The sequence below is a fragment of the Neopsephotus bourkii genome, unplaced genomic scaffold (assembly GCF_033783945.1).
Source record: "Neopsephotus bourkii isolate Nb327-2 ecotype Australia unplaced genomic scaffold, CSIRO-AGI_Nbou_v1 NB_867, whole genome shotgun sequence".
NCBI lineage: Eukaryota > Metazoa > Chordata > Aves > Psittaciformes > Psittacidae > Neopsephotus > Neopsephotus bourkii.
In genome coordinates, this window is record NW_026901363.1 from 523126 (window position 1) to 739970 (window position 216845).

A 216845-nucleotide genomic window follows, 5' to 3' on the forward strand; every position below is an offset into this window, starting at 1 on the left:
TTCTTCCCTGTGAGGGTGCTGAGGCGCTGGCACAGGGTGCCCAGAGAAGCTGTGGCTGCCCCATCCCTGGCAGTGTTCAAAGCCAAGTTGGACGGAGCTTGGAGCAACCTGGTCAAACAGTCTAAAGTGAGACTGTAAAGAAAAGCATGCATTCAAGACATAAGAAGATATAAGCCAAATAGAATTCAGGCACATTCATCTTGCTTACTGCCTATTTAAGTACACAAATTGTGGAGCTCTCTATTAGCTTATTTTACCAAAACTGGTGATGTGAGAAAGAAACACATTATCGGAAAGATGCAGCACAGCTGCTCTGGTGTATCAGTTACTAGCATTCAACGCTGCATAGTTTCACCACTATATCCTTGCTTAGAATTCATGTCAAAGCAGCATTATAAATTAGATTGTAATTCTGAAACTTGATACAAGAGATTCTGGTTTGCAGTCAGCAGTTGAAATACAGCATTTCTGCCAATAACCCACTGCAGAGATGGGCAACATTACAGTAGCTTCCACACTCACTGTGGGTTAACCCTAGTCGGTAGCTAAGTCCCATGCAGCCAGTTGCTCATGCCTTGACCCTAGCAGGATAGGGTCAAGAACCATAAGGGTAAAAGTGAGAAAACTTGTGGGTTGAGATAAGGACAGTTAAAAACTAATTAAAGAAAAATACTATTCACAGCACTTTTTGCTAAAAGTAGTGAGCATTTTACCTGGAAGAACTTCTACTGTTTGAGGGTTTGCCAATATCGATGCAGAAATACTGAAACACGAAGTCTGACAAAACCAAGCTGGCTGAGGGGTTCCAGGTCTGACAGCAATTTGCAGTTGCTAATCAATACTGGCTGTTCCCTGTAAAAGGAATGCTTCTTTCTGCCATGTTTCATTCTCCCAAAGCAACAGTCAAGCTCATGAGTTGTCAGCAATGTCACAACCTCCACTTGAGCAAGGATTAGATTAGAACCAAGGACCTGAAACAGAAGTGTTAACTGTGCTGTTGGCTCTTTCATTCACACGAGACAGACTTCACGTAACAGAATGCAGATGACTGTGTCTGTGTATGTGATGAGGGACACTTTGAAATGCAACAGCAAGAACACTTGAAGGTTTAGTTCAGCAACAGGTACTTTGTTCTGCTTCAGTCTAATGAAACTTCAGCAGTTTAGTGTGTAAGAATGACAGACTCGCACAGCTATCAGTTATCTTCTTTCCCTCTGGAAGGAGCCACACTCCTCCCACTGATCCAGCAGGAACAGTCCATTTCGTAAAGAACCTCAGTGATGAGCATCAACAGCATTACATGAAGTAAGAAAATACAGACTGTGTCCAAAAAATGCAGGCACTGGCTCTTTGTAGCATCCACTTCATTTCTACTCCAAAAAACTCTGGCTTTGGAATTCTTTATTTGGTTTCAAGTATGCTGAACACAGATACTACTGTCAAAGTTCTTCCAGGTTTCCTCCCAAGCTTCCCTCCCACCTCCTATCTGCCTGGGTGGTTAACCAGTAATCTCTTACTAGATCACAGTCAACTGAAGCTACTAAAAGAAGGCAGGAGTTGGCAGCATCAGCTACGACTGCAGGGACACATTGTTCCTCTCTAACCCTCCTGTTCTAGGCTCCTGGAATACATGTAAAGCAGTAAGACTTCTGTCAAAACACAGGGGAGGGAGAAACAGCATGTTCCCTAGGTGTGTGCTCTGCAGAACTGATGTACCTTCAGGTGCTGCCCAACCGCACTACTGAGCTGTGATTGCACTGCATCATGCATCACCTGGAGAGATACCACTGCTTTCCATCAAGGTGGGGCAGATAAGCCCTTATCCTGTAGAAGTGCTCTTTGCTGCCTGGGACAAGAAGAGGCATAGCTAGCATCTTCACTGTAAGGCAATGTCAGGCCACCCTTCAGCCAGATGTAGGTCTTGTAGAGTTTCTCTCATGTCTCTTTTCTGAAGGGGCTGCATTTTCTCTTTCATTCTAAAGCAGCGAGTTCCTCCAAGAGCTGCTCTTTCTCCTGCTGCAGATCCTGCACCCGCTGTTTGTTCTGCTCTAGTCTGTCCTCCAGCCACTGAAGCAGTGGCCCACTGATGGCTGACATCTGGCTGCAGAGGTTCTTTGTGAACACTGGAAAGAGCAAGAAGATATCATGCCAGTGCAAACACAAATGCCTACAACAACCCCAAAGCCAAGAGCATCAGAGACAGACAAGGAAATGCTCCAACATGCTGACCAAGGCAACCAGACATCCCCACAGGAAAGTCAGAATCAGCAGCTTGCTAAACAGAGAAACAAGCCATTTCAATCTGACCTTTAGACAGAAATCTATAAAAATACATATCATCACTGATGCTAATTATTTTCTAAATCCAGAAGCAAAGAATGCCTTAGGTATTGAACAGATGAAAATGGACAATGGGGTATTTATCTTGGAACAGAAGTGGGAATTAGGATTCACTTTATCTCAGGGGCAAAAGCAAAGGTGGCATTTCCTGTGTGTTACATGCATACACATCAGCCAGACACTGCTCTAACATTCACCAAATCCAAAACCCCTTCCTAACAGAAAAAAAAACAAACCCAAACCAACCCAAAACTCCCAAACAAACCAAAGTCTATTGCAATTTGAACCAACTGTATAAAGGTCAAAGGACACAACAACATTCATAAAGTCCCAGGATTAGGTTATTCTACAGCCCTTGATATTTTCCTGTAAAGTGTTTTGTTACAATTCTGTTCCTCCACTAGACTTTACGTAATAAGACAACAATCTCAGGGAATTCTCTGGGTTACACAGTGTTTGTGATTGGAAATAAACTGTAGGGCAAAGAAAAAGACAAAAGTTTGTGCTATTGTAGTTTTACAAGTGCCTTTTACAGCAAAGGGGGGGCTGTTACACAGCTGGGGTCCACTGTTCCCCAAAGTTAGAGCCAAACCAGCCCCTGTTCAAGACTGCTGTTTGGACTCAGGCAGCAGCATCCTGGATTATTGCATGCAAAAAAGGAATCCTTACCTGAGCCATTATGAATCTTGGTTACGGAGTCTAGATGGGTGAGGCTGAGAAAAATGAACAGAATGAGGTTAGTGACAAGAGAGCAGTGGATTGCCTACTAGGCAAACCCAAGCTACAGAACCAGCTACCTACAAGTCACTAACACTGCAGATACATCTAAACCCCTTCACGTGTGGAAGCCCTGTACATTCACAAGGATGATGGAAGAGCCTGCAGCACAGAAACATCAGTGCTGAGCACCAGAGGCAATAAAAAAGAAGCTGATACTTCACCTAATTTTTCACACTTCTTCTCAGCACTTACCCTGGTTCAACACTAACTACTGTCACACACAGACATATCACTAAAGGGCCACCATTAGCTCACGCATGCTCTCTCTCTTTTTTGTTGCAGCAAAGGAGCAGTTACACTTAGCTCTTGTGTGCAAGGTTGAGGGACCTTGAACTCCTTAATGCAAACATGTTCAACCAGTTCTCCTATAAAGGCACATGAGCTGCTAATACTTGTTATTTTCTACACCCCTACTAAGGTCATGGTGCTCTGAAGTACAGGAAGAGTTCCATGTGTTAGCAAAGACAGTCCTGGAGAGGGGTGCAGCCCCAGCCTTCTTACCTGTGAATTCTTCTGTAAGCATCTTGTTCTTCTTGGCAAAGGATTTTGGGCAGCTCTACAGCTGATTCCAGACACACCTTCCCAATGGTTTCATGGGGGACAACATGAATAGGAATTTCGATCCTTTCATATCTAAAAGGGCATCAGACACAATAAACTTCAAAGTTCGTCTTCTACAAACCTGCAACAGTCTGTCCAATGCATGACACTGCTGCATGTTTGGGAACACATGCCTGAGTTGACAGGCAAACAGAAGCATTTTATAGCCACAAATTTGTCTGAAACTGTAATAGTAAAATGCTAAAGCAACTAAATAGCCAGTACTGCCAATATGATGCACAGCATATGTGAGGTTGGCAGGGACTCTGCACCACTCTACACAAGCTTGAAGCTGCGACCTCTAGAGTTGAAAGTAAAGAGGTTGATCTTCTATACAGTGGATTACAGCACAAATTAATACCCAGACTACAGTGAACTACACAAATCTTAAAACTACTAAATTATCTAAGCTAAATTAATCAGGTCTAGTTTTTAGATTCTCTTCAGCCTGCATTAGCAGAAGAATGGAGACCTCATTCAGGCATCTCTATATGGTATTTGCTCCTCATGATAGGAGCCGTTTGAGACAAGATTAAAGACAACCTGATGCTGAATATAATATTCTTCTGCTGTACTCACTCTGAGCTCTTTTGGGCCTGAATGGACTGGAAACAGGTGTAGAGAATCCTGCCTGTCTAAGAGAGAGGGCAGGAAGTCAGATTCCAAGAGCAAAAAAGTAAAACAAAAAAAAATCATCTAAACCCACAAATTCCTTTAAGAAGCAGAATGCTCTTTCAAATAACACTGTACCAGGTTGCAAAGGGACATGCTTTTCACTTTGATTGCTGTGCTGGAACTGTTTACAAGCAGATACCGACAAGACACAGCACTGCCAGCTTATCTCACACTACAGCAGCATCTCCTAAGGAGGTGAAAGGCAGGGAGCTGCAATAAGCTGTATCTGCTGGCCTGAACAGCTGAAGGGCACTCACACATTTCAGCACACACACACACTGCAGCCATCTGATGCAGTCCCAGAAACCTGGTGGCAGCCCAGCTTTGCTGGCTAGAGAACCAGGCTGTGGATCAGCAGAGAGTAATTAATAACTCTCCCTTTTGTCATTGGGATTATGATCCAAACGTCACCATTCGAGCCATGCTTTGACTATGCTCCAAGCAGAGCTCTGCCCTTCTTAAAGGCTGCATGCAAGGATTTCAGCTCTACCCTGTTTCTCATGACCACCTGGAGGGTTTACTCTCATTTTGCTTACCTTTGTGTTTTTGTCCTCAATGAAGCAGGAAAAGATAAGCCCCACAAAACCTTGGTCCATCATCTGATACATGGCTTGTGTGCGGACATCTGCAAACAAAGAAACAAGAGAATAAAATCTGCACTGCTCACCTGAAGGAGTGGAAAAAGATCTGCACCTTGTGAAAGGTGACCTGGAATTGGTTACAAATGTCACAAGCTTTATTTTACTCCAGGTGACTAAATTAAAAGATAAAATTGATCTAATTTAAAATACAATTAATAGTAAATCTTATAAATACAGGATGAGTTACAGAACAAGAAATTAGCATCAGCCTGGTGCCACAGATCACCCTATAGCCATAATGTCCAACAGATAATCATCCATTTCTTTTAAAAAAGTTTTTTTCTGCATTACCACAGATGTCAAGAACCAGCACAGCAGCACTGTGATTCCCACAGCCTTTTTTGCTATTCCCTACACCTTATGTCTGGAAAAAACAGTAGTACCGGTATAGCTGAGCTGTAACTGAGTGCTCCTGCCTCAGGAATGGGGCTATACTGACAGAGACTCCTGAAGCCCACCCTGACAATCTTGTCCTACTGGAGGATGCTTGAGAAACCAACCTTTGATAGCTGGGATGTGAAGAGCTGACAAAAAGCAGTAAATTGAGCCATACTATTAGCTATTGCTGTGAGTTCTCATACAGAGCCTAGAACAAAACTGCTCTTACCAACATGTGATGGCCAGACAGTAATGTGAGGATGAGAGTGATACCAGCCCACAACTCTCATGGGACGTCCCGTCATTTCAGCCAACCTGTGTGTGAGTCAAGGTGCTCTGGAAACCAGTAGAGCAAATGGAAGTTTTTTGCACATGGAAAACCAGGGGAGTTTTAAAAGAGCTTCTCATCAGCCAACAGAATTCCAGATGCCTTTATGGAGGGGTGACAAGATACGCAGCAGGAAGCTGATGGAAGCTTCTTCCCCAGCACTGGCAGGATGCCACTGCTGCAGAAGCAAACTGCATTTTGTTGGCACATGGCAGTAACACAGCAGCAACCCGTCTAAAACAGCACCCTTGAATGGCCGTAGGGAAAAGGCTCTCCAATGCATCATGTTTGGAAACAGAGACTTGTTAACCTTTCATTACCTACCAAGTCTCCTACTGAAGAGCTACCCTCCCAAAAACATACTTCAGTTTCGCTTTTGCCCAAATATAGATATTACAAAAAACAGATATAACACAAGTACACTGCAAACACTGGAACCAACAAAGACTCCAGAGAACAGCTGCAGGAGGGAAGCAGCAATTAATTTCAAGGCAACTAGAACAAGTCACAGCACGTAAAATGAGTCCTGATGTAACCACGTCAGTGGCCACTCTGCTGCTGTCTCTACAAAAGGATATCTCTGCTTCAGTAGAGGCAGCTGAAAGCTGCTCTGGTGAAATTTCTACACGGTCTTTTCTCTTATCCGAGCGGCGCAGGATGATCACAGAGTGGATGTGCACGATCCGGCTGGTGTCAACCTAACGGCACACGAGGAAAAACACATCATTCCTCTTCTACGGCAATAACCACCCCTAAGGCAAAGCCCGATTCCCGGCCGCCAGTAGAGCACAGGTACACACTGCAGCACAGCCAGGCACACAAACGGGAAGCCTGCCTGACTCTACGCTTTGATTTCCATAGCGGCAGGAGACGGGAGGCCGAGGCCCCTCAGCACGGTCCTGCTGTCTGTGTCCCACCCGTCTCCCCCCTCGCGGCCGCTCCCATCGCACCGCCGGTACCTCGCCGATGCAGAGCCCCATGACCTCCTCCTTCTCGGTGCTCAGCGCATGGTTCAGGCACACCAAGAAGGCGTCAGCCTCCAGATACACGGCCTGCACCGCCATCTTAACACCAACCCTCCCCGCCTTCCTCTACCACCCCCGGAAGTAGCCGGGGCCGAGCCCAACTCCCCCCGCCCTCACTCGGCAGCGGGACCAATCCCAGTGGGGCTCGCCAACCCTTCCAGCCAATCAGAGGGGCAAAAGCGCCCTCTGGCTTCCGGAGGTGCGAGCGGTGCCGCGCACCGGAAGCGCCGTGTCGCCCACGCGAGCGGCAGCCGCGGGGTTCCGCGCTGCAGCCGCTGCCCGCGGCGGGGCGGATCGAGACGGGGCGGTGCGGGGCGGGCGGCGGGGCGGAGGGGGGCCGGCGCGGCTCGGGGTGGGGCGGGGCTCTGCTGCGCGGCGGCTACTGGGGCCTGCGAGCAGCCGCGGGGAGGCTGCGGGTCAGAGGGGGAGGGCGGGGGAAGGCTTTGCTCGGTGCACACGGCGCTGGCTGTCACCTGGCGCGGGGCTGCAGGTAGGTCACGGGCGGGCGGCCCGCGGGGCCGGACCCGGCGGCTCCCGCTCCGCCCGGTGCCGTCTCATGCCGTGGGGCGGCCGCTGAGCCCCACAGGCCCGGCCCGGGTGGGAGGCGGTTGCTATGGAGACGTGCTGCGCACTCTTCCCGCCGCGGCGGCTGGACCTCCCCGGCCCTCCCCGCCTCCTCCCCGCCACGGCCGCACCGGTCCCGCACCGCTCCCCACCCTGCCTTCCCCTCGCTCCCCATCGGCCAGCCCGTCACCAGGCCCAGCTCCCGCACCCCTCCCCTCCCTTCTCTGGGGCTCCCCCCATGCTGTGTCCATCTCTTTTTGTCTCCCTGTTTCTTTAGATCCCACCACAGACCTTCCCTCCCCGCGCTGCTGGACAGCCCTGGCTGGTCGGTGAGCATCTGCTACCCCTCAGTAGGTTGGGCAGAGCGGAGAGCGGAGTCCCAGGGCTGCTTGCTCGGGGCGAGTGCTCCCGGCAGAGTAGAGTCCAAACCCCCAAGAAGAAGCTTTAGAGTGAGTCAACGTGCTCTTACACCAGCAGACAGCTCATCCGATCCCGCATCTTGCTTGTTGCAAGACGCAGGCTGCGTTTGTCAGGGAAGCTCAGCTCCCTTTTAGCTCCCTAAAGGCTGCACCCCCAGAGGAGTACAGGCAGCTGCACACTCCACCAGAAGGCCAGGCTGGGCAGCCTTGGTCCAGAAGCTGTGCTAGCACAACGCTGTGCCTGGTGCACAGAGGCTCAGCATCACTTCTTTCCCTTGATGCCTAAATGGCAGCTGAACTCTTGTAGCGATCTGACCCAGTCCTCTTATAAAACAGAAGGCAGTGAAGGGTGCATCGTGTTCAGCATGCTGACCTCCAGCCCTGGGCATGGGCCGAGCAATTTATTTCACTGTTTTCATAAAGTATTTTAATGTACCCCATTTAAAAGTAAATAAATTGTCTTCACCACAAGCTGCAGTCCTCCTCCCGGCCATTTCCACACTTATTCATAGGTTGTATGGCTTGGAAATCCACCCAGGTCCCAGAACAGCATTGAACTTATAAGGCCTGATGCTGAGATGGACAGCATACCTGCGAGTCTTGTCCCTGTCCATGGGGATTTGGCTTTAAATCTTCTTTCTCCATTCAATATCTGAAGCAGCTCAGAGTTCTGCAATTACGTTGATGCACTTTTGTGTGTCAAAGGATGACGCTGCAATCCTGCAGAGTTATCTGCTTGGGGTTTTGTTGGATACGGTGTTTTTAAAAATAGATTGTGAAGCAAGCAGTATAAGAAACAGGTTTTACAATCTGTCTTAAATAGAAGTAAGTTTACTCCTCCTTTCACCCAGGTCTTCCTTCAGGCTTCTTTTATTGCTTTATGATAAAATCTGCCAAAACAAGCACTGTATCTGCCTTTGCCTGCTTAAAGTTTCAGGTGCAAGTGTCTGAGAGCATGCTCTTTAAAATCTCCTGTTTCTGTTGTATGTTTGGGTGCTGCAGACAGACCTGTCTCACTTCAAACCCAGCTGATGGTTCTGCCTGACCTCAGCATTTTATGTATGGCACCTTCCTAACAGTCTTAGAGACTGTGGAAAAGAAAGGCTGGACCGAGCCTTTGAACTTTTGGCAGCTGAACTCAGAGCTCTGGAGTTCAGGGGAAGTTTGGGACAGATTAGTTGGGCAAAGGGTGAAAACACGTTATAACCACTGCCCGTTCTGCAGTGTCCCTGTGTTACACCTTGTTCTGTCCGTCCTGTATCTATCCTCCACGTTCACATGCAGTAAACGCAAACGTACATGTTGTGCTTCAGCCCTCCTACCTGTCGTTCAGCAACACTGAACCAGGTTAGTATTTGGACAGGAGACCTTCCAGGAGAGTTTATTTACTGTAGGAAACAGTGTTTGCTTACCGAGTCATGTTTTCCCAGTACTGAAGTCAGTCGTGAGGCTTCTGCTTCTGGGACCATGAGCTGTAGGAATTCCAGCTTTGAATGGAATAAAAGCAAGTTCTTCAGCGGTTTTGGTCATGATGGAGCTTTTGGCAGTTGACTGCAGAGTAGGAGAGTATCCTGGCCGAATTCCAACCTGGGTGATTACATTCAGCTGACTGAAAATGAGCAGTGATTGCTGCGTTTCACTGTTGGGCAAAGTCATTTCCACGCATGGGATTAAATTCATAAAGTGGCTTAGGGTAAAGCAGAATGAAAAGGAGTTACAGAAATGTCCCTTTAACCCTCATGGGTTATTCCTGAAGGCCTTGCAAGGCTTTTCAGTTTGCTGTCACATTCCTCTAAATGCTAGGGATCCAGCTGCTGGGCCATTGCTTGGAATGGCTGTCCCCTGTCGCAGGGTGGTCTTCAGAACAGTGGTGCTTTTTATAACACACGTACATATTCCCACACATCAAACAAGGAAATAAAACAGAATGGGAGAAAAAGAAATAATAAAAGCACATCCAAAGTTTCCTTCCCTAGAGATTAAAATGCTGTGACAGTGCTGCTCGGCCTGATCCGTGGTTGGTGTTTTGTTTTCCAAAGGCCGAGTGAGCCTTTGATTCCAAAAGGTAGAGAAGCTCTAGTGTAAGATGTAGAAGGCAGCGTGGAAGCATGTTTCCTGTTATATAGCTAGCCCAATGTATAACGGTTTTCTTTTTCTCTCCCTGACTTTCCCTACTTTATTTTGTACCCAGATTTTCTTGCTCCTGTCTGAAATGTGCCTTGTAACTTTACAAGTTTGCAGAAGACCACTGTGTTTCACTGGGATAGGAATGCTGCATCTGCTTCGTAGCAGGAGGATGTTATGTGTATTACAGCTTAATTCTGTTCTACTTTAAACCTAGATAAAGAATGAAGACTGTCTGTACCATTTTGATTACCTCTTCTAGGGTTCAAAGAGAGAACCATTTCCCCTGACCTTCATTTGCTAATGGCTCAGCTTGATCTAACCGGTATACAGATAAACTTACACAAAAATTCCGGTAGGAAGAACCACCTCAATGTCCAAAATTCCTTTGCCCCTGCTGGTACTGGTGGCTCTCTGTAACCATCTAAAAGCTGAACTACGCAAAGTCCCGAGAGCTGTTCACGAGAAGCGTGTGTGTGAATGAACAATGCTGCCATCGTCTTGAGAGATGAGACGAAGGACCCGTCACAATGACAGCTCGGCAAGTTCCAAATATGAGAGTCGTGCATACGGAGTTTCGTGCTTTGTCTCCAGAGTGATCTTCGTTCTTGTTAAACTAATTCCACCTCTTGTCACAAGTTTTGCTTTTGGATTTAGACCACCATTAAGCCACGGAACTCCTGTGTAAATCACTTATTTTCCTTTCCCCCCTCTCTGTTTTACACAAAGACTGTTAACATGACTGTTAGTAGAATAAGCAAAGCCAATATTCACAGGGTTTAACTCTCTACCAATAGCACCTTTTGCCCCAGAATGCCTTACAAACACCATACAGCACGCATGTCCCAGAGTACGACTTGTCCTGCCATTTCTGTTCACTTAGGCACCACCTCAGTTTCCCAGGCTGATGCTTAGGGACATTTCAGCTCATAGCATCTCACACCATAAGTCAGACGCCACCCAGAGGTGCCTTTCAGGTCTGAGAGCTTTCTCCGTGAATGTATTCCGAGCTAAAGAGACCATGTGTGCATCCTGCGGGATGATGCCATCCACCTAACGGGAGCATCCTGACGTGATGGAGGGCATGGCAGCAGGAGGGCATGCTGGCACTCCTCCTGTCCGACTGTGGGTGCGACGAGTAGGTGTTTACTGCGATGAGCACCGCAAAACGTGGCTTGTGGCTGCGGAAGAGGCAAGTGTCCTTTGAGCTTCCCAGTGATTGTAGCTTTGCTGTTGCAGGTGCCTCTACTGCATTGCCGGTAACTGCCTGCTCTTTTTGTTACTTTCCCCCAGGAGGAAGGTATGCTGAGGGCTCGGATCCAAAGAGTTCAGGTTCCCCTGGGTGAGGCGCTGCGACCCAGCCAGCTCCCCCCATCCCGGCTGCCTCATATGTGGCAGCTGTCCCAGGGTGAGCAGTACAGGGATAGTAACTCTCGCGTTTGGGAGATAGAGCACCATCTCATGGTAAGGATGGTGGCAACAATAGGCCATAGTCATGCCTGTTTGTGAAGTCGTTTGAGATCCTTGAGGGACGGCAAAGGACTGTTAATTTGTTGAAGTCCGTTAGCTCAGCCACAGTAACTGTAGACGTATTGAACTTTTCCTTGTCGCTTACAGCTTGGTGGTGTTGAAGAACTGCTGCTTAAACTCGTGCCTGGTGATTAATCTGGTATGTGTAGACGTTATCCCTGCTTTGTACTGTGCTCTTGTTTATTCCCAGTCATTCTTTAATATGAATTTTTGTCTTTCAGGAGCAGTGGCTCTAGGAAGATGTCGTTGTATATTTTGTACAATAAATGATTCTCTCACCACTGAAATGCAGCCACCTCTGAGGTGGAAGCAGTTTAACACCACACAGCAGCATCACACAAGAGTTTAGGACAGGCAGTGAAGAGGAGTATTGTGTCCAAGTGAAACGTCAGGGGGAGTTCTAGGTAGGCAGAATGTAATTGCCCTAAGTGGAGTTTGGCCAGGATGCTGGAAATAATGCCCTAGCGCCACTGGAAAGCGCTGTGGGCTGGTAAATGGTCAGAAATTGGAAAGGCAGCACCTCCCTAGTGCTGGGCTGAAGTGCTGTGATCGCTTCCAGTAGCAGCAGCGCTTTCCTGTAGAGGTCTCCCATCCAACTACTATAGTAGCACCACCAGTTTCTGCTTGTCCTTTGATCTCTTAACAGACAGTAACAGTTACAGCTGTGTCTGACCCCTGCTTCCTGGGGGTTTGAACAGGATGGAGCTGTCCTCCCGTCTGTGGTGTTGTTTGGGGTGTTTTGGGAGGGAGGGATTTCCAAGAGGCTTTGTCCTGGAACAGCATCAGAAAAAGCCCCCCTTGTTGTCTTTATGGGACCTACATGGGTCATTTTGTTTGGTTGTTTTTGAAAATGCCTATATATATGTGTCTAACTCTGAGTCCTTGGCTGTGTAGAGCTCACAGAGAGGGCTTTTACACAATACTTGGTATAGTATAAGGTCTAGAGGCACAGAAGTGTTAGCTGTGTTAATCTGAATCTTTGCTGGAATCTTTGTGCATCCAAGTGGGAAAGGACACATTTTGGCCAGAAAAAGGCCTCCAAGCCCAGCGACATAGAACTTCCTGTATTCCTTGTCCACATTATCATCCTTTAGCCAGACACAGAGAATTCTCATGTATGTTGGCAGGCATCTGCAAGCAGCAGTAGGTGTTTTCTGCACTGTCTGTGACAGAGAGGAAAATTAGGAGCCCTTTAAAGTCTTGGCTTTAAGACTGTGTCTTGCTCCCCTGCCCCCTGAAAAGCATGTTGTTTCTACAGTAACATTTTCCTGTCATTTTAGTTCTCTGAACATGCCCCAGAAGGATCCCTGCCAGAAACAAGCCTGTGAAATACAGAAATGCTTGCAAGGTACCAAGTGTCATTTTGTCTTTTTGGTGGAACTTAATTCTTTTAACTTAATCCTGTTCTCCTTTCATCTTGAGAAGGAAGAAAGCACATTAGCATCACCTGGATGCAAACCAAACAAAATTGTGATCTCTGGCTTTAATAAATTCCCTTGTGCTTGATTGTAAATAAGGAGACACCATTAGTACCCAAGAGCGCATTTGTAACAGTAATACTGTGCTTATTTCAGAGTGGTGTTACCAGTGCTGGTAGTGAGATCTGAAGTGTAGTCTTGGGACTGAGCTGTAGGTGTGGAGAGCTAGACATTATAATGAGCTGTTTCACAGAGTGGGTAGTGAGGATGGTGGGTGGATTGCATGAGAAGACTGCAGAGCTCCTAGATGCAGGCGTGTTTTAAGAGCAGGTCAAACAGATGTCTGTCAGGAATGGGTTTGGTGTATGTGATCTGGCCTCAAGGCACGAGCTGATCTCCTTCTGAAGACCTTTAACAGCTACTTTTTATATCTTAGCTAAATAAGGAGGGAGATTATGTGATAATGTGAGTTTTGAGCCTAAGTTGGGAAGAACAGACTTGTTACTTGCAAAGGACAATATTGCTTCTTGGAAAAGGATTTGCTTTATAGAACGAGTAGGAAAAAGCATTCCTCTGTGCCAAGGCAGCTCAGCCATATGGGAAAGAGCTCTTCCTAATTCACCTGGTAGAGACCTTGACCAGCATGCTCTGAGCTTCATGTGAGTAATTCATGGTGTTAGCCCAGGGACAAGGAAGCAGGAGGCGAGTGATGCTACAGATAAAATCGGCCAGGCCGGTTCCATGGCAACTCATTTGTGCCTTTATTTTATTTGCAGACTACAAGCAGGTTAGCTAAAATATAGCTGGGATGGACCATAGGAGGGAAAGCATCTGGGAAAAGCAGTAGTCAGTTATTGGTAGATGTCTGTCTTTCCCTGGACTGTTTTGAAGCTGTGTTCAGCTCAAAGGCTCAAGCAAACCCCTCTACGTGTCCCTGACATTTGTTTAGATACTGCCTTTTACTGTTTTTATTGTTTGGAGCATTCTCCCATGAAAGGCTGCCTTCTCTCCCCATGGTGACTGCACTTAAAAGCTACTGTTTGACCCTGGTTTGGTCCAGTCTCTGACAGTGTTCCTTTTATAACATTCATGGAAGTTGTTCCAAGTGTTTCACCTGTGTAGGTTTGCGTACAGGTTTGATCTGAACAGTTAAGTGTTAGCAAAGAAGCTCTTTGACCGTGCTACATGCACAGTGTGTGTGTGTGTGCACCACTTCTCTAGCTGTCATTTTGCAGTGCTGCTGTTACTCATGTATTATCATGCTGTGGAGTTGTCTGAGTTGCAGAGAGAGGAAAGCAGAGAGATTTGCATAGAGCAGAGACAGTGATTAAATGCTTTTAAACAGCTCTTGCTTTCAGAGAAACATGCTGCCCAGCAGCTGAAGGGCTGAGCTGCGTTTGTCTCCTCCAGGGACAAAACCTGCTCCCCTCTCCAGACTTAGGTTCTCCTTCTTATTTTCCAGTGAACAACTACATGGAGTCTAAGTGTGAAGCTGTGATTCGAGAAATGCGGAAGTGCTGCGCCCAGTACCCCAGGGGCAGATCCATCTGTTGTTCAGGGTTTGAGAAAGAAGAAAGGGAGAGAGAAAAGTTGAAGGTGACGTCAGAAGGAATTCCCCCATCACCTCAGTAACACAATGCAGCTCCAGCAGGTGCCGGAGCAGGGACTCACCTGCAGAGCTCGTGTGTGGTTTTTTCAAGCCTTCTTTAGACTTTCGGGAAAGCCAGATCGCTCCAAGGACACACCACCCGGCACACCAAAAAGTATACCATAGTACCAACAGATGGCCTCCTTAACAGACTGTAGTTTCTGTACCAAAACATCATCTGCATTGTCTTTGCATTGCACCTGTCTCTGTGAAAAGTCAACTTGATGTTTTTAGGATGCTTACCTTACTCTATTCCATCCTTGCTCTCAAAATGGAGAACCGGAACCGAGTTATTCTAGCTTCTGGAGTGAGAGGTACAGGAAATGAGCTCAGACAAGTGAGTGAGTTTAAGCATGACACATGAAACAAGCCCATCTTGACACAGCAAAGGTATTGCTGCCATCGTGCAGTAGTTCCAGACATGTGCCTGTCCAGTGGTTCAAGCTCAAGAAAGGGAATCAGGTCTGGGGGTTGTTCCTAGGTCTTGCATAGATCATGAGTGACTACAGTCACTTTGCCTAAGTGCCTCACTTTCCCACTGGACAGACTTTTGATTACTTTCTATTTGAATTGCCTACACGCTGCTATTTGCATGACAAAGATGTTACAGGAACATTATTTCAGGGATTGCTACAGGAATAGGGTTTTTTTTAACAAAAAGCAATATTCATTTGAAAGATCTGACTGTTGATATAAAATTTATAAATTTATAGTTGAAAACCTTTAAGCAATATGTTACAAACCCAGCATCGTTCAACCCGCTGGTACCCAGAGGCCTATCACAAAGCCCTGGGCTAGATCCAAGAACTGATTTAGGCGCTGCTTACTCAACAAGCAGTTGTAGGCACTTGCTTTCAACACTTTCAGACTCACTCCCAAGCCGGCTGTGTCTGGACCCCAGGGAGAGATGGCTTTTCAGAAGCTCTCACCTGTGCAGCAGAATTTCCTGTGACCTGTAGGAAGAGCTCAGTAGACAGGTTCCTGCATCACCCTTCAGAGCTGCTTAAGTCTCTCTGACCCCTGTAACAGGAGTCCAGGCACTTCAGTGGGTGCCATGTCCATTACAGGGCTTAGGCACCTAAATACCAGACTTAGAACCCACTAGGCTCCTAACTCTGTCATTAGATCTAGCCGTAAAGGACTTTTGTGCTGTGATCAAGTACAACTTATGAAATACAGCTTCAGTAAACAGACCACTGTAGTCTAGGCACAATAGTTGAGTGTATTGAAGCCTAGAAGAGCCAACCATCTGTATTCTCTGCTCTGAAATACCATGATACAAAATAAATGACTGGAACAAACTGTGGTCTCAGCTTGGTTGTTTATTGAGAATACAAGGTAGCTGCAAGCCAGGCGGCTTGGCTGCCGTTCACCGTCCAGGGCTGCGTGTGATATCATCATGTTTAAACAGAAGCTGCTTGGTATTTTTATAACCCATGCTCAGGATGGGAATAATTCAGGGCTGGCCTTTTCCTCCCACTGCCTCCCCTCAAAAAGCAAACCCTTAAGACAACATACTGGCTTTAACATTGTTGAAAACAAGGGGAAAGTGATCACCATGTGTGAAGCACCTCAAACACTTGGACGAGTTGCTCGTTTTTCCATTGTGTCTTACCTGAGCAGGAACAGTGGAAAGTTACCAACAGATGATAAACAATAAATATATAGGCTTCTGTTGTGCCTATTGAAAAGCCCTGTCTCCAGGCCCAGTTCTACTCAGGTGGTACAAACTTGCTCGGCAGAGAGGCTCAGAAGCCAGGGTGGGAGCAGAATCACCTCCCGCACCAGAAGCATCCACCTACTTGGAACAGGGGTGACTGGTACCAAGATCATGAAGGAGAGGGGTTTATTAAGGCAGCCCATGGTTACCTGCAGAGAGGAGGGAAGGCTGGTGGCCTCAATCATTTAGGTTGGAAAAGACCCTTTCATCACCAAATCCATCACTAAACCATGTCACTAACTGCCACGTCTACATGTCTTCGTACATGTCTTTACGCTCACCGTGCTCAGTACAGGGAGGTGATCACTTCCCTTGCCCTGCTGCCACACTATCGCTGATATGGGCCAGGATGCTGTCGGTCTTCATGCCCACAGGGGTACACACCTGGGCTCATGCTACTAGACTGGCTGGAACTGCTTCTGTCAGTCAGATGCAAGATGCAGGGTAAGACAAAACCACTCTGGTTCCCTAGAAGTCAAGAGACCACACATAGAAGCTATTAGAGTAAAGCTGTTTAATAAAATATCACTTCAAGAAGCATTTACATACAATATATAAAAACACTTTAAAAGCCTAGTGTGTTTTAAACCTTCTCATACTGTAACAGATGCCAGTTGTTGAAACAAGACCAAAAGGAGCAGGGGTGGGGAAGGATGGGAACACCTCACCTTGACACCTGCAGCAATGAAAACGCATCCCTAAAGAGGTTGATTCAGCATCAAAGCTTCCAGTGTGGCCCCCAGCATCAAATGGTGCCATCCACAAGCCCCACACCAGAACAGCAGAAAGATTTACTAGATCCCAATGTCCTTGTTCATTCCCTTCCTGCATTCACATCAAACTCAATATAATTTTGTCCTGTTTCCCCTTTCAGCAGCGTTTTAGCTCCCTCTCTGGGCAATTTCTCTCCATAGCAGCAAGTTGGGACTTCATGGAGCAGAACCCAGCACACCCTTCCCTGGGGCTGGGCAGAAATAGTCATTTATTTGAGCCTGAAAATCGTCGGTACGGTCTGTTAATGATTTACTTTGAGCTCTGCCATTGCAGAAAGCTTCGTGGAGATTAGTGCATCTCAGAAGTTGTGTTATGCAGCACACCAGGAGGAGGGGCAGCAACACTGTTTTCCTACAGGAACAAGAGGTACCCTGCAATAAGAGTGTAACCATGCACCTATTCTGCAGGGATCCTAGAAACAAAACACCAACCCCAAACCACCACCATCACATGTCACTCCCCTCCCAAACACCAATTTCCTGAAGACTTTTGCTGCATCACATCAGTCCTGCAGTCCCGGGTGGCTTTTAGGAAGACCATCATTCAAAAGACTTCAGCCCAGTTGTTCCTTCATTCTCCTTGTCCATGTACAGCAGGAGAGGACCAACAGACCTGTCCTGGGGTCATTTTCTCCTTCTCAGTAGCTGGTGCAGTGCTGTGGTTCTGACTTTCAGCCTGGGAACAGCGCTGATAACACCGATGGTTTTAGTTACTGCTCAGTGATGTGTACTCTGACCAAGGACTTGCTGAGCCTCAGGCTCTGCCAGGGAGGAGGGGAAGAGGGGAGGAAGCAGAGACAGGACACCTGACCCAAACTGACCAAAGAGGTATTCCATACCACAGCACATCATGCCCAGTATATAAACTGGGGGCAGTTACCCGGAAGGGGGAGATCACTGCTGGGGTCGGGTTTCCTGATTATCTGCAGTCCTTTTCAGATGCTGAGGGTGAGAAAACCTCGGCTATGTCAATGTGTTGCTACACTGACACTCCAGTCAACATGAACTACAAGTTCCAACACCTCTGGTGGAAGAACCCACCATTCCAGCAGCTTCTGGGTGAAGATGCCCATTTCTGGCCATACTGAGAGCAGCAGTGGATGATCAGAAAGGCATTACACAGTGCTGGAGACGGGGTGCAGCATCCCCATCACCCACACACATCATTGTTCTCTGGCATGTTTCCTACTGAAGGATGGATGACTTTCACACACAAATGAAGAAATCCTTGGCAAGAACTCCTACATGTACCTGCTTGGAGGGCACTATCATGCAGTCACCCAAGTGCCCATGCTCTGCCAAGCAGCAATGCCAGCCCAGCCCAGCCAATGCAGGACACCTCTAAGGGATTTTCTGCTATTTTCAGTCATTTTCTCTTGTAGGTCAGAGTTCTGCTGTGCACACAGCTGCACTAGGGCAGCCTGTCCAAAACCAGCTGAGCTCTGCATCTGGGAAAGGGCTGCAGCTGACGGAATTAAGCAAGCAGCTCTTTTGGTGGAGATTGTAAACGCAAAGGAGGAAGAACATAACCAAAGCAGAGAGTCTGGAAATGAGCCTCTCCCACAAGAGCACAGCCTGGTTGTCCCAGGTTTTGTCATTTCAGTTGCTTGCAGAGCCTGGGGGCATGGAGTTTGTGCTCTACAGAGGCAGGTAAAGGACTGAACTCACGTTTCCCCTGCCACCACTCCAGCAGAGCTGGCAAGAGGGACCCTGGACCAGTACAACATACCCTAAAGACACATGCATTTCCTGCCTATGATCCTGGCCCACACGATTCCAGCTCTAAGAGCATCACCAACACCAAAGTGGCCAGAGAAGGTCACGGCAGACCTAAAAACATCAGTGTGAGGCCCAAGGTGATTTACAGGAAGTCACACAGCTGAAGCACACACTGCTAATCTGACATGGACAAGCCAAGCACACTGGAAGCCTGCCCTCCACAAGAGAGCACCTCAGCACATTTCAAAGGCTAAGCAGTCAGTTAGCAAGTGAGAAGCACTTGCTCTAACGCTCTAGAAGCACACTCTAACAGAACAGGAAGCTTGGTGACTTTCAGAACACATGATGAGGAAAGGGCCTGGAGAGCCAGCCACGGTGCTCAGTTTCCATCAGCAGTGCCAGTGCTGCAGTTCCAGTAAGGGGTATAAATAACAGCAGAGAAGCAGCCAAATGGCCATCTAAGTGCAGTGCAATGGCAAGGGAGGGCAGGAGAACCCCCAGCACCACATATAGCATGAACTTGCTCCTTATGAGCACAGCCCGGCCTGTCCCAACACTCCAGCATCCACCCCAGGAGAGCCAAGCAGAGTCTGGATTGCACACACCATCTCTGTGCAGAGGGACAAACAGGCTTCCCAGGTACTGGGGCACAAAAAGTGCAAGCTAAGCAGCAGTGACCAGCTGGGAGGTGTTGCACACATACCCTGGCAGACAAATGTACATGTAACAGCCCCCAGCACATGGGAAGAAGCTCGTTTAAGAGGTTTCTCTGCCATTACAGGTTTAAGAGGCTGCAACTCATCAGCAAATTTGGGCTGGGCATATTTAGTGGGGAAAGGAATCACAATGATACACCGCGAGTCATGAGCTTTCAGACAAATCCCAGCACCTTAACAGCCCACAGGAAATCGGAGGCAGTGTTGTAAGAAAAGTGTGGAACCTACGAACAGAACGAACTGAACCTGTTTACAATATCCTTTGACTTCTAAGTGAGAGAAAACAACAGCAGAGGAGGGCAGGGAAGGCTGGGCACGGAGAGTCAAATGCAGTTCCTAGGATGCCATTCCAAGCAGGAATCCTCCAGCAAACCCTCCAGTCACGATAACATTCTTCTTTAGAAATATGATCACCTAAGCATGGGAGAGAAGAGCCAACAGTGTTCAAGAGCAGCAGGTCACCCACCCTCCCCAAAAGAAGACATCCCTCAGGCTCCTCTCCAAGCGAGAGGCCACTGCTTGGGTCAGGGAGAATATTCCACTTATGAGCTCCCCTCCCTAATTTAATCACTGTGTGTGCAGCTTCTGAACTGACCCAGACCCAGCACAGCTCACATCCTCCACAACCTGCAGTCCAGGCCTACATGCTCCAAGGCTATCTCCCAACCAGCAGTCAGTCTGACACAAGGGGCTGCTAACTCTGTGTGCCAGAGCAGCGTACAGCAGAGCCCAGGGTACACTGGGCCACTCTGCTGCCAGATCTGCTTAGCTTTTCTTGTTGGGCTGAAGAGACACCTTTCCCCGCAACCCCAGCATGTTTCGTCCCAACCCCAAGCTATTTGAAGCGACACATGGTAAGCTGCTGTCATGCCTAGATGCCACCCTGGCTGTCCCAGATATGCAGAAATAGAATCACAGAGCAGAATCACAGAATTGTTTAGGTTGGAAGAGACCTTTAAGATCACTGGGTCCAACCATAAACCTTACGCTGTCAAGTCCACCACTAAGCCATGTCCCCAGGTGCCACATCTACACGTCTTTTAAACACCTCTAGGGGTGGTGACTCCATCACTGCCCTGGGCAGCCTGTTCCAGTGCTTCATAACCCTTTGGTGAAAAAAGTTTTGCTAATATCCAGTTTAAACCTCCCCTGGCTCAACTTGAGGCTGTTTCCTCCCATCCTGTCACTTTTGAGACTGGACACCCCCCTTGCAACAACCTCCTTTCAGGCAGTTGTAGGGAGCAGTAAGGTCCCCCCTGAGCCTTCTCTTCTCCAGACTGACCCCCCAGGTCCCTCAGCCATTCCCCATCACACTTGTGCTCCAGGCCCTGCACCAGCCCCGGTGCCCTCCTCTGGCCCTGCTCCAGCACCTCAATGTCTCTCTTGTAGTGAGGGGCCCAGAACTGAACACAGGATTCGAGGTGCAGCCTCACCAGTGCTGAATACAGGTGAACAGTCACTTCCCTGTCCCTGGTGGCCACACTATTGCCGATACAAGCCAGGATCCAATTGGTCTTCTAGGCTTTACTAGTTTAGGCAGACAACATGCACAGCCTTTGCCACCTCTCCAGTTTTGCTGTCATGCAAGCAGTCCTCCCTTGCAGTTGCACAACAGAGGATCCATAAAGGCCCAGGAGTCAATCCTGTTCTCTGATGTCCCTTCAGCTAAGCATCTGCACACGCCCTGGGAGAGTTGTCTCACCTCATCCACTTTGCTTTTCACTTCTGGAGGCATTTTGTTACCACTGCTGTGAAATTTCAGCTGCTGCTTGGCTTTGTTCATGTCCCGTTCTACCAGCTTCCAGTCCACTTTGATGTACCCCGTGTGATTTGCAATCTAGAGTTTTGAGGGGTGGAAAGAAAGTTCCTGGAGTAAAGCCCTGTGTGACCATGGCTAAACAGAAGCCCCCCTTGCCCACCCACCATCCCTGCCCATTGCCACCACCACACACTGCTCCAGTGGGCTGAGAGGATGAGCACACTAGCTTAAAAACTTGACAAAGGACCCATCCCTGCATCTGTATTGACTCTCCTGCAACATCTGTGCTCACAGGAATCCCCTACCAGCAGGACACATGTTGCAGTTAAGCCTGTTTCAGCCTCTATTCTTTAAAGCAACGCTGGCATCTGCCTTTCACAACTGCTATGGATATTGTTGGGACTCTCTGTAGCTCTCCTGTTTCTGTGGGTGGACATAGCTATTAATAGCCTGCTCCTCTCTGACTGTTTTATTTGGGCAGGATGATTCAGCAGTGAAACTCTCCATGCTCAGAGCAAGCTTTTGGCTTCCAACAGAACAAGCAGAGCCAGAAGAGCGGGGAGAACAAGTCTGAACACGAGACAGCTCCTGAGGAGCAAACAAGTAAGGTTGTTGAGCAAGGCCTGAGAGCTGCTCTGCTCCTGCAGCCTGTACAAGCTACATGTGCACATCGAGCAGCTCCCCTCAGTGCCAAGGGCTCTTGGAGACCTGGAGAAACGACTGAGGACAGACAAAGATCTCTGTTTCTCTTCCCTAGTGCTTCACAAAGAGCCCCATTTGTGCTGGCCTGACTCAAGTAGCCAGGTTGACAGGAAGCACATCACAGACATGGACAAACCCCTCTTGACATCTAGGGCTGTTTCTTGTATCTCCATGAGACTAACTACAGGACTAAGTACAGCAGCAGCATGGTTCACCTGCTCCCTGCTTCACTCAGATACCCCTGCAGTAATAGCCCCAATGTGGCCTGGCCTTTGTCAGCAGCCCCTGAACCGAACAGCACCTTTTGGCAATCCTCAGGTTTACACACACTGCTCCTGCTCTGCTGCTGCATCTACCCCAGGGAACACCCACAGTCACACAGAGCTCCGCATGGAGCTCCTGGAAGCGCAGGGAACTGGACCCACATGTCCCAGCAGGTCATGATCACCAGACAGCCCTTTGTCCCCACCAGCAGAGCTCTCAGAAAGCCTGGCTCGCTGGTCATACACACCTGAAGTAGGAAAAAGCCACCTCCCACCGCTGTCGCTGCCAGCTTTCCAACCTTCTGGAAGATGAATCCAGTACACCTACAAATCAACCACGTTCCAGTCAGGAGAATGAGATGACAAACACACCCTCCCAAGCACGCTTCCCGCAGGCAAGGCTGCCTTTGGCAGTGGTTACCCAGGACTCAGAGACAGCTGATGAATGGCACAAGAAATGCACGTGCAACCAGAGAGTAAGGATCTGTGCCCAGCTTTACAGCATTCTGCTGCTGTCACACTTCAGCCTTTTGCAGTTTTGATTCTTCTCTCTTCAATGTCTGCTCCCAGAGTCATTGGAAACACAGGGTTTCACCAAAGGCAGAGGTGATTTTAGCTTTGCCTCTGTTTTTTCAACTGGCATCATCTCTGAAGGGAAATCAGGCAGCACATGTGCCGCTGCTCCACGAAGCAGACCACAGGGCAAGCTGACTGCTGCCCAAACAACTACTTGCTTTTCTTTATCAGAAGAGAAAACTGCCACAGCACGCAGACAGCAGTGGTCTGAAGCTGTACTGGTCTCCAAGGTTACACATTCTCAACATGAAAGACATCACTGAAGCCACCAGAACTCAAGCAAGCGACACCCCATTGCTCAGCAAAGAACTAATGTACCACTGAAAGCAGACTTTACTTTGACCACAGTTTCCTTGCCACCACTGCAAAACAATACAGCAACCTTCTCTCACCCATTTGTGAATACATACATTTAGTGAAGATACAAGGGAGAGATCTGTCCTACACTTGTAAATTCACCCCATGCCAGGTGAAGAAGCAAAGCAGTGTGATTACACCAAGTCTGCAACTCAAACAGTGGGTGGGAATGAAGTTGCAAACAGAGCCACAGGCCACCAGCACTTGCTACAAGCAACACAGACCCCATCAACCATGCTTATAGATATAATAAGACACCTCCACAGGAGGTTTTAGTGCACATGCCTGAAACACATCCATCTCCAGGGAAGAAGGTATCCCTGTTCTGAGAGGCTCATATTTACCTCAGTTTAACACCACCATGTTATGGCAGGAGTTAAAGAGAACTCTCTCACCTCAAAAATTAAAGCCTGATGCTATTTTCTCCCCTAGGAGACAGCCTCAGTTCTTCAGCTCCATGTTAGAGACAGCTTTTAAGCCCATGCCAGCGCACATTGGGATGAGCATGCTGGACACCTGTCTCCTCCGAAAGGCTGCCAGATGCCCCCCCTGCAGCTGCCAGCGCCTTCCCAAAAGCCCAGCATCCTGCCTGCCACAAGCAGTGCCAGCAGCCCCCAGCACAAGCAGCACCAGCAGCCCCCAGCACCTCTCACCATCCCGTGACCCCTCCGATCAGCAGCTGCGTGGCCACGTTGTACTTCTCAGCGCTGGACCCCGAGCTGGGGGCGAAGACCTTGCGCCACCACGGCTGCTTCTTGGTGTACTCCGCCAGGTCCAGGACATTGAAGGTCTCCTCCGCACCTGCAGGCACATGGAGAGGCTCAGTGCCGGGACTGCTGCCCCACAGCCTCCCCTGCCAGCTCCCCCGGGACACGGGACCCACATCCAGCCCCATAGCCCCGCAGGGTCTGGCATCCCTCCGGGACCCTCCCTCAGCCCCACGCCCTCCACCGAGGGCCCCAGAGCCCCCCGGACCCCGTGCTCTATCGCTGCATCCCGTTCGTTCCCGTGCGGAACGGGCTGAAGAGCGCTGTCCCGCCGCGGGACGCTCCCGGGCCAGGCCCCGCTATCAGCCAAAGGAAACGGCCGCACGCAGGGGACAGGCCCCGGTCTCCCGGGACGGGGCGGGAGGAAGCCGGGACCCCCACCGCCACAGGGAGAGGAACGGAAGGACCCCGCCATCCCCATCCCCATTCCCATTCCCATCCCCATCCCACCTCCGCCCCGCGCCGCCATTCCTCCGCCAACGGCCCGCCGCGGCCAAGTAACCCCACACGGCGGCGTAAGCGCGTTCCGCGGGGGAAGGCCGCCGTGACGTAGCGGCGGCGGCGGCGCGAACGGTGCCGGTGTCCGCCGGTTCGAGTCACCCCGGCTACGCCATCCCCTCCGCTACCGCAGCGGCACCGCCTGCCCACAGCGCTCCCCACGGGGGTCCCCGGGGCCGTGCGTGGGTCCTAAGGGAACTGGTTCCGGTACCGCATGGGGGAGCCTGTGGTACCCAGCGGAGGGACAAAGCGGGCTCGACGGGCACCTTAAAAGCTCCCACGGCGCTTTGCTCCCCCCGACATGGGGCTTGTTTTCCAGTGTTGGTCCCACAGAGGAGCGGGGCACGTGTGTGGTGGGGCTGGGGGCTCAGGCACGTTGGATGTGACGCGGAGCCCTGTCCTGATGTGCCCCTGCCACCCCCTGCGCTGATGCGGGCAGCCAGGCACTAACACATCTGATTGTCTGCCCTCAAACAAGGATCCCTGCCGCGTCTGAACCAAACGCTCCTTCTTCCCACTTGGGGACGCAGCTGCCCAGGGAGTAGCAAAGCCCGGAAACCTGAGAGACAGCAGGCAAAAAGCACAGAGATCCTCCTGGAGATGTAAGCAAAGGAGGAGCGGGCTTGACCCTCCTGTGGGGTTAACGGGAACCAGTGCACGAGTGGGAGCTGGAGCGCAGGTGGGGGAACAGCGTTCTGGGAACCAGCGGCAGCATTCAGCCTCCGTGCCTGGGACATCCTGGTTGTCAACAGCACCCTCTTCCCCCCCCCTCCCGCAGGTCGGGAGCTGCGGCAGCATCACACGTGTTTCCTGCGCTGCCCTGCTGAGGGGAACTGGCTGGAGCAGTGTGTGCCCACCCAAAGGAAGGCAGGGAGACGGGGACAGTGATTCCTCAGTGGTTGAGTTGTGCTGTCTTGCACACAGTCATCCCCTGGGGGCTGCTGCCCACAGCAAGTTTGGGCCTTGGGACTAGGCTGTCTAAGATGCAGAGGGCCCAGTAAGGTACAGCTGGACACCATGGGGATGCAGGAGGAGAGAATCCAGGTGTCCAGCCCTTGAGAGCCATGGACCCTGTAGACAGGATGCTCCAAAGGGTTTTCGCTCTCATAACCACACAGAGAAGGGGACTGCACTCCACAAGGGTTTATTTACTCTCTGGTGACTGGAAAGCTGCTGCGTTTGCTCTCCTGTGCAGGCAAAGCCCCATGGCATCGCTCAGGATCAGGGCTCCCCTCTGCTCCCACCACACTGGCAGCAAGCCCCAGTTGTCCCATGCCCAGATCAGAGGGCAGCTCCTGCAGGTGCAGTGTGGTCACCCTTTGGTGACCCAGTAATCAGATGTAGCTGTTAGTGAGACTGACGGACAGATCCTACACCGACTACTGAGCAGCCAAGGGCACCATGTCTCTGCTGGGTCTCCATCTCGGCTGTAGGCAGGGCTGGCAGTGAGCAGAGCAGCTTCCCCTGTAAAGAGAAGATACGGGGCAGGGGAGGGGATGGCTGATGGGGAGGGGTGGCTGGGGGCAAGTGGGTGCCTGTGGCAATATTTCATTTTGGAAAGCCCATTGAACATGGATGTCAGGTGGCACTGGGGTCTCCCGCATGTCCATTATGTGGTGGGTTCCCATCTCCATGCAGCACGTGTCCCCAAGCTGTCTCCTTCCTCCAGGCAAAAGGTTGCCTGCATGCCCTGGGGCCAGGCAGGGCTCCTCTCATGCCTTCTCCTTGGTGCTAGCTGGGGTGTTCCCTACACACATGGTCCCAAAGGTGTCCGCTGGCCTGAGCATCTGCAATATGGCCCCATCTTTCCCAGCACAAGTGTGCCATCACCCAGGGCAGCTTCCTCTCATGGGGGGGTAGGAGCTGGGCTGATAGAAAAGCTGCAGGTCTGTGCAGCAGGATCAGGCCCAGCTTGCTATATAGGGTGGCACAGGGGCTGGTGGGCACAGCAGTGGGGCCCAGCACTCCAGCTCAGCACCCCACAACCACTGGGGCTCCTTGCAAGGCATCTTCCTGGCCAGCAGCCGTGTTCAGCTCAGGAGACACAGGCAAGAGCAGCCATTCTCCTCCCTCCTGGCACCACCACTGCCTCCCAGCCTGTGGTCAGGGGCAAGCAGTACTGAGCAATAATGCAGCCACCAAAACCATGTTCCCCTGGTCAGTACCTGCTTGTAGACCCCCCCCAAAATGCTCTGTAAATGGACCCACGATGCCCCTCTGTGCATCTCAGAGAGGCACCATACCTGTCCATCTCCACCAGATAGGAAACGTGTCCCGGGTGCGCAGGGACCGGGAGGGCTGCAGCGTCCTGGTGCTCCCAAGCTGCTCTCAGTTCAGCGTGATGTGGCTCCGATGCTGCCAGCCTCGTGGCCCTGTGCTGTGCTGGGGCCGCCACCGTGTCACTGCTTTTAGTACAGCAAGAAGCAGAGTCTGAATTCCCCTTCCCGTGCTGGGACATCCGTACTGGTGTCACGCAGCCGCGCAGGGACAGCCCCGGCTGGCGGCTGGCTGGGGGCACGCTGCAGCTTGCAGGAAGGAAATGATGTGCAGCTCAGCCCCGTCAAAGCAGGGATTTTCAGCGGGGTTTCTCTCTCTGCTGCCGTCTCTCTCGATCTTTTCTCATGTTCTGGAAATGAAGCAAACTCGGGCTCCAGCCCTTCGTGCCGCTATGGGTGCGGGTGACAGCCCTTCTTCTTCACCCCCCCACCCGGATGCTGTAGGGACTTTTCAGCGCAGGCCAGCTCTCCCCCACCACAAAGGAAGGGGCTTTCTGCTCCCTCCTGCCAGCCGCTGGGGTTCCTACCGGCTGGGCTAAGGGAACAGGAGGCAGGCTGAGCAGCCACAGCGCTGTGCTTAGAGCAGGAGTAAGCCCCTCGAGCCATCCCTCCTGCCGTGAAGCACTGATTTTGGACCACGAATGGATGCAGCCAGTCTGAAGCATGGCAAATGATACTTAGATTCTCTCTTCCTGGCTTGCTGCTGCCTTGCAGGTGGCCATGGGCAAGTCCTGCTGCTCCCTGCAGCAGTTTCCCCTACATAAAAAAGTGAATATAAATAAAACTGAATAAATAAAAAAGCGATATAGAAAGTGATTAACATTTCCTGGATGCTCCATAATCTCCTCGTTCAACTCTTGCATGTTTTCTGCCCCTTTGGACAGGATCCCAGGCCATCTTCCCTTACAGTCCCTCCATCTACACCTTTTCCCATCACTGCCTGGCCAGGGTTTGTCTCTCTGTCTGGGCTGGTTCTGCAGCAGCCTGAACAGAGACAAAAGCACCATGAGAGATGCCTGCTTTGGCCGGTGGGTTGGTGGTTGAATATTCTTGTTTCCTAACTGAGACAGTGGGTTCTGACAAAAAAAGCAGCTCCCCATAAAGCACCTCTGCCCTTGCAGAGCACAGTGGTGATGGTGCATGCAGTGAACACATCCCCTGTGACTAAACCCCAGTGCTGGCTGTGGAGATGAGGCTGCAAACCCCCACTCCAGCTGTGCAGGGAGGTGCTTAAGAGGTGCCAGGGATTTCCTGCTGCATTTGGTGCAATGAGTGAGTGTGGCACGCATCCAGGTGGGAATGGCTGGCAGCCGGGGCAGGAGCCAGCCAGCAGTTTGTGCCCAGCGGCATAGGGATGAAGCGTGGCAAGCCCATGAGGCCTTACCCAGGGCATGTCTGTGGAAGAGCAGGGATGGGGTCTTGGTCCTTTCCCTTGGATTGCCAGTGCCACACAGCACAGACAGTTTTGGTGCTCTCTGCCCATGCAAGTGCTGGGAAGGGTGAGGCTGGAGAGGGACTCTTCATCAGGGGCTGTAGCGATAGGACAAGGGGTGATGGGTTTAAACTGAACCAGGGGAAGTTCAGGTTCAGGTATAAGCAAGAAGTTCTTTACTGTGAGGGTGATGAGGCACTGGAATGGGCTGCCCAGGGAGGTTGTGAATGCTCCATCCGTGGTGGTGTTCAAGGCCAGGCTGGACGAAGCCTTGGGTGTCCTGGTTTAGTGTGAGGTGTCCCTGCCCATGGCAGGGGGGTTAGAACTGGATGATCTTAAGGTCCTTTCCAATCCAAACCATTCTATGACTCTATGGGTGGCTGCTGCTTCTGAGATGCTCTGCATTCCGGAGAAGCTGCCGTGAGTCACTTGCTCTCACATACACACAGAAAAAGCCCCAGAAGATTAAACACGGCTCGCTTTGCTCTGAGTCATTTTTCTCTGCCCCGTCACCGTATGGAGCTGGGAACTGCACAGTTCTGGGGAACAGCCAGTGCTGTCCGCGTGCACGTGGGCCCTTGGCTCTGCCCAAGCAGGGTTCTCTGGGGCTGCTGGGGACAGGGGTGAGCTCTGGCTTCCCCACCGTGTTTGCATGGGAGGACGGTGCCCTGGTGCTGTCTCAAGGGGAGGTTTGGGAACAGGCAGCTGTGCCCAGGCTGTGCCTCGCTGTGGGCAGAGCTGGAACACCAGTGCCTCTCCACAGGTCCCGCAGAGGCACAGCTTTCTGTGGGGTGATGCTGATGCTTTGCAGTGGCACCCACAGGGGTTTGCAGAGCCCAGGCAGTGCCAGCGCTGCCAGTGTCACCCCTCTTGCTGGGAATGGGGGCTCCAGCTTAGCAGGCTCTGCCGGCTGGGAGCGGGCCCCATGCAGATTCCTTCTCTCTGCGCTGGCTCTCATGTGCCTGCACAAAGCTCCCCACTGTGGCAGCAAGAGATGGGAGCTGAGCCCCCTGCCCAAGTTACCTCCAAGGGTTTGGTTTCACACCTGAATTTCCCTTCCCACATCCTTGAGTGTCTTAATGATATGGGGGTTTTGCTCATTTGGGTCCCATCTCTCCAGTTTACTCTTATGTCTCTGGGTTAGGAGCCTGGAGCTGCCTCCCAGTAGCTGAAAATGGTCAAACCCAGCAACTGAGCCCCTGCCAGTATCACAGCCAACAGCTGCGACTGTGTCCAGGCTCCCGTCATGGCAGCCCTCAATGGAAGCTTTGCCTGACTGCCTCCGTGATCCCTGAATGTTGTTATCCCATAGTGCCTGGAGCATCCCTGCCAGGGTTACAGGCAAGAAGCCTCTGTGCTGCACCCAGACCTGGAGCACCCTTCCTGACAACTAGTGCCAACAAGCCCATGCTCAGCTGTCACCCCCCCCACTGCTCCCTTCATGGTCACACTGTTTGCTTGGCCACGGTTTCCCCATGTGCTCCTTTCTGGAAGAAACACCTTTCCCAGCCCTTCCGGGTGAGCACGGTCTCACAGCACCGGGAGATTCCCAGGCACCACGACTGGAATAAAGTCACGTCCGTACTGCAGAGGACACTGGGGCCAGAAGCCCAGCCCGGATCTCCCATGTGTCTCCCAGACCTCCGGACAACCTTTCCCCTCCAGCCCTCAACAATATCCTTTCACTTCACCGCGCTAGGATGAAGTGATGCAGAGCAGGCAGCGCATCCCCACCTGTGACCCACTGCTTGTTTTGCCCCAAAATAATTCCTGGAACATGAAGGACAGGTTGTTGCTCATCTTCCTCACGCAGAAAGGGAGCCCCAGGCTGGTCACGGAGCCAGCAGCCAGGGTACAAGCAGCAGGAAATGTGTTTCTCACTGGCTCTTTGCCTCTCCTGGAGCGGGCTGGGTGATGTGTGTGGGGGGAGCACTTTCTGCCCCAGTTTGTGCTGCATCAGCCCCTCAGTGACTGCAGAAAGGAGTGGGCAGCCCCTCAGTGGGCTGGGGTTTTACACAGGCTGAGGGGAAGCCCCACTGCGTGCTCCTTGCTTGTGCCATGGCCAGACCCAGCTGCCTGGGATGGTTTTCTCCCTTGGGCCTGGGGCTGCAGTAAGGAGAGGGGTGGAAAGAGAGGGGTGTCCCCAGTGAGGTGGTGAGAACTGGCCCCTCTCTAAGAGCCATCACTGACCCTATGGACACGGGGTGCTCCTGCACAATGAGCCTATGGGACAGAGATGCTCAGGGTCAGTCCTGGGCTGTGCTGGGCTACATGGGGCAGTGGGACATTGGGGAATGTGTTCCCACATCCACTGGGATTACCTCTACCCAAGGGTCTCAGCTCCTATGTCCTGTCCCATTGCCTACCAGTCCCACCCCCTCCACACTAAGGATCCACATTCGGGATCCCCAAACACCCATCCCTCCACCCTCCCCACTGCCTCCCTCCATCGCTCAGGCACCAAACCCTGCCACATGGATGCTTCTGCACACACTGGTACTGTCACCAGAGGGGTCACCGCCCCTGTTGCACTCTTGCTGCCCTACAGCATGATTTATGGGCCATTTCCCTGCGCTGCTCGCCCAGCAGACGCCGGGACCACGCAGGGCGTTCCTGTTCATCTTCCTGCCTTCGTGAGCCGAAGGAGAGCCGCGTGCTGGCGTGTGTGCATCAGCACGGGTGTGCATCAGCACGGGTGTGCATCAGCACGGGTGTGCATCAGCACGTGTGTGCATCAGCACGGGTGTGCGTTTTGGGGGGCAGCGGGAGGAGACTTCCAGGGCTTTTAAAAAGAGCTATTGAAAACCTGTGAGTTTGGAACAGAAGGCATTGGTGCAAACGTTCCAGGGCATCTTCCCTGAGCTGCGCCGCAGGACCCACGGAGAAGAGGAAAAGGGTGAGGAGCAATAGGTAGGAGGAGGACACCCAGGGATCACCCCAACCCTCTCCCTCCCACGTGGCTCGAAGCGAGGTTGTGTGGCTATACCATCACTGCTTGCGGGCACGGGCACCCAGGGGACAGGGATACACCTCTCATGCATTCGTGCGTCCATCCCTGGCTATTTCCTCACCTCCAGCCCTGTCCTTTCAGGCTCCCAGGTCTGGAGGGTATGGGGCAGCTTCTCAGCAATAAAGAAACTACACCCTGAAAGCAAATTTCCCCCTAAATCTCCATTTCCTCCAGCTGTGCAGGCTGGCAGGTTCGGAAGGCAGCTCCAGCCCCAGGTACAAGCCCAGTCAGACCTGCAGGGGAAATGAGGGCTCTTGTAGCCGGGGCAGCAGCATGGTGCTGGCCTGCAACCTGCTCTTCTTCCCCTCTTCAGTGAGAGGGAAGGTGGGACCAGGCAGGGACCGCACCTAAATTCCACTTCCTCTACAACCCTCCCTTTCCTCACCTCACTCCTGGACACAGACACGGGCCAGGACGCCGGGTCCTGCAGTGGAACTTAGTGCTGTGTTACCCTCCCTTTCCTTTTGTTTTTTCCTCTCCTCCTGGCCCTGCCACCCCAGGGGAAGAGGGGGAGTCCATCGCTCGCACGCTCCTCTTCGCGCTAGCCCGCTCCTGATTGTCTTTGAGCAATTCTCCAGTGCTCTGACTGAGCCTGTAGGTGTTGGCTTTAAATCATCATCATCTCCTGTGGATTACAGCAGCTGGATGAGAAGATAAAGGCTTTTCTCTCCTCTTGCCTTTCTCATTTCTTCCTTCCTGAAGCCAGAGCGGCTCCCAGCCAGCAGGCATGATGCTGATGGGAGCCCTGCGCAGCCTCCTGTTCCTCTGCCTGGTTGAGGAGGGCATCAGCAAAGTCAGAAGATACTACATTGCTGCCGTGGAAACCGCCTGGGACTACGTGCACAGCGACCTGCTCTCCGTGCTGCAAGCGCCCGCAGGGTAAAGCTCTTTCTATGGCAACCCCAGATCCCTGCTATAGGTGTTCTCCCACCCTGCATGCGCAGCACTGTGAGCTTGGGTCCAGGATGGTGCATGGGGGCAGCCTGGTGGTGGTGGTGGGGTCACTGAGCTGTTGGTACAGGTGGGAATGGGTGTTTCTGTGCAATGGGGAGTCACTGAGTGCAACCCTTAATAATGCACATATGGAGTAAACCTGCAGAGAGAGATAAAAGGCTTGCTCTGTGCTACTCCTCTGCACTGATGGATCTTAATGTCATTTGCCTGTGACCCTTTCAAGTCTGTGCCTGGAGCCAAGAGCTGGTTCTCCAGCCTGTGCTTTCCCTTCTGCTTGCATCCTGGGAGCTTTGGGGGGATGCGAGGGGAGATGGGCTATGGTGTGTCTGTGCCTAACTTAGAGCAGCAAACCTCTCTGCTGTGCCTGTCCCTAGTAGAACCCAGCTTTGGTTATTTATGTCTTTGTGTATATTACATTGCTGGGCCTGAAGTTCTTCCTTTAGGGAACTAAGATAATGTTTTAGTGTTTGGGAAAGAACGGTGTTTGTACGCAGTGACAAGGGGGAGGAGGGCATGCAGTGGATTTGCCCAGATACCTTGGAGTAAGAATGAAAAGTGGCAGTTGCACTGCTGAGGGATCAGGAGGGTGTTACCTGGAGACACAGCTGCCTTGGACACACATGGCTGTGAAAGGGCTGTTCTGACCCCAGCCTGGGGACCCACATGGTCTCAGGCAGTGAGGAGCCGTGGTCAGGCACTGGAAGCCAGGCTCTGGTGATGGCCAGGTCAGCCGGACTCGCTGCTGGAGTCACTGTACCAGTTACCTTGGTTTACTCACTCCTCTTTGGCTACCGGCAGAAAGACTGCATCCAGCAAGCTTTACTAATGCCCCCTCTGCCCTGCTTTTACTAACGTTGCACTTAGATCCATTAACCTACACTGGAGGTGAGGTGACTCCTGTTTATTCACGCCTGTGGCTTTTCATTTCAGCACTGATTTAATGATGTGCTTGTGAGCGGTTTCTGACCCAGGAGTGACTCAGGGACCTGGCTCTGCCCTGGGGACGAGCAGGGCATCACCAGGCAGCCTGAGGTCACTGGTTCTTCTCTAGAAAGAGAACTTTGGCTTTCTCGGAGGGACTCAGTGCCATGCTCCCTGGGGAGCTCTGGTGTGAACTGGGGCCTGCTGCTGTACCTATTCCCAGCTGGATGTCAGTGCCCTTCCCCTGGCTCCTGCAGCCTCAGCCTGGTTCCCCTAGCACGAGGAGGGCACAGGAAAACAGCCAGGCTGGGGAGAAGTGATCCAGGGGAGTGTGGCAGGAGCAGAGCTCGGTCAGAGCTGGGGTCCCTCTGAGCTGTGCGTGTTCTCCCTTGTGGTACCAGCATCTCCTGCCAGTCCCAAGTGTGCAGATCCAGGCAGGGCCTCCAAACCCCATGTATGTACCCAGTGGTTTCTCTGGCACTGTTGTGGAAAGCCCTGCCAAATGAACGGGGTCAGACTACACCTTCCCCACGACTTCAGTTTCTCTTCCTCCCAAACACAACCCTGCCGGCAAGGCTCAGAGCCGGGACCAGCACATCCTGCAATGGCTCCAGGGACCTCAGCTCTGGCTCGGGGCTGGTGACCATGTAGCAGCAGCCTGTGTTTGAGTGCTTGAGCAGTGCGGGGTGTTTACCTTGGCTGTCTCCTGGCTCTGAGAGATGAACAGATAGTGCTGCTAACAATGCCGATTGAAGGCGCCAGGAACTTACCTCCCTGCCTTGGCTTCAGCTGCCCTCGGGGTAGGAAGTCTGTGGGGACCCCAAGTGCAGAGGACTGGCCAGAAGCACTTGAATCAGACGTCCCTGCACGGAACTCTGGCTCCTTGTCCCCTGCAGAACCTGCCGAGCTCTGTTGTGCCAGCGCTGAGCCCTGGTGTCACCAAGTCTCCTCCCAGCCGTGCCCCACGTGCCACCAAAACCCCCCTGGCTCCAGAGGGTTTCTGCCCTGTTTCCCACAGAATCAGCAGGACCAGATCTTACTATCTTAGGGATGGACTTTCAAAGCTTGGCTTTCTGCAGGTTAGAGATTAAGGAACAGCCCAGTGCCAGCAACCCCGCAGCACTGCCACCTCCCAGCGCAGGGTCACACTGGAGGGCAAAGCTTGGTCCAGCCTCTACTGTCATCCAGCCAGGAATGATAACGGCTCCTAAGCAAAGGCAGTGACCCCACGTCTGCTGGGGGCTTCCTGCCAGCCCAAGTGCAGGGTTATAGCTAGGATAGGAAAGGCAAGAGGTGGGTGCACATCCTGCTCTGCCCCCTGGGAGGGTGAAGCCCACTCTCCCTACAGCATCCTCTGGCTGCAGGTGGCTTCCAGCTGGCAGCATGGGGGCAAGTGTGTGTCACCCCCTCCTAAATTTGAGTCACTCTGTCTCCTTCCTCTTCCTCTTGAGGAGGAGTTACAAAGGGAAACACTGCTTGAATGAAGGCTTAGTCAGAGGGGGGGAGCAATGCTCCCTGCTCCTTCAGAGGAATGAAAATACCACCTGGCTTTTGCTCCTAACAAAATGATGCTGGAAACAGTCTGTATGGTTACTGGAAATGGTCTCAGTCCTGGGGCTCATAAGTGAGCCTCTAAACTCCCTGGAGAATTTAATGGCTTTGTTATCCTGATAAACGTGCTGGATTTCTTCTGGAAAATGAATTTGTTAAGGCACTTATGGATAGAAAGTGGCCAGCAGGGATATATATATGTATATATATGTATATCATATATATATGATGTGATGCGATGTGTCTGCCACACCTGAAGGGGATGGGGATGAGGGCTGCAGGACAGAGACCACTATGGTACTGCTACGGCAGCACTCCCAGAGTTCCAGGTCTGTGCCAGCAGGGAAGCACAGAGCCAGACAAGGCAGGAGGCAGGAGGCTGGCAGCGATGCCTGCGGCTGTGCCTCCAAGCCCAGCTGGGTAATGATGCTGTGCCTCCTGCCCTTGTGTCTGCTTCCATCATGACTAACACCACATGTTGTCATCGGTGAGCTGAGCAAAACAGTTTCCAAACACACCTGGAGATTGTCAGGATACCCAAAGGACACAACAGGGTGAGCAATCCCGGGGCTGGCAGGACAAAGACAGGGATGGGAGGAAGAGGATGGCTGCTGCCCATCCATGGATGGGGCTGCACAGTCAGCCTTGACTTTTCCTTCCTCCTACAGGGTGTCAGGGCACCCGGGCCCACAGCCCCCCCTGCCTGGTGTCCCTCCCCGGTACAGGAAGGCTGTGTTTGTGGAGTACCCCGATGCCTCGTTCACACAGCCCAAGCCCAAGCCAGCATGGATGGGTAAGAAGCACTTGCAGCACGGTGAGCCCTGGCTCTCTGTGACAGTGGCCAAACTCATTGGGTTGGGTGCTGGCAGCTTCTCAGCCAGGAATGGGGAAGTGCTTGGGTAGAGTCCCAGTACAGCAGAGCTGCTGGGATGGATGCAGGGAGCCTTGCTGGTGCCATGCTACATGAGGGACGACTGCTGATTGGGAGGGTGGAAAGCCCAGACCCTTTGGGGCCCGTGGTTGGGTGTGAGCTGCCTGACCCCATCAGCCTGACCCTGTTGTCTCACCCTATTCAGGTCTCCTGGGCCCCACCATCCGAGCAGAAGTCTATGATGTGGTGGTCATCATGTTTAAGAACCTGGCCTCACGCCCCTACAACCTCCATGCTGTCGGGGTGTCCTACTGGAAGGCATCAGAGGGTGAGTCGAGCAACAGCCCAGTGCTGCAAGCCCTTGAGCATCACCTGCTCTGCCACCTTCCTGGCCTGTCCCTCCATGATCCTGCTGTTTGCAACCCTTCTACAATGACAGGCAGTTACAGAGATGGTTTAGACACCGTGTATTGCTACCTTCACCTTCAGTCACATCTGCCTGTTCCTTTAGGTGCAGGGTATGAGGATGAGACCAGCCAGCCAGAGAAGCAGGGTGACAGGGTGGATCCAGGGAAGACACACACATATGTCTGGGAGATCCCTCAAAACCAGGGCCCGACGGATGGCGACTCATCGTGTCTGACCCACTCCTACTCCTCCAACACTGACAGTGTGAAGGACATCAACTCCGGTTTGATTGGAGCCCTGCTCGTGTGCCGACCTGGTAAGGACTGCTTGGAATGGGGAGAGGTTACATGCAATCGTGGGTTGAGAAGCAAATAAAGATGCCTTCCAGAGGCTGCATGAGGCAGTGGAGTCAGTAAACTGTGGTCAACAACAACACTTTTGGGGTCAACAACAGCACTTTTGGGGTTTGGGCCTTTCCTCAAAGAGTCCCCATGAAGGGTTCACCCCAGTGAAGGGTTCAAACACACTTTGGACTTCCCTGCTGGAAAGAAACTGGTTGCTTCTTTCCTTTGCAAGATTTCAGACCACAGATGAAATCTCAAACCTTGTTTGTCTTTATAGAATCATTATGGAGACATAAGTGTTTGCCTTTCCTTCACCAAGCTTTGATTGCTCAGGGTTAGTCAGGGTGTTTGTCAAATAGGGTTTCATTGGAGGAAATAGAGGGAAGTTTGTATCAGCAAGGACTAAGGATCAGGCAGTAGAGGCAGGACACCTGGGGCATTGCCTGGTCTGCACTACCTGTGCCTGCTCTCCTTCCTTTGGTAAACATTGAAGTGAGTAAAACCTGACTGTTAATACTTGCTGGGTGCAAGGCACCAAGAAGTGTACGTGGAGTGGGACTGGTCACCTCTGGTTAAGCCATCTCCAGTAGCTGTCCAGATCCCTCTGTAGTCACTGGAGAGGAATGGGCACGAGTCACCTCCTCCCAGATCCCTCTCTGCAGGCTCCAGTGACTCACCAAGAGCAGTTTCTCCACCAAGTCTAGACAAGGAGTGCAGACAATAGTGTTGATGAGGGGGGTGAATAAAACAGGCTCTTCCAGGTGACTAAGTGGATCCCTAGAGCCTGCAAGGGGGACGCAGCACAAACTGACCTTTCGATGCCTTCTGGGGGCAGTTGTCTCTCAACCATGGGCTTTTGGGGACTGCGAGGCTGGAAACAGGGCTGTGCCAGTCACAAGATGTGGTAAAAACAAAGCACAGCCTGGCCTTGACTTACCAGTTCTTGGAGGGCACAAAGGGAATCCCCTCAGGAGATGATGCTTTCTGAGCTTTAAAGAGATCTATCCTGTGGCATCTTGCAGGGACCCTGGCAAGCGGTGGGAACGAGGACGCACATCAAGAGTTTGTGATGCTCTTTGCAGTGTTTGATGAAGGTAACTACCCTGTTGAGTGGTGTTGGACTCTGAATTCAGCCCGGTCCATGGTCCATGCTTTGGCTGTGGTGTGAGCACAACTGAGCTTCCGCTCTGCATCCCAAGCCTTGTAGAGTCCCCAGAGGCAATGCGCTCCTAGTGCAGTACTGCCATTCCTTCTGGTCCCCTGTGAAGTGCAAGGGAGCTTGCAGTCTCCCCAGCTCTTCTGGCCTCGTTCCCATCACACAGGCTAAAATGGTGTGGAGTAATGCCCTGTCACATGCAGTAGTCATCACCACATTCATGCAGAGCCATGGCCAGGACTGCTGTGGATTTCCAACAGGCACCACACATCTGACCTCCGTGGAATTTGGCTTTCATCCTGCTTCAGCCCAGTGGGAAGGTTTCCTTTTCCTTTGAAGCACTCTCAAGTGAAAGCTGACTGCAACCTTCTCTCTCCACAGGGAAAAGCTGGTACTCTGAGCCGAGCTCCTCAGCAGCTCCTCGGCCCATGCCTCACAACAGGACAGAGCTGCACACCATCAATGGCTACATCAATGGCTCACTGCCTGGTGAGTACATCAAGAGGAGGTTGCAGGTGATGGATCTCTTAGGCTGTATTCCCCCAGAGGGAATATCACATCTCAACACCTTGGTCTGCCTTGCCCATTTACACTGGGACAGGACCTGTTTCTGCCTGCCTGTGCTGGTAGCAAAGTTTCATCTCTTGCAGCCCTGTGAATGAGGCTGGAGGTAGTGCTGAGGGCAAAGTTGAGCTCTCACTCACCTGGGTCTGACAACACACCTCTGTTGAAGGTGTAGAAGGGGAATAGATTCATAGAATCATTTAGGTTGGAAAAGACCCTTAAGATCATTGGGTCCAGCCGTTAACTGAACACTGTCAAGTCCACCACCAAACCGCATCCCCAAGCACCACATCTTCACATCTTTCAAGTATCTCCAGGGATGGTCACTCAACCACTGCCCTGGGCAGCCTGTTCCATGGCTTCATAACCCTTTCAGTTAAGAAATGGTTTCTAATATCCATCTAAACCTTCCCTGGTGCAGCTTGAGGCCGTTTCCTCTGTCCTGTTGCTTGTTACTTGGGAGAAGAGACCAAACCCACCTCACTACAACCTCCTTTCAGGTAGTTGTAGAGAGCGACAAGGTTTCCCCTCAGCCTCCTTTTCTCCAGGAAAGCAAAAGGAAAGGCCATTTGTGGTCTCAATGAAGACAAAAGTTGACATTCTGTGATAGTTTTCTGGGAGGAGGTGCGGAGCTGCCTGAGTGTGGAGAATCCCCAGGGCAAAATGGGAAAAGCTGTCAGGAGAGTCATTACCATCAACAACGTGCCTGAACCGCACCCTGAAATCTCCCTCCTGGGCCTGGCCATTATCCAATAAAAGGCAAAATTCCCCTAAATTCCTTGTCCCGGTGGATGATGGAGTTTAGGAGCTGAGTAGCTCCATGGTCAGCTGCTGTGTCTGCACAGTGGGTTTCCCCTCAAGAAGGTATCCACCTTCACCCAGCTTCACCCTGTCTGCAGGACATAGCCTGAGAGGTGTCTGATGGAGAGGTGGCAATGGAGACTTGAGGACCTCAGGATGGAGCCTCCACCCTGTCTCCTCCTGGGCTCTTGGGCTCTGTTCCAGTGCCAAAAATAAGTGCTTGACTCTGTATTTGACTTGGTTTGGTTTCAGCTTCCAGGAACTTGCTATTTACATCCCTGCTGGGTTGCAAAGCCCTTCAGCACACACCGATTTCTCCCTAGGAATGTATTTTTACAGTCCTCTCCCATTCCAGAAGCACACAGAGCAATTCAAGTCTCTCCAAGAGAAGGAATTCTCTCCAGCCTTCAAGTAATCCCGGTGACCTCTCTCTGCCCCTTTTGGGGTATTTCAACTACTGCTGAGGAGCCGTGCCCCAGATCCAATATTTTAGTGTCAGGCTTGCCAGTGTTGTGATGAGACAAATGATTCCCCTTTCCAGTTCTACTATGTATAGAATCATCCACCTCTTTTGCCACTGCATCCTGCCATGATCCCATAGCATGCCTCCCAAAGCTCTTGCCAAAGTCAATCCACTCTGTACATCTAGCCCTATGTCAGGGGGATAAGGTGACTGTTTTACTGGCAGTACATATATGACATTTCCAGCTTGAAGCCATCACCTTGCAAGGCAGGGGACTGTACTCAGCACATGTCAGACTCTGAGTGGGGACAAGGGATGGACACAGTGCTGACCCTTAGGTGCTTTCCTTCTCTCCTGGCAGGTCTCACACTGTGCCTTAAGAAGCAGGTCAATTGGCATGTCATCGGGTTGGGCACTGGGGCAGAAGTTCACTCCATCTTCTTTGAAGCCCACACATTCCTGGTGAGAAGCCACCGTCTCAGCAGCCTAGAAATCTCCCCTGCCACCTACCTTACAGCCCAGATCATGCCAGGAACTGCTGGCTGGTTTCGGATGTTCTGCCAGATACCATCCCATCAGCAAGGTAACCTTGTTCCGCAAGAGCATGGGGGAAAAGAAGCACAGGGGATGGCCTGGGCTCAGGGGTTTGTGCAGTGCTGCATCTCCACAGCCCCTCCTGTTGCATAGTGTTACATCCACATGCAGTGTAGCCCGCGATGAGCATGGCATAGGTTGATGTGTGGGATGGCCTGTTTGATGGGACAGCAGGAGAGAGGGCATCTCTCAAGCAGAGCCTGGGGGAACACATGCCTGTGCTGGCATGTCAGTGTGACCCTTTCTACCTGGCTTCTCTGCACCCAGCTGGCATGGAGGCCTTTGTGAAGGTGGAGGAGTGTCTGGAGGAGCGCCTGGTGAAGATGGGGAAGCTGTCAGATGAGCCAGAGGACATGGATTACCCTGAAGAAGATGAAGAAGCTTATCATGTGATCCAAGTGCGCTCTTCTGCCAAAGATAAGCCTATGACCTGGACTCACTACATCGCGGCCGAGGAAATGGACTGGGACTATGCCCCTGTGAAGCCAGTGTCCCTGGACAGGTAAGAGTGGGGATGAGGCTGCTCTTAAGTCAGCCCTGCCAGCTCTTCTGCTTTTCCATAGAAATTTGTTTTCCTTCTGCCCAACCTGGACAGTTTGGTTCTTCCTTATTAATGCTAACAGTGCGGATGCAGGACAAGGATGGGCTTGGCTAGGGCATGGGAAGGCAGGACCGGGCTTTGCTCCAGTTTACTCAATGTCCTGCAGAAGCATTTGCCTCCAGGGCATTTGTCTCTCTGCCACCCACACCTCTGGCATCAACCCCTTCTGACCAGGCAGCAACGCCTGGTGACCCTTTGGGCTGGTCTTGCTCCTGGGAAGGAGTTGGGACGATCAAGAAAAGGCACATGTCTATTGCCTTATGCTCATGCACTGGGAGTGTTCCCTGACACAGGACAACCTGACATGCTCTCAGCTCTCACAGTCACCACTTCCTTCAAAACAGGGCATTCTCAGCCCAAGGCTGCTACTGTGCAATCTACCTGAAGCTTTCCCCATTAAAGAAGCACTGAGTCACTTGCAATGATATTCCCCACGATGCTTATTGTGACTGCAGTAATTGGTGTCCCTGCTTTGCACTCATAGTCCCCAGCCAGCTGTGTAGGTCCTTGGATGATGGACTGGAGGATGATGGACTGGAGGATGACTTTGGTTCTGACAATGTCCCACATGTGTCTGTTTGCTCTTTCTCTGCCTGGCCTGCAGAAACATGACAAGCCTGTTCCTGGAGGCTGGTCCTCATCGGATAGGTTCAAGGTATAAGAAAGTGATGTTTGTGGAGTACGAGGATGCAACCTTCAAGAAGCGCAAGGTGTCGGATCAACTGGACAAGGGAATTCTGGGGCCCGTCATTAAAGGGGAGGTTGGAGATCAGTTTAAGGTAAGAGGGAGATTGCTTTCAACAAAGAAGAAATGGAAGGGGAAACTTCAAAGCTTGATGCTGTTCCTCCTAATAGCACTTGGTTTGCAACTAAGGTCTGACATAAGTCCTTGAGGTGCTCTGTCACGTTTGGTAATGTCCAAAGTTCACCAGGAAAACAGATGTTACTGAAGGTTAAAGCTAAAATGCTCTTGGTGAGATGAGCAGAGATGCACAGGGTATGGCCCAGTCCCCTTGATTTGACTTCACTGCAGACATCGTAGGAATTGTGTGAATCAATCCGACACCTGTGTGAATGGCATCCAATACCTTTCCCTGAGGCAGGAGTGTCCTCTCATCCTCTGCCCTTCTCCATCTGTGTGCTCTTACCATACAGTACTGGGGACTGTCGCTTGTGTCTCCCCAGGTGACACCTTGACTTGTTTGGTGCTTGGGGTGATTTCCAGGAGCTTCCCATTGCTGCCCCTGCCTGGGGTTCCTTGTGCAGTTGTGGGCATGAGGCTGAAGGTAGTGCCTGTGGCAGCCCCCCACAGGGCTATTTAGAGAAGTAAATGAAGGGTTTCAAGCAGTGAAGTGGGGATCACTTTGAAGCTGTTGACTGTTGGACATACTTGGTGTGTTTGGTCTCTGAAGCCTCCTGGGTTAACAGACCTCTTCTGTCTCATATGCAAAGTGAGACTAAAGACTTTCCTTTTAACAAATCTGATGTTTACGTGCTTTCCCTAAGAGGGGCACCTCCTGGAAAAATGGACAGTGTAAACTGGTAGAGAAAGAGTTATTTCTTCTATCCTCACTCCCGCTTTGTGGTCCCAGACATGTGGTTTCCTCCCAATTGGACACTGGCAGGTATCTGATCCCAGAGCACTGCTGCCCAGTGTTTCCCCCCTGAGGAATCAGAGGTCTCACCCTGTTTAGAAACCACTGAACGTTCCTGCTGCCTGTCCTCATTTCAGATCGTGTTCAGGAACCTGGCAAGCCGACCATACAACATCTACCCTCACGGCCTCACCAGCGTCAAGCCATACCACGCCATGAAGCCTTCTCAAGGTAAGGCAGACCACAGGAACCTGGGACATCACTTGGCCACTGCCATTCTCCTGGGCCAGTAGAGCTTCCTGCAGCCTGTGGGAAGACTGGTTGTCCAACCCACCCATCCAAGCACCTGAGCCCTGGAATCCTGGAGGTGATGATGATCCTTGCTCTGTGTCACCTTTGGTGCCTTGTAATTCTCTCTAAGAAAGGTTTGGATGATGGCTGGAAGAAGGGGCATTCCCAGTCAGGGAGCTGCGACTGTGTTGTTCCATCCATCCTGGAGGCCTCCACTTTCTGAGGAGGCAGGAACCACGCTGGTGTTTGCCAGCTTGCTTACAGTCCTCATCCCATGGGCTCGCCCTTGCCTTGCTGTGAAGTGGGGGGTTCATTACGATTCAGACTCTCCCTCTCACAGCTTCGAGGGGGTTTCTTTTCCTCTGAGGCTGGGCAAATTTTCCAGTTTGCAGGGGTTTCAAGGGCTTTCAGAAAGGCATATGCCTGTCCATGTTCACCTGGTCCCAGGGGCTCCCTTTGTCCTGATCAACGCTCCATGCACGTGCATAGAATCATAGAATCATAGAATAGTTTGGGTTGGAAAGGACATTAAGATCATCCAGTTTCAACCCCCCTGCCATGGGCAGGGACACCTCGCTCTAAACCATATTACCCAAGGCCTCATCCAACCTGGCCTTTGAACACTGCCAGGGATGAAGCATTCACAACTTCCCTGGGCAACCCATTCCAGTGCCTCACCACCCTCACAGGAAAGAATTTCCTCCTTATATCCAATCTAAACTTCCCCTGTTTAAGTTTTAACCCCTTACCCCTTGTCCTGTCACTACAGTCCCTAATGAAGAGTCCCTCCCCAGCATCCCTATAGGCCCCCTTCAGATACTGGAAGGCTGCTATGAGGTCTCCACGCAGCCTTCTCTTCTCCAGGCTGAACAGACCCAACTTTCTCAGCCGATCTTCATATGCTAGCAAGTGCACCATCCCGGGATGGGCATCAGTTTGGGCAGTTTTCTATGCAACTTGTATGGTCAGGAAACCTCCTTTCTGAGCTCTTTTTAAAAGCAGGATCAGCCCTTGCAGGAGCAACCCAGACCTAACTGACCTGCCCTTGGGCTGTGTGTTGCCAGATAAAGATGTGAAGGACATTCCTATTCCCCCTGGCCAGTCATTTACCTACAGCTGGAAAGTCACCACTGAGGATGGGCCAACGCAGGCAGATCCTCGCTGCCTCACCCGTTTCTACTACAGCTCCATCGACCCAGTGCGAGACACGGCCTCGGGTCTCATTGGGCCTCTCCTGATCTGCTTTAAGAAGTCCATGGATCAGAGGGGAAATCAGGTGGGTCCTTCCTTTGCTGCTTCAACTGCCAGGCTGAAAGGCTGGAATAAGTGCAGTGGGTGAAACACCTGAATCATAGATGTACCATAGAATGGTTTGGGTTGGAAGATCATCTAGTTCCAACCCCCGTGCCATTGGTAGGGGTGTTTCCCACTAGACCAGGTTCCTCAGGGTCCTGTCCAACCTGGCCTTGAACAAGCTTGGGTTTGGGTAGAGCCAGATTTGTCTATCCTGTTCTCTCCAACCCGCCCATTAGTCCCAATGCCCCTGCCTTCTCCATCCTCCTTTGCATGCTCCCTTCTCTCCAAACGTGGACCCTATCTCCTGTGAAATAGCAGTAAACTGTTCCCCATGCACCCAGGCTAAGACCTGTCAGCTACACTGGGCCCTGGGGCACCCTGATCTGACCAGGAAGAGCTGCTTCCCTCTCTGCCTTCCAGATAATGTCAGACAGGACAAGGTTGGTGCTGTTTTCAGTCTTCGATGAGAACCGCAGCTGGTACCTGGAGGAGAACATCAGGAGGTTCTGCACTGATGCAGCCCACGTGGATATCCAGGACCCCCAGTTTTATGCCTCCAACGTGATGCACAGTGAGTGCTCAGCCAGGAGCCTCCTGAAAAGCCTTCGGGAAGAAACAGGGAACATATAGCATCCATGGGGTAATCAGGTCCTGACAAAATACTTCACCTCTGCTCTCTTCCAGCTATTAATGGCTTTGTGTTTGACAACCTCGAACTGAAACTCTGCCTGCATGAAGTTGTGTACTGGTACGTCCTGAGTGTTGGGGCCCAAGCAGATTTCCTCTCTATCTTCTTCTCTGGAAACACATTCAAGCGCAACATGGTCTTTGAGGATGTGCTAACCCTTTTCCCATTTTCTGGAGAAACAGTCTTCATGAGCTTGGAAAAGCCAGGTTAGTAAAATGGGCTGTTCTATAAATCATGGGCTTGAATCACAGCAGAGATACATGAGCACCTCTGACCACTTCTGGTACCCAATTGCATTTTGGCAGCCCTGAGAGCAAAGGGATGCACAACCTGCTGGAACAGCAAAGTGAGAGGCAGTGGTTAAATCCTTCTAAAGCTTAAAGGAATTAAATTACCATGTTTCACTTCATTAATGGGGTGTGTAAGGTCACACATGCTGATAAGCCAGCAAGCTGGCTGCAGTAACATAAGTACAGTGGACCTTGGATCTGCATCGCTGGCTCCAAGCTTGGAGGTCAAGGGGAGCAGCAGTGCTGTCCCTGTTGTGGGTTCAGGCACTGGTCGCAGCATCCCATTTATCTTCACACATTGGCAAGGACAGAAGTCGCAGCCATGGGGAAATCCTAGAGGGATTTGATCCAGAGTTCAGTTTTATTTCCCCCCCGCTCCCCATTTTTCCCTTAGCACTTGCAGAAGTGGTGCCATTAACCATTGCCTCGCTCACAGAGGAAACACAGGGTTTACCACAGGGCTGCAAACACTGCTAGGATGGTCACAAACACTGCACCTTGAGCCAAGCTGACAGGGGTCCTACATGCCCCAGGTAGCTGTCTACAACACAGCCAAACAGTGCATCCATTTGGGCTCTGCTTTCTGCCTGCTGATCGGGAGCAGCCCAGCAGCTCAGGCAGCAGCGGGTGACAGCTCTCTCCAGTGTCAGAGCCCGGTTATTACGCACTCCTCACCCACTCCTGGCACCTGGGGAAGAGGCATTTGCTCTAGGGATTATGAAAACATGAAATCACTACCACAAACCGGAGGCTGCCTGTGAATATAGGATGCACTAGCAAGGGGGCCTCATGGGGAAGGCATCTCTTCTGGTTGCCCACTGTGGTGAGCTGATGTGTCCTCTTCTGCCCTCTTGAGACAGGTGTCTGGATGCTGGGGTGCCTGAATCCCGACTACAGAGACCGAGGGATGCGTGGCAAGTTCACAGTCTCGCAGTGCCAGCAGGAGCAGTACCCTGATGGCGAAGATTATGTGGATTATGAAGAGGAGGATGCCTATGCCTTTGACTTCCAACCCAGGGGCTTCTCTAAAAGAAAGAGATGGCGCAGGCCGTGTGTGAATAGGGAACCGAATATCAGCTCTTCCAGAAATGAGACTGAGAAGCCAAGGTTGTGCTTGACAGAACCCAGCCACGGGGCCCTCCTGAGCAATGGTAGGATTTCTGATCCCACTCCCAATGGCACATCAACATTTTTAGGAACAATCCCACACCCATCTGACGTTTCTATGTCTTCTCTGCCAGAGACAAACTATGAGCCAGTGTCCTACGAATCCTTTCTGGAAGATGACAAAGAGTCATCAGAAACAATCAGCCAGGAGGAAGGGTTTGGAGCTCCTTCACCTGAAGAGCACTTCCTGAGTGCCAGTGGAAGGGTCCGTGGTGCTGTGAGCTCAGAAGGTCAGCAGCAGCTGCACCAAACTGTGCCAGCTCCAGAAGATGCTCTGGCAGGAAAGGTGACAAACATCTCTGATGTGCAGGAGCCAGTGGCAAGGACGATGATGCAGCCTGGTGGTACCTTAGAGATCCTGGAAGCAGAGCCTCAGAAGACAACTACTCATGCAACAAGCTTGTGGGACTCAATTGCTTCTGGTGCTGACAAAGCCCTTCTTCAAGAGGACAGGAGCTCATTTCATGAGAATGACCTGGAGCACAACCTGGGACTCCAAGACACATCCTCACAGGGTGCTGAGAACAGGTTACTAACAGGGACTAATAAAATATCCTCGAATCTAGATGAGCCAAAGGAGACAATCAATGCAGAGCCAGCTTTAAGTACTGATCCTAACTCTTCTTCCACACTGGACAATCCCTCTGCATCTTCAGATGAGACAGAGAACAGGACTTCTCATGCTGCAGTTCGCAGTGACACCAGGGAAAGCAATTATTCATCAAATGAGCTAGATGCCAGGCTGGAAGAAAGACCTCACAAAGCGGTTTCACAAGGCTTTCATGAGTCTTTCAAAGGGGGAAATTACTCTTTCCTGGACCCGGGACCCAGCAAACCTGAGCAAGAACCAATCTTCACAGAGGAGTATAACTTCTTGCCTGCAAAAAGTGGCCCAGAACAAGAAGCCAGGGAACTTGCCAAAGGCACAAACCACCTAGAAACCACCTTTGCACAAACCAATGATCTCGAGCCTTCCAGCTATATAATGACAGAAGAGAGGGATGAATTAGTCTTGGAGGCAGTGTTTCAGGATGCCACAGCCACTAAGGAATTGCCAGAGATGGACAGTCCTGCCCTGTCTGAACTGGCCACCGTGGCCAATGACACAAGGCAGTTCCCAAATGGTTTCTTAAACAGCCCTGAGCAGTTTATGCAACACGGAGCTCCAGCCCCAAGCAGGAGTGGCAGGTCACTGGAGGGCAGAGCAGAGCAGGACGTGGCCAGCCAGGCCCCTGACACAGCAGTGAATAGCAAAGTGTGTGGATCTCATTCCCCTTTTAGCAGCACTTGCTTCAGAAAGAGGTCCCTGACACCAAGCGACACTTTGCCTGAGGTGATGGTGGCCCAGCAAAGCCTGGATACCAAACCAAACATGGTTGAGGGGAGATCACAGCCAGGCAAGGATGCTCCATGGGCTCTGCAAGGAGATGGCAGCGATGAGGTGCATCCCGAGGGGAGGCTGAGCACAGATGGACGTGTTCAGAGCAGCAGTGAGGGGGCTCAGCGCAGCGGGCGCTCCTTCCCTACCTGGGGAGCAAGGGGGAGCAGGGCAGCAATGGCAGCGAGCAGCTCCGAAGCTGCAGACCTGGCCTCAAACTGGGATCTGGTCACCCTGGGGACAGCTGGGAGCTTGGGGAGCCCGGCTTTGGCTGAGCTCCATGCAGGCAGAGGTCCTGGGAATGAGCAAGCTCAGGGGAGAAGCCAGATGGAGGAGCAGACCAATTCTGTGGAGCAGCTGGGTCAGTTCAGTTCCCAGCACCAGCAGCTCCAGGCCAATGCCACAGAAGACTATGTGCCTGAGAGCACATATGGGGAAAGCATGGAAGAAATCCCTATGAAACCAGCCTCCAAAGAGAACTATTCCCTGTCTTCAAGCAGCCCTGCTCACAGCCATAGCAATACCACAGATCCAACCAAATATGTGCAAGCCAGTCCGGATGGATGGCAGGAGCTCGGTGGGGAAGATGTCCTCAGAGAAACCAGGAAGAGAGAGGGACAGGGCCTAGGAGAGCCCAGGGAGGATGGAAAAAGGAACAGCACAAATGGGAAGAGCAACCATGGCCCAGGACATAGGGAGAGACCGGCTCTGAACAATGGGACCCATTCCAGCCCCTCAAGAGCAAAGGCTGACAAGCCAGAATATGATGAGTACGGTGACACAGAGCAGACCATGGAGGATTTTGACATCTATGAGGAAGAGGAGCACGACCCGCGCTCCTTCCAGGGGGAGGTACGGCAATACTTCATTGCGGCAGTGGAGGTGATGTGGGAATACAGGAACCAGAGACCCCAGCACTTCCTGAAAGCCATGTAAGTGTGACTGTCCCCCATGTGTTCCTCCTGCACTGTGTGGCATGTCGTTGGCACAGGTCTATGTACAACCCAGCCAAGCAGCCTAAGGGAAGGATGCTCCCAGCGCCTTCCCTCCTCCTGGGGAGTTCTGTGGCTCCAGCAACCTTGAGCTTCCTTGCAAGTGGGTCAGGGATGCTCTAGGCTCTGCTCTGTTGCTTTACCTGCCCTCACCCCTGCAGGGACCCCCGGAGTGGCAGGAGGAAGCCCTTCCAGCAGTACCGCAAGGTGGTTTTCCGAGAGTACATGGATGATTCCTTCACGCAGCCGGTGCTGCGGGGAGAGCTGGACGAGCACTTGGGCATCCTCGGACCATACATCAGGGCAGAAGTCGAAGATGTCATCATGGTGAGTTGAAAATTCCCATCTCATCATTGCTGGCTCCGTTCAGTGACCTCAGTGATTGGCAGGAATATCAGTGTTTGGATGCAAAGCCCTGGACCTGAGACAGAGCCAACCCCTATAACAGCACAGCCTGAGCAGCTCCTGGCCTCCATGAGGAGCCTTTTAGGTAAAGGGGTTGTAAAAAGAGCAATGAGCTAAACAGGGTTCAGCACAGCTGCTTTGGGTGCTCCAGGTGAGGGCAGGCTTGGGCTTCCCTTCTCTTCAAAGGTCCTTCAGCAGTCACCTAAGGAAGAGATGAAAGGCTGTTCATCAGGCTCATAGGCCTGGAGAAGTTGCCTGATTTCCACTGAAGTCTTCACTAGAATGGGCTCCAGAGGCTGTAGTGTAGCTGCCCTTGCTCCCATTGAGCAGAGAGAGGGCCTCATCCTGCTGACATGACCAGGATGTGCTTTCCACTGGGGTCCCACTGCAAAGTCACAGCTTGTGGATCAGCAGGGGCTGCCCACTGCATGGGGACCAGCTGGAGGTCTGGGTACCGGGGCATGTCTGCCTCCTTCCTACCTGCTGGTTGCATCCAACCCCTGGTTCCAGGGCACTCTCAGTGCTGCACCTTTGCTTTCCCTTCCCTCTGGTGCAGGTCACGTTCAAGAACCTGGCCTCGCGGCCCTTCTCCTTCCATTCCACGCTGCAAGCCTATGAGGAGATGCAGGATGCAACACAGGGTGGAGAGGTGGTGCAGCCTGGCAAGGTTCGGAAGTACACGTGGAAAGTCCTGCCCCAGATGGCACCCACCACACAGGAATTCGACTGCAAGGCTTGGGCTTACTTCTCCAACGTGGACCTGGTAGGTGGGAGCCTGCTCCATGGGGCATCCTAGGAAGGAGAGATGGGCAGTGTGCGTGCATTCTGGCTGTGAGGTCAAGGATTTTCCCATGGTGCTGTGCTGAAAGCTGTGGCTGTGCGGATTCTCAGGTGTCTGACCGTGATGAATGCATGTTGCTGTTTCTCCTCTTCCTTTTTCTGAGCTGGGTTTTCCCCCTCATACCAAACTTATGAGACTTGTAGGGAACCAGCATTCTGCAGTCTCATCTAGCTGAATTTGACCTATGGGTCCAATGTTAGTGGGGTAAAGACTGTTGGACGGTTGGACAGACAGACACCACTTCTCTTGGCAGCACATGCAAACACTTCCAGCACCCCTCTCTTAGCCTGGGGCAGAGTGAGGATCCCCCAGTGAACCCAGCATGTCCTTCCCACCCTGCAAGGACCATGCCCTGTGCAGGACTGGGAGCCGGCCACCACTTCCCTCCCTGCTGTTCTGTTTGCCGGTGTCAGAGCATCCTTCCCCTCCGAGGCAAACCCTTTTCTCCCTGCTTGCCGGCAGGAGAAGGACCTGCACTCGGGGCTCATTGGGCCATTGATCATCTGCCGCCGTGGGGTGCTGAGCTTCGTTTTCAGGCGGCAGCTGGCTGTGCAGGAGTTCTCCCTGCTCTTCACCATCTTTGACGAGACCAAAAGCTGGTACTTCTTGGAGAACATGGAGAGGAACTGCCGCCCTCCCTGCCACGTCCAGCAGGACGACCCTGGCTTTAAGAGGAGCCATTCTTTCCATGGTGAGGACACTTGCCTTTGCTCTTCCCATCCCACAGTCTATATTGGGATGGAAACCCCTAAAGCCTTGAGCTGCTCCTAACCACTGCCTTTCCCAGCCATCAATGGCTATGTGAGCGACACACTGCCCGGGCTGGTGATGGCTCAGCAGCAACGGGTCCGATGGCACCTCCTGAACATGGGCAGCACTGAGGATATCCACTCCATTCACTTCCATGGGCAGCTGTTCAGCGTCAGGACCAGCCAGGAGTATCGCATGGGAGTCTACAACCTTTATCCTGGTGAGAGGCGGTGCGGGCACTATGCACGCTCCTGCTGCTGTGGCTTTATGTCCATGCCTGTTAGGAAGTGCCAAGCCTTGCGGGAGGAGCAGCAAAGAGGGGGAATGGGTCCAGAATCAGTATTTGAATAGCACTTGGCACTGTGGTATTCCATTGCAGCCAGTAACTCCCCTCTTCTCTGCTCTCCATCCTGACCAGGTGTCTTCGGGACAGTGGAGATGTGGCCTTCACATGCTGGGATCTGGCGAGTAGAGTGCAAAGTGGGAGAGCACCAGCAAGCTGGGATGAGCGCTCTCTTCCTTGTGTACAACCTCAGTGAGTGGTCCCCTTTGTGCCCTGGCCATGGCCAGCATGGCTTTGAGCTCTCTGCCACACATCTTTCAGCATTTCCCCTTGGGTGACCCAAGTGGGGTCTTCTGGGTTCTCACTCCTAAAGGAAGTCATTACTTGTTGGGGAAGTACAGTGTCCACCTCCCTAACCATACATCAGGAGGTAAACTGAGGCACGAAGTGATGGCAGGAGGCAGTGAGCAGCACTGCCTGACTGCTCTCATGGAAATAGCCTGAAGAGCAACTGCAAAATCCATAGGGAACCTCTGACTCCTCTCCAAAGCAACACATTTCTACCTCACCATAAGTAAGCCCTGGGGGAACTGGTTTGAGAGAGTAGCATTTTATCACCCCCTGGCAGTGCTCAAGGCCAGGTTGGATGGGGCTTGGAGCAACCTGCTCTAGTGGAAGGTGTTCCTGCCCATGGCAGGAGGCATGGAACTACATGATATTTAAGGTCCCTTCCAACCCAAACCATCCTATGATTCTATGGTATGTGGTCACACCATGAAAGCTTCTCTCCTCTTCCTAAAGGAGCATTAAAAATCAGCCAGAAAGTGTTTCCATAAGTTAAAAATTTGCTCAAGATTTCACACTCATACTTTCCCCAGAAGCATTTGCCATGCAGCACACAGGCCAAGAGGTGACAAGTCACTAACAATAATGCTTATGGTAACAGACAAACAGCCCTGTGCTCACAAATCAGAAGAGAGACAGGAGTGTCAGGCAGGCTCTCCTTTACTGATGTGGTATTTGTTGCTAAAAGATGCTGCCTAGCAACAGAAAGCCCATGAGCAAGACATGGGTATAAGGAAGAGACACTTGTCAGCATTGCTGGGAGATTGGGACACGGGAGTGAGAGGTCAGGGACTCTGGGGCAGGAGTGTGGCTGATGATAAGGACTCTGTGCTGCCGAAATCAGGGTCGAGAACAAGAACTTCCAGCACCCTTAACATTCAGGGATGGATGTGGATGCATCTGAAACACTGCTTAGTGTGAGACAAACAAGCCTGGGGGCTCCTGGGGTTTTAGGCAGCCTCCTTGAGCCTGGAGGCTGCTGCCCAGCCTAGGCTTTTCCTTCACAAGCCTTGTTATCTAATCAGCTGTCCCTGTATTTTGCCCTCCTTCTCCCTGTGTGACTGCAGACTGCCAAAACGCCCTCGGCCTGGCCTCGGGCCACATTGCAGACTCCCAGATCACAGCATCGGGGCAGTATGGTGAGTACCGGTTGTTGAAGGTGAGGTTGGGGCGGCTTTAGACAAAACAACTCATTTGCTTGCCTGCCCAAGGCTCTGTTGCACCAGTCCCTGGCAGAGTCCTTCCTCCATCCATGCCCATGTCAACATCCCAGCTGAGACACGGAGGTGCCTTCCCACATCCAGTCTGGCCCATCATACCAGTGCTCTACTAAACCCTAGGGTTATCCTCCTTTCCCATCCCACAGATGTACTTGCCACTGCCTTGGGCTGGGCAGCACCAGGACCCAGCAGCATCTTCATATCTACACGCTTTCCTTGCAGGGCAGTGGGCGCCTTACCTGGCCAGGCTGGATAACACCGGCTCCATCAATGCTTGGAGCACAGACCGCAGCAACGCCTGGATCCAGGTAAGAGGGGCCCTGTTGCTGGAGGCACCGCTGAGAGCATTCCAACAGCGTGTTTGTGGCTGATGATCCACCCTCAGTGCAGCAGAGGAATCTTGATGGTCCAGCTACAACATCTGATTGTGCAACAACCCCTCAAGGGCAGTGAGAACAGCTCACCTCTCCAAACACCTCTCCCCTGCCCTCTCCCAGCTGCTAGCTGGCTTGTGTCCTTCTGAACAACTGTATTAAATAGTTTCATAACCTGTGCTCATTTATATCACGAGGAGATGAGTTCCACAGGTTTACAGTGCATTGCCTGAATGTGGCTTGGGTTTTCCATCAGAAGTGAGTCCTTGACTTTCGTTCTCAGGTGGACCTTTTGCGTCTCATGATTATTCATGGCATAAAAACCCAAGGGGCCCGACAGAAGTTCTCAAGCCTTTACATCTCCCAGTTCGTTGTCTTCTACAGCTTTGATGGGCAAAGGTGGAAGAAATACAAGGGGAATACCACCAGCAGCCAGATGGTAAGATGGATAGGTCTTGAGGAGAGTGTCATCGCAGAATGGGGTCTTTTGGGGTGACGAGGGCTAGGGAGCTCTGTACACGAGGCAGAGACCTTGAGCATTCACTGCCAGTACGACTGAATCACAGACTGCAGATCTGCAAGGGACTCACTGTCCGTGTCCTTCTGTCTCATGTTAAATTGACCAAACTATTTCTGTCCACAGGCCCAGGTGGCTGTAAGATCCACCCCTTCACATTGTGTTGCACGTTACTTAGAGCTTGGCATAAGGTTTTTCCTGAATAACTGGGTTTTTTACCTCCAAAGACAAATTTGGCTTTCCAAAACCATTGTGCAGACGCAGATGATTTGGGGGATCTCTACTCATTAGAAAAAGCCACAGCTTAAATATGCATAAGCTGATCATGCAGGCAGGAGAAGGAAAAAGCCTCCATCACAAACACCAGCAGTGGCCAAAACTGTTCCCAGGTTCTTTTTCTCCTCTCTGTTTGGTGAGATTATAAAGAGATGTTCATTTAGAGAAACCTCCTCCTGTTTCTCAGTGGTTCACCCTGATTTGCCCATTCACACTTCTTTGGTCTGAGTCACATCTCAGATCATTTCCCTGGGCTGATGCTCTTTTGTAATGATGGTGATAAGAGACAGGAGTGACAAAGAGAAATGTTCTGCCCACTGATCCCTGCTCTCTTTCCACCCCTTCCCTGCAGCTGTTCTTTGCAAATGTGGATGCAACTGGAGTGAAAGAAAATCGCTTCAACCCTCCGATCATAGCCCGGTACATCCGCATTAACCCCACTCACTACAGCATCCGGACCACGATGCGCATGGAGCTCATTGGCTGTGACCTGAACAGTACGTGCCACCTCCAAAAACCAAGCACCAAAGGAGGGGTCTGATCCAGCGGGGTGCCAAGCACCAGCTCCACACATTTCAGGACTCCCCAGGCAGTTGTGGAGGGGGAAGGAGGAGGCTGGAGATGGCATTGAGATGTTGGGAAAACAAAGCTTAGAAATAGCAATAGCAGAGGGAGAGCGTGGGGCCAGGTCTCACCACCACCTTTTCCTGAACAATCAAAAACCTCCAGCAGCAGCTAAGCTGATATCTGAGGAGCTGCTGCCTCAATCTGGGGGAGCAGGGATCAAGCAGAGACAGATGCTATTGGCTTTTCCTCTGCATTCAGGGTGGCTGAAGCAGTGAGCAGTCAGAAGGCACCTCCATGACGGGTCTGTTCCCACCTCTGAGAAGCATCGCTCCTCTCTTCCAGGCTGCTCCATGCCCCTAGGGATGGAGGACAGAGGGATCCCTGACCAGCGCATCTCCGCATCCTCCTACAGCACCAACATCTTCTCCAGCTGGTCACCCTCCCGAGCCCGCCTGAACATGCAGGGGAGGACCAACGCTTGGAGGCCAAAGGTAGCCCATGCAAGGTGATCCCCAGGCAGGTATCTGGGGCATGGGCAGGCAGGCTGGGTGCTTGCAACCTCTCCTAGCCAGGGCTGTGTGGGGAATATGTGCAGCCACATGCACCGTGCAGGCACACAGGCAGGAGCACCCAGCACCTCCACATGCCTGGTAGGGCAGGTGAATGTGTCTTTCCCATTGCTGCTGAAGGGTTGAAAGGTTACTCCTGTCCTTCCCCAGAGCGACAGCCCCAGTGAGTGGTTGCAAGTGGACTTTGAAGTAACCAAGAAGGTGACTGCAATCATAACCCAAGGTGCCAAAGCTGTCTTCACCCACATGTTCGTGACGGAGTTTGCTGTCTCCACCAGCCAGGACGGTGTGCACTGGACCCCAGTCCTGCAGGGTGTCAAGGAGAAGGTAGGCAGAGCTGCTCCATGGCCAAAGGCAGCCTGTGACACCCCCACAGCAAACATGCTTACAGGAGCTTTTGCAGCAGCAATGATCCAGGCTATGCTTTTCCCTCCCTTAAAGCATTCCCAGCGCTTGTCTGCGTTGTCCCCTCAAGCCATGAGCTCACTGCACCAGTGCAGGAGAGCGCACTCCTGATGTCTCTCTCCTCTCCAGGTTTTCAAGGCAAACCAAGACCACACCAGCACAGTGATGAGCAGCCTGGAGCCCCCGCTCTTTGCTCGCTACGTGAGAATACACCCGCGCCAGTGGCACAACCACATTGCCCTGCGGATAGAGTTCCTTGGCTGTGACACACAGCAGGAGTACTGATGGCTGCAGGACCAGGCATGGGCAGCGCCAGCCTCAGGACCCACACCCAACTGGACACTGGACTCTCACCAGGGCCTGAGCCAGCCCTCCTGCGCTCTGACCATCCCTGCTGCTGGGCAACAGAAGGCCTGCAGAGCTGTCACAGACGCTGGCTTGTTATCAGCATCTTCCTGGCCCTTGTCTACCAGATGCCACATAGAAGTAATGCTGAAGAATTAAACAGTAATTTTCCAGTGTAAAGCTGAAGAATTAAACAGTAATTTTCCAGTATCTCTCTGCACTTGCTCCCCTGCTCCAGCCCTGGAGTCTCCAAGGGCCCAGTCAGCATCACCAGCACTGAGTAATTAATTAGCCCCAGAGCTTCTCAGCTTTGTTTTGCACAAGCACCCACTGCCCAGGCACAGCCCTGGAGGAGGAAGAAGCAGCAAAGATAAAGGCTGGGGGAGGAAGCCCCAGAGTCCATTCCGCAATCAGTGGCTCCAGGGAGGCAGCATTTGCTCAACCTGAGTTAACACTGGGCTTTGGCTCTCCACATCCCTTCATCACCTTCCCAAATGCTCATGCTGTCATGGCTTCTTAAGCAGGAGTTGGGTATCCTCTGCTCATACCTGTAAGGGATGCAGTGTGGGGCAGCTCTGAGGAGAGCTCTGCTGGAAGCACCAGGGGATGGTTGTGATAGGGACCAGGGAGATGAGCTGCAATCAGCCCAGCGGCGTGAGCTCTCCTGGAACCCACACCCAGCAGAGGTCAGAAGCTGGTGTCTCAAATAAAGCAGCTCTGAAAAAGCCTCATGCAACTGTTTGGCTCCACATTGCTGCACAAGGAGCCTTTGCTGTGGCCCTGGCAGTGATTACATTACAGCCCCAGCAGCAGATGCAATCACCCTTTGGCTTGATTGCATCCTGACAATAACCAGGCACAGGTAAAGTGCTGGCCTGAGGAGGGGAATTGGAGCCCTAAGCTTCTCAAAGGGGAGCAGCCCTACCTGAGGCAGGGTAGTCTTCAGCCTCTGAGGACCAAACCTGCCACCTTGGGCCCTTCTCAAGGCAAATTTCCTCAGCTCCAAGGCAACTGCATCTCTTCTGAGCTCAGTGGCCAATGCTGCACAAGGACAGCTGGCTGCAGTCTCTGGTCCACCAGTGCAGAGGAGTATCCCAGGCATGGTGAAGGGCCTGATGGCAGAGAAAACAGGGCAGAGACATCAGCTCAACCCCAAACAGCAGCTGGACTGTAGGCAGAGACACACACACGCTCAGTAACTGGCTCAATCCCCTGGACAAGGGCAGATATCTGCATGCTCTTCCCATGGTCTGAGCCTGACCTACTGATGCTTAAATACCCATCAGAATGAGGGACTGATGGGGATTGGTTAAGAGCAGAGCATCTTTCCAAGACAAAATTGGTGAGGACCAGAAGCCCCCCTGCAGCAGCTGGCTCAGTTGTAGGTGCAATCAGTCACACAGGACTGGCTGCTCTGTATGGTCCTGGCTGCCTTGGCTTTCAGGGCTGGTACCCAACTCTGCTTGGTGAAGCAGGGATATGGGCCCTGCCTTTGCCAGTGGATGCTCAGACTCTTCCTGCCTGCAGAAACGGGCTGCTGTGTTGTGGCACATTTGCCTGGTGACACAGGGTTAGAGCAGAGCAAAAGCTGCGAGCACCAGAGCTCCCTCTGGGTGGTTTTCAAAGCGGAAACACGGCTGAAATCTCTGCAGGCGGCTGAGCAGCCTTCACCGACCGGCCCCGAGCAGCTCCAGGATGTTCTCCAGCCGCTCAGGAAGCAGTGTAGGAGCTACGCTGAGGGAGAGCACCGGGAAGGGGCTGTGGGCAGGCACGCAGATGTGTCAGAGCTTGCCAAGCTCCAACATCCATTAGAGGAAGCATCCCTTGACATTTGTGGGGAATGGAGACCAGACGCTGTTTCCTCCCCACGCAATGTAGATCTGAGATGCATCATAGTTTGCCCAGGTCACAGGCGTTTCTGTGCAGGGGGAGGCTTGACCAGCACAAAGCCCTCTGCCTTTCAGACAGGGGGTGCTCCTGCCTATTCACTGCCCTCAAAGAGCCCTGTCATGAGTCAGGGCTGTTTCTGAATCTGGCTTCTCCTGTGCTGGATGGAGAGCCCCTACCTGAGCCAGACGTGAGGGATATATGGAGCTATTGTAACCGGGAAGGTGGGCACCATTCTCGGAAGAAGTTGCCAGCACATAACCAAAACAGGCAGCAGAACGCTGAAGAGAGCACCTGAGCAGGGACCACGGCCAACAGGGAGTGAACTTGGGCAAGCGCAGCCTGACTCCCGCTTCAGCCATGGCACTAGGACCAAGCTGCTCACCGCCTCCTCCGCCTTGGTTTCCCTGTATGTAACCAAGAAGGAATGAACAGACTTAGACTTCCCTTTTCTGTCTGTCAGGTGTCTCTTGTCACATTTCTCACTCCTACTACATATTCCACCATTCACTGCAGGGCTTCTCTCTGCTCTCCATATCTCTTGCCTCCTACCACACGTTGTTATCAGCTTGCTTCTAGCCCATGGAGCTGAGGTGGCTGTGCTCAGGATGTGCTCAGGGCAGCATGTTTCAAAGCCATGCCCCACAATCCCACTGTATGTCCATACTCTTCCCCAACAACCCATTCTCTTCAGGAGAGGCCAGGCTTGCTCTCCTCCCAGGTTGCCTCAGCCTCTGGCTGAGGATGCTCCATAAATATGTATGCTACTTATACAGAATTTACTTAGCATAACTTGCTTAGCTTTAGCAGCTAAATTTGCCGAAGCCTTAGGCTGCAAGCTGTGGACTTTCATCCAGATACACTGAACTTTTACCTAGTTGTGTAAAAGAAGGCCCCAGAGCTGGTTCAGACTGGAAGATAAGGAAGCGAGGAAGGCTGCTACCATTGTCAGCTGACACAGCAACCTTAGAGATAAGAGTAAAAAAAAACCCCAGAAGAAAAAACACTTAGAGACAATGAAGGGACCCAGTGAAGAACAGGAAGACCCCCAAACCATTAGGGTTTAGGTAATGGTCATATTAATTACTGTATAATTAATATAAAAATAGTCATACTAACTACTGGTCAAAACTGTTGCATGAAGAAAGGGTGAGGAACTTTGATTGTAAGGGTGTAATTGCCAGGGTTTTCTTTGTTTGGGGTCCCTCTTTGGAGGCATCCAGCTTGAGCTGCTCTGCGTGTCAGAGCCAAGAAAAAGGAGGATTCCTGGTGTCTCTCTGCCCTCCCCAGTAGCGAGTTCTGCTGCAAGACTCAGTTTCTCAGAAGTCCCTGGATCTCCTCACCTTGGAGCACCCCAGAGCACAGCAACCCCTCTCAGCACACCTGCAGGGCCCAGGGATGACCATTAGTTTGTGAGAGCCCTCTATGCACCAGCACTGCTTTGGAGACGTGCTCCCCATGTCATCGCTGGGCCTCTGCCCTGCTTGTGAGGGGATGAAGCCTGCCTCAGACCCAGCCTCCTGCGGTGATTTTGGCGACCACATGAGCTGTTGCTAGGGATGCAGGCTTCCATGAGCATCCCGGCCTGTCAGTGCTTGGGCACACACCGCGGCCGGCACGACCCAGCAGGGGCTGTTCGCAACAGAGACACGATGGGGAGAAGACACCCCACGGTGGCAGCCGGGCGATGCTCGGAGCGGCTGCTGGCGGTGCGAGGACCCCGAGCCCCATCCCCTCCGCTCCATCCCCACCAAGGGCCGCGGGGCACCCACCCGGGCGGGACGCGGCTCCATGCGGCGGCGCTGCCGGCGGGGCCGGCTCTGCTCCTGGTCCTGGTCCTGCCCCTCCGCTGGCTCCGCCCGCCCGCCGGCCTTCCCCCGCTGTCACACGGGCGGAGCGTGCGGGGAGCCCGCGGCGCTGCTGCAGCCGGGGCCGTGGCCGTGGCCGGGGCCGAGCCGCTCTGCTGGAGCCAGCGGAACCGGCTGCAGCTGCTGGCGGCGGTGGCGGAGCGGCAGCGGCGGCGGAGCGGCGGAGGGATGACGCTCAAGTCGGGGCGCAGCGCCAGCGCCGGCAGCATGCGGACCGCGCTGTCCGACCTCTACCTGGAGCACCTCCTGCAGAACCGGGCCAAGCCCGAGGTGAGCGGCGGCCGGAGGCAGCCCCGATCCGCCCCAGCAGCGGCGCCTCCGGGAGAGCGCGACCCCGACTCCCCCATCCCTGCCGAGGCCGGTCAGAGAGCCCCAGGGTGGCCCTTCCCGTGTCCCCCTTTTCCCCTGCTGGCCCTTAGCTCAGCACCCTGCGCCCCGGGGCCCTCTCCATCCCGTCCTTCCCGCACACACAAGGGGAGCAGGGCCCCTAAGGCAGAGACCCGATGGGAGGCAGGAAATGGACACCCATGTATGTGCCTTGCATGCCGCACTGCTGGTCCCCAGCACCCCAGGAGCAGGGCTCTTTGCTGGGGGTACCTTGGGGGAACGGTCAGCCAGCATGGCCGGGCAGCGAAGAAGGAGCTGAAGGGAGCAGGGGAGGAAGGCTTCAGCATCCTGCCACGGAGGAGCTTGTGCTTGTTTTGCTGCAAAGTTATAGCTGGTCTGATCTGGAACTGCCTGTCACATGAGCTGATTCAGCTTGAGCAACATCCAGGTCTGCAGCATGGGCTGGAGGGGTGCTGGTGATCATGGGCTTAAGCCCCAGAGAAGGAGGATGCAGCCAGCCCCTCGCACACTGACTCTGGCACAAGGAATGGGCTGTCACCCCACTTCCAGGGAAGAAGCCATGGGTTCTGCTTGGAGGGCTCCTTCCCCAGGTGTCATCTGGGGTAGCTTGGGTACCACCAGGAGAAGGTCAGCAGTTCCCAGTGCTAAAGAGCCGCTGCTTTTGTCCCAGCAGAGATTGTCAGCTCTGAACAGGAGTCCCTGATGGAGCCATGGCATAATGTGCCTGGGCTGAGGGTTCGTTGTGGGGAGCCTCAGAGAGCAGGGAGGAAATTGTCCTGAAGTGCTGTCCTTGGCCCATCCTGTTGGACACTAATGCATCCAAAAGAGGCTTGTCTGATATATCCCACGCCAGTGGTTCGTGCACTTTTTATGGCTCAACCTTGGCAGACTGCTTACAAAGAGAAAAAAGAGAGATAAAAAGCTTTTAAAGCCAAGTGGCTGGATCAGGCAGCTGCTGAGAGGAGCTCTCCCATCCCTCTGCCTGCACGATCCAAGCCGAGGGCCTGCCTGGCTGCAGGCAGAGCAGGGATAAATCACCAATGGCAGGCAGGAGGGCATGGAAAATGTAGGAGCTGGCCTACAGCTCCCTGCTGCTACAGTATGTTTATTCCAATAGGGATAAAGGGAGAGATGGTGAACTCGGATCTGCCTTGGGTCTTTTAAGAGGAGCTCTGCAGAGCTGGCACCCAGGCGCGGTTACATGTCCTGAGCTTGCCAGCCACTCGTGCTTGTCATGGGCATACAGAGATGGTGCTGACCCATGGATGCTGTGGGCCCCTCTGTGGGAAAGGGGGGGATATCACCCAGCAGCAGCTCTGGGGAGGGGAACTGGGTCTGGCTGGAGTCAAACAGAGTTTCTCTTCCCATTTCTTGTGTTCCTCCCTTGACACACAAGCCCTCGGTGCGTGGAAGCCGTGTTATTGCTAGAAAACAAGCCAAAGTGGAGGGAGCCACTTGCCCTCTTCCCGTGAGCCCATATCTTTTCCTTATCTCCCCACTGGCAAACACAGATGTACCAAAAAGGTGTGTGGGCTTTATTCCCAGCTATGCTCCTGGCTGTCAGGGTGCATGGTTCCTTATTGCCTGTGACTCAATTGATCAGCTGTAAAATGGGAAGCAAATGTGACCTTTGGGAGCCTGGTAAAGAAAAAGAGGATGCTTCTGGGGAGACCCGAGCCTGTGGGTGCAGAGGGGACACTGCGTATCCCTGTGGGCAGTGGTTCCTGACATCTACCTGCACCAGCTCCAAAGCAAACTGAGGCCACGTTCCTGAGGGATCAAATCCTGAAGTGACCGTGGGCAAAACTAGGGGTTGAAAACTGAGCAAAACTTCTGTCCTTGACCAAAATGAAGTGTGGGGGGCTGGCTCCAGGCTTTGCATCCCACATGCGTTCTCATTTCATGTTGTTCCATTCATGTTCCAGTCTATGACGGCTTCTGGAGAGAAGTGGTTTTGCAGGGCTGCTTGTGGAAGGTGGGGATGGAGCGGCCAGGCAGCTCCTTGGGTTTCTGCTGTCAGCGCTGTGGCTTTACTGGCTCTCCTTTGGAGGTGACTGGTTTCATAAGCACATCTGGAGGCTGCATCAGCCTTTCCTGGTGGGAAAATGGAGCCTCAGCAAAACTGACTGTGCTCCCATGAAAACCTGGCCCTTCTCCATTGCAGAACTCCATGATACGGAGTCAGTTTGAGGGCGTGCAGAGCTAGTGGCATCTTCTAACCCCCACAACCACTTGTATCCCTCTCTGTTCCCCTTCCCTCTGCAACGTACTGGTGTTGCTGGGCCTTTTCCCGGTGTTAGCAATGTTTGATTCAAATGTCTTTCTGGTTTGTTGCTGGAAGGGATCTCGGGTGAGGTTGCTCCTTGTGCTGGCAGACCTGAGAAGGCAGTAGCCCCCAGCAGGGTTGGATTACTTCTAAATGCCCTGTTGCTTCTCAGCCTGCTGGAGCAGCCCCAAACCAGCTCCCAGAGTCAAGGCTGGGGGTTTGTTTTGCTAGTTTGCTCTTTTTACACATTGCTGTATTGCTCAAACCCTGCTGAGACTGTGATGCACGCATCTGGTGGATGGTGGGGGGCTGAGGTTGGAGCACTAGAGGGTGGGAGGAGACATTGCTGGGCCAGGCACCAGCCTCCCTGCACGCACCCATGGTAATGATAATGTGAGGGATAATGATCCTGGAGGGAGCTGGGATTCTGTGGCACAGCGTGTCTCCCTGCCAGCCGAGAGGGTAGGCTCAGGGGATCCCAGCTCCAGGATTCCCTCCTGTATCCAAGCTGCTGTACTTTGGGGGCCGGCTTGGTGAAGCCAGCAGCGTCTGACCACATCCCCACAGAGCGCCCTGCTCTTCCACAACCACCCAGTGTTGAAACCTCTTGGTTCGAGCAGCAAGGAGAGCCCAGGACCCAAAGATGCCCTTTGCACCTTTGCGGTGCTGCTTTCCCCAAGTGCTGCTCCAGCCTCCTGCAAACAAGCTGCTGGTTAATGTTTGATGTGCCCGTGGCGCGCAGCCCGGCTGAGCCAGCACAACAGCCGGAGCAACCCTGGCACATGAGTGACCCCGCTGGGGACAGGACAGCAAGGTCCTCGCCAAGGATTGCTCCACACCGATTGAATTCCCTCCTGAGGAATTCGCTGCCCTGCCCTCTGCCTTGAGATGTGAAATCCGGGCTCTTGAGGCAAAGGCAGGCAGGGAGCTGGGGCTCACCTCTTTGGAGCTGGTTGCGTTGCCTCCATTGCAGGTGAGGATGTGTGCCCTCAGCAGCCAGCTGCAAGGCACCCCTATGGCTGAGCAGCAACCCTGGGTGCTGTCACACAGCTCAGCCCCACAGCCTCCTCGCCCCATGTGTGCCCCCAGGCTGGCCCCAGCGGTGACCAGCTCAGAGCAGCAGTGGCTGGTGGCCGCAGAGCGGGCTCTTAGCAGCGCTCGCAGATGTTTCCTGCAGAGCAGAACGTAAGTAGCTGGGTATGGCCGGCTGCCAGCAGGAGCTGAAAGGCTCTTGAGGTCACAGGCGATGCAGGGCCAAGCCAGACAAGAGCGTGGTGGCTGCTGGAAGAGTGCAGGGTGGGTGATAGGCACGGCTGGCTCACATGAGAGCCACACGCGTGTCCTGTGGCTGCTGGATGCAGGACACCGGGGCTGGAATCTCCTGGTCCTCCTTGCGCACCAGGCATTTTCCCATCCCCGTCCACTGGCTGCCCACTGTGGTCAGGAAAAGCCCATGCCATCCCAGCATGGCTCTGACTGGTGGCACGGCAGCCGGTCCCTGGTGACAAGGGAGTCACCAGGGTGGCAACAGTGCTGCGTCAGCATCAAGGGCTGGGTGCTTTCTCCAGCTCTCAGCAAGAAGCAAAGGTGAGGGCTGGGAGGCTCAGCTGGCAGCGATGGTGGGGACAGTGACTCCCAACCCTTGGAGCAGGCTGTGCTTGGGACCTGGGTCACTGGGCTCTGCTGAGCCTGGAGGTTTGAAGCCAGGGGTTGCATGGGGAAACACTTTGCCAGGGCCTGACCAAGATAAGGGTGATCTGTGCTGACTCAAACCCCCTCACGGGCACTTTGGCCCCGGGCAAGGCTGGTGAAGTTCCTCATCCTCCTCTTCCTTCTCCCAGTAGCTGGCTCAGCAGAGAGCTGGCTCTGGGCACTGCACTGCTGGATCTGTCCCCCTGCCCTGCGCATGGTATGGTAGCAGTGTGCCCTGCTGGGGTTGGCAAGACAGGCTTGGGGGGGCATCTGGGCTGGGATTCAGCCTCCTCCTCCTCCTCTATGTTTAAGCCATTGGCAGCTGGAGCCCACGTGGTCGCTTTTTTTCCTCTGAGGAGGAGATTGGTTGGCTCTTTTATAAGTGGTTGGCTTAAAAATAAATCCCGCATCTTCCCTGTTGCTGCAGTGTGGGCACAAGACTCCCTCCATCCTTTCTGTCCCAGCCCAGCCCCACCAGTGCTTAAGGTCAAGACTACAGCAGTGCCCATGGTCCATCCCTCTCTACCAGTGCCTCTGTCCTGGCTAGTCCTGGCTCTGCTGCCTCTGCCTTTCCACCATGACACAGGGCTGGTCTCAGCTTGACAGCGCTCTGGCACATCCCTACCCAAGCCGATTCTGTTGTGGTTCAGAGCCATGCCTGCACCCCACCAACCAATGCTTTTCACCCCAGTTGCACCCACGTGAACCTCCCTCCCCACGGCCTGGCTGCACCTCACCCCTTGGCAGCAGTGGGGCTGCAGCCTCTGGCTCTGGGCTGGGTGAGAGCAAGCCGGGGCAGAGGGTCAAGGCACCACTTCCCAGCCGCTGGCTTGGAGCCCAGGGTGCTGGCACTCCACTGGATGCATCGAGGAGAAGTGTTGGCTGTGCCTGCATGGGCACTGTGTGCAGCGGTGCTGGTGCAGGACTGCAGCCAGCGAGGGCCTTGCTGGTGTCCCCGCAGGTTTGCTGGCTGTGCTTCCCCAGGTGGGCGCTGCTGGGAGCACGCTGCAACCTGGACAAGAGCAGAGGGTTCCCCATGGCTGAAAGCCCCTGCTTGGTTTGCTGGTGCTGGTCTGTTGCTAGGAGCTGGGGAGGGAGACAGGGAGTTTGTGGATTGCTTGGGAACACATTACCTTGAGTGCCTGGATGCACGTGTGGCTCCGCACTGTGTCGGTTCTCCATTGATGTAGATGAGGAGAGGCTGAACTTGCGAGCTGAGCAAGAGCAGAGCTTGGCCCTGGTCTCAGGGGTGTCACAAACTGCTCCATTCACTTGGTGAAGCTGTCCTGGGCTTTATGCTCTGCAGCAAGCCAGCTGTGGGCCAAGTGCTGCTGCAAGACACAGGTAGTGTTTGGGACTTACTGATGCAGAAGATGATCAGCTGTGGACTCTTGGCTTCTGGTGCCTGTAGCGTGTCCAAAGTTTTCTTACCTCCTGTGTTTCCCAGGCTGGAAAACTGCAGATCAAGCCCACATCCGTATCTTCGAGGCTGAAGCTCTTTCACAGAATCATAGAATAGTTAGGATTGGAAAGGACCTTAAGATCATACAGTTCCAATCCCCCTGCTATGGGCAGGGACACCTCACACTAAACCAGGGCACCCAAGGCTCTGCCCAACCTGGTCTTGAACACCACCAGGGATGGAGCATTCACAGCTTCCCTGGGCAACCCATCCCAGTGCCTCACCACCCTCACAGTAAGGAACTTCCTCCTTATATCCAGCCTGAACTCTTTTTCTTCTGTTGCTCTTCCAGTCCTGCCCTCCAGCCCACGGGTCTCTGCTCCCCTGTGTCCCACTTGCACCCCATGCACCCTAACATGGTGGAGTAGCTCAGCCCCCCAGCAGGGCGCCAGCACCCCCAGGCCCCTAAACCCCAGTGTTTGTTTTGCCCCGACAGGCCATCACCCAGTCCCCGAACGCCATCACTGAGGACATTTATACCAACGGCTCAGTGACCGGGGGCAGCCCTTCCCACAGCAACGGCCGCGAGATGCGCAAGATACGCCTCGTCCAGTTCGAAAAGGTCATGGAAGAGCCCATGGTGAGAGCTGGCAAGATCCCAATCCCAAGGCCTGGTGGCACCCGGGAGGGGCAGGTAGAGCCGTGCCAACAGGCTGGCCTCAGGGGAAGCAGGAGGTCACTGGAGCCCTTAGCCATGGGATGAAGGTGCTGGATCCTGCAAGCCCAACGTGGGAGCACGTCCCATCAAAGGGTGGTGATGCTTGTGCCGAGAGGAGCTGCAGGGGCTTCCCTAAGCCAGTGCGCAGCCCAGCATGGACATGGGCATGGAGAGGACTTTGCTGAGAGCGCAGGAGCTGTTGCCCTGCAGCAAGCAGTCATGGGTTTTCCTGTCTTCCAGGGAATCACGCTGAAGCTCAACGACAAGCAGAGCTGCATGGTGGCCAGGATCTTCCACGGGGGCATGATTCACAGACAAGGTAACGAGGCCCTCATAGAGGCAGTGTGTGGCATGAGCATCTGCAGAGATAGGGTGGCCCCCCAGCACTGCTGGCTTTCCCCTGCGATGAGGACATCTGTGTCCGTTCCTCCAGCAAGGATATGCCAGGAGCTCGGGACTCGCTGGTCTGTCTGCGTGGTTGGCATGTTAATGCACTGGAGGCTTTAGGGAGAAATAAAGGATAGGGGGAAGGGCTCTCCCAAAAAGGAACCAGAGACCGTCTGTCTCCATCTCGTGATGGGGTCGCTGTAACAAGAGATGGGTCATAGCCCAGGGAGTGCATGGGAAGCTCTTCCCACTCCTAAAGTGCGCAGGTGGGACGGGCTTGCTGTGGATTGGCTTTGCAGACCACATGAAGGTGCCAAAAGACATAAATAGGTGCTACTTTCTGGGTTTGGGTCTTGCCAAGGGGACATGGGAAATGAGATGTTCTGTGCTTTAGAAGAAGAGGTCCCTTTTCCAGCCTTGGATCCAAGTGGGGAGTCTGAGCTTACCCCTGCCAAAATAACATAGGAGTCATTCCAGTAACACTGTTGGAGCTTGATTTTATAGCAGTGTATCTGAGGCTGTAATCTGGCTGGGTATACAAACCGAAACCACACACAGTCAAGACAGCTCCTTAACAGGAGGCTGTCACTTGGCTGCAGGTGAGGTACATGGGGCTGAAACAGGTACTCTGATCAGTCTAAAGCACTGAAAGACACACAGTGGAAAGCAACCTGGTGACCTTCAGGCTAGGTGAAGACCGTGTGTTGGGTGGAGGGGCTTTAATCCCATGTGCTTAGGTGACATGTGTGGCTCAATGGGCTCCAGGCAAACACCCCAGTGTCCTGGCCACAGCTTGCCCAGGGGGTCGGAAGGCTGGTTGGGTTTGATGAGTGGCTGCTGTCCAGTCCTGCACTTTGATGTTTCTCCTGTTGCTGGCAGGCTCCCTTCACGTGGGGGATGAAATCATAGAAATCAATGGGCAGAGTGTGAGCAACCACTCGGTAGACCAGCTGCAGAAGATGCTGGTAGGTATCTGTGTCTGGCATGGTTGTTCCCTAGGAAAGACCCCCTTTGGCCTGCAGGTGTGCATGCTGGGGTCACCATTCACCCCCTCCTAGATACGAGAGCCAGCACACAGCTGCCTGCCGCAGTGTGGTGTGGCTGTACCAGGGATGCTGTGATACAGCCGAGCATCAGGTCTCTATACAGCCATCGTGGTCTGTGCTTGCTGCTTGTTTCTGGCCCTGGGAGCAGCAGTGAAGGCTGTTGGCTGGGGCCCTCACATGCTAATGTGTGTGGGGCTTGGAAACCACCTCTCCTTGCCAAGGCTGCTGTGCAACTCCAGACCAGGGGCTGGCTGCTCTTGCAGACCTGAGGCTCTCCTATGGGACTCCTTGGTGCTGTTTTCTTGCTGTTGAGGTCATGGTGACCCTGATAGGTCCTTGCTGGAGACAGCTTTGTGCCATGCTCCTCTCCTGCGTGGTAGGACATCCCTGCTCCAAGGAGGAGCTTGTCTTTGCCTCATGAGGATGGTTGGCCCAGGAGGCCCCTCCAAGCCAAGTGTGGTTATACCCACAGGACCGTGTAGGTCGTTGTGTGGAGCCACAGTGCATCTGGCTTGTGGCAGGCAAGGGAGTGCTGTGCCTCTTAATGTCACCCGGAGGGAAGGAGGCTGCTGCCTCCAGGCACCACCTCCTCCAACTCTTCTTTCTCCCCTTCCTTCTTCACTAGAAAGAAACCAAGGGCATGGTCTCAATAAAAGTCATTCCCAACCAGCAAAGCCGCCTGCCTGCTCTCCAGGTAAGTGCAGCATCCAGACCCACTGTGCTGGGATACGGCTGTGGGGCTGGGGAGGGACCAAAGCAAAGCACAGGGGACCAGTGCTGGAGAGAGAGCTGTGCTGAGCCATGGGGATGGCTGCCAGTGAGGATGAAGGGACCTATCCTGTGCTTAGATTGCTGCAAACGAGCAGATTTGGGCCCTATTTGCCCAATGTGTCTGTAGGAATGCTTGCTCCCGAGCCGCAGCGGTACATGCGTGCAGTGTTCGGGGATGATAAAGCAGTGGCTTGGGCACACCAGGAAGCATCAGGGAGTTTCCTGCCACCTTCAGAGCCGCAGCCGTTAGAGCCACATCCCCCTGGCAGGGCCACAGCAGCTCCTCCCGGGCTCTGGCTGCTCCGCACCGTCCCTGATGCTCAGAGCATCAGTGCAGGGAGGGTGGCGCAGGTCCGGATGCCACCAGCACGCTTGCGAGCAGCGAGTGGGAGGACGGAAGCGCTGGGGGAGAGGAAGGCAGCTCCTTGTGCTGCCTCTGCTGGGGTGGGGGCGATGTGCTGAGACACGGTGACACTGCCTGGCTCTGCCTTTGGAGTCCTGCTGCGGCTCAGGATGCTCAGGATAGGGGAGGGTGGCTCCTATGCCAAGGCTTAGGTGTGTGGTGGCTGGGATGCAGGATGCTGTCCTGTCTCTGGGTGCAGGAGCCAATCCCAATGCAGGCACCGCATCATGGACAGGCAGGAGGGGGAGAGGAGCTCAGAGGCAGAAGGATGAGCTGGGGGAGCCCATGGCACCCTCTTCCCTTACACAGAGCAGTGACATGTGAACACGGTGACAAGTGAAAGCTGCCTCTGTGCCTTGCTCAGCACACGCTGTCCCCATTGCAGCTCACCCAGCCTTGCATGTGTTTGTTTATCAAACAGCCCCATGCCTGTCCTGCCGTCCGTCTGCCCTCCCTGGCCTGGCCCAGCCAGCTCAGTGCCAGGGGAAAAGCTACCTCTGAGGAGCAGAACACAGCTGCTGACTCACCCAACACTGGCCATGGGCTAAGGGAAGGACACAGGGGACAAACTCCTCCAGTTGTCCTTCCCCTTGCTGTGCCCAGGGCCGTGGTGCTGTCGGCGCATGGGCTGCCCGCATCTCTGCTTGTTGCAGTCCATTGCTGAGAGTGTTCTCCTTCACTGGATCCCTGTGATGGCCTTCATTGGAGGGCCTGGCAGGCAGGACAGTGCAGGTCCCAGCATCACAAACCCCGCTCACCTGGCTTGCCCTGCAGCCTGGTAACCAGCCACTTTGAGGCCCCTGAGTGTCTCTTGACATTGGTCCTAATGCACTGACCACTGTGGGCTCTCGAGGTCACCTCCAACCTGTTCCCAGGCACAAACAGCAGCCTTCTGGCTTTACAGACCAGGGCTTCCTATGCTGGTACCTGCTTGGTACCTGGGCTTCTAGCCCCAGGGAGGGGACAGGCAGCAGGCAGGCAAATAGCTGGCATTTGGAGCTGGCCCTTTGCAGTCTGTGGGTGATGCCTGGAGCTGTCTGATGCTGATTCCTAATAGGTATAAGGCAGGGTCTTTCCAAAAGTGACCTGTGTCTGCGTTGGGGTACTGGGGCTTGTGGGAGCAGAGGGCTCCAGGCAGTGCTTGCTGTGCATCCCTCGTGTGTATGTGTTGGTGGCCGGCTTCCTGGTACCAGAGAGTGATTTCAAAGCAAGCATCAGTCCTTATCCTGAAAGGAGATTCCACTCTTACTGTCTCCCGTTGTGAGCTCTCATGTCACAGCTTGACCCCTATGCTCTGCTTTTCTGGCACTGAAAGGGAGCCATTATTCACGTCCTGCTGGCCCTGTGCCTCCAGCAGCACTGCTGAAGGAGGACCCACTGTGGGACATGGTTTTGTGTGGAACAAGGACAGCATGGTTTACCCTACCCAGTGAGGATGACTTTCCCGGCCCTGCCTGTCCCACCTGAGCACAGCACATAGGCATCACCCCACAGGAATCCCTTTGCCCCTTTGCTACGTGCTGTGTTTCTAGGATAAATAACTTGATAGGGTGCTCGGGTCAGGGACACATTGCAGCTGCAGCAGTGTTTCAGGTGAGGAACCATTCACCCAGGCACTGAGAGCAAACAGCAGTGCCGAAGACACCGGGTGCACAGGCGTGCTCTGCCCTCCTCCCAGGGATAGGTGACTGTCATCCACCCTGTTGCTCCCTGACAGTCTGTTCTTCCTGAGCAGCCTTCCTGGAAAACAAGCTCCATGTGCAGAAGGCTATAATGCCATTCCTTCCTGACTGTGCAAAGATACGAGGGGCTGTGAGAGCCCAAGGAGGGCTTGAGGCCATGGGATGCAGCAGCATCATCTGCCCTGGTGGCAGCAGGCACTGTAGACTCCCTCCCAAAGAGGGAGGGACAGGGAAGGACCAGTTTCCCATGCTTTCCTGGTGCTCGAGGCTTGCCCAGCCCCAGGATGGTGGCACAGTGGCCTGGGAGCAGCAGCAGCAGCTCATTTGCCATTGCAGCTGTGAGGAACGTAATGTGAGAGTGGCTGATGCTGAAGAGGCCAGGACAGCCCTAGGCAGGGATGGACAGGACATCGCAGCCTGGGCTCCCCAGAGCCCTGTGCCATGCAGTGGGGTGCACAGAGGTGGGGAGAGGCCAGGGCACAGCAGCTGGGGATTGAGATGTGGCTGTGCCCAGGACATGGGATTGCAGGGGGTGATGTTTTAATGGCTTCTCTCTGCTCACCCCATTACAGCCCCTGTATTGGTCTCCCCTCTGGCTGGTTCAGCTCACTAGCACTGTGCAGCAGTGTAAGGGGGGGCTACATGTCAGGGTCCAAGCTCAAGCTGTGGAGCATGCTAGAAGTTGCAGTTGTTCCAATGGATCCCAGTAGGGCCAAGATGCCATCCTCCTTCCTTCTTCCCTCCTCCCTCTTCCCAGCATGTCGCACTGCAGCTCCATGCTCATGAGCTTCCCCCACGGCTTCGTGCATCTCCTTTCTCCCTACCTGGCCTCATGGGGTGTGCAAAGCAGCAGGGGCTGGGGTCTCTCCACTGCCCTGTGGGGCTGGGATCAGCCACCCCGCATGCCCGTGCTGACGCCAGCCTGCTCTCCCTTTGGCAGATGTTCATGAGGGCGCAGTTTGACTATGACCCCAAGAAAGACAACCTGATCCCCTGCAAGGAAGCGGGGCTGAAGTTTCAGACCGGTGACGTGATTCAAATCATAAACAAGGACGACAGCAACTGGTGGCAGGGCCGGGTGGAGGGCTCCTGCACCGAGTCAGCAGGACTCATCCCTTCTCCAGAGCTGCAGGAGTGGTAGGTGCCTGGGGTCGGTCTGGATCTGGGAACGGAGGTGGGAACAGTGACCATGCGCTATGAGGAGCGTGGCTGCGTTGGGTAACACCAGTGTCAGTGCTGGGAAGAGGAGGCAGGTGTCTCCTGTCTGCCACAGGGTGAGCCTTTACCTGTGCCAGCAGCCACCAGTGCATGCCTAAGGGACAACCCCACTGCTCCCCCTGGGCCTGGGGTGATGGCCGGGCTATGGTGGTGTTCTCCTCTCTTGGCAGGCGTGTGGCAAGCATCACCCAGGCCGGTCAGAGCGAATCCCCGAGCTGCAGCCCCTTTGGGAAGAAGAAGAAGTGCAAAGATAAATACCTGGCCAAGCACAGCTCAAGTGAGTGTGAGCAGGGCAGTGGGCTCCATCCCCTGCCTCTGGGACAGATGTGTCCACGGAGTCAAACCAAACAGCCCAGGCACCGAGCTCCTGTGCTCTGTGCAGTGACAACCACTATGGCTCTTGGCACTAAGCTCCTTGGGAGGCTGGGCTCCTGAGCCTCAAACCCCATGGGCTGCTGACTGCAATTAGGGAGCAGCCTGAACTGCTCCCCACAACGGCTGTGTCCCCAGTGGGGCAGGGACCCTGCGAACACCCTGTGCTAAGCACGCCTCGTGCCAGGCGGGTGCCTGAGGATGTGCTGGCTCCCAGCCTGGCCTGCAGCTCCGACCAGGAACAAACAAGGCCATAAATCAGCAAAATAAATACAGCTCCCCCAGCAACAAGCTCCCTGCTGCCTCCCCATGCAGCTCCCAGCTCCTGCTGTCCTGAGCTGAGTTACTGACTGAGAGCTGCCCTGGCTTCTCCTTTGGTGGCTGCTGGTCCAGCTCCCCATAGCCCTCCACAAGCTGCCCTATTCCCCAAGCAGGGATGAGCTCCCAGCCCAATCCTGATGCTCCCTGCATTTGCCCAAGGACCTGCCTTTGGTCTGACACACACACAGCCCTGCTGCTGCAGCCAAACCAGCTCTGACCACTCGTTTCTCCTCTGCTTCAGTTTTTGACCAGCTGGATGTGGTTTCCTATGAGGAGGTGGTGAGGCTGCCTGCCTTCAAGAGGAAGACTCTGGTGCTCATTGGTAGGTCCTGTGTGCTGTGGGATCCTGCGGGGCTGTACAGGGCTGGGGCAGTGTGGCCCTTAGCTCTGGGGAGCATTTCTAATACCTGGAGCAGGCACCAAGCAGGCTGACCTCCACGTGTAATTGTGCATGGTCTGGCATCTGCACTGCGATGCTGGGCTTGGGTTAACTCGGGGGTTTCCAGCTCCTGAATGTCTTTATGGGTGATTCTTATTGAAAGCAGCTCTGATCTGCCCAGCTGCCTTTGGGCCAAGCACTCAAGCACTGTGGGTGCTGAGCACTGTGGCCATGGGCAGCCCAGCTCAGCAGGCACCAGTCTGTTCTCCAGCTGAATGTGCCCAGGGCAGGGAGTGCCACTTCCAGGGCTGGAATACACCACAGACCAGCTCAGGCAGCAGGTCCTGGGCAAGGCTGTGGGAGCTCTGTGCTGTTCCCCAGGCTTCCCCGAGCCCATCTCCAGCTTCCATCCCTCCTTGTCTGCAGGGGCCAGCGGCGTGGGCCGTAGCCACATCAAGAACGCTCTGCTCAGCAACAACCCAGACAAGTTCATGTACCCACCCCCTTGTAAGTACCCAGGGCAGAGGCACAGGACATGCTCCCTGTCACCTCCTTGAGCCAGGGCCTTCTGACAGCAGATGGGACACAGGGAGATGTTCCTTGCCACCAAGACCCTGATGCTGGAGGCCACCCTGTCTGCTGTCCCAATGGATGCAGGGTTGCTACCACCTGCATTGCAGGCACCTCACTCTTCACATCCTAACAGCTCTCATTGGGCTTGCTGGGTTCCCTAGTGGCCCCAAGCAGGAAAGGGGATTAGTACAGCCAAGTCTTGAGGGCCTCTGTGGGCTAGCCTCATGCTCAACAAGGGAATGCCCAGGTCATCCAGAGCAGAGGCTTCCCGCTCTGCTCTGTTCCCTGCACCCACCATGTCCCCCTCTGTGCAGACACCACACGGCCCCAGAAGAAGAACGAGGTGGATGGGAAGGACTACTACTTTGTGTCCACCGAGGAGATGACCCGGGACATCTCAGCCAACGAGTTCCTGGAGTTTGGAAGCTACCAGGGAAACATGTTTGGCACCAAGTTTGAAACAGTGCACAAGATCCACCAGCAGGACAAAGTCGCTATTTTGGACATTGAGCCTCAGGTAGGGAGCAGGGGATGAGGTGGCCACCGACTGAAGTCCCTATGCACTGTCCCTGCCCTCCCCTTGCCCACCCACCCTTCTCAAAGGAACAAGCCAGGGAGCACTGGGGCAGCATTCCCATTCCCACATAGGGGTGCAGTGAGGATGTTCCATCACAGCACACATGTGGCTATGACAGCAGGGCCAGCACTGGCCTCGCACAAGGTCCCTTTCCCCTCTCCAGCACCAAGTGTGTGAGTGCTGCTTTGCACTGTGTCCAGTACCCAGCTCAGAGCAGGCTGGGGATGCCCTTCCATCCTCCCCATGGGAACCCTCTGGGAACTGCACCCTTCTCTCTCTCCACAGACCCTGAAGATCGTCCGCACGGCCGAGCTCTCCCCGTTCATAGTGTTCATTGCCCCAACAGACAAGGCAGAGCAGGTGAGTGCCAGGGCACTGAGCCCCAGTCCTGCTCAGGCAGAACTGCAGCAGCCAGGGCTTGCTCTCTGCTCCGTATCAGCTGCTTCTGCTGCATTGATCCTTGTGGTCCAGGAGAGCAGAGCTGAGAGACAGGAACTGTGTAGACTCCCTCCCAGACTGACACCCCCAGCAACCCTTATGCTTGCAGTATACTTAGCCCCTAACATGTAGTGGGGTGTCCAGCCCAGCACCCAGGGCCATCTCCAGCTGCAGCACTGCTGCAGAGCAGGAACATTTATCCTGCCGTTGGCTATGCAAATGGGACACACACACATACAGCAGCTCCTTTCATTCTCTGCCTCATTAAGCTGCTCATCTCTCCAAAACTGGGATGAAAGCAGCACTGATGCTGCAGTTAACTCATGCAGCACCACAAGGCTAGCAGCCACACGCTGCCATTGCCCAGGAAGCCCCTGATGCGGGGAGCAGTGCTGCCTGCCCTGCCAAGACACAGGACCAGCTCCCGCAAGGGCTAACCTCTGCAGGGAAATGGGAAGTGATGGGAGAACAGGGAAACCCACAGAGCAGCGCTCTTCCTGGTCTTGTGTCCAGGGACTTTCCCCTCAGGACATGGAGAAATGGACTGAAGATGAGAGAGGGGAGATTCACATTAGGCAGGAGCTCTTCCCTGTGAGGGTGCTGAGGCGCTGGCACAGGGTGCCCAGAGAAGCTGTGGCTGCCCCATCCCTGGCAGTGCTCAAGGCCAGGTTGGACACAGGGGCTTGGAGCAAGCTGCTCTAGTGGAAGGGGTCCCTGCTCATGGCAGGGGTTGGAGCTGGGTGAGCTTTGAGCTCCCTTCCAACACAAGCCATGCTGTGATTCTATGTCCAGAGAGCACCACCTCTCCCAGCTTGATAATTTGGGGTCCATAAAGCTTAAAGTAACAGTTTGCAGGGCAAGTATTTATGCAGCAGAGCAAGCATCCCACAGGCATTTAGCAGCACGGTGAACACAGAGGGCTGCAAAGCCAGTTGCAGAAGGCTGGGGGGGGGCAATGCCAGGCCAGGAAGAGCAGTGGGCAGCCTGCAGCATCCCACCCCACGGCTGCCTCCAGGCAGAGGAGCTGGCTCTGCCGCAGTGGGCAGGGCCAGCCCCGCTGGTGCAGGCACTATATATAGCTGCTGCTGCAGCTCAGGTAGCTGCCTACCAGGAGGGATGCAAGGGAGCCAAAACGTGAGCTGGCAGAGCTCATGTGAGCCAGGTACACTGCTTATTGCCCACCCCATGAGCTGCTGGGCAGCGCAGCAGAGCTCAGCAAGAACTGCACCCCAAGCTCTTTGCCCATCTCCAGGCACAGAAGCAGGGAGCTGCTTGCATTTCAAGCTCTGTTGGTGACATTAAGTGGAAATGGGTCTGGACTTTGAGTGGCACACAGAGACATGCTGCTGGGATGCCCCTGCTAGCTGCGGTGCTGTGCAGAACAGCCACACTGGCTGAAGGAGGCAGGCAGCTTTGCTTTTACTATGACAAAATCTATCCCAACCAAAAGCTGCCTGCTAGCCAGTGCTGCCCAGCTCAAGAGCCAGTGGGGAGACCATCCTGCAGGGATCCTACCTCGAAACCAGCCTCAGGTCTCAAGCTGGCTCTACTGCATAGTGTAGTAATGGGCAGCCTGCTGCTCGGTGAACCTTCTCCTCCTAGGGAGCTGCCACAAAGCATTTCAAAGATCAGTACCAGACCAGTGTATGACAGCTCTGTCATCACTCCAGCAGATAACCTGATGCTCTCAGCATGGCACAGAAGTCCAGCAAAACCCCCAGAGACAATGCACCAGCTCCCATCTTGTCAGACTGCATAGATGCTCTGATGCTTAGCAACCACTTGAGCTGTTCTGGTGGTAGTTGGAGGGCGTTTGGCTGCTGGGGCGGGCTGTGAAATTCCCCTCCTCCTGATCCCCTGTCCTGTTCCTTGCAGACAGAGGCCTTGCAGCAGCTCCGGAAGGACTCGGAGAGCATCCGGAGCCGATACGCACACTACTTCGACCTCTCGCTGGTCAACAACGGGGTGGAAGAAAGCCTCCAGCTGCTGCAGGAAGCCTTTGAGCAGGCCTGCAACTCCCCCCAGTGGGTGCCTGTCTCCTGGGTCTACTGAGAGGGCATCCGACCCCAGCCGCTTCCCATCAGCCATCCTGCAGCCATGGGGAGAAACCTCCTCAGCTTCCCCTGATCCACACACAGCCCAGCACAACTCCCTTCCTCTGCTGCTCCACGGACATGGTCTCAATGGGTGACGTACACAACAGGATCTCCGGATCCCCTCTCCCAAGGGAACACAGGACAGGGAATGCCCAGGGGACAGCTGCCTCCCTGGGTACCACAATGCAGTGCTAAGTGGCTACAGCCAAGGCCAGAGCACCCCATTAGCTCAGAGCACAGCTCCCACCTCACTGGGCAGGGGAAAGCTCAGTCCTGCTGGAGCACCCAGGCGATCTCTGCATCAGTCCCAAGGGAAGTGAAAGAGCAGAGGCTTTGCAGGCAGATGTCCCCTACCATGAGAGCACACTGTGCCACAAACACCTCAACAGCCTGGCTGGAGGCTGCAAGGCTTCAAGGAAACCCACAGCTTAGGAAGCTTCACACAGACAAGGGTTCCTCCTCACACATGCGAAAGAGCAGGAAAAGGAGAGCATGGATTTGATGCTGGTGGCATGGAGCATGCCACCCCCAGGCAGGCCTCAGCCCATGTTCTGAGGTTGGAATTGTGTGATTCCCCCTGTGCAACTGTAGCTGTAAAAACTCCATGTATTTCAGCTCTCACTGTGCAGCTTGGATTGTTCCCACCTCAGCAGCAGCCAAGGAAGTCCCATGGACTAAACCCCAGAGGGACAGACAAGTTCAGTGGGTAAACCTAGCCACAAGTAGCAGTTGCATGCAATAGAAACAGCGTCTCTACAGAGATCATCCAGGCATGCTTTTTCTAGGGTGTACTTGCACACTGTATGTGAGCATAAAAGCCATCCCTGCAAAGGGGATACTCCTGCAGGAGTATAGTGAAGCACAAACCCCACCGTGACCATGTCTGGGAAGCATCACCCTGGCTCCTGGGCAAACCATAGCCATCATTAGGTGAACTCTCTCATTTGTGTGTTCAGCAGTCAGCTAAGAGAAAGGGGTTCAGAAGTCTTGTGCAGTTCTTAAAGGATGCCAAAAATACAATTGATGTGCAATAGGGACCTTTGTTCTGATCCACTGCAGGGAAACAACGAGCAGCAATAAACGTGTGCTGAGACATTGCCATGACTGGTGTTGTACCTCTTCCTCTGAGCACTCCCTGGGAGTCTGTTCTCACCTCTCTGCCCCTAATGCACAAGGTTGGGCAGGCCAGCACCAAAACGTCCCTCCAGCAACCATCAGACCTCTCTAGCACAGGCAAAGGAGGAAAGAGAACACCCAGCTTCCAGGCACACCTCAGTACATATGGGTTTCACCCACGTGGAGGGCGGCCCCATGGCATCTGTGAAGCCCTGACCAGCAACAAAGGCCCCTCTGGTCAAGGTCCACATCAGCATGACCCCTTTCCCTGCACCAGCAGCTTCTTCAGCAGAGCAGCACAAAGGCTGGGCAGAAGGGGCAGCCGTTACCTGCCCTGCTGCAGCATGCACATGCATTAAGCTGCCTCCCCTCCCCAGGAACAGACCACTGATCTCTTACAGGAGGCAGATGAGGAAGGAAATCACCCGTTCAAAAATAGGGCTTTTATTTTTATGTAAAAAAGAAGTGAATAAAAATGGACTTTTTTCTTTCTGCTCAGGTTCAGGCAGCCACCAGCTGCTGGCCCCACTGCCTGCGTGTATCTCTAGCGTTGGAGGGGAGAAAAGTGAGATGGTTAAAAGCAATGCATAAGGCTAAGACAAGCGTTAACAGAATCTGTGCAGGGATGAAGCTCAGAACAAAGCAGAGTGGATCCTTCCCACGTGGAAGGATCCCATTAAAAGGGCTAAAATCTGGCTCAGCATTACCCCTGTGAGAGGAAAGAGACCTCCCCCCCCCAGCAAGCCAGCCAAGATAATGAAATCAGGACAAGAAACCACTCAAGGCCCACAGCCCATGCCCCCTTGCAGAGGTGCCTCTGGCCAAGCTTTTCCTCATGAAGACTCCAGTCCCAACAGCCCTTTAGCACAGCATACCAGTCACTTCACTTCTTCCCCCCAGCAGCATCCCAGTTTCCAGCCTTCCAGAGCATACTGGCTATCAAAGCCATGGAAGGCAACTGGAAGTGTGGTCCCATTCCAATAACCGGGTAGAGGAGAGCGAATTGCAGCCAGAGGTACACACTGACAAGGTCCCTGGGGCACTGGGTCTGGGGATCAGCCAACAGCTAACACGCAGGTCCCAGCACTATGAAGCAAAAAGCAGGAATTCCATGTTCTAATCCTTTTATGATAAAGAGTTAAAAAAGCACTGAGGAATCTCAGGGTGGACTATTTGATTTCATCTAGCCAAGGGTTGAAACAAGTATATGGCCAGGTCAAAACAAAGAGCCCTTCCAATAACCGATTTGACTGTCATTCATTCAGATGGGCCATGGCAAAGCCAGTCCTCCAGACACCAACATTCTATGACTGTTGGTAACAGCTCCAACCTTGGAGAAAAGGAAGAAAGAGGCAGGACAAGAGGAGGGAGAAACATTATTCCTCCCTCTCAAGATGAAATCAGAGACACCAAGAGCCAGAAGCTACAGCTTCCCTGAAGATACCACTTCTATTGGCATCATGGTGCTCAGCTTTAGGGAGCAATCCAGTGCAGGGGCAGTGAGGCATCCTGCTCCTCTGGCAACCCTTAAAACAGGATGAGGAGAGGTACCTGAGCAGGGCATATCCTGGGCAAACACACCCGCTCACACGTGTACACAGCCAAAAAGGAACCTGGAACTTGCTGGCCACTCTGCCATGCAGCCAGTCCTCTTTTTGTCAAGGCCTCAGACTCCTCCCTCCCTGCTGAGGAGGTTTTCCTGCTTTGGACAGATCCAGTTGCTTACTCCGAGCTCTCTTCCACCTCCTTTTGTTTCTTCTTCTTTTTCTTCTTGGTGCTGGTCTCACTGGTCTGCAAAGAGGTTGGAGATATCAGGAAGGAGTCAAAAAGGAATCCCTCACTACTCATTTCAGTAGGAACAGTCCCACTCCAGATGCAGCGCAGGCTCCCCATGGCTGCAATCCTCTCACTACCATACAAGCACTCAAGCACACTGTCAGCACCAAATGGATCCTGCTGGGACCCATTACAGGGCACCAGAGCCCAGAGGCCTGGCAGGAGCATGTACCTATGAACAGCCCCAGGGCACAGACTGCTGTTCACCCCATCCCTGCCTCACCACAGATCGATCCCTAACGCTTCACCTGCCCAGTCTCCCACCACCTTCAACCAGTTCAGCCTGTGGGGAGCCTGGCACCTGGGACACACACACATCAGGATGCTGATGCGTTTGTCCTGCAGGTATTAGGGAGAGACAGCAACCTCCTCCCCGTGCTTGGACTGTACCATGGGAGCACCCCGTTACGTACCGCTTCTATTTGCTCTCCTCCGCTCTCAGCTGCCTCTTTGGCTTTCTTCTCTTTCTTCTTCTTTTTCTTCTCCTTTTTGATGTGCTCCTGTGGCGGTGGGCTGGCAGGGGATGGCGGGCTCACTGTCTCCTCACTTTCACTCTCTGAATCTCGTTTCCTCTGTCAGAAAAACATGCTGTCAGGCACACCACCTCCCAGAGCTGCTCCCGTGATGGAAGACCTGTTTGCAAGCCCATTGCAACTATTTTACCTGATTCAATCAAACTACAGAGTTAACAGTGCTTCGAGCAGCAGGGTGAAGGTACACACTTGCCAGTAGTCTCCTCCCACATACACTGGCTAGGATTTGCATCTGCACCCTGTACTTCCTGTACCCCACATGATGCAGTTTGAAACTGCTGCATCTTTCCAAGTGCGTGCACAAGCCCTGGCTTAGACCCTTAGATGACAGCACAAGCCCTGACTTGGGGCCCTTTAGGTGCAGCTCTTACACGGACATTTCCACAGCAGGCTGTAGCCTCCAGAAAGGTTTTCTGGCACAACAGATCTCCCCTGTGGCTCCACACAATGGATTTCCTTGGATGCTACAGCTTGTACACCACAAATCAGAGCTCCTCATTCTCATACTGGGCACTACAGGGCTCACAACCAAAGGACAACAACCCAGAGACGAGGCCCTGAACAAGTCACCCTACAGCTAGCTCATGGGCCATGCAACCACAATACACATCTGGGCACTAGGCTCCCAGAATGTGAAACACCTTCCCCTGTAAAACAATCAACTCAATCCAGCACCTGATACCAGCTGCCTTAAAGAAATAGATGCATATCCACCCTTCATCAGGGCCCAAACCATCTCACAGCCAGCAAGCTGTAAAGATACTCACTTTTGCAGCCCTCTCTGGCTCTGAAACAGCAGGTGCCTCTTTCTTGGAAGTATCCCTGAAAGAGAAGATCCCCAGACTGAGCAGGACAGTGAGGAACTGACTCGCACTGCTCTGTACAAGCACAGAGCCCCATCCTGTCTCAAGGGCTCTGTAACCCACGCTGGGTGCTGGGTGGGGAAGCTGGTGTGGGGAAGACCTGCAGCCTGCACCAGGGTCAGAGAAGGCAGGGCAACAGCAAGGCTTCCCCCAGTTAATTTAGCAGACTGACTCCCTCTAAAACCACAAGCACAGGCTAGAAAGGGATAACTGTCTGCTCAGGGCCTTTCCCTCCCTCCCAGCAGCATGCTCCAAGAAATGCCACCATAACCCATAGGTCCAAAGAGCCACCAGCTGTGTGCCTATATGCTTTAAGCACAAATGGCAGCAGCCCAGCCCTCACTGCACGGGGCTCCCTTCTACCCCATCATGCAGGAGCTGTACCCACCTGTAATCCACATACTCCTTCTTCCAAGAATCCGGTGTGCTCTCATTGGGCTTTCCATGCTTGTCCAGCAGACCCTTCTGGATCATCATCTTCTTTTGACTGGCCTGAGAGTAACACGCAACAAGTCAGACTGCAGCTCCAGGAAGAAGAAATCATCCCCAGAGCTTCATCCACTCAACCTAAGAGGAGGTACTCCAGGAACAAACCAACAACTACAGCATCATTTATTTATCACTTCTCTAAGGACCTCACAAACATCCCCTGCACAGCAGCCTATAGGAACGCATATTCACCACCGAATAAAGGCTAATTTGTAGGGGAAGTAACAGCAGCAGCATGATTCTGCACACAGAATCATAGAATAGAATATTCTATATGGACCTTCAACCATGGATTGGTTTCACCACCTTAGTGACCTGCGACATTTCAGCTGAACCACTCCAGCTGCAAATGAAGGGCACTGCTAAAGACTCCAACGTGCTTGCACTGGCCTCCATCACCTCACATTTGCTGTCAGCCTCTCCAGAGCCATCAGTATGGGGTGGTAGATGAAGGTCATCTTTGCAGAGCTCTAATGCCATTCATTTCACATCATTTGGCTCTTTACTAGAGGAGGGCTGGTGCTGTACAGACCTGAGCAGCAGCCCCAGCTGAGCCTTAGGCAGAGCTGCCCAGGATCCATGGAGAGGGAAAGCCTCACTCCCACTGTCATTGGGCTGACACAACCCCAGCACTGGGAACCATCACCATTGAGGCTCCAGGAAAGCACATCTCTGCCTGAGGGTCGTGAGGTCCCACGTCCTGGAAATGACCATGCCCCCACAGCACTCACCTTGGGACCGAGGCCCCATTTGCGGGGGTACGTATCTCTCTCCATGATCACTCTCTTGATCTTCGCCACAACACCATGGTCACAGGTAGAAATCACTGCTGTGGTCATCAAGGCAATGGCTGCAAAAGCAGGCAGAGAGTTCATTAACTCTTAACAGCACAACTGTGACAGCAATGCAGGAACCTGCTGCGTTCAGCCTGTTCTCCTGTCAGCACAAACAGGAGCAACACCTCCCACCAGTGCCATTTCACCCCAAAACCTCACTGAAGGTAGGTTATGAACTAGATCTTCAGAGACCTGCTCTGCTCAAAGGCAGCAAGTCCATCAGTGATGGATTAACCACACCATAAGCCCCTATCTTACACAGAAAGGCCGGTTCTGGATCAGCAAACACAGCAAGACCACTTCCCAGAGCAGCACCAACACCACTACTGGATGTGAAGAGCTCTGTAAGCAGCTCCTGGAGCACTTCCAGGCAGCTCAAGGAACCATACCAATACAGAAAGGAGCAGTGATGCTTCTGTATCAGCTCACAAAACCTTGCAGAGCCAAACATAGGAGACTAATCCTACCAATAAATGTTTTCATTGCCAGGTCCCCAGGATGACCAGAGTGCAGGCAGCACAAACAGCAGGATGGAACAGCTTGGCTGTTTACCCCTCCAAGGCCCAACAGTCCCATGGCTCTGGCCAGAGCATGAGACCATGCAGCACTGTGCACCATGACAGATCATCTGTACAGTCTGTCAGTCCCTGGCACCTATACAGCTTCTCTGAAGACCCTGGTTAGAACAAAGCACCACCAGTGTCACTTCACAGAAGCTGGGAGTCGCTCAAGTCCTTTTACACTGATTTGCTCAGGAAGTGTGATGCGCAGGTGGCAGTATGTGATCAGACACCATCCTTCATCTCAGCGAGGACAGAGCCCCCACAAAGAGGGGCTCCAACCGTGCCGGCACCGCTTCACTCCTGCAGGCAGCCAGCCACACACCACAATAGCCCCCAGTAGAACACTGGCAGACCAGAGGGTCTCTGGAGGCTGCACAGCACCCAGACCCTAGAACAGGAATCGGGGTGCTGCAGGAGGGCAGCACCACTGCACTCAGAGAATGGATAAACTTTGTCATCATCTCACACACAGAGCACACCTGAGCATCCACACCTGAAACCAGGCTGAGGAACTGTTCACACCTTGCCAAGGACTGACACTGCCACTGTTTAACATCCTGCCCGACACCAGCTGCCTTGGGCCACACTAACCCACAGTGCCCATTAGGAAGCACTACCTAGACCATCTACAGATGGATGGGGATGCATTTGCTGTGCATTCACTGGAACACAGCTTGTTATTTCTACTGCTAGCTGGGCACAAGAAGAACAGGAGTTTTGTACCTAGGCAGATAGCTTCTCCTTTTGTGGTGATGACAACAATCTCCTGATTAAGCTCAATTCCATCTTCATACCTGAGGACACCAGGCAGCATAATCTTGGCTCCGTAGCAAATGGCATTAACCTGAAAGCAAAGGAAACAGGCTTACAAGTCAATATGTTAATAAAGACACGGTAAGAATTGCCTCTAATATTCTAGCTTCCCATTGCTGTTACAGTCCCAGCAATAACATTTCTTCTTGTCCATTATATAAAACTTCAGAACTTTCTAGGAGAACTAAGCAAAGCAAAGCACCTATCACAGCAAACATGTGAGGCAGATCTCTTATAACCATCAGCATCCTCCTGAAGTGAGGAGAGCAGCTTCTCTGCCACTTGATTCTTGCCTCTTGCATCTTACTGCTCATCTGGCAGTGGCCCATACTAGGTCCCACACAGCTCACCATCAGGACAGCACTGGACACCAGGTGGGCCCTGATCCTCCATGTATTATATCAGCTGTACAAGTGAGGAGGACACTGCAGCCTCTGGCTCTCAGCTAGCACTGCACTGGGAGCTCACCGCGCTGTCTTTCATGACCAGCCGCTTGTGTGAAGTCAGCAGTTTCTCCAGCGGCAGGATAACTCTTCGCAGGTAGCTGTCATCCTTGTTGTTGTCATACTGCCACTGTGCATCCAGTACATCATGCATGGTCACCATGTTGTCCTGGGAAGACAAAGACGCAAGCTTTCTAAACTCTCCTCCAGCCACTAACACACACAAACAGCTGAAGTCCAACAAAAGAAGTGAAAAACAGATGTCCAATTCAGAAGCATCAAGAAAGCAAGCTAAAAGAGGCAAGAATACTTTCCATCAACAACTTGAGTCAGCCTGACTTGTGCTACCCCTGACTTCAACCTTCCTAATCTCAGAGAGCACTTGGATCTAATGTATCAGGTGTGTCCACATGAAACTTTGAAATATGACCAAATTTAAACAACTGTCTGGGACTTCTAGGCAAAGAAGTCTAAATTAACCAGCTCTGCAATCCGTGACATGGAATCAATTCTTGAAGCAGCTGTACACACCCAATCCCTGGAATTCAGAAATGACTGCAGGGATTACAGCTGCAGTAAAGCACAGATTGGTGGGGAAGCACTTCCACTGATACATGTGTTTTGCAAGAAAAGAAATCAGTTCTGGAGTCTGGACTGGCAGCAGGATCCAGCTATGACCAGCCTAAAAGGACCGTATGTGTTCCAAGAGCCTGCAGCTTCCCAGGCTCAGTTTGATGAAGCACATTCCCTGCATTATGCCCTGACACCAAGTGGTCACAGACTGCAAAGCAGACAGCCCATCCACCTGAACTCGTGGCACATGCAGTTTGTAGGCTGAGAAACAAAGGTGGCATGAAACACACTTTCAGTCACCATGGTGCACTTCCCAGTCATTCACTGTCCCAAAGCTTAATTACCAGAACAGGGACGACACCTTGAACTGAACTCAACACTTTGGTTCCAGACCATCTATGGCAACAGCTCCCATGTTTTTGGGGCTACTCACTAAACTCCCGCATGCTGCCATGCACCAGTACCTTCTCCTAACCCTGTAAAACTAATGCAGCTCCAAAGCACTCAAGCAATTCTGACAACTTCAAGCTGGCTGGTTATAGCTAGTGCTACCACTGTACCTTCTCTCCCAGGATGCCCGAGCGCACTCTGCGGAGCTCCTGCATCTGGCCCCCTACTCCAAGCAGCAATCCAAGGTGAACACAGAGTGTTCGGATGTATGTGCCTGCTTCACAGCTCACCCAGAAGATACCTGAAATGGAGGGCAGGACAAGAGAGTATTTAAACACATATCCCAGAATGAATCACATCTAGAAACTCCCTCCGAGAGAAGCTGTACACTGAACCCTTCACAGAGCCATCAGCCTGGGGTGATAGATGAAGGTCATCTTTGCACTGAGTGCTAATGCCATTAAAGTGACATCATTTGGCTCTTCAATGAAGGATGCAGCAGTAGGAAACACAAAGGATTTGCTTCTCAGCACATCCAAGTAATGCATGATGCAGTTACTGCTTGATGGTGGCGAGGATTTAAGACATTTGCCAAGAATAGGAAGCAGCCCATTTCACAGGAAATTTTATCAGCCATCAGCTTAATAGGAAGAAGGCAGGCAAGCCCTGTTTTACCTAATCTTCTCTCAGGATCATACTCCACCAGCTTGCTCTCATAGATGGTTCTGACTCTCAGTTGTCGTTTGACAGCGGCAATGAGGGGCGGTCGCTGAAACAGCGCGCCTGTCAGCGTTTCTATTGCCTAAAGACAGAAGCAGAAGTAACTGTTGACACCTGTACCCCAACACCTTGGGGTCTGCAGCAACTATGACCACTTCCATGAGCAAGAAGGTTCACCATAATTTGGTGATGTTATATTTAATAAAGCCAATGTGAACCAGGGATGTGGTCAAAATGCGACCCCAGTGAGCACAGCTGGGCTTTTTCATCAGGTGGCAGTATGTGATCAGACATCATCCTTCATCTCAGTGAGGACAGAGCCCCCCAAAGAGGGGCTCCAACCATGCCGGCACCGCTTCACTCCTGCAGGCAGCCAGCCACACACCACAACAGCCCCCAGTAGAACACTGGCAGACCAGAGGGTCTCTGGAGGCTGCACAGCACCCAGACCCTAGAACAGGAATCGGGGTGCTGCAGGAGGGCAGCACCACTGCACTCAGAGAATGGATAAACTTCATCATCACCTCACACACAGAGCACACCTGAGCTCTGCTCCTACCCTCTCATCTGTACACTTTGCACGTGCAGTGCCAGCATGCCTGAGCATGCTGAGACTTACCCTGGCAAGCTGAGCCTCACTCTCAATTGCATTGTGCAGCCGAACAATTCCCACATACTCTTTGCCTGAAAAAACGACAAGAGCAGTCAGGAGTGGCCACTTGCATTTAATGTTGACCTCAAGGTCCTCCCAGCTTCACAGCCAGAGCCCTGAAGGGTTCACAACCACCTCTCCTACAAAGTGCTCGCAGTTTGGTATGGAGTTGGCTATTCTTCCAATGAAATAAATCTGAGCTACATTTATTCTTCACTGACTTCATTTCACTGGACTCACAGAGGCCATAAGTTCTGTTAGCACACAAAAGCAGTCTGTCAGAAATGTTTTCAGTGACTTCAAACTGCACAAGCCTCAACAAAGCAATCAAGGAAAAGAACCTGATTCAGCATGGATGCACCCTCCCTAGCTTGGAGTGAGGACAAGCAATCACTAGGCTCAAGGCACTGAAGACCAAGGGTAGTCCTTGTCCTTTCAAGGACTGGAAATCTCCATTTTGTCTTCAAAAGAACCCCTCACCTCCCCGTTTATACTGCAAATGATCCCAGGCAATAAACATACCTGCACTCTGCTGAGATTTGACCAGTCGTGTCGCCCTCTCAATGCACACAATGAGGCACCCAGTCACCTTAGGATCCAGAGTGCCACTGTGTCCTGTCTTCTCTACTCGAAGGATGCGTCGGATCCATGCAACCACCTCGTGGGAAGATGGATTGGAAGGTTTGTCGAGGTTAATAAACCCAGACCTACAGTGCAAGATGACAGAGAGCAGGAACTAAGCACTGCTGCAAATACATCAAGAGCATAAAAATGCTGACAGTATTTGTTATGGCTGCAAAGAAAGGTATTTCTCTGGTGCCAAGTGAGCTGTGAGCCTTACAACACTGCTCTCAGTGAGCACATGTTGAGCTGCTCTGCACGCAGCAGTGAGAATATTTCATGGTCAAAGAACTCTCTTTTCCCCAAACTTCTCATCACTATGCTGCATTTAAGCCAAGGCAAATATTAGAAACAAACTCCAAGCAGTCTCAAAGCCTAGCAGGCCAAAGGACTTTCCATAAGACCCCAGAGAACTCAAGTGTTTACACGATCATCCACAGACCAGCCACAACCCCAGAACAAAGCAAGCATTAGAGGAAGTGATCAGCAGCTCCTATTTAGACACTTAGTGGTTAGTAGCAAGGCACTGAGGTGAGCAGAAAGGTACAAGGGGAATGTTGAAGATATTAACTGCGAAAGAGAAATAAATCACTCCAGCCCTTCCTGCACTCACCTCACATAGTCGGAAATCTCTCTCTTCAGGGGATTAGCACCAAAAGAAAGAGGTGTGTAGTGTGCTGTCATCACATTTAGCTTGTCAAAGTTCTACAAAAATCAAAGCAAAAGTTACAAGTGTTTGTGAGCCCACCTTAAGTTTCAGGGTTGCTTTGCCCCAGTACATCTCCCCTGTTACACAACGTCTGATTTGTACATTTGAGTGTAAGAGGCTGTTCCAAAATGAAAACGACCCAACAATTAAACCACGCTTTATGGGAAGAGAAAGAAACAGAAGTCCTGCATTGAAAGTGATGGGAAAGCAGCAGAATACCGACCTTTACAATGGAGCAAAAACCCAGTGTGCCCCAGAAACTCAGCACAAGCTATTCTCTAAGTACACACAGACCACAAGCAACCAAAATAAATAGAAGAAATCTGGCTGGGTCTTTACGGGACAGATGGCAAACTTATAAAGCAGGCATAAAAATGATGCTGCAAGACAAATGCTGTAACACGATTTCTGCATACAGAGAGCTGTTCCCGAGCCGTAGGGCTGCACAGAGAAGGAGCTGTGCCTCTCCAGGGGTCTGCACAAAAGATGCAGCAGGACCAGGGCCACGAGGTTGCCTACGGCCAGCCTTACCTTCAGCAGCAAGGGCCACTGCGACGTGTCCAGCTGGGCGACGCGGGACTCGGGCTTGATGAAGAACTCCTCCGTGTGCTGGATGTCCTGATGGGGATGAAGGTACCGAGGTCAGAGGGGGAACCGCGGAGGCCCGCGCTCCCCCTGCTGCCTCCACGTGGCCCCGGCCATGCTCCCGCTCGGGCACGTTGTGAGGCACCGCCGACCCCCAGGCCCTGCCCTTAGGCCCCACGGATCGAGCTGCGGAGCCCCCCATCACCTTTTCTCCCTTCTCCCCTCTAACCCGGCGGCCCCGCACTCACCGCTACATCCTCATCGGCAAGCGCCCGCTTCTCCTTCTTCCGCCGCTTCGTCACGCTGGAACCTGCGGGAGCAACACGGTGAGCATCCCCGCCGGCAGCGGAGGGGGCCCCGGAGCGCGCCCATAGCCCCGACCCCCCACCCCACCCCGGGCCAGGCCCTCCGCCACGCACCGTTCCCGTCCGCCATGGCCGCACCGCGTGGTGCCGCCGCCACCGCCGCCGCGCAGGGACGGCGGAGGCCGCCCCTTCCCGACAAGCCCCGCGCGCGGCCGGTCCCGCCTAGCGCTGAGCGCGCCCAGGCCTCGACCTACCGGCGGCCGGAGGAACCGGATGTCCCGTCCCCTCCCGTGGGGAAGCGGCTTTGGGTGCCTCGGCTCCGCAGGCAGCAGTCGTTTAACGGAGCGGGGAGCCGTTGTCCCGTCTGAGCCGTTACAGCGCAGTGAGGCGTTAACACAGCGGATGGACCCTCCTCGTTGGGGTCCAGGTTTGGTGAGAGCGGACTTGGATCCCTACTGAGTTTCCAGACTGGATACCACGTGCTTGCCTTCCTGCTGGTGCTGGTTGAAGCCCTTGGACCAATGGACCCCCACCATTCTCCAAAGCCCCCTTATAATCCTGCTTCAGTTTACTCTTATCTCCTTGCAAGCTTTAGTCACCACCCCAGACTGAGTACCTGTTATCCCAAATAGGATCTACCCGAGGCCAGGCAGCTCAATCTCCTGACTCCAGGGTTAACTTCACATTCTCTTAAATGATCTTTTTCTTTGCATAGAACCACTCAGTAACAGGTTAACATCTGCCTAGGAAGGCTTATAGCCAGAAGAAATGTTAGTGATATATTAGCGATGCACAATGATCCACAACTTATCATTTGATTTCCTCACATAACCAAACCCCCAGTGTTCCAGGTGTGAAGGCTGTAACACTGGGGACATGGGAAGAATACTTCACACAGGACACCCCCTCCACTGGCTGCACTGCGAGAGGATTAGGGATAACATTAGAAACCATGGACTAAAGCTCAAGAGAAGCAGTGGGGACATCACAGGCAACTGGGGTGGGAATCTATAAGTAATACAGAGGGAGAGTACAAGGTGGTGCAGAAACAAACTCATCTGTTCTATGTAAGATGCTGCCAGACTGCTGCTGGCACCTGTCCTCAGGCAGCTACTTGCAGGTCACTGATCAGCTCCTTTTTTTCCACCATGAGAGACAAATAGTCTCTTTGGCTGCACTACCTTCGCTTTCAGGGGGAAACGAAAATAGTTTTATGCGCTGCCTTTTCTCAAAGCAACTTCGAATTCGCAGATGTGCAACCCCTCCAGCACCCTTACCCCAGGTGATACCGCTCTGGCAAGTTCTCCTGTCTGCAAATTGCAGCTCTTTAAGAAACAGCCTGTTTCTGCCGTTCTGCTTTAGCATTACACTTTTTCAAAGCATGACAACTTTCAATATGCACAATGAGTAGTTTACTATGACACAACATAAGATGAACACATTTGCTCATCAATTATTACTTGCTTCTGTTATAGAATTCATATTAAAAATAAATAACAAAATAGCAGATAAACTGACACAGACTGTGGCTTCAATGATAAGTCCAAGCACGACCCTGCGGCTCTGCAAAAGGCCCATCCATGCCCACGGTGGTGCTCAGAGCCCCTGTCCAGCAGGGCTCAGCATCTCCTGCAGCACCAGGTGGAGGAGGTGGTTCTGCTCTGCGCTAAGCAGCGGCCAAAGCTCGGCCTGCAGGGCCTTCAGCGCCTCTGCGTCCTTCTCCTGGCACGCCAGCACGGCCGATTGCAGCAGCAGGAAGAGCTCGGACGGTAAGTAGCTCGCTGCAGGCGGCAACCCTCCGCCCGCCCCGGCGCCGCCACCAGTCCCGGGCCCCGCACCGCTCTCGGGAGCCTCCCAGCAGTACTGCTCCAGCGTCCGGGCGTGCTCGGGCAGCAGCTTGGCGGGCGGCGGCTGCAGCAGCAGCAACAGCAGCACCCGCGACACCTCGCAACGCGCCAGCACGTCCATGAAGGCACCACCGGGGGCTCCCCCGCCGCCGCCACCACCACTCAGCCCGGCCGCGGCCAGCGCCTGCGCCCGAGTCAGCGCCGCCAGCGCACCGGCGTAGTCGCGACCCAGCAGCAGGCAGGAGGCCCGGTCGGCCAAGCACCGCAGAGCCTCCAGGGGCAGCCGCGCCACCGCCAGCAGGTCGGCTGCCCGCTGCAGAGGCGCGGCGGCACTGGCGGGCCGTCCCGTGTCGCGCAGCGCCGCGGCCAGCTCCAGGCACAGCCCGGCCGCCAGCGCCGGCTGCCCCCGCTCCAAGTGCAGGCGGGCGGCGAACGCTCCGCAGCTCTGCGCCGCCGCGACGTGTTCGCCGAAGCCGCCGCGCAGCCCCAGGCGTTGCCGCAGGTCGCGTTCCTGACGCAGGAAGAGCCGCGCGGCCTCGCCCAGGGCGGCCGCCTCGGCGGGGCCGTGGAACAGGCTCTGCGCGCACCGCGCAACGGCCAGCTGGCACCAGGCCGCGTAGGGCAGGCTTTCCTGGGCGCGCAGCTCCCTCGCCAGCGCCGCGAACTGCTCGGCAGCCTCCGCCACGTTCGGCTTGCGCAGGAAGCGCCGCCGCAGCTTGGCCGACACCAGCCGGTATCGCGACAGGAAATCGCCGTCGCTGCCCAGGCCCGGCCCGGAGCCACCCGCCCCACCGGGGCCGGAGCCGCCTGCAACCGACAGCATCGCGCACCAGCCGGAACTGACGCAACCGCAACGCTCGCTACTTCACTCCGCCTCGCGTAGCCGCTGGCCAATCAGCGCCCGCTCCGCGGTCACGCGGATGGCGGGGCAGGGAAGAGGCGTGGCTATTGGACAAGTCTCAAGGATGCTCCGCCCACTAGTGGGCGAGTCCATAGGGCATGACCCGCGCCTGTCGGCGCGGTCTCATGGGTTACCGTAGCCCGGTGGTCCCGCTTGCGGTGATTGCCGTCCGGGGGGTAAGCAGTGGTCTCGCCTGCTGCTGCAGGCACCGTCCGGCTGCAGTGGGTGAAGTGCAAGTACAGATGGGCCGTGGGTGCCTTTAAACCGAGTGGTTTCGCTTCCCGGAGCGGTGCATGGTGCTTTCCTCAACCCGTCTCCAGGGATGAAGCTGATGTGCCCGACGGGCTGGCGGTGGCCTCGCTGTGCTGTTGGTAGCGGTGCCGCCGCTCTCTGCCCCACCATGGCTCTGTCCTGTGCGCTGAGGCTACAGCACCGGCCCCTTTTGAGCGCTCTCCTGAGCAGCCTGCCTGGCTGGGACCGCAGCTTGCCGGCACAGAAGGCAGCAGCACAGCGGAAGGAGAAGGGAAAGGGCGGTGAGGGCCTCAGCCTGCCCCATTCCTCCTGGGAGGAAAGGTAGGGCTTTACCCAAATGCTTGCTTCCAAAGCACCTGAAGCGATTCGAGCTGGGGTTTGGTTTTGGTTTATTTTTAGATTAGCTTTTCTGTGTTTTGCTCATGCTCACCCTGCCACAGGTACAAGTAGCTCCAGGTTCTGAGGTTTATCTCTGAGCTGTCAGGGTATGAGTGGGCAGCCTGTAATTCCCTGCTTGTCACACACAGACTGTGCATTCTGCTCTGGTGGAATTAATCTGGTACAACATTAACAAATAGAAGGGATGCAGTAGCGGCTGGAAGTGTGAGCAGGTCCATGATGCAGGATGGATGCATTGAGCGATGAGAGAAGCATCTTGTTCCTTTAGGAGAAAACTCCAGGGAGATGGGACTTGGGCTGTGCTAAGAGCAGCAATGGATTGGCAAAGCCTCTGATTCAGTGGGAGAAAGTAACAGACCCCATCTGAAGCTACAATATATTGTGTATCTGTCTTTTTATTTTCCCCTTTTCTGCTTGCACTTTGGTTTGGTTTTTTTATTTCCCCATTTGAATAATCATTCTTCTGGCTTTACCATCCTGGAATCAGATCTCACCAAGGGCTTGGCAGAGCCTCTCTGGGTCACTGGGCAGGGGAAATACTGTTCCTGGCCCTGCCCTCTAAAGGGGGATCAGAAAGATACCTGGGCATCACTGGCCAATCTGCCAAAGGCTCAACCTGTCCTCTGGAGAGCTGGTCATTGTGGTTCCTGGGTCACTCTTCCAGCCACGAGTGTTCTGCACTGGGAAGGTGCCATGAAAAGGGAGTTTCATTGTTCACAGCCAGCTTTGGTACAGAGCCTGCACCAGAAGGGTCCTGCCCATGAAGCAGTTGGTGAGGATGTTATGCCATAAGGATCAGGAAGTGAGTAGCTCTGAGCACTACTGTGATGCTGTGCTTTCCAGGTTAGCAAACACAGTGACTCCACTGTGGAGACTTCCCTATCAAGAGCAGCTGCAGGTAAGATGTACATGGACTTTCCTCTGTTGTCTTGGCCCAGCTGTCCTTATTATCCCTCCTGAGCAACAGCCCCGAGCATCCTAGTTGCGTAATGGATGTAAACTCTTCAGACCCTGTTTACTGCTGCTTTAATTCTTCATGAATTAAATGTGGAATGAATTCAATGATTTTTTTAAATTAAATTACAATGAATTTTATTTTTTTTAAATTGGAATGAATTACATTAAACGAATCAAATCTGTTCAAGGCTAGAACTGTGAGGTCCCCTGTGGGGGAGTGTATGTGGTCACCAACAGCACAGAAGATGGGCACTCACACAGTGATCCTGCCCAGATGGTTCACTGGGGCTTCAGGTTGGACCAAGTGCTCCAGTGTCTGTGGTCCCAGTGCTTTGGGACCACAGACACGGGATTTCTCTCTCTCTGTTACTCCAAGCAGCTGTGGTGATAGGAAAGGCAGAGCTCCTCTGGGGCTGTGTCCTACTTGCAGTGTTCCCTCCTGTTGGCCTTCCCAGAGGTGGGTGATGGGCTGTCCACTGCTGTGTGGTCCTGCGAGAGTGTTTCTGGCTTAGAACTCCTCTGCAGGTGAAGTATGAAAGCCAGAGGAAGATTTTGCAGACGCTGGCATCTTGTCTTGAGAAGCTGGGCATAGACACACAGCAACCTGGTGGACTCTGCTGTCCTCTCCAGCCTACAGTCCCGTCGGTGAGTGTCCCAGGGGAATGCTGTTCCCACTAAGCTACTAACAGTCTCTCGCTCAAATCCCAGAGTATCTCATGGTGGGGATTACTTGGTTGCAGGTAATGTGTCTGTGGCAGTCCTTGCGAGCTTCTGCTTTGCAGCCTGTGACTGCTGGAGAGTGAACATGCATGGTGATTATGAACTCTTTTTTGTGCCCAGGCCTTCCCTGATAAAGCTGTTACCATTTTGTCCCATAGAGCAATTCCTTCTTCCCAAGGGGAAGTACTGGGGGTCTCGTGCACAAACTCTGTGTCTGCATTTCGCACATTCATATGGATCTTCTCATGTTGGCAACAGAACACCCAGGCTGGGTTTTGCCTTTCCTCTATTACTTTTTCTTTTAATCCAAGGCTTTACTGTTCCTTCTTTCCTCCCCCAGCCTGTTATTAATGGCTACCGAAACAAATCTACTTTCTCTGTGAACCAAGGACCAGACGGGAACCCCAAAACCGTGGGGCTCTACGTGGGAACCGGCAAAGGTCAGTGCAGGACAAGGAGCTGGGCAGAAAACTGTTGGTGTGGGTTAAGGCAAGGCTTTGCGGTGACAGCCCCCATCTGAGTTGGAAGCCTGAATCCTGGCAATGCCAACAGAAACACCACCAAGTCCAAGGAAACAACGGAAAACCTCAGTTCATTAGCTTCTTAAGAAGCACCAGCTTTTAATGTGCTAAATAGAGCAGTAAGGATGACAGCTGTGGTAGCAGCCCCTCCAGGATTTAGGGTTGTTATTCTCAGTTATGCCATTCCCATGGTTTTGCCGTGTTCCAGGAGCCTGTGCTGAGCAGGGAGAACATGGGGGGATGTGTGTGTGTCCATAGGCAGCAGAGCAACGTTGGAGCATTTGGGATGTCTGAGGCAGTGCTTTATATGCCCTGAAACAAAAGGACTAAATACCTCTCTGTCTCTCTCCAGCAAGAAATATTATCTGTGTGAAAGCCAACCACCTGGAGAACATACCCCTAAAACACAAACAAGTAGCCCAGGTAAATAAATGAGTCATGTCTGTTCCTGGACTGTGAAATAGAAGGACTGCTATAACTTTTATATGGGAGAGCACTGTCATTTTAGTTACACTGTGTTTTCAAGTCCAGTTTCATGTTTTGGGAAGTCTCAGGCCTGACTGTGACTGATGGATAAAAAAGCCTGCATGTTAATGGTGCAGCTTCTAAACTATCCCAAAGGATGAAGTTAATCAAGTGACAATTAATTTGTGTCAATCTATTAAAGTATGTGAGAACCACAAATTGAAATCAAGTTCCAAGAACTTGGAAAGAGCTTTCACTGAGTGCGTTGAAATCAAATCAAACAGTAAAAGTCAGATGATACGGGTGGAATGGCCACACATTTGGGGTGCACAGAGTTATGCTAAGACCAGGGCATTTGTCTTCACTCTACTACAAGTGCCATTTCCCTTCTGCTCAGTGCTATGAGGACTTCATCCGCCACTCCCCCCTGGACTCCTGCCTCCTCTTCCACAAAGGTGGCCACTGGCGGGAGCTTGTGGTGCGCACCAGCAGCTACGGTCACACCATGGCTATCATCACCTTCCACCCGCAGGACCTGGGCCAAGTGAGTACATGGAGGACAGAGCTGTGGCAAGAGGCACATGAGCCGGGTGACTGTCCCTGGCTGACCTGAGCTTGCTGAGTGTATCGCTGGGGAGAGGTGTCTAATTGGATTACTCAAAGAGCCAGCTTGTCCTTTCTGGCTCCTGACAGGAGGAGCTGGCTACTCAGAAATCATTGCTTAAGGAATTCTTCACGTGTGGACCTGGAGCAATCTGTGCCTTGACTTCACTCTATTTCCAAGAGAGGTATGTGTCTTGACATGGGGAAAAAGTGGAAAGAAAACCACCTCCTTTTTCTCCTCCATTTCTAATTAAATTCAAATTCTACCAGTCCAGGGACAGCTTGAAGACAATGACGGATGTTTGGCTGCCTTTTGTAGATGTGGTTTTAAGACAGCCACATGTTTTGTTTTTCCAGACCTGAAATACTTGAATACACTCTGTGGCCCTACCTCATGCGAGTTACGAGCCTTGAGTTTACTCCCAAGACAGTGAATCACATTATTGGCAAAACTGGGGAATAGACCCTCAGTCTGCTGTCTTCTGCAAAGCCATTTTGATTCTTTTGATGAATTATAGGCAGTGCAAATTACAGACCCCTTACCAAAAAATCAGAATTCTTTGATCCTCTTGAAAGGCTCACCTGAAATAAAAGTTGGTGGAGGGAGAACCATCCTCCCCTGCACATGAGCACCTTGGGAATGGGAATGAACTGCTACTCTGCTGCCTTCTAACAGCTGGTTCTGGTGTGTTCTGCTAGCACCATGACACGCTGCTCGCACGAGCAGGCCCCTTTCCAGCTCCTTCACGGAGAACCACACATCTTTGAAGAAGTGCTTGGCCTCAAGTTTCGCATCTCTCCGGATGCCTTCTTCCAAGTAAACACGGCTGGAGCAGAAGCTCTGTACCAGGCAGTTGGGGAGCTGGGTCAGGTTGATGGGGACACCATCCTCCTGGACATCTGCTGTGGAACGGGTGAGCCTGCCTCCCAGGGCTGGCACTTTGCGTGCCAGAAATGATCTCCAGTATCTAAAGGCTTGTTTCTTCAGCATGGAGTATTTTTGTGTCCCTTGTTTCTAGGTGCAATAGGTCTCTCTCTGGCTCGCCAAGTGTCCAAGATTATAGGCATTGAGGTGGTGGAGAAGGCAATAGAGGATGCCAGGTGGAATGCAGCATTCAATGGTGAGTTCAAACTTGCCATGGCAGAGAGTTTCGAGCTAACTGCTCAAAAACTGGAAGCAGAACCGAGCAGAGGGATGCTGACAGGTCACCACGCAGCAACACTTTGTGTTATACCTGATGTCTGGTGAGACTGGCTCTGCTCAGTTCATGTGGTTGCTTTCTGCTTCACAGGGATTTCAAACTGTGAGTTTCACAGTGGAAAGGCAGAGGCCGTGTTACCACAGCTCCTGTCATCGTGGGAGGAAGCCCGACCCGTTGTTGCTGTGGTGAACCCATCCCGGGCTGGGCTCCGTAAGAGAATATGCTATTTATTTTCACCTCAAAAGCAGGGAATTTTGAACAAGCTCCAGGAGACCTCTTACACTGGCTCCAAACCCCTCTTTAGTCTCTAGTTTCTTATCTTGGTGCTAACAGCAGCTGAAGTCCCATGGTCTGCTGTTTCCAGTGCTTTGTCATGCTTTCTCTTTAAAGCAGACAGCTCTAATATTTTCCCCATCTTTCATGGCTTCTCAGACTCATTTAGGAGAGAAGGAGCCTCTGAAGGCCTGTGTGCAATCCCCCAACTAAAGCAAGGCCAATTTCAGGGTTGTATATGGTTGCACAGGGCTATGAAGCACAGCTGAGGTTTGAATGTCCAAGGGTGGATACTCTCCCCTGAATATTTTTTTCCCTAATACTCCGTACATTTCCCCTTTCTGCAGTGCATCTGTTGCCTCTCGCCCTCTTCTGACACCCCTCTGAGAAGATTCTAGCTCTGTCTTCTCTGTAATCCCCCATGAAGCCACTAAAGATAGCAAATGGAACCCTGCTCACCTTCTCTTCCCCAGGCTGAGTAACCCCAACCCTTACACACTCCTTGTGCATCCTGTGCCCCAGCCCTCTAACCTTTTTAGTTGTCTCCGCTGGACTTGCTCCAGTGTCTACTAGGAAGTCCCAAGCTGGCCCTGGTGCAGTCTCACAAGTGTGTGTGATACGCAGTTATGTGATGCTTCCTGTGCAATCACTCCTTCTGGAGAGCTCATGGTGGTAGAGGGTCACTGTGAAGCACGGTATCTGTTTTCCCAGATTACAAGGTTGTGCAAGCCATCCGAAACTGCAAGTCCATCCGAAGGCTGCTCTACATCTCCTGCAAGCCAGAGGGTGAAGCCATGAGGAACTTTACTGAGTGAGCACCCTCCTCTCTTCTTCCACTGACTTAGTGACAGGGACAGACCTGGTTATGTCAGAAAAGGACATAAATATCTGACCTTGGCTTAGGAAGGTTTTTGTTGCAACTGTATTGCACTGGGTGAGTTCTGCAGGTGTGACCCAGGACTGGTCAGTGCATAGTCAAGTGATGCGTTACTCTGGGTTTACCTGTAAGCCATACTTGCTGGTTTAAGGTAGTGGGTATTTAGGGTTTATGATCCAGCAGGATACTTTACTGCATCAGTGTGGAAGAGAAAATAATGCACACATGCTATAATGGCATTGTGCATCCTTCCCTAACAAAATAGCCCATCGGCGTGTGGGATACAGTGTCCACTGGGTTCACTGCAGGGAGGCTGGCCCCAGGCTAATGAAGTACAGCCAAGGGGATTTAGTCACTTGCTGTCAGGGTCCGACTGGAGAAAACCCCAGTACCGGACCCTGTTTCAGTTCATGATCCCAAGAGTGAAACTGAGATGCAAATGAGGTCAAGTACGTCATCAAGTAGAAAGTTTATTACAAATTACAAAAAGACAGTTATTATAAAAAAGGGAAATGATTGTAATAAAGAAGATAGCGATAGGAGAGATTGGAAACAAGTTAGAAAATGAAGCAAGGATTCAGGGCGCAGAGAGTGAGAGTGACTGATAGTCACCACTGGGGATCCAGCAGTGTCCCAGGGATCCATTGTCGTCGGTGGTGGTGGTGGTGATGGTGGTAGTTCTTCAGGGTTCGTAGTCGGTATGGGAGCAGAGTTGTCCCCCAAGAGTCCATCAGAGGTGGGTGTCCTCGTTGAGGCATCCTTCTGGAGTCATCCCCTTGAAGGTACCCTGTGGAGTGTGTTTTGTGGAGTTGCCCTCATGGCGATATCTCGTGGAGGGTCTGTAGCAGTCATCGGTGGAGAGTGTCCTCACGGAGGTGTCCTTCTGGAGTCATCCTCATGGCAATGGCTCCCTGGAGATGCCCCCCTTGGTTATTACCTCCTTCCCCTTTTATGAGCTGGAGGGAGTACCTCTGCTCTTCATGTCACCTATTACTAGTTCCTGGTGGACTAGTTTCCCTGGTCTTGCAGCCAGCTCTTCAGCTGCACACACACAGGTGCCTGCAGCAATTCTTGGGGTAATGGGTAGCAATTCCTCACACCAATCCTAGAGGTAATGGACTGAAGAGTCTTTCCTACTCATCCCTCAGGCAATGGATGGTGGAGTCCCAGTTCAGCTCCTCACACCCTTCTCTCAGGCAGTGGATATTGGAGTCTTATCTCAACTCCTGCCACCCATCTCTGAGATAAAAGATAGGTGGATTTCCATCTTAGCTTCTCAGACCAATCTTTGAGACAATGGACAGTGGAGTCTGATTTCAGATCAGTCTCTTGCACTGCTAGCCAAGTCTTTATCCAGAGCAGGCCCATTTGTAGGTGAGAAATCTGTCTGCAGGTAACCAGTGAAGGTAGTGCAAAACTGAGGATTATTTCCTAAAGGTATTAAGAGGCTTTCAGCTGGGATGGCTTGTGAGAAAAGGGAGCTTTAAACCTGCCACTGACAATTCAGCTTGTCCATGAGGTTTTTAGGGCTGGTTTGGGGTTCAGTACTGATGGTTCTACACCTGAGCCAGTGTCAGCTGAAGACTTAAAGTGATGTTAGCCAAACACATGATGACTCTGTAGTACATTCTCTGTGCTACTGTACACACGGTCTCCCACACGATATACATCTGCTACTGGTCTAAAGGATGCTCTCTTTGCTTTTCACAGGTTGTGCTGCCCTCCTGACCCAGGGAAGAAACTGTTAGGAGACCCATTTACCCCCACGTTGGCTATACCTTTTGATATGTTTCCTCATACTGTTCATTGTGAGCTGGTGCTGCTGCTAACCCGCTGACAAGGACATAGGTATGCCAGCTCTGAGAGCTTGGGAAGCAACCTCCTGCAGTATTGAAGCCTGGAGTCTACGTAGTGATGGATTTTAACTTATTTTCTTGACATTTGTATTTTAAAAATAAATAGTTTTGCTTTTGCTCTTACTTTGGGTTGCTTGACACTGTTCTATAAGGAAACACTCAGATTTCTGGGATGAAAAGGTTCTCTGTAGCATTTAATCACCCTTCTCTCCCCTGCAAACCTCTTCATGGGAGGCTGGTTAAAGCAGCCTGGAAAATACACTCCCCCTGCTATTGTGGGTTTTCACCATCAACATGTGAATATGGAATACTAAAATCCACTGTACTTTTGCATACTGCATGCCATTAGTTCTCTGCTTGCTTCAAGGATTTTTCAGGTGTTTTTCAAGTTGATAGTGAATTTGCAATGAAGAAACAGTAGGAACTAGAAACCCTCATGTTTCATTGGGAAAATGTGGACTTTTGGGGTCAGGGGAATGTTTCCTGTGTAAACTTCCAAACCCACTACTGAATCACTGTGAGTCATGTGGGTATGTTGGAGGCAATGGGGAAGATTTGTCTATAAAATGAAGAGAGAGCAGGTTTCAGCATGTCCCATCCTCACTGTTCTCTGCTAATGCTTGTTGATAGCCTAAACATACATTCACAGTGCCCTGTGAAAATGTCAGCAGCAAGTTGTTTCCTCATCTGGTTGCTCTGCAATAGCCAGTTCAGAAATCCGCTGTGTTTTGTTTCTGTCCTGCCATGCTCACTGACTGGCAAGCTGTGATCCTTGTTCTCCTCAGCTCTTTGAAAGATGGAGCTGCTACAACCTGGAGACAGGTCTGAGTGAGCAGTTCCCTTGTGTTCATGAACTCCACGCTGTTTACAGGGCTCCTTCTATTCTTCTGATTTCTACTTTTGTGTTGTATTGAAGTTACCTTTTGGTTTATCCTGGTCATCTGCACCAGAGCAGAACACTTACCTGCAGTGAGGCTGTTAATTTGACTCTTTCCTCCAGAAGAGGAGTTCCCTATCTGATTTGGCTGAATCAAGGCTGACAAACTTCCAAGGAAACAGAGAGCTGCCTCTGTTTTTCAGGCTTTAACTCCAGTCCTGAGCAACCGTGAGCTTGGAACAGTAACAACAACCACCACGTTTCAAGCCATGGGAGCTTAAAATACATGGGTTTAGGACCTGAGACTTAACTACAGTAGAAAGGGGAGATGATGGGGGGATTCCTGCCAGGCATAGGAAGTGTCACTCTTGTGTTATCCCATGAGAATTTTGCACACTGTTACAGCCTTTTGTTTTCAGTTAATAGCAAGGGATAGAGTTTTCCAAAGTTGTTTCATATCATTACAGCCTGGCTTCTCACTGTGAGATCTGAATGGATTTCTGCTTAGCCTGGATATGGTTTTGTCAAAAGGAAGTTTGTTGCAAATTAGAGGGGGAGAGATAATGACTTTTAACCAGAAAGTAACAGAGGATCAGAAAACCTTTCCAATACTCTGGTGAGCTGAACACACAGGACACTTTATTTGCAGTGGGAAGAGTGGCACAGTGGTCTCACTCTTTTGGGCATCAGGTTTCAGGACAGCCATAGAGACATCTTTTTTTGTTTATTTGGGGGCAAATACACAGCAATAAACCCCCATATTGCTTAATAAATAAGGGCCTGAGCACCTGAAACTGAAAGCTGCCTATGTCCAAGGGACCTCTGACCACTCCACAGCAGGTTGCTCCCCTGCCTTCTGCTAACACATCCTTGTTTTCCCAGGAGGGAGCAACTGCACTGTGCACTGTGCATCCTGCATCCCTAGAACTGGCTCAGTTTCGGCTTTCTGTGTGTAATGTATGGAACATTCAAGGAAACAGAGGATGACTTCATGGTAGGAGCAGTGGGAATGCTCACAGCCTGGCAGGTGCTAGAGCTGCCTGGCTCTGCCTGCGTGGCTGCGGGGCATTAGGACCCGGAGGCTGCTGAGCGGAGGAGGCTGAATCCCCCTCCCGCTGTCATCCTGCTGCCTCTGCAGCTTTATTCCTCATCTCCTTCAATGGTGGCTGACAGCCTCCCGCTCGGGCGGGCAGCCACAGCGAGAAGGCCTCGCTAGGACCGGTTCCCTGCGCCTCCATGGCATCCCCCAGGACCATCACCATAGTCGCCCTCTCGGTGGCCCTGGGGCTCTTCTTCGTCTTTATGGGGACCATCAAACTGACCCCTCGGCTCAGCAGAGATGCTTACAATGAGATGGTGAGTACGGCAGTGGCAGCATGGAGGGAGAAACAAGGGGCTGTATTCCCCTCAACCCTGTGGCAGAAGCAGTGTTTGCAGTGGGATATACGGAGGTTGAGTGCTCTGGGACACTGAGCGATGGTGGGGAGAGGGAAGAAGCTTATCTGTCTCTCTATCTGATGGACACAGATAGACACAATGCGCACTGCCATGGATCTCCTGGCAGCCGTCGCTGGGCTCTGTATGAGTGTATCCATGGAGAAACCTCTTGTGGAGGGGAGGGAAGGAGGACAGGGTAGCACACCAATGCCTGCAAAATACGGGGATTAAAGGGTCTCTGAAAAGCAAGGTCTATAGAAGTGCCAGACATGTAGCAGGCAGGTACAGCTGATCCCTGGGGGAATACCTACCCCTGGATTGAGGGTAGGAAAAAGCAGATGCCTGCTTTGGCAGCCAGATTGTCATGCTCAAAATTCCGTGCTTTAAAGCAAGGATAATGACACTGACTGTCCCTACCTCACCAGGCTGAGCAGGGATTAATTCATGCCTGTGAAATGCTTTGAGATTCTTAGCTGGCAGAAGATATTAATAGTTACCTCATCATTAGCCTGGGAAATAAGCCTCTCCTCCTTCTGCCTAATGGAAAGGGGTGAGGAGAGGATGGGGAAGTCACTGTGTGCATTTCCCAGCTGGTGAGCTAGTGCTGCTCGTCCCTGCCCAGGGCCAGCCCTGCTGCAGAGCTTTGCTGGCTGCAAGCTGCAGGCAGGCAGCTGCCACATCTTGCTGCCTTGTCCATGTTTGTTAATGCTCCTGCTGCCCCCTGTCACATTTATCGCAGTGGCTGAAAAGCACTGGTATAATTTTTGTGCCCCTTACAAAATACAGCGCTGGAAGTTTCCAGCACATTCTGCTCTCTCCCCTTGCTCCACCTGCCCAGCTGCTTTTGCTTAGCTCTCAAGTAACATCTGAATCGCAGTGCCTCATCTCACAGAGGGGAATCACCAAGAAGAGGCTCAGGAGCAAGAGACAGAGATGAAATGCCCAGGAAACAAAGCTCTTAAGCTTCTGGTACCTAAGGGACAGAACACAGCAGTGAGACTTTGCATACAGAGCAAAATCCTTGCTCTGTAAAATATTTCACTTCCCTGTCCCTTTCTGCTTTACCAAAAGTCAGGCCTGCAGTTAGGAATGATCTCCATTTTTAGAAAGACAACACAGAAGCACTGGGATGTTACACAGCACCATCATTCTTCTGTCATTCTTAATAGCTCATATTGTAACATGTCCACGGCTTTCATGCTTTTGCTATGCTGCATACCAGGGTGTTCTGTCATGTAATGGAGACAGTGAAAACCGGATTTTGGCCATCAATAAGCATGACTTCTTGCCCCAGGCAAATAAGAGAACCGTTGTTATCTACCTGCAACACCAAACGTGAAGCTTTTCATTCAGCAAAACCCAGACACACTAGTTTGTCTGTTAAAATACTTCAAATACCAGAGTACTCTGGGACATGCTGATAGTGCATTTCTTTAAAGAGCTGTATCTTTCACAACTGTACTCTGCTCTGAGGAGAGATTTTATCCAGTGATGGTTTAAAATCCATCCTTATTAATGAATACACTTGCAGTCACTGTGTCATGAGACCTTCAATTATTTGGTAGCAAAAGTGACAATGCTGTGTATTTCTGAAGTGCCAGCTCCTCTTAGGAGAAAGGAGAAAAATTTACAGAGAAGTAGGGAAGTTCTGTGTGCCTCTAGTGCAGGTTTCCAAACCCACATGCAAGTAAATGTACAATAGGATTAGTGCCTGTGGGAGCTGAATAGCTCTGTACCTGAGATTTGACTTCCATTTCCCTCTCCCTGATGAGAAAGCAGAGAGCACAGTGGCAAGAGTATGCACAGGGACAGTACACTCAAGTGTAAGTGGAAATAATTTGCAGCTTCAATAGTAAGGAGCTTTATTAAAATATATATAAAAGGAAATCACTGAAAAAGAAAACAAAGCCAATAAGCCCACAAGCACCTAATGTGCAAATGCAAGAACTTAAATGTGTGTAAGGACAGAGGTGGTTTCTTCCCTGAAACAATAAGGCAGCTGTGTAAGGAGGCTTAGTGTTCCAACTTACACTGCTTCTAAACCCAGCATAAACCAGGAAGCAGAGGATATCACAGGTCAGTTTGCTTTCATCTGGGGAAAGAAAGGATCACAAACGTATATAAGCACAAAATAGGATTGTTGAATCTCAGTTTTCATGTACAGTCCCATGCTAAGATTGTACTGCTCCTAAACACTAGGATATTGTAAGTTGCTGTGAGGTAGAAAGAGACTTCTTTTTTTCCTTGATGTGCCTTGGCTTTGCAGGGACTAGGTGCATTATTTACTTAGAGACTAGCTACTCCGGCAGAGAGGTACTTCTTTTTTTAACAACATGGTTCTGCATTGCTAATTCTAGCAATTGTAACTTCAGATTTCAGGAGAGGGTACACCTGGCCTGGTCCTAGCTCCAGAGTTGGGTGTTAGGCTGCAGTACTGTTTTCCAGCAAGGAGGAAATAACTTATAAAGGGGAATTGCAGGTTGATGGTATGAATATCCCCCCAACAGAAGCTTTAGGGGTACAGACTGGGCGTTGTGCCAGAGGGTGATGTATGAAGTGATCTTTAGGTCATACTATACAGCAATCTATTTAAATGGAATTCACCTTTGCCTTTACTTTCTCACATTGTGGTGTTCTACTCTATTACTGCTTGATTTCAGAAACGAGCATACAAAAGCTACGTGCGGGCCCTCCCCATGCTGAAGAAGATGGGAGTCAGCTCCATCCTCCTCCGCAAGAGCATTGGTGCCCTAGAAGTGGCGTGTGGCATTGTCATGACACTGGTGCCTGGTCGCCCCAAAGACGTGGCCAACTTTCTCCTCCTTCTCCTTGTGCTGGCTGTGCTCTTTTTCCACCAGCTAGTGGGGGATCCACTCAAGCGTTATGCCCATGCTCTGGTCTTTGGGATCCTGCTTACCTGTCGCCTGCTGATTGCCCGCCAGCCAGAGGAGCAGCCGCCAGAAAAGAGGATCCTGTCAGTGAATGGGGATGAACAGCCACTCATCAATGAAGCAGCTCCTGAGAAAGGCAAAATGAAGGTATCCTAGTTGAGTGCATGTGAGAAATACGGACCCTCGAGGCAGCTCTCTCCTGAAAATCACCCAGAAAAAAATTGTTTTTTATTTACCTATTTATATTTTTTTGTCTGTCTAAATAAAGTTGCACTTGGGGTCTGAGAGACACGTGGTATGTCTGCACTGTAGTCTTGCTTTTGCTGCTGCCCTGTAATGTAGATAAACACAAGATAGCTTTCACTGGGATAGCTTGGAGGCAATGAACAGCCTGGCCGGAGTACGCTGGTCTCAGCAGAAGCTGCAAAACCAGCCTGAGAGCACAGGCAAAGACTTGGACAGGTAATCATGCTAGCTTGGCACTGCTGCAGGGGAGAACACACCCTGAGTAACTGCTGAAACCTGGCCTGGAAGCACTTCTGCTACATGGCAGGCTCAGCAGCAGCAGCTAGGTAGAACATAAGCAGGATGACCCTGTGCTGGCTTGTGTACCTCCATCCACAAATCTGTTTCCTTTTCCATAGTCAAGGTGATAAAGGACCCTACCAAGCATAAAAGTGCTGTTGTGTTTAAGAGAGGGGTCCCTTAGCCGCTGCTTCCTCTGTGCCCAGTCCTTTCTTTGGACATATAGGGAAAAGCATGGAGTGCCCTATTTACACCTTTCTCAACTTCCACACTTTGCAGAGGCTCTAAAACTGGGACAGTGGCCTGATAAAAGTCATTTTTTTGCCCACTTCACACAAGGCAATGGCACCTCTTTACCCTTCTTGGCAGAAAGTAAGGATCCCTGGTGAGGGGATGGGGAGCAGAACTGCTCAATGAACTCAAGATCTGTCTGCTGTTGGCAAATAGCATCATGCTCCCTATTTCCTTCCAAGAACAAGATTCCTTTTTCCACAACTACTGCAGCTTTATAGAACTGTTGGTTACTGCTGATAGATGAGGGTCTGAACATGCCCAGGTACCTCGCTGTTTATCCCACGTAGCTTTGGTGAACTGGGAGAAGTCCTCTCAACAGAGCCTTGAACCCCTGTGTGTTGTATCTGAAACCTTAGAGAGCGTCATAAAAAGCATGTGTTACCTCTGAGACTGTTTTTCTTGATGTTTGTCCTCAGTTTTTCCTTGTTTTCTTAATTCCTCACATTAATAAACTTTTTGAAATATGGAGAAAAATGTGTTGACAAAAAAAAAATCTATTTTTTTTTCCAAGAGACACATTTAAAAGCATTTTTCCTGTGCTCAAACATTGCCCCTAAAATGGGGAGAATCGTATCAGGGGGATTTCAGGGGAAGACAAGGCGATGCAGGATCAAAGCCATCTGAACATTACTGGGCTTTACATCAATAACCACAGGCATTTAAAACAAGTGCTTGATCATGAAACAGTCTCAGATAAGTTTCTGCTTCAGTACGTGTCAACAAGAAAAGATATTAAAACTCCAGTAAAACATATTATGTCCCTATAAGAATTAATGATGGATGTTCGTATACAGTATATCCAGTTTTCTTCTAAGTTTGCTGCTGAAACAGCTGTAATCCCAAATATATATATATTATATATACATATATATATGCTGATAAATCTTCCTCCTAGAGCCCCTAAGAGTGACTATTTCTCTCTTACCAGATACGCCCCCTGCACAAAGGAAACTACGAGCAGGCCACCTTTCCTAGACAATCTCTCTCTCATCTTTACAGACTACCTCAAGGCCATCCCAAATGTATATAGGATTTGCATTTCATCTACCATGCCCTGACTCGAGTTACCACTTTTTAATGCAAAAGCAAGCATCACCCACTCAACCGCCACCATGATGTGTTTTCCTACCCAAAAGTACTCCACTTTTGAGTTGAATTGAGGTGAACTGCTGCAGCCTTTTGGCCAGCTGCTTGTGATACATGCATCTAACTCTGCTACAAGTGTTTGTGTTTGCCTTTTGTAACGCTCCTCAGTGAAACCTGTATAGATGCCATAGTAACAAACATAAGAATATTCCATGCAGCAAAACATCCTTGCAAAAACTTCAGATTGTGAATTCTGGAAAACATCCCCCTTTTCACATTTGCAGCAGTATAAATTACAGACCACCAGCAGCGGCCACATGATCTTTATTAGGAATACAAAACTCATTTGGGTACAGTTAACAAGAATTCGGTGTTTATCTATATTGGGTTGATCTTCATCACTGTCCCCCAGCATCAGCAAACTATTTGTGGAAGCATCTTTGCTTGCTCGAGGTGATACAGCACCAAGAACTGATTGAGTCCCTTTCTAAGACAACGACGCCCATTTACTTTTTTTCCCCTTTCTTTCTTCATCTTCAAGCCCATCATTGCAGGGGGTTGGTCTGGATGACCTCTGCGGGTCCCTTCCAGCCCAAATTCTGTGACTCTATGATCCAGTCATTTCAGTCTCGCTCCATTACTGAGGGCAGGCACCTCCTAGCGCCATGCTTCCCCACTGCAGAGTGATAAGGGGCAAGCTCTATCAGAGGAGGGGTGCCTGTCCTGCAGCCTCCCTCAGGGCTCCCCAAAACTGCTCACCACCCGCAGGACCTACCCAACATCTCCACCCGCTGTTAAAAATGGGGCAAAAAAGAACCATCACATCCCATCAACCCCACCAGTGAGCGAACCCCCCTGCGCTCCACTAACCCCCGTCGCCGCGGCACTGCGCATGCTCAGAGCCACCCTGGGCACGGCGGTGGTGCCGCCGCTCCCGCCCAGAGGAAGAGGAAAAGGAGGAGGAAGAGGAGGGGCGCCCGTGGGGCGGGCCCGCCTTGCGCGGCCGATGTGCGCATGCGCGGAGGTTTGAACTGAAGGGCGGTTGGTGCTGGCGCTAAGTGAGGTAACTGACGGGGCTCTGGGTATGGCAGCAGGAGCAGCCTCCGAGTGGCCGCCGCTGTCGGGGCTACGGAGCCGGCGTGTCCGAGGGCGGCCGTGGGGCTGGGCCGGGAGGGCCTTGGCGCCTTCCATTCCTTCAGGGCCGCGTCGGCTCTGCTGAGGCCTCCGGGAGCAGCCGCTGTGAGGAGCCGGAGGGAGAAAGGTGTCGGTTGGGAAGCGGGGAGGGGTTATTCGTGCCCGGTGTCCGTGTGGAAGAGTCTGATACTAAAGAGCTGTGCGGTGGTGGGCTCGCTGTTAATAAGAACTGGTGTTACAGCTTGTCTGGTAGTTCTGCCTTGAAGGCTGGTGATTTGCTCGAACCCACCAAACCTTTCTGGTAGAAATCTCTGCAAGACGAAAGAAAACTAAATAAACCCATGAAACCAGGTGGAGCCAAGGAGTCTGTGAGAAAGCTGTTGCTGTACTCCAGGTGTGATAAATGAGGGCTGTTGGCTTGCTCTGCTTCCTGAACCACTTAGAGCATGCTCAGGTAGTTCAAGATGCAACAAGATTCCAGTGTTTGGGGTCTTCTGTAACTCTTGTATCATGTCAATCCAAGAATGGGGTAGTTGCTATCAGGAGTTTTCAATGTTCTGAAGCATCTCAGTTATTCTTGGTCACCATCATGCAAAGCATCTCTGTGGGAGTTGTGATGTGCTCGGTATTGTCCTTTAATACTGGGGTGGGACATTTCACCTGAAGTCAGTAGCTGTCATCTGTAACTGTGAATACCCTGTGTGTGTACATCATGTGTGCTTCAGAGGAGGTCTTGATGTTCCTAGCCAGAGTCTTGTTTGATAGCGGAATAGACTTCACAACTTTGTTAAAGTTGTAAAGTAGGTATGCTTTATTCAGCTGAAGACGCACGGGGGATTGGTCCTCCAAAGGGCATGCGCACCTCAGTGCTGTTTTCCTGCTACATTTATCCTGTAAAGTCATACATATGTATTAGGTTGCACAATACGCCTATACATATTTGTATTCTATCCCTGCTTCGTATTATAATGAGCTAAAAGGCTCTCCACGCATGCGCAGTGCCTCCTGGTGGTCTTGGGCAGGGGTCTTCAGATGAAGTAAGTAGTCTTCCTCTTGTGGGTAGGGGTCTTCAAGGTGAAGTAAAGGAGTCTTCCTCAGGCTTGAACTTTTTACCTCTGGTCCTCATGCATGCTCTTTAGGAGCTGGATGGGTCTGGTCTATATCCAACTGGTTTAATGAGCTGTTCTCTTCATTAGGTTGTATCCTGGTACTGCCTGAAAAGGCATCTGCTGAGCTTGTCAAACAAGCTATAACTTAAGCAGTACCCCCTTGTATAACCCCCCTCTGTTCTCCTCATTAGGAGGTTCTATCCTGGTACTGTCTGATAAGACATCTGCTAAGCTTGTCAAGCCACCTATAACTTAAGCAGTACCCCCTTGTACAATCCCCCTCTGTACATTTTCTCTAACTGCCTTGTATAACCCCCACGTACACAATAGGCCACATCAGTTTCATTGTTCTTGGCATGCTGCATGGAGGAGTTAGTGACAAACCTATAGGAAAATAGGGATGATACTAAAGTCCCAGGAAAGTGAGAGCTGGAGAGGGAGTATGAGTTGAAAATCATTCTGATTTATTGTGTCAGTAAAACTTGGAAGCAAAAGATGGGCTTCAGCGATCCAGGGACATGCATCATGCTAACAAATCTAGGAAGCTGTAGCAAAATTTTATGTTTCGTGGGTAAAAGGTTGATCTCTCCAGTGTACTGAGGGGAAAAAATGCCTCTTTTCATGGTTGCGTTTCACCCAGGGTTAGGCAGTTCTGCAGTGTTGGTAGCTCTTCTGCTTCACTGGAAAGTTTGCCAAAAATACATGGTTTTCAATCCTGGCTGTTACATAAAAAGGCTGCAGAAGAATTTAAATTTTGTAAAATAAGGAGATAAGTGTTGTTATAATCATCTGAAATCTGTACATTGCTTGCAGGAAAGCATGTCATGTTGACAGTTTATGTTGACATACATGATACAGATAATGAAACTTGGAATAAAACTGTGGATTGTTTTGCTAAGTATCTGATTATATTAGGTTTTCGGTCAAAACCCTATATGAAACTTTATCATATCCTTTACAATCGAAAGGAGTTTGTGTTAACTTTTACCTGTGATTTGTTCTCTTCCCTTTTTGTATCAAGTAAAATAATGGAGCTTTGATACACTTGTTGTCTGTGCATCTTCTGAGTATATTGTATGACATTTGGGGGGCAGGTGGCTCTAAATGACTAACTCTGAAGTTATGCTGTTACGTTATGCAGGACCCCTCTAAAAGCTGTTCTTTTCTTGCAGGGATTTGGCTCTCTGATGTTCTTCAGTTGTTGGAGGTTTATCTATTTTCTTGCTTCCTTGTATTGAAGGATTGGAACCCATGTGACAAATGAGTAAAATTCTTCAATCTCAGTTGGGAGTCTGAAAAGATGCTGCAAAGTAAGCGTTCTAAGACCCCAAAGGAGCCTCTGCAACAGCACCAGAAAAGCCAGTCTGATCTCTCTGCATGGTTAAAAGTGGGGAGAATTGGCACTGAAAAGAGTGTCCAGGATCATCAGTCTCTTAATGACCAGGAAAATGGCAGCAAGCAAGAAGAATCACTTGAGCCAGCTTTGAGCTACTTTGCAAACGGTAAGAGCAGCTTTCAGGTTAGCTGCCTAAAGTTGAAAAGATAACTAAATTCTTAATAACAGCAATAATAATTATTTTTAAAGTATCTAATTCTATCTGCTGTTTTCCCCCTATAATGCCCGAACTTTGTAACGTTTCTTTAATGTCTTAAAAGGATTTTCTCTTTCTGTTAATATATAATGAGTCCAACAAAACCCAATAGCTGTAGGGACAGTTCAGAGAAATTTTAAATGGCTCGGTTTTGATTCAGAAGTTTTCATCCTTGTTTGTAATGTTGTGTTTTGGGGTTTTGTTTTTTGCTAGTTCAAGACCGCGTCTCATTGAAAAGGAGCAGTGCTCTGCAGAGACACTTGGCTACTGTGGAAAGCATTGCCCTGCAAAGAGGGTTACCGCCTGAGGCATTTAACGTATTGCTAAGCACAGCACTCAGTGGCAAACTTGGTAAATGTTTTTATGCTGTTAATGTTTCTTCTGTGTATGTCTTTCATTCCCTGCCCACCCCCCCCCCAATCAAATCTGCTACAGTTAATGTGCTTATGGGGAAGGTACTGTTATGTACTTCAGTATACAATTAATCTTTGAGATGCACCAGTATAATTCCTGAGTTCACACTAAAAGTAACCTCAGTTCTTGCTCCAGGGGGTTGGTATCCCAAAAATCAATTACTTGTTACAAATATTTATTTAAAAGCTGGTTTCCTTATTCCAGAGTTGCAGATGTCTGAAAGGCTGAAAGTGACATTGTGTCTGTTCCTTGTTGTAACTGTTTGTGTAGCTTTCTTTAACCCTAGATCAAACTAATTGAACAAACAGACTTGTTGCTTTAGTGAAAGTTGCCCAAATTAAAATGCTGTCCTAACAATCAGTTCAGCTTTGTGAGGGTAGATCTCATGCTGCTTTCTTAGACATGGTGGCCATCATTTATTCTTCTAAATAATGAAATGGTCGATGAAAAAAAACCACTAAACTTTCCCTTCGAACACTAAAGGAACATATGGATTCTTCCTCCATTATGCAAGTAGTGTTGTGCTTTTCTTGATTTAAATTACTGACTTCTCTCTAGAGCACTGATCTGCTGATGTTTGGCTCACAGTCATATCTCTTGCTGATAAATTAGTTGTATTACCAGAAGCTTGTATTACTTTTGATTGTCTTGCCAAGAGTCTAAAAGCTGTTTCACTATTAAAATACTCAATATTCAATTTTCTTTAAGCTGGAAAGAAAAAAGGTGTAGGTAAGTCCCTAGTAGATTCATGTACCCTCTTACTTTAAGCAGTGAAGTGCTGAATAGTCTTGTTTAGAAGGGAATTTTGAGCCAAGCTGCAGAACTGTATTGAGGAATCCTATTCATAAGCACCATCTTATTTTAAATTGTTTGTTTTCCAGCTGATATAGTGAATACTCGTTTACTGAAGAGCCTGATTCCAGAGTCAGTAGTACCAGAAACTTGTGTAGTTTCAGCTGTATCGTGGCTCTGTGTTAGCAAATGCTCAAGCAACATCCAGGTAACTCAGTAAATCTTTACAGTAGTTACTGCTTCTGCACAGGAATGATGAGGACAGATTTTTTTCTTTCTGGAAGCAAAAATCCTGAGGTTTTAATGTAGAAGGTCTTACATAAAGATACTGTCCTTTAGGAAGATTGGCAGACATTCCCATTGCTGAAACAGCAGTGGGAACAGAGAACACTATTTAAGTATGAGTGGAAATTTGCACAGTTTGTGTGTGATGGTACTGACCCCCACCTTGCTACAATCTCATTTCAGGTAGTTGTACAGAGCGATAAGGTCTCCCCTGGGCCTTCTTTTCTTCAGACTAAACAACTCCATTTCCTTCAGCTGCTCCTCAACACACTTGTGCTGTAGACCCTTCACCAGCTTTGTTGCCCTTCTTTGGACATGCGCCAGCACCTCAACATCTTCCTAGTAGTGAGGGGCCCTTGCATCACATCTGAGGGTCATCACATATTCAGAACTGAGCTGCTTTTTCCATTCTGATTTGGCAGTTGACGTTCTTGGCATACATTCTTACACATTTGAACTAGCCCAGTTCTGTTCATCTGTACCTATGTTGTCCTTGAGAGTAGCATGTATCCTTAATGATTTTGTCTCTTAAACTGGCTAGTGACTGGTCTGGTTGGTGTTTGCCCATCACTTAATGTAATAATGTTTTTTTTTCCTTTATGCAGGTGCTTTTCTTAAGATGGCTGATCACAGTTTTTGACTTCATTGATCACAAGGAAGACCTTCATGCTCTCTATGGTTTCTTCTTTTTCTTCTTGCAAGAGGAGAAGATGGTGAGGAGAGCTGGAAAATATATGGAATTGACAAAAACCTAAATGTTCATTAGTAGTGTTCATGTTTAGAATTAGTCTGGAGTAGCTGTTGGTTAGAGACCATTTTCTGATGCCTGGAATTTATTTTGTGGTTTTTCATTTTGCTTTTGAAGATCACTGGGTGATTTAGCTTCAGAACCAGGGAGGTACTGGAGGATTATTTCAGTTTGAATGGCGTGGTTTGGTTGTTTATAAATTGCTGTTTTGTATCAGAGTGACAGTATATTTGGTCTAAATTCCCAATAGTAACTATGTTGCTGCATCTCTGGGAATGCCTTTGATGTCACACGTCAGCAGGTGGAATCTCCTGCTTCTGGGGTGAGACTGAGTTGCATACTTCGGGCAAAAAGAAAACAACCTTTAGAGCAATATTGATTTAAAGGTGAGAAACTCTCAATGCCATTTCACTTAACTGATTTGAAATGTAGCTTAAATGAAAACGAACAATCAGGACATTTCTCTTATATGACAGCTGTAAAACCCAGGTCCTGGAATATTGAAGTGTTTGGATTCGGTTCACATTAAGATGATCTGGGTGGTCATGTTAAGCAGCTATTCTTTCAGTTTAGGATATTTTGTGGTCAGGAAGTTCCGAAGTTATATTGAGTTATATTTCTTGCAAAATTTTTAATGGTTTTAGGTGAACATTAGTTATATTCCTTTCATAAAACTGGATTTAAGATCTTACTGTTTAAAACAGTGTTTTCAGGCACGATGGGCCAATTGGGAAGTGCACCAAAGTTGGTGTGAAAGTGCTTTAAGCCCCTTACAGCCTCAATTATAGAAGCTCTAATGAATTATTTTGATTCTAAGGTGCCTTTCTTACTGAAAATGTGATTGTACTTCCGCTGCTGACTCCTAAAATATCCAGACCATGTTTCCCGTAACAAGATTCAAGCTCACTAAACAGCTTGATTGCTATAGGGACTGCTCATAGTGCAGATAATGTTTCTAAATAAAATTGACATGTGTGACACTTAAAAACCATGCTGTTTCCTAAGGGCAGTAGAGTGTGCTCTGCCCCATGGGGATACAGGGATGACTTGAGGCAGTCAACTGAATAAACCAACATTAGCTTGTGAATCCCTTATGTTGCTTTAGTGTGGTCAGCAGCACCAGCAGGATAGTTCATTACTGTCTTTTCCTTGCAGTGCCCCTACATCTGCCATGTGCTCTACTTGCTCACCAGGAAGGAGAATGGTGAGTCAATACAGTTGTATGAGGTGGAATACCATTTTGTTTCCTACTCTCTTTGCTGGCATCAGCTTTCCTTCTGGTGGAGCTAATGCAGTGACCAGACAATATATTGCTTTTTAGGCAGGAAGCATGAGTGGTAGTGGTAGTTCAGTCTGATATGTGTAGCGTTTTCTGAATTGGAAACTGTCTATTAGCCTAGGAATAAGACTGATTCTGCTTCTTTTGCAATGTCTTTTATAATAAACAGGGTTTATTTTTAAATGAATTTAAAATAAATTTATTTATTTATTTTTTAGTTTTGTTTTTGCTTAAATGTCTGCTACAGTGTTTTTTAAAATGTGTTATGTTCTTAATTGTATCTCCAGTCAAGCCTTTTCGGGTTAGGAGACTGCTTGACCTCCAAGCAAAAATGGTGAGTTTATTTCAAATCTTGTAGAGTTTAACCCATGGTTAATAACGTGGCTTGGAAGACTGATGCCCTTACAGGGTGGAGCAGAGGGGCTTAGTGTCTGAGGACAGGGTTAGACTGGAACTGTACATTGTAATCTTTGCAGCATCAGGGCTTTTATGTCTTGCATGTGTCTGCCTAGTTTTCATTCATGTTTGTGAGCACATGCAATGACATGCACACAGCTATACATTTTATGCCTATGTCTAGTAAAAGCGTTGAAGCAAGAGGTGGCTTCATTTATCTGTTAAGATCTTTAATTTTCTAATAATCTTTTCCAAGTGGTATCAAACATGACTCAAATATAAGATTGTGGAGAATCTGTGATCTATTTTAGAAAAAAATGTATTTTTGAGCAGTTAGATGGCAGAAGATTTTGTTATAGTTTTGATTGTTAAATTCCTTCTTATTAGTTATGATTACAGGAAATTTCTTCAATCCTCTTCCTGTGATGTTTCACTGACAGTTTCTTCTGTTCCTTTCCTTTTCAGTTGTTCATCTATGGTCTCTTACTGACATGTAGCTTTAGAAAGCTTTTATTAATCAGTGGTAGGTTTTTAATTCTGGAATACAGTATGTGGTTTTCTACATTAAAAACACACCCCACATGTTTTTCCTCTTTTTCTGCATTTGGCAGGGAATGAGGTCTCATTTGCAGGCTCTGCTATCACTTTACAAGCTCTTTTGTCCTGAGCTGGTGAACATAACGCTTCCTGCAAAAACAAAGGTAAGGAGTTAGATTAGTCTACTTGGAAGCAATACTTACAACACTGTACTGAGATTTCCATTTAAGCTGTAGCATGATTTAGTGGTGAAGGTTAAATCCCAAAACCATCTTCAACTGTTTTTTATGGGCACGCTATATTAACTTTTGTGATAAAGCCCTGATTACCTGGGCTGAAACCAGTATGAATACTTGTGTGATGCTTTAGCACTCAGAATTTACAAACTGATTGCAACTGAAGTGACAGAAAATAAGTTTTATGCAGAAAAGTTGTTGGGTTCATTTTTCCAATTTTTATTTTCTGTAGTATCTAGATTAATTTGAGAATTTGGTTACTCACTGCATCCTTCTGTTTGGTGGATATCACTGATGCTGAATTTGGGAAGTCTTCCCAGTAACTTGGTGTAAGCATACGTTGGTAATTTTATTTTAATGTATACTTGAGATTTACTGTATGAGTTACTGATTTATCTGAATAAGGATTATAAATCTGAAGCGTTAGAGATCTCTTCTGAAAAGGGGGCATCATTTTAGAAGCGTAACTATTGAACTTCAGGCAAAAAGTAATGAAACTGAGGACCACTGCTGCTTTGTCTGTCAAGCAGTGTTGAGTGTATAAACCCTGTGGTGACATTTATCAGAATAGAAACTGATCTTTCTGTCACTATGTCTTCGTTTGGCTTCTTGCATAGATATCTGCTTTATGTTTTCAGATTTTCTTCAAGAATGCAGAGGACCCGTGGAAAGCAGCAATCAAAACAATAAGGCAAAGAAGGCTGGAAAACTCTCCAGTGCCCCAGCCACTGTTTTTAGGTGAAGCTCAACCTCGGTCACAGAAAAGGGTAGGTTGTGGGCCTAAGGTAGACCTTAGAAGGTGCCAAGGAGCTGTTTTCTTTATGGTTATTGGCAAATAATTGAGTCAGGCTTTATTTCGGCACTGGGAAGGGTGGAGGACCTATATAGAAATCCGCCATTCCCATTATAATGAAAGCCTTTCTTGAAAAATGGGCTCCTTATGGAAGCACTGCACTTGATTGCATTGGAAACAGTCATTGCTATTCTCTTTTGTTTCTTTTCTAAAGAAATGGAATGCCCAATTGATGATTCCTGTAAGTAGTACAAACAGAAGTCATTTGGAAGCGGTCAGGGAACAGAACACTGGTTTGTACAGTACAGATGAGTATTTCCCAGTAGAGCTGCTGCAGAGCTTTCCTCAGCTCCTACAGAACATCCACCGTCTAGAGGTGAGTTTCTGGAAGGTCTTGGTGAGGTCACTGTTTTGAGAGATCAAAGGTTATACCTCTAACCCCAGTTTGTATGTGAACAGTGTGTGGGCTGCCTAGTTCTACCAGAGCATCTAGTCCTACCTGGGCTTGACAAACGAATCCTGGAGATGTTCTTGTTACTGATAAAGGGATTGGACAGTTCTGGTAGAATGAGTTTCTTTGGCAATTTGCTGATATAAATACTGAATAACTCTATTTTTTTGTTTGTTTGTTTTCTTCATTTCTCTTGCAGTTTCCTTCCCGGATGGGTTCAGTGTTAACAAACCCTTTATTGCTTCACTACCTGAATTGCACCAAAGATGAATCTGTTTACCTGAGGCTTTACTATTGGTTGGGCCAGAGTCTTCAGGAAGGTAGGAACTTAATACTACCTTGTATGGTAGGGAGGTGAAGGATGTCTGAGGCTTTTCACCTTTTGCTAATGGTACTTTGCTATTCGGATTTATAGTGGTAATGTGATAATCACATACTGTTAAAACACCTATTGGATAAGAACTGACTTTTATTTCTGATTGTGCAAATTCTTGCTGTACTCATATTTGAATACAATATTCTCTCCTATTTAGAGTGTACTTGGTGTGTGGTTGAGAATAGCCAAAATGAAGAAGAATTCAGGGAATTCCTGGAAATTCTCTGCAGGACACAGTGTTTCTTGCAGGTAAGTGCTTGCTTTGGGGAAGCAAAGGCTTTCATGATGTCTTCCCTTAAGCTACTTTTGGGACTTACCTATTTCAAGCAGTATCTCTGAGAAGTGACAGTGTCTCAAGTAATAAAACATATTCCTAAGGCAAGTCAATATTCTGAAGATGACCTTGTTTTCTACAGGAAAGGTAGTTTTAAGAATGATATTAAGAGTTATAATTTGAATGTCCTGGTGAATTGTATGGCAGGAAGGAGGTGTAAGCCTCTTTCTTCAGGGTGAAGTGAGCATGGCAAAGTGCAGGCACATGAGATTAGTTTTTGAATGTTCATCTTCTTCTTTGTAGGAGGGACTTGCTCCCTGTGAAGAGTTCCTGTATCGGAGCCTTCCTCTCTGGGATGGCTTGTGCTGCCGATCACAAATCCTCAGGCTTGTCAGTTGGATCCCACTCAACAGCATGTATGGTATGTGTGAGCCTCAGAGTGAGGCTGGACAGTGTCTGATCTTGAAGGACAGAATTTGTCCACAGATGTTATACCGTCTTCTCATTTCATTTTCAGAAATGAAATCATATCTGTATGAACCCCTGGCACAGCTCTTCTTCACATCATCCCTTTACTTTAAGGTACTTTAAGTGAATACAGTGGCTGTTTAGTTTCAGTTGTTACTGTATCTGCACTTGTACCAGGTGTAGCAGTCTGAGGGGTTGTATAGGGGACTTTTGGGGAGGTCTGTGCCCAGAGGAGGGTAAAGTATGTACTTACAATGTAACTTCTGGGGAAATTTGAGTGCCTTCATGATACTTTCTTTTTCTTTTTTGACTGGAATTAAGCTAAGGCCCTGGAAATAAAAAGAAATGAGGGTACACAAGACAATAGTTGGTTTAATTTTTTATTGCAATTTTAACTCAGTATTTGAAGCGCACATCCTCCAGGAACAGCTGTGTAATGCATACATTCAGTTCAAGGGGATATGCAGTTACCTCACTGCTCTTTGTGGTCATGAGAAACTCTTGATATCTTTCTTTGCATATATCAGCTCTAATGGCATTTCTTGTTTAGTATTAGTCACTTTTGTTAATTGTTATCAACCTGTTCTTGGTTTGGTCTCTTTCAGTGCAGTGTTTTTGAAAGCCTGAAAAGGCTGTTGCAGAACTGGTTGAATTGGCAGATGGCTCACCTGGATTCAGCAGCTGACTTCCAGACCCGTTCTTTGTAAGTTTGTCTGAAATAAGTGCAGTGTTCTGTGCATTGTTCACTAGTGTATTTAGCAATATAGTCTAACCCTATTACCAGCATAAAGAAAAACCAGAAGGTTAATAATGTAATGTTTCTGCTCTATTGTAAGTTACCTTGTCAAAGAATCATAGACTAGTTTGGGTTGGAAAAGATGATTTAGTTCCAAGCCCTCTGCCATGGTCAGGGACACCTCACACTAAACCATGTCACCCAAGGCTGTGTCCAGCCTGGCCTTGAACTCTGCCAGGAATGGAACATTCACTACTTCTCTGGGCAACCACCCTCATGGTGAAGAACTTCTTCCTCATCTCTAACCTGAACTTCCCTGTTTCAGTTTGCATCCATTAGCCATTGTCAATGCTCTTCTTTTTCTTTAAAAAGACTTCTAGGGACACTGAAGATTGAATTTTCCAGAAGTCAAATCCTTGTAGCACTGACAGCTGGGTCATGTTTGTAGTAACATTGGTAGCAATATGTTACTGGGTATATTGAAGAACTAATTCATGTTGCTGAATGCTTGTGGGCCAGGATAAACTTCAATTTCTTTTTTACTGCCTGCAGAGAGGTGTATATACTCACACTGCATCATGTCGTTGCTGCAGGAATACAACCTTTTCTGGACTATTGGACACAGTGGCTGAACTGATCCACTTTGTTGCAATGATCTCTACTGTTGCCTTGCGTTTGGAAAGCAATCATACATTCTTGCTGTACTTCATCCTTGACTTCTATGAGACTGTACGTATCCTGTTAATTTCTGGCTTTCAGAATCCCAATACACGCAAAGGATGTTTGCATTTTTTAAGCTGGACCATGAAAACATCTTCCTCATAGTTTACAGAACTTTGTGATTAAATGCAAGGATATTCCAAATACTTGGTTGGTCTATAGGTGATGACTGTTGCTCTTGCATCCTTAGGCAGAACTAAATATGCTGCTAGAAAGCGGTTGCTCTTAAATCAGAGATGAACTGTGACTTGAAGAAACAATATGGCAAAACATGCTCTTTTAGTGCTGATTTATAGAAAAGAACAATGTTCACTTCAATTTCAAACAACATATCCTGAATTTATTTTTTTTTTTCCTCCTTAAAAAATGAGGCTTTCCCCAGTTTGTCTTGGAGATAGGCTAAGGGCATCAAATAGGCTTCAGTCTATTCTCTAGTTTCCTCATGTCCTGTCTCTTACTGCCATGTGACCTCCATGTGTAGGTTTGACTCTGAGTAACCATGACGAAACATACGGTATACCTAAGTGGTTGAAGCAGAGACTGAGATATGGACTGACGATGTATCTCATACTGAGAAGGAAATGGAATTGCTTCACCTTGGCTTTCCCTCCTAACTGAAGTCGCTGGAGCTGGCTGGAATGCAACATCATATGCTCTTTCATTCTTAAAGCCTTTGGGGTTTGTTAATGGCAGTATTAATCTGCCTCGATTTGCTCCATTCTCACAGGCGTGTGACATATATCTGAAGTACAATATGCCTTTGTTGATAATGCCTCCTGCTGGAGTTTTTTACCCAGTGCTCCTTGGCATGGATCCTGTCAACTTGAATCAGCTCTGCTACATTATGTACAGGTACTACAAACGGTGTGGGCTGTAGGGACTCCTTGTTTTCTCTTTGAGTCTTTTGGAAATGAAACTATCATCATCTCATCATCTTCTTTTTCTTACCATGCAAGGCAAAGGTGGAAGTTCCAGCTGTGTGGAGCTTTCATGATACTGGATGCTAATACCTGTAGTTCCCACTTCATTATTTTTTTTTCAGTCTATTATCCAAAATATCAGGGTTTTGATGTATTTCCTAGTATTATTTCCGTATCTTTGAAATGTGAAGGAAGGAATTCCTTTATTGTTTTGAGAGAACTTATCAGCCACCTGGAATCACTAGTAGTAAACAACTTCTCACTCTTGTGCTTTGACCACTAGACTACAGAATGTGTAAGGAAAAGCTTACATGGGCTGAGTAGGAAGCACTTTTGCAGCCTTCAAACCCTTGGACTTTGGGACTGCCTTGTGCTGCTTTCAGGTGCAAAGACAGTGCAGTTTAGCTCTGCAGGACCCCCCAGCATGGCTGCTGCTGTTGGCCTTGTTAGTTCCAGTGGCTGCATGTTAGAAGAGCAGCCAACTGCTGACAGCTGGCACAGGCCTCTCCATGTGGCCTCTTTCTCTAAGGAGTCTGCAGGGTAATTAACATGACAGGATGGTCTCTGGGAAATAAGAGGAGCCAGTGCTGCTTATAGAGAGCAGCTGTCACGTTGCATTACTTGCAGTGCTGCTGTTCCTCTGCTTAGTGAAAGACTCCTTTCTTAAAAACACGCTGCATTTCTTTGCTGATTTTAAGGCTGTATATCAATAGTTACGTATCACCTTTATAAGGTGACTGTCTCAGGGACATTGGTCATGTCTTAATCATTTAAGAGTTATTAACTGCTTCACTACTCTGCCTGGGAAGGCCAAGTGATAAAGTCCCTTTGAGTTCCTTTTTTATCTCTCTCCTTTTTATCAGTAAAGTTTGCTTTCTCTTGTATAGGAAATAAGCTTTCTTAATATGTTCCTCCAGCTTATTTTCAACACTGGTAGGTAGTAAAAACTTACCGGCCCCCAACTTTATTGTTTGCTTGTTTTTCTCAGGTATCGAGCCAACTTGGTGGCTGCAAAAGAAAATGAGCACAGTGAAAAGGTATTGTGGATAAACATATGTGCTGGAACAGACCTTAGCAAGGAGTTGGGTTGTTTGGAGGGGAGGTGTTGTGATGACATTCTTTTAAGGGCTGGAGGGAGCACACAACTGCTTCAAGGATGCTATTTTTTGGTTTATGTTCTTGTCCCCCAGGAAATACAGCAATTCAGGTTCAGCAGTGAGACATACAGAGAGTACAACCAGAACATAACAGCTATGGTGGGTTGTCTGTGGACATCCAATGCATTCCGGAGGGATACTCACCCTCAAGGTCTTCATATGGATGATAAACTGCTGAACAAAACTGGAGTGAAGGAATTCAGAACCAGCTTTAACATTGTCTATCACCCAGCCATGATAGGCTATGCTGTCCAGTTCCTGCAGCAGGTAATGGTGGAGGCCAATGTTTGGGCCTTTGGCAGCACTGGATGTTGTTTTGACAGTTTCTCTAGAGACATGGCTCAACACAGTATCTGACTTGTGAAGTCAACTGGGCTTTCAAAAGGTGCTCTGGGCATTCTGTGTGTGTGTGTGTGTGAGATCAGTGGCACAATTTGAATAGTCTCTGCGTGGTATGAAATCATGAATGTAACAGTTCTAGATGTGAACTCATGCTTATAAATTTGAAGATAGAATAGCCAAATAAGGAAAGAAATTACTAATTCAGTAAAAGCTTCCCAATAGTGCATCAGGCCCCACAAAATACGCAGTGTGACCTAAACAGTTGAATGGCAGAAATTCAAGTAACACCTAGTTCAACTGTATACAGGTGCACATGGGAGAATCTTTGCATTCTTCCTCCTGCAGAGCAAAATTAGCTTTTGCTTGGCAGCATTACATGTGTGTCTTAAGCCAGGAGAAATACTCGCCTGCAGTGTCTTCTTAAGCACATCAGTGTTGAGCACCAGAGGGCACTGCTCTGCAGCACACTCGGATAACACAAGCAATAATCTAAATGTAGTAGATTCTGTCCTCTTGCTCATCTATGTGTAATGCTTTTGGGGAGGGGGTGGCTTTTACACTACAGAGAGACAATGGTTAAAGTTATCTAAATAAATACTTCGTGTTGCTGTCCAGTAATGCTGCAGCAATGGGGCAAGAGGGTCTCAGATTACCTGGTCACTTGTGGGATGTGGTATGATGCTGGAAGCTCAGTCTAAAGCATGATTTAAGAATCTCTGAATGTATTTGCACACCTACAATCCCTGATTTAGGAGGGGGCTAAGCAGAGGTCCAGCAACTCTGTACATACTTTTTAATCTGACTTGATACTGTTTTTATTTCCTCTCCTTAAGGCTTGGCCAGATGATACCACCTTCAACTTCAGTTTAATTAAGGTAAGGTTTCTTGTTTTAATGAAGTGAAAACAGACAGTTTTCAGCTGCTGTGTAGGAGAGGATGAGGTGAGAATATTCACCAGTTCCACAAATGCTCTGTAAAAATGTTGAAAGGGGAAAATTCCAGCTGTAGGTTTTGGTTCAGTGTCTTACAGGAGAACATCAACATCTGAGAAGTTCTGTACCTGCCCGTCTGTGGTCTTCTCCACAAGTCAGTGCAGCATCAGGACAACACTGTTTAGTGTTCTCTGTAGAACAAGTTCTATTTTTGGTGTAGTTGAAGCAGAATTTCTGTTATCAACAAACTTAATATTAAATTTCTGAGATGGATATGTAGCTTTGTTACAGCTTGAACAGGGATCCTCTGCTGAGCGATTACAGTGGCAGTTTAATTTCCTATACCACAGTGCACTTCAAACCTGATCTGGAGGAACTGCCACTAGTGATGGGAAGGAAGGTTTTAATATCCAGGTTAATTCTGTTCCTGTCATTTTCACTGTTGATCCAAAAGACTTTGCTCTTTTTAGAGCTGGGATTTAGAAACATCTTCAGAATTAAAAAAAGATGATTACAATTTGTCATGTTCAAGCTAACAATGTGTAATTCATAACTGATAAGTTTGGGCATGTGGATACAGGATGTGACCCTCTATACTTGTAGACTAGGATGGATATTGTCAAAGTATGGAAGGCAATATTTACAGACCTTTTCAGAATGGCCTAAGAGACAAAGCTGTGTCCTGCACATCTGACTATTCTTTCTGGTTTTATAGGGAAAGAAGTGGAGTTGGTATCTGAAATACCTCTATGCAAAAGGTTTAGAGGGCCTGAAGCTCTTTATTGAAAGCAGCATCAGTCGTATTTCCCAGGCCTCTCACAATAAAGCAGGGAATATGGAAATGTGACCTGGGACTCGCCAGAGCCTTTGTATCATTTGGAACAAGAAAGCAGAATATAATGGACTGTGTCACTAATTCCTCCTTCCTCAGAAGAGAGAAACAGAGCAATTACCCTTGTCTGCATTTTTGTACTGACATCTATTTTAGGAATGTGAAGACACAGAAGGAATGCTGAGTGCTTGTAGCTGCTGCCTTGGCTCACTAATACCCCCTCTTGTCCCTGCTGAACTTCAATGGTCTGAAACTGCTGAGCTCAGATGTTATGTATCATCCTCAGCTTTCATCCTTATTTCTCTCAGTTGGAGTATATGCTTTGATTGAGAAACGGACATTTTCCAGCTCAAAATCACGATGAGCAATGCTGCTTCATTTTTAAGTAATGCTGATCCCTGACCTTCTTTGCTTTTCTCAACAGTAGGTAATGAGAAACAGTTGAATCAGTCTTTCAGGAATCCCATATACGCTCTGGATTGTAGCACTGTTGCACCATGTACACACTGACTTCAAACAGGCTGACCAAACTGACCTTCCAGAGGTTCACTTTCAGTATGAAGCTTCTAGATGAGACTTTGTGCTAAAGCTACATACAAAGTTCTTCTAATGCAACTGGAAGATTTGGTGCTCAGTTGGTGATTTATTGATGACTTCAGCAAAAATGTTGCTACTGGCTCATCATTTTTTAAGTGCAAGCACAGCTTTCCTTTATGTAGTTTTAGCTCTGTATGTATTGTATATTGTCTGTGTACATATAATTTATATTCTGTAAAATGTTTTCAGTGTGTTACTTTGAAGGAGCTTTGCTACAAAACTTACCTTCTCCTGTCATTTCATTGTAACACTGACTAGAAGCTGGGTGAAGCTCAACTGAGGTCTCCAAAATTTGAGTGAACTTTATTTCACTGTTGTAAAAGAAGGTTGTAACAACTTGACAGATGGGTCAGAGTACACTGAATTTTGCACTTTAATCTGTACTTTATTCTAGTAATCAGTCCTGAGAGTGACTCCAGAACCTGTAATGATGTGTTTGGTCTCTGCGTCCTCTCACAGGTGTATATATATTTATATGTCTGTATATATATGTATATTCACTCCAGAGAATAAGAAAATCTTTCCCTGGGGACCTTGAGGGAGATTTGCAGAGAGATCTGCTTAGACTAAAGTACTCCCCTCTCTCATCCTGCTGTGTTACTCCAGCCTGTGTAGGGGCCATTTGCTAATTTCTGTTGACAGAAACTGATCTTCAAAAATCTGGATTATATTTTCTCAACAGAGGAAACATTACAAATTCCCCCCCCCTTTGCTGTGTTTTAAGATGTATTCCTAACATATAAACATTTATCTCCTTTAAAGGCTGGTCCTGTTGTTTTGGATCAGCTCAGCTTGCTGGCTGATGACTGTTCCACCACCGGCTGGCAATCCCTGGCATATTGTTGCCTGTTGTTAGACTCCGTAAAGGTTTCAGCTAAGAATCCAAGGAGGAGAGCTCTATAGCTCCATAGTTGGTTTTATGATTTTTCTATGAAAACGTGAGTTTTCACCGTTCACACTATGAAAACCTTCAGAAAGGTATTTGAAATGCTGGTACTTATGCAGGAAAGCCTGTGTATTGCATTCCTTAAGGACAACTCACACCATTGTTTGCAGATGTTGACTAGACTTGCACTTTCCTAGCCACTGGGATTCCATTCAGGAATAGGGCTGGAGGGTTTGACTGCCCCAGGTGTGAAGACATGGACCCAGTTACAGACCTGGGTAAGGGGCTGTACATTAGGATGTACTGAATGCTGTTGAGTTACTGGCTTCTAAGATCAATTTTTCCCTTGAGGCTGGTGTTTAGTTGAGAGAACTGAATCATGTTATGGCAGACTTGTTGCAGCATCACAGGTCTTTTGTTATGCCCTGTGTTATGAGTCTTTAAACAAATTCTGTACAACTTTGTCATTCAAGAGCACTGGATGCTTGGAGGTGCAAAAATAAAGCCTCAGGGTAGACAAGTTTCCTGCAATGTCAGCTTTTTGGTCAAGATGGCTGTTTAAAACTTCCCATGTAGCAATGATGTGCCTACTAGGCACTTGACTTTTAGCCTCTGGACACCTTGGTGGTTGTTGTCATCTTTCACATCTGGACGTTTATTTTCTTTTCCCTCTAAATACCTGACTTCAATGCAAGGATGGTCCTTTCCGGGAGAAATGGGCTGCTCTGTTTTCTGTTTTTTCCTGCTTGTTCTTTACCATCTAATCCCTGTGGTAAAATTTGTGGACTTTTTTTCTATTACAAGCATATGCTTAAAGTCTTGGCTGACCACAGCATCTGCATTGAGGACTAAACCAGAATTAGTCAAGACCCATCTGTTTCCCAGTAGGTGACGAATAGATGATTTACCTTTAGTGTGTGTTTCTGTCTGTTGTAAGGAGCTGCCTGTATGTGTATGCTATGAAACTGCACCAGGAACAACTGCTTTGTGGTACTGTTTGATAGGAACAATACAGAATGAAAAGTTCATTTAAGACTCACATTCATTTTGTCAATACATCCCAGAAATATTTAAGTTTAGGTCAGACCTGCACCCTCCCTCAGGGGATTACATCCAATACAATCCACTAGAAAGTAAGTACATGCTTTCATGTTACCGGGCTCTGTTCTCAAGTGTGTTTTCTTTCTAGAGCATGCTGTTTCAAGGTCCAACTTTCTAGTATCATCTGATCCCGGGGAATGCTGGTTTGTGTTCTGTCTGTCCCTCAGGAAAAGTTGATGATTTACTCCGGTTCCTGCCTGGCCTCCCTTCTCAGGAGCCTTCTACATACTTAAAATGTAGGAGTTCTGTAATCTTACAAGCAGGCCAGGGCAATGGTCACCTCAGATTTCCCACATTCTGCAGCTTTTCTAATAGTCTATTTAGATGCTCACAAAAAAGGAGGCCTTTCCCTTTGGAAAAAAATCTCTGAGTGGGTATTAGATAGGATTTCAAAGTACAGGGTCAGAATCCTGTCTGGGTAAGCAGGAATAGCTCCACTCATTCCTAATGGATCTGTGTTGAGTTGTACCAGCTGAACATCTGGTCTATGGGTCACAGGACCAAAGCCATTAACCCCTCCCCTGTCAGACCCAGTGGCCTGAGCATTATGCATCTGCAAATGGAAGTGCCTCAGGCTAGAGTTAAGCTGAATTAATTTTCTGAAGCTGTATTTATTTTCTGTTTCTGTTAATAGTGATTTTATTTTGTGGGGAAAGCTTCACTCGTGCGCTTTCACACATCAGGCTGTGTGGCTCTGTCAGAGAGAGCTTGCTCTGAAAGAGTTAATCATTTCAACCTGTTTTCAGCTGGAATGAAGAGACTGGTTGCTCTGTGTCCCTGCTTTCTATTCTCTTGTTGGCCTACTTCCCTCTGCTTGCATTTTGCATTCTTAATGCCATGAATAAATCAGGACCCAAGGATTTAGAAGGTGGTACAGCTGTAGCCACTCAGAAAATTGAACCTCTGAGGCTTGTACTGCAGCTCTAACAACTGCCAATATATGTGCTTCTGAGCTCTTTTAATAACATCTCACTGGTGCTATGGTAAAATTCACTTTGCCCTTTTTAGATGTTTAAGGTTTTTGTGCTTCTACCCAGCATCTCCTCATGTGGCTCCCTTTGTCTTCTGGGTAAAGCTCAGTTATAAGCCCTGGCTGCTGTGACAAAATGGTTTATCACAAATCCTGGGGGAGAAAAGAGCGAGGGGAAAGTGAGGGATCTGACCTGGCTGAGGGCTCACCTCTAAAGAATCACAGCACAGTCAAACTCCTGTCTGGCTGTAGCCTGAGGTCCTCTGATAACTGCTCATTAATAATACACATTGGACAGCTTCTATCTGTAGTGCTGTGGCTCCTGAGAGTATGTGAGTGAGCTCTTTAGTCAGAGGATGCATCCAGCCTGAGTGAAGAACAACAGGCATCAGTAATAAGCTTCCTCTGGAGGGTGAGTATCTTGAAAGAACAAAGTCTCCAAGTATTTATTTTCCAGGAAAGATGGTTTATGTTGTACTAAAGGGTTTCCCTTATAATGGCTTTTAAAATAAAAGCCATAATGTGATTCTAGTCTGATGATGGCTTGATTTCACTAAACTTTGCTTTTTGACTAGAAGGTCTTTTATGACTTTAGCATATGGTGATGGGGTTTTCAGCACAGGATTCCTGAGATCTGTACCTGGCTGTTAGACCTTCCCAAGTTACTCCCAGGTAATTATAGTTGGCAAGGGAGGTATTGAAGTACATAAATAATGCTCAGTGAAGCGCGTGTCTTATGATGCTGCTTCATTTCTCTCAGTTTCCTGTGTTGTAGGAGTAAAATGTCTGTATAGCAGAAGGTAAGATTAAAAAACCAAACCCAACCTTAATTATTTTGGCATCTAATTTCCATTTTCAGGCTCACCACAGACAGAAACTGACACAGTTGGGCTTTAAAAAAAGCTGCAGGTGCCTTACACAGGCTCGAAACACTACTTTAACCTTGACAGCAATCAGAGATGTGTAGGCTCAGACATGATCATCCCATTCCACAGCTTAATGAGTGAGCTTGCACCAGGCAAGCTGTGGTACCTGCCAGCAATGTCACACAAAATGGACTGCTCTAGCCCAGGCTGGGTAATGGGACGTTAAGTCACCGTAATGTGGCTGAGCTCCTGAGCCTCAGGCAATAGATTTATGTATAAATTGCCACAGATGCACATTTATTCTCTGCCTAAATCATTTGGGCTCTTCCTTTAAAGAATTCAGTGATAAGCTGCTTGTGTGTATTTTCATATGCAGCTCTATCCCCATGCAGTTTGACTTGCTCTCCTCTAGCATCTGTGCTGCCTGTAAGTCTTGAGTGTGCTCTCTGCAGAGAGGCTGCTCGCTGCAGGTTTCCTCCCAGCCCTCTGGAGTCTCTAGGCCTGTAGCACTCCCATCATGGTTTGCTGTACACGGATCACTAAGCAGTTTCCTTTCTCTTAGGGCACCTCTGTTCTATGTCGGAGTGGATCTTCAGCAGCTCCTGTGTGATTGCTTTCCTGCTCCTTTGTGTGCACAGCCCAGTAAATAAGCAGGGGGATGGAAAGCACATTGTCAATGTGTTGACAGCTTTTGAAGAATAAACAGCCCCGAAAGCCGCCTCTCTGCCTTCTCCCCTGCTGCTTTTGCTTTCTTTTCTATCATTTTCTCTATTTTCTTTTTTTCCCCCTCTCTCTCCCTCCCAAATTCTTTTGCACTTGTTTGACACCCACCCCTGTTCCTTTTGGTGCTCGCTGCTCTCTCCCCTGTAGTCCCCATTTCTCACCAGGGTACTGTTTCAATCCCTATGCAGGAACAAATGAAAAGGGGGATTCATTCTGTTTCTGAGTGTGTCTGTTTGTATGTGTTCTCTCCCCATTCTTCTCTCTCACCCCAGGTCCATGCTTTTAGTAAGTGTCCTGCTGTTTTCCTAAATGCTTTCAGCGGGGTAGAGTGTGCATGGGGGATTTCTGTGCTTACAGGTGCTGGCAAAGGAGGTGGTGTTATTTATTTGGCATCAGGGTGATACAATATCTGAGCAACTGTTCGATTCTGCTCAGGCTGTAAATGGGCCCCTAATTCTAGTTTTACTCCTTCTTGTTGAAAAAAGGCTTTTTGTGCTTTACTCACAAACGTGCTTGCTTATCTAATACATTGGAATTGATGGGCAGGTCTGTCTCTTTGTGTGCCATCTCTTCCTTCTGGCTTTCCCTTCACAGCATAACCACTGAAACCAATGATCCTGCATCAAAACTGAGTAACTCATTTTGGTATGGATGGCTGTGTGAGAACTCAGCCTCATCTGTTACTTCAGTTAGGACAAGACGCAGATGAGGGAGCCCTGTGTTTTAGGGAAACATGGATTCTCAGGGAGAAATGGGATTTCTTTAAGCTGTAAAGAATCTAGTCCCAGCTCAAAAGCCTTTCACCAAACCCTTCTGCAGCAGCTGGATCCACGAGGATACTGTTGGTGTTGTGCCTCTTCCTATATTCTCCTTTTAGCAAGGAGATGCGCTTTCATGTATAATCTCAGTCAGTGTTTAGCTCTGTTCTTTGGTTGAGGTGTTTGAATGTGTTTAGGTGTTTGGTTTAGGCTATGAATGATTTGGTTCCTTATATATGGAACTTCACAACCTCCAAGTGCTTCTCCAGCACTAGTTTGGGCATCAAACTGCATCAGGCTTCACCAGGGGCTTCTCTGCTTACAATATTGTGTTGGTTCCTTATCACAGGTTGGTTGGCAGAATGCTGCAGCTCTTAGTAGGTGAATACCAGTTGAAATTCAGGTGTATGAACATGCCCTAACCTACTGCCTCCCTTGCTGCTGTGGTGTTTAAATCAGTTTAAACTCTGCTCCCTGAAGCCACGTTGCATTCTCGGTGTGTGTCCTTGGTATTGCTCTATTATGAGGGACTTCTGAGAACTTATTCCACACTGGTAAACTGTAATCTTCCTGGCACTATCCCTGCTCTAGGTTCCTCGGTAAAGCATCGTTCTCTGAATTACTTTAATTGGGATACACTGAAACAAATGAGCTGTACTTAGAAAGGGAAAGGATCAGGCAAAGTGCCCAAGGGACGGTAACAAGAGGGAAGATGGTCCTGCTCTTTCAGGAGAAATGAGATTTTAAAGGAGGGAAGTTGCAGTGTTTGAAGGGGGGAGAGTGTGCTCATTTTGGGAAACAGTTCTCTGCAATAAGGACTCTTAAAAGAGAGTTACTGGGTGGGAGGTTAAAAAAGTACAAGTGGGAGCCGTTACCTGTGCTCACACCAGAAGTACTGTGATGGAGGTGCAAATGCTAGGATTTATTTCACGTCCTTATTGGCTGGTAATGCAAGGTACTTGGTGTTATGGGTGTTCCACTTACAAGTGGTTTGGCCAAACACAGCCCTTCTAGCTCTGTGAAGTTTTCAGACTCCACACACTGTTAGTGCATCCCCATATAGCACAGCATTCACCAGCCGTTCTCAGCAATGGTGTTTGTATTGAGGGCATTCCTCCTTTTGTGTCTTCTTGTGTTCGGTCAGCGTGGCTGGTTCTGATTTCATAAGTGTAAACTGGAGGCTGTTTCAATGAGTTAAACTGATTTAAACTTCAGTGTTTTAAAGGGAGTGATTCTGGTGTAAACCTGAATCTGACTTCAAAACCATGCCCGTGCCTTATGAAACCTGTCTCGAGTTTTATCTGTTGCATGTCTGTACGCTGTATTAGCATTGTGTGTACTGAGATGCTCCTGTTGGGTAGGTGGAGAGAGTTTTGCTAGCAAGGTGCATATTTGCCACTGAAAAGTTCCATTAGGGGAAGGCAGACAGTAGCAGGCACCACTGTGCTTCTGGAATTTGGGTTCTGGAAATTCCTTGGGAAGATTTTTGGACTCAGTTCTGTTCAGAGCTCAATGCACACAGAATTTAGCATCCTGTCTCCTCAGCCACCCCACACGCTTAAGAAAGGTGCAGTTCTTCTGTGAAACGCTGTGTTTATCACCAATCTGACTTTGTTCTCCCTGATTTCCTCGGAGTCCTGAATTGCTCAGCTGTTTGTCCTAATTATATCCTTAAACCAGGAAGTATTGGGAGACTCGGGAAGATGCTCTCAGCCACGGCAGCAGCTCTTCCACCAGATTCTGGTTTGTCTCGAGCTGTAAGCTGAACTGACACGAGAGATTTTCTCCTGCTGAGCTTTACTGTCCCCAAACCATCAATAATTGAGGATGCGTGTACTGCAAAGCACCCTGTTTTTGTGATTCATCGTCTGTTCATGTCTCCGTGCTGAAGTCTGTCTCGTGTGCATGTGCAACTTGGCTTGATAGGTGCTCCCGTTGTTTATCCATGTTGTCATGTCCCTTATAGATACTGTTGGTGACAGATGCATGCTGCAATTGGATTTGGTCATGTATCTCTGTAGAACGGTGTGTTTGGAGTTGCTGGATATCCCTTCCAGCATTGGTTTTCCCCTTCACTCTCCTTACTTAACCCAGGATGTATTATTTATGTGTGTGTGTCTGCACAAAAATAGCCCAGCAGAGACCCTGCTCCTTTCTATCTTCCAATCCAGGCTTCTTTTTTGGTCTAAATACAGCTTTTCAGAATGAGTTTTGTTGCATCAGTACAGCTGTGGTGGAAGCAGAAGCTATTGAAGCTTTTAAAAGCGGAAGGTGTGTGAAGTGAGAGTGTGTTCTTGGGTTGGTACTTGAAGTACCCAGCATTAGTCCTTTTGGAACCAACTGTAAAGAGGTCTTCATTTAAAAAGCTCCTTTCAGTGTAGGCACCTGAGGTTTCTGTGCATCTTACATCGCTATGTGCTGATGGGCTCTGCTCCTGCCTAGGATGAAAGGAAGGGTTCCTCACTGTCAGTGGGTACCACCATGGGAGCACACTGGTTTCTTGGGAGCTCTCTCCAATTGTGTTTTACTGAAGATGAACTACATTTTGACTTCTCTCTCCAGGTTTAAATTGGTGACCTAGGCAAGCTTTTGATCTGCCCACATCCACCTGCCAGCAGTGGTACCTAGGGTCCCAAAACTGGCAATGAACCTGCATGGAGGTACACCCGACCTACTGTTTGTGAGGAATAAAGGGAGGGAAGCAGGCAACCTTTAGAAACAGCGGTGATGTTCGTGTAGAACATGACTGTATGAGTAGGAAATGAACATCTTTAGCCTGTCAGCTCTGGGGAAAGGAGGGCTCATTAAAGCTTGTCCTGACAAGCACCACGCTGGTGTTTCCCAAGTTCTGATTTTCCCAGGGAGAGGCTGTGCGACAGTCTCATGGGCTGGGATCAGATTTGAATCCTTTTTCTGACCCAGTCATTTATCTCTGTTTCTTTTTGTATAATAACATCACTGGCACCTTGAGCAGTTTGAAATCCTCGGGTGAAATGATCTGAATGAGTGCAAACTGTTATGTATGGACTGAATTCCTAATTCCAGGTCTGCCTGTGTCCTCAGCCAAGGTAGGAGCTCAAATCCTTCTGTTTTTTATGAACTGAGATGGGATACCTTGACATTTAAAAGATCTTGGATCAGGATTTCTCCCCAGCTTGGAGAACTGCCTCTTCCTTTACTTATCCTTGTTTCCTGAGACAAATAGGAAGCATATCCAAAATGACATGATTATCCTCTTTTGCTCCTTAACTTTAATTTTTAAAGGGCTATTTCTAAATTACTAAAGCATGCACCGGACACCCAAATTGCTATTAAAGGAAGTGACTGTGTCTGGCATTTTCCAGCACACGCATGGCCATATCTAACCTAAAATGAGAGCCACCAGTCCTGAAAGGCAACAGGGAGATGTCAGCAAGCAGCGGGAAGCGTGTCTGAGCCATCATCCTCTGTCAGGGCTCTGCAGGTCAGACCACAGTGCTTTTGTGCATCTCTGTTTCTCTCCCCCTCCCTTTTCTTTCTCCCTTTCCATGTGTGTTTTGTCTCCTCCTCCTCTGTCTGTCTTTGCATCTCCACTCTTCTCCCTCCCCTCCACTGGATCAATAGCTGGCCAAGGAGACCTCCAAAGGGCCGGGCACTTTGTGGGATCGTCCTTGTTCCGTCTGTGTTTTCCGAGTCAAGGGTATCTCTGGAGGCTCGGAGGGATGCTGTTACTCCTGGTGATGTGATTGCATAGCAACACAGCAGCGCGGTCGGTGGAGGAGGAGAGGCAGGGAGCGTGCAGGCAGCAGCGCCCAGCCTCAGCATGCATCCCTGTCACAGGGACTCCTTTGCTGATTCACAGGCAGCCCCAGTCCCTGCTCCCGAAGCCCGGCGGCCGCTGCTCCTGCGTCTCAGACCTGGTGGACCCGGAAGGTAGGCCATGGCTAGGATTTGTTTCCCACTTGGATCCTAGGGCTGGGAAAAGGGAAGGTTTTGACAGGTTGATAACCTTGGAAATGCGCTCTTTGGGTGTGTGTGTGTGTGTGTACATCCCTTCACAGTAACACTGTGTATGTGCAGGAGAGGAAACTTGCCCAGAAGAATAGAAGGGTATCAGGGGGGACACAGCAGGAGCAAGAGAGGTGGACAAGGCTGCTTCCACAGGGGAGAGGCTGGGAAGCAGTAAGTGATGCGGATTCCCAAGGCAAACAATAGTAACCAGCATCCCGCTTTCACCAGCTTTGATTCTTTGCACACTGGAGGCTTATTCACTCTGAGCTCTGGGGAGGGTGTGTGGTGGCCTTCCAGCATCCTCCTGGAGGATCAGACAGCAGGGCAAGGCAGGGACCCGCGTATAAGCTGGGATCAGACTCCAGCCCCAGTCTGCCCTTTCCATTCCCTACCTTTCCCGGTCCAGCCTTGCTCCTTTGTGTCTGCCTTCCCCACCCCCAGCTTCTCCCCAGTCCCTTTCACTTGCTCATCCTCCTCCTCTCTCAAGGCCTCATTGCCACCGCTGACCTTCCCTTTGGTGTGTCTGGCTGCAGAACCACCTGCAGGAAGCACGGGACCTCTCCTGCTCCGCAGGGCTCAGCAGCCTCCCTCCCTCTCCGTTCCCTTCAGTGTTCCCTCTGGCATGGCAGGGAGGGGGCTGCACTGGTGGCAGTGCCAGCATCCTGTCCATGGGGTCTCAGTGCTGAGATTGCCCATCCGTGCAGGGTGTGGAGCAGTTACCTTTGAACGCTGTGCTGTGTGAGGGACAAACCGATGCTTGTTTGGGGTTTAATTTAGCTCTGAAACCCCAAATCCCAGTACAATCCTTGTCAGCCTATGTGTTCCCTGCACCCTGACCCGAGGCCCTTCACACCCTCCCTCCTGCTGTTCACTGACCTCTCTAGAGCCAGGAGAGTCCTTGTGTGCTTGCTCTCTTTAATGGCCTTTACTGCCCAACCACAGCACCCTGCACTGTGAGGAGTCCCAGTTACAAGGCTCAGTTGTGCTGGGAGTATTCCTGATTTTCCAGCTGTGTGCCTGCCATGGCTCCGGTGCCATCTCACATCCTCCCCTGCCTGCTCCCTGTGCTCAAAGCTGCTTTCTGCTCTGCTGCAGGAATGGGCCAGGCAGGGCTCTGGGGACAGCAAGTGCATGCTGGCACTTTGGGAAGGGACCGGACTATGGACAAGTGATTCCAAACTATCCTGGATCGCAGCACTGGGCCCAGGAACGTGGGTGCCTGGAGTGCTGGGGTGGGAAAGTGTTGGAGTGGGTGCTGTGATGTGATGCTGTGTTCAGGTCCTCTTTGTTAACTGAAGTAACAAGATGAGGACCAGCTCTGTCTGGATCGGTACCCGAGCTGGATCAATCCAACTCGCTGGAAGTGGCCAGGACTGTAACCGTGAATGGGCTTGCTCATGTCGGAGTGACTCTTCCCAAAACTAAACACAGGGAGATAGGGAAGGGATGAAATGAACGGGTGCAAACAAGAGCCCTGAGTTCTGGAGGCATATGGTGAATTTCTGATTGTAATCCTACTTGGAGGAGTACATTGAAGGCCTCCTCTTTAGGCTGGATGATAGAAGAGGAATTTTAAGTCTCCTAACCCAAGACAGAATTCAGACTTCAAAACCCCCTCATTTTCACAGGTGTATAAAGGTGAAACTGAGCTTTTCCAGGACTGAGCCAAAATAGCCCCATCCCGTTTTCCTTTTCTGCTTCCCTTAGCATAAGATCTGATAAATCTCAAGAAAGGAAAGGAAATGTGACTTCATGTGGCACACAGCCTGCTTATAAAATGCATGGCCTCTTCGGGCCAGGGAACCCCATGCTTTGACAGGGAGGTTATTATACAGACAAGCTTGTTGCGGGCAAGGCTGAATATTCAGTACAGAGAAAGAGATGTCAGCTTGACACTGAGAATGAGGAAGCCAAGAGTTAGGACAGCCTTACCTTGGCTATCACTGTGAGACGGGTGGGCTCTTCCCAGTGCTGCTCATCAGTTATATAGGGTGGCAAATAGGTGATGTGTTTTCCACAGTGCAGCAAGGCTCGTTTCCTGCCTCTAGCAGCAGGAAAGGAAAAGGTCAGCTTCTTGGAGGAGAAAGACAAAGACCAAACTGGAGGTTTTTAGTGGGTTTGAATGGGCAGGTTTCAGGGACCTGAACTGAACCTGAAGAACTGGGTTCGGTTTTTATGGCTGCTGCAACCTTCATTCACTTAATAACCAAGTTATTCCCCCCTCTCCACTGTCCCTTTTGGAAGGCTGGGAGAGGTTTGCTCCTTTTGTCTGTCAGGTCTATCAGACAGCAGCTCTGTCCAGGGCTTTATGCTTGCAGCTGGGTCCTCAAGGAGCTCAGGTAATTATCTGCAGTACTTCTCTAATGGAAAGAGGAGGGGAAAGGATGGGAAGAATCCACTGGCAAAGTGAGTTTTGGAGAGAGCAGTTTAAAACCCAGCTGGGAGCCTGAAACTTGTGAAAGACATTTACATTGCAGCCTTCCTAAATGAATCCCCACAGGTTATTTTAAAGCAGAGCAAGGAGCAGTGAGTTCTGCATGGCCATGCTGGGGCTGTGCACCCACACTCACCTGGTTAGCTGGGCACATCATGGTCCCAGGTTCCTGCTGCGAGGCTGACTGGTGGCATCTTTCAGCTTCAGTTTTTGTGTGCACCTGCCTATTCTTTCCCTTGGAAAATGGCAAATGGATGAGCCAGTGGGAGAGATGCTGCTTCTGTGGCACCTCTGTATCCATAGAGCTAAAATGATGCTTGGCCGTGAGCTCAAAGTGGTCATTTAAGAATGCAGCTCATTCAGTGTGAGTGCCCTACATCATCCACCCAAAGTGAATGGAGCATCTCCTGTGCCACTTGCTCCCTACCAGATACAGCAAAGGTTTTATGCCACTTCTTAATAAGGCTGCTTAACTGAAGGGCCTTTCATTGTGATGAATGGGGGGGCCTGGCACTTAGGTGACAGTGCAGTGTGAGGCCCAGCTGCAGCTTTGGCATCTGGGGTTTTTAGCCCTTGGATGACAGGGTTGTAAATGCGCACTGATGTGGAAGGTTGCTGATAGCCCTGTTCCCCTTCCCTTGCACACAGGAGCAATTGAGAACCTGTGTTTGGGTATCTACTTCTGCTTTGTAAAGAGATGGAGAGCAAGGGCCAGTGCTCCAAGAGGGTTGTGCTGTTTGCATGCTTGGTCCCAGTGGGACAAAGACTTCTCCTCCTTCTCTCTCAACAAACCTTGACCTAATGGGGTCTTGGGAAGTAGGTCTGCTGGCCCTCAGTCCCAGGCTTAAACTGTTTCCTCACCATGTGTAGGATACCATATTTGCTGGGACAGGATGTGCTGCTGTGCAGTTGAGGGAGTCCCGCTGTCTGCCAGCTCGGGAATGCTCCCGTTGTAAGCGTTTACATGGGAGCTGGACTTTGAAATATCCACAAGCCTCCCACCTTTCCCCTTAAAGGGCACGGAGCACACTGAGCTTTAGCTTCTCTTGTACAGGGAGTTAAACAACAACAAAGCCATGAGCATTTCTAGCAGCAGGGAATGTGTTTGTATTTCCATTCCCCTCGTGGGGACAAGGGCTAAGCTGCCTTTCCCTAGAGCACTGCCGCATTTTTCACTTATAGGCCAAGATGTGAAGTGGAAAGTTCCTGCCTGGAAAGAACATTTTGGGGGAAATTAGCAATTCAAAGCATAAACCTTGTGATTGAGAGACCTCTTGACCTAAATGTTGTATTTGCTGCTGTTACATGCGGTAGAGAGCTGGAAACCCAACATTGGATTTCTGTTGCAGGTCCCTCAGGTTACCTTTAGCAGCGCAGGTCAGCTGCAGTGTGAATCCCCTTGGTGTTTGGGAGGGTTTGTATCAGGAGGATTGTAACCAAAGGCAGTGAACCAGCAGAAATGCCCCATGCAGGATGAGCACTGGTGGGGAGCTGCCACCTTCCTGCTGGCTGGGATGGAGAAGAGATGCTGCAGGAGATGGGGCATAACCCATACACGTGAGCACTGCCCCTCCAGCCAGTCAGTGCTGCTGCTATGGTGGGTCTGTAGGAGAAAGCAGAGGGCACTGAGCAGAGCATTGACTTGTGTGGTAGAGCTGAAGCAGGATGGGCAATGGCCATTCCAGCTGCACTGGTCAGACTGGCTGGAGAGCAGAGCTGGGGTCTCCAGTACTGGATTAGTAGCAGGTACAGCTCAGGTAGGAAGGGGAAAAAGGCAACTGCTTTGTTTTGAATGCACCCTAATGCCTAACACCCCCTGAAGCATTCAGCTGTTGAAACGTAACAGTAAGGGTTTTGGTTTTCTTCCTTTTCAACCAGGGGATTATTGTGGTCTCCAGTTGTGTCCTAAAGTGGGAGCCATACCACAGCACTGTGAAATGTCTAATGCTTTGTTTCCTAAGGTGTAATGGGAGCAGAGACAAGAACTGGGTGCTGTTCATGTGGAACAATGCAAACCAGCACCTTGTACCGAGGGATTAGACCCTTCTGAGGAGATCACCTTCGGGCCTGGAGTGGGAACCTCCAGCAAAGCCCATGCTAGGGACACCATTGGGAAAGGTTTCACTTCTTGCTGCCTCCATTGTATGTGTGTAATGCCTCAGTGCGTGCTCTGTGGTCACTCTAAGACTGCTCCTCGTGATGTCCTCCTCCTTCTGCTCACGTGGGCCCTGAGGTTTTAACTGCTTGCACAGAAAGGTGCCAGGGGATCAACCACACTTTCAATCTGATGGCACTGCCTGCTCACACCCAGCTCTCAAGGAGGAGTTTGCAGCTCCTTTTCAAGTCCAGGCTTGTGTCAGGCTGCGGGGATGGCAGTTCTAGTTGCCAACACTCTCATCTTTTGGTGGTTGATGTTGTCCCTTGTTGGGTCCTTGCTTGGGTCTCCAGCACCACCCTAGAGCAGGGTGCAGAGGGGAAAGCTGCCTTGGGAGAAGCAAGGTGGATGACAGGCCCTGTTCTCAACAGCTGCATCACCAGGCAATAGCTGGGAAGCCCCACAAGAGGTCCATCCCCATGCTGCCGTGCCCAGACACGGTGCTGTACTGAAGCACTGCAATAGCAGTGCAAGAGCTGGAGCTATTCTGTGTGCCACGGCAGAGGAGCAGAGCAGATCAAGAGCCTGGCTCCTGTAATAGCAGGGAATCTGGCAAGGGATCATACGTAGCTGGTGGTTTGCTTGCAGTCGTGCCTCACCGCCCGGTTGCCTGTCTCTCTCTCCCATCAAATGTCCTCTTTACCACTGTGTGTGATGCTGGAGACCGGTGGCATTCCTCTGATGGAGGCTTCGAGTGACTCTTCATGCCCTGAGAATTGTACCTCTGCTGGGTTGAGCCTCATCTAGAGGTCATTTAGAGCATCAGGCTCAGCTCAGACCCCAAATAGCAGGAGCATTGGAGGAATAGGACATGGTGTTACCTGCTGTCAAAGGCAGAAATCATCCCCTGTGCCCTTGGAGCTGCCCCATGAGGCTGGGTGGATTTGAAGTCCCTGGAATCTATCTATAACTGTTCATATGCCTGCATGGGGAAAGAGCAGAGCAAGGGTGCTGCACTGCACAGCCTGCGATGTTCATCTTGCCAATGGGCAGGAGGGGTAGGAGACCAGACTTGGATTAACAACATGTTGTTGGAGAGCTCAACACAGGCTGTTGTGCTGGAGAGGGAGAGAATTACGGCTGTGCAGACTGCTCAGGGATTAAAACCACCCATAACAGGATAAGCTGTGCTCTTAATGTGTGTAATGGAGGGGGAGAGGCAGTGAAAGCTCAGGCAGGGGAGTGAGGGAAGTGACAGGGTGAGAGATGGGCAATGTGCACCATGGCCTGAGGCTTTCTCAGTGTGAGTGCAGGACACGCTGCCTGCTCCTGCCCTGCCAGGAACAAGCAGGAGGCTTCTCAGCTGGTCCAAGGGGGTATGAAGGAGCCAGCGACCTCCTTCCAGCAGTATTGCTCCGTGTGTACCTTGGAGGCAGCCCCATCTCCTCTTGGACAGGAGGTCTGGCTGTGGAGCCAGGTGACAGTCACCAGGTTAGGCAGTGTGTTGGGTAAGAGACAGCACAGCCCCTCAGCACCGCCCTGTGACCCATCACGGGCACAGTATTCAGAGCATCACTCAAATCAGATGTGTTGAGTCTGGCTGGGCGAAGCCCTGCATGGTGGTCATTGCTTTTAGGTCTCCATCCTGCCGTGAACATGCTGGTGCTTAGCTCCTTTCACAGCACTACCACTGGGCAGATGTAGAGTTGAGGGACTGTGATTTGCCAGATTTAGGTAAATATCTTGCACCATTTTCTCTGGGCTTTGTTGTCTTATGGTTTTCTGTACAGCTGGGGTGATGCTGGCAGCGGGATAAATCACTGTTTACTTTATTCAGAGTCCAAACACCACAAAAAGCAGCATTGTGACCAAAGGTCGTGTTTCCCATCCATAGAATAGACAAGGGGCCACAGCTAAGGGGCTTTTTGGGTGAGACAATTCTACCAATGGAGCTAAATGAGAGTTTTATAATGAGCTCAAACTCCTAACAAGGCCGATGATGACAGTGTGAGATGCACGCATGGGACTGTGCAGCTCCAGGCAGTTTCCCTTCTGAACATAAAAGGAAAAAATGACGTGTTTGAAAATATTGTTTGTTATGTAAATGTATCTGTTTTGTCTCCACATAAGTGGCTGTCCTGGATTAAAAAAGCCCCACAGTACTATAGCAGCTACTAGGAAGCAAATTAGCTCTCCCAGATGAAACCAGGACAGTGGTGATGGCAGCGAGATCCTCCCTCCCCTCTTCCATTAAACCCTGGGTATCTCCTGTAGTTCAAGCAACCCAACGCTTTTAAAGCTGCAATGTGGGACTGGCTGACACCAAATCCAACCACAGCCAATTGTGGAACTGGATGCACACACAAGAGCTGGACATTTAAAAAGACTGCAGTGTTAGTACAAACGTATTAAGGAAAAGCATCCTTTAGGCTTTGTGAAGGCAGCACAAAGGGGAGGGGGTGAGCTCCATGAGGAGGTGCAAGCTGACCCTGGGACTCTGACGCTGCTTTTCAGGTGCTCGTGCCCAGAGCTGTCTCCGTTCCCATGAACATCGGTTCTGATGCAGCCCCTGGTGATGCAGGAATGGCCCTATGCCCTCCCACAATGTCCTGAGTGGCACGACACAGAGCAGGTACAGCACAGCAGCACTGCCCGTGTGCTGTCTCAGGTAAGAGCTGGGTCTGGGAGCCTGCCTTGCAGTGGTTGCAAGTGTATGTGGAACAAACTGGGACCTCTGTTCCTGGTGTAAGGGAAAGCTGCTGACTCCAGGCCCCCATCTGCTCGCACTTAATGAGAGCATTGGCTCTCCTCAAGCATTTTGGCTGCCAAGCGTTTCCCAAAGTGGAGGAAAAGAGGCAACCTGCAGAGCTGCATTTCAAGCCTCCTTCAGAATGAAGAGGAAGAGGCCACTGTTCACAGCTCTTTGTTGGGTTTATTCTTTTCCTGGAAGTCTGGGAGAGCATCAGCTTCTGCTGAAAATGTAGGTTTCTCACTTCCCTGGTTGCAGAGAACAGCTTGGAAATAAGCCCCTGGCAAACGCTGTGTGCAGAGGAGGAATCTGACCTCCTTCTGGTCTAATGTCTTCAGGAATGGCGAGTGGGTGCTCACACTGCTGGTCCCCGAGCCAGCCCAGGCTCCTCACCAAAGGCAGGCAGGGTGGTGAAGGTCCCTGGGTGAACGGCAGTGCAGAGGGCAGGGGAAAGGGAAGGGGAAGATGCTCTGTGAGTGTCTGCAGAGCTGCCCGTGCTCCCCACTGAGCAGCCACACGCTGGCTGAGCACCTTGCTCTGGGTCACCCAGGACAGCAAGGCTGGGGGGAGGCTGGAGCATGGCTTCCCCTTTGCTGCCTGTAGCTGCTGCCCCAGGGTACCTCTTGACAAGAGGCTGATGGATGGAGCCTAAGTTCCCCTTGGGCACTGGCAGTGTTGTTCCTAGGGGGAATGAGAGGCCTGGCTCTGCCTCTTTTCCTTCATTGTGCTTCAACCATGAAGAGCAAAGGCTGAGGCTGGGGCTCCTCCCTGGCTTCCATCAGCATGGAGTCATTCTGCCCCAGAGAGCAGCAGGGGTCCGCAGGAGGGAGGCAGAGCTGTCTCTGGAATGGCTCCAGCACCTAAGGACGAGGCTTGCAGCTGGGGTAGGCTCTTGGTAGCTGAGCCAGGGCTTATTTGCCCTGTGTTGGGGAGCTGCTATCAGCCAGTGCATGGGTGGTTAATGAACACCCCAGCAGATGAAGCGAGAAAGGAATGGGATAGAACAAGGTGAGCGAATGCCCTCCTGAGCTGCCTGAGCAGTCCAAGCCTCTAACAATGGGGTCAGAACCCTATGGGGTCTGCTGGGAGAGGGGAGCTGGTACAGAACACCCTGTGGGACCCCCCAGCAAGACAGCAGCACACAGGGAGGGTGCACACAGCCTCAGCTCAGGTCACATCCAGCACAGGTTTCCCTCAGTCCCGTACCTGAGCCTGGCTTTGTGCTGGGTGGGCATCAGTGTGTTGGGTGTTGTGCATCATGTGCCTGCTGGCTCCCGCAGTGTTAATGACAGCCTGACTCATGCAAAGGGTCTGCAGTGCCCTCCTGCTCACAGGTGAAGGTATTGCCAGGAAACAGCCCTCTCTTGGCCTTGCTTGTCCCGAAAGCTTCCTGCAGGCTGCAGAGGTAGAGTCACAGAATGCTTAGGGTTGGAAAGGACCTTAAGATCATACAGTTCCAACCCCCCTGCCATGGGCAGGGACACCCCACACTAAACCATGTCACCCAAGGCTCTGTCCGACCTGGCCTTGAACACTGCCAGGGATGGAGCATTCACAACCTCCCTGGGCAACCCATTCCAGTGCCTCACTACCCTAACAGGAAAGAACTTCTTCCTTATATCCAATATAAACTTCCCCTGTTTCAGTTTTAACCCGTTACCCCTTGTCCTGCCACTACAGTCCCTAATGAAGAGTCCCCCCCCAGCATCCCTATAGCCCCCCTTCAGATACTGGAAGGCTGCTATGAGGTCTCCCCGCAGCCTTCTCTTCTCCAGGCTGAACAGCCCCAACTTTCTCAGCCTGTCTCCATACAGGAGGTGCTCCAGCCCCTGATCATCCTCGTGGCCTCCTCTGGGCTTGTTCCAACAGTTCCATGTCCTTTTTATGTTGAGGACACCAGAACTGCACACAATGCTCCAGGTGAGGTCTCACGAGAGCAGAGTAGAGGGGCAGGATCACCTCCTTCGACCTGCTGGTCAGGCTGCTTTTGGTGCAGCCCAGGATAAGGTTGGATCCTGTTCTTAGCTGTGTCCTGGCCTTGCTGGAGACTCTTTCCCCAGTCTGGGAGCTGGTTCTCCATCAGACCAGCCTGGGAGGTGGTGGGAGAGGAGGTTGGTGCTGGTCCCAGAGGGAGGAAGGGACAGCAGCTGCCAGATGTGCAGGCAGGGAAGGAGGGGAAGAGAAGGAGAGATAGAGGGAGCTTTTGATTCCCTCCCTGTAGGTGGAGGAGAGCATGGGAACAATTCTGGGCGTCAGGACCGAGGGGGGCACAAGGAGCCAGCCCAGAGCCTTCTGGCAAAAACAAACCACTTACACCCAGTCCAGGCGGGCAGAAACATCTGTGCTGGCACCCAGCGCTGGGCTGGGGCATGTGGGGGCAAGGAGGGCATCTTCAGCTTTTTGGGTCTCAGGAATGTGACTGTTTCTCTTCCAGGCATCCAGAGCTTGCTGGGGACCGTTCCCTGGGTCAATCTCTTCCCTGTTGAACACCCCATCTGCCCTGTGTGTGCTCCAGCACCTGAGGGCACGGGCTCTGCTTGTCACCCCATCACCTTTGCCATGCCCTCGCAGGGATGGATTTCCCCTAGTTCCCAGAGCACCCCACCTGCACAGGGCCAGCTTCCTGCATGGAGCTTTCCCACGCTGGGATGCCCTGCGGACCTCTGCCCCTTCGTGCACCGCAGGCAGGCAGCCCCGGTGGCAGCAGCGGGGTTAAGGCAGGTTGGAGGCTGCCGGAATGCCACCAGACAAAGCTGGGATTGAGGCCGGCTGCGAGGCGCTGCCGCCCCCCTCCACATTCCTGGGGGGTCAGTGCTCGGGCTGCGCTGCTGAGCACACGGTGCCCGTCTCCTTCCCTGCCGGGTGCTGCCTGGCAGCACCCGGAGGGGTGGGAGGCGATGCCCGCTCTCCCAAGGGAGCTGAGCGGCCCTGCGGCGGATCGGAGGCTAAGCACAGGTAGATGCGCCTGGAATCGTGTCCAAGGGTGCAGCGGGAATGCGGCTCTGGGGAAGGGATGCTCGGAGGGAAAGCACTGCCTTTCCCCTCTGCCCGCTTGAAGAGGCTTTGTCCTAGGGGGAGCAGATGCTTGGCCGCTGTCACCGGCTCATCTACTGGGCATGGTCTGTGAGCTGGAGTCTTGGTGGGCTTTTAACTTCTTAAATGAGGCTGGGAGGGCTGTGTTGTTTGCTGAGCTGTGCACTTGCACTCAGGTAGAGCTGATTCCTCCTTTGGTTTCCCCTGGGAGAGAGGGGAGGGCTGGGTGCTCACTGGCAGAGCTGTGAGGATAACCTGCTTCAGGGTCAGGAGGATGTGCTCATGCAGAGTATTGATTTTTCTATGTGCAAGCAGCAGTGTTAGCTGGAGCAGTTTATTGTTCACAGCCCCAAGGTTCCTGTGAACTCTGTGGGTCACCGTTCTCTCTGTTTCCTTGATGCTCCCAGAGCAGCAGGATGGCGAGGCAGAGAACAGGCTGGTGTTAGGTGGTTTGAGATGAAACAAACTTAGAACCAGTTTTGGGGAGAGAACTATTGTGGAGGGGGTATTGGTTTAGCTGTGAGGACAAGCTCCTTGTCTGGTGGGTTCCTCCTGCCTATTATTCTCCTTGGCTTAGCTGAGTTTGCCCCCTTGTCACCTCTGGGAGCCCTTGGACAGGACAAGTACCTGCACGTTTCCCTTGGAAGAGCTGCTGCTCTTCCCTGGCAAAGGGGTGCCTGTTGTATGCGCTGTTTAGAAAGTGCTAATGCAGTTAATTATGGCTGATGAATCACCTGGGGATAATTATCACAAGTGAGCTCTACTATCAAAGTAGCGTTAGATCGAAATGCTGCCGTTTCCCTAACAGAGCACATCACCGTCTCACTTGTGGAGATGCTTCCCTGTGCTTTGCACTACTGGTGCTCTTGGAGAGGAAATCCCCCCTCACTCGCTGAGTCCCTGTGAGATGCTGCTTGTCCTGCTGGTGTGTGGTGCTGTTGCCAGCAAGTACAGTGATGTCTTCATTGGCATCATGAGCAGAAGCATGGTAGAGTGCTACCAGCTTAGGGAAAGGTTTCTGCTCCATTCCCTGAGGATTTGTTGTCTAGGGATCAACACCCGGTTTTCCAGGCTGACTGATGAGCTCCCATGGTGTGGCTGGTTTAGGGTTTGATGCCATCTGCTCAGAGCATCCTTCTCACCACCGCCCGTTCTGGAGAGCTGCAAGGGAGAAGCAGCATCTGTGGAGGATCAGCAGCATCTGAGATCTCCTTTGCAGGCAGGGAATATCCTTGTGCTTCTGTAGAGGAGCAGGTGGCAGCTCCCAGTACTGGAGATGGCACCGAGAGGTTGGCAGGTTCCCTTGGTCCTAGGAACAACAGGACCCATGGTTCTTTCCTTTTCTCAAAGGCACAGCAGTCTGTCTGCCATGGAAAGACATCACTGTTAGCCCTGCAGGGACTGTGGCACTCAAGGGGCAGCTCTGATTTAATCCCTAGCAGTGAGATAAGTTCATTGCTGGATAAGTGATGAGCAAAGATCCTGCAGAACAGAGATGTACACTGAGCCCTTCCTTCAGCCTTTGCCCTTGGTGCTGCTGGAGCTGGCACTGCATCCGTCCCCCGCAGACCCCTCTGGGAGCAGGTTGGGAAGCCAGGCAGGGTCAGGAATGAGCGGGGTAGGTGTGTCCCCAGGCAAGTGCCATAAGCATAGGCCAGCGCTCTCTGGATGCAGCCTGGCTCTGTTTCTGCCCAGGTTGAAGCCTCAGAGGATGGTGCAGGACCCTCGTGTGTAACCCCCTGGGCTGTGAGCGGTGCTGCAGGGCCCCGGGCCCCTCTGGAGATGAATCTCTGCTGGAACGAGATCAAGAAGAAATCCCACAGCCTGCGGTAAGAGTTCTGCCCGGAGCCGAGCCCGGGGCACTGCTTGCTGCAGGTGCCTGGCAGGAGGGCTTAAACCTGTTTGCTTGATGAGCCACATGAGTTCACGGTGACCTTGGCTTGGTTTCGCCTCTTGTCCACAGACCCCTGGGTCTTTGTCGTTGTGCTGAAAAGCATCCCCTCCATTTCCGCCCATCCCATCCTCTTCTCCTTCCCCTCCTTCACTCTTGCTCTTGCTTTCCTCTGCTTTCTCCATCTGCCATTGCTGTCTTGTCTCTTTCTGCCCCATTGCCTTGCTGCCACCTCCACTGCACTCGTTCCTCTGCTGAGAGCCACCTCCACTGCACAGGGGGAACGTGACTTCCAGACCATCAGAGGTTGCAGCTCCAGAGCCAGCCTTTAACTGGGGGATGTTAACTGTCTCCTGCCTCAATACAAAGCTCCTGGAAGCTGCCCAGTCATGTAAATGCTGAGCCAAGCCCCCTGTGCTAGAGCACAGCCCCGACCCACAGGCAAATGCAGTCACTCTGTCCCTTGCTCTGGAATCCAGGCCTTAGAGTTTCCTCTCCCCAGTGCCTCCATGCTTCACCCTACCTGGTGGTGCAGTGTCTGTGCTCACTGAGGGCCATGCACAGCCCCTGGTGGGGTCATGTGTGTCCTGAGATCACCCCAGCTGCGGTGCTGTGCTTCCCCAGGGAGCCTGCTCCTTTCCTGTCCATCTGACCGCTGTCCTGCTCTCCTTGCTCTGCTTCCAGGGCTCGGCTGGAGGCCTTTTCCGACCACAGTGGGAAGCTGCAGGTGCCTCTCCAGGAGATCATAGACTGGCTGGGGCAGAAGGATGAGGAGCTCTCGGCACAGCTGCCCCTGCGGGGGGACGTCGTCCTGGTGCAGCAGGAGAAGGAGACCCACGCGGTACGTGCCTCGCGCCTCCCCTGACACCGGTCACTGCCGTGATGAGCTGCAGGTCCCATGGCACTGGGACCCCTGCCTCATGTCACTGCCAGTGCCCACAGACAGGAGTCCCTCGGGCTGAGGAGGGGACATCCTAAACCAGCCTGTCTCTGAAGCCATCTGCCTCTGGTTGATGCGCTGCTTTGGCACATCCCGCTGGTCCGCCCTTGCTCCTTGATGAATGTTTGTGTGACCATGCTCTTGCTGCATAAGGAGAGTCTCCAAGCAGTGCCTATCAATAAAGCATTTCATTTTGCCCAGCCCTGGCTCAACAAACCCTCCTGAGCCCACTGTTCTGCTGCCCCACTGCAACAAAGCTGCAGTGCAGACCTCTGCAGGAGCCACCTCCTTGCAGGTGGTCATTCCTTCCCCAGACTGCAGGCATACTCCTCTGTTAACTCCTCTCCATGTCTCCAGTGAGGTTTGGGCTCTGGAGGGAATAAATCACTGCAGCACTTGGCTGGCCATTCTCCCTAACTGAGCCTGCTCTCTCTGTGCTCTGCTCCCCAGGCTTTCATGGAAGAAGTGAAGTCTCGGGGACCATACATTTACTCTGTCCTGGAGTCAGCACAAGCTTTCCTTTCCCAGCATCCGTTTGAGGAATTAGAAGAACCAACTTCAGAAAGCAAAGGTCTATGGAGGGCCCCTTTTCTTGCTCTCCCATAGCACAGCTCCTCCTGGGTTGGACTGAAGAGGATGGAGTGGAAGTGGCAAGTGGTTGGTGTGGCACAAAGTGGCACATCAGTGCTCTGCCTCATGGCACCATGCACCAGGCTGTTCCCAACCCTCTGGCCAAAGGACAGGCTGGCACAGAGCAGTGCTTCTGTCCTAGGCAAAGGCAGAGGCTGTTGATGGAGCCCATGACGGGTACATCTCATTGGGCAGATGTGCTCTGGGGTAGGTTTTTGAGGAGCTGGTGCAGAGATGGATCCTATTATCACTTGGTTTCCCTCCCTCTTTCCAGTTTTCCTTAGGTTTATTTAATCTCCCTTTCCCCTGCCCTCCCTCCATCTCTTGCTCACTCTCCTTTGGGCTGAGCTCTCACTTTTCCCTCTGTTCCCCTCCTGCTTTACCTTCACAGATGTGTCTCCCCGGCACCGCATCCAGAACATCAGCCGCTTCGTCTGGAAGCAGGCGAACGTGGCCAGCGAGCTATGGGAGAAGCTCACAGCGCGCTGCGTGGACCAGCACCGACACATCGAACGCACACTGGAGCAGCTCCTGGAGATTAAAGGGGCCATGGAGGAGCTCAGCACTACCCTGGACCAGGCTGAAAGCGTGCATGAAACCTGGGAACCCATTGGGGACCTCTTCATTGACTCCTTGCCAGAGCACATCCAGTCGACCAAGGTACTTCTGGCTCTGAGAAGGCTCCAGCCTTCACCACAGAGGTGATGAGATGCTGCGTCCCAGGAGGGCAGCATTGCCTTTCCTCACTGCTCAGCCCAATGCAGCCTCATTATTTGGGGTCTCAGGGGGCAGGTCCTCCCTAGCTTTGTGAGGGTGGATTTGTCCCACAGTGCCCAAGCAAGCGGCTGTGCTGAGCACCTCATCAGGGCACAGGCCTTACACAGTACAGTGGCTCAGCATGGGTGAGCTATTGCTCATATTCCACTTCACAGTCAATGTGAGTTATCCCCAGTGTGGCTGGGTTTGGTTTGGTTTGGTTTTCCTGTGCTAAGGTGCTCTGTGGAGGGTCCGTCAGCAGTGTCCCGACAGCCACTCGCCCACCCTAGCTTGTACACAGGAGTCAGATCCAAGTCCTGATTGCTCTCCTGCTTCTTTTCCTTCTTGCCCTGCTCTGTGCCTGTTGCCCTGGGCACGGGGCTCCAGCTGTTCAAAGAGGAGCTGTCCCCCATGAAGGATGGGGTGAAAGTGGTCAATGATCTCGCACACCAGCTTGCCATCTCAGATGTCCACTTATCCATGGAGAATTCCCGTACCCTGGAGCAGATCAACACGCGCTGGAAGCAGCTGCAGGTGGGAAGGAGTCAGGATCAAGCACTGCAAATAAACCACAGGTGGGAGGATGCTGGAGAAGGGCTGCTGCTGCTGAGCTTCAGGGATGATAAGTAAGGCTTGGCATAGCAGGGACGGCATAGCTGGTGTTCCCGGAGGAGGAGCATCAGTTCGGTGTGAGGAAAAGTGCTGGTAAATCTATAGAGGTCTTGAGCAGGGAAAGGAAATGGGAGGAACAGGGATGCTCTCTGAGGAGAATCAGGATCTGATGGGGATGAGTCAGCACCAACTGTGGCTGCTTTGATAGCTGTCAAGATATGGATACAGGTGAGCTGGAGATGTGGCTTGTGCTGCCTCAGCCTGTGGGAGGAGGTGTAGAGGGCTGAGCAGACCGGGGAATGCAGACACCAAGGCAGGCAAGGAAGGAAGAGGGCCTGCATGCTGGGGCATGTCTGAGTCCATCCACAAGCACGATGGGCTGCCACTGAGTTCTTCTGTCCCATTCTCCAGGCCTCCATAAACGAACGCCTGAAGCAGCTCCAAGATGCCCACCGGGACTTCGGACCAGGCTCCCAGCACTTCCTCTCCTGTACGTGAGTGGGTCCTGCTGGCTTCCCACCCTGAGGCTGCCTCTGCGGGGTGGCTCAGCATGGGCTGTGGCACAGGAGAACGGGGTGCAGAGCCCTGCTGCTGAGCCCAGAGCCACACGCACAGCTAGAGAAGGGCTCAGTGCCCGTTGCACAGGAAGCATCTCCCTAAGTTAGTGTTGTGCAGCCTCACCTTGTGGTACCAAGGGTGGGACATGAGTGTGGTTCCCCTTCAGAATGCAGCTCCCAGATGATGCTGTGACTGTGCCAGCCTCAGAGATCGGGTAGGCAGACAGCAGGTATCAATCATTTGGAGGCCAAGAATGTGCATGTTAAGGAGGTTTTCATTCACATGGCGAGGCAGAGGGATGCTGCTCCCACAGGTCTGAGCTGCTGATGGCTCTCAGATCTGCAAAGGATGGGTAGGAGGTTGTGGAGTCCAGCCTTGGAAATACTGAGCTCTGCAGGGTCTTCAGGTATCAGTGGGGTTTGTTGGCCTGTGTTTGTATGCAGACCATGCCTTCCTATCTGAAAGTAAGAACAACTTTCCCAGTTGCTGGAATTGATAAGCTGCCTGTGACAAGGGAAAATAGCTGAGGGTGATAAAAGGGCTTTCATCCTCTAGATAACAAACATAGGGTGGCAGGCAACTGGTATGGGATGAGTCCTCATCTTCCTGAGATACTGCAGCTGACACACACAGCATGAGTAATGGGAACAGCAGATGCTGTGGGTGCCCAAGCCTGGCTATAACAGGCAGTGCTGTGTGTGTGTGCCCAGATCCCACTGGTGACCACAGCATTGCCTTGGGGACCATCAAAAGCATCACAGAGTGTCTCTTGCTGAGTTCTGAGCTCAGCCAGACTCAGAGCCCGTCTCAAGAGAGGCAAGATGCCTCCAACAAGGCCAGCAGTCTTGTGTCTCTTAGAGGGAGCATCTTCTCCAGCACCCCCAGTTGGTGATTTGGGAAGGCAGAGCCTCTTCAGAGGCACCTGCTTGCTGACAAGGTCCTGCTGGGCTTTTATCTGAAACAGCATCAGCCTGAAGGAGCATTTGGTGTTGGTCTGAGATCTGTGTCTCTCTCCTTGCAGCCTCTGTGCAGGTGCCCTGGGAGCGAGCCATTTCCCCCAACAAAGTGCCATACTACATCAAGTGAGTGTGCTCTGGTCCAGGGGGAGCAGGAACTGGGGCCCAATGGGGAGAGGGGGGCAGTAAGCAGGCTGCTCTGATGAAGCAGACCTCTGGTGAAGCGTGCTGCCCCCAGCCTGGCAGATCCAGGCTTTCCCTGCCTGCAGAGGTGCCCCAGAGGAGGGGGCACAAAGGCTGGAAGGAGTGGGGGGGTGGTAGCAAGTGTGGGGGCATCCTCCTGTGGGTGTCCTGCATGCTGCTGTGGGTGGGGAGTGCTCACGGGGTGCAGCAGCCCCAGCATCTGCAGGCACTGGGGGGCTCGCTCCTGGGGCTGGCTGGGTCCCTTTAGCAATCTACTTAATTAAGCAGCTGCTTGATTCCCAGTTTGACTTCTGGCTTCCTTCTATTTCCCTTCCAGCCACCAGGCCCAGACAACGTGCTGGGACCACCCAAAGATGACGGAGCTGTACCAGACGCTGGGTAAGGAGCCTGCTACAAAGCCCTTCCCTGTTGGGTGCTATGAGAGATCCCCCCATCCCTCTGTGGCACAGGGACCCCCAAAGCAATGGGGAGCACACCCCCTGCCAGGCTCTGCCTCTCCTCCTGCCCACTTTCTGCTTCTGCTGGTGGGGCTGGTGCTGGGACCTGCTCATTGCCCTGGAGATGAGGATGTGGAGCTGCAGTTGCATTCTTTCCCTGTGTTATTGCAGCGGATTTGAACAACATCAAGTTCTCAGCGTATCGGACGGCTATGAAACTGCGACGGGTACAAAAAGCCTTGAGATGTGAGTGCTGGAAGCAGTTTCCTCCTGCTGGGTTTCACTCGATAAAGGCATTAAACTAACACAAGCTTTTAACAGCACATCAAAGGTGGAAGCCCACCAGGGGACAGGTAGCTGAGGCAAGGAACGCCAGGAGGATGAGCCCATGACTGGGAAGCTGAGCAAATCCACTGTGCCAGGGCCTTTCTTTGCAGGCTTAGGGTGGAAATGCCCCAAGGGCAGGTGTTAGTCAAAGGTATTTGAGAACTAAGTGGTCCAGCTCCCAGTTACAAAGCTGTGGGATCAGGCAGGGGCTCACCCAGGAGCTCTAAGAGAAGCCATGGATGTAACTGAGAGCAGAAACCAACCTTGCTGGCAGGGGCAGCGAGAGCTCCATATAGTTAAAGAGGAGGAAGGGAACCAGTAAACCTCACTTATGTAGGTAAAACTCCAGTTAAAAGGTGTCCCAGCCTGTGGCAGGGGGCTGGAGCTGGATGAGGTCCTTTCCAAGCCCTTCTATGACTCTATGTGGATATTTTGGGAGGGGTTTATGGGTAACAGCAATTCTGGGAGTTGTGCCCATCCTGCCAGCATCTTCCCCACCATGGTGGGTCTTACACTGCTCGGGACAGGGCTGCCTCTCCCTTTTCTTGCTTCTCACCCCTCCTGTTTCCCTCTCTGCCTCTGATCCTGCTGCCCACGCTTTCTGCACAGTGGATATGGTGACCCTGGCCACAGCCTTGGAAATCTTCAATGAGCACGACCTGCAGCCCAGCGACCGAGCGATGGACGTGGTGGAGGTCATCCACTGCCTGACCGCCCTCTATGAGAGGCTGGAGGAGGAGCGGGGCATCCTGGTCAACGTGCCCCTCTGTGTGGACATGAGCCTCAACTGGCTGCTGAATGTCTTCGACAGGTACCAGTCTGCACCCCCCTGTGCCGTGGGGCTGCGTGCTCTGAAGGAACCCCCCGTGCTGTTCTTGCAGCTGGCAGTGCTGCAGGACGGCCCTGGCCACCGCTGAGGTGCATGCTTTGCCTTGCTGACCCCCTGCATCCAAACCCCTCCAGAACAGCAGCAAACCTGTGCAATGTCTCGCCTTGCAGTGGCCGCAGCGGGAAGATGAGGGCTCTCTCCTTCAAGACGGGCATTGCATGTCTGTGCGGGACAGAGGTCAAGGAGAAGTTCCAGTGTGAGTCCCTGCCTGCCTCCCCCAGGGTCCGATGTGCAGTAACCTGGGGAAAGCAGGAGTGCGTTTGGTTCCTGGCTTAGCCCTTCTTTGCCCAGAAAGAGCAGAGGAACAGCTATCCTGCAGTGACTAATATGCTTGCATCACCCCCTTTGTCTCCCTTCCTCCCATGCCACCTAAATCAGAAGGCATTTTTGCAGACTAACTGGTGCTATGGTGATCTCGCTTGCATAGCACTATAAGGAACAGCGCAGAGAAGGCGAACAGGCAACATTTATCCAGTGCTTCCCAGAAGGAATGCACCTGGGGCTGCACAGCTGGAGTTTCAACCAAGGAAGCCCCTTTGCTCACTGCATTTTCGCCATGGTACTTTCTGCCATGGGATACTCCAGAGGGGTTAGCACAGGAAGCATCAAGGGGTTAAATAAAGGGATCGGGCATCTTCACAGAGGACAGGCCAGCTGTGGCTCTTATAGAAGTGATGTATGTAATCTCAAGAAGACTCTAGGCTCCTGGTTGTTGGGAGCTGGAAGAGTACTGGTAAAGGTTATTTAACCATAGATCAGTTTCTGTCTCTTATGTGAGCTCCCTGGTCTAATCCACGCATCCGCCCTCTGTGCCTGCATCCTGCCCATTGTGTCGGGCATCACCCATGTGTCTGACGGGGCTCTGTGTGTGTGTGTGTCCTGCGGCAGATCTCTTCAGCCAAGTGGCCAATGCGGGGGGGCTGTGTGACCAGCGGCACCTCGGTGTCCTGCTCCACGAGGCCATCCAGGTCCCTCGCCAGCTGGGGGAAGTGGCAGCGTTCGGAGGCAGCAACGTGGAGCCCAGCATCCGCAGCTGCTTCCGCTTCGTGAGTAGGGCGATGTGGCCGGGGTGTCCCCTCTGCAGCCGCTGTGCTGGGGACAGGCTCCAGAGGTGGTGAGGAGCTTGCACCCCATCACAGCAGCCCCATCCTCTCCCCTCCCAGAGCAACGGGAAGCCCGCCATCGAGGTATCCCAGTTCCTGGAGTGGGCCAACCTGGAGCCGCAGTCCATGGTGTGGCTGGCGGTGCTGCATCGGGTCACCATGGCTGAGCAGGTGAAGCACCAGACCAAGTGCTCAGTGTGCCGGCAGTGCCCCATCAAAGGCTTCAGGTAGGGGTTGTGGTACCTCAGCCCCCAAGGGAAGTGTGTGGTGTCCTGCAGGATGGAGCTGAATTTGCTCTCTGCTGTTGAGGGGACCTATTGCTCTGCAGCAGCAGGGCTTCAGGCAGGGTGCCAGCAGAGGGGAGGGAGCAGGATGCTTTTCTGGGTACTTCAGCCATCAGTACTGTGGCTTTAGCGGGGTGCAAGAGCAAAACAAACCATCTCTGTCCCCTGATGAGGGGGTTTTGCTGCCTCCCTAAGGCCTCTTGATCTCCCCAGGTATCGGAGCCTGAAGCAGTTCAATGTGGATATCTGCCAGACTTGCTTCCTCACTGGACGAGCCAGCAAGGGCAACAAGCTGCACTACCCCATCATGGAGTACTACACCCCGGTATGGAGCTGGGCTGGGCTGGGCTGGTCTTGGCTCAGAGCAGGTCCCCATTGACAGCAGCATCCTTGTGATGTTGAGGCTGGTGCAGCCCCAGAAGTGGATCCCTTTGTATGTTTCTGCTCCCCTCTGCATGCTGAAGGCTGCACTGGGGCTCCTGGTGAGCACGATGGGCACCCAGCTATGTCCAGCCTGGCTCGTGCCAGGCCCAGTGACAGGCTGAGAGAACTGCCACATGCCCTCCTTGCTTCCTCGGTTGTGTCTGCCTCTTTCTCCATGGAGCTCGTGTGCAGCCTGAAGGGCCTTCTCCCCTGCTGTGGTCCCCATGTTTCGTTAAGCAGCACCTTGGCATTGTCTGTGTCTCTGCAGACCACATCCAGTGAGAACATGAGGGACTTCGCCACAACGCTGAAGAACAAGTTTCGGTCCAAGCAGTACTTCAGCAAGCACCCGCAGAGGGGTTACCTGCCCGTCCAGTCCGTCCTTGAGGCTGACTTCTCCGAGACGTGAGTTGCCTGCTCCCCGGGCTGTGTCTCTTGATCCTGTCTGATAGGGTGATATGTCTGATACCCTGTCTGATAGGTGGGCTCTATAGATGGAAGCAGCATCTCAGCTGCAAGACCAGGCTTCCATGGGAGGGTTGGAGCGGGCACTTGCTCTGGGGGTGATACAGCTCCTAGTTCTTGTCGGAGCAGAGATTTCAGTCTCCCTCTTCAGCCTGTCCCTGGCTCTTCCCAGTCCGGGGCAGCTCCTCCAAGGCTGAGCTCTGAGCCAAGCCTTGCTGAGCAGTGTGCATCTCTTCCAGGCCAGCCTCCTCGCCCATGCTGCCGCACGCCGATACCCACTCCCGGATCGAGCACTTTGCCAGCAGGTATCACCATGGGCACTGCTGCCATGCCAGGGCATGGACTGTGGCCCTGATGGGTGCGGAGGGGCTCCAGGGCACATGTACAGTGAGCTCCTGCTGCCTGCATCCCCCTCCGTGCTTGCCAGCACATGGGGTTGGCTGTAGTGTGATGGGAAGAGGCAGCTCCAGGGCCAGGCAGACCTGTCTGCACTTCTTTGCTCCTGCCTGGGATGTGGCTGATGCCACGCAAATTGGCAGCGAGCACCATGCATTTGACAGCAGATATCACAGTATCACAGTATCCTAGAGATTGGAAGGGACCTCAAAAGATCATCTAGTCCAATCCCCCTGCTGGAGCAGGAACACCTAGATAAGGTTACACAGGAACGTGTCCAGGCGGGTTTTGAATGTCTCCAGAGAAGGAGACTCCACAACCTCCCTGGGCAGCCTGTTCCAGTGTTCCGTCACCTCACTGAGAAGAAGTTTCTTCTCAAGTTTAAGTGGAACCTCTTGTGTTCCAGTTTGTACCCATTGCCCCTTGTCCTTTCATTGTTTGCCACTGAGAAGAGCCTGGCTCCATCCTCGTGACACTCCCCCTTTATATATTTATATACACTAATAAGGTCACCCCTCAATCTCCTCTTCTCCAAACTATAGAGACCCAGCTCCCTCAGTCTTTCCTCATAAGGGAGATGCTCCACTCCCTTAATCATCTTAGTTGCCCTGTGCTGGACTCTCTCCAGCAGGTCCCTGTCCTTCTTAAACTGAGGGGCCCAGTTCACTGAGATATCTCAGTGTTGAAGCAGCCTTCGTGCACCCTCCTGCTCTTTTCTCAGTATGAGGGGCTGGATGGGTTCCTCAGCACCTTGCTCTGCCCAGTGCTGCTGCCTTGCGGTCTGTAACGCCTCTGCTCTCAGCATGGGTCCAGGCAGAGTGTGGGGACCTGAGGAGCACAGGGAGCCTGCAGCTCATGTAGCTCAGGGCACCCCTCTGGTATGCGAGGGGATGCTGAGCTGGCTGCGTGGCAGAGAGGGGTCTGGCAGGGGCTGCTGTGAGTAGGGGGCATTAAGCAGACATTCAGGGTGTCTGTCACCACATCTGAACCCGTTTCTCTTTCCTCCAGGCTTGCAGAGATGGAAAGCCAGAACTGTTCCTTCTTCAGTGACAGCCTGTCCCCTGACGATAGCCTGTGAGTTCTGCCTCCTTGCCCTCCTGCGGAATCAGGGCTCCTGTGGCACCATCCCTGCCTAGCCAGGGCACTGAGATGCTTTCCTTCCCAGCTCCTTTGAGCCTGAGGTCCTTGGCTAACAAAAGGCCACTTGTGGTAGCAGGCTGTCCTTCCCCATAAGCACACAAATCCTATGGGACTGGTGTTTGTCACTCAGGTGTTTCTCCCTCTGATGTAACAGGGACGAGGACCAGTACCTGCTGCGCCATTCCAGCCCCATCACTGACAGAGAGCCCGGGGGCAGCCAGCCCGTGCCAGGAAGCCTCAACATGGATGAGAAGGGAGAGCTGGAGCGAATCCTGGCCCACTTGGAGGATGAGAACAGGTAGGTGCAGAAAGGGGGGTTATAGCCTAAGGGGAAGGGGCTGGAGGAGCCTGGCAGAGCTCAGAGTGGAGCTGGGGATAGCTGCTGGGGCTGGAGGAGGGATTGGAGGAGCTGGGTGGGCTGGTTTGGAGCCTGAAACCTTCCCTGGAGCGCTCAGGGTGTGCTCTCCGAGGGAGAGCTGTTCCTGCCCCATGCCGAGAACCTGTTCCCCTCCTGAACCCCAAAGCGGCTGATGTGAGCCCAGGGCACTGCTGCCTCCCTGAGCCCCTCACAAGCAGTGGTGGTGCTGCTCTGGAGCACTTGCAGGGAGGCTCTAGGCAGGGCAGATGGACTCAGGAGGAGGCGATGCTTTCCCTTGCTCTCAGCCTCCTAGGAAGCAGTTGCATGGCTCTTTGTAAGAGGGGCAGAGCCGCAGGAAGGCTGCCCTGTGGTGCAGGGGCAGGGTCCGGGAGCGTGCTGGTCCTCAAGCTTCACAGCAAAGGCTCCAGGGCTGCCTTGTCTCTGAGGAGAGCGGTGATGCTGACGCAGGCTGTCCCGCAGGATCCTCCAGGGAGAGCTGAGGCGTTTGAAGTGGCAGCACGACGAGGCGGTGGAGTCTCCAACCTTGGCTACAAGCTCCCCTGAATCCATGCAAGACCCGTGTAACGATGAGCTCCTGGCGGAGGCACGGATCCTCCGGCAGCACAAGAGCCGCCTGGAGACCCGCATGCAGATCCTGGAGGACCACAACAAGCAGCTGGAGTCCCAGCTGCACCGGCTGAGGGAGCTGCTGCTGCAGGTACTGTCGGAGCAAGGATGCAGGGATGCAGGGAAGCCCATCCCATAACGGAGCTGGCAGAAAGGGATGGTTGGAACTGGGGGGGAGGACATGGACAGAGTTGTGACATTTCCCCTTCTCTCTCCAGCCTCCAGCAGAGTCAGAGGGCAACGGTTCAGCAGCCTCTTCCTTGGCTTCATCTCCGCATCAGTCTGAAGGCAGCCAGGCAAAGGAGAGAGAGCACACTACCCCTGACACTGAAACTGCAGGTGAGGGCTGGGGCTGGGCTCAGCTCCCCCTGGGTTCAGTGCAGCAGGAAGCTGCTTGGGCTCTGCCATCCTGCAGGAATGTTGGCCAGAGCTGGATGCCCACGGAGCTGCTCACCCCCTGCCCTCTTTCCTGCTGCAGATGAGGTGGAAGCCAAAACCCAGGAGGTCAGCGTGTGCCTGGAGGACATCATGGAGAAGCTGCGCAGCGCCTTCCCCAACTCTCGAGGTACCCGAGTGAAATCCCCCTCTCTGGCCTCTTACTGCTCCCTCAGATGAGGTTTTCCCACAGAGCCCTGTCCCGATGCCAGCTTCTCTGTGATGGCCGGTCCCCTGCAGCGCCTAAGGCCAAGAGCTCTGCTGCCACAGTGCTGCTGGGACTGGGGTTGGCCTGGGCACAGAGAGGATGAGGAGGAGTTTTTATACCCGCAAGGAGATGCTGCCAAGAGCATGGACCAAATAGACCCCCTCAATAAGCCACAAGGCAGCCTCTGCCCTGCTCAGGACCCTGTAGGGCTCCCCATGGCATTGAAGGACAGACCTGCCAGCATCGAGTCTGCAGTGACCACCTTGAGCCACCTCTTTGCTCCATCCCTGTCCAGACCCCTCTCCAGGACACATCGAGGCTGTAGTTACTGGGCGAGATGGAAGCAATGGTGCGAGCTCCCCTTGCTGCTCATGGACACTGCACAGCAGGGACAGGGACTGGGGGATATGCATGGATGGCACTTAGGTTACCCAGTGGGTCTTGGTGTTGGTTTTACTGCTGTCCCTCTGTGCTCCATCCCAGGAGCAGCACTTGGTCCTGCACCCAAGCTGCCCATGCGTGTGCTGAGGGAGGCATTGCTTGGTGCCAGCACTAACACAGCGGGGAGCTTCCCTCTCTGCCCAACCCCTGGCCTGCTTTCTGCCATCCCTGAGCCTGATCCTCCTTGGCTCTGCAGCAGCCCGGTTCTAACCATGTGGATCCAGCTCTTCTTGTCCTGACCTCTGTGTTTCTCTTCCAGGTATGACCTCCCTTATCTAACACCTCCTGTGAGCCAGAGGCTTTTCCTAACCAGCTACCTGGCTGCTTTCCTCCCCTTCCCCTCCCTGCCATGCTCCTTGTGCTGCAGCAGACCTCGCACAGACTCCCTGTGAGCCACTTGTGCAGGATACTTGCCAGTCCCAGAAGATCTCAGGGGAACACAGGCCAGGCAGGAGCAGCACTGTGGGCTCCCAGGAGGCTGGCTTGGTCACAGCCACAGAGCCCAGGCCTGGGTAGGAAGGGTCAGAAGGAAGAACTGAAGCAGCAGAAGCTGCCTGTCTCCCCTGGCACTTGCAGGCTGCTGCCTTTCCCCGCAGCCCTCGGGGGATGCAGAGCTCAGCATCCCACTGCTCTTCAGCTCTGCTCCGGGTTTATGGGCACCAAAACCCTCCTGGAGGCACCCAGGTCTTACAAGAGCTCTCTCTAACAGCATCCAGCTGCCAGCCTTATGGATTGAACTCTCTGTGCCAGGCAGGGCTCCCCACGTACTGCCTGGTGGGGAGAGGCTGGGAGGTTTATGGAGTAGGGATGAGTCCATGTGAGAGCTTCAGCCCAGCTAGTAGCCTTATCTTGAGATGGTCTTTATAACAGAGCCTTATCATCTAATTTGCATATATTTCTGTATGTTATATATATATATTCTGTACTTAACTACTCTCATGGACTCACTCCATTAAATTCTAATACTGTCAGTGCAGCTGCCCTTCACTTTCAGTCCAGCCCAGCCTCTGCTCCTGCGGGGACCAGCACCTTCCCTATTGCTGCCTTGGAGCAGGGCTGCTGCGAGGGGAGCTCAGTGCAGGGCTGGGCCAGCAGCAGGTACCCAGTCCTGCCTGGTTTGCTGGGGAGCTGTGCCTTTGCTGTGGCACAGAGAGCGTGTCCTGCCCGGACCTGGCTCCATCCCTGGGAAGCCTTGGCTCCTGCAGCCAACTGTGCTTCAGGAAGGGGCTTCTCCAGGACATGGAGCTGTGCTGCAGGAGCAGTGCAGGCAGGCAGCAGGACAGGCAGGGCACTTCCTTGCCACCCCAAAGCAGCTGCCCTGCTGCTGTCCTTCAGTTTGAGCTGGGGAGGCACTCGGAACCAGGCAGCAGGGAGGAGGCTGCCCTGCAATGGGTGGCAGCACGGTGATGCTGCTGGTCCCAAAGGCTCCCTCAGGCTGGCTGTCTCTTGCTGTGTTATGTCGAGGAAGAGGTAGAGGCAGGTGCTGAGGGGTGCTCAGAGTGGGGCTGAGGTGGCCCTGATGCTCTGGGGACACAGTGATGGGATGCCTGAGCCCTCAGGATAGGGCAGGGCAAGGCAGGTGCTGGTGTGAAGCATCCTGCCCAAAGCAGGGCTTGCTGCGAGGAGAGGGATGGGGCTGTTGTAGCAGACTGGGGTGGGATGCGGTGTGAGCTGTTTGGGAGGTTTGGACCAAGGCAGTGCTGGCAGAGGTGTGAGGCGGTGCCCACAGTGGGGATTGGGCAGTGGGAGCCCTATGGCCTGTTTTTTGGGGTGTTGTGCTGCAGTGTCCACTGGCAGCAGTGCAAGTAGCTGTCCCTGCTGTCCCCTATCACAGGCAGACAGGCAGCATTGCAGTGGTGGCATTGATGCTAGGCTGGCTGTAAGCATGCTGTGTTTGGCTGCAGTGAAAGAGCATATTCCAGCCTGCTAGACCTGGCTGGGTCTCCTGTTATCCCAATGGCAGGACTGGGGGATATGGAAAGGAGCAAGGTTTTGGCCTGAGGATGAGGTCAGGAGTACCCAGCCAGAGGGGAGCTGAAGGAAGGAAAAGGCAGGATGAGGGCAGAGCAGCTGGCCCTGGTGCCAGGTACTGGGTACCATAGGGCTGTGTCTGGGAGGTGGGATGCGGCAGGGAGGGGAGCAGGCTGGCTAACGCTCTGGTAACCGCGGTGCTGCTGTCCTCTCTGCTTCCTGCACCTCTGCTCTGGAAGGAGAATAAATTTGTACTCATACTGAGACCCTGATCAGCGCTCTGGCCTCTTCTATCCATGCACTGCTCCTGCAGGGCTGCTGGGATGCAGATGTCCCTGTGTCCACACCATCTGAAGTAGAGCAGGAGCCGTGGGCTCCCCGGACACAGATGTGTCCCCCAGCCACCATCTTCCTTCATCCCCTTCCAGTGAGATCTGCCCAGGGCCCTGTGGCAGCCTGGGACAGGGGCTGTGTGGGGACAGTCCTTCCTCACCTGGGAATATGTCCTGTGGGAAGCCCTTCAGCCCCAGGAAGGATGGAGGCAGCAGAGGGATGCAGGACAGGCAGCAGAGGGATGCTGCGAGGGCAGTCCTCTCCCTCCGTGTTTTCTCCTTGGTTTCCAGGGCCCAGAGGTGTCCAGGTGCTTTTGCCCCGTGTTCCCTGTGTCTCCATGGCACACTGAGGGCTCAGCAGGCTCATAGCCCAGCACACAGCTGGGGACTCCCTGCCCCACAGGGTGCAGCCCAGCCTGAGATGCTGCTATACAGAGCCTGGCCAGGACTGACCCTTGCAGGGCTGGACCTGCTCTCATCCCACCTGGAAGGGCTGGGGGTGCTGTGCCAAGGCCTGACCCGATGCTACTGCATGGGGACAGCTCTCACCAAGGAGGCTTTCTGGAGCTTCAATGGGGGTGAACCGCAGCCTCTGTGCAGGGTGGCACAAACTGCCCCATCCGTGTGCCGCGGGCTCCGGGGCAAGGCAGGAGGTGATCGGGGAAGCGGGTCCCATCCAGGAACAGATCCAGCCCGTGGTGCCAGGGAAGAGCCTTTATTTCCGCGCTCGCTGCGCGGTGCTGGAGCCGGCGAGCCGGGGCAGGACAGCTCTGTTCCCGTCTCACTGCCGCAGCCCTGGGGCTTCCCTCTCAGTGTACAGCAGCCCCTCCGCCTGTGCTGTGCCCTCGCCCCGGGCTGGCCCCGAGCTCTCTGCTCTCGCTGCAGGGCCCTGGGGGTGCATCCCCCCCTTCCCTGGCTGCTGTGGGGCACGGGGGTACCCCTGCGCCTCCATCCAGCCCATCCCCTGCCCCTGCGGGCCCAGCCTGGAGCCCTGCCCCCGGGGGGCCGCCACCTTCCCCCTTGGCAGTGCCTGCTGGCTGCTCCCCGCTGCTCCCCTCTGCCGGCACCTCCCCGAGTGCTTCACCCAGCTCCGGGGCTCTGCCTGGCCCAGCCCTGGCCATGGCCCCTGTGCCAGCATCCCCTGCCCCGCCAGCTCCCTGCTCCGGCCCCTGCCCGAACCCTGCTGCCTCTGGCCCTCGCTCTGCCCCGCAGTGCCCTGCAGACAGCGTGTGCAGCTCTGCTTGCGGGCTCGCTTCCTCTGGGTCCTCCTCTACCTTCTCGTTTTCTTCCTCTCTGTTCTCTTTTACTTCCTCCTCCATCTTCTCCCCTTTTCCCTCCTCTTCTTCCTCTTTCCCCTCCTCCTTTTTCTCTGCTTGTGGAGTCTCTTCCTTTCTGGCCTCCTCTTCCTCTCTGTCCTCTTTTTCTTTCTCCTCAGTCTTCTTCCCTTCCTCTTTCCTCTCCTCTTTCTCTGCTTCTGGGCTCTCTTTGTCCTCCTCTGTCTTCTGTTCCTTTTCTTCCCCTCTGTCCTCTTTTTCTTCTTTCTCCATCTTCTCTCCCTCCTCTTCTTCCTCTTCCCCCTCCTCTTCTTCCTCACCTCCCTCCTCTGCCCCCCTCTCTGCTCCCCAGATTCCTGGCTCTGCCCTAGAGGTGCTCAGATTTTCTTCTTCCCCCCCTCCTGTCCCACCCCTCCCCTCCACCTCTGCAGCCTGCCCCTGGGTCACAGCTCCTGCTGCTGCCCCTTCACCCGCAGCCCTGGGGGTCCCTTGCTCAGCCCCTGGTTGTTCTGCTTCTCCCATCCCTGTGCCCCACTCCCCCTGCCCAGGGGTCTCTGGGACCCCAACCTCACCCTGGGGTGCCCCCTCCCCACTCTCCTGCCCCTCGCCGGCCTGCGGCCCCCGGGGTGGCTGGAAGAGCCCTTGGTAGCGCTTCCGATCCTCCACGTGCTTCTTCCTCATCCTCTCCCCGAGCTGCTTCAGCTCCTTCTTCACAGCAGCGGCCATGGAGGGGTCGAGGTGAGCCACCCGCAGGAAGTCCTCCCGCGCCTCCCGCTCATTCCACACTGCAGCGTGAGCCTTCGCCCGCTTGAAATAGGCCTTGGCGTTGTCTGCCAGGAGAGGAGAGTCCTGCAGCTCAGGGCCACCAGCCACAGGAGCTGGAGCCCATGGGAATGCAGGGGACACGGAGCACGTGGAGCAGGGCTGGGTGCTGTCGGAGGTAGGGGCAGGGTTATTTGTGCCATTGTGGGTAGAGAGAGCAGGGATCACCATGGGAAAGGGGACTCATGGTGGGCGGAGGGATGTGGATGATGTGGGATATGATGGGTTAGAGGTAGAGGATACGGGGTGCCATCACAGGCAGGGAGACCAGGGATGTGGGTTCTGCAGTGGCCATGGGGATCCAGATGATACAGGCACCATCACAAGCAGAGGGATACAGGATGAGCGTTATCACGACTGGGGGATGCAGAGGCCAGAGTCCCTGGGGCTGGGTGCACAGCAGGGTGGGATGCAGGGCACAGGTACCTTTGTGTTTCTGGAGGAGCTCTGTTGTGTGCTCCAGCACCTCGTAGTACTCGCCCAGCTCCAGCTGGCACTGGCAGTAGTTGAGCACCAGCGGTGTGACCAGCCTCTCCAGCTTCAGCCAGCCTTCCTCCCATGGCTTCTCCTGCCCCGGGGAGCCACAGTCGGTGTTTCACGGCTGTGGCCATCCCCTCCTCAGCACGCAGGGGAGCGCTTTGCTGAGGAAACCAAGCAGGGAGGACAGGAGGTGCCTGGGTCCTGCTCACCTTGGCCTGCAGGTTCCTCAGGCAGATGACAGCCTCCTGGTACTTGGCTGCTGCCTGCGCGAACTCCTTGCGGAGCACGAGGCGGTTGCCCTCGCTGTGCAGCACGGGCACCGCCGCCAGCTTCTCCTCCTTGCTCATGGCCCACGTGTCACGTTTGTACGCCGAGGGCTCCTCTACCTGCACAGGCAGCGGGAGCTGAGCTGCTGCCCTGGCCATCCCCCCCATCCCCACATCCCCCTTACCCGGAACAGCTCCATGATGAAGATGAGGGGCTGCGGCGTCCGCTGCAGTTCATCCAGGTCATCGTAGCCCGTGCTATGGTAGTCAAACATGTTGCCCATGCCACAGCGGTGCTTCTGCCCTTCCAGGGGGTCCCGGCCCTCTGCGATCCTCCGCATGCCCCTGGAGACCAGGGCATACATGCCTGTGTGCTGCAAGGAGGGGGAGCACCCTGCTCAGCCGCGTGGGACTTGCCTGCACCCCTTCCCCTGTGGGTACCCCACTGGTGCAATGGTGACACCTGAGTGCCCTGTGTTTGCACCAGGCAAGGCTGGGGTATCTCTGGGTACGTGGTTTTGTGCCCTGACCCTGCAGAAAGGAAGGGGGTAGGTGCCTATGGGCCCCTCACTCACAATGGCATCGCACCAGAACTCAGCCACTTCCCCAGTTCTCATGGAGCTGAGCAGCGTCTCCCAGATCTCCAGCTTGAACATCTTGCCCACGATGATCTCCATGGGGATGCCAGCTTCCCGGCTGTCATCGATGACTGTCCGCTCAAAGTCATCCTTCAGTGTCTGGAAGTGGAAGGTGATCTGCCCCGGAGAAAGTTCAGTGTTGAGCAGTGAGAGACCTCCAGCTCCTCACCAGCCCCAAATCCCTCTGCCATGGGGCCAGGATCCAGGCCCAAGCCTGCTCCCAGCAATGTACTGGGTTGAGTGGCAGCTCTCCATCTACAGCAGGAGATTGTGCCTCCTTCCCTCTCGTGCCTCTTGCGACAGCAAGCAGATGGTGGACTGTCTAAACACCCATCAGTGATGTATCTTGCTGTTCTCTTTGGATCCCACTTTATAATCCAGAATGTGCCCACAGGATACACCAGGAGCTGGCAGAACCCACACTACTCTGCCCATGCCCATGGGCTGGGGAATATCAGCGACCCCCAACAGCTCCCCACTGGCACCCCTGTAGCTGCCTGTGCCCAAAACAGCCCTTCCTGCACCTCCCCCTTGAGAGAGATGTCCTGAAGATGGGATCTCCCCATACCACAGACCCAAACATGGCTTTTGAGCAAGGGATCTAACCGTAATGGGCAGGGATGGTGGTGTTGGGCCCACTCCCCTCTCCTAGGGCTTTGGCGTAACAACCAAGGCAACTTACCTTGCTCCCATCCTGCAGCTTGGGCAGCTCCCCTTGGCCTCCATGCAGAATCTTCTTCCTGACCCCTTCCACATTCAGCAGGTAGGTTTCCTCCATGGCTGCAGGAGCAGGTCACAGGCACACGGCCACGCTCAGGCCCTTCCTGAGCTCCACGGCTGCCTCAGGCTCTCTCCCTTTCCTGACTATGTGCACACACATGTCATCTCCCAGGGCTGCTGCTGGCCTTCCCACCTCTGTGCTGGGGCAGAGCTTGCAAACCTTCTCCCCTTCCCTTGCGCTTTGGGTTGACAGAGGGGTGTCCTACCGTGGCACACCTTCGGTGCCTTCTGTTGCATTCTGGAACTGCCTTTCTAATCCTCTTCCCACCCTGCCAGGTTAATCTGGGATTTGCCTGCCCAGTCTGTGAGGAATTAAAGAAACTCCCTTATCAGGAGGGCTTCGGTCCTTCTGCAGCCTGACAGCTCACAGGGCTCCCTTCCCCAGGCTTCCTTTCCCCAGCCCCAGAAGGAGCACTTCAGCAAAGGGGCCCAGAGCTGCTGTGCATGCTCAGAGGCAGTCACAGGCTCTGTGCTCCGGAGTCTGTGCCCTGGAGACCACAGAGGAGCAGACAAGGGTTGGAAACAGTCCTTTATTGAGTCTGATTTGCAGGCACAAGTATTCCTCACACACAAGAACAAGTTCCTTTCTGGCCACAGAGCATCAAGATGCAGAACAGGGGAAGCCCCAGGGGGAACTCTGGGGAAATGGTGCTGAGTATTTCCAGTAAATCCCGTATTCTGGCTGCTCTCACAGGCATAGTTCAATTCTTTAGCTCCACAAACCAAGCCTAGAAAAACACATGTGAGCCCAGCACTGGCCATGCCCAGCAGCAGAGGTGTGTGACTAGAGCACAGGCTTCAGCGTGGCACTTCCAGCTCTGCTCGCAGGTACAAAGACCCCGGCCTGCTCCTCACTTCTCCATGAGGGACTCCAGCTGCTCCTGCAGGGATGTCATCTGGGAAGAGAGAGTGAAGCATTGCAATATGGCACGGCAGGGACTCCTGGCAGCTCCAGCCCAAGCACTTCTGTTTCTGTGGATCTTCCACCTATGTTGGTGCTGCTTTGCCTGTACACTGCAGGGAGCCATCCCTGGGCACCTCTGGGGCAGAACAGGAACGTGGGAGTGGGAACCTCCTGCCTTGGGACCTGGTTGAAACTCAGCAGAGCTGCTCAGGCAGGAAATGTGCCCAGACCCTACAGCCACTGCCCCTCTTGTACATAGGTGCTAGTGGGTTTCTGTGTCAGGTTTTACCCCAGGTAGCAATCCTGGCAGCCTTGGACTGTTTGTCCACAGTTTTGGGTCACTGCTCCTCCAGAAGGAAGGCTGTAATCAACCCCATCTCCTACACCTCCTTGCGCCCTAGGAAGCTCTTGCAACTACAGATAAGGTACAGGCACAGCTGACCTGGTGTGGTACAAGATTAAGGAAACTTCACCATAGGTCAAGCCTAGAACCACATCATGTCCCAGTTCTTCCCTCTCCGCTGTGGGAGCTTCCTCACCTGCTGCTTCTCTCGCTCCTCCTGCTGCTTGAACTCATCTAGCACGGCCTGGAGACGTGTCTGCAGAGACAAACATGAGCCACCACAGTCACCAGTGTGTCCTCAGCTGAATGGGTGCCAGTACCACGTGTCAAACAGTGCAGCAAGCCCCAGGCTGCACCGACAGCTGTGTGCAATCCCGACCCCTAAAAGTTGATGGGCCCTGATATATTCCAAGGGTGTTAAGAGAGCTGGCTGACATTGCAAGGCTGCTCTCCATGGTCTTTGAGAAGTCGTGAAGATCAGAGGACACCACAGGAGACTGAAGAAGGCAAATGTCACCTCCATCTACAAGAAGGGCTTAAAGGTTTTTTCAGCCTAGAGAAAAGGTGGCTCAGGGGAGACCTTATCACCATGTTTAAATTTAAAAGGTGGCTACAAAGAAGATGGAAACTTCCTTTTTACAAGGAGTCACACAGAAAAGACAAGGGTTAATGGGTACAAGTTACTCCCAGGGACGTTCCAGTTGGGCACAAGGGGAAAATTTTTCCCAATGAGAACAATCAGCCATTGGAACAATCTCCCCAGGGAAGTGGTGGATTCCCCAAAATCGGATACCTTTAAGATTCAGCTGGACAGGGTGCTGGGCATCTTGCATAGACTGCTTTTGCAAGAAAGACTGGATCAGATGATCCTTGGGATCCCTTCCAACCTGGGATTCCATGATTTTTAACCCAGCAAGCCCAGACCCATGCTTTTTCCAGGCCAGCAGCAGAATCAGTCTGCTGGATCCGATGGCAATGCAGTGCTAAGCAGAAGACTTGAACAGCCCCCAGGAGAGCTCTCACCTTGAGGGCCAAGTTCTCCACTTTCATGATGAGATCTTCCTGGCGCTTCCTCCTGTCCTGAGTCTCCTGGAGTTTACTTTTCAGGTTGTCAATCTGCTTCTGGATCCCCATGACTGGAAGAGAGAGTGAGCTCAGACCCACAGCAGCAGCAGAGCTGGGCACTGCAGGATGCCTGGCATCCTGGTGATCCTACTGTGCTCTGCTGTCCACTCACCTATCTGGTTGGAGCCCTCATTCTCCTGTTGCTGCCCGTCAGACTCATTCAGCTTGTCCTGCAGCTGCCTCTCCAAGTCATCCTCAGTGTCCATGATGTTCAGGTCTTCATCGTCATGATGATCCCTCTCATCTTCATCTTCACTGCTGCTGCTGATATCATTAAATATCTCCCGCAGTTCATCATGTTCTAAGGGGAAGGGAAGAGAAAAAGTACAGCTGATGACTTCCTCACACCCTCTGCCTGCCAGGGATCATGTCAGTACTGAGTGCCTCTCTCTACACCCTCTCTCCTTCACTCTGTTTAGGGCTTACCCCAGAGAGAATGGGGCCAACTGATTTACTTAGTGGCTAGAAAGAAAACAACAGCCTTGCCCACTGCACCTGAGGAGCCTTGCTTATGTCCTGACATCCCTGGGGAGGAGATGTCCAGGCTGGTGAGCGAACCATGGTTGTCTACTTCTTTTGTTTCGTCTTCAGCAATGACTTCCCAGCCTGACAGCAGGAACAGATGAGTCAAGGGAAAAAGAGGAACATGAAAAATGCAGTGTGATGGAAGAATGCTAAAAACTGCAGTGGATCATTGCCCCTCCAGCAAGTCTGGCCTTGCAGCTATGGCTATCCAGGACAAACCCCCCCAGCCCCTTTGCTTGATGACTTCTCCTCTGCCGTTACTTATGCTCCTGCTCAGTACAATACTACAGTCCAAGGAAGATCACCATGAAGAAACAATGAGCTCTGAACAAGGCAAAGATGAAGCTCCAAAACTTCAGTGCCTCTTGTACCCCTGTCTTGCAGCCTCTCACACCCATACTAAGCTGAACTCGTCTCCTTTCCAGAACCCCCAGGTCACACATAGTGCTCTGTCCCGCACTTGGGCTTTTTTCTCTCCTAAAAGGATACGGACACTGACAGCTTCAGCATCTGTGCTCAGGAGACGCTTCACCTCTTTTTCCACATCAGGAGACTCTATATACTGGGTCAGAGAGCGGAAAGAGAACAGAAGTTGTTAAATGCCTCGCGCACGCTGATGACGTTGGCCAACTCCAACCCTCCACCTGTGGACAGAGCTGTTTCAAGCTTCTCTTCTCTTATGCTTTCTGCTCAGCCTTTGCTCATCCTCACCCTAGAAGTAATTTATGCACCTCCTGAAGGGAGCCCATCTATTTTGTACAGGGCTCCTTGGTGGGCTGTCTTTTGTACTTGGCTGTACTCTCACTTTTGTACTTGGCTGTGAAATAAGACTTTAGGTGTGTATGCAGAAAGTCTTTGAGGTGCTGTGTCTTGACGGATGGTCAGCTCAGCTCCTTCCCACCTCAGTCAAAAGCAGGTTTAATTTTTCACATTTAAATCAGCCAGGAATCTTAATGCAGTGACATCAAACCTCTCCTGTGCGCTATAAGAATGTCTCGAGTAATTTGTTTCCCAAATGTCATGCGAAATAGCACGAAATAGCTCTCAGGAACTGCAAAGCAGAGAAGAACAAGTCTTCTCAACCTCACAGCGCTGCCTGTCCCCAGCACCTTGCCTGGTTTGTGCATATGCACAGAGACAGTCTCTGAGCTCCATCTGTTGTCACTCCCCCAGCTGAAATGACAGCTATTCTATTTGTAGCATGGCTTGTTGGGGAAGGGAACAGCTTATGCACAGAGAGAAGATTCCAGCTGGGAAAGCAGGAATGAGCGGGGCTTCATTTCCATGCAAGTCTTCCTTCCTTCTCTATGAGCAGGAAGAGATGCACTGTGGCAAGGCAGACACAGGAATGGGGTCCAGCAGTTCTCTGCACAGAGGATTTTCCCCTTAGGAGCATCTTGGGAAACATGGAAGAAGCACCCAAAGAAGTGTTTAAATCTACTACCAATCCTTCACCCTCATCTCGGGCAAGGAAATACGTGAAGCAATGTTTTCTGGGCTCATAGAAAGATACAGCCCTAATGCCTCTGCCTTGGTTACTATATCTGTGTGAGAAGCAGCTCACCTTCTTCTTAGCTGTCTTCCGGAATCGTCTCTTCCGTACATTTTTCAGGGGAAGAGTGACTGTGACAGAGGAAACAGATGGCATGTGTCAGGCAGATGGCCTAATGGGAGAGCTGTGTGCCAACAGGGAGAAGATCCCTTCGGGAACAGAGACAGCACTGAAAAGAGCAGCACCACAGGCGACACGTGGCAGTGGTGAGTGCCCTCAGTGGCTGTGGGGACACTGGGGTGGTGGGATGGAGCTGTTTGTTTGGCACAGCCTCTACTCACTGCCATGGTTCCAGATGAATTTCTTCTCTCTGTCCTTGTCCTTCTTCTTGTTTGCCTTGGGGTCAGTGCTCACAGTTTGCTCTTCCAAAGGGGGGTACAGATCACCATCCACAGTGCAAACAAGCATCTGGAATCCCCGCATAAACACAAAGGGTGCTTACTGTTACACGAGGACAAAAGGATGTGAAAGCTTCTGTGGAAAACTGACTGCCCACTGCATGGGTGAGCCAAAGGGATTCCCAGGTACGGGGTAGGAGAAACACAGTATTCCACACCCAGCTCACTTCATAGCCAAGCACAGCAGCAGTGAAGCTGTTACAAGGACAATCATGTTTCATGCTTTGCAAATGGGATTTCTAAATGAATTTTAAACTGCTAATATTGTGAGAGTACCAAAATTGGCCATGTTATACTGGGTGCCAGCTGCCAAAGCGTACAGGGGTTTTCCTGGAGACAGAAGCAAGGAATTAAGCTGCTGGGACAGACAAGGACAAACCATACCTGGCATATATCTGCTGTCTTATAGAAGGTTTTCTTGTCAATGGTTTTTAAGCTCTCGATGATGCAGGGCAGATCCACCAGCTTGGCTGCCAGCGGCACCCGGTCCACACGGACAATCCCATGGCGCCCATCCGCTGTGGGAAGCCATGGGACAGGTTAGCACTGGCACTGAACAGTTAAACTGAGCAACGTGTTCCTGGGCAGCAAAGACATCAAGGGAAGACACACACAAGTCACACAGCTTCCCCTGTGGACTGTCAGAGGAGTTGGAAGAAGCCCCGATCCTGCTCACTCACCGTGTAGCTCAATGGTAAGCCTGTCCTTCAAGTTGACATTCCCAGACTGTACTGCTCGCCGCACAGTGGAGGCATACTCCTGGGGAAGGTTGGAAAGCATTATGTCAGGGCTGGATGGGCTTCTGAGAATCACCAAAGGTTTCTGCCCAGCTTCACGCACTCCTCCATGCCAACACAGACAACTGCAAGAGCTCCAATGGAGACGGCACCCTCCTCCCGATGCATTATCCCTGTGGCTCTGCTATTCCCAGTGCCCTTCACACCCCAGGCCATGATGCAGCTTTGACAGCAGGGTGAATCCCCTGCATTCAGTGCGATTCCCTGCCGGGGACACGGCTCTGCGGGCGGTTACAGCTCCCACCACCGAGCTCCTGCGGTCTCAGCATGACACAGCCTTGGCTTCAAGCATCCCACCCACCGCACCGAGCGCGCTGACAGCCACAGCCCTGCAGAGCCAGCACCCGCTGTGCGCAGGTTCCCACCCTGATCCTCTGTGTTGTCTTCCCAGCCTCCCGCTTTGTGTCACCCCCTCTTAAGAGGAGCCCATTGAAGACCAGTCCAAAGCAGTGGGAACGGGCTACCCAAAGCCCAGAGCATCCAGCCTGTTGCTCTGTCCCTTGCCCGGTCCGCAGGCCCACCTGCTCACCCTGCAAACGGGCATGAGCCGCACGTAACCGCGATGGTTGCCGCAGACCGAACAGCTCTTACCGGCGGCAGCCGCAGCACGAACTGGCTCTCCAGCTCATGCGGAGCATCGTCCTTGCCCTTACTCATCTCCCCTTCTTCGCCGGGAACACCAAGCCTGAAACCCAGGGTGACGGCAGCCCCGCGACGGGCGGGACCTGCGGCCTGTCCGAGCGCCGGGCCCGCTCGCAGGGCCCGGCCCGGAAGCCAGGCTCGGTGCGCCGGGAACAGCCCTCCCCCGGAACGGAGCCTGTGCCGGAGCACCGGAAGGAGCGGGCGGCGGCGCTGCCATGGGCCCTGAGGCCGAGCGGCCCCGGTTCTACGTGGGGCTGGGCCTGGCGCTGGCCTCCAGCGCCTTCATCGGCGGCAGCTTCATCCTCAAGAAGAAGGGGTTGCTCCGGCTGTGCCGCCGCGGCCGCACCAGGGCAGGTACCGCGGGCGCGGGTGAACGGGGAGCGCAGAACGCACCGGGGCTTGAGCCGACGGCGGAGCCGGACCCCGGCTCACGGTCTCGGCGCTGTCACTGCCGCGGCGCCTCCGCAGGGACAGCGCTGGGCCTTGGCTGCCTCCTCCTTGCTTGGGGGGCTGCTTGGTCCCAAAGGAGGCTTCTTCCACAGGGCAGCGCCCATAGCCACACAGAACGGGACCTTGGAACTGCTCTTTCAGAAGCAAAACCGGGGTAAAAGCTTTGCTTTTAGGGTAAAAATCAGTGCTTGCCCATGGCCAGTGTGAGACAAGGCAGCCTTGTGCTTGCAGCTCAGGTTGATCCCACTTGCTCGCTTCCCCACGGCTGTTCGGGCATGATAAGCCTGTTGGGGAGCTTATAGAATCACAGAACCAGCCAGGTTGGAAAACGTGCTTGAGATCATCAGGTCCAACCTTTACCCCATCACTGACCCATGGCACTGAGGGCCTTGTCTACACGGTGTGTGAATGCTTCCAGGGATGGTGACCCCAGTACTGCTCTGAGCAGCCTGTTCCATACCTGATCACCCTCTCGGTGGAGGAGTTGTTCCTAATCTCCAATAAACCTCCCCTGGCACAGCTTGAGGCTGTTTCTTCTTGTCGTATCGCTCATTACCTGGGAGAAAAGACCAACCCCCAACTCCCTACAGCCTCCTTTCAGGTACTTGTGGATAGTGATGATCTGAGGTTTGTTGTTGCTCTTTCTTACTTAGGACAAGGAGGACATGCGTACCTGCAGGAATGGCTTTGGTGGGCAGGACTGCTCTGCAGTAAGTACCTGCTCTACAGTTGTGAAAGGACACACGAGTGCATTAGTCATGGTTTCCAGTTGCTTTTGTGTTTTATTTATTATGAACATTGCTTGATTTTTATCTGAGGATGCTGTTGATCTAATCATAACTCTGTATATTCTAAATTCTCATGCATTACCAGGTTTCTTTGCTTAAACAGGAGTCGAGGAGCTGGTCTGAGTTGGTTTGAGTGCTTCTGACATGGCCAGCCCAGACAATGTAGTTACAACTGCACATCCAGCACTGTGGGTTTAGTGCTACAGCAGTTTCAGCAGCTCTGGTTTACACTTTTCAACATTATTAATCAAATTTACTTGATTTACCCGTTACAAAGCTGTAAAAACTTGTCCTGGAAGAACAAGAACATGACTTAGAAACATGGGTCAAAAGTCCTTTTAGCTTTGAGAACATGGAGCTGTTTTCCTGTGGTTCCTGCTAATGTGAGCAAAGATCACCATGCATAACCATACAGGAGAACCTGCATCAGGCTTCTGCTTGTTCCTGCTGGTGCTGTGCTTTCCCGGTTGCACAATGTAACCTCAGAGAAACATGGGCTGCTCAGGTGCAAACGGAGGCTCTCCTGACTGCTCTCAAACTGTACTGTGCCACATTGCTCCTCTGATGCTCACCTGGCAGCGTTTCTCTTGCAGTGGGAGTTGGAGAAGCAGCAAATTTTGCTGCCTATGCCTTTGCCCCTGCAACTCTGGTAACTCCACTGGGTGCTCTGAGTGTCCTGGTTAGGTAAGCAGCCTCAGAAACACCCTGACCTCACCTACCAGCCCTTAGTGGTGAAAGCAGTTGCTCTGCTTTCCTCCCTCCCTTCCCTCAGGTAGCCCATCTCTTGGCCTCATTGGTTTGGGATTTGTTTTACTATCTTTCAGTGCAGTTTTGTCTTCCACCTTCCTGAATGAACAGCTGAATGTTCATGGGAAGATCGGCTGCATCCTGAGTATCCTGGGCTCCACAGTGATGGTGATCCATGCTCCGCAGGAAGAAGAGGTTTCCAGCCTGGAGTCAATGGCAGAGAAGCTGAAAGATCCAGGTACTTAAAGGGTCCTATCAATTCAGGCTTGGAAATGACAGGAGAAGGTAGGATACAATTTGGATAGATTGGGAAGGACTGAACCAAAGAGTAACTGAGCTGTTTCTTATCCTGTACATCAGCGGAGGAAACATTCCCCTGTGTCTAGGGTAGCTTGTGGGTTGCCTTCTGTGGTGGGAAAAGACTGGGGTCTCCACACTTTAAATGCGAAAGAAACAGCACAGGGGATGGAAGAAGAAAGCACAGGAGAGGAGCAGAGGAACAGGTAGATGCTGCTGTTCATTAGAGGAAGTGCTCTGGCAGGGCCGTATGCTCCTCCTCTTTATCCCACCACGGCCCACAGAATTCAGTCAGGGCTTCCCAAGCCTTCTGCCACCTTCCTAGACCTCCATCTCTACTTGCTGTTCACTTACATCCATCACCGGTGCTGCTGTTCTCTGGCAGAGATCTTTAATTCTTCTTTCCCTAAGGATTCATTGTATTTGCTGTCTGTGTCCTGGTGAGCACCCTTCTGCTTATCTTTGTGGCCGGCCCCCGTTACGGACAGAGCAACGTCCTGGTTTATGTTTTGGTGTGCTCCGCCATCGGCTCGCTTTCTGTGTCCTGCGTCAAAGGCTTGGGAATTGCCCTGAAAGAACTGTTTTCTGGGAAGCCAGTGCTGAAAGAACCACTGGGCTGGGTGCTCCTTGTGTGCCTGGTGATCTGCATCAGCATCCAGATCAACTACCTGAACAAAGCCTTGGACATCTTCAACACATCTGTGGTCACACCCATTTACTACGTGCTGTTCACCACAGCAGTCATGATGTGCTCTGCCATCCTCTTCAAGGAGTGGCAACACATGGTGCTGGACAACATCATCGGCACCATCAGCGGCTTTCTCACCATCGTGTCTGGCATCTTCCTCCTGCATGCCTTCAGGGACATGCCCTTCACCCCCAGCCTCCTGCCCCTCTTCCTCCAGCAGGGCAGGACAGACCTGTGTGCCTCGTGGAGGAGCGCAGACAGACATCAGTCATGTCCGCACCAGCCTCTTCTGCCCTCAGAGGACAAAGGCTCTCAGAGCACAGAAGAGGAGGAGGAAGGTGAGGGCGTGTGAGGAAGCCTCTGAACTGCTAGCTCTGCTCCCACCACTGAGCAGCTCTGCTGCAAGGTCGAACCTGCTGTCTCAGCTGCTACACCAGCCTCAGGTGTGAGATGGGGGAGCTGCCACTGCCAGGAGGCTCACAGGGACAGCAGCTTCCTGTGGCTACAGACAGGAGCCTTGGGAACTGCCCAGCTCCTGGGATCTGGTGCCTCTTCACTGTTCTTGCATGTGAAGAATCCATCTGTCCTTATGAGGACACAGGCTTCAGCTGCCCAGAGGCCCGCAGCACTAACACAGTGCTAACCCTTACTGAGTGTGGAGACCACACGTGTGGGGAGGCCTCAGAGCCCTTTTTAAAGAACAGATTAACAAACTAATCTAACCTGGTGCTGAAACAGCAGGGAGAGAAGACGGCTGTCTGGCCTGAAAAGATGCCATACCCAGAGTATTCATTCAAGGACTTGTTTTGCTCACTCTGCTAGAATTTATTTACAGATTCACATCCAAGAACAGAGTACAGCCAAAATGGGAAAATTTCCATGGTGCTGCCACTGCTGTGGCTCTTACAGAGGGACCAACTTCTTCATACAGTATCTGCTGTGCAGGTGATGCAGTGCCTGCTGACTGTATTCTATTAAAAACCGTTCAGTTACCGAGTGGCTCATGTTCCATTTGTACCGAGAGCTTTGCCGTGCTGGAAGGCCTGAGGGGTTACAGGGTAGGAAGAACCGTGTCAATGCTGCAGAGAAACTCAAGATAGGGACAGGAGAGGGAATCAACTTTGGGAACAGGAACAGCCTAAGAGTCCTTAGCTATTGAGGTAAGTTTCTTAAAGATAACTAGACAGCCATGTCCTCACTTAATGTGGGTTTCTATCTGCATAGCTCTGCTGACCACATCCTGAACTTGTTCCCAAGCCACACACCATGTCCAGCCATGCATGGCAGATGGACACTTGAAGAACTGCTTTAGCAGGTTCCTGTATAGAGCCCCAAGCCACTGCCAGTGGTCATTCCAGGCTTCCCAGAGCCATGCAGAATGGTAACACTGCTGAAATGCCATGCTGCCTTTCCAGAGCTCAGGTGAGGAGTTTGCTGTTTTTCCAGTTAGAAGCTACTCTGTGCCCTGTGGACAGAGGTCAAGCAGACACAGCCACAGGCCTCCCTCCAGTCACCTCCACAGGTAAAGGTGCATGAGGTTATAAAGTACCTGGTTACTCATTTCCTGCATTTAGTCTAAACAATCTGCTTCTTTACAGGGCAGCAGAAGAGGAAAAGCCACAGCCTCTCCCAGAAACAAGTTTAGATTCATGGGATCAAATTAATTGAGCAACAGGTCCCAATTCAGAACAGACCTTCTAGCCAAAAGATAATTATACCCCCTCCCTACTAATTGTACAATAAGCAGGATCACTAGGAAGGAGGGGGAGTGGCAAGGCCACAGATCCTCAGTGGCCATCTACCTGAACAAAGGAGAATCTCATGTTAGAAATTGACCCAGTTAATATTTATTACGTTGACCAGGGGAAAGCAGTTAATGGAGCGAGTCAGTACTGACAGAGTCGTGCTGCAGTGTGAAAACCTGTCGCTTTGGCCATATGAATGATTTACCTGTGGAAAGTAGTCCCCAGTAGTGATACTGCCTGGGATGATCAGTGCCCAGCAAGCTCTTCTCACTAAGGGTACCTCTCCCAGATTGAGCAGCGATGACACCTACAGGGCTTGTGTCTACCCAGGAGGGTCCGTTTTGTGCAGCACCATTAAGGCAGTGGTCACGGGCTGGCCTCACACAGAGCTGACATTAACATCAGCACTGGGAGCACCCGCAAACGTGAGCATCACCACCCCTCCATTCAGCCGAATGGGTGCCTTCCAAACGCTCCCTGTGGAGCACCAGGGGCCCCGGAGTCCCAGCACAAAGCCGGCTGCTGGCCCACGGAGCCAGGAGCAGCACATTGCCCCGGGGAGCTGCGACTGTGCCTCTGCCCTGAGCTCTCATCTGGCTGCAACTTCCCCGAGCCTGGCACTGAATTCAATCCTAACCCCCAGCGCTGCCGCCGCGGGCTCATGCGGGCAGCGGTGACCAGGAGCCGGCGGGGGGCGGCCGGTGTCCCCCGGGGCGCGGGTCCCGCTCAGTCGGACAGGCTCTCCGAGAAGGCCGACTTGGACTTCTGCGTCTGCTCCAGCCGGTTCAGGATGAACTGGCTCGTGTCGATGAAGCGCTCCACGCAGTTCACGAAGCACGTCTCGGCCCGGCTGTCCAGCTTCGGGCCCGGCTTGTCCATGCACTTCTCCTGCACACAGCGGGGGACCCGTTGGTCCCGGACGTACCGCGACCCGATATCCCCTCCACCTCGGGGCCCTCCTCCAGCCCATCCAGGCCCCCCGACCGGGACTCTTCCCCGTTCCGTTCTCCCCATCCCCACGACCCACCCCGGGGATCACAATGCTCCCATAGCGGCTCCATTTTGTCCCCGTCTCCCTTCTCCCCCTAGGGCCAAGGGTTCCCCCTCCCGCCCCACCACCACCCGCCGCGGCGGTGACCGGAACCGGGCCGCCCGTACCCAGCAGAGCTCGGTCATCTGGTGCACCAGCTGCTGGAACCGCTGCTTCTGCGTCTCCACCTCTATGAAGCGCTGCAGCTGCGGGTCGGCAGCGCCCAGCCCTGCGGCGGACGCGTCCATCCCGATACCGGTGCTACCGGTACCGCCGGGTCCCGCCGCGCCGCGACCTTCACGTGCCGCGCCACGCCGCCGCCACCGCGCGTGCGCCGCGCCCGCCCCTTCCGCGCCAACCGCGCCGCGCCGAGCGCCCCCTGCCGGCTGGGCGGTATCACCGCGGAGCCAGCGTTCTGAACGGTTTATTGAGCAGTCCCGGGACCGGGGACCACGCTTCGGTCCTGGCCTTGGTGAGGGGCCCTCGGGTTCCGTGTCCCGCTGCAGCAGCCCCGTGGTACCAGCCCGCGGTCAGGGCTCCTCGTCCGTGGTGTCCAGGATGCTGGCCAGCAGCGCTGAGAACGTGGGACGCTCCTCCGGCTTCTGCAGGGAGAGGGGAGAGCTGCGGAGCCGGGTCCCGGCACCGCTCGGTGGGCACCGGGCTGGGGGCCGCTTACCTCATGCCAGCAGCTGTACATGATGGCGTAGAGCCGCTCCGAAGCCTGCTGCGGGCGGTAGAGGCGCAGCCCCTGGATGACGTGCTCCGTTGTCTCGCTGTTGTTGAACCTCTCGTAAGGCATCTTCCCCAGGGAGTAAACTTCCCACATCAGGACGCCTGGCACAGGGAACGGCAGGCACGGTTCATGGCGTGGAAGCAGCTGTGGCTGAAGCTGCTCCCGATCTCCGAGTCATTCACGCCCTTACCGAAAGCCCAGACATCGGACTTGCTGCTGAACTTGCTGTACAGGAGCACTTCAGGGGGAGACCACCGCACTGGGAACTTGGACCCCATGGAGCTCGTATACTCGTCATCAAGAACATACCTGCAGAAGGCAAACGGATCAGAGTGTCTGCCTTGCACTCCATAGGTTACTACTGCATGCAACCAACAAAGCCCAAAAGGAGCTAGCAGCTCTCAGAGTGACAACAGGTTGGCCTCCACATGGGTTTCAACAGGCAGAAACAGGGTGACACAAAAGCACAGCCACAAAAAAGGGGATGTGTAGAGAAAGCTGCCTCCAGGAGGCTAGAGGTGGGAGAAAGAAGCAGCAAAGAGAGGGGGGTAAGGGATGGGGGAAATAAGGAAGGGATGGTGGAAAGTGGAGGGGTGGAAGGTTGAGCCAGATAAATGAAGCAGAAAGATGGGGGAAGACAAAGGAAAAACAGAGCTGAAGGACTAAGATGTAGAAGAGAGTGAAGGAGGAGCTGCAGGACCGAGACAGGAAGGTGACACAGACACATCCACCAGACCTGGAAAGGCCAAAATCCGATACTTTCACAATTCCTTGCTCGTTCACCAAGCAGTTGCGAGCAGCCTGTGGGTGGAGAGATGGAGGCAGTCACTCCTACCTGCTCCTGCCTCCAGCATCCTGCTTATCTCCAGAGGGGAAACTTCCCTGGTGGGGCTTTGAACAAAGCAGCACCAGGAGATCAGATTCAGCACTGCAAGCTAGTGATGCCAGCCCACGGCTGACAAACTGCAGGCTCAGCTTTTCATGGGGGTTAAGAGGTGCCTTTCATGTCAGAGCCAGCGATGCTGCTTAACACAAACCCTGCCCTAGCCACAGACTGATTTCCCATCTGCTGGAAAACTATCCAGTGCTGCCCTTTCTGCAATCCCTACTAACTCACTGCAGCGACTTCAGAGCATCCTGCCCATGCTCAGCTGGGCAGGGAAAGCTTAGAGGGATGTGCTGCAGAGCTGCCTCTCCTCATCATGATGAGCTGGACCCTGTGTCCAGGACATGCTGTGGCTGTTGCTCAGTTGGAGATGTGTCCTTCAGCCCCAGGCCTACCAGGTCCCGGTGCAGGAACTGCTTGGATTCCAGGTACTCCATAGCTTCACAGACATCCTTGCACATTTCCAGCAGCTCGGCAGGCTGGAACCGCCGCCGAGGTTCCTTCAGGAAGTTCAGGAGGCAGCCATTGGCCATGTACTCGGTGATGATGAAGATGGGATGCTGTTTGGTGCAGACCCCATAGAGCTGCACGAGCTTCTCATGAGACAGGTTCCTGTGTTGGGGACAAGAACGGCAGTTCTGAGCATCTAGAAGGCCAAGCAGCAAAAGCAGCATCTGTGAATAAAGAGTGTGGGAAGGGAAGTGCTCCTGGCCCAGGTGATGGTGGAAAAGCTCATCGGGAATCGGGACAAAGGCAGTAGGTTCTTGGATGCATTTTGCATCCACGCCACCCAGAGGCGCAGCCGTTCTGGCAAGGCAGGTCCAGCTCTGACCTGCAGGCTGCTCACCACTTACATCATGACTTTGGCTTCGTCGATGAACTCGTCCTCTGACATGGAGCCCTCCCTGATCATCTTGATAGCAACGTTGTACTGGCCTCTCCACTTGCCGTACTTGACCACACCAAACTGCCCCGTCCCCAGTTCCTTCAGGAAGGTCAGATCCTTTGGGTCAATCTCCCACGACCCTGGGGTAGAGAGAACAAGCATAATGTGGGTGCAGGTGGCCTCCCTCATCTAGCAAGCCCAAGAAGAGCTCACAAGCATTTGCTGCCTGAAAAAGCACCCCCAAAACCCATGAAATCTGAGACTTGTTCCTCCAAGGGATGGGGAGCAAAGTAGTTTATGGCATCTCTTGGTCAGAACTGTCACCAGAGGGCCAGTGAGTGTTGGGAAGTGATTCCTGGGAAGGCTGTGAGCCCTTGTGCCACGGGACAGGCAGGATCCCAGGCTCAGAAAGTCAGTGCTGCACCCAGGGAAGTGTGAGGCCAGCTTACCATAGCCGAGACCTGCTGTGGAAGGAGCACTTCTCTGGTGTTGAGACACGGGGTACTTGAGTCTGGATATGAGCCCTGAGACACAAGAAGGTAAGATCGCCACGCCACACTTACCCAGCAGGGAACACAAGCCTCCTGCCTTCAGTGTGGGAAGGTGGGGGTACTGTTGTGTCAGTAAAAGCACTGCTGGCCCCACTGCGTCCCCAGCACTGACCGGCAGAGTTGTGCTGGTGGTAGGTGATGAGCTCCGGGATGGTGTTGAACACGTGCTTTTCTGCCAGGTAATACTGGTTCTGGGGGGTGCAGCACACAACATAGTGGCGGATCATGCCTTGGGGGTCTCTGGAGAGACAGTATGAGGGGTCAGCAGGCAGAGGGTGAGGGGTGCCTCTGAGGTAGGAACAAGCTGTTCTCAGATCCACTCACACAGAGGACTTGGCATAGACAGACACAGTGTATTTCCCTGTCTTGCTGGTGGAGTCTCGGACAATGAAGCCTCCTTCCTTACCCTAAAAGAGAAAGGGGAGAGCGACAGAGTGGTTATGGGGTGGTGTAATGTAACAGGCAAGACATAAAGTGGGTGAAGTCCTACTTCCAGTCCCTGCCTGAGGTCGTGTTGGGGTACAGATGGTTCCTGGGGCTGTAGGGGTCATGCTCCCCTCCCAGGAGTTTCCCAACTCAAACTTACCTCCTGTTTGAGCAGTTGCTCTGCTTGGCTCCGGGTGATGTTCTTTGAGTACCACCTGGAACAGGGACACGTGTCAGGGAGAGCACCACAACCACTGCTGTCCCCAGCCTGGTCTGAGCCTGGCCCAGGACAGGGATAACTGGGGGCTCTCAAAGGGTAGGGAAGAGGGAGACTGACCCAGCTGGGCTCACAGGCTGTGTGTGTTTAACAGAACTGCATGTAAAAATCCCTGACCATGTGCAGCTTGCACCATCCCTGTGCCCTCTACTCACTCAAAGATCTCCAGGGAATTGCTGGTTTCAGTGACATAGTTGCTGGGGATGTATCCTTCCCTTCTGCAGAAGAAAAGTGATGGTCACACACTGATGGAGGAGGCCACGGGGAAAGCAGGTTCCTGCCCCAGAAGGCTGTGTAGAAACGGGCTCAAAAACCTCGGTGCAAACCCATTCGGGTTCATGCTACCGCAGCCTCCTTCACTGTCCTCATGTGCCACCCCAATGGCAGCCTGCTGACTGTCCTAACCCCCAGGATGCTGAAGAGGCATGTTTGCCACCAGTGCCATGGCACCGCGAGAGGCCACTGCAGTGGGCACTGGGAGCTCTTACCCGTTCTTGTCACGGGCTTTCCACCAGGGCAGGTGGCTTTCCTCCAGGATGAGGTACTCCTCGCCCTTCTGCAGCTGCAGGTCCTGCGCGTTCATGGGCAGGTAGTTGTACAGGGCCACCACCTTCTTCATCTCGCCCGCTGTGCTGGGGGCCGGCTCGGGAGGCAGCGGCTTCATCTGCACGGAGCAAGGGAGAGCACGGACAGGGTGAGGCTGGCAGACACACAGTGCCCAGCAGAGAGCCTCCCCAGGCCTGCTGGGCAGTGGGCTCAGGCCACTCACTGCAGTGGTTGTCTCAGCTCCCCCATGTATCTCCACCAGGACACCAATTCCCCCTCTCCCAGCACTTTTCATTGCAACATTCCCACCTCAGAGATCCATCCTCACAAATGGTGACTCCTCCACCCTATCCTAGGGCTCCTCCATCTTCCCAGCTCCCCCTGGGGAACCTCAGGGGTGAGATCACTTGACTTTCCTCCAGGCTTTTGACTCAAGCTCCTTCTCCCTCAGGGTACCACCCTGACACCCCTCTCCAGAGGATGGAGTGTACATCTCTGAGCAATGCAATGGCTTTTCCCAGTTAGTCTGCTCCTTAAACACCTTGGAGCAAACCCACATGCTGCTGCTGGCCCCTACCTGGTCCTCCTCAGGAGTGGGGGGAAGAGGCTTCTTTGTCTTGCGATGCGACCGCCCAACTTTTAAACCTTCCGAACAGAAAAAGGACTTAAGGTGAGGGAAGATGCTGTGGCCCGAGGACAGGGTGAGGGGAGGGTGCCCCGTGTCTTACTGCCATTCCTGCTCTCCAGGATCTGGCAGCCCATGGCATTCTTGGCTGTCTGGGAGCAGCACAGGTACTGGCCGTCGATCCAGAAGCAGGGGTGGTATTTCTGTACCAGGTCACTGTTGTACCGGATCACTGTGGCAGAGAAGGGATGAGTGCTGTGTCCCCGGCACGCTGCAGAGAGCTCTCTGCTCCCTCAGTGCAGATCATCAGCCCTGTTAAATCATTCCACCCTCTGCTGTGCTGCTGGTACAGAGCCACAAGAGGCCCTGCTGAGGGTTCACTTCAGCTCATTGCTCCTGCAGCCAAAAGGTCCAGCATCCCTGCGGCTGTTGGGGTTTGCGGCTCTTTTGAACCCTTGATCTTCAGAAGTGGGGAGGGAGGCCAGTGCTGTGCCTGGCTTGTCCATGGGGACAGCAGGGCACTGCCACCATCCCTGCCTTGTCCATGGGGACAGCAGGGCACTGCCACCATCCCTGCCTTGTCCATGGGGACAGCAGGGCACTGCCACCATCCCTGCCTTGTCCATGGGGACAGCAGGGCACTGCCACCATCCCTGCCTTGTCCATGGGGACAGCAGGGCACTGCCACCATCCCTGCCTTGTCCATGGGGACAGCAGGGCACTGCCACCTTCCCTGCCTTGTCCATGGGGACAGCAGGGCACTGCCACCATCCCTGCCTTGTCCATGGGGACAGCAGGGCACTGCCACCATCCCTGCCTGCTCAGGCACTTCCCTTGCTGGGATGCTGCTCCTTTGCTAGGAGACAACCAGCTTCCTTGTGCTAGAGGGACAATTGGATGTGCCTGAACACCACAAGAGCACCACAGCAGCTCTGCGGGGATGAGGGCGGGATAAGGGCATCCCAACACCAAAAGACCGGCATTTTCTCTCCCCTTTTCCCTGTGGATTTCCCACTGGCTCCAGCTGCCCCAGCAGCCCTCCTGCTGCAGCAGGGAAGTGGCAGAGAGCTGCTGCCTGCTGGGGAAGAGCTGCAGGGCTCTCGTGAAGTAACCAACTTCCCCGTTATCATCCTGCGCTGCTTCCGCCTGGCTGGGGCAAACTTCCCTGTGTCAGTTCAAGCAGCTAATCACCCACCAGCACAGAGCCACAGAGACACACACGCACCAAGAGGCACACACAGGCAGCTCCAGCACCCGACCATGAGCAGTGAGTCGAGGTGAACCCTCAGCGGGGCCACACGTGGCTGTGTATCAGTAGCGCAGCAGAGGCTGAAACGATTTAACAGGGCTGATCACTGCATTCAGGGAGCAAAGAGAGCTCTCTGCAGTGTGCTGGGGGATCCTGGCCAGCTTTGAGCATCCTGGCAGTGCTGCTGCAATGCTCAGCTCAAGCAGGTAGCACCTCATGCAGCCAAGTGTTAGCTCAGCAAAGCTTGGGGTGGGTTGGGAGAGATGCTCCCTGGCTTCCTGTTCCCAAAGCACTGGGGGCTCTACCCTTGTGTTCCAGGCCAGTACAGCTGTGTGGCCACATCTGCTGCTTCCTTTCACCCTCAATGACTTCTGAGCCTGCTCAAGCTCATTTGGAGCAGGCTTGCGAGAGGGCAAGAAGCCTCAGCTGCGGTGGCTATGGTGGGGCAGGAGTCAGAGGGTGCCAGAGGCAAGTGTCCATGTCCCCAGGCAGGAGCAGCTCAGGGATGTTAAATGTTAAGGAGTGGACGTGGGGCAGGGTCTTAGGAGTGCTGTGGTCACGGGTGAAGTTTCTGATGGCTCTTCTGCAGCCATGGGGCAGCGGAACCACGAGATAACAAACCCCGGAAGCCTGGTGCTCCTAACAGCACACACACAGCTCCTGGCTTGTGTTTGTGTGGGGGGGAGCCGCAGAGCCCCCAGACTCACCGCTCTTCAGCTGATGGATCCAGCGCCTGCGCAGCTCCTCCGTCGGGGAGAAGACGTAGAGGGGCCCTTCGTCATAGACCACCTGCAGGACCACACAGCTCAGCACCCACCGGGGGTCTCCAGGGAGGATGGGGGCAGCCCAGGGGTATGGCAGAGCACAGGCTGTGCTGTGTGCGCTGCCCTGCACGCTGCTCGCAGGACCGTGACAGAGAAGTTCTAAATAAGCCCCTTCCCCTGAGACTTTCCACTTCCTTCTCTGACTTTCAGTGTGTCCAGAAGGGGCAGGCAGCTGGGCTGGGAGCTGAGTGCGCACCCTGCAGACAGCATCCCTCCAGCATGGGCTGTGGGGCCGAAAGAGGCACAATAGAGCTCAGAAGCTGGTTTGCACCTAAGCAGCCCCCTTAAATAGAACTGCCCAAGCTGGGGCTCACAGCGCTCACCTGCCTGCCCCGTGCACCACTGACTGCAGCAGGGTGTCCCCAGATGGGTGAGTGATACCTGACACGGTTTGGCACTAGGTCCCCCTCTGCAGTTAAGAGTGGACCCACAAAGGGTGCAGTGGGGACTCACCTGGAAGGGGTAAGGGAACCGTTCGATGATGGAGATCTGCTCCATGTTGGTGCAATCCTCTCCTTTTCTCTGGAAGAGAGAGGCAGAGACATGCTGGCATCCTGCTGCTCGGCTGCTGGCATCTCCCATGGGACTCACAGCCTTTGGCTTCCCCCTGCCCTGCATCAAGCCAGACCCCTGGTATGGGCTACGGGTGCAGAGCCCCCCATGCCAAGTAGGGCTGTTCCCCATTCCCACCACCCCAGAGCAGGGTCCCTCTCCCTACTTCCCCAGCGAGGGGACACAAGCGGGGCCCCTCCTCACCGGGACCTGCCGCTCAGGGGGAGGGTTGTGCTCAGGCACCACTGTCTCCACACAGGTGATCTTCTCAATGTCCACTGAGCCCTTCTTGCTGCCCCGGCGCTGCAAGGCACAGGCTTGGTTTGAATGATCATCAAGGGAGGCTCAAGCCAACCGCTGTCCCTGTCCAACCACCCCTTGGGCTGGCAAAGGGACAACTGGTGAGCCCTGTGGCTGCCGACTCACCCCCCGCTCAAAGTCGTACTCGTAGTAGGCCAGCTTGCTCTCTGTCAGCAGGAACAGGCGCTTCTTGAAGTTGAGGGGAGATGTCTTCTTCTTCTGCTGCGAGCGCTTCAAGAAGATGCTCTCCAGGATGACACTGGCCATGTCGGCCCTGCCGGCCTCCTCTGCTGTGCTGCCTGCGGTGCTGTGGGCAGCACACCACCAGCACAGTGCTTGCTGCCGGACCTCACTTGGTGCACTGCTTCCACTGACCAAGGGCCAGCCTGGGACCACCACGGCGGGGAATCAGCTGCAGAGGTGTATGGGCAGGTCAGTGTGGGGTGGTTGTGATAGGACCCCTCCCTCTCCTATCCCATCTCCAGCACCAGGCTATGGACCAAGCCACCACCCGGATGGCTTTGGCTTCTGATGGATGCTGGAGGGGCCCTGTGGGTGTGCCGATGGACAGACATAGATAGAGAGGGAGGAGCGCAGAGCAGCAACACCCAAAGGGCTCCCTCCTCCCCTCCAGCATCATGTCTGTATGTTTGTGTGGGCTGCTTCTTCCTGCCATAGCTCAGGCACTTTGTGCAGGGATGTGCTGAACTGCCTCTGTGGAGAGACCAGTCCCTGAAAACTTGTGGGTAGGTCCTGGCCTCAAATAGGTGCTGAGAGCACAGAGTAGCCCTAAAGGCATCCTTCCCCTCTATGTGCATGGAGCCTGCAGGAGAGCAAGAATGATGCTCAACATTCCTCCTCCTCCAGGCTTGAAGGGCTGCCTCCAGCCAGCAACCAGAGCCTTCTCCAGCCCTCCTCAGCAAAGCTCTTCCCTTGAGCCTCTCCAGGGATGGGCCAGGCAGAAAAGGGCTCAGTTCAGAGCACTGCATTCCACTGCTGCCCTGCCTCCAGGGCAGCTGGAACTCTGCCCCTGGCCCATCTCTTGGAGCATCCTGTACCCTTTCATGCTGCACTGTGGCACCCAGATGGTTCCAACACCCCACAGAGCTCTGGGCTTCTCCTCTGAGGGCTGTAGCCAATGCTTCATTCCAGACTGGATCTATCAGGGAGTTCATGAGCTACACGGGGCCACTGCTGAACTGGAGCCGTCCCTCCATGTCTCCTGCCCTGCCCATCTACATGCCCTGCTCCTGCCTCACCTCCACCTTCTTCCTGTTTGCTCCTACAAACACAGCTTTAGAGGGTATCCCAGGAGAAGCGTTTTCCCTCCCTGCTGCCCTCATCTTCTCTGGGGCAGGCTCAGAGGAGGGCCAGAGCAAGGGGTTGAACTCCCCGCTACCCAGCCAGGCAGCACATCCCTTCCGCTCACACAGGAGGCAGGCGCTGGTTTGGCCATGAGAAGGACCAGGTGGGGATCAAGTATGCCAGGACCTGGTCCCCATAGCTGTGCCGCTCTATGGGGCATGCCCAGCCTGGGGGCAGGAGCAGGTGTGTTCCCCCATGCCCTGGCGATGCCCAGACCCTTGCAGCATAGATCCTGCAATCCTGCCTCACTGCAGTGGCTATAGCCAGAAAGACTGGGAACAAGCGGGGTTCCTGCACCTAGCATCCCCTTTCCCTACCCTTGTGGCCCTCATGGGATTTCTGTTTGTTTGGGTGGTTTAAAAAACAAAACAAAGCAAAACCCCCTTAAACAATGAGTTGTTAAAGAGTTCTTTATAAAACACAGCAGCCTCCACTGGCAGATCCAAGCCTGGGGAGAAGGGAACTGGGGTCCCTGCTGAGCACAGGGCGAGTGGCTGGGGTTGCCACTGACAGGGTGGTGGGCAAGACCAGAGCAAGCCCAGAGCAACCCCAGCATCCCCCTGTAGCCCCCTGCCTCAGTTTCCCCAGCTATAAAATGTGGCTGCCATCGTGTGTCCCCCCTGACACAGCCACGGGGGCTGAGCACAGCAGCCTTTGGGCTCCATCCCATCCCATCTGCAGTGCTGGGTGTCCAGAAGCTTTGCCTCGATTCACAGAGCCGGGTCACCACCAGCAGTGCTGGGCAGATGGGGCACATCCTGTGTCCTCTGGACAGTGCTGGCATGGGTATGCCAGGGCTCTTCTGCCCCAGCATGGCACAGCCTCCCTGTCCCTGCCTGTCCCTGGATGTGCTGGGTTCCCTGCAGGACTCACCCTGCAGCCACTGCCGCTGCGTTGTGACAAAGCAGAGGTGGCAAGTGGGTAGCTGGAAGCATGTCCTGTGTGTGTCCCCAGCGCGTGTGACTTCCTGCCGCTGTCACACCCCCGCCAAGCGTGCTCTGACCCCACCGCCAGCTCCCTGCACATGTCCTGCTAAGGAGCCGAGCCTCTTGGCCACCGCTGTTTGAAGGGGGCTGGCATAGCCAGAGCAAGCGGGCAGGGTGACAGCGTGTTTGTGAATGACAAACGCCACAGCCCCCGTGTGCGAGGTGCAGCCTGGAGGGTGACAACAACGAAGAGGAGGGGATCTCCTGCATGGGACAGGCTTGGGAACAAACCCAGAGCTGCGCTCCAGCCGCACAATGCACGGGCAAAGAGGGCTCAAAGGCACTGCCGGCACCACGGTCCCCTGCTCTGCAGCACCGCTGGGTCTCTGGCACTCATCTTCCACCTTGATCCCATGCTCTGCAGCACCACTGGGGTCCATAGCACACATACTGCCCTGATCCCATGCTCTGCAGCACCACTGGGGTCCATAGCACACATAGTACCCTGATCCCATGCTCTGCAGCACCACTGGGGTCCATAGCACACATACTGCCCTGATCCCATGCTCTGCAGCATCACTGGGGTCCATAGCACACATACTGCCCTGATCCCATGCTCTGCAGCATCACTGGGGTCCATAGCACACATACTGCCCTGATCCCATGCCCTGCAGCAACACTGGGGTCCATAGCACACATAGTGCCTGATCCCATGCTCTGCAGCACACTGGGGTCCATAGCACACAGTGCCTTGATCCCATGCTCTGCAGCACACTGGGGTCCATAGCACACATGCCTGATCCCATGCTCTGCAGCACCACTGGGGTCCACAGCACACATACTGCCCTGATCCCATGCCCTGCAGCACCACTGGGGTCCATAGCACACATAGTGCCCTGATCCCATGCTCTGCAGCACCACTGGGGTCCATAGCACACATAGTGCCTTGATCCCATGCTCTGCAGCATCACTGGGGTCCATAGCACACAGTGCCTTGATCCCATGCTCTGCAGCATCACTGGGGTCCATAGCACACATACTGCCCTGATCCCATGCTCTGCAGCACCACTGGGGTCCATAGCACACATACTGCCCTGATCCCATGCTCTGCAGCAGCACTGGGGTCCATAGCACACATACTGCCCTGATCCCATGCTCTGCAGCATCACTGGGGTCCATAGCACACACAGTGCCCTGATCCCATGCTCCACTGCAGCCCCAGAGCTCCCTGCACCCACCACCCTGCTCCGCTGCCCTCTGGCCTCATGGTACCTGTCCCCTCCTTGGCCTGCCCGGAGCCGTCCGGGCTGTGGGACAAGGCTGAGCCTTCCCAGCTCCCCCTCTGCTTCCCAGCATGCGGCCGGTGCCCAGGACAGAGGTGCGAGGCCACAAGCAGGCACCGCACGGCTCCCTCCTCCCCACCCTGGCAGCAGGGCACCGCCACCCTCGTGTTCCAGCCCTGTCCCCACACCGCACACAGCATCCCGGCCCCCCCTCCGCACTCACCCGGCCCTCCCGCCGCCGCTCCGGCCCGCAGCGCTCCCGCCGTGCCCGCTGCCCGCGCCCCCCAGGGTGGCCCGGCGGGGCCGGTCGGGGTGGCAGTGGCGGCGGGGTCGGGTGCGCAGGGAGGAAGGACGGGCCCGGCCAACCCCACCCTTTCAGTTCCCCTTTCCCTGCTCTCTGACTCAAAGGCAGCAGCTGTGTTTCCTCCTGGGGCGGCCCGGGCTGCGGCTGCTGCGCATCGAGGGGACGAGGGGCACCCACATGGCACGGTGCAGCGCCATGTGCCCCTCTCCACGTGCCGCACAGTGTGCGCCGCACAGGGTCACCCCATGTACCCGCAACCCTCCGCACGCCCCCTGCCCCCCTCCGCACCCCAACCCCGCCGCACCCCGCGCCCTCAACCCCCTGCCCCGCTCTCCTCCCGCCGCAAGGCGGCGCCACTCGCGCTCCCTGCGCTCCTCCTCTCTATCGTTCACCACTCCCATCCGCTTCCGCTTTCGCTTCCCAGGCGCTCCTCCTCTTCGGGCTGCTGCCGGCAAGATGGTGAGTGCCGGCCGCAGCGGGCCCGGTTCTATCCGCTGCCATCCGCCACGGAGGCGGCTCGGTCCGCCCGCTCGAGGCGCCCGCCGCTGCGGGGGGTGCTCGGTCTGCGGTTAGGTCGGCTTAGGGCGGCTGGGGAGGTCGTAGGTCCGGGGTGACGGCGCAGGGCCTAACGGAGGGGAGGGGAAGGGCGGCCGAGCTAAGATGCGTTGATGGCGGCGCTGCACGCCCGGAGCCATTCCTGGCCGCGGTGACCGAGTTCCCCCGTCCCCTGCAGGTGAACGTCCCGAAAACCCGCCGGACCTACTGCAAGAAGTGCGGCAAGCACCAGCCGCACAAAGTCACCCAGTACAAGAAGGGGAAGGACTCGCTCTACGCCCAGGGTAGGCCTGGGGGCACTGAGGCTTGAGGGAGGTTGTGTGGGACCCGGGTGGCCACGTCCCACGCCGGGGTGATGGTTGTGGGAGAGGAGGGGATTGCGTCTGATCTGGGGTGCAGCTGCAGACTGAGTTCTGCTAAGGTTTGGTGAGCAGCAGCTCTGCTTTTCGGAGTGTCTTGAGTCGTTGCCTAAAGAGAACCATTTCTCCCTGTAGGAAAAAGACGCTATGATAGGAAGCAGAGCGGCTACGGCGGCCAGACTAAGCCCATCTTCCGCAAGAAGGTGAGTGCTCCTTCTGGCAGGGGGACCAGAAGCGTTCATGGTAATCCACATACCAGTTGAAAGAGGGATGCTGCAGCCTTGTGCTGGTCCTGTGCTCAGGCCATGTTACAGCAGCTCTGCGAATAGTGGTGTCTGGGGAATGTGAGTTCCCCATCCACATCTTCCCTGCTGCTCCTGTTCTGTGTGATGCTGCTGTTTTCAGGAGTGACAACGTAGCATGTGTTTGCATATCAGGTTGTGCAGGGAGCCTTGATGCTGGAGGGGAGCAGGATCGTACTGGGAGTGATGCTTTTAATGAAAGGAGCGTTTTCTTCATTGCTTGCCAGTACAGCAAGGGGAAGGGGAGGCTGCTGCTTGCTCTCCTTGTGGTCTTGAAGTGGCAGTAGTTTCTCATTGAAACTCTGCCGGGTTTGTGAGGCTCTGCACAGTGATGGTGCTGTCAGTGCAAGGGTATGGTAGAAGCAAAGCAGTGCATCTCCTCGGGCACTGCAGGACACAACATGGTTTTCTTGCAGTCTGGCTCCAGGGAAATCCCTGTCATTTAGCCAGTACAAGAGGGCTGCTGTGTTAAGCCTTCCCTGAGCGTTTCAGAGCAGCAATGCATTGTGTTACAGATGAGCTGCAGTAACCTGCTGCTGTCATCCTCTGTCCTTTGCAGTGTGTGGATACCTGGGGCTGTGGTCTTGCCTGATTTCCTTCTGTGCCTCTACTACCTCCTGCCAGGGAGTTGTAGGGGCCGAACGTCTGTGGTATTTGCAGCAGGCAGCAGAACCCAATGGCTGATTTGCTATAGTTTTTGTGTGAACTGTGCAGTTACTTACTAAGCTGCAGTAACCTGCTGCTGTCATCCTCTGTCCTTTGCAGTGTGTGGATACTTGGGCCTGTGGTCTTGCCTGATTTCCTTCTGTGCCTCTACGTACCTCCTGCCAGGGAGTTGTAGGGGCCCAACATCTGTGGTATTTGCAGCAGGCAGCAGAACCCAATGGCTGATTCGCTACAGTTTTTGTGTGAACTGTGCAGTTACTTACTAAGCTGCTTGGCTCATTGCTGGAAAGTCCTGGTGTTGTGCTGGAGATGTTCAGGATGTCTTCCAGCAACAACAAAATGAGACAGCAGTTCTTGAAGTTGATTTTGTGTCAGGAAGTGAGGAGATCTTGGAGAAAATGCTGCTGCAGGAGGTACACAGAGCAGGTGTACTGCTCTCACAGTCTGGCACTGCTGCTATACCCTGCCATCTCCATTCCTGTTTCTTTCTAGTCAGTGTTATATGGGTGATTGGGCGAAGCTGGTAACTGGTGATTACAGCTCCGTGCAGCTGCTACAGCAGCTTTGGGTTCTTTCCTCTGTAGTCTTGGCCTTCATCGGACTTATCAGTAGCTGCAGGTCTGCACTGAGCACATTGTGTTCTGGGGAAAGTCGGTGCTGCTTCCAGATGTGTCTCTGCCTGGAATTCTGCTGAATTCCCTGAGTGCTGTTGGTCTGTTCTCCCACACTGTAAAGTGTGTGTTCCCAGTGTGTTCACTGGCATGGCCTTGGAGCATGGCTGAGCTCTGCAGGAGCCAGCCCTGCCCCACTGAACCAGTGTTCTTTATTGCGAAGATACTGATCCAGTGTAGTCCTGTACTGGTCCTTATGGTGCTGCCTGGAGCCTAACTCTGTTGGTAGTATTTTTATCTGCACTGTGAGAACAAGCTGCTGAATCTTCAGGAGTGCAGATAACATGCTTTTCTTGGCAGCAGCAGTTTGTTTGCTTGTGGACATTTTGTGCATTGATACACTCTGCTCCTCTCGTCCCAGGCTAAGACTACAAAGAAGATTGTGCTGAGGCTGGAGTGTGTGGAGCCCAACTGCAGGTCCAAGAGGATGCTGGCAATTAAGAGGTGCAAGCACTTTGAGCTGGGAGGAGACAAGAAGAGAAAGGTAGGCTTGTGTACCATGGGTGGATGAGGGTGGCAACATTCAGTGGTGAATAAACTTACTCCATCTCTTCATTCTTACAGGGCCAGGTGATCCAGTTCTAAGCTGCTCGTTGTTATGGACCATATTAAAGTATTTGGAAGTGATATGTTTTTGTATTTTCTCTTGGTAGTGGGGTTGGATTCACTACATCATCCCAGCAGGAAGGTATTGCAGGGCTGCTTAGTAAGTGAACAGGTGTTATCCAGAAGCCCCACCAATGGCTGGAATCTCTTGTCTTCCCAAGAGCTGTTTTAAAATGTGTGTAGAGCCTGAGGCTGGGATGGATTTTGCACCAGTGGCTTCTCAGTGTGACCTCTGCCTGCAGCAGGGACTGTATGGCTGCATTGTGTCAGCTTTACTGAGTGTTCTTTGTAGTAAATCATTACAAACCCTACAAGAACCTAGTGACTCAAACAACTGTGCTGTCATCTAAAACCTGGTTTAATTTCAGATACTGAGCTACACTCCTGTATAGTGGAACTAAGAAAAAGCTTGGCCTTTTAAAGGGATATTTTAATCAAAGTGCTTAATCACAGAAGTAAGAACAAATCAATATACCCTGATTGTGCAGTAGTCAGAAGAGGACATACTTGTACATGACAGTTGCATAAGTGATTAAGTATCCATTTCCTGTCTCAGAGGGACCTGTGTTACTGAACCTAAAGGTTACTGCAGCAGTGGAAAGCAAGCACACAGGTACTTCTTGGAGGCAGCTCACATGATAGGATCTCAGTTATATCATGGAGTTGTCATCCAAAGGGAAGTGTCCGTCACTGGTGAAAGACTCCTCGGGTAAGGAGAAACCTCGATCAGCTGAGTCCCAAGACATGATATACTATGATATATACTATGATATACTATACTCACATATATGCTAAGCAGGCAGCTGTTAACAAAGCAGTTGCTAAGAAGTGCAATGATTTAGGCCAGTCCCTGAGTGTTCAGAAGGCAGATGTCCAAGCTCTGAAGGCAGTGCTGGATTTCTCATTCCTGGACTGTGCTCCAGCCTGGCAAAGCAAGAGCAAGGCAGCCAGGGTGTTTCCCTGTTGTCCCTGAAATGCTCAAGGAGCTGTAAGATGCTGCATGTGTCCTCTGCATTTCCTTGGTAGTGGCAGTGGATATGACCAGTTGCTGCCCTGCCGCAGTCCTTAAAGCCCCTTGGGAAAAGAGTTAGGTGGGTGAGATGCCAGAGAAAGGGTAAACAAAAGAAGCAGCACCCCTTTCTCTGTTACCTCCTGGTAATGGAGGGATGGGTATTTGTCACTTTAGGCTGAAGGTTTAAAGTCCATATAGAAGCACCTGAGTAGCAAATGTCTGAGGAGAGAACAAAGGCACCCACCCCACTTCTCTTGACAAGAAGTTTAGAAAGAGCCTGAGGCTTACAAAGAGATTGTCTTTGTGCCTCCTATAGTGCCACTACTTTGAGCAGCACAGTGCCTGTTGGGTTGACCTCCACGCTCAGGGAGGACACCCAGCTGTACACCCCGCAGTCCCTCCTGGCTGGCAGGACCTGCCATATGGAGCATGCTGGGTTGCAGGCCAGCCCATTGCCAAGGAAGGTGAGGGGGAAGGTGAAGTTTCGGGGTCCCCCAATCTCCTGCTGGTTCAGCACTGCCACAGCATAGGCTTGGCCAGATAGGGGCCGCTCCCACAGCTCAAAGTTCTTGTCCTGCCAAGGAGAAAATAAACGTGTCAGGGGAGGCAGAACTGGTGCTCTTCATGCCTGAATAAGAAGGCTTCAGGAATGAGTGGACTCACTTGGCTCCTGCTCCCAAACCCTAGCACTCCCCTGTAACCCAATGTATCCCCTTTATGAAGAGACTGGCTGCCTGCTGTACCTTGGTGATCCGGTATCCCTGCTTGCCCAGCGGATCCTGGTTGATGGCGATCACCTCTTTGTTCTGGAGCAGCCACTTGGCCTCAGGACTAATGTGCCGCAGGTCATTGGACATGAAGAGGGGAGCTGCCATGATAGCCCACATGGCCATTTGAGTCACTGCCTGGTCCCAGCTCAGCCCAAAGTTTCCAATCACCAGCTGTGACAAAAACACAGAAGCACCTGGTAACACTACCTGTCAAGGAGAAACTGGGCCACCAGCACAAGCACTGGTAAATGGCCGGATGCTGAGGGTGGGACCCCTGTTTGGGAACTGGTTAGATAGTCTTGAGTGCCAGGAGCAGGTTGGGAAAGGCAAGGCATGACGACTGGGGCAATTCAGGATGAACCACTGGTAGAAGCAAAGAAGGATCCTCAACTTGCTAGGCAGCATTTCAAAATCTGCTTTTGTATGCAGCTATTCCTAACAATGCAGGGGATTCCCTCTAGTGGGAGACGAGCACTTCAGAGACTTTCCCACTGCCACACTGCTTGCTGAGGCTGCATTACAGAGAGCACTTCCTTGGTGCTATCTGTAGCTGTAGTTCTCTTTCCCTTTCCAGCCAGGGATGCTCTCATCAAGCTCCCGATCCTGGAGCCCTGTCAGAGTCCCTCCCCTCAATGTTTCTCCTTTCCCATCCCTCTCAGCCTACACCCGAGGCAGGTGTTGCTCTACTTGCCATGTCAGGATCGTTCCAGCCCCCTGGCCCAGCTATCTTCACAATGCTGTCCTGGTGAAGTGCTGTCCAGTCCAAGATACTCTTGATGCTGCTCCAGGAATCATAGACATCAAAAAAGTTCCTCCAGTGATTGCAGTACTGTTTGATCTCTGTGTAATTGGGCTGCCAAAACAATGAGTGTGATTAGCCACAGAGCCTGAGTGTACAAGGACAAGACCATACACAAGGCTAGACCGGATCAGGGATAATTTGGGGAAGAACTATGATAACATCTTACATCAGCAACCATCTGGATGATCTAGTTGGTTCCCTAGGATGCCTTATGCCCAGTAATCCCAGGCTGCCATGCTCCAGGCAACACTATAGCCTCTCTTGGGAGAATGGTTGTGGCCATCCAGCTCTGTTAGAAGATTCCTTTGAGCACTCTTTTACTGAGGGTATGATGAGGCCAGTGGGATTAAACTGTGACATCCCAGTAATTACTGTCACTTCTTGGGTTTACACCCTTTGGTGACTAATGCATTAATTAGGAGGGAATGGCACCATCCTGTCATGGTGGCACAGGGGAAGCCAGCTATGGGTTGAGAGTCTGTCATGGATCCTGGGTGGCAGAAATCTGTTGGTAAACAGTGTGGAAAATTCCTGTTGAATAGGCTTTCCTAAAGTCTCTTCCCTGCTCCCCAGAGGTGACAGTATGGCTGAGTCCTTACACTTATTCCTTCCACTGTGTCCTGAAGGAATAACACCAAACTATCTGCTAGCTGTGTCTGCACTACCAGTGTTTTTGTGCTTGGCTCCTTGGACACAAAGCAGATGGATGCTGCTGTGCTCTCTGGCATGCTCCAACTGGGCTGTGCCTTCATGCTGCAGGATCCCATTGAATTCAGCAGAGTAATGACTTGCCTCAGGTATGCTTCAAGGGTCTAAAGGAAAACATGGTTTTCCTACGCTTTACAGTCTTGTTCTCTGTCAGATGGGCAACAAGTTTCTCAGGAGGCTGTTCTGCAGTCTTAATGGTTAATTTCTTCCAGGATAAGCCTTGAAAAACACTCCTTACCTGCTTCATGGGCCTCAGATAGAAAGGCCACTCACAGGAGTACACAATGCTCCTTCCAGTCCTGTTCAGGGCCAGAGACATGCGTCTGTAACCTAAAGGAAGAGGACAGACAGAGGTTACACAATCTCCTCGGTCAAACAGAGGAACTTAATCTAACATTAAAGGTTCAGGTTTCAGTTCAACTCTTGCTAAATCAAGGCTGAACACATTGCAGCAGGAACACCCCAGGGGAGCTTATAGTCTGCAGCCTTCCAAGGACAGGTGAGCTCCTTCACAGCTTTGCTACAGGTCATGTGCAGGCTTACTGCTCTGAGAGTGCTGATCTCTGTACCTCCAGCCATGAGAACAGGCTGGGGTTTTGCTGTATGGCTTTTTAAACTCTAGATACCTGGGAAATACAAGTCCATATCTATCAAGCTGCTGGGTACAGCTGCACTGGGTTAAACTTGCTGAAGTATGTTCTTACGAGCCACTTGCACCATATAGACTGAGCAGGAATGCAAAACCACTCGTTTTTCCTGTCTTTGTCCCCAGACAGCCCTGTTAAGTCCTTTTTAATCAGAATGGAGGGAATGAAAAGTTTGCTCTCCCCCCTGGAACTGCTTCAATACAACTGGATTGTACCTTGGTTACATCTGGTCCAACAAGAGCTTTGAGCCCTGCTGTCATGGTGCTGAGCTGTGCTCCCAGCTGCAGCAGCTGGCATATGCCCTACTAACTGGCTCCTATGGGATTGTTATTTGGGCAGGTTCTCCCTGCTAGGCAGAGCGTGCAGGATTCCTGCTGCCAAGCACCATGATGCTGACTGTGACAGCAGGGAGAGCCCGGTCAGAAGCAAACCCACGTTCTGAGTTGCACAAACCTGCTCCAGTGGCACTGGATTTGCTTGTGCTTGCAGGAAGTCTGTACCAAGCCCCCTCAGCACAGTGAGTTATGGAGCTTTCAGCTGCTAACTTGCCAGCCAGTGTGCAAATAACTTCTGCACTAGGATTCGCACTGCCAGGCTTTCAAATCAAAACCCCATCAGGAGGTTAATGCCAGAATTCCCTTTTTATTTTCTCCTGTTAAAAGCCCTGGTAACTGCCCTCTTTATGGCTGACACACGCTGCTCTTGCTTCAAGCTGTTCTGCACTGGCACGGCCTCAGCAAAGGATTAAGTGTGTGGAACATTCTGAGCTTTCCAGTAAGAGCACCACAGAAGGTCAAAGCCTTTGCTGTGCTTAGAGCTGAGGCAGCATTCTGCACAGAGAGCCCCCAGGAGGGCGAGCAGGTAAAAAACACTAGCGCCAGCAACACTCACTACCTTGGGAACAAAGGCTCATACCTGCTTCTGTAAGCATATTCCTCAAATGAGTACACTCAGGGAAAAGCAACTCCCTGGAGCCCACCCTGGGCCTGGAATCGCTGCTGCTGCCTGCAGAACATTCCCACCCTGTGGTGCACTGCAGCCTTGAGCCCGTGCCTACCTTCTGCCAGCAGCTCCAGCGTGTCAGAGTTGCAGCCGTCAAACTTCAACAGGTCCACGCCCCAGGAGGCAAAAGTTTGGGCGTCCAGGTCATAGTAGTTGTAGCTGCCAGGGAAGCCAGCACATGTCTTGTTCCCAACGTCACTGTAGATTCCCAGCTTGAGACCCTTGGAGTGGACCTGTGCTTGCAGACAGAAAGAGAATTGGGGATGGTGCGGTTGTAAGGCAGGAGTGAAGCAAACCCCACTCTGTCAGGCAGATACACAGCCATTCCCCATCCAGCCTTCCCTCTCCTCCCTTGCTCACAGCGCGGCTGCAGGTCAGGTCCCTGCCTGCCATCACTGCCTGCACCGTGATGGGTGGCACTCACATAGTCAGCCAGCTTGCGGATCCCACTGGGGAACCGCTTTGGGTCAGCCTGGAGCCTGCCGTGCTCATCCCGAGTCGGGGCCATCCAGCAGTCATCAATGCAGATGAATTCGTAGCCCGCGTCCCTCCAGCCCTCAGCAGCCATCACATCGGCCATCTCCACAAAGAGCCGCTCGCTGGGCATGGGGAAAGAAAGCAGAGAAGGTGGCAGCCCTATGTCAAGCATCGATACCGCAAACGTGCCGCCCTTCCACGGCAGGGGTTTGGAACCGGGTGATCTTAACGTCCCTTCCAACCCAAACCATTCTGTGACTCCCCAGGGGATAGGGCAGAACTGCAGAGGAGGGAGGGCCCCGTCGCTGGAAGCACACCGGGCCAAGCCCTCAGAGCACCGCACTGTGCCGCTGCCCCCTGCCCTGACCCCCCTCTGCGTGTACCCGCGCTCCCCCGGGACACCCGGCCGGCGGTACCTGACGCAGCGGTGCGGGTCGGTGCCGCAGTCGGTGCCGCAGAGGAAGCGCTCCCAGTGCAGCCAGCCCATCGGCGGCGTCCGGGCCAGCCCGTTGTCCAGCGCCAGCACCGCCGCCATGGTCGCGGCTGCCAGCAGCGCCCAGCGCAGCGCCCGCCGCACCGCCGCCATCGCCGCCATTGCCGCCACCGCCGTGACGCGCCGTCCAGCCAGCCAATCGCTCCTCGGCACCCGACGCCTTCCGCCAATCACGGGGGAGTGCGTCGCACCGCGGCCCGCCCCCTATCCGGGAGTCATGTGGAGTGGAGGTCACATGAGGGGGTGAAGTGCGTGCCCGGTGCCGGGGCGCAGGGCTGTGGTGCCGGGTTAACTCCGTGTTTCAGCTGGTACCGGACTGCATTAGTATTTCACTGATACAGACTTGGACGGAGAAACGGGTAAATGGCTGCAAAAGAAAACAACTGTGGGAGCCTCTCAGGGTTGTAAATTAGACCAAGTGAGAAGGTGCTGTTAATTGGCAGGACTAAACACACATCCCCATGTCCTTAACTAATGCACTTCCATCAGAGGATACAATGAGTGGTGAGTTTTCTCCCCAAACGACCACCTACGATCTTAAGAGACCACTCCTGCACCGCAGTCTTACCTACCCAGACTACTATATACAGCGGGTAACAAGTATAGAGTGGGCATTTTGTGAAATTATAATGGATGTATATATAATAAAGATATAAACTGTCTCTCCTCAGTGTGCGTGGTAGGCACTGCTGCCCCCCAGTCCTCCTTCACACCTCCGAGACACACTGCTGGGGTCATCTTCCTCGCTTTGCCTTTTACCTTGAGCACTCCCACTCCCGACCGTGGCAGCTTGTCCAGCACCAGTGGAGGAGGATGGCTTTGGTGTCACAGTGTTTCTGCAGACAGCACCTTGCAGCCTGGCTGTGGGAGGTGTTGGGGCACAGGGCTCTTCAGTGCTCTGACTGCACCGAGGGGCTGGAGGGGTCTCTGCCATGAGTTCAGGGTGGTTTATGGTGCTGTAGGTTGGGAGGTAATGAAGGGGAATGGGGTCTCTGCAGAGCTTGGCTCTCCTCTTGCAGGGATACAAGGGTAAGAGTGAAGCGATCCAGCACTGGCAGGAGGCTGATGCAGGGGGTATGGGTATGGCCAGGCTGTTTGCTGCTGTTCTGCCTGCTTGTGCGATCCCTGCAGGGTGGGATCCAGCGCATCTGCCTGAGGTGCCTGTGCCCATGCAGATCTTTGCACTCAAAGACTGGGGTCTCCTCATGCAAATCACAGTAACTGGGCATTGCCCTGTTTGCACCGGTACAATCAGCTTGACTGGGAGTTGTGAACCTCTGGGGCTGGGCAGCGCTGGTGTCAGCAGGACTCAGGAAGCTGTAAGGGGCACCTGCATCCCGATCAGCGTTTCTGAGATGAGCCCCAGGTTTAATGCTTGTGTTTGTAGGATTCACATGGCAGGAGCACGTGTGGCCTATTGGGAACATGGAGGCTCTCACTGCCAGGGCACCAGTGAGAGCAGTGGGAAATGGGAAAGGAGCTGATTCCTCACCCCTGGATCAGCCCTGCTGGAGCTCTCACCGTGGCTCCTGCCGCAGCAGGAAGACGGGAGCAGGATGCGGCCGCTGCAGGGCCGGGGCTGCCCCAGCTTTGGCCTCTGGGTGCCGCTGGTGTGTGAGGCCATCGAGGCACCTCGCTAGATGTCCTCCGATCCCTGCGCTGCCGCAGCCGGGGAACAAAAGCTCTTCAGAGCCCGTGGTTTGATAATTGCTCCTTGTTTCAGTGCTGGGGTCCTCCCCCTGCCCCTTGAGGGGCTGAAGCGCAGAGGCTTCTCCGAGTCGGCCAAAACAAGCCACTCTGGGGCTGGAAAACCTCATCGCTTTGTTGTTTCTTGTGTGAAACCACAGCCCAGAGCCATGCACTTATCCCATATTCCCGTATCCCAGAGTTTAGGAGCACTGCAGGGCTGACCCCTGCTGGTTGCCACGTTCCAGCCTTCCCTCACTGCCCCTTCCCAAGGGTCCTGCCTGCCCCTGGAGGTACCTGACTCACAAACACCCCTTGGCCTGGGGAGCACATGGGGTGCCCCATGGCCTGTGTGTGTGTGCAGGCTGGTCCCAGAGCCATGCCAGGGGTGTGGATGTGGCTGTGGGGTTTAGCAGACCGCTGGTGAAGCCCCTTTGGTCAGGTGGAGGTGATGGGGCTGCGGTGATGCTCCCGCTTAGGTGGCAGGGCTGTGCTGGGGCAAAGTGCCCTTTGGCTCCTGGGGCTCCTCTGCTCGGGGGGCAGCACTGGCAATGCTGTGCTGAGGGCTCGGGGCCAGCACAGCCGCACTGTGTGAGTGCCCCACACCTGGACCTTCCCTATGGTGGATGGAGGATGGATCCTACCCCACAGTGAGCATGACCGGCTGGCAGCAGCACACACTGCCAGTGCAGCTCCTGGTGCTTCACTTGCTCCTCACTGTCCCTGGCTTGCTCATGGACTCGTTGCTGACTTTGGGGCTTGGTGTTTGCCTTTAGAAAACCCAGATGTGGGCAGTGCATGAAGGGCAGGGGGTGCTCGGAGCCCTGGTAACCTGCTGCCCCTCTGGCTGCAGTGAACTCACCGGGCTCCAAACCTGCTGTCCCACACAGCATCAGCGGGCACTGGTCCATGTGGACAGGGTGGATTGCGGACAGGGCTGGAGCCCCTACTGAGGGAGGGGAGAGGTTTGGCATTGCCGTGCCTCCAAGCACAGCAGCAGAGCTCGGCTCCAGCAGGACCAGACCCTCCATGGTTGGCAGGGGAGCCTGGATGGCAGCAGTGTTCGAGGCCAGGTTGGACACAGGGGCTTGGAGCAAGCTGCTCTAGTGGAAGGTGTCCCTGTCCGTGGCAGGGGTTGGAACTGGGTGAGCTTTAAGGTTCCTTTCAACCCAAACCAATCTGATTCCTTGGCCCCATGCAGGTGCCCCAGGGAGCCCTTGGGGCTGATGAGGGGCAATGCTGCCCAAACCTGTGCATGTCTGTGGGCACCCAGTACTGGGCATGCTGCTGTCGAGATACTGATGATGCTCATTTTACTGTCTGGGAGTCCCGTTACCCTGCTGGAACTCCATTAACTTCTATTTAAACCAGCCCTTAACCTGGCCAGGGGTGTTGGTTCCATGCCCACAGCTGCTTCCCATGGTGGCTGGGATGCGTCCCCCAATGCACAGCCTCGGGCAGGAAATGGAAAGCCAAATCCATCCAAAGGCAGGGGACAGAGCAACCTGAGCTGGCCTCTGGCCTTGCTGTGAGCTGCAGGAGGGCTTGGGGCTCAGCACCTCCACAGGGATCCGCTGGAGCTGTGTGCTGGAGGGCACTGACAGCCCTACCCAGGGGCTTTATCTTAGGAAAAGGGCGCTCTACCGCTTCCATTTCCCAGGAGGTGCCAATTCCCAGAGCCGGGTGGCTTAGGGCAGACCCCAGCACTTATCTCCAGACAGATGCAGGGTGCCCAGACCTGCCTGGCAAGGAAGAGAAAGGCGAGCAGAGAGTGCAGAAACCGGGCACCCCACACTGGTCCTCTGGGCTGCATCCTCTCGATGTTTGGGGTGGGTGCAGCACCCAGACCTCATGGCAGGGGTTGGTTTGTCCCATCTAGAGAACACCACCATGGGTGCACCTTGCTTGCTCTCCTCCCTGCCACAGCAGAGCCCAGGCGGGCGACAGGGCTGCGAGGTACCAACAGAGCCGGTCTGTGACGCTTGGCTGGGAGGACAGAGGGAGATTGATGTCGCTCGGGAGCGCAGCGCTCAGCTGCGGGCTCTGCCTGCCCCTGCACCAGCTGGGGACAACAGCGCCGGCCCCGGGTGGCACTGGGGGCACTGGGGGGCTGGCGTAACCCCCCCCCCCGGCACAGCTGGCAGCGCTGTGAGGCTGGCGTCTGCCCAGCGGGCTGGCACCAAGGGAGGGTCCCCCCATGGGGTGCTTGGCCATGGCCGGGTGTCTGAGCTCCAGTGCGGAGCTGGAGCCCCCCTTCCAGCCCCACATCTGCCCCATCATGGGTCCTGTCCCCTGGTCAGGGTGAAGAGAGCTGTGGAAGCACCCCACGGAGCTGGGGCTGGGTTTGGGGGAAGCAACTCAAGGGGGGGCTCCTGCCCACCTCTGTGGCATCTCCTATGTGTGAGGTGAAACCCGACAGTCACCACCAGCCGTGTCAGAAAGGACACGTGTGGAGGCGAGGGTAGCTGGGTGCAATAACGACATGCGGGGCTGTTGTGCCTTCATCCCCGCATCCCCCCGACACGTGAGGGATGCTGGAGCTGGCCGCGGGGTCCGTGGCAGACACAAACCCGCAGCACACCACTGAAAGTCCCAGAAAGGCTTTATTGATTCATGTCTGTATGTAGGAAGGTTGATGCTGTTTAAAACCCCACCGCTGCTGGAGGGTGGCTGGGCTGCCAGTGCTTGCGGGTGCTGGGTGCCCGCTGGCACCTCTGCTCAGCACTGCCTCGGGGGGGGCCAGGGCTGGATGAGCCAAAGACAGGGGGTGCACCCCTTCCTCCGTCTCCAAATGGGGCCTCTCCCCAAAACCAAGGCTCGGAAGCCTGGCCCAGACACACAGTGCAGCCCCACAGTGACCCCCACGACGGCAGGCACAGTGGTGGCAATGGGATGGACGGAGCTGGCTCAGCCCGTCCTGGTGGGTCCTGGGCTGGTTCTCCTCTGCTTGCCCTGTCTGTGAAATGGGTGCATGCAGCTGAGACTGAAGGGTTGAGGGAGTGAGGGGGGGAGCCTTTGCTCCCCGAAGTCATGCAGGGAGAGGGTGATGCCTGCCCGAGGAATGGGGTCCCTAATGGCCATGGTGGGGGTTTCTGCAAGCAGTGCTGTCTCCTACTGATGTCCCCCTGCCCCACAGAGTCCCTTTTGCCATCACAGGTAGGTCCCTGGGGCCCTTGGATGCCATAGTACAGCCTCCAATGGGTGAATCCCATTTCCATGCTGACTTGCCTGCAAGACCCTGGGCCCTCTCCTGCACTTGGGGCCGCGGAGGAACAGACCCTGCTGGGATGAGGGTCTGCCCAGGCTGGCTGTGAGCAGGGGCAAAGGAGAGCATCAACACATTTCTCTCTGTAGGACCTACATAAACATCACCTACTGCTTTTATTTCCTGCTAAGCACAGAGGATATCTAGGTCTGGAGGGCTGGCAGCCTCGCTGGGCTTGTCCTGTTGAGGTTTCGGATGCTCTTTTCTCCAGTGGAGGAGCAGCAGGGGCGAACCTGCCCAGGGAATGCTGCACCCGAGCACCAGTGTGTGGAGGAAGCAGGGGAATGGAGCAGTTTTCACCTCAGGCTCTCTGCTGGCACCGTGGGGCTGCGGGAATGCAATGGTGTGGGGATGCCACCACTCACTATTCCTCCAGAGGCACCGCTGCAGCTACCCCCATTACCTTCATCCCATCATCAGATCGGCGGTGGGCCCTACCCTGCAGGCAGTGCAGTGCCCAGTGGTACCCATCAGCAGCTGCAATGGCCGTCTGTGCTCCTTCACCATCAGCAAGACCTTGGGCTCCCCGGCTGCTGCCCCAGGGCTGGTGTTTTCCCAGCAGAAACAGAGCCTCCTGCTCAGTGTCCCTGCCACAGCCGTGGGCACCATGGGCAGCCTTGGACTCTGCAGGGAAGGAAGCATCCCTGACCCCACTGCATTGCTGTGCGCTGGGGCTGGCTGGGGGCTTGTCTGTTGATGGACTGGGGGCTATGGGGCCATAGCCAGCACCACACACAGTCCGGGTGCTTGCTTTTACCTGCAACCCATAGAGAGCTTTAGTTTGTCATCTGGCTGCTCGTGGCCCATGGCCCAGTGATGCAGCCTGACATGGAAGAGGTGGAGGGTGTTTGATTGGAAGGTGGTGTTTGCTGGCCACCAGCTGTGCAGCATCCCAGAGTATCAGGAGCTCCCCTGTACCATAGCAGCACAGCATCCCTGGGTACCTGAGGCTCCCCAGCAGCACAGCATCCCTGGGTACCTGAGGCTCCCCAGCAGCACAGCATCCCTGGGTACCTGAGGCTCCCCAGCAGCACAGCATCCCTGGGTACCTGAGGCTCCCCAGCAGCACAGCATCCCTGGGTACCTGAGGCTCCCCAGCAGCACAGCATCCCTGGGTACCTGAGGCTCCCCAGCAGCACAGCATCCCTGGGTACCTGAGGCTCCCCAGCAGCACAGCATCCCTGGGTGCCCAGAGTTGATGCCATGCAGAAGGCAGGAAGGGTCCCTTTTTCAAACCTGGGGTTGCTGTCCCTGCCTCCTCAGTGCCCCAGCATCCAAAGGGACATGGGGGCTGCCATGTGTCCAGGCTCTGAGGCCCAGCCTGGCTGTGCCGCTGCTCCAGGACAGAGGGAAACACGGTTCTGGCTGAGGCTGTGGCATCCATGCACACTGAGGGGGCAGACGGAGAGGCAGTCCTGCTTTTCCAGCCCTCAGGGCACGGAGTGGATGTCCTCTGAGCGCAGCACTTTGTAGACAACCCAGTAGAAGATATTGAAGACCAGGAAGGTGAAGGGGAAGACGGCTCTGGAGATGGTGTCGATGCGCTTGGCCCGGTCAATGTAGCGCCGGTGGAGGCTCTCCCCTTCCCGCAGCAGCATCCCGGCTGGGGGGGGGCTGTAGATGCCAGGGCCCTCCCCAGCCCCATTCTTCGGCTGCAGGCAGTGGCTCAGCCCATAGCCTCGCAAGTAAAAGCGGCTCTCACGGACGAGCTCTTCCTCCTGGAGAAGGGAAAGGCTGTCACCCTGTGGGTGCTGATGCTGCAGGTGAGCAGGAACTTGTGGCTTCATGTCATGTCCTATGCACCCACCCACTGGGCAATGCACCCAGTGCATGGCACAAGGTTAGGTGCTATTGCAGGCATCCCAAACTGAACAGGGATGTCTGAAAGCGTGGGGCCAGCAGCTGCAGGCAGAGGCAGGCAGCAGTGTGCGTGCTGCTCATCCGACACGTGTTTTAAGGGTGCATCCAAGGGTAACCCCAACCCTGGCAGCCCCACACTGATCCCCACAGCCTCCTCCCAGCCCTGGGACAGAGGTAAACTGGAAGGGGTGGTTTGGATACATGGGGGTGCAGGGCATAGGAGTACAGAGTGCATGGGGGTGCTGTGAACTTGGGGGTGCAGGCATTGCTGTGACAGTGGGGTGCAAGCGTGCCTGTGCTGGTGAATAGGAGCGGGCAGGCAGCTTGCTGGAGCATACCTGGGCAGGGATGCAGGAGCCTGGCTGCCATCAGGGCTTGCAGGGCCCTTCAGTCACTCCAAGGGCCCAGAGCCTGTTTCTCCCTGCAGGAGCTTGGCAGGAGCTGCCCAGTGCAGCAGAGGAGGAAGGATGAGAGAGCTGGACTCCTTGCTGCTCTCCCTGCTATTGCTCACCCCATCCCTGCTCCCTGCTCTGTGCTGGTGGGTGCTGCAGGGAGGACAGCATGCCCACGGGGCTGCATGCCCATGATCAAGCCTCCAGGAGTGCCATGAGAGCCGGCACCCGTGGGCCACAGCCCATTGCCATCACTCACAGCACAGCCCCGCTGCCCTCGCAGCCCCTCGGGTACCGGCCACGCTCCTCCCCGCTGACAGCCCCTTTCCTCATCACGCTCCTTTATCCTCGGGGGAAGCTGTGTGTGCAGAGGTTAGGCAAGGGACCAGCACGTACCAGCCTCCATGTCTGGCTTCTGGCCGAGCCCCCGGGGCGCTCATTTGGTCTGTGTCTCATCCCCCTTCCTGCCCTACTGGTGCCGTATGTGGCTGCGGTGGGTCTCTTCCCCCAGGGAGTGCTGCAGGCTGGCTCCGTGCCTCATGCCTTGGCCATGCACATCCCCGGTGCTGGACCCCAGTGCCACCCGGAGCGGCACTGAGCCTCCTGGCTGCGCTCAGCCCGCACAGGCGCCCAGCCGGCAAGGGGGGCTCTCATGCGGAGAGCGTGCGCTCTGGCACCTTTACTTAACTCAGCAATCCACCAGCTAAGCAAGATCTCTCGGAGGGGAGAGCAGCAGCAGCTCAAATTGCTGAGATTAGCTCGCTTTTGCAGCAGGGTTTTATTCCCCTGCCCCAGGCTAAGCGCTTGCAGCCGCCCTGGGGAGCGCGGTGGGGAGGCTGCAGCTATTCCCTCGGCACTGAGAGGCAGCAGGGCTTGCCAGGGCATCCGGGGGAGGAGATCCGGACTGGGAGTGCTGCTCCTCCCACATGGGTCCCCCCTGGGCTGGGGCAGCCCCACGGTGCTTACTGGGGCTGGGTGCAAGGAGCTTCCTGGGCCTGGCTTTGTGGGGTCTGTGCAGCATCTCTGGATGCTCGTAGTGCATCCTTGGGATGCTACACCACAAGGCACCTGCGCTTTGGTCTGGTTTAAGCCAGCACATGGCTTCTGGGCTCAGCAGAGCTCCCCACTTCCCTGCCCTGGCTGGTGGGTGCTCATCTCTGGCAGCCACGCACAGGGGCTGTGAAAGGCAGGGAGCAAGGGAGCACGCTATGGAGAGCTGGGAAGCCTCTCCTGGCATCCAAGGGCTACTGATGGTGGAGAGGAGGCTTGGGGCAGCCAAGTGCCTCAAACCTGCCCGTGCCAGGCCAGGAAGAGCCCTCACCCTGCTGGAGGTGAGCACAGCCCAGGAGCAGCCATCAGTCCGCCCCAGCATCACTTGCCCCTCGGAAAAGGGAGCTGTGCTGCTCCTGCTCTATGGAAAGGCAAACTAAGGCCCAGCATGGGGGTGCTTCCACAGAAATCTGCTCCATTCCCACCACTCTCACCCCTGTGTTCAGCCCAGGGAGCAGCAGCTCCATCCCATGGGCACTGCCCTGCTTCCTCCATGCCGCTGGGCCCAGCTCCTGCGGGGAGCTGCTTTGGGTAAGGGGGGTGATGCTGGCTGGGGGTGCTCTGCCCTGCGGGGCGCTGCCGGAGCCTCGTGCTTTACCCGGGAGCTGGAGAGCTGTGAGAGCATCGCATGGGTGTGCTCGCCTGCCGCAGGGACTCCAGGCTGCCCGTGCCGCTGCTCAGGACCTTTTGGCATCCCCCAGTGAGCACCAAACAGAAGCAGGACAATGGGTGACCCGCGGCTCTGCCCCAGCCCGGGGGACGGGGGCTCAGGGCACCGGGATGGGGATGAGGGGAGGAGATGCCCAGGCCTGCCCAGACACCGGGATCCATCTTCAGCGTGTGCTGAAGGGGTTTGGCTGCACAGGACGCTGCTAGCCCATGTGGGGTGTGTCTGTACTTGTGTTTTCCATGGAGGTCTGGAGCCTCATGGTGTGGTTATGGTGAGGAAACGAGAGTGGGGCAGCCACAGGTCTTCCACTTCACGTGGGGGAGAGGGTGGTCCTGTAGCATGGAACCCTGCCTCTGCAGGCCCTGCTGAGTTCCCTTCTGCAGCCCAGACCCTGTCCCTCGATGCCACCAGGTCCCCTTGATGCTTCATTCCCCCTGATGCAGCCGTGAGCCCCTGTCACAGCTGCAGCACAGTGGGGACTCCAGCTTTGATGCTGCAGGTAAGGGGAAAGGCTGTTTCACCCACCCTTGCTGCTTATTGTTATGCTTCTTTAGAGAAGCAGAACACGAGGATGTGCTGGCAGGAGGGGGATGGCACCATGAGTGTGTTTGTGCTGGGGCACCCATGGGTGCTCTGCACTGTGCCGCTCAGGCAGGCAGAAGCACTGCGATGCCCCTGGGTCCCTGTTGTGCTGGAGGGGCTGGCTGCAAGCCCTGGGCAGTGGGACACAGCCCTGTCCTGATGCTAAACTGTCCCTGCAGCCCCAGGCTGTCCCCTCGGTAGCTGAGGATGGGCACACGTCCATGGTGGGAAGGACTCACCATCCTCTGCCGCCGCTGGCGCCGGCGCAGGCGCATGAACTCCTTGTGCTGGCGGGAGACGAAGTTGACGGCTGCGTATTCCAGCAGGGCAGCAAAGACAAAGAGCAGGCAGATGGCCATCCAGATGTCAATGGCCTTCACGTAGGAGACCTGCGGGGGTGCGATGGGGCTCAGGGACCTGCTGCCCCCTGCATCATTTGTCCCGCCCCACTTCACCCCACTGCAAGGGGCACAGGGGCCCTCTTAGGTAGGATGCGCAGGTCAGAGCTTGCCCAGCCGAGCAGCACCGTGTTCCTGCTCATTCCATAGCTGCCAAGGGAATGCTGCCCTTGGGACACTGGGGGTAGCCCAAGTTCCCTGACCATGCTGCAGCGCAAGAGCCCAGCATGGAGCCGGCACTGACCTTGGGCAGGGAGGCACGGGAGCCAGCGCTCTGTGTGGTCATGGTGAGCACGGTGGTGATGCCCAAGCCCACCCGGGCCGGTGCCGCATCCATGTTGATCCAGAAGGAGACCCAGGAGAGGATGACGATGAGCAGGCTGGGGATGTACATCTGGATCAGGTAGTAACCCATCTGTCTCTCCAGGTGGAACTTCACCTCGATGCAGGTGAACTTGCCTATAGGAATGGCAGCCTGATGGGTGAGAGGGACCCCTGGGACATGGTGAGAGGGGGGCAGTACGTCCCTGAGGTCCCCTACCTGTGTTGTAGTACTTGGTGCAATAACCCAGGTCCTTCTCATCCCTGAGGATAAACTGTGGGAGCGTCAAGCCCTCTGCCACCTGCACGGCCTCCTGCTCCTCCAACCACTTGAAGATGAGGTCATTCATGGTGTAGCCAACTGGAGGGGATGGAAGGAGCCATGGGACACGGTTGAAGATGCACCCTGCTCATCCCCACCCTGAATGAGCATTCCTTCCTGCTCACCTCCCTCAGATGGATGGGATGGGAGGGGATGGAGGGGGCAAAGCAAAGCTTGATCCCCTTGGGTACTCACAGCTCTCCAGCTGCATGGTGCATGTCTGGATGTCCATGGGAAAGTTCTTGAGGTCCATGGGGCAGGACAGGATCAGAGTCAGCCTGGAGGAGGCAGAGAAAGCGATGGGGTTGCTGGGGGCTGGGACAGCTGGCAGGGGGAAGGAAAGGAAAGCTTCACCTCCATGCTCCGGCACCGCACCGGGGGAGCAGGGCTGTACCTGATGCTGTAGAGCACGTTGCCGTTCTTGAAGATGCGCAGCAGCTTGTTGTCGGTGGTGACCTCGTGGAAATTGGCCCCTTTCTCGTTGGCGAAGAACAGGTCTGGCTTCCAGATGGAGTCGAGCATGGAGGGGTCGAGGTCCAGGGAGTCGTCGGGGTACTCGCGGTAAGCCAGGCGGGGGTCGTTCCATTGCTGCCGCAGGAACACGTTCACCCGGTAGTCCTGGGGCAGGGGGGGGACCACGTCAGCTGCAAACACCTCATAGGGCCCGAGGAGGAGGAGGTGGAACGGGAGGATGGGATGGAGAAGGAGGTGGAAGGGCCTCAGCCCTGCAGGAGCTGCTGCCTGGCACTAACCACAGCCAGGCAGGGGCAGCTCAGGAGCCTTCCCATGCTGTTGGCAGCCAGGGGATATCAAAGCCACAGCAGCTGGGAGGAGGAGGAGGAGGACCAGCAGCTGCTGCCTGCAGTGTTTGTTGCGGGGCTCTGCGGGGGGCTGATGTGGCAGTTTATGGTATTCCGGCTTTACAGCAGCACAAAGAGGGGATTTCTAGCCCTGGGGCTTCCTCACGCACACGGGGAGGCTGGGGTGGTGGGGATGCAGAGCTCGCTTGCACTGTATGGCACCTGCTGAGCCTGCCACACTGCGACCCAGCTCAGGCACAGAAATGGGGCCCACAGAGCCCAGCTCTGGCTGAGTGATCCCGGAAAAGCCACTGCCATTTGCTGTGTCCCCACTGTGGTGCCAGGGCGCGCAGGACCCCTGTAAACACAGCCACAGGCTTGGCTACCGGGACCTGTGCCCCCCCCTTGTCAGAACCAGTGGGACAGGAGACCCTTGTGCTGGCAAACCCCTCACCATGGTGGTCTCGGTGACGGAGCCGAAGCTGTTGATGAAGATGTTGCAGGTCACGTTGACGGGCGGACCTGAAAAACAGGGTGAAGCCTCCTCTTGCTGCTGGCCATGGAGACGTGCAGGGCAGAGCCCCCCCTCCTGCGTGCATTGTGTGAATGGATGCCCACGAGCATCCCCTGCCTGCTGAGGGCTCCCCATGGGGTGTCGGTGTGAGCCCCACTATACCCAGGCACAGAGGGGACGTGCAGGGCACTGGGATTGCACACAGGGAGGGTGTTGGGATGGAGGGATGTGGGTCAGGGTCCTACCAACACCTGCCCATTCCCTGGTTTTGGGCAGCCGTAAGTGTGGGTCTCTGCCGGGTTTGGGTGTCTCATGTCCTCCCCCTTACCTTTGAAGTTGGGTCGAATCCGGGCATCATACCCTGACGTTCGTCCCATAAGCTTGTCCAGGAAATCAGAGGGTGACATGGGCTGGGGTGAGCCTCGGGAAGCGGCTTTGATTTCCTCCCTCCCTGAGACCAGCCTGCGGGGCAGAGGAGGCAGGGATGCTGCCTGCAGGCACAGCTCAGCACCCTGCAGTGCCAGCGCCCAGGGAAGGGGCTGCGCCCACACCGCATCCACACCAGTGCCATCAGCGTGCTGACCCAGGACCTGCTCCCGCTGTCCTCCCCTCTCTGCCACAGCCTCAGTGCCACATGCTTGTGTTCTGCCTGTCCCCCTGCCTGCTGTGTCCCCTTACAGGGTGTTTGGGGATAGGTTCTTGCAGCTGCAGGGCTGTGGTGGGAACAGGGCACAGCAGGCAGTGGCCTTGTGCCCGGCAGCCGGGCTCTGTGCTGGTGCTGGAGGTGCAAAGCATGGATGGTCCCTGTGGGTGCAATCACCAGCCTCGGCTTGAGCCGCTGAGCAAACATCCATACCCTGCCTGGCAGGACTCGTTGTTTGGAGGGCCTGAGGACACAACCATGGGCTGGCCTGGAATGAGTGGTGGTGCCCAGGAGCACAGCTGGGCTGTGACACCTTGCCAGGAGCCAAGAGGATGTGGCAGGAGTGGAGCAGCAAAGCCCACCTCTGCACTGGCCATGGTATGGAACTGACACGATCTCTCTCACGCAGCGCTCCCAAGATGATGGAGACTTATTTAAACCGACCCTGGGGGGCTGTTTTCATGCACACATCTCAGCCTGCCAACTTCTCTCCTTCTGTCAGTCTATAATGATCATTCCAAGAAACAATGCGAGAGACGCTCACTCACCACATTGCCAGGCATGTGGCTGTGATGGAGAGGAACTAGCCAGAGACCTCAGACACAAAGGGAGCTTTGAGCACGCTGCTTTTGCTGCTGCACACTGCTTCATAATCCCACCAGGGCCATGCCCAGGTGGATCCTACTCCTGTTTGGAGCTACAACCCCATTGTCTCAAGCAAGAGGAAGATGCTGGGAGCTGGGACCCCCTGGGGTCCTTCTTCCTGCCTCCTTGTTCCTACCAACACACCTCTTCCTACTTCCTCCCAGGGGAGCAGGGCTCACCCTGGAGGGGCTTATGTGCATCCTTTGCCAGCCAGAAATGGGCACAGGGACCATCCCCACATGATCCAGCCAGGCATGTTTTCCCTTAATTGGAGATGGGTGGCAGGGAGAACCTGAGGCTGGCCCTGGCCGAGAGCAAAAGGCAGGGGAAATGCATCCTCCAGGAGCTGCATTAGGAAGGTGCACCTTCGGGAGCAGGGCTGTGAGAGGCCTGGGGAGCAAGGGGTTAAGTCAGACCTCTGCCTGCCACACATCTGAGCAGGTTTCCTCCTCCGTTGGAAAGGAGGATGCGGGTTCTCCCCCGGAGCATGTGGGAGGAAGGCTCCTTGAGGAGGCTCAGCTGAGCCGCAGCCCCAGCGGTGCTCGCACCTTGAGGACTGCAGGGGTGCAGGAACACCCGGAGCAGCCACCTCCAGCGGTGGCACTGGCAGGGCCATGCTGGCACAGAGCCCCTGGGCACAGCCCTGGCTCCTGGCTCGCCTCAGTTTCGGCATCGTCTGCCCCGAGCGGACCCTGCCATTAACATGGCCCTGGAGCTCAGCACCTTGTGGACTGAGGGGATGGGAGGGCTGGGAAACACTCACATCTGCCTAGAAATGCCACCCCGATACAAGCAGCTCCCATGCGTGAAACGAGCACATTTTGGTACCGCTTCCCCCTCCCCACCGCGGTTCTCCCCCTCTCTGCTCCAGCCGTTCTGAGGAATGGGGGAGGATGGAGGCAGGGAGAGGGCTCAGCCAAGGAACGCTGCAGCCCCCCAACCTCTCCCTGCCTGGCCCCTTCTCCCCTGCATCCCACCTTGCCCCAGGTAGCACCCGACATGGCCAGAGAGGGAAAAAGGGACCTGGGAGCTTTGGATATTCCATCCAAGTGGGCCAAGAGTTGTTCCTGCACCCATGGGATGTGGGGCATCCCCTGGCCTGGGTGACACAGGGGATGGGTCAGGGATTGTTCTGAGTCGTCCCCGTCCCCCCCCCCCCCCCGGCACCCTAATCCGGTAGAGGGTCTGGGCATCACAGGGGCTTTGCAGCACTGGAGAAGGAGCTGCCTGGGCCATCACCTGGCTGGGATCACCCCTTCTCCCACCGTGGCAAAGGTCCCCAGCTTGGCTGGGGTCAGGGGGATCAGGGGGGACCCAGCACGGGGACAGTGGCTGCTGGGGACAGGCAGAGCCTGGCTGGGGCTGGAGAGGGAAGGTCTGGTGGGTCCCTGGGGTGCTGGGTCAGGGTCCCAGGGATGTGGGGGAGCGCCGGCAGCCTGCGGGGAGGTCCGGATTGGGGCTGGGAGGGTTCTGGCTGCGGGAAGCAGCCCCTGAGGAGAGGTCTGGGTCGGGTTTGTGGGGTCTGGGAGGGGACGCCCGGGTCCCGCAGGAGAGCTGTCTCCGAGAGGGGGTGATGCCCGGGTCTGGGTGCCGGGGGAGCGGTGCGGAGAGCATCGGTCCCCGCAGCCCCACGGCCCGCGAGTGAGGGGCACCCCGCGGGACGCGCAGCGCCGAGCCCCCGCGCCGTGCGCTCACCTGAGCGGGCCGCGCCGGGGCAGGAGGCAGCTGAGGAGGAGGAGGAGGAGGAAGGCGAGGGCGCCGGCCCGGAGCGCGCCCATCCCGCCGCAGCCCGCAGCCCCGCCGCCCCGGGCGCACGGGCATGACCCGGCCGGAGGCGGCGGCGCCCCCGCTCCCGCTCCCGCCGCACCGGGGCCGCTGCCGCTGCCGCCGCCCCCCGCCTGGTCCCGCTCCTCATAGTCCGGGCGAGCGGGAGCCCGCCGCAGGGTGGGTGCCGGCCGGCTGCGGGCCCCGGGAGCCGGGCGGAGCCTCGCCCGCCGCGGCGGGGAGGAGGCGGTGCGCGGCGGCGGGGGGCTCCTCTCCGCCCTGGCCGCCTCCTCCCCGCCGCTCGGGGAGCTCTGCCGCCCCGTCGGGGCTGCCCTGGAGCCCCACGTCCCATCCCGGGGCTCCTCGGCGAGGGGCTGCTCTGCCCCGGTGCTGTGCAGGGAGGGAGGTGCGAGGGGCAGGGGAGCGCCCCGGGTCGCGGGTGCGGAGGGGCGATGGGATCGAGGGGATGCGGAAGGGCTGATGGGTATGCTGGATCAGGGGATGTGCAGGGCTGAGGGATGCTCCGGGGACCAAGGATGTACTGGGATCAGAAGACGTGAAAAGGCTGAGGGATGCTCCCGGGGACAAGGAATGTGCTGGGACCAGCGATGTGCTGTGTCGAGGGCTGTGCCGGGGCAGAGGGATGCTCCGGAGGTACTGCCCGTCCGAGTGCCAGGGGAAGAGCCGGGCTCTGGCTCCTTCCTCCCTCTGCCCGGCCTGGCCGTGCTCGGTTCAGGGATGCAGCTCAGGGCCGGCCCGCAGCCAGGCTGGGGCTCAGCCCCCCCTCTGGAACCCCTTTGGTTGCCTTTCCCGGAGGCTCAGCTAATGGGCAACCCTCGGTAGGGGCAGGTAAGCTCCTTGGAGAAGGCAAGATGGACAGTGGTGTCTGTGTGATGAGTGGCTGCCAGGGAGGGGGAAACTGAGGCAGAATGAGAGCTGCTTGTTAGCCAGGGCAGCATAGGGCTGGGCTGCTTGGCTGCCTTTGCTCTGTCCCCTGAGGCCACCCGGCCCAGCCGCAGTCACCTCTGGTCCTAAGGCAATCTTTGATTAACTCGTGAGGAAATGAGGAGTATGAAGAAAAGAGAAAACCACAGAATTAATGATTCGGGCAGATTTCTGTTCGCCCTTCTGCGGCTGCCCCATCTCCTTTGTTTGTATTAATTACAGTTTGGTAACGGATAGGAGCTGCCGTTCAAAGCCATTGCTGCAGGGGTCCACAGAGGACGGGCTCGGTGGAGAAGAGCGTGGTACCCCCAGGGAAAGTGAGGGGCTCAGGGCTGCACTGAATTCTCCTCTGCAGAAAGGCAGAGGATGATTTCCAGAGCTCCGTGCTGAGTTTGCTGTGTGGAGGCAGCATGACCGAGGGCTGGCTGTGTGATACCAAACCTGGGGCACCTTGTCCAGAGCAGGGGAGAAGACAAGGGGCTGTAGGCAGCAAGCACTTAGCTGTGAGGCAGCGTGCAGGAGCCCTCATCCCCGCTCATCAGCTCTCCTAGCACCAGGAGCTGGGAGAAGTCTCCTCTGATTACCATTGCCATTATGGGGCTGCGGTGCTGGGAGGTGCAGGGCAGGATGTGGAGCCGTGGGGCGTGGAGCCAGCGCACACTGCATGACAGTTCCTCATCCAGAGGCTGTCCGAGCTAAGTGGACCTGACACTGCAGGAGGAGGGGAGCCAGCCGCATCCTCTCTGCCCTCTGGGGAAACTGAGGCATTCCTGCACCCGTGCCTGCATCCTCGAGGGGGATGGATGGATGGATGGATAGATGGATGGATGGATGGATGGATGGATGGATGGATGGATGGATGGATGAAGTGGCCATGGGGCTGGTTCTGTGGGTGGCCACGAGCACGGGCTCTCAATAACCATCCACAAGCCTCGGCTGCAGTCAGCAGGGCACTGGGGCCGTGCTAGCGAGGCCCGTGGGGAGGCCGGTGGAGCCGATGCATCAGCGTGGCTCCCTGAGGGGCAGCCCTCCTGCAGCTCTGCAGGCAGCCAGCGCGGCGAGGAGCGAGGCCATGCTGGAAATAAGCTCAGAGCAAATGCAGGCGGGGAGCATCCATCCCATCGGGAAGGGGAAGGCAGCGCTGATTTCTTGCCAGCAGGGTCAGGGGGATGGAGCCGGAGCTGTCAAAGCAGAGCCTGGCTGTGCGCAGGGGACCCGCAGGCACAGTGCTGCATCCCGGACAGGGGATTCTGGGGGGTGACAAGCACAGGTTTCTCCCCATGTTCCTTATAAAGGAGTGTGAGGTTGTTTTTCTGTAGAGAGCAGATTCCAGCCAGCAGGAACAGGCTCCTGGAGGCTGCCTTCCAGTGCCAGGCTGCAAGGACCACACTGTGACCAGGCTGTGGGCAGCAGCCGGGTGTAGTGCCCAGTCCTGGGACTGGCATTGCCCTCCCCTGTCCCTGCCCTGAAGCTGTCCCCATCACAGTGCCAGGCTCTGCTCCTAGGAGAGGCGCAGGCAGCAGAGATTGGGGTTGCTAAGGCAGGGGGAAAGTGTGATACCTTTATTCCCTTTCCCTCTGCTGTCTCTGAGCACTTGTCAAGCTGTTCCCATGGGGCTGGACTCTGACCTGCTGCAAATCTGCCTAGATGCAGAGCCTGGAGGAGCGCTGTGCCCGTCCACACAGCCTGGATCCAGACCCCTCTCTGCTGCTCAGCCCCTGCGTTGTCACATGTATGTACTCAATCCTGCCTGATAAACCCTGTAGTGCATTCACAGACAGCTCCATTCCGAAGGGCTCCGTGATTCAACCTCTTGAAAACGGGGCTGGTTTTATCCTGGAGGAAAGGTTGAGAGGTGCTTGGGCTCCATTTTGGGGTGAACAGGTTTGTGCTGTCTGTGTTTGGAGTCGGAAGGCAGTGAATGAAGGAACGTGCTTTGCTCTTCACCCCGGAGGCAGGAGATCCTGCAGCACCAGCTTCAGGTGGGCTTTAAGCAACTTGCCCCAGCTCCCCTCCAGCAGGCACAGAGGGATTGAGGGGCTCTGGGGCACGGGTTGATAGCAGCTTAGGGGCAGGTTTGGGGGTGTCACACGCTCAGCATCTCACCCAGCAAAGACAGGATAATGGCTCTGAGCTCCATCAGGGCAGACGCAGCTGCTCTCCGACACTGCTTATTTTAACCAGAGAGCACCACACAGCAGGCACCTCCGTTCCCCATCTAATTCCCTCCTGCCTTCCGTCCCCTCTCCCAAGGCTCGCAGCCAACCCAGCTGGCTCTGGACATCCTCCCCTCCCTTTTACCCTAGGACTGGGATGTTTTTGCAGGAGCCAAGGTGTGAAATGGGGTCGCTGAGCGCAGAGGGTTCTGCAGCCAGCATCCTAGCGCTGCTCTGCGCTTCTGCTCTGTGCCGCTTGCTTAAATGCTTAATGAGCACTGGGGAGCAAAGTGTTCCTTGGGAAAGATTCAAGGCCTCTGCGCCTTCGGTTTAGGGATACACCAATTCCCCTTTCCATGCTTTAATCCTCTGAGCAGTGAAAGGGGAAGCAGACACAGTCTCTGTTGTGTCTAAGGAAAGCAGCAAAGCAAATAGGAGCCTGCCTGTGTTCAAGGAGAGGAGAGCCCTGGGGTGGACATGGTGACAGGCTCCCCCCAAACAAACACTGTGAGGCCTTTAATCAGGTGTGAAATTAATGCCATGGACAACACATTCTCAATGGTGCACTGCTGCCAGCCTGCAGCCTTCCCTGGTCACCCATGTGCCCAGCTTGGGTGCTTTGTTCTGTCCTAATGGCACGTTCATGTGGTTCCCCAGGGTGGTGCTGGTCCTGTCTTTCCCTGGAGAAGCTGTATAATGGGCTCTGGGTGCTTTCCTTCCCTAGCAGGAGCAGAAATCATCTCAGGGTGATAAATGGGTGGCTAAGGGGTGGATACCTGCAGTGGTGCTCTGGTTGGGAGATTTGGTTTGGCTGGCACCAGGGCATGGGCAGAGAGCCCCACTCTCCTTACGTCTCAGCAGGGCAAGGGTTTGGGTGTAGTCACCAGTGGGACCAGGCAGGACATCCCCTCAGTGGCCCAGGAAGGTCATGGGGACTTTGGAGCCTGCTCCTAGGGGAAGGTGGCACCGAGGCATGGAAGGAGGGGGCAGGATGGTGGTGATGCTGGGGAGCCCAGTGCGTGCTTGGTGCTTCCGCGGCGGTGCTGGCAGGGACCCAGTGCCTCAGCGAGCCGGGCAGGGTGACCTGGAGGAGACTGCAAGGTGAACCGAGGCGTTGGTCCCCACTCCAGCTAATGTCACTCTATGATATTGTGGCACTTTTCCAGGCTAAAAATACCCCTGCCATCGGTGCGGCATGGGGCGGGCAATGCGTGCAGCCGCTGTGGAGGGATGCTCTGTGCTGCAGGACCAGCCAAGGGCAGCCCACAGGTGGGGCTGGGGTGGCCCTGCCGGTGGCCATGGGGCTGGCCCTTCCTGCACCCCAAGCAGCCAGGCACTGAGGTCACCTCTTCTCTCCTCCTGCTCAGAGGTGACTGAGCACCACTCTCCAAGGCTGTGACATGCAACCACTCAGCCAGAAGTCTCCAAAATACCATGTGAGGAGCTCAGCGACCACTCTGAGCTGGTTTTCAGCCCATTACTGGGGCCTTTGCTGATCCCAGAGGGTCACACAGCTTCTATGGGTGCTCCTCAAGGTGTGTATGGCCCATCTGGGGACCAGCTTGGAAGCAAGATGCTACAGCAGGGCCCTAACAAGGGGCAGCAAGGAACTCAGCCCATCACTGTGGCTGTGGGGCGCTGCATATGCTAAGGGATGTGCTCCCAGCCCTTTTGTACAGCTGGGGATATGGCATCATCAAATTGAGGGACCTCACCTTGTCCCTGTGTGTGTGGGCTGCTGAGGAGCTGAGTGTGGGGCACATGAGGGGACAGGGTTGGCAAGCCTCTCCCAGGATTGGAGGCAGTCCCAGCTGGGCCAGGCCCATCCACCTTCTCCACCCTCCTTGCCATGCGGGGCAGCTCAGCTCTGTCCTCTCTGCTGTCACGAGTGGGTCACTCAGAGCCAGGCAATGAGAAATGCAGGATCCGACCCTGCGCCCACGCCTACATCCATGACAGGACGTTCCCCCTGTTGAGCTGGTTGTTATCTGCACAAAGGCTGCCTGAGCCCTGCAGAGCATCCTGGAGCCCTTGGGCATCCTCGGTGCAGGTTGGGGGGTGTTTCAGATGTTGCTCCCCTGAAAGCTATCTAAGAAGAGTCCAAGGCTTGTTCTTCAGAATCAACCCCTCCTCTAGCAGGCTGTTATCCTCACATGCTGACATACTTCTCATAGAACAGGTTGTCAAGGAAGTATTCCATGTACTCCTCCCCATCCTGTACAAGCTGGAGACTCCCACCCTGGCCTGAAGACATGGTGTAGGTGGTCCTAACTTGCCTTTACCCATCCATGGGCTATAGACTGTACACCTCCTGCTCCTCTGCTTGGGATAACCTACGAGGATCATATCTGCAGATAGAGCAAGTGTGGAGGGAGCTGCAGACAGAGGGAAGGCTGGAGCGATGCTACTGGCTGGTCCCGTGACCTTGGCAAGACCTTCTCTCTTGAAGGGAGAGATTTAATCTAGATAAGTGTCAGGTGAGACTCCTGGGCCAACAGCAAAGATCAGACAACCCTCAGTGGGTGCTCCGCTCTGGCGGTGTGACATCTTTGTGTCCCTCCTCTTTTCCCATGGGTCACCCCTTTGCTGCTTGCTTTGTCCCCAGATCACACCTCAGTGTGGGCTTGTTTGCTCTTGAGGCTGGGGGAGCAGGAGTGGAATTAGGGGAAGGAAGCTTGGACTGGAGCAGAGCTCTTTCTTGGCTGAGGATGCTCCCATGTTTGCTCCCAATGTCCCTTCTTGGTGAGGATGGCAATTGGATGGGGTTGGGGTTTCCTATGGGCTGCAGGGAACAGTCCTGGTGGGACAGAACTGGCCTGACCCTAGCTGTGGCTGCCTCCAGCATTTGCAATTACTCTAGGGAAAATCTGTTGGATTTTGGCACTGCAAGACCCCTCTGCCTCCCCTATCCCACTCCCCTCCATGGTTCTCTCCTGGGAAGGCGAGGAGCTGCTGTGCAGAACTGATGCCATGGCCAGTGCCTGGCTGAGGGGTGTTGTAACAGCAATGGCAGGTGGAGGATAGGAGACAGGGCCAGCATGGTCCCCCCATCTCCTCCCTACTTTGGGGTACCCATGTGCTCCGTGCATCCTTGGCCACAGTTGCCATGGCAATGCACATCCCTGCTGCAGCAGGAGCACTGGCGGGCTTTGATGAGCTCTGTTTGCTGTTCTCGCCTTCCTGGCTCTCCTGCTCTCAGCCCCAGCCCTCTCCAGGCGTGACAGTGGAAGAGTGGAAGGAGATCACCAGGAGCAAAGCACGCAGCAGTGCTGTGTGGCATTAGCTGCAGCTGCCCG

General features: G+C 53.1%; 20 protein-coding genes, 1 long non-coding RNA gene and 5 other non-coding genes across 39 annotated transcripts; 10 read left to right on the forward strand and 16 right to left on the reverse strand.

Annotated features, from left to right (window-relative positions):
- Window positions 1-1384: 1384 nt before the first annotated feature.
- Window positions 1385-6848, reverse strand: BRCC3 (BRCA1/BRCA2-containing complex subunit 3). Its single transcript, XM_061356706.1, has 8 exons — window positions 6702-6848; window positions 6320-6440; window positions 5644-5730; window positions 4932-5020; window positions 4300-4355; window positions 3622-3753; window positions 3010-3053; window positions 1385-2123 (listed from the first exon to the last, which is right to left on the reverse strand). The coding sequence occupies exons 1-8, from the start codon at window positions 6804-6806 to the stop codon at window positions 1972-1974; spliced, it is 786 nt and encodes a 261-aa protein (XP_061212690.1). The 5' UTR covers window positions 6807-6848; the 3' UTR covers window positions 1385-1971.
- Window positions 6849-7181: 333 nt separating this feature from the next.
- CMC4 (C-X9-C motif containing 4) lies at window positions 7182-15771 on the forward strand. Of its 4 annotated transcripts, XM_061356714.1 has the most exons (4): window positions 7184-7257; window positions 7609-7660; window positions 12685-12752; window positions 14285-15771. In XM_061356714.1, exons 3-4 carry the CDS (start codon window positions 12695-12697, stop codon window positions 14452-14454), a joined length of 228 nt encoding a protein of 75 aa, XP_061212698.1. In that variant the 5' UTR covers window positions 7184-7257; window positions 7609-7660; window positions 12685-12694; the 3' UTR covers window positions 14455-15771. The 4 variants fall into 4 exon arrangements, with proteins under 4 accessions (XP_061212697.1, XP_061212698.1, XP_061212699.1 ...); XM_061356713.1 differs by lacking the exon at window positions 7609-7660 and having other exon boundaries at window positions 7182-7257; XM_061356715.1 differs by lacking the exon at window positions 7184-7257 and having other exon boundaries at window positions 7641-7780.
- On the forward strand, window positions 10934-11765 carry MTCP1 (mature T cell proliferation 1). Its single transcript, XM_061356711.1, has 4 exons — window positions 10934-11066; window positions 11168-11338; window positions 11492-11543; window positions 11626-11765. Exons 1-3 carry the CDS (start codon window positions 10950-10952, stop codon window positions 11537-11539), a joined length of 336 nt encoding a protein of 111 aa, XP_061212695.1. The 5' UTR covers window positions 10934-10949; the 3' UTR covers window positions 11540-11543; window positions 11626-11765.
- Window position 15772: 1 nt separating the features above from the next.
- FUNDC2 (FUN14 domain containing 2) lies at window positions 15773-24383 on the reverse strand. 3 transcript variants are annotated; one of them, XR_009725968.1, is made up of 6 exons: window positions 24273-24383; window positions 23709-23856; window positions 22371-22446; window positions 21101-21235; window positions 16472-16609; window positions 15773-16268 (listed from the first exon to the last, which is right to left on the reverse strand). XR_009725968.1 is itself a non-coding variant. In XM_061356710.1 (5 exons), exons 1-5 carry the CDS (start codon window positions 24289-24291, stop codon window positions 19735-19737), a joined length of 456 nt encoding a protein of 151 aa, XP_061212694.1. In that variant the 5' UTR covers window positions 24292-24383; the 3' UTR covers window positions 19628-19734. The 3 variants fall into 3 exon arrangements, 1 of the variants encoding a protein (XP_061212694.1); XR_009725967.1 differs by having other exon boundaries at window positions 15773-16366; window positions 16403-16609; XM_061356710.1 differs by lacking the exons at window positions 15773-16268; window positions 16472-16609 and adding an exon at window positions 19628-19812.
- A 6403-nt stretch (window positions 24384-30786) lies between these two features.
- F8 (coagulation factor VIII) lies at window positions 30787-55070 on the forward strand. Of its 2 annotated transcripts, none has more exons than XM_061356708.1 (27): window positions 30787-30938; window positions 31741-31917; window positions 35133-35257; window positions 35541-35663; window positions 35847-36059; window positions 37110-37181; window positions 37625-37732; window positions 39433-39654; window positions 39933-40167; window positions 40871-41045; window positions 41999-42092; window positions 43217-43428; window positions 43869-44019; window positions 44133-44342; window positions 45287-47903; window positions 48125-48290; window positions 48925-49131; window positions 49672-49900; window positions 49997-50179; window positions 50378-50494; window positions 51655-51726; window positions 52030-52115; window positions 52465-52620; window positions 53327-53471; window positions 53884-54032; window positions 54261-54437; window positions 54645-55070. In XM_061356708.1, exons 2-27 carry the CDS (start codon window positions 31766-31768, stop codon window positions 54798-54800), a joined length of 6552 nt encoding a protein of 2183 aa, XP_061212692.1. In that variant the 5' UTR covers window positions 30787-30938; window positions 31741-31765; the 3' UTR covers window positions 54801-55070. The 2 variants fall into 2 exon arrangements, with proteins under 2 accessions (XP_061212692.1, XP_061212691.1); XM_061356707.1 differs by lacking the exon at window positions 30787-30938 and adding an exon at window positions 31450-31632.
- Window positions 55071-58619: 3549 nt separating this feature from the next.
- MPP1 (MAGUK p55 scaffold protein 1) lies at window positions 58620-75749 on the forward strand. Its single transcript, XM_061356719.1, has 12 exons — window positions 58620-58885; window positions 64820-64963; window positions 65282-65360; window positions 66308-66393; window positions 67100-67168; window positions 70271-70467; window positions 70719-70825; window positions 71483-71563; window positions 72047-72127; window positions 72508-72710; window positions 73056-73130; window positions 75084-75749. Exons 1-12 carry the CDS (start codon window positions 58784-58786, stop codon window positions 75258-75260), a joined length of 1401 nt encoding a protein of 466 aa, XP_061212703.1. The 5' UTR covers window positions 58620-58783; the 3' UTR covers window positions 75261-75749.
- A 1099-nt stretch (window positions 75750-76848) lies between these two features.
- DKC1 (dyskerin pseudouridine synthase 1) lies at window positions 76849-87938 on the reverse strand. Of its 2 annotated transcripts, none has more exons than XM_061356718.1 (15): window positions 87606-87938; window positions 87295-87356; window positions 86993-87079; window positions 86366-86457; window positions 85654-85838; window positions 85099-85163; window positions 84435-84561; window positions 83930-84060; window positions 82822-82965; window positions 82264-82384; window positions 80873-80991; window positions 80041-80144; window positions 79557-79611; window positions 78670-78828; window positions 76849-78211 (listed from the first exon to the last, which is right to left on the reverse strand). In XM_061356718.1, the coding sequence occupies exons 4-15, from the start codon at window positions 86434-86436 to the stop codon at window positions 78143-78145; spliced, it is 1350 nt and encodes a 449-aa protein (XP_061212702.1). In that variant the 5' UTR covers window positions 86437-86457; window positions 86993-87079; window positions 87295-87356; window positions 87606-87938; the 3' UTR covers window positions 76849-78142. The 2 variants fall into 2 exon arrangements, with proteins under 2 accessions (XP_061212702.1, XP_061212701.1); XM_061356717.1 differs by lacking the exon at window positions 87606-87938 and adding an exon at window positions 87466-87592.
- On the reverse strand, window positions 80567-80640 carry LOC133214109 (small nucleolar RNA SNORD83). The gene has a single exon (XR_009725990.1). It is a non-coding gene; the product is annotated as a small nucleolar RNA SNORD83 (small nucleolar RNA).
- LOC133214107 (small nucleolar RNA SNORD17) lies at window positions 81759-82006 on the reverse strand. The gene has a single exon (XR_009725988.1). It is a non-coding gene; the product is annotated as a small nucleolar RNA SNORD17 (small nucleolar RNA).
- LOC133214110 (small nucleolar RNA SNORA36 family) lies at window positions 83622-83756 on the reverse strand. Its single transcript, XR_009725991.1, has one exon. It is a non-coding gene; the product is annotated as a small nucleolar RNA SNORA36 family (small nucleolar RNA).
- Window positions 84164-84239, reverse strand: LOC133214108 (small nucleolar RNA SNORD83). Its single transcript, XR_009725989.1, has one exon. It is a non-coding gene; the product is annotated as a small nucleolar RNA SNORD83 (small nucleolar RNA).
- On the reverse strand, window positions 84762-85008 carry LOC133214111 (small nucleolar RNA SNORD17). The gene has a single exon (XR_009725992.1). It is a non-coding gene; the product is annotated as a small nucleolar RNA SNORD17 (small nucleolar RNA).
- An 810-nt stretch (window positions 87939-88748) lies between the features above and the next one.
- F8A1 (coagulation factor VIII associated 1) lies at window positions 88749-90048 on the reverse strand. Its single transcript, XM_061356795.1, has one exon. The coding sequence runs from the start codon at window positions 90019-90021 to the stop codon at window positions 88948-88950; it is 1074 nt and encodes a 357-aa protein (XP_061212779.1). The 5' UTR covers window positions 90022-90048; the 3' UTR covers window positions 88749-88947.
- Window positions 90049-90369: 321 nt separating this feature from the next.
- On the forward strand, window positions 90370-98347 carry TRMT2B (tRNA methyltransferase 2 homolog B). The gene is made up of 12 exons (XM_061356720.1): window positions 90370-90672; window positions 91594-91648; window positions 92233-92352; window positions 92768-92867; window positions 93301-93371; window positions 93811-93957; window positions 94107-94201; window positions 94716-94930; window positions 95036-95137; window positions 95309-95428; window positions 96203-96302; window positions 98079-98347. The coding sequence occupies exons 1-12, from the start codon at window positions 90422-90424 to the stop codon at window positions 98203-98205; spliced, it is 1503 nt and encodes a 500-aa protein (XP_061212704.1). The 5' UTR covers window positions 90370-90421; the 3' UTR covers window positions 98206-98347.
- A 1696-nt stretch (window positions 98348-100043) lies between these two features.
- Window positions 100044-105521, forward strand: TMEM35A (transmembrane protein 35A). 2 transcript variants are annotated; one of them, XM_061356722.1, is made up of 3 exons: window positions 100044-100457; window positions 103199-103556; window positions 105392-105521. In XM_061356722.1, the coding sequence occupies exons 1-3, from the start codon at window positions 100338-100340 to the stop codon at window positions 105406-105408; spliced, it is 495 nt and encodes a 164-aa protein (XP_061212706.1). In that variant the 5' UTR covers window positions 100044-100337; the 3' UTR covers window positions 105409-105521. The 2 variants fall into 2 exon arrangements, with proteins under 2 accessions (XP_061212706.1, XP_061212705.1); XM_061356721.1 differs by lacking the exon at window positions 105392-105521 and having other exon boundaries at window positions 100051-100457; window positions 103199-103720.
- On the reverse strand, window positions 102491-105530 carry LOC133214052 (uncharacterized). 2 transcript variants are annotated; one of them, XR_009725972.1, is made up of 4 exons: window positions 105393-105524; window positions 103666-103760; window positions 103456-103556; window positions 102491-102630 (listed from the first exon to the last, which is right to left on the reverse strand). It is a non-coding gene; the product is annotated as an uncharacterized LOC133214052 (long non-coding RNA). The 2 variants fall into 2 exon arrangements; XR_009725971.1 differs by lacking the exon at window positions 103666-103760 and having other exon boundaries at window positions 105393-105530.
- A 758-nt stretch (window positions 105531-106288) lies between these two features.
- CENPI (centromere protein I) lies at window positions 106289-122341 on the forward strand. 2 transcript variants are annotated; one of them, XM_061356726.1, is made up of 21 exons: window positions 106289-106397; window positions 108750-109079; window positions 109383-109520; window positions 110465-110583; window positions 111266-111373; window positions 112564-112612; window positions 112975-113021; window positions 113695-113784; window positions 114495-114623; window positions 114864-115025; window positions 115300-115420; window positions 115634-115725; window positions 116054-116171; window positions 116268-116332; window positions 116824-116921; window positions 117548-117683; window positions 118402-118526; window positions 119583-119631; window positions 119785-120018; window positions 120927-120968; window positions 121741-122341. In XM_061356726.1, exons 2-21 carry the CDS (start codon window positions 108878-108880, stop codon window positions 121870-121872), a joined length of 2256 nt encoding a protein of 751 aa, XP_061212710.1. In that variant the 5' UTR covers window positions 106289-106397; window positions 108750-108877; the 3' UTR covers window positions 121873-122341. The 2 variants fall into 2 exon arrangements, with proteins under 2 accessions (XP_061212710.1, XP_061212712.1); XM_061356728.1 differs by lacking the exon at window positions 109383-109520.
- Window positions 122342-122350: 9 nt separating this feature from the next.
- Window positions 122351-156892, forward strand: DRP2 (dystrophin related protein 2). 3 transcript variants are annotated; one of them, XM_061356725.1, is made up of 24 exons: window positions 131220-131670; window positions 138792-138945; window positions 143755-143888; window positions 144635-144791; window positions 145341-145461; window positions 145912-146180; window positions 146664-146810; window positions 147300-147378; window positions 148468-148528; window positions 148923-148984; window positions 149215-149289; window positions 149980-150181; window positions 150370-150455; window positions 151148-151305; window positions 151423-151589; window positions 151860-151971; window positions 152338-152474; window positions 152774-152839; window positions 153939-154004; window positions 154225-154368; window positions 154909-155146; window positions 155274-155394; window positions 155534-155620; window positions 156399-156892. In XM_061356725.1, the coding sequence occupies exons 2-24, from the start codon at window positions 138838-138840 to the stop codon at window positions 156416-156418; spliced, it is 2817 nt and encodes a 938-aa protein (XP_061212709.1). In that variant the 5' UTR covers window positions 131220-131670; window positions 138792-138837; the 3' UTR covers window positions 156419-156892. The 3 variants fall into 3 exon arrangements, with proteins under 3 accessions (XP_061212708.1, XP_061212709.1, XP_061212707.1); XM_061356724.1 differs by lacking the exon at window positions 131220-131670 and adding an exon at window positions 122351-122878 and having other exon boundaries at window positions 155534-156892; XM_061356723.1 differs by having other exon boundaries at window positions 155534-156892.
- A 2331-nt stretch (window positions 156893-159223) lies between these two features.
- LOC133214096 (aryl-hydrocarbon-interacting protein-like 1) lies at window positions 159224-163139 on the reverse strand. The gene is made up of 7 exons (XM_061356788.1): window positions 162605-163139; window positions 161860-162039; window positions 161470-161658; window positions 161228-161404; window positions 160965-161106; window positions 160164-160546; window positions 159224-159658 (listed from the first exon to the last, which is right to left on the reverse strand). The coding sequence occupies exons 1-7, from the start codon at window positions 162698-162700 to the stop codon at window positions 159224-159226; spliced, it is 1602 nt and encodes a 533-aa protein (XP_061212772.1). The 5' UTR covers window positions 162701-163139.
- A 204-nt stretch (window positions 163140-163343) lies between these two features.
- On the reverse strand, window positions 163344-169096 carry TAF7L (TATA-box binding protein associated factor 7 like). Its single transcript, XM_061356729.1, has 11 exons — window positions 168938-169096; window positions 168230-168308; window positions 167934-168067; window positions 167433-167559; window positions 167164-167222; window positions 166089-166161; window positions 165570-165680; window positions 165187-165375; window positions 164973-165085; window positions 164146-164205; window positions 163344-163598 (listed from the first exon to the last, which is right to left on the reverse strand). The coding sequence occupies exons 1-11, from the start codon at window positions 169001-169003 to the stop codon at window positions 163554-163556; spliced, it is 1056 nt and encodes a 351-aa protein (XP_061212713.1). The 5' UTR covers window positions 169004-169096; the 3' UTR covers window positions 163344-163553.
- Window positions 169097-169134: 38 nt separating this feature from the next.
- Window positions 169135-172949, forward strand: LOC133214057 (magnesium transporter NIPA2-like). The gene is made up of 5 exons (XM_061356730.1): window positions 169135-169342; window positions 170092-170148; window positions 170820-170910; window positions 171051-171211; window positions 171682-172949. The coding sequence occupies exons 1-5, from the start codon at window positions 169204-169206 to the stop codon at window positions 172308-172310; spliced, it is 1077 nt and encodes a 358-aa protein (XP_061212714.1). The 5' UTR covers window positions 169135-169203; the 3' UTR covers window positions 172311-172949.
- An 833-nt stretch (window positions 172950-173782) lies between these two features.
- TIMM8A (translocase of inner mitochondrial membrane 8A) lies at window positions 173783-175063 on the reverse strand. The gene is made up of 2 exons (XM_061356731.1): window positions 174862-175063; window positions 173783-174591 (listed from the first exon to the last, which is right to left on the reverse strand). The coding sequence occupies exons 1-2, from the start codon at window positions 174979-174981 to the stop codon at window positions 174430-174432; spliced, it is 282 nt and encodes a 93-aa protein (XP_061212715.1). The 5' UTR covers window positions 174982-175063; the 3' UTR covers window positions 173783-174429.
- A 142-nt stretch (window positions 175064-175205) lies between these two features.
- On the reverse strand, window positions 175206-182855 carry BTK (Bruton tyrosine kinase). Its single transcript, XM_061356732.1, has 18 exons — window positions 182715-182855; window positions 182493-182591; window positions 182190-182258; window positions 181620-181701; window positions 179767-179895; window positions 179616-179683; window positions 178981-179156; window positions 178648-178710; window positions 178376-178430; window positions 178114-178196; window positions 177902-178029; window positions 177688-177762; window positions 177207-177378; window positions 176748-176964; window positions 176203-176267; window positions 175657-175775; window positions 175410-175567; window positions 175206-175335 (listed from the first exon to the last, which is right to left on the reverse strand). The coding sequence occupies exons 1-18, from the start codon at window positions 182853-182855 to the stop codon at window positions 175264-175266; spliced, it is 1971 nt and encodes a 656-aa protein (XP_061212716.1). The 3' UTR covers window positions 175206-175263.
- A 3983-nt stretch (window positions 182856-186838) lies between these two features.
- RPL36A (ribosomal protein L36a) lies at window positions 186839-189646 on the forward strand. The gene is made up of 5 exons (XM_061356733.1): window positions 186839-186925; window positions 187200-187305; window positions 187516-187583; window positions 189381-189503; window positions 189584-189646. The coding sequence occupies exons 1-5, from the start codon at window positions 186923-186925 to the stop codon at window positions 189602-189604; spliced, it is 321 nt and encodes a 106-aa protein (XP_061212717.1). The 5' UTR covers window positions 186839-186922; the 3' UTR covers window positions 189605-189646.
- Window positions 189647-190886: 1240 nt separating this feature from the next.
- Window positions 190887-195638, reverse strand: GLA (galactosidase alpha). The gene is made up of 7 exons (XM_061356734.1): window positions 195460-195638; window positions 194991-195165; window positions 194622-194799; window positions 193156-193247; window positions 192099-192260; window positions 191381-191578; window positions 190887-191211 (listed from the first exon to the last, which is right to left on the reverse strand). Exons 1-7 carry the CDS (start codon window positions 195636-195638, stop codon window positions 190948-190950), a joined length of 1248 nt encoding a protein of 415 aa, XP_061212718.1. The 3' UTR covers window positions 190887-190947.
- Window positions 195639-201308: 5670 nt separating this feature from the next.
- LOC133214078 (glycine receptor subunit alpha-4) lies at window positions 201309-210600 on the reverse strand. Of its 2 annotated transcripts, none has more exons than XM_061356759.1 (9): window positions 210380-210531; window positions 207725-207858; window positions 207337-207404; window positions 206477-206700; window positions 206278-206360; window positions 205981-206121; window positions 205684-205898; window positions 205281-205430; window positions 201309-202205 (listed from the first exon to the last, which is right to left on the reverse strand). In XM_061356759.1, the coding sequence occupies exons 1-9, from the start codon at window positions 210460-210462 to the stop codon at window positions 201918-201920; spliced, it is 1386 nt and encodes a 461-aa protein (XP_061212743.1). In that variant the 5' UTR covers window positions 210463-210531; the 3' UTR covers window positions 201309-201917. The 2 variants fall into 2 exon arrangements, with proteins under 2 accessions (XP_061212743.1, XP_061212744.1); XM_061356760.1 differs by lacking the exon at window positions 201309-202205 and adding an exon at window positions 204271-204473 and having other exon boundaries at window positions 210380-210600.
- Between the last annotated feature and the right edge of the window lie 6245 nt (window positions 210601-216845).

Excerpts from the sequence above, each read along its gene's own strand:
- LOC133214096 (XM_061356788.1), bottom strand. The coding sequence starts at position 162,700 with ATGGAGGAAACCTACCTGCTGAATGTGGAAGGGGTCAGGAAGAAGATT. Across the intron at positions 162,040-162,604 it reads AGCTGCAGGATGGGAGCAAG|ATCACCTTCCACTTCCAGAC; the intron begins GTAAGTTGCCTT and ends TCTCCGGGGCAG. Across the intron at positions 159,659-160,163 it reads AAGGGGCAGCAGCAGGAGCT|GGCACTGCGGGGCAGAGCGA; the intron begins GTGACCCAGGGG and ends CGCTGTCTGCAG.
- F8 (XM_061356708.1), top strand. The coding sequence starts at position 31,766 with ATGATGCTGATGGGAGCCCTGCGCAGCCTCCTGTTCCTCTGCCTGGTT. Across the intron at positions 44,343-45,286 it reads CATGAGCTTGGAAAAGCCAG|GTGTCTGGATGCTGGGGTGC; the intron begins GTTAGTAAAATG and ends CTCTTGAGACAG. Across the intron at positions 54,438-54,644 it reads TGCAGGGTGTCAAGGAGAAG|GTTTTCAAGGCAAACCAAGA; the intron begins GTAGGCAGAGCT and ends TCTCCTCTCCAG.
- TAF7L (XM_061356729.1), bottom strand. The coding sequence starts at position 169,003 with ATGAGTAAGGGCAAGGACGATGCTCCGCATGAGCTGGAGAGCCAGTTC. Across the intron at positions 167,223-167,432 it reads ATTCATCTGGAACCATGGCA|TCACTCTTCCCCTGAAAAAT; the intron begins GTGAGTAGAGGC and ends CCTCTGTCACAG. Across the intron at positions 163,599-164,145 it reads AGGAGCGAGAGAAGCAGCAG|ATGACATCCCTGCAGGAGCA; the intron begins GTGAGGAAGCTC and ends CTCTCTTCCCAG.
- LOC133214078 (XM_061356759.1), bottom strand. The coding sequence starts at position 210,462 with ATGGGCGCGCTCCGGGCCGGCGCCCTCGCCTTCCTCCTCCTCCTCCTC. Across the intron at positions 206,122-206,277 it reads CACCATGCAGCTGGAGAGCT|TTGGCTACACCATGAATGAC; the intron begins GTGAGTACCCAA and ends CATCCCCTCCAG. Across the intron at positions 205,899-205,980 it reads CACCAAGTACTACAACACAG|GCAAGTTCACCTGCATCGAG; the intron begins GTAGGGGACCTC and ends CCATTCCTATAG.
- BRCC3 (XM_061356706.1), bottom strand. The coding sequence starts at position 6,806 with ATGGCGGTGCAGGCCGTGTATCTGGAGGCTGACGCCTTCTTGGTGTGC. Across the intron at positions 5,021-5,643 it reads TGTCTGGCCATCACATGTTG|ATGTCCGCACACAAGCCATG; the intron begins GTAAGAGCAGTT and ends CTTTGTTTGCAG. Across the intron at positions 3,754-4,299 it reads CAGGCCCAAAAGAGCTCAGA|ATATGAAAGGATCGAAATTC; the intron begins GTGAGTACAGCA and ends ATGCCCTTTTAG.
- MPP1 (XM_061356719.1), top strand. The coding sequence starts at position 58,784 with ATGACGCTCAAGTCGGGGCGCAGCGCCAGCGCCGGCAGCATGCGGACC. Across the intron at positions 58,886-64,819 it reads AGAACCGGGCCAAGCCCGAG|GCCATCACCCAGTCCCCGAA; the intron begins GTGAGCGGCGGC and ends TTGCCCCGACAG. Across the intron at positions 65,361-66,307 it reads GGGCATGATTCACAGACAAG|GCTCCCTTCACGTGGGGGAT; the intron begins GTAACGAGGCCC and ends TGTTGCTGGCAG.
- CENPI (XM_061356726.1), top strand. The coding sequence starts at position 108,878 with ATGCTGCAAAGTAAGCGTTCTAAGACCCCAAAGGAGCCTCTGCAACAG. Across the intron at positions 114,624-114,863 it reads AACCTCGGTCACAGAAAAGG|AAATGGAATGCCCAATTGAT; the intron begins GTAGGTTGTGGG and ends TCTTTTCTAAAG. Across the intron at positions 118,527-119,582 it reads CTCTGCTACATTATGTACAG|GTATCGAGCCAACTTGGTGG; the intron begins GTACTACAAACG and ends TGTTTTTCTCAG.
- FUNDC2 (XM_061356710.1), bottom strand. Across the intron at positions 22,447-23,708 it reads ATCGGAGGGGTCACGGGATG|GTGTACTGGATTCATCTTCC; the intron begins GTGAGAGGTGCT and ends GTTGATTTGTAG. Across the intron at positions 19,813-21,100 it reads TGAAAAGCAAAGTGGATGAG|GTGATCATATTTCTAAAGAA; the intron begins GTGAGACAACTC and ends TCCCATGCTTAG.
- TRMT2B (XM_061356720.1), top strand. The coding sequence starts at position 90,422 with ATGAAGCTGATGTGCCCGACGGGCTGGCGGTGGCCTCGCTGTGCTGTT. Across the intron at positions 91,649-92,232 it reads CCTATCAAGAGCAGCTGCAG|GTGAAGTATGAAAGCCAGAG; the intron begins GTAAGATGTACA and ends ACTCCTCTGCAG. Across the intron at positions 93,958-94,106 it reads ACCCGCAGGACCTGGGCCAA|GAGGAGCTGGCTACTCAGAA; the intron begins GTGAGTACATGG and ends GGCTCCTGACAG.
- RPL36A (XM_061356733.1), top strand. Across the intron at positions 187,306-187,515 it reads GGACTCGCTCTACGCCCAGG|GAAAAAGACGCTATGATAGG; the intron begins GTAGGCCTGGGG and ends TTCTCCCTGTAG. Across the intron at positions 187,584-189,380 it reads AGCCCATCTTCCGCAAGAAG|GCTAAGACTACAAAGAAGAT; the intron begins GTGAGTGCTCCT and ends CTCTCGTCCCAG.
- TIMM8A (XM_061356731.1), bottom strand. The coding sequence starts at position 174,981 with ATGGACGCGTCCGCCGCAGGGCTGGGCGCTGCCGACCCGCAGCTGCAG. Across the intron at positions 174,592-174,861 it reads AGATGACCGAGCTCTGCTGG|GAGAAGTGCATGGACAAGCC; the intron begins GTACGGGCGGCC and ends CGCTGTGTGCAG.
- LOC133214057 (XM_061356730.1), top strand. The coding sequence starts at position 169,204 with ATGGGCCCTGAGGCCGAGCGGCCCCGGTTCTACGTGGGGCTGGGCCTG. Across the intron at positions 169,343-170,091 it reads CCGCGGCCGCACCAGGGCAG|GACAAGGAGGACATGCGTAC; the intron begins GTACCGCGGGCG and ends TTTCTTACTTAG. Across the intron at positions 170,911-171,050 it reads GCTCTGAGTGTCCTGGTTAG|TGCAGTTTTGTCTTCCACCT; the intron begins GTAAGCAGCCTC and ends ACTATCTTTCAG.
- GLA (XM_061356734.1), bottom strand. The coding sequence starts at position 195,638 with ATGGCGGCGATGGCGGCGGTGCGGCGGGCGCTGCGCTGGGCGCTGCTG. Across the intron at positions 192,261-193,155 it reads ATCTGAGGCCCATGAAGCAG|CCCAATTACACAGAGATCAA; the intron begins GTAAGGAGTGTT and ends TTGTTTTGGCAG. Across the intron at positions 191,579-192,098 it reads GCTGGAACGATCCTGACATG|CTGGTGATTGGAAACTTTGG; the intron begins GCAAGTAGAGCA and ends TTTTTGTCACAG.
- F8A1 (XM_061356795.1), bottom strand. The coding sequence starts at position 90,021 with ATGCTGTCGGTTGCAGGCGGCTCCGGCCCCGGTGGGGCGGGTGGCTCC.
- DRP2 (XM_061356724.1), top strand. The coding sequence starts at position 138,838 with ATGCAGCCCCTGGTGATGCAGGAATGGCCCTATGCCCTCCCACAATGT. Across the intron at positions 154,369-154,908 it reads CACTTGGAGGATGAGAACAG|GATCCTCCAGGGAGAGCTGA; the intron begins GTAGGTGCAGAA and ends GCTGTCCCGCAG. Across the intron at positions 155,147-155,273 it reads TGAGGGAGCTGCTGCTGCAG|CCTCCAGCAGAGTCAGAGGG; the intron begins GTACTGTCGGAG and ends TTCTCTCTCCAG.
- TMEM35A (XM_061356721.1), top strand. The coding sequence starts at position 100,338 with ATGGCATCCCCCAGGACCATCACCATAGTCGCCCTCTCGGTGGCCCTG. Across the intron at positions 100,458-103,198 it reads GAGATGCTTACAATGAGATG|AAACGAGCATACAAAAGCTA; the intron begins GTGAGTACGGCA and ends GCTTGATTTCAG.
- DKC1 (XM_061356717.1), bottom strand. Across the intron at positions 85,839-86,365 it reads GAGATTTCCGACTATGTGAG|GTCTGGGTTTATTAACCTCG; the intron begins GTGAGTGCAGGA and ends CTTGCACTGTAG. Across the intron at positions 80,145-80,872 it reads AATGGGGCCTCGGTCCCAAG|GCCAGTCAAAAGAAGATGAT; the intron begins GTGAGTGCTGTG and ends TGTTACTCTCAG.
- MTCP1 (XM_061356711.1), top strand. The coding sequence starts at position 10,950 with ATGGAGGGCATGGCAGCAGGAGGGCATGCTGGCACTCCTCCTGTCCGA. Across the intron at positions 11,067-11,167 it reads GGCTTGTGGCTGCGGAAGAG|GAGGAAGGTATGCTGAGGGC; the intron begins GCAAGTGTCCTT and ends ACTTTCCCCCAG. Across the intron at positions 11,339-11,491 it reads AGATAGAGCACCATCTCATG|CTTGGTGGTGTTGAAGAACT; the intron begins GTAAGGATGGTG and ends TGTCGCTTACAG.
- BTK (XM_061356732.1), bottom strand. The coding sequence starts at position 182,855 with ATGGCCAGTGTCATCCTGGAGAGCATCTTCTTGAAGCGCTCGCAGCAG. Across the intron at positions 179,157-179,615 it reads CCACTCCTGAGGAGGACCAG|ATGAAGCCGCTGCCTCCCGA; the intron begins GTAGGGGCCAGC and ends TGCTCCGTGCAG. Across the intron at positions 178,197-178,375 it reads AGCAACTGCTCAAACAGGAG|GGTAAGGAAGGAGGCTTCAT; the intron begins GTAAGTTTGAGT and ends TTTCTCTTTTAG.
- CMC4 (XM_061356713.1), top strand. The coding sequence starts at position 12,695 with ATGCCCCAGAAGGATCCCTGCCAGAAACAAGCCTGTGAAATACAGAAA. Across the intron at positions 12,753-14,284 it reads AATACAGAAATGCTTGCAAG|TGAACAACTACATGGAGTCT; the intron begins GTACCAAGTGTC and ends CTTATTTTCCAG.